Raw genomic sequence first — 213,657 nt, forward strand, 5'->3', positions numbered from 1 at the left:
GTGATAATCGAAAACTTCTCTGCACACAAATATTTTCCCTTTCTTTCCTCTTCAATCATTTTCATAGTGCCATATGCTGCTCATACACAAAACAACAACAACAATAATCACGCTACATGCCACTTGTACAGTTGCAAGATCTATAGCGTTGGCTGCACTTTACAGTATGCTGTCAAAACAACGTGATCACATACCTTGTGCTGTGCGGTGATAAGAAAAATGCGAAATTAGGTCTGATAACAACTAAAATAACAACAACAACAACACCAAAACATGTTATGGTTTTTTTTTTCAGATTAGAACACCAGAAGAACACCATTGGCGGGTTTTAGGCTGAAACAAAACATATTTGCCACAAACCATTTTGGATACGCTCATTTAGTTTTTTTTTTATTTTTAACCATTTGTAGCAATAATAAAGGCAAAAACAAAAATGTAAACAAACGTAGCCATTTTTCAGATGTAAACTTTTAGACGTTTACATGTTTGTAGATGGTGGTAGGTGTTATTAAACTATACGAATCTTGTTGCAGTTAAATTTCCGTGATCCCAAAAATGTGAAATATCGAAGTGCAGCCAATGGGTATACGCTGACATTGACGGCCGCGGTGCATGGTGGTCGTCGTAGTTCACTGCCCCCTGATGGTGCCGGCAGTCGGTTGGCGGCTCCGCGTTGAGGACTACATAGCTCCGGGTGCCGGACAGATGCAGTTCGCGGTGTCAGTGCTCCACAGGGTCGACGTACGGCGCCACACAGAGCTGTTTTTACAAGTTCTCCGCTGCTAAAAGTTGACATCTTCAAGCATGCAGTCAGAATCCGGAATAGTTCCCGACTTCGAGGATGGAGAAGACTTACAAGAGGAGCCCAAAACGTACTACGAGCTTAAGAGTCAGCCCTTGAAAAGCAGGTCAGTAGTTATTTGGCATGCTGAGGTGGTTTTGGTGTTTAGGTGATAATGAGGCCCCAGACCTCTCGTAAACTGCTGTTCGGGCGAGTTATGGGCTTCCCGCTGACCCAGAGCGCCGCTCGTTGTTGATGGTTTTTTTCTGGCTGCACGCTATTATGCAACATTTGGGTGTTGTCTTGTTAACATTTACTTCAAATATTAGCTCGGGGAGTGCAGACAGGTCAGGGTGCAAGGAGATGCTCCTCAGCCACAATGGCTTAAAACATAATACAAATTCAATATAATGTAATATAATGTAATATAAACGTGTTCGAAATGACATCAAATGAAATGAAAGCATGTGGGCTTCAATAACTACATGGTTATATTACTACCTAAACAATTAAACCAAGTACCCTTGTAACCTAAATGGTATACAGTATTGTCTTCATATAGTTTCAAATCGTTTTGTAATTACGACAAAAAACGTGTGCAGTTTTGCTTCCTATATCATTTGGAACGTGTTTTTATGATTTAATTTCTTCTAGTTGATACTTCGACATTTATTGATTGATTGATCTATTTATTGCCTTGCAATTGGCTGGCAACCTATTCGGGGTGTCCCCCGCCTACTGCCCGAAGACAGCTGGGATAGGCTCCAGCACGCCCGCGACCCTTGTGAGGATAAGCGGTAGGGATAATGAATGAATGAATGAATAAATAAAGTGTCTCTGTTTACTTCAACAAAGTTCCTTGGCAAAAACAAAATTAAAAACCAATACAAGTGTTTATTTTAGTTTTCTTTAGCACAGAGCATTTTCCCAATTTACATCTCTGATTTCACTACCTTCCGTTAAAAAAAAAAAAAAAAAACGTCTTGGTGCCCAAGAATAGAGAAATATGTATACAAGTACTTCTTTTTGTATTCATAGATAATTTCACTGTATTAGTGCAACTCTGCATAGTGTATAGTTTTGGTTCAATTTTAAAACACACTAAAGAATTACAGCTAAACATGTTGAGGCCAGAGTATCACCATCAATTTAAGTCACTCCCTTATTTATAAACATGTCAGGAATGATGTCTTAAGTTGCAAAGTTTAATACAAATTGAATGTACTATCGTCTTGTCTTCATGATTAGTTTTTACATAAAGAATTTAAGCTGTAAGCGAATGAGACTTATTATAAGAGCAGCAGCTTGCTGCTGCGATTTGCCGCGATTTATATATTATCCGATTACTTGACTAATCGCGACTACTGTCAGTGATTAGTCGACTAGCAAAATAATCGTTTGTGGCAGCCCTAACCACAGCTTGCTGCTGCGATTTGCCACGATTTATATATTATCCGATTACTTGACTAATCGCGACTACTGTTAGTGATTAGTCGACTAGGAAAATAATCGTTTGTGGCAGCCCTAATCACAACTCAGCAAAACACAAATCCGACCACAACACAGATAACCCAATTCGTTACAATATGCTGTTGCACATTCAAAGATTTTAATGCCTAAAAAGAGTAGCAAGCATAGAAATATACCGAACCGAAGTTTCCAAGAAACTGAACCGAACCAGGCTTTACTCTTCAGTACGTCCAGCAGCATCTGGTCCACTGATCTGAGGCACCGGGCAGGTGCGTAGGGATGGGAGAGCTTAGGTGGGGAAAGACCAAGATTTGCAAACAAATAAAAGAATCCTAAAAGGAACTCTAAAATGTACAGGGAGCCATTGAAGGAAGGCCAGTTACGAGGACCAGTTAGAATGCGAGCAGCAGCATTTTGGACCAACTGGAGACGCTTGAGGCAGCGCTGGCTGACTCCAAAATAAAGTGCATTAAAGTAATCCATCTGAGATGTGACAAAGCCTTGGATTGCTGCTTTTAAGTGCTGTTGAGAAAGGAGAGGCTTTACCTTAGCCAGCTGCATAGGATGAAAAAAGTTGGATATAACAACAGCACCAATTTGCCGGTCCAATTTAAAATCACTGTCCAGTTTGAAACCCAAGTTTCAGACTGTTGGCTTTAGATAAAATGCCAGGGGGCCCGGGTCAGCAGGGTGGAATGTACAAGGACCACTAGGGCCAAACACCATAACTTCTGTTTTATTTTCATTGAAATTCAAGAAATTCAGTGCCTTTATGGCCTTAAACTATAATAAAGGAAGTATACATTTAATCCAATTGATCGTAGTGTGGTGACCCACAAGAGAGACATTCACCCTGACCTGTACCTTTAAGGGAGGGGGACTTGGTTCAACAGGATGATAGACTTGAAAGGGTTGAAGGAGAGTAGCTTTCTGGTTACTCTCTAAACATTCAGATTTATATGGAGGGTAAAAGACACTAGGACTGAACGTTTGATTGCATATGCATTATAATCGCCATTTGAGGGTGCAATTTTGTAATCGCAAAGGCTGCGAAATTGTCATTGCTTTCTTGACAGTGGAGGGGACAGGGTGGCTCACAGAATGCTAAACTAATGCTGCCGCGCTAGCTTTCAGTCCCGCTGGCTTTCTGTCCCGCTAGCTTTCAGATCTCTTGATCCTTCTCACCTCGGATGGTTAAAACTTCCCACATGTGAAAAAAAAATGCTCACCATGTACGTGTGTTGTCTATTTTGTGAACTTTTGTCTGCTGTCGTATGTTATAGTGCGTGTGTGAGGAAGTGTCTGATGACTATCGGATGTGTGCTGCCGTTGTAAGGGTTGACTTTGATTTAGGGTTAGTTTGAGCACACATACAGAGATGATAGTGTGCGGCAACTTGAGCCACGACAGATAAAAACGCATCCGTGCATAGTTATCAAGCGATCAAATATTAAGAGGATGAATTCTGTTTCGAACCAAAAGACAGTCGAAAAGATGTTTAATGATGAGACGGCACCAAGTGGTAATGCCCGCTGGCGCTTGATATTATGTTAGATACACACATTTTTTTTAACCAAAAAATGTTTAAAATTTTGTACTAATGTTCAGTACATGTTCTTTGTACATACATATTATATGCAAATATTCTCCCCATATTTTTGCCGGACACTTAACGGCTTCAAACAGAGACTGAGGGCTTAGCAATATGGCCTGAAATTCATATTGTTATGACTGGTCGTTACGCGATGTATCAGTTGCTATGCAGTTGCTATGGTCCTTTTGTGCTTTGTCCTTTATGATGTCAAAGAGGCCTGAAGTCTTACAGTTTAAAAGCTTGAGTTACTCAGTGACACGTTGTCAGTACGTCAAACCTTTTTCGAGTGAGGATGAAATAAAACCCTCTTCCAGTCCTGATCTTTACTCTTCAACTTCTGTATCATGTCTGTGTGTTAGGGGTGTAATGGTACACATGGGTGTATTAATACGTTTCGGTATGGCATGTTCGGTTCGGTCCACCTTGCGTACTTTTTCTGATCAGTTTTTATTATTAGCGCAAGCTTACGCACGGGCGGTATTGACTTTTGCTTGCGGGAGAGGAGAGTGGCGGCACAAAAGTGAGAGCCAGAAAAGAGCCAGAGCTCGAAGGTCCCATCGTACACTGTGGTCTCCTGTTTGGGAACATTCTGGCTTTCCTGTTAAAATCGCCGTTGGGGAAAGGTATGTGGATAAGTCCGAAAGTTGTGTGCCGACATTGCTACATGAGATGGGCGGCAGGTAGCACGTCTAACATGCACGGCATCATCCGACTGTGAATGTTTCTTAGACAAGGAAGCAAGCAGTCGTTTTAGCCAAAAAACGTCATAAACATAAATAGCGAGATTTATCATATTGTAGCAAATTCCAGGAACACGCCGTCAGACGTAGTTTAGTTATCACCTTTTTATTAATCCAAGTACAACTGCTCACACTCTTCTTTGTTCTCCGCTGCTCCTCTCGCTTGCCGTACGATGCATTCATGAACCTCGGAAACATCACAACTCAGCAACACACAAATCCGACCACAACACAGTTAACGTTAGAATATGCTGTTGAACATTCAAAGATTTCAACGCCAAAAAAGTTTATACAATTTCATAAAGACTTTTTAAAGTTACTGTATTTTTCTTTATAAAAATAGTTTTAATATAGTTAGCAATAATTGTAACTGTTATTGTATGCATTTTTTTCCATCACAAAAAGTGTATATATGTACTGTAATGACAGTATATATGTACTGTAATGACAACCTGTCTTTAACTTGAATACTTAGATGTGTCATAGGCTGTTGCTGCTGAGTGTTGAAAGATTTCAGTGTCTTAATAATTTACAAAATTAAGGGATCTTTATTGTTAGTGTATTTTTTATTCTGATGTAATTTCTTTGAATATCAACTGAATGCTTCGCTTTTATTTTTTTTTCACATATTTTTTAAGTACCGTTTGCTTGTCATATTTTCAAAATAAACATATTTAAAAAAAAAAAAAATCTGTATTTTGTACCGAAAATATACCGAGCCGAAGTTTCCAAAAAACGGAACCGAAATGTGATTTAGCGTACCGTTACACCCCTACTGTGTATGGATCCATATCGAGATCATCATATGATACATATCATGGTATTGATTGAATATTTTGGTTCTAGCAGTAATGGTGAGTGTAAAAGTGTAAAAATCATAATGAGAATATTTCTGATTGGGTTATTTCAATGTGAAAAGGTAAATATTTCCTGTTTAAAAATACATTCTTCTCTCTGCTTCTTTTCATTCAAAATGTACATTTTCATGTAAACATGTTGCTCTATTTTACAAATAAAAGGTTCCTTTGCAAAGCTGAATTAAATGAAATAATTTTCAGACCTATCACTGTGTAGATCTCAAAATTCAGTACTCTGTGCTACAAAATAGTACAAATATAAGCAAATAGCATTGCTGATACTTAAGTATTTTTACTTTTGACATCGATCCCTTCATCATGGCTGACGTCACCCGTTATTCGAGCGTGTGCTAATGTTGCTAATGTAGCCGTCGTCTTATTTTATGTCTTGATACGTATTCATTGTAATACACATTTTCTGTTCATAGCTGCTGGGTCTACGGACAAAACGCGGTTCTAGCCAGACTTCTGTGAAAAGACTACTTTATACCTAAGCACTTATTTTGGGTCTTTCTCGACTCTGCTATTAGCATACTTAGCGACTTCAAGTGTGCCTCCTTGTTGAAAGCGCTACTTTTTAGTAGGCTGCGCAGCAAGCAAGGTAGCTTAGCGGCTAACACCGCCAAGCAGCCGCGAAAGACTTGACTTTCGGGAGTATGGGTGACCTGTAAGAGAGTCAAACACCGAACACTCTTTTAACAATTCTACCCCATGTAAACGGAGGTGTTTAATCATATTAAACGTTCAACCTGAGGGGAAAAGCCAAAAGCCGAACAACAACCTCTTTTGCAAGAGATTGTTTTACGTGTTGCACTGGGCAGCTTGGTCTGTTTTTATGAAGTGCAGCCACACTTCTAACCTGTATGGAGCATCCATAATTATCACAGCCCGCGAGCATTATCCTGTCATCTTCGTCAATGTCTGTGTGTTGTCAGCACTTGCTGCTCACCGGTGCGGTGCACACACATTTCCTGTTGGTTGTACTTCGCTTGTGTCTGTCGTTTGCTCCGCCCCGCGCGCGCACTATTGGTACTTTGTTTTGGGCGGCTTCCTCTGCGAGACGGATTAGGAATCGAAACGTGGCACCGACATTTTAATACCTGAACGATTCGGGGAGAACCAAAGTGCGAGTCCCGGTTCCACTCGATTCCTGGTTCCCGGTGCCCAACTCTAATAACAGCCCTTCGGAAAAACAGCAAGTTTCACTTCTTGAAATCACACTGTCTGATTCGGTCCCAAAACGATAAATCGTTCAGCCCTACTTCACAGTGACTAGAAATGTTTATCTGAAGTAATATAACGATCTTTATTTGGAGTGTTTCTAAATAGTGACTTGTTTTTTTTATGTCAATTATGTCAGAACAACATCAAAACTCTGTACTGTAGCTGTGATGTAAGTGGGTGCTTGCAAAACTTACTAGCATGCTCATGTAATGTTGGCGATGATGTCGTAGATGAACAGTGACGTCTTGCAGCAGAATGTTGCCTGCTTACGCTATCCATGACCCCATTGTCACGGCTAGATGTAGTGAGGACAGAACCGCACTGTGTGAACACAGAGATCTTTTTGCACATGTTTTTTTTTTAGATTCATTGCTTTTCGCCCCCAAATATCATCACATTTTGTTGCAGATTTGCTGTGTTTTTTTCTCTCTTCACTTTTGTGCTCTCGTTGTGTTTCGCAAAAAAAAATCCACCCTCAATGAAAACACTGCTCATCTGGGCTGTCGTAGCCGTTTCAGCATTTTTAGAGCAAATTTCTTCATGGGCGAAATATCATTACGTTTACTTGTTACATACACATGGAAGCCAGCAGTGTTGCACTTTGCTGTTGGTAGTCATGGCGTCATGGAATAGAAATAAAGCACAAGAAGACTGCTCAGAGTCAAGGGCATTGCAGAAAATTTCATCTAATGTCATTTTATTTGGCTCATGTGAGCCCACTTCCCCCTTGGATCACATGACACTGACCCAGCATGTGAACAGTCTGATGACTATCGGTTGGGTTGATACAATAAGTTAGAGTGCTTGCCGATCTGTCAGCTGTGTTGTGATGAGCACACATTCTGTTTTCGCATTTTCTTGAGAAAGACCTTCTCACATCATATCTTCATCTCTCACGCACTCTCTCTCTCTCTCTCTCTCTCTTTCTCTCTCTCTCGCTCTCTCTTTCTGTCCCTCTCTCTGTCTGAAATGCTCCAACTCCAGACTTGGTGCTTAATATAGATGTGAGAGCCAGTGAAAATTGTCTTCTATGCAGTGCAAAGGCCATGTGTAGCGAAAATGGGGGTTGCTTGTAAGAGTGTCAATAGTTTGTAGCGGCCGGGAGCAATGCCTGCATTACTCCTGCCCGCCTCTAGGGGCACCTCGTCAAAGTTTGATGTTTTTTTAGAGGGGAATTTGATGAAAAACCTCATTAAATCAGTCATAAAATGTGAAGGTGCTACTATAAAATACGTTGTGAGCTCTCGGAATAAAATAGAGGTTAAAACCTTGACCCAAACACACAACAATTCACGCTTGACTTCTGTATATGGACAATGTTTAACTATTCTAACATTCAAGAAAACACTACGATATAGCAAGCCTAAATAAATGAAGAATAAAATAAGAAAACAAATATCGAAATTAACTGGGGTCTGATAGGTGAGCGTAAGGACGGCTATAGTCAAGTCGGCGGACTTTATGAAATGCACAAAGTTTTGTAGCGTTAACTACCAATTTTGTATGCACCCACTGAAAAGCCGTGGTGGCTACAGAGTAGTCACTTACATTTGCTGGAGCTCACGTGATGAGCGAAGAGGGGAAGGACCTTCACTCATTTACAGATGGAGGAACAACAACAAAAAAAAGGAAAAATAGAAGAAGGCTGCTGGGAGCGGGACCAAGCTTTGTTGGGTTCTCAGATGACCCGACCAGCCGCGGGGTCGGAGGTCCGAACGGGACAGAACCGTCATGTTGCTTCAGCGGTTGCTGCCCAAGGGCCGGAGTCCGGCGCGTCTGCCATGTGTGTGGTGGCGAGGTTCGGAGTGGTCCAATTTAGCTTTTCAGGTCAACCGCGGTTGATTTTCGGGCGCGTGGACTAGCCAGCGAAAATGCAGTCAAAAGGTCCAAAAGTTGAGGAGTGTTTGAGAAGTTTCTTTTGAGAGGGGGGGGTCGTGTGTTTTTGGAGAGAGCGTGAAGATCAGAGAGAGAGAGAGAGAGAGACAAAGGCCAGGCCTTTTTATCTCCTTAAGAGAAAGGGGAGGGGGTGAGGTGTCCACCCCCCTCCAGCTCAGGTTTCAGGTGAGCCTCAATTCATGACAATAAAGTTAGATTTGAGTCTATTAAATTGTCCTGTTTAAAACCTTTGTGCATTCATTCTGAATGCGTCTTAAAGTTTAGGAGTCAAAGATATGAGTTTAACCCAACATCTACATGGTTATTTCATAAACCTGACCAGAAAAATGATTGTTACCATAGCGAAGCAGATTCCTCAATGCAAAGTTAGCAGGATACACACAGTAAGCAATACACAAACACACATTCAAAAGTGTTTCACTTCAAGGTAATTTTGATTGATCGAAAGCATAGGAAGTTTAATGCTGCAGTTCCCATGTCGACCTATTGGGGTCGGTCTTCATCCGGCACTGTCGATGTTCATCGGGGTTTGTGAGAGGAACCTTCTGGCTTCCCGCTGGGGGGAGGCTCCATGAAGTCTCGAATCCACATCCGTTGTCTAGAGAGGTTTTCAGGTGACGACGAGTGGCTACTTATCAAGATTTTGGGTCTTCCTGACTCCTAGCATGTCCTTGTAAAATCCAATTGTCGGGGTCCCCTGGTGATTCAATTGTTTTTAAGTGAGGCTGGAGCAGACTTGATGGCGTCTGGTTGAATCAGTCTCATAACCTGAAGATGTGGTCCACATGAAGGCATATTCGCTACACATGTTTAAATTTAGCATTTGAATGTGTTATTTCTAAAAAAACAACAACCTGTGAGCTTGGGGACGATTATCAGCTCAAGTGGCATTATTACATCTCGAGCTGGGCCGATAATTCAATATTGATATGTATCACGATTGACACGTGATCTATACCAATAGAAAATGCCTTCGATAAAACGTTCGAAAAAAAAAAGGAAGAAAAACAAACCCAATCGCAGCATCGTGCGTGATGTAGGCAGCGCGCTTCCGCCTCCAAACATGAAGAAGAAGTGTTTAAACCAAAGAAAAAGCAGCTTTTAAACCAACGAGGAAGAAGCATTTAATCCAACAAGAAGAAGCTGTTAACTCAACGGGGCATGCGCGTGGGCCTGGCGGCCATGCGCTATGCTAATTGGCCCGGCGGCCGTGCGCTATGCTCGCGTCCAGCGACAGTACAACTCTTACAATTAAATTATATTACGCATGATAACCTTATTGAAAACCCGTGGATGGAGCCATGCTGTACAAGTAGAGGAGTTCTTGTCTTTGACATGCTAGCAGTAGTTAGCCTTATCCGACACCGGCATCGAGTGGTAAAATCAAGGTAAAATCAAACAAGTAAAATATGAATGGACTATAGCAATAATGAGTGCGCTAAAAAGATAAAGTAGTCTTAAGACGGGTGGTCAAAGATGATGTATGCACTGCAAGAGAGTACTCGTTCACTTACATTGGACGAACATTGAATGAAGGCTAATATATGTTTGCATTAGGGTAGACCTAATGCAAATAAGCATTTACAATGCACTGATGGAGGACAAACTGCACATTACACTACATAACGATGTACAAAACACAGTTAACTGTTATTTAAAGAAAAGATTTAAAACACAATCAATAATCATCAATATTGACCGATATGAAATACTTAAGATTGTGACAGTTTTTCAAACATTTCTCAGCTCTTCTAAGCACATTATCTTTAAAATGGAGTTTATTACAATCTTTATACCGACCAGTTTATTTTACTCTTTCATAGTTACATTGACCCCTTATTAAAGGTTAAGTATTATGTTAAAATAAAATAACCTAAATGTATTTTTCTTCGGGTCATTATTTTCAATAGTTTAAAAAAAGAAAAAAAATTCAATATATATCGATATCGATCAATATGAAACACTTATATCGTGATATACTTTTCAGGCATATCGCCCGGCCCTAATTACATCCATCCATCCATTATCCATACCGCATATCCTCACAGAAAACCTTCAATTCCCTTTGCACACTTACACAGGTTTACCGTAAGGTTCTGTTTTAAAATGTAATTCATGTGATTTTCTCCATACGTGCATACTGTACAGGGTAAATATCTCTGCATAAGTATATGCATGGAAACATTGAAATGTAATAGAAAACAGTCTTGCAAAGGGAGACTACTGAACTAGGTCCCACCAAATTGTTTTTACTTTTACTGCAAAAAACAAAACCGCTAAAAAATGGTAACATCAGTTCAGAAGCGGAATGAATGGCTTATGGTCCATATGTAACAAGCTAATCCCTACCCCTAATACATGTGGCTATGATGCTCCTTTCAGTGATATATAACATTTATAATGAATTTTCTTGTACAATTTAAAATAGTTCCCTGGGTGTCTTAAAAACGTGTCTTTGGTATCTTCTTGTCAAAATGCCCCAAGGATCAAAAATATACTTGTACAACTCGTGTCTTTCCAGTCTTTTCCTTTTCTTGCTGAAATTAGCACCGTTTTCAGGGTTTTATATACCACTCTATACACTGTTGGGCCTGTGGCAAGGATGGCTTTTGTTACCATGACAACTGGGGGCGGAGCCTTGGCATTGCGACTCGAGTGCCAGTTGGCATGACTTGCCGAAGCAGAGTGCAAAATGTAGTTAAAAAAGTGAGCATAAAGGCAAAAAATGCATTTTCACTCATGGATACAGTGCTTCATACACCACACTGTTTATATATGGCGCAGTGAAAACATTGCCAAACACAAATCCGCCCCCCGACCACACAATCCCACTGCCCCTACAGTAACATGTTATATGTCCAAAGGAGACATGCCTCGGCCCTTTTGTTAATGGTGATGCTCAGAGGTAGAGAAAACCATTGCTGAATACTAATACTCCTGGATTATGACAAGTTACGGTATGACACTGCTGGGAGGGTCCAGTCATAATTATTGCATGATGGTCAAAAGTCAAGACTGTGATTAAATAGATTCGGATCATAGCTATTGAAGTTTGCCGTCGGAATCACTGACGTAAGCCTGTTTGAAATGGGTTTCTTATTAGTTACGCTCCCTCCCACATTCCAAATTCATGCATGTTAGGTTCACTGAAGACTTCAAATTATGTCTATTGACAGGATATGAATGTGAGTGTCAATGGTTGTTTGTCTAGAAGTGCCCTGTGAATGGCTGGCAAGCAGTCCAAGGTGCAGCCCACCTCTCGCCCCAAAGTTAGCCGGGTTAGGCTCCATCCCACCAGCGACCCTAGTGAGGATGAACGGTATAGAAAATGGAAGGTTGACTGAACAACTTTTCCATGGGCACAGCTGTTTAGTAAAGCAGATCATCAAGTGCTTTAATATGGATGCTTTCATTTTCACCGAACTTTTGAAGGGTTATCGTTTTGAAACGGAATGAGGAATTGCAAGCTGAAAGCTTTTTATACACTCATTTTGAGCCAGCTGAATGGGCTCATTCAAGAAATCAGAAATTAATCACGCATAACATTCAACCACTAAAACGAATGTATATTTTCCGGAATGCAATAAATTAAAAAACAAAGGGATCTGACCTTTTCATCTCAACATAATAATGTGCTTCACTATTTTTACATTTTTTCTAGAATAGATAAACAATAAATAATATATAAACTATATATTTTATAAATAATAAAAATTATTTAGCGCAGCTGGGGCACAAACCTCTCAGTGGACAATTGTCTAGTAGATTTATTGAGCACTGTATATTGTCGCTGTCCTGTAAAAAACACGTGTATGTCCAATGTTGTCATTTTTTAGAACTGTTCACATTAATGGGATGTCTGTAACATGGAAACCCCATTAACGTAAACATTAAAAGAAAAGAAAAAAATGGACATGAGTGTTTTTCACAGGACCGTGACGAAGTTGGGAATGACACTAACAGCATTATCTGAAGTGGATTGTGGGGAGGGATAAATAATCGTTTTTTGTATACTTCGCGATACAGATGTAAACAACTCTGAATTGATTAATGAATTTCAATAAACAATTACTGAATAACAACTCTGACAGAATTTAAAAAGTGCAACGCGGAAATGCAACGCCTGCCGGATATGTCAATGTGGTGCAGTGAAGTAAGTGATAGGGCTGCGTTGTGTGATCTCATGTCCCTTCCAGTGGCGCGGTGACCAGGGTGTAGTCTGGCTTTCACCCAAAGTCCTCTGGGATAGGCTCCACCTGACCACTGACCCTGAATAGAATAAGTCGTTCATAAAATGGATGGACTTCTCAGTTTTGGCAATGCTGAGAAAGATTTGTTGGCAAATGATACATTCTAATTTGTTCATCACGTCCATTTTGTTTAAATAAATGCTAACCACAGCACCTGGGGCGGAGCTACGTTTGTCACTGTCTGACCACTCCCACACGGAGGGGAAAATTTCGATATCTGTGATTTTTCTGCCGTTTTCACATGGATGTAGTATTCTTAGACTTAAGTAAAGACATTTGATACTTAAAGTGGGAGTCAACCTAAACATATTTTTTTCAAAAATATGTTCATTGCATGCCCACTAGTTGAAACAAGGCATTCTGATTAATATTGTGTTTGTGGAATATGAGTTACGCAGCAAAATCCACCCCTTTTTAGCCATCTCAGGGGTGGACATTTTTTCGCTTCTATCGACTGAAAATGACATCACGGTTGCTCAGGGCTCAAGTAACGACCAATCATGGCTCAGCTTCAGAAAACAGGTGAGCTGTGATTGGTCGTTACCTGAACCCTGAGCAACTGTGATATCATTTTCAGTTGACAGAAGTGACAAAATGGCAGCTCCCTGAGATGGCTAAAAACAGGTGGATTCTATAAACGCATATCAATCAGAATGCCTTGTTTCAACTAGTGGGCCTGTGTAAAACATATGCTTTGCAAAAAATATGTTTGGATTGACTTCCCCTTTAAGCCCGTATCTCACCGTGCGGCAAGGGTTTACAAGTGTGTGCGCACGTAGCGAAAGGCATCATCCGCACCACCTCGCACTCAATCGCGCTCGCTTGTGCGAACTACTTTGACTTCAAGTGAATCGCGCCGCCAGAAACACCCTCAACGGATTTGGTGTGAATGCAGCATTGGCTGGGAAGAGGGAAGTCCTCCTTGCTGAGGCGGCAGCCTCCGTGACCCGACCCCGGATAAGCGGCAGATGATGGATGGATGGATGGATGGATTCTCCTGCGTGCTTAACCCACAAAAAATGCGCAGCTGCACACTTTTTGGGCTGCGCCGCTTCTCCCATCGACTTATGTTAAGTGTCACTTAGGCACCTTACTGAAATGTACGCACCCTGGCTCGAGTGATGTTTAAATGAGGGCCTCCCCTGTCAAATATAGCGGTGCACGTATTCTCCCAGAGACTTAGCAACTTTCCTCTTCCAAGCTGTATTAAGTCTAGCGCCTCTTGTAGGTGAAACATCATATTGCACATTTTGATTCAATTAACTGTGCTCTGCTAATGACAGCCACGTGACCGAGCGGCGGCTGACTCGTGCTGGTGGTTTGGCGTTTGTCTGAAAGTGCAGCTCACAACAAATGCAGTCATTCTCATGATGGCAATTGTGAGTTAGGTTTTGAGTAATTTGGTTTAAAACAAGACTGTGTCATATGTCAGTTTTTGTTGATTATGACGGCGCCATGTGGACAAAAGCGTTAGTGTTTTGACAAAAATCAACCACATTTCCCATGCGTGCCAGCGCGTAGTGACGTGAAATCCTGAGCCGTCCTTCTAGCGAAAGGAGGAAGTGAGTATGCTGCAAAGCAATTCAGGACATTTGTATTTTTTGGTGTGCCAGGGTTGATCCCATCCTCTCAAACTTGCTTTGTGCCAGTAAAAATGATACAGACCCTCTCAGGGCATGAAGTCCCATTCAACTACTGTACTTGTAAGTCATTGTTTCATCAAAAGAGTTGTGAATTTTTTTTTATCAAGGTCAATTTCTTGCCCAGTGCTGCTTTAATTTGACATATCCTGGTCATGAAATCTCTAGATGCGCCGCGGGAAGCGTCGCTAGGCAACAATTAAACAACAGCTGGCTTACTCGCTTTTCAGTGGAACAGCTCCAAATAGGCATTCAGTCATGAGCACAGTCCTCTGATTAAATTACTTTTATAGTAGTTATTTAATACAGAATGCAAATACACATATGGTAAATGTTCTGAAAAGCGCTTTGTTACAGCTGCAGCCAGGGACGGCTTTAGGATTTTTTTTCTCTCCCATTGCTAAAGGGTAGATTAACCGATACATAGGGGGCCTGAGAAAATATGTTATGAATATATTTTAGAATATCAAATAAAATGCTGGAGGGGCTTCATAGGGGCTACACATATTTCTGACGGGGCTCTAGCCCTCCTTAGCTCCAGTGTAGCATACCTGGCTGCAGCAGTTGTGAATGCACTATATCAATAAAAATATATTGTGCTCCTTCAAAGCAGCCTGTTAGATGAGCCGCACAGCAAGCCGCTGGGGGTGATCAGTGTTGTAACACCCACATTTGTGTTTAACGGACAACGCAGTTGCCGATGCTTTTCAGTTGCTTTATTCCAACAAGCGCTAACAGAATGCACATTCTACAGGAGCGTCTATCAGCCGCAGCTTCTGCCTCGTCAGCCAACACACATTGATTCCTGCTTAAGCCAACCTTCAATCTTATATGGCAGTCCTACTCAGGGCCAACCCTAGCCACTGTGGCACCCTAGGCGAGATTTTACTTGACGGCGCCCTCCATTCATGATTTACATATACTTACAAGAGATGATGATTTTTTAACATTGCCTTTAATAGGATAACATCACCCCCCCCCAAAAAAAACCACTAATATTTTCTTCCTTTCATGACCATTTTGTTACTGTCTTACAAATCATGCGAGTGACTTGCTGTTGCGACATCTAATTGCACAAACCAAACGGACGAACAACTTGACCTCCCTTTCTCCCGTTTTCCCTATGTTCTTTTTTTCCCCTTCTCTGTGCATTGGATAGTTTTGGTACTTTGGACATGTTCACATAGTTCTCTGGGGTCGAAATATTTGAGTATGTTGATGTTGTCCTGCATTGTGTGGGAGTGAACTATCATCAGAAATGATAGCTTTGCTACCATTCTCCTCCCCGTTACCCCCTTGTACAGCCGTGGACAACCGACCTTCTTTATCAATCTGCCTAGTTTTTCCACTGTCGGCAGCGGAGATGCTGCTGCCCCAGTTGTCATTCAGTTGTAGTCATTAGGCGGATAGGTGGACCGGTCTGTCACATAGGCGGAATGCCCGTTTCTGTGTACAAACTTAATAAAGTTCTATTTTGATATGAAGAGGGTTGCTCGCTGTTGTTGTTGTCCCCAAAACTTTATGGCATCTTGAAGAAAAGAGTGCGCTCTATATTTTGTCAGCTTGCTTCAATATGCTCATTTACTGCCAATTAAAACACTGAGATCAGTACTGAATATTGAATGAATAGCCTTTTGCAGTAACAACTCCAATGTTTCATGTTAACATTTTGTTTCATGTAATATTTAGCTTCTACCAGAAAATTCCCTGAGATACGTCATGTATTTTTATCCCAAACAAATTAGTACCAGTTTGTACAGACTAAGCTGACAGAAAAATTGAGCTTGGTATCAATTTTAGAATTTGACAGCAAATGCATTATTCTGCTAAAAGGAGAAATGATCGTTGATCAGATAGGGCCTAACTTCTTGCAGCATGGTTAATAATGGAACAGAGCTGTTTTGTGTAAAGAAATTAAAACAGATACTATTCTGTACATACATACAAAAATGTTGGCAAACAACTGTCCAACATTAGGCGGACGTTTTGTGAAAATTTGCGACCTTGAATGAACCCTGAGGAACTCTGATGTGAATGCGCATTTTGCTACTGTCGCCAGCAGTCGCAATTGTTCGCCCCTCAGTGGGATAGGGATTTTAAGGATACACAGTTCCATGCTTCCGTCAAAAGGGGACGAGGGCGAATTCAGATAACGTGCCATTCGCTTTGTTGATGCGTTACATCCTCATTCTGAAGCATTCTGAAGTCATGAAGCTTCAAGCAGTGACTCATGTGGCGCGAAGCGTGTCTGTCCTTGGATGCTCTTCCTCGAGTAAAAAAGTAGAAAGAAATGGCAGACAGCTGTGCTGTCCCCCTCAAGCAACGGATGGACACTATGAAGTGCACTTTGGGAACAAAATTACAGGATTAGGATGTGGCAAGTTCAAGGGTGACAGTTGGAAATGGCCAAATGAACCTTGTCATCTCTTTAAAGGCCCTGATAGACCAAACCGACGTCGGAGGTCGTGACGCGTCATGCTGTCCAAATGCGCCGTCTGTTTGGTGTAGTGGCCACCTTCATAGTGTCGTAACCCGTCTATAGGCGTCTTGGGGGCGTTTACATAAGTTGAATCGGCGTCGCCAGTCGTGACATTTGGTCACTCAGATTGGCTGTTAGCTAGCAAATCAGGGCTGGGAGCACCAACGGGAAGTGACAAAGGCGGAAAAACAGTGAGCACGCCTCCGCTGCCTTAATTTTACAAGTACAAGAGCGAGGGTTGACAAGGTAAGTATTTCACAATACCCTGTCAAGAACGTGATGGTTTACTTCTCGTGGGAGTTCATCGTGAGCGAAGAATATAGCTGAATGCATTGTTTATGCTTTTATCCTTTATGGTCAATTACTACAAAGTAGGGCTGCACGATATTGGAAAAACATGCGATATGTGATATGGCTGTCGAAGACAGTGATTTAGATATTATCGCGATATTTAACATGTACCTAAAGAAATGACAATTTGATTCTCAAATGAAAGAATGACATTTTTCATACAGTAAAATAAGCAAGCTCTAAATATTCTTATCTTATTATTTTATATTATGCTAGATCAGTGATTCTCAACCAGTGTGCTGTGAGAGATCATCAGGTGTGCCGCGGCAAATGATGTCAAATGTTTGAACACAAAAAATAATTCTTAATTAAAAAAAAATTGGTTAATTTATTTATGCCAACCATGTAGTAACAGGCAAAACAATAAATGTTTTCTTCCATGAGATGACAGAATGTACATAATGACCCTGTGTAGCCACTTTTTGTGAATCGTTTTGCTAAATGGTGTCCCGTGAGCTTTTTTCCGATGTGAAATATGTGCCTTGGCTCAATAAAGGTTGAGAAACACTGCCCTCGATAATGTGCAACTACTGGGTGGCGATGCACATTTAAATTTGGGTCTGACTGGTCAAATTCAGAAAAAAGCATACAATTCCATGAGAAAATTAGTGCATATCTTTACAATATGCATACTGCATGAGCCAATATCGCGATAACGATCATTTTTCGATATGTTGCGCAGCCCTGCTACAAAGGATCAGTGAATCAATAATATTTCCATATTTGCACACACATGCATATTTGTTTACAGTACGTGACTTGGTAACAATTTATTGACTTTGACATGATAGCCTGTTCAGTCCTTTGGCAAACAAAGCTTCTCCCTACAGCTGTTTGTAAAGTCTTATCTTTTTCCAACAACTAGGTTGCATAGCTTTGAGCTAAGCAAGCAAAGCCTTGAAAATTGATTGTTCATACTGTATTAGACAATAATGCTGATCAATATCTTGTACAGTCTGTTGAGAACTGCATGGCAAAAGGCCCTACAGCAACACGTCTGGGACAACTATGTGTTGTGTGTCATGGATTATCATCATGACATGTGTCCTGGAAGAGAGGTTTCAGGGCCTCTTGTGATGGCCTGGCCATAGTAGAAAGAAGAAAGTTCTAGTATTTTACTCTAGGGTGTGTTCCTTCTCATTATTGCACCACTACTCTGTCTTTGTTAGATGATCAATGTGACACACTGAGCATTTGATGTACCGTAGCTGATAGATGAACAGTGCCCTCTGCTGGAAGAAGAATCCAAAATCCATGTACTGTAGATCCAATAGATCACGGGTCTGAAACCTTTAACATGCAAAGAGCCATTTCGACCCGGTTTCCTCGTAAAAAAAAAAAACACCAGGAGCCTGCAAACACTTTTTTTTCCTGAAATGAAGATGTTAGCCTATATCTATCTATCTATCTATCTATCTATCTATCTATCTATCTATCTATCTATCTATCTATAAAAGAGTGTGTTGCTTATGAAAGCTATGCAGTCGATCCGAAATCAGAAAATAAAATTGTATTTATTAAATGAACACATTTTGAACTCTTACAAAAAATCACAGAGTTGAAGGTCTCTTTCAAATGAATTAAAAAGCTGAACTTAAATTATTACATCAGTCAAACACATTTTTGTACGCGGTATTTGACATTACGCTGATGTAATCGTATCATCAATCTTACGCCAATAGGCTGGATGATGTTAAATTGAGTCATCTTTAAACATCAAATTGGTATCCAATTCAAAGTCCGATGTGCATTGAATTTTTTAAATAGGCATGTTATAAATAGAAATACAGTACTTCTATTATGACAGCTTGAGTTGCAGGTATTTTTACAAATACTTTAGACAGGTTTGCCCAAGGGTTTACGTACTCTAATATGCCTGATTCAAAGGAGCAGCTCATCAGCAAGCTTGGCAAGAGCCTGATAAGGATCCTGATCTCTCTCTGCACCTGATTTTGAACTTCTTTCAGACTCCGGTCAATAAAATATTTTTGTTCCGTCTCTCCGTGCAGTCTGATACCAAATGTCCCACAGACATAGAGCAGTGGTTACTTTGCTTCATCCCCAAGCAAGAACCTACTGTACCTGCGGGTCAAATGCTACACCTGTGCAGTTCAGCTTGTCCTAATTTTCAGTAGGTCTTTAGCTGGGGGATTAATCAGGGCAAAAACTTGATTTTCTTCATTTTTCAAAGTCATGTTTTCCCCAGGGTCACTGATGGTGTAGCGGTACACATTGTAATAATGAATAAACCACAACTAAGTATTTCATTAGCTGAAGGATTAGCCCTGACTAAATCCTACACGACCAATCACCAGAAGAGACCTACTGTATATCAGCAAGTGAAACATTATCTGTGTGTGTTTGGAATCTCTCCGTTGGTGGGCAGAGTGTTGGGTGCGCGCTCTTCCCCTCAGCTCGGGTGTGCACGGACGGGGGCTGGTCCTCTGCATGGCGATTGGAGAGCACGGGCAGGGCCCAGGAGCCTCCCCCCTCTGACACATTTTCAGCGCTGCACCAAGCGGCATGACTTTCACTAGACTCCAAGGGCGGGCGGTACACCTTCAGGAGTAAACAAACAAATATGGAGGCCGTTGGAGTGCAAGTGTACAGACCCTGCTCATTTGACTGTGTGTGAGTATGGCGGCACAGCGACTCGGATATTACAGGCATGTGTTAAAGCAAGGGATTTTGAAGTCATGTTGGAATATACATCAGTTAATTATGTGCTGTTTGTGTTGGGGCAGATTGAACCCTCCAACCACACCACCCAAATCAGCATTAAATGTTGAATGATAGTGTCCATAGACCCACTTTTAAGCACAAGAAGACCAATAAGATGTCTTACCAATGTTGAACGTTGGTTTTAGATCAGGCTGTTGTACCATTAGTGCCCAATAGGTAGTGCCATTCATTCTTTTTAGAGGGACTTTAAAGGGATGGCTGGGCCGGGATGGCCATGTTTTCACTAACAAGTTCATTTTATATATTTTTTTGATCAGGAAAATGAAAAGAGTTGTCATTTTGTATTTTATCAATACATTTGGGAGAAATGAGGAAATAAGTGACTCCATGAATAACGTCTCTTGTTAATGAGGAGAATGGCCGCGCCGCCTACCGTTCTATCCTCGTTTGCAGTCACTGGAGGAACCGATAACAAACCCTCCATTGGAAATCATTGTACTTTCATTGCTTATAACATCCAAAAACGGTGATCAATTGGCACCAAAATTTATGTGGACATCCTTACTAATGACCACTTCAACATATCAAAAGGATTAACCTCACCGTGGTTGATTTATATGAGGATGAGGAAATGTGGAAGTGAGCACAGCTACATAGATTTATGCTGGGACGAGTGCACACTGATTCTTTTCTGTTCGATGAGGTCTTACCTCACTGTGACGCCGCTTCACTCTCGCGGCTGCAAACGGTGTCGGACAGCGCGCGCGACTGCCTGGTAGGCAACCCTGCGACATGAAGACGCAGGCTCATGATCACCTCCACACACTGCGCGAACAGTTACGAGCTAATGTTGTTGTGCTAACGCCTGTTGTATTAACGGCCTGAAGCTAGTTGTTGCTATTAGCTGTACTGTTATCCTACTGTTAGTTGGGGAGGGGAGGGAAGTGGGGGGGATAAAGATCCATGCTTGCCTGATTGCTTGCCCACTGCCAGTCGCCGTCTGCCTCCCGAGAGTTGACACGAGTTTAGTTTCGCTAAATGTCCGAAATATAACCAGTCGGGGTTCGTGTGCGCATTCATGCTCTTGTCCGCCTGTGTAAGTGGAGAAGCGATCGCCACGGTATTTTTGATTTTGTGGAGGTGATCATGATGAGATCACGTTTTATGTCAATAAATCCAAACTATTGTACAGAACACTTTTATACTTTCACGGGTTGAAGTGGACAAGTAGTAAAGTGCATTTGCATTTTGGTGGAGATCGGTCGCTGTTTTAGACAACTGAACTGACAAAGCGAGCAATATTACCAGGCTTGCCTCCCTCCTGTGACGTAGACTGCTGAGACCGAAAAAATAAGCCCAGCCCCAAAAAGAGGCGCGGCAATTTGTTGTAAATCTAATCACAAAAAAAGCCATTAAATCACTACAGAGTCTTTTGAGGGGGGCATTTTAGTACTGATGTCATTTTTATATGTAAACCTTGTATATAAGTGCCAATGTTAAGCTCATCCAAGTGTCCCTTTAAAGTGATCATCTGGCTTGGATGGTCCATATTTCACTAACAAACTCAATTCAATTTTTGTGTGTGTTTGTTTATACCTCCATCTGCATATATATATATATATATATATATATATATATATATATATATATATATATATATATATATATATATATATATATATATATATATATATATTAGAGATGTTCCGATCAGGTTTTATGACACCGATACCGATCATGCATGAGTGAGGTCGGCCGATACCGATTCAGATCACATGGAATATCTGTATATTTTTTCATTTATTTATGGTGACTGCTATTATGCATTATTATCTGAAAAAAACCCAGCCATATTATTGCCGTAATTTTGAAACAAATCTATATATATTTTCAAAAGCATGAAGAAATACTAAACCGTTGCTGGCACAATACAACAATTACTCAGTCACAAAGATAACTGAAAAACTTAAATTTACCAGCTTTTACTAAGACAGTTTTTAACAAATCAAAAATAATCAGCAGTCTCAAAAGACTTCATTATGCAAAAAGTCAAATAAATAACATGCTACCTAAACATTGACTGGTTCAGAATGTAATCAAAGTAGAAAAAATCGTCACATGAGTGATTATGCATGTACTAAAAATGGTGGGACTAAGGAATTTTAAATAACAGACTTGAAAATGTAGATTTTATACAGTAAATGTGCCTTTTTGTGACCACTTGATGGCAGCAGAGGTGATCTATAAACTCAAAACTCAGATTGCATAGTTTAGATTTCAGACTTCAGTTTGTGAGCTGGGCTAGTAACAATTCAAGTTGGTGACATGTTCAATGGTCAGTTGCTAGCCTTGTCTTCCTCATGTTGAGCCAACAGTGAAGTGTTTTTGAGAATGGAAGTTTAGTTTATTTGAACTGCATGCAACCCAACTAGGGCTGTCAATAAGACTGTGCTAGCCAAGAAACAAAACTTGCTGGGGACCAGACCTCACAGAGACAAAACCAAGTCTTTTGAGTGTAAATACTGCAACAAGCTGAGATTGAGACAAGACCAAGACCAAAAAATCAATTTTAAAAACCATGACAAGGTTGAACAGAACATTCTTGCTTTGATTTTAATTCTCTTTAAAATACGTTTAACAGTCAGAAACACTATCTTGAACATGTCCAGTGTGAAATGCAAATATCTCAAATAATACTTTTTTTCTCAACTAAATTCTTGTGAAAAATAATTCCTTGTACAGTAGTACCTCTACTTACGAAATTAATTGGTTGTGGAAGAAATTTCTTTTTTAGTAGAAAATTTTGTAAGTAGGGACGCGTTTTCCATGTAAATGCCCTAATCCTTTCCAAGCCCCCAATATTCAGACATAAATGTTTTATAAAGCATAAAAATGCATCAAAACATGTAACAAATGCATGTTACAATTAGATTATTGCACAATAAATGAGAGTTGTGCATAATGTAAAAAACAAAGAAAAAAAAAAAAAAAAGATGGTCGTTTACCATTTAATTGCTGTCCTCATCGCTTTTTGCCCTCTGTGGTTCATGTTCTCTCTCAGAAGTGGTTTTTGCCTGGCGTTTTGTAAAGAACTGATTTAATAACGTGGCGACTGTCGATACATTACGGTCATATTCTTTGGCGAGATCAACCAAACGCATCCCTTTTTCATACTTTTCTATTATCTCTTGCTTTGTTTGTATGGACAAAAAAAAACCATTTTCTCCTTTTTTTCTTTTCCTCGTTTCTAATTCACGTAAAACTATCGGAACACCTCATGGCCCGAGGGGCGAATGACGAGGACGCTGCATAGACTTTATCTATCACATATATATCCATTTACCTGTCTCTCTACATGCATAGACACATACGGTAGAGGTCCCTCTTAGCCAATGGGATGCCAGGAAGACACTAGATAATAGCCAATGGCAGAGCAGCTATGAGTATGTTGCGTTCAGGAAACTCTGGAGCTGCGAGTAGCAGCCCATGCTTTTACCTTTTGTATCCTGAAATTTCTTTCGTAACAAGAGGCAATATTTTCCTGTTGAGACGTTTCGTAACGTAAAACTTTCGTATGAAGAGACGTTCGTAAGTAGAGGTACTACTGTATTCAAAAATGAAGAGAATTTTTTCTTTGTTAATTTGGCATAAACTACAGGGGATATAACTTGACCACAGGTAACACTGTTGCAACCAACTTTCTGAGTTTGAAACAGGTACATATGTGTAAGTATTTATCCAGTTTTTCCTTGCCCTCCTGGGGGTTGAGATCAGGGGATGTCGTGTATATGATCTGGTGCATATGTGAAGCCCTTTGAGACTTTCCTGTGATTAAGTGCTATATAAATAAATTTGACTTGACTTGACATTAATATTACTTACTGATTGATTTACCAAAATGTATACATCAAATTTTAAATAGGAAATTGCTATTAATTTGTGCGTGCTCAACCTCAGTTTGGCCAATCAGGATATTGGACGGTCTTGCATTCACAATAGTGCAGGCATAAACAATCTCACACCGTTTTGAGGAGACGTTGGTATCTCCATCTATCGTACATGATACGTAGGGGGCAGTGGGGATCTTCACCGGTCTTCAGTCCAAGTGAACTGAATGCAAATATGCTCCCCGACCACTCAGCCTTTTTTTTCTGTTTTCGTGGGGTCACCATTTGGATTGTAAATGTGCATGCGTGCAACGATACAGAACCCCCCAGGACATGACAAAATTCCCATTCAGCTACTTGTAAGTCAATGTTTTATCAAAAGAGTTGTGAACATTTTTTATTAAGGTCGAATTCTTGCCCAGTGCTGCTTTAAAGCGTGTTGATGTTGAACTGTGGTGACACGGTGGCCGACTGGTTACTACTGTGAAGTCGATTCAACAAAAAGAGAAATATTTTGTTAGTGGGAGCCAAGCAACTAAAAACAATACCTTTAAAATATTAGATCCAGTGACTTGGATTTAAAATTCTGTGATGAAAGAAACACAATCACCCTTGCAGACAATGGAATTATGCATTATGAGCTTTAAAGCAGCTTCTAGGTTTGGATGCAGAACAAAGAAAAAAAAAGAACTAACATAAAAACTAAAAGGCTCATTGAAGGTTTTCGTTTAGCTGCAGTTCCCTTAATGTTTCTAATCTACCAATCAATTAATTAATAGTGTATATTCAGTATTATAAATATCTCACCGTCTTTATCATAATACAAACCCATTTGGCTGTGGTGTATACTGAGAAATGTAGAGAGTTGTTGAAAAAAATTGAATACTGTGATGAAGAAAATAGAAAAGGGCATAGAGATTCTGTAGAGAATTATCATAGTGTTTGATATTCAAGCAGGAATTAACTGATGGTGACAAGTGGTGACATATTGCATCCAAGTCACTCATGGTGTAGTACTCTGCACCACTGTGTTCTCTCACTTGACGACCTTGCATATAGTGTGGGTACTTTATTTCCTATTCTGTGACTACGTTTACATGCAGTATTCGGGTTAAGGTCAAAATGTCAATTTCGGACTCATTCGAACTAGACCGTTTACATGGCTTGAGCGGGAGAGCGTTACGCCCCACGTTTAAATAACCAGATTGAAATGGCGACGCACGGACGGCATGACGCAATTTACGTCATCTCCGCTTGTTACTTGCTTCCGTCAATGAAACACATTATATTCATATCATTCACCGCACGATTTAAGCAGACGGTTTCCTCCTCACTTTAAAAATGTGTTGTCCTACTTACTCTAGCTTTCGCCATGTTTTGTTTATCACTAAGGATGTATTTCCGGTGGGTTGCGCACCAAACAGCGGGCATACAAGCACTTCCTGTACTACAAAGACCAAGATTCTTTGCGGTTGAACATGCGCGGTGTTACATGTGCATTCGACATATTTTGATTGCCGTATACATGCACACATATACAGGTTTGAAAGGGAGTAACGTATAGGCATGATCTTTGGAATTTTAAAAAACAGAATAAGGACATATTCTGGTTATTATGCGTTTACATGGCTTTTAAAAACCCTAACGCTGCCAATACTCGGGTTTTAGAAAGTTTATTGGCTGCATGTAAACACAGTCTGTGAGTGGCTCCTTGATTAATTTTCACAAAAATAAAAAAATAACTAATAAAAAACAAAATTACTAATAATACTAATAGTTTTTTTTTCACAAACTCCCCAAATTCTTAAACAAACGCTGATGAATATTAAATATACATTTTCTGCAAAGAACTGGGGTTAAGTGTTGAAGAAATAGCTTTTTTTTTTTTTTTTTTAAATGGGCTTGTTCAGTCAAAATGCACAATGCATAAAGTATTCCATTTGTCACACTCCAATTGAAATGGTATGTTCTGTCTCATGCAAAAGTAGAGTATTTGCCACGTGAGGATTCGAATTTGGAACCATACGCAGACATGACCCGGAAGTTGCAGAGTAAAAAGTCTTTATCAACAAAAATACAATGTAATTACAGAGAGCTGAACTGGAAGAGAATTTGCATCCTCACTCGAAGAAGGTTTGACGTACTGACAACGTGTCACTGAGCAACTCAATTTTGTCAAAGCGATCATTCGAAAATGTAAACACTGGCAAAGAATACCGTAAAAGAAATACTGTTGCATATTGCTATTTGATGTGTCTGTTTCCTAATTATTGTGAGTTATTACTAATATGTTCAGTGTCTTCAAATTATAGCATTAATTTGTAATAATAACATATACCTGTAATGTTATTTAAAGGAGAATTCAACGCAAACATTTTTTTTTTAAGAATATGTTCTATGCAAGCCCACAAGATCACGGCTCAGATTCAAAAAACAGGTCAGCCGTGATTGGTCGTTGTGAGCAGCATTTCAGTCGACAGAAGACAAAATGGCCGACCCCAGAGATGACTAAAAACGAGTGCATTTTGCTGCTTAATTTATATTCCGCGAACGCAAAATTAATCAGAATGCCGTGTTTCAACTAGTGGGCCTGCTGGGAACATATTCTTGAAAAAAATATGTCTGGGTTGACTTCCACTTTTAAGGTAATTTGAGTGGATTTGTTGTTTCAGAAGTGTGCGTGCACTTTCAAAAATGTTGGAGACCCTTGGTCTGCGGGATGAAGGATAATGGTTGAGAGGAAATTAAGTTGGTTGTTTTCTTTTACGACATTGGCAACCTGTTGATGCATAAATTAATTGATTTTCTCAACAAAGAGGTCATTGATGGATAACCGCGTGCCTTTGTTTGATCTTCGAAGCAGATGCTACAGTATTGTCTGGCTTTTCAGAGTTATAGTGGGGCGTTTGGTGATTTCTCAGGTTGCTGACGTGATGATTTAAGGCTACTGGTCAGTTAGCTGGTACCTTTTCAGATAAGAATGAATAGCACTTATGCTTTTGTTATATTTGAGAATAGACTTGCATATTTTGCAAGCTGTGCTACTGGTCTTGAAGCACCGATGCTTGTTTGCCATATGAACCCACCACCTGTTGATTTCAGTAAAGCTTCCATGTTGATTGTCAATTTATTGACCTCAAGCTATCATCGCCACTGCAGGGTGTTGCTTTGCATGAATACATTGCTGCTCTTCATCAGAAGAACAACATAAGTACAGTGAAGCATGCAGCATAATGCTTTTAGTCAGTTTTTCTTCAGATGAAATGGGGGTCTTAGTCAAGGGTAAAGAAATGATCAACAGTTCTATTCACAAATCAGCGTTAGGACAAAACCTGAGAGAAAGTTTTTTAAAATTCTTATCGTCATTTGCAAAGATGGTCATGCCTTCCCAGGCACTTTAGAAGGACGAGGTCGGACGGGTCGAAGGACCATTAGTTTTATGAATAAGGACGGAGGGACGATGACGGAAGGGTACTCAGGTCGCAGATGGAAGACGGACCGGCAAAAAGGGGTAAAGTGCTCCTCTGTGGTTATTTGAGGTTTAATCGGTACTTGAAATGGTGGTCGTTGTGTGCAGACCCCTATGTAAACATGATTTTAAATGTGATTGGTTAATTCTGAACACAGCCAACCTCAGTCATACGGTAAGAGGACGTGCACACCTGTGAATTGCGCAATCACATTACAGTATCTCAGTTGTTTACTTTTAGGTTCCCTCCTTTCTAAAATATATATTTTTTTCAATTTATTTGTTTAGGTTAAAGGTCACAATTGTGGAAAAAGTTTTGCATCTATTTGCATGTCAGAAAATGAACAAATAAATAATTGTTTCCATATAAGGTGGCATTTGAACAAAGGCACGTCGACTTTTTTATATCTATTGTATTTGATTAAATGACTCGAAGTGATAATTGACGAGACAGTGGCAGCAAGGCTGATTAAAGATAGTCCAGTCTCAAAAATAAAGCGTTTCCTGGTAAACAATTTGCTGCTTCCTCGTTACTGTTGATAATGGCACAGCACATGTGGTTTTGTTGCAGTCTATATCTTGTATTTTTGCTCTTGTCCAAACTTGAGTAGCTGTCTTTTCAGACAATAAGGTTATATACATTGGTGGGAGAGAAGGAGGGGAATGATCGTACGCTGAGGGCCCAACACCCACCGAATGCACGGCAGACTGAAGCTGTGTTTGACTCTGCCGGCTAATTAGTCCGATTATTGCACAGCTGGATTGGCCAGACGTTTTGCTGAGTTTTATCAAAAGGATCACTCACTCGATGAAGGCTTGATCCCGACAACTTCTGCTTCAGCAGAGTCCCTCTATTTTAGGAGCGCCCGACTCTGTCTGGGGAGTAGCCGTCTCGGTTTGAAAAGAGTGGGAAAACTGAAACAGCCCTTCTTGTTCCTCTTTCTGTTATGCAAAACGTTTTGAGCGTGCCGCTGAATTTAGCTCAAAACTGTTTTGGTCTATAGGTTTGTTCTGCTCTTTTTATCATGTTGGATTGTAGCTTAAAGAAGTCAGGATCAGTATTATTTAAAAGAGCTCAAACAGTAGCTTGTGATATATCCCATGTGGCTAATGTAATCATGTACTGTCATGCTGAATTGTAGCAGATGAAATTGTGTGAGGCAGATAAAACCAAAATTGCTCAGCTGATGATGATAATAATAATAATAATAATAATTAGTATAGTTTTTTTCATCTGAGTTTTCCTAATTATAAATATTGATGGAGTTTCTTTCTTGGTCCATGTCAAACCTCGCCACGGAAATTGGGTCAGTCGTTATTGTGTAATCATGCACACAAACAAATGGATCAAGCCTCGACCATCAAAGTATTACCTCTTTCTTGCATTGGATGATGTAAATAGGTGGCTGTGTTAGATGAATATTTGTATTCTCTATTAGTAAATATTTGCTAATACACATGCTGGATAGATTTTTGATGCGTGTACGACGTTCAAATAGATTTCTCCCAGGCAGTCAGGAAAGAAAATTATAATGATGAAAACATTGCCGTTAGTTAGAATGAAAGAAATGTTTGTTATATTTATGTAATCATCTTGAATATAATAAGTATCAGTAACTATTTTAATTTCTATGTACTGTGTTATGGTGTTTCATGAATTTCAGGTCAGATAATGGTCATGTTGAGTTAAACTTAAAGGGACAATGTGTAGAATGTTTTGATTTTTCAATGATCGTGATTTCAACAATATGCAAAAAAATATGCTCGATCACATCAATGTAATTATTTTTATACAATCATAGGTGAAGTAATCTCGAATTCTATTACATAGGGCACGCCTCCCCTACAGGAGGCTGCCATGTTTCGCTGCCATCTTTGTGCTACGGATACTCGAAGGAGACAAACTTAGGGTAGTTCCTTGGCATCATGACTACTGCATACTTGGTCTCTTGAAGGCACCGCTTCCATCTTAGGTCGCTGCATTCTATTAATTGACCACTAGATGGCACTGAATTTTACCCATTGTCCTTTTAAAAATGTTGGAGTAACATTTCTGACAGGCTTTCGTCAAAATACTTCGAGGATTAAGAATTAAAACACTCTTTTCATTCAGTTTCTTCAGCCTCACTGAAATTAATTAACCTGTTTTGAGATATGTGTGTGATCCTTTCTCATGGAAATGAGTCACTGTGGACCCCTCCCGCCTCCTCTGTGGGGCCAATGTCGGGTATGGCTTTCGTGAACATGATGACCGGGGGTGGAGCTTGGGTGGGTGGGTGATGACAAAATGAGTGGCTTGTACTTGCACAAATGGAAGCCCAAAATGTAAATCATTTTGACAAAAAAAATGTTCTAATAGTTTTTGGGGGAACAATGAAATGCTCTTCCACTAAATTACACAGTTACACAGTTAACCTTTTTACATATTTTTTGTGAATCAATTTGTTACGTTTTGTGCTGTAAATTGTTTTCCAGTGTGAAAGAAAAAGGTTGTGAAACGCTGTTTTAAACAGTGTATTCTTGAAAATGTCCAAGTCAGTCGGAGTTGATAATGCAAATGAGCCGAACTGTGACATTACACTGTGGTCAAATTCAGAATGTATTGTTTGTAGACAGAATTTGGTAAATAGCTAACTCATACATTTTTTTAATTGGTTGTTCACGCTTGATGGGTGGGCAGGCACTTCACAGACTCAAATATTTGTACACAAGCAATTAAAACTAAAATCTATTTCTATAATACATCCCCATAAGCATTTAACTGTTCTGTAGACACAAATCAATTGTGACATTGATTTAGTTAAACAAATAATAGAATAGAAAAGGCTTTTGTCTCCATTGTTTAATGTACGACAATAAAGCAGAAAGGACGAAGTATGTGAGCATATTGTTAGATTTTTTTTTCTGTGGCGATTTACTTCCATGATCTGGCCCACAAAAAAACAATCGTGATGAAGTTCTTCGATTTAACTTTGTCAGTGTCCCCTCCATCATTTCATCATGGCCACCACTGCTGCTAATCTGTCTTTGCCTCTGTGAACGCAAGCGCTTCACACTGTGAGGAAGGAACGTGACGATTAGCAAATAGGAAAGGCCTTGACGGAGCAAGACGGGAAAGGGCAGGAGCAGTGAGTCGGGCAATGCTACTTGCATGTGGTGGGAGTGGCTATGTGTTGTCAATCCCCTACAGAATGTAAGTGTAAATGGGAAAACAGTCCAGCAAGAAAAAGTCCTCACAAGTGCTGTGTTTAGCAATTGGAGCGTGGCCCCACACCAAGTAACTAAATCCCACAGGCGTGTGTCGAGAGAGACATGCTCGTGAATCAACAGAGCTAATCTCTCACCATCATCTCGCTTGATCTAATCTCTGCACCTGACCTTTCTCTGCCCTCTCATTTCACTTTTAAGTTGATGCTCTTCATCTCACCTTTTCAACCCTCTTTTCACCTGGCATCGTTCTCCCCTTCACCGCAGCCCGTCGGAGCAGCGCGGCGCTTCCAAACCTCCTCTCAGCTCCTCGGCCACAACCTCGCGCATCCTGCTACGGCAACAGCTGATGCGCGAGCAGCTTCAGGAGCAGGAGCGGCGGGAGCAGCGCAGGCAGCAGGAGTCCCAGTACCCACAAACCACAGCTGCGCAAAGCGCTGCCATCAATGTCACCGTCCCTGCACCGGCCGCTGCGCAGGTGCCCGTGGAAGTGCTGAAGGTAAGACTCTCTGGCTCTTGTGCTTGATGCTGGAGTGGAAACAGGAGAAGATGACACAAAGTGTGATTATTCTGCGAGAATATTTCCATCTCTGGAATCAGTGTGTGTCATTGCTGCAGTCTGAGCAGTATATTTATAGACTCTATTGACTGGGGTGTGTGTGGATAGTCAGGAAATCACGGAATTACTATATATGTGTGGGTGTGCGTGTGTGTGTAAAAAAACAAAAAAAAAAAAAACGGGTGAGTGAAGTGTGTTAGAATGTGTATATGGGGATTATCTTTCCTGAGAGAATTCCTCTTTAATGCATGCTGTGCTTCCAGCCATTTGGATTTAGCCATCTTTAATCCTATTTGCTCAGCTACATTCACATCTTTTCATAGCTTTGATTCCCTGGCAGTGCGAGGGCCTGGAGACTCTTAAGGTTTTTCTTTACGAGTCGAAGCCGTAGCATTTGAGGGTGCATTTTTACACCGTTCTTTGGTAAGTTTCCTTTAAACTCTGTTGTCCTGCAAATATCGATAGCAATGTGTTGTTGTTCTTTTCAACATTGTGTTGTTGGTGGTGGTGTTTTTTCATCATTGGGACTTAACCATTGTTTTTTTTCAATGATGCTCCTTGAATAGCTATTTCTGTTCGAAAAATTGTTGTTTTCTGCAGTTTGTGAGGATAGAAAATGCATATTACTCGAGTTTGGAAAGAAATGATAACCAATCACTGATCCGATCAGAAGATAGACCAATCTATTGAAACAACGTGTTTACTTACTGTACAGTCGACCCCTGCTATTGACGGTGGATTGGGACCGACTTCTCCGATGAATAGAAAAAAATTGCATATAATTGACGGCCATTGAAACGCCTTGGGTAAAAAAATAACATATAAACCTAAAAAATTCTCCCCAAAAGTCTGATAAATATTCATTACCCTGAAAATGGGAGGGAACTCTATCTTTACCATTGGTGAGATTATGATACTAATTTCAACTAATGTAATACCCATCCATCCATTATCCAAACCGCTATCCTCACAAGGGACGCGGGCGCGCTGGAGCCTATTCCAACTGCGTGTGGGCAGCATGCGGGGTACACCCTGAACTGGTGGCCAGCCAATTGCAGGGCACACACAGACAAACAACCATTCACACTCACAATCATACCTAGGGACAATTTAGAGTGTCCACTTAACCTACCATGCATGTTTTTGGAACGTGGGAGGAAACCAGAGTACCTGAAGAAAACCCACGCAGGCAGAGGGAGAGGGAGAACATGCAAACTCCACACAGAAAGGCCGGGGCTGGAACAAATATAATATCATTTAATCGCTACTAGCTTGATACATTGTGGCTGCATGAGGACTTGATAAGATCAAAATTGCATTCAGAAGTCATTAGACACTGCGAGGAACACGTGTATAGAATCAAATAACACAGCGCATAAAAGGTTGTACTGATTATAAAATAAAACAAAGTTGCATAGTCTCACATTGTGTTGTAAAAGGCCCATACTCTGGCAGCTATTGAGTAATCTTTGTTGAACTAAATCCATCCACAGCACATTGAGAGATTTCATGGTTGCTTGCTCAGCCACACTTTCATCACTCTTGGATGTGTGTGGCATGGGCCAGCCATGGCACTCAAATACAGTATAACACTGGTCCTCTCACGCAGCATCGACCTAATCTGCAGCGCTTTGCGAGCTTTAGGGCGCCCCCTCCTCAAACCCTCACTTTGTGTACAATACGCCGCGCTGGAGTTATTTTTCTGGTTTGGCAAGGGCTTACAGACATTCTTCGCTGACTGAAGTTGTCAAATGAAAAGGCCATTCCAGCTTGGCGCTGTTGAGCTGGGTTAACCTACTCCCCCTGTCTGTGGTTAGATTAGTAGAGTGCGCGCAAAGATCAGGGGTACCAGGCAGAGCTGCTGGACCTCAAAAAGTGCAAACATTAAGCTCAGATGAGTTTATCTAAAGACTGATTGGACCCTTAATTAACCAAGTGACCTATGACCTCCCGGGGTATAAGCAAGGGATCAGTTTAGGGATCAAGACAAAGGAGAGCACAGCCTTGCCACACACTGAACACTAATTCAGTGAAGAATGCTCGTAATTAGCCCATGGCGCTTTCATTCCACTGCATATTTAAGAAGGAAAAAAAAAACTCTTTGAATTGTTTGTAGGATAACTTCCTGAAAGGGTTAAATATGATTTCTACCATTTTTTTTTCTGGGGATTTATGGTACCTCAAAAAGAACAAAGTCCTGTACATTTTCTCTTGGATTAAACAATAAGTAACTCGTGACCAATATGCCTCACAAAGTACAGAAAAATTGCATATCAACATTGGCAAAGACCTAACGCTTGAAGGAACTGTACATTGGTGTAAAGCGACAATAATAACTTGACCTTCAGATAACAGATTCAAAATTATGTTCATTATATAACAAGGAGAATAGTGCCTAAAGTATGTCATTGACACGGTGACTCAGGCCAAGTACATTGGTCATCTTGAATATTGGTGGACTAGACAGGACCGCTCACATGCGGTGTAGCTCTAGTGTCAGTGCTAGCATTGCTGTTTAGTAAGGCGCAGCCGATTAAATGGCCGGCCGATTTAACGATTATGGCCCCTCAAACATGACCCAAAATAATCAGCCAAATGGCCGATGTTTGCCTATTGTTTTTACCTTTATGTTCTCTAAACATTTACAGCAGGGAACACTGACTGGCCTCATTAATTATTACAAACAGAATATACCATAACCTTATGTCCTTAAATGTATAAAATTAGTAAGGATGTGCAGATCATGCTTTTTTGGCACCTGAGTCCGAATCTTTGGTTTTAAGTATCTGCCGATACCGAGTCCCGATCCAATACCTCGGCAATACATTCAGGAACAAAAGAGCGTGCATCGGATTTTGCTCAAATTAATGTAATATGTTGTTATATATATTTATATTATATGGACCATTCTACCAAATCAGTGCCAACTGCTTCTTGTAATTTTCTTTTTTTTTTGCTTTTTAAAGCACTAATTTTGATGATACACATATTGAACAACTCAATGTGTATTGGTTCATCCCAGGACTTCTTTTATCATGTAAATTTGTGGTACTGAAACTCTTAGTGTTTTTTTTGCATAAAATTAGCAACTACAGGCACTAGAGCAGTGATATTTGCACTAATTGAATGTTAATTTTAAACACTATACATAGTGCAGGGCTCTTTATAAAAATGTATTTTCATATAATTGACTGGGCAAATGGCACAAATTTGGTTGATTGGCCCAAATAAGCATTACCATAGAATGAGGGATTCCTCTGTTTGATACATTTGATTTAATGGTAAACAAAACATTTACATCGTTTTTTATAGGCTTGTGCAGACTAAAATGAAGACACCGCAGCAACAAAGTTGTTTGGCACATGTGTGACTTCTGTCATCTAGAAAGGAGACTAGTGATTTATGACCTTGTTAAATGCAACCAGTGGGGAACAAACTTGCTTGCCACCAAATGATTTACACTCGTTAAACTCCTTCTATTTGAAGTTTTGTCATTTGGAAGTGTCACAATTAGGGGTGGGCGATATATATCATCACCGATATTATCGTCAACGTTGCTTTCACGATGTGCAATTTTAGATTATCGAGTATTTGAGTGAGCACTTTCTCAAAAAGACAATCGAGTCCACTCATGGCTGCAATGAAGGGGAAAGTGATGAAATCCTCATTTGGCAAATCAGCGTGCATAAACGGGAATAATAGGGAATAATAGCAGACATTCAATTCGCAGAAATATTCACAAAAATCAGTAAAAACACTATATATAGTCAAGACATGATTCAAAGTTTGTCATTGTTAAATTTAGCCGCAGAATATTGTTGTATAATGTTTTGCAGCTGTATGCCGCAGTTTAGGATATAAACAAGAGCTGTTGTTTGCAAATGCTGTATATCCGTAATTGTTCTGCGAAGCAAGTGCAGATTTTACAATATTTTTTTGGGAGAATATTGTCAAATTACCGTTATCAAGTTTTTTGAAAAATAATGGAGATTTTTTTTTTTTTAGCTCATATCGCCCACCCCTAGTCACAATTGCTAACCTGTCCATTGAGCTCTCATCTGTCTCAACTCTCTGACAATGCCATTTAGGAGTCTTTATATCAGGCAAGGCAGACAAAATAAGCATCTTTCGGCTTGCCTGTCCCTCCAAACAAGCTATGAAGACAAACCCATCACTCTGTTTCTGCCTGCAGGAGAGAAAGAGCGGAGGAGACATGTTTGTAGGTGTGTGTGTGTCACACTAACTACATTCTACAGGGAAATAAAAGCAACATTGTGTAATATAAAACTGAGCTACTACTGTTCTATTTGGCAACATATTTGCACATTTGGATTATTAAAACAAATATATTTTATTTTCAAACCAATCTTTTCACCCATTACCGGATCAGCTGAAAATCACGTCATTGGCCCCGGTTTCCGATCATGTGATCGTAGGGGTGGGCGATCTGGCAAAAATATAATATCACGATTTTTTAAAAATAAAATCACGATCACGATTTTATCATGATTCTTTTTTCAATCGTTTTTTTAATACTAATTTGGACATTTCTGACCATTTTCTTCACGTTAATCATATAAAACATACTTAAAATGTGTATAAAACTCTAAAAGAAAAAAAATGACATTTTAAGTCAGATAAGCTTTCTGAACAGGTTTTAATTTGAATACTTACAATTTTTATCAAAATGTGCAGTGAATATAAACATAAAAGATAAAATAATGTAAACACAAAAAGTAAAAAAACAGCTCGTAATGCAGGTCTCGTACTTTGAAGAGTCTTTTAAAGCCCTCGTTTTCCACTGTTTTAATGTGAATCATGTCTTTAGCAAGATAATAAGTCACTGCCTCAGTTACTTTTTTACACTGCTTGCTTGTTTTTTCACATGGAGTGCTCTTGTTAAATGACTGTGTTACGGTGGGTTGCGTTAGCTTGGAGCTAGCGGCTGCCACTGGCTCCCATGTGCCTGATCTCCGTTTGCTTTGGCTGTCGGCGCTCACGTCCGAACCGAGTCTCTGCAAACTTTGCAAATAACTGGTTTGCGCTTTCTCCTCTGAGGAAAAACCAAACCAAATCGACGCTGTGGATGTGGAGTTTCTTTTCGGGACCAACTCTGCTTCGTGGTGACTTTCCGCTATAGCTTCCCGCTATACAAACAAACAGGGAGGCGGGGAGTGTCACGTACGGTGCACTGTGCGTGTTGTGATTGGTTGGTCGGGGATACGCGTCAGCGGCTTTGCGCCGCCATAGAGCTAAACTGTATAGAATGTGCCATGTAGACGATCAAACGATCTTTCGGCTTTATGAGATCGTCAACACGTTAAACCGCTTAACGATCTAATATCGTCATATCGCCCACCCCTACGTGATCGTATCGTGACGTTTATAAACATTCGATTTCATGAGAGGGTCATTCTATGGCCATTTCAAGACAAAGTAAATCTTAATTTTGACAAGCAATGCTTGGATGAGCAATGCAAGTTGTGCAATTGACCCGGACGTCACTAATTTACACAACTTAAAGTCAGGGTCAGTTAGGTTCTAGTTAGCGGACGTTGTGACTACCAGTGATATGCTTTTTGTGGCACGTCAAGGGACCCTATCCCAGCTGTCATAGAATGGTGCTAACACAATTTACAGCAACATTTAAACAGCCTCTCCTGGAGCTAAAGCAATAGCAAAAGCCATTGTGGTTTTTGAACAGTACTCACTGCTCTGCACCAAAAACTAAACAAGAATGACATGAATATTTTCGAGATCAGTTTTTTGCACTGAAGACAGCGGTACCATTCATTTTGCCCCATATCTCCAGTTTCTCTGTTACACGCGGTGTCCTTTTTAAAAAGAAAAAACGTCACAGAGCTCAACATCTTTTATTTTATCCACTAAAACTGATCCACAAACTGCGCCACCGTCAAGACATGATAAGAGACACCTGCTTCATTTCGTCCACTATGTTTGTTTACTCAGAAGTCACGTTTAATCTCAAGGGGTTTTGTGAGGTTTGCCGTTTGATTTGAGAATGTCTGTTGAATGAATCAGTCCCTGTGTGATGTGTTGATCTTGTCATGTGACTGCACACCACACACGGTACATTCAAAACTGTTGTACCCGTGATTTTTTTCCTCATCACGTGTGGGGTCTCTCAGAGTTTGGAAGTTGGCCGACAACTTTAAAATCTTGCCGTGTGAACCAGGTTTAAGAAGAGAATTTACCTCATTTTGCTGCAAGTATTACGGGAGCATATAGAGAAAATCTAATGAGATATTTGGATTGTACATCCGTAACTGCCATAGAAAATGTGGATGGCTACTTTGTTTACGCCCAAACAATTGGGATGCAGATCACTAAAACTTTCAGACTGATCAAACTGTTGCTGTTATGCTTTTCTAACATTGCTAATTTCCTAAAAAAAAAAAAAAAAGAAAAGAAAAGAAAATTATTGGTGTTGCACTTTTGGTTTAGGTTTAGGGTTAGGGTTATAACCATTTTTTTGATTGTTTAATCAATGTGTTTGTCCACCATTCTGAAGGTCAAGATCCAAACGAAAAGACTAATAGACCGAAAATGGAGATATGTATTGTTTGTACAGTATGTAAGATGCATTTTCTAAAGTCGCTAATTGTTCAAGTTTACCTTCAACAAAGTGTTCAGAGCAAACATAGGTGTATGAACTGGGTATTTGGTATCTGAGATCAATTCTGCTGATTCGTGAACGGCAGATCGTCCATCATCCCTCAAATCTTGAGACATCTGTGTCATTGTGCTGCGTGATAAAACTGCACCATTCAGAATGGCCTTTTATTGTGGGCAGTCTAAGGCACACCTGTGCACTAATCTCAATTTATAATCAGCATCTTGATATGGCGCACCTGTGAAGTGGGATGGGTTAGCTCGGCAAAGGAGAAGTGCTCACTATCTCACATTTAGACTGGTTTGTAACATTATTTGAGAAAAATGGTGATATAGTGTATGTGGATCTCGTTAATCTCGTAAAAAAGTGGAGCAAAAACAAGTGTTGCGTTTATATTTTTGTTGAGTATAATTATAGAGGTTAGCGTTTTCATGTTCAGTACTCTGAATTGCCCTTTGGACATGCATGCATAGAGGTGTCGTGTTTAGAAATCAAATATAAGTGTTTTCAGAAACTTTTCAAACAATACATTTTCTTTTCATTTTCTTCTTGACTTTTATAAATGGGTCGTGACTTTGCAACAATAGAGAAATGTGGTTCCCAGGGTGATAACAGTTGGGAACCACTGCGTTAAAGGAATCCATTCAGGTTTTCTTTCCTGGAGAAATACCTTTTGCATGCACTGATAATGACTGAAGATTGTCAATCTCACTGATGTGTTTTTTCTCCTAAAGATCACAATTGTTCTAGTGAGTCCCACTGAGCATGTCAGCATCTTAGCTGTCACACAAAGTGGTCCATTCTTTTGCGAATGGTTCTTTCTTGTTAAGTATTCTGTAGGAACATCACAGCATGGCCGAAAGCATGCAAGTAAAAAAATAATCACACGTCCCTTCTGAAGTACAACAACATGCTTTGTGCACGGTTCCTACTCTAAATATCTTGTCGCTGACTCCTGCAAGGGCTGCTGAAGGCTCCAAAACCATCTGAAGAACAATGAGCTGTCTTGTTTGCTGTGGCTGCAGATCAGTAGTCAGTCAAGTTAGTGGCGTGTGTTCACCGAATACATTAAGTTTAAACCTGCTGCTCCTTTGATCTTAAGCATCCTTTTATATCGCTCACAGCAAGTGAGATTTGTAAATCCTTCAAAGTACCTATGTCAATTCACAATGCAAATAACCTTTTCTCCTTCCAGTGTCTTGAAAGATTTTTTTTCCCCTCAATCCACATACATTTAACAATAGCTGCAATATATGTACTGAGAAGACGGGGAGATTCCAGTCTCAAGCCTGCATCCCCCGGGGGCTCCAATAAATTCTGTCAACTGAAATTTTTCTTGCGCAAAAAGTATATAATAAATTAAGAAAACCTTGAGGATGGATATAATCTTGAAAACCCTAAATCCTGATTTTTCCACGTTATCATCAGTCGGGGATAATGTTATGCTACGTCCGCATGGTATATTAACTCATTCAATCCCAAAGACATATTTATGTCTTTTCACAGTCCAGCCATTCAATCCCCGGAATTTATTTATATTAGGGCTGTCAAAGTTAAAGCTTTAATATGGAGATTAGTTTAAATTTGATAACGCACAAAAAAAAAAAAAAAATGAACTCAGTTTTATTTTCTTCCTGTAGCAGCTGACTTCTGCTCATTGTGCAAACTTAGAGGAGAGTCACTGTCGCAAAGACAGACTTTTATGTAGTTTTACTTTAAAAAGTTGCTTGACGGCTCATTGGAGAAATCCAAAATAATTTTCACATTTTGCAAAGTCAAATTCAAATATCATATTAGTTGTACGTCATTGATATATCTTTCAACTGTTATATTTTACAGGAAAAAAAAAAAAGTAAAATAAACCCAATTAACAGCCAAACTAAAAAGGTGTATATATATATCATTCGGCCGACGCCTAGCCACAGAATGACGCGATGCGGCTCATGATCCAAAGTCAGAATCGGCTAAATATGTCTAATTGCAACATTGAACCAACAAGTTCAACACACAAATGCACATATCCAGCTAATATTTAGCTTAGATCATACGTAGCTGCAGCATATACATAAATACTGTACATACAGATACATCCTATGGTTACATACTAAGACTGCTTAGATTAAATAGACTTTCCTTGCTTGCCCTTAAAATGCAGCATTGTGTTTGTCATATATATTTTCTCTCTACAGCAAGACAAGGTTAGCCAATCAATTGGTGTTCAGTAGCATGCTTTTAGGAACAGCTGAAAGACGCACGCGTGCGTGTGAGTGTGTGAGCGTGTGTTTGAAAAGGGCTGAGGGGCTGTTCGCGTGAGTTGAATCCAATGCTTGTTTTTTCAATTGAAGAGAAAGTCAACCCACACTTTTTTTTTTTTCAAGAATATGTTCTATGCAGGCCCCCTAGTTCAAACAAGGCATTCTGATTAATATTGTGTTTGTGGAATATGAGTTAAGTTGTAAAATCCATCCCTTTTTTACCATCTCAGGGGTCGGCCATTTTATTACTTCAATTATTCCAGAATTCAGCCGCACGTGTGCTGATAAGGACCAGAGGGTAGGAGCACATTTTAAAATCGCTGCATTGCCTCCCCATGTGTTTCAGGATTGATTTTAAGGTGGTTTTGGTAGTTTTTAAATGTCTTAACGTTCTTGGGCCATCTTATTTATCTGACTTGCTTTTTTCACATGGACCCTCACGGATCCTGAAGTCCTCTGGCACTGGCCTTTTAATTATTCCTAGGGTGATAACCAAAACACACAGTGAGGCTGAATTCAGCTATTATGGTACACAGCTATGGAATAGACTGCCAGAGAACATCAGGTCTGCACAGACTGTTGCTATTTTTAAGAGGACACTCAAGACACACCTTTTTAGTTTGGCTGTTAATTGGGTTTATTTGACTCTTTTAATTTAGGTATATTTTTTAAAATCTAATTTATTGCTTTTAGTTTTGAGCTCCTTTTATTCTTCATTGTCTTTTACTTTTTAGTTCTTTTATTTTGTTGTTTTTTTTAGCTTTTAGTTCATGTGGTTCCTCATGGGGGGCCTCCACGCTGAGAAATGTGGCTGACCTTCTCGCGGGGGGCGTCCTCCTGGAGGCTCCTTATGCCCAGGGGACTGGGGAGCTCTGCATCATGTGTAGGGTCTACCCCAGTCAATCTGTGCCGGGGGTCTCAGTGACGGCAGTGCTCCCTGTAGCCCTTGGGTGCCTTTTCCTCACATGGTTTCTCTGTGCCTCGCCATGTCTTTTTAACATAGTTTATCAGGATGTGAGTGTGTGTGTGGAGGTGTGTTTGCGTGTGTGTGTGTGAGCAGGGGTGCTTGCGTGCGTGTGTGTGTGTGGGGGGGGCGTGGGTGTGTGTGTGTGTGTGGGGGTGTGTGTGTGTGTGTGTGAGCGGGGGCATGCTACTGTATATGTTTGTGTGTGCTAACAGTGGAGGTGGGTTTTCTTTGTATGTTGTATTTTAGATGTTTCAATTGCGTCCACTGATAGTGTAGTGGTACACACGCCTGAGTTGTGTGCGGGCAGCGTGGGATCGATTCCCGCTCAGTGACAGTGTCTATGTGTGCCCTGCGACTGGCTGGCGACCAGTTTGGGGTGTAGTCTGCCTTCGCCCATTGACGGCTGGGATAGGCTCCAGCAACTCCCCGCGACCCTGTATAGGATAAGCGGTTTGGAAGATGACATGACATGACATGTTTCAATTGCATAGCATTTTGAGTTGCATTTTTATGCATGAAAAGTTCTCTAAAAATAAAGTTGGATTTAATATTCTGATAATACTGTACATATTGAGCCCAGCAAAACTATGTGTACTATGTTTATTTTCTATTTAAATACGAAGGACACAGGAGAACTACAAAACAGCCTTTTAATAATAATGGCTCATAACAAAGAAATCATCACACATTGAAATTACATTATATTGAACCTCTGAAACACACATTACCTGTTAGAGTATCTTACAAAAGATGTAGTCTGCAATTTTTGTGGTTATTAGAAAATAGATTCACCAACCTATCTAAGTCCTGGGACTTGTGCTGACTAAAACGCAAAGATTGCTCAGACGGTTATTGTCCATGACAATATACAGTATATCAATATACATCCATCCATCCATCCATTATCTGTACCGCTTCTCCTCACAAGGGTCGCGGGGCGTGCTGGAGCCTATCCCAGCTGTCTTTGGGCAGTAGGCGGGGGACACCCTGAACTGGTTGCCAGCCAATCGCAGGGCACACAGAGACAAACATCCGCACTCACAATCACACCTAGGGCCAATTTAGAGTATCCAATCAACTTACCATGCATGTTTTTGGAATGTGGGAGGAAACCGGAGTGCCCGGAGAAAACCCACGCAGGCACGGGGAGAACATGCAAACTCCACACAGGGAGGCCGGAGCCGGGATCGAACCCACGACCTCTGAACTGTGAGGCGGACGTGCTAACCAGTCGACCACCGTGCCGCCCTATCAATATACAGTAGATATCAAAATTGTCGACACACCCTGTTTCAAATGCCATTTTTTTGTGATGCAAAAAACAAAAAAATCGACCAAGATAATTTCTATTTTTTTCTCTTTTATGTGAATGCTGGCCTGTAAATCTTTTCAAGGGGGGAAGTAAAAGTAAACAGCTGAACTAATGTAGTTATTTTTACTCGCCCTCTCAAAAAAATTCATTTTGTAAATTGATTTGCACAGCTAATAGGGCACATTCATGGTTGAAAAACGTCTGAAAGGATTCATCTTGGTCTCATTTTTTTATGACAAAAACCTGGCAATTGAACTACAGTATAAATGTCATAAAGTTACAGACACATAAGTTCATGCATACATAAGTTCATATGGGTATGTAAACTTAGGAGCACAACTACATATTGTAGTTCAATCAGCGTGACTTCGGCCAGTCTCCAGTTGAAAAGTCGAGGTCAAGCCATCTGCCACAGTGATTGCTCGAAGGGCCTATTTCAAAATAATAGTTAGCCTATTGCCTACAAGGCATTGATGTCCATTATATTATGAAGTTGGTCCTGAGATATATATTGTTGTTGTTGTTATTGTTGTAATTAGGGAATAAAAAGTAAAATAAAAAAATGGTGAAAAGAATTATAGTCACATTAAAATGACTATCTATTATATTAAAGCAACACTGTGTCATTTATCAGTTTTTGTTGATTATGACAGCGCATGTGGACAAAAGCGATAGTATTTTGACAAAAGTCAATCACATTTCCCATGAGCGCCAGCGCGTAGCGTCGTGAAATCCTGAGCTTTCGCTGGCCTGCAAGTTGGACTGAATTACATTTCTATTTCCAGTGACTGTGTGAAAGATGAATAGCGATAGGGTAATGAAACTAATTTTGTTCAAACAATAGTTTTTTTTTTTTGTTTGTTTTGGGGCTTCTGCATGACACCAGTAATAGCGCATAGATGTTCAAATCGAATTCCGTCCTTATAGCGAAAGGAGTAAGTGACGTATGCAGTTCAGGACATTTATATATTTTTTTTGTGTGTGACAGGGTTACTCCCTCACTCCTCAAAGTTGCCTAGTGCCAGTAAAAACAATACAAAACCCCTCAGGGCATGGTAAAAGTCACATTCAACTAGTGGTAAGCCAATTTTTCATCAAACGAGTTGTGAAAAAAATGTATTAAGGTTGAATACTTGCCCAGTGTTGCTTTAACTTTGAATCATTGTTTAATCAACATTCAAACACACGGAAATGTCTATACTGTCTACAATTTCAATATGCAGACATGAGCACAAACCATTAACTTACAGTATGTTAGCCATTTTTAGTTAGGACCCCCAAATCATTACCAAGGCAAAGTGTCCTCTTCCCTCCACTGTGCAGGAAATAAGGATGTTGTTAGCATGAGGACCACAGTTGGCATTTGGCGCGATACCTTGGGTGAGAGACTGGGTACACCCTGAACCAGTCGCTAGCCAATCGCAGGGCATAAAAAGGCAAACGTTCACACTCACATTAACACCTGCAGAGAGTTTAGAGTCTTTAATTAACCTAGCATGGATGTTTTGGGGGAATTTTGAAACCGGAGTACCCGAAGGAAACGCATGCAGGCACGGGGAGAACATGCAAACTCCACACAGGCAGGCCGGAGCCTGGATCCAAACCCAGTTGTGCAGAGGCAGTTGTGCTAAGCAGTCGTTCACAGTGCCACCCCTAATACGTCCAATAAAAGTATTTCCGTCAGAATACTGTGCTCATGACGGAATGTTGAGTGTTAATCAGCATTGCCCAGCAACCATGCTTGTGCGTCACGCCACACACGGATTTCACGACTGTAATAGAGCAAACAAAAACGAATGATTCAAAATTTAACTCACGGCGCCATTACGTAGTGTGTAGAAATGCTCCTCGCAAGGTGCTGAATGTTTTTCGGCAATTATGCTATACTATGTCGACATTTGGCTTTTGGCGTAATGTAGTAGAGACACATGACAGCCGTTCGGCCATTGTATACGGGCCAGGTGTGCCCCGCACTGCCAAAACAAGACAGCCACCGTCAACTGAGCGTCTTTTCTAACTCAAGCACATGGGAAAATATGCCCCTAAGTTAACATATTAACTACGTCACAGCTTTAGTACTTTTTTCTTGGCACTTTTCTTGTAGTTCAGGGTGTACGCCGCCTCTCGCCCAGATGGCTGGGATAGGCTACAGGACACAAGCGGCCCTTGTGAGGATACACGATGTAGAGAATGGATGGACAGACGGACGAACATATGGATTTGTCAAGTCAAATTTATTTATATAGCTGTTAATCACAGGAAAGTCTCAAAGGGCTTCACATATGCACCGTATCATATACACGACATCCCGTGATCTTAACCCCCAGGATGGCAAGGAAAAACTCAGAAAACCCCATCTGGGGAAAAGTGAGAAACCTTGTGAAGGGACCACAGATGGGGGATCCCCCTTCCAAGATGATCAGGCTGCAATGGATGTCAAGTGGGCAACAATGAACACACATTACAGTACTATACAGTGTTTGTTAAAGTGATGTGAAAGTTAATCAAATGAAGTGCTGCAGGAAGATGACATCGGTGAAGCGAGTCCCTGCCCAATGGTCAATGTAGAAATCTCCATAGCAGCGCCTCCGAGGATGTGGTCAGCCTTCCGATCTTGTAGCAGTCAGTTGCTGTGTTGGATCGAAACAGCAACCTCCAATTCGGTCGTCATCACCTAATTCCCAAGCCTGGGAAAAGGGGGCAGAAAAAGAATAGAAGCGGCAGTAAAGAGGCCAAAACAAACAGTTCTGATGATCTGTTTATGCTGAATTTGGACTCTTGGACATCTCTCCTCATGACCTGCCTGTGTGACTTATACCCACTCGCTCCACTCACAAAGTTGCTCTAAATTCCCCAAATGTTGTGCTGATTAAATTACATGAAATCCTCAAAAATGTTAATTATGTTAATAGGTCTGGTCCTACTATGACCGCTTGAACAAAAATGATAAAGAATCGAAAAGTATACAAAAAGGTTTTGCCTTCAAGAGTCTTACTTATCTTATCCTCAAGAGGTTATCTTTTCTTCTTTATGTAAAAAGTTTATTCCTCTTAAAGGTTGATGACTAAATGTATATAAATACCAAGCAACTGATGCAATATTCAGACGGATATAAGGAAGTTAGAAGAATGTTTTTTTTTTTTTACTGTAGGCTATGACTTTAAAAACTGTAAAACATGTAGTTGCAAGTTTAACCCAATTAGAATTTATGAACTCTATTGAATTAATTATGAGAATGTGTTGTTTGTTTATGCCTGTTTGCTCTCGGGCGTACACATTTAATGGGACGGTCAAGTACAATATATGTATATGGAATAGTCCCCTGAATAACAACATTCAGTCTATTTTCAGGATTAACTTTAATGCTGGAACTCTTTGCATGTCATGCAAGGCAACTCCAAGCTTCTTCCTTTTATTCATATTTAAAGAAGAATTAATTATTACTGATGTACCAGTGAAGTGAATGAAGTCGTTAGGTCGCAAGATAACAAAGTTCCATCTAGTTTAATTCACCGGCGAGTAAATCCCATTGTTTGCCACGGGGTTTTTGAAATTCCACTGTAAATATCTCGAGACCCACCCACCACCCGCCCCTTCAGCGTTGTAGTTTTTACAACCCCGTAATGGCAATTTGCTGCCCAAGGTGAGGCCTATCTGCAGGACGTGTTTTAACGCATCTCACATGGGCACCGGGACAATGATATTGTATCCCAGCATGAACAGGGGAGTGTTTGTGCTTTTATGACATTCACAGGAACACAAGACCTGATTGTATGACAGGTGAAAGGATAGACACTGATGCAACGAACAATTCATATATTTTTTCCATTGACTTTCTGGGGTAACTCTGACCTTATGAAATATTGGATTTGTTGGTCTTGGGTCTGTAGCCTGAAAAGCGGCAGATATATCCAAGTGTCCAACCCTAGGCCGGGGCCCTTTTGGCCAGCTAAATCCCTAATCACAGCAAATGAAGCCATGCCAAAAAGAAGTCATTACTATTTTTGATGTTCCAAATGTAAAGTAGGAAACAGGGTAATTGAGGATCTTGAGAACAAAGGTATAATAGGCTTCATTATGTACGCTGTGCTGAAGTGGCCTCACTTGCCAAGGATCCACAGGGTTAAACAACTGGATGGGGCCAAGTAAAAGCCCGAGGCGGGTTTCAGCCGAAGAGGTGGCCTTCGCCAAACAAAGGCACTCGCTGTTACTGCAACATCCTCACATCAAGTGATACACCATAAAGGCATAACTTCAGTTTTTACATGAAACAACCCAAATTTGAAAAGGCTCATTGTGTCCGCCAGCAATCTCTAACACGCATAACTAATGATGGGGTTTTTTTCCCCTCTGCATCTAAAGACAAGCCGCGGTGGCTTCCCTCGCAGCCGTCTCAGTCCTGAGAAAGCAAGCAGTGACGGTCCATCATAGCTTAGATCTTAGTTGAACCAAGATTGTGGTTCTTAGACTGGACGGTGTAAATCAGTGTACAGAATGCTTGAGATGCTCGGATATCACCCTTGTGAGGTATGTTTGTTTTCATTTATATTGTCAGTTTGAATGGTTAACACAGCATGTTGCACAATTTAGACATAGGGTTGTCTTTGACGAGTGATGGGTTTAACACAACAAGCTGCTCCAACTTTAACTTTATTTTGTGGTGATCCACGGACATTGGATGGAACCGTCACCGGCGAGTGAAATACATGTAGTAGTACAAGATACACCCAGCTAATTTTTTTTCCCCTTCACCACAGCTGCAATGTTTGTCTCGTCTTTTTTTTTGTTCTGTTTTTTGATGCTTAGGTTTGTTTAAAAATAACATTACGTTTACCCTACACTGCTAACACTAGTGTTTCAATGTGTGTGCTGTGCTTTTACAAAGTTTGCTGCACATTAAACTAATCAGAAACACAGTGCTGTTTTGTTCATGTCTTTTACATACCCTACATCAGGGGTGCCTATTACGTCGATCGCCAATCGCGCTCGACCGGTCGATCGCAAAGGCATCGTAGATCATCGGTAGATCACCAGCCTATCATCTGTCCTCACTACTGTATTGCTACCTACGTTCACACCAACTGCGTTGGGAGCGTTTCTGGCAGTGCGTTTCAATTGGAGTCAACGTAGTTCGCGTGGGCTGGCGCGGTTGCGTGCGGGTGGCGCGGATGATGCGTTTGAAGCGGTGGACCATTCCGCCTCACGGCAGGCAGGCAGCATCGGGCATAGTACGTCACACACAGCGTCCTGTTCACTTGGCGGCTTTTAAAAAAATTTTTTACGGTTCTTGAGCTTTACAGACAGCAATATTGATAGCATTAGCATAGTGTGTAAAAAGTTGACTTGTTTTATACGCATCGAATGGAGCGGATGGGCGGATTGTTGTTGCTGCAAATCTGCTCGAGGCAGCTACTGTCAGCAGCTACTGTCCGGACTATGTGTCCCTGGCTAATTCCATGCTGTGCAAGTCACCAGAGTAAGTTAATTACAAAACATTTTTTGTTGTATTGTGCTATATATAGGTTGATGCAGTCATGCAAGGTACACCAGCATATACCGTACATACAAAAATATATTTATATATTCAATGTATTTATAAATAATGTGTTTTGCATTTTTAGTAGGTGGTAGATCATTTTGACTCGGTCATGTCATAAGTAGCTCTCAGGCTGAAAAAGTGGGGGCACCCCTGAAGGGCACCCCTGTAGGGCCTACATTAATTGGCTTCTCTTTTTTTAAACTTCTTACCTTGGCTTCATCACATTCATTTCTCCCTGGTTGACATCACATATTGAATGCTTAGCACGGGCTAGTAAGAAAGTGGTGAATGACTAACACCCTGATTTCAGTAACAGTTGTGGGTCGTGCTTTGGGTGCCTGGGACTTCAGTGTGGCTATCCCCGACTTAATACCACCACTATCACATTGCAACTATAGAAAGCAGTAGTACCATACAAAACACTATGATACCGTGCCACGTACAGTACATCATGTAGAGGATTTCAGCATCAGTATTCATCTAATAACATACCGGTAACAAAAACATAAGACATATCAAGAAATTTGAATCATCATAGTCACAAGCGATAATGTTTATTAAATGTATTTATGTGTGAAGTTATGCTCTGACTAACCAATCAGAGGGCGGAAAAATGCCAACATCATCAAGGGCCAGCTCGCTGGATCCAGCTAACCCTGCAAGGACAAATTTGAAATCCGATTGGTTAAATAAACAGTGCCATTGATAATATAGTTTAAGTAAAGCTGGGTATTTCGTCTTTGTGACGGACCGGTCTGTCTATCCGTCACTGACGGACGCCCGTTTTGCTGATGAATGACGGGAACATTTTGCAAATAGAAGGATTACGCATAGACGGAAACCCTTTTATTTTGTCCACCATTCGTCTGCAGTCAGTCATTAGTCTGTTTTTCGCGGCGAGGCTTCGCGGCGAGCGCGGGGAGGAAAATAGTGAGTTGTTGTTGCTTGAGGGACAGATTTAAGTGAGGGACCGGGCTGACAAAGCAAGCAGGCAGGCTTCCAAAGTTGATTTTAAAGTGAAGTGAAAGTTTAGTTTAGTTCAGAAAGTGTCCTTCTCAGATGTTTAGTTGCTCGTATCATAGTTATCAACAATATTTAACTATAACTTGGCCATTATAACCAATAATTACTGGTCAACAAGGGTTAGGTTTAGAACAACCTGTGTCACAGTGTAATTTACATAAAATATGTTCACTAAGCTGCGCACATGAGCAACTGTGCACTGCTTTCAGCCTCTCAGCTCAGCGCACAGCAGTGCAGCATGTGTAGCGCATAAGAAAAAAAAATTCTAATTTGAATTTGCTTTTTGTATTCAGCTGTCCTGTGAAAAACACTTATGTCCAATTTTTTATTTTTTTTTTAAACGTTCACATTAATGCGATGTAATCTGTAATGCGGAAACACCATTCACATATATACAAGAAAATTTGAAAAAAAATGGACATAAGTGTTTTTCACAGGACAGCGATGATATTCTCTTCATATAAAGAAATTGAAAAGTTCACTTGGCATATGTGGTTGACGGAGTGGGAACGAAAAATGCGACAAAAAAAGATGAAATGCAAGGCAAAGCGCACATGATGCTGTGTAATCATTGTCACTTACTGTAATTAGCAGAGGTGGGCATTTTACTAAATTTTTCCGGTCCGTCAGGCGGTCATAACCTGTCAGGTGTCGCCTGTCAGGTAGTTCATCATTTATTATTATTATTATTATTATTATTATTATTATTATTATTATTATAGTCCATCAGAAGTTCGTTTCACATGCACTTATTTGCCAGTCTGTTGAACTGGTGGCTGCCTGCAGCTGTTTTAACTCCTAAAATACCCAAAAGTTTCAATTAGAGTTTAAAATGGCTTACCTGAACCAGAATCCAGCTCCACTAAACTAAATCCAAACCAAGTAGCGCACTCCAACTTCTGTTTATAAATGCTTTTGTTTTTCTTCTTCATTTTCTTCTTCTTCTTCTTTTCTTCTCCTTCTCCTTCTCCTTCTCCTCCTCCTCCTTCTCCTCCTTCTCCTCCTTCCTTCTCCTCCTTCTCCTTCTTCTTGGTTCATGGACAGATTACAGGCCTTAGGTGCATACCGCCACCTACTCTACAGGCAGCGCAAAGCGTTTCCATATCTAGTCAGTGCATACCTGCCAACCCCAGGGTGTACTGAATCTAACAAAAGTTGTAATTTACCTTTACATATCTGTATATAATCTTTTACATTACACATTGTTTTTGAATGGCTGCTGTCACGTGAACAAAAAATCAACAATGTACGGCGTACATGTTTGAAAAGTTGTTTCCACCTGCACAAATTACGCCGAAAGTGTACACCTTGACATGTACAGTATGCCAATGTCCCGTGATCAAACACACGAAAAAGTCTTGAATATAAATAATTTCACCAAGATTTAACAGAAAATCACAACCATAAAGGTTCATACGCAAAAATAAATATTAGACTCAAACAAACATTGTAGATTTGTGTTGTCATAGTAAAGTGAAGTGACGACTTCTGGTTCCACCTCCTTAGCCATCACAGTCCCCGCAGGGATCCTATTGAAAACAGGAGCTTTCACTCTCGCGCACATATAGTCAATAGATGAAAACCCACTTCCGTCAGTGCTTAAAGCGTCTTTTTTTTTTGTTTCCTGACTATCGTCAATCGTCAGCAAAACGAGCGTCCAACTGATGGACGATTCTGTCAGTGTGATGGAATGCCCACCTCTGGTAATCTAGGGATGTCACAATATCCAAATGTCATGATACAATAATATCACGATATGAACCTCACGATACGATTATTATCATGATATTGTGAGGAGGTTGGCAATATATAAAAAGCTCACAATATTGTACTAAAAAGCTCATCTTTAAAAAAAAAACAAAAAACATCACAATATTCTGTTTTTGTACATAATGACAGCATTCACAAAGAAATTGGCTTAGCCAGTGATGGCGATTAGCGATTAGTGTGGGTCTTAAACAGAGGTGGCATCAAATTAAACTGCACTAATAATCTAACCACCACAGGGTGCTGGAACTACACAAATGGAAAACAACTTGGTCTTTTAAACAATACAATACAGATTAGCTGCTATTAATATAGTGACGTGACGACAACGATGTATTGTGGCAAATTTAATATCGCAATATCACAATATTGCCAATATTGTGACATGCCTAGTAATTAGTAATAACATTATTCAACATTTAGTCTACCTTTTCAACCACTTTTATACTCAAATATTGGGAGGAAAAGCGTATTTCGTGTCATCCTCCATTTGATCCTAGTTTTGATATTATACAATAGCAAATATTGAAGCCAAAATGTATTAACAATTATGATTACCATCTATGTGCTTACATTGATTTGGACCAGCCAATTAGGTCCTATTCACAACATAAAATATGTCATAAATCCTTAACCAATCCTTAGAAAATAGTGCTAATTTTATCCATGCCAAAAATCTGTATTCAATAAAGTGCTTTATTTTGACATATAAGTGGTTTGACTTTTTTTGTAACATACTACATCATGTAATGTGTTATGATCTCCGGTTTTGGACTGGTGCGATACTGGATTGGTCGCCTTGTGCTTGCCTCGTGTCGCTCACTGTGGTCCAAGCATAGTAGCTCAGGGAGTTTGCGTGAATGCTGAGACGCATGGAAAATTAGAGGGAACATTGGTTTACATATTAATTTCTAACTTTAAAAAAAAAACATGATGTCCCAAAATGTTCTGTCAAATGTGAAGAAATGGACTGGACGTTAATTGTCGACAAATTGCCTTAACACAAAAATAATCACAAGCTTATTGTGGTTGTCCGACATGTTTTTTCTTTGTATTTCACTGTAACATGTTGAGTTCAGACTTTGTAAGCTCGAACTGAGATATTTGATACTTCCCCGCTGCTTTTAAAAAAAAAAAAAAGAACAAAACAGCAGACGAACCCCCACTTTTAACAGGGTGTGTGTAAACGTTTTTTCTCCACTGCACTGTATTTGAGACGAGTTTAAGTTATGTGTAGTATGTCTGTCATCCAAACTGATGTCTGAGTTGTTCTCTTGGCTGCCGACAGGTGCAGACTCATCTGGAGAACCCGACCAAGTACCACATCCAGCGCTCCCAACAGCAGCAGGTCAAGCAGTACCTGGGCAAGCTTGGCTCACAGGTACTGAGCTTACCCTGCCCCAACCAGTCCTCTGACCACGGGGGCATGCCGCCAGGGCCGGGCAACAGCGCCCCCAACAGCCCTATGGCCTTACTGACCCTGAACTCGAACTGCGAGAAAGAGGTTGCTGCGGTTGTTCTAGTCCATTCCAAACAAACGCCCATTTTTATGAGATTTGACTTGAATGACACCCTTTTGCTTTAGATGGATGATGTCATCGACGACATTATTAGCCTGGAGTCCAGTTACAGCGATGATATCCTCGGCCTGATGGACCCAGGACTTCAAATGGCCAACACGGTACGTCTTTAACGGCAGTCTCATCGCCACATTTGGGGGTTACATTTGAAACCAATAACCCATCATCTTGCCCATCATCTAACCCCTTTGCATTCCTCAGATCCCAGTGCCTGCCAACCTCATGGACATGTATGCAAATCAGGGCATGTCCCAGCAAGGATTGCCCATCAGCAACTCCTGCCCTGCCAACCTGCCCAACATCAAAAGGGAATACTCAGGTAAGTGCTTAGAGGATAAAGTTGATGAAATGAATGAAAATTCTGCAGTGCTTCATCCTGTTTACATGGAAATGGAAATCAATTCTCAGTTCGAGTCACCAGGGCTTTGAGCAGCCAATAACGTATGTCCGTTGTGTCACATGTTGCGATTGACGTACAATTTTGCCCGGTATTTACTCAGAATTGCAGCTCGTCAATGAGAAGAATCGTTTGTAATGGTCCATTGTGTTTGTGCCTCTTGTACGTCATGACGCCGAAAACAACATCTACCATGCAGCCGCACAATCTCCGGCCGTCATGCACATGTTGGATAAGTCTGGATCATGTGGAAAATTTGACAACTATCAGAGGCCCGAAGGCTTTCCAGTTGGTACGTGTGACATTTGAGTTTTAAATGTTAGCGTTATATCAGCTGGATGTGCTTTGACCTCTGTGTTTGCCAGCAGCTGAGGTAAGAGCTCTAGCGAAGGAGAGACAGAAGAAAGACAACCACAACTTGAGTGAGTGTTGCATTGATTTGGGGCACATTTCTTCAGCTATCACTCGAGTGTTATGTTTAACATCATCGACTTTTGTCCTGTAGTTGAGAGAAGACGACGGTTCAACATCAACGATCGAATTAAGGAACTGGGAACTTTAATTCCAAAGTCAAATGACCCGTAAGTTACTCCTTTATTCCACCTAGTCTTCCAGTCTCAGAGTATTCCCAAATGGAAGTGCGCTGAGCTAACAATTAAATTTTTTACAAATCTTTGGACTTTTCTCCAAATGTATGCATTTCCTGCACTGATATAAAGATTGTAACATGAAATACAGCCTTTCTTTGTGCTGACAAATTATGGCGGCTCTGAACAATCCGTATTCCATCGATTACTTGGGTAAACTCCCACTCGATCGCTGCTTGGCGATGTTTTGATAGAGCAGGCTATGCTAAGCTAAGTTAGCTGGAGAAGCTTCAACAGTGCACCGAGACAAGTTGAACGGCAATTTAGTGGAAGACGCTTTGCTCTAGAAAAATAGTGATGGCAGTCATGGGACGTACTGGGACGAGGCTTAAGCTTGTTTGGTGCTAGTTTACTTCAAAAGCAATTAATTGTTACAGATGACAATACGGCCGATCCCTTTGCTGTTTTTTGGCATGTGCATGTGAGGCTTTGTAAAACTCTTTGGGTAGATTGTTGTAGATACACAAAATAACCACACAATAGTGCGCTTGTTCGAATATGATGTCGTTTTTTTTGGGGCGGGGGATTAGACGGATAAATGGATAGACGGATCAGAATATAACGGTAGTTTGCCCGGGCGACAACTGCCGCATTGCATCATGTGACTGACGCATTGTGCTGCTGTGGCGACAGGTCTGCAACACATGCCGCGCACACGCCAGAAATTGCTGCTGCGTATGCAACGCCGCACGCATTCTCTCGCTCATGATCGGTACGTTGTGTCACGTGTTGCGATGACGTACAGTTTTCCCCGGCTTGGCCCGGCAGTATATTTGTGGCCACGGAGGAGAGGATCCACCTCACAGCTCATTGCGGCTGCGTTTGGCAGCGTTGTGGGTGTTGTCACTTATGTGTGTGTAAAGAAGCTACACCCGCATGTACCCCCTTCGCCACTACTTTCCAGATCATTTTCGCGATACAATTACCGTATTTTCCGGACTATAAGTCGCTCCGCAGTACAGGTCGCACCAGCCATAAAATGTACAATAAAGAAGAAAAAAACATATGTAAGTCGCACTGGAGTATAAGTCGCATTTTTGGAGGAAATTGAGCGCTTTAGTACACATCATTTCCGCCAAGCTACGATGCTAACATTTAGCTAACATTCACACATGTAGCATACAAGAAAGTTACTCTAAGATAACTTTAAACTCACCAAAACGGTTTTGGATCGATTGAATAAGTCTTTTATTTATCCCCGACCACGTAGAATGTTTCCAAGACTCCAAAAGTATTTATGTATTCGGTCGTAATTATGTCTTCGTCTCCTCTGCGCTTGGCTCCTTACGTGTGTGGCTGCATGATGCGTCTTCACGACTAAAACAACCCATGCGGCACGACAGGAACAAATACTTAAGCAGGATAAAAATAAATATATACTCACAACACAACATTGCACCATGTTAGAAAAATAATAAATACAAATATATAAATATAATAATATAAATACATACAATCCCAAAATGAATATACAAAAATGAAAATATCAATTGGCAACTAAATCATATGTTACACTTGTTTTGGGAGCCCCTGCGGGAACGAACGCTGTGCACTGCACACGTTCGGTCTGCACAGAGGGGAGAAGAAAAGGAAGGAGAATAAGAATGAGGCGAAGAAGACCGCGTTTGACCGCGGGAAATTTGAACGCCGCAGCCGCTTCATTCGCGCACATCGGAGAGGGAGAGCTTTGCTTGGTAAAAGACGACAACTGGCAAAACTAAAAAAAAAGATTTCGACATCGCAATCAAGTCTCCGACACTCCCCTCCGTGCAGACCGAACGTGTGCAGCAGTGCACAGCGTTCGTTCCCGCCGGGGCTCCCAAATGGAAGGAAGTACACGCGGTTGTGTAACTACTAGTGGCGCGTTTGAAGCGTGTCCACACGGGTTTGAGTAACAAATTAGCCAGCTAATGGGCTTTAAATAAACCTCTGCTGTTAGCATCTCGCCCGCGGTGCATCATGCAGGGCCGCTTTTTTTTATTTTTTTTTGGGTGTGTGGGTGCGGACGTAAGGACGTAACCGCTTTAAAAGGGGACGGGGTCAGTGGCCGCTCATTTTTATGAATAAGGACAGAGGGACGAGGCCGGAAGGGTACCCAGGTCGCGGACGGAGGACGGGGGACGGAGGACGGACCGGCAAAAAAGGGACAAGTGCCCAGCTTTGGTTTTTTGTTTATTCTTTTTTTTTCAAAGTAATGCTAAATGGGCTATTTTCCATGAGACTTCACTGTGCTTGTTTTCCTTCAGCGTATAAAGTGGGAAACAAAGAATGTTACACTGATAAGCGGCTATCTTGGGTAACAACAGTGCCAAATTGATGTCTGGCGGGTAAAAACAGGGCGCTGGAACCACAGGATGTCTCGTTTAGGACAACGACCCTTGTAATATTGTACGTCACAGCTGTTATAAAAGACCAGAACGCTATAACATCAAAGCCTGGGGGGACCTCCTGACTCTTGACTCGTCAAAGAAGTAGGAGTTATGGTGTCGCAACGTCTGGGCACGAGACGCCTCCATTTACGACAGGCCGCATGAACAATATGGTCTCAGTAGTGTTAAGTTGCGTCTGATATTCAAGGGTCTGAATGGCATGGCTAACTTAGGTCTGCTGCGTGCTTCCCAGAGACATGCGCTGGAACAAGGGCACCATCCTCAAGGCGTCTGTGGACTACATCAGGAAGCTGCAGCGTGAGCAACAAAGGGCCAAGGAGCTGGAGAACTGTCAGAGGAAGCTTGAAAATGCCAATCGGCACCTTATGCTGAGGATACAGGTAGAGCAAGACGTCACCGTCACCCTTTTAGGAACACTTTGTTTCATGCCGTAAATAAACTACCATTAGGCAGCAAACAACCATTGTGGCATGCAAAGGGCTTTCTGTCTGTACATGGAGTCAATTCTGTCCTGCAATAACAAGAACCGGGAAGACAGGAAGTTAATAACAAATATTGTCATCAATTAAGAATTCTTAACCGATGAATGAATCAATCAATTCATCAAAATCTTTATCATCCCATCACTTTGCGTTTTGAAGCATGTGACCTGTATGAGCTCTGTAAAGTGTCAAAGAAAATTCAGTGTGAAATGTACTGACAAGAGTCTGCCGGCCTGTGAACTTGCCGTCCGTCCGTCAGTCGATTTCCGCATACGATACAGACCTCGTCCGATTGGTCACATTATGTTTGCTGTCTAGCTCGAAGCAATTCACTACGAAAAACAGACTTGAGCTTTTATTTAGATCCGCATGAATTGCTGGCTTTGTGTGCCTTGAAAACTTCAACACGAAGCACTCAGAACCCTGATTAATAATTAATCGTTCTTAAGATGTTGTCTCCAGAGGGCCTCTTTATGGTGAATTTGCTGAATATTTGCAAACATCACAAACTTTTCAAATACACTTATTTGCAAACCGTCGGGTACAACAGGTCGATTAATTTATCGGCTTGTTGTATCCAAGTGCCGATTCCATGAAACACAAACTACTACTACTTTTACTACTTCCATAGAAGTATCTCCAGTGCCCCAGGCAGACACAATCGAATGGGTTTCATGTCACAAAATAAAAAAAAGACATATTCAAATGGATAAAGATTTTAGAACAGTTTCACAAATGCACGGCACCACGCATTAAGCTGACTAAATGCGTGTCAGCTCCTGACTCAGGTACATCCCAGCGCGGGCGGACTTCCACGTTGTTGTTTGTGCCGACACCAAAATCTGCTGGCGGTAAAATAAACAAGAATAATAAGTTCTCAAAAATGCACACTGCACATTCTTGTTTGACCGTGTTTGAGCATATGGTTTGCTAACAGACAAAATACCTTTTCATTCCTGACATTCTTCAACTTGGAATTAAAAGAAACAGTAAAAAGTTAAACTTGCACAGAACTTAGTTAACTTGAACACTGAACTTAGTCCGTTTTTACTGATTTCGGTCAAATTTGAGATCATTTGAGCGAGAACTGAGAAATGTAATTAGACCTGGGAAAAACCTCTGAACCTTTTATATTCAAACAAAGAGCAAGGTTTGGGAGCATGGACTGGGAGATTATTATCAAAAGGCTACGATCTTTTCACAGAAAAAAGAGAAAAAAATGCGCCTAGTCAGGCAGCACTTGAGACAGACTTTCACATTGTTTTTTTTTGTTCATGGAATCAGTCTCCCACATTATAGGAAATATCATTTTCTTCTACACGACATCATTGAGTCACCATTCACTGCCCTTTGACCTTTTGTGTGTGCGCGCGTGTGCGCAGGAGTTAGAGATGCAGGCTCGAGCTCACGGCCTGGCAATCACGTCCTCGGCGCTGTGCTCCGCTGAGCTGGTGGGCCGCAGGATCAAGCAGGAGCTCGCTCTGGAGGACTGTCACCAGGACCTTTACACGCTGCATCCCCACACGCATCACCAGCAGCACCCCGCCCGCACGCCCGAGCCCCCCGGCGCCCTGGAGCGAAACGAGGGGCACCCCAATTTCTCCGACGGGCACTACGGCATTCGCGGCAGGCCGGCCTCCAAACTCAACGACATCCTCATGGAAGACAACGTATCGCCCGTGCGAGGCGGGGACCCTTTGCTCTCGTCCGCCTCCCCGGATGCCTCAAAGGACAGCAGTCGCAAGAGCAGCGTAAGCATGGATGAGAATGAGCAGGGCTGTTAGCGCCCCCTTCTGGAAGACCCCCCGCCACGCCGTTACACTCTGGCCTGCTGCTGGTGTTTTATTTTATTTTTTCTTTTGTTTTGTTTTTGGGTCTGTCCGCGTTTACATGTTTTCAGTCTTTGGCTCTCTTTTTTACGATATTCGTCCCTCAACCTTGATTCCAAGGATTGATTTTTAAGTCTGTTTGCTTTAATCGAGTCTTTGATGACAATAGTTTCATGTTTAGCGCTTTATATGTAAAAGAAAACACATTTATCTTAAGGGTAGATGCTAAATGATGTCTATTTGTGGTGATTCCAAAGAATCTGAGGAAATGATAAATGACGGTAACATACGACGTATGTTGTGGTGAGAAAACACTGCTTTTTTTAAAAATTCACAATAGCAATAATAGAAGAAATGTATTTATTACAGTAGTGCTTTACACTCCTTGTGTCTTAGAACTTGAACACGCCGATGCCTTTTTTTGACATCAGTGTTGAATCGCTACGCACATGCTGCGGTTGTTCGTCTCCATCCAATGCAAACCTATCTCTTCACCAATTATTAAGTTGTAAAGTGAAGCCAAATGACGTATCCAAGTCATTTGTTCATACGATCCCTCCCAACAGAATTCAGCGTTAGCCTAATTGCATTTTTGCCCATGTCGTTTTTAAACAATTTCAGAAAAGCACAGCAAATTGAACGTACAAAAGGGGATGACTTCCTTGATTCAACCGTAACCATGACTTGTCACAAAGAAAAACACAATTGACCCAAAAATTATGACTAGGGCAATTATGCTAATGGCTAATGATATATAAAAATGTAAATAAGCAAATTGATGAAAACCGTTTCCGACAACGCTGCACTAGAACAGCGCACTTTTTCACAATTACGCTTATTTTAGCCACAAACACAAGAGACAAATCAAAGAAAAAACACGAGTGAGCAAATAATAACGATGTCATCATTTATCAAGTGACATGAATGGATTGTTTGAGATGCACGCCGATACAGAGCAGAGGGGTCACCTGACCAGCTTCGAGGGAATACCTTTCATTCGCCCCCTGTCTGAATATCACCGACCACGTGGCTCCGATACTTTCACTTGTCAAGCCCGTCGAGTGCAACGTCACCCGATAAACGTGCATCGAAACGGCTCTTGCCAAGAATTTGTGACCATTTAGTTTGTGAAGGACTACAAGATGCCTGTATATGGATTCCGAATGAAGCGCATGGGAAAAAATGAAACACTGGAATGACCTCTCTAAATCAAATCAAAACTTTTTTAATTTTTTTTTTTTTAATTTTCTGTATCTATGCATTGAGTCACAATTCTTCTGGGCTTTTCCTCCCACGTACGCAATATTATATTAAGACTGCTGATTGGTGACCATGTATGAAGATTGTGTATTTGTTTTTGCAGCACTTGTAGCACATTGCGTAAGCATGGTTTTGTCATCTCGCCTGTTACAACTCAAGTCTCCGGCCAGGCAACGGTTGACTTTGTGCCTGTCCACTCACGTCGTGACAACGTGATGATGTGATCTTTGGAAATGATGTAAGTGCCTTGTGGTGTTTCCTGTTTCGCTACTGATGTAAGAGGAGCTGTAGATAGTGGCACCGCCGTTGCGGATGTTTACTGGCGTTTAGGGAGAATGTCAAGCTGCTTTACAAACCTTTTACAGTAAAAAAAAATAAATTAATAAATAAAAATAAAAAAAATAAAAATTAAAAAAACTCAGAGCCTGTCGGATACAGAAGGATGGCTATATTATTTTTTAATCAGAACTAAAAAGTGTCACGTGATAAAAATAAACCATTGACGAGTTGGAATGATTGATCACGGAATTAAGTGGTGTACAAGAATGTTTTAGGAAAACAACCTTTAATCGATCTGTGATTAAACCTATTCCTGTTAAATGTATATTTTTACACCTTCTCTTTTTATATAGTGTTTTAAAAAAAGGAAACGTTATTTTGTATAACTATTTTTTTTCTAGTTTCACTGCAATTCCTCCTGACAACAAAGGTCATGTTCGTCAAAGTAACAAGCTTCTCCAGCAAACACAGCCACACGTCAATCGATTGAATAATCGATGGAATCGTTTGAATGATGGCGATTGATTATATTGACGGGTGCTGTTGGAGAAGAGGTGGCTTGTTTGGGTCTTGATTTTTATACTCTTGCTGAATAACCTAGGCTGAATGATACTTTATATTTGTGACGTGTTATTTATTTTGTGTTGAACACATTAAGGATTATAATCCCCTAATTTGAATAGCCTGTTGTAATTTCACACTGTAGTTTCTGTTTGCCTGAATGTAATTCAAATCACTGACAGCCAGAAATGTGCTGCCAGTGTGCCAAAGTTACTGGATGTACAATAGCTCTAATATCTGAAGTCAACTCTCCTACCGTACAGTAGTTACAAGTAGTCATGATAATCAAGTGTGGCTTTGAAATGAATATTTTAAGGTTTGTTGACCATTTGGACCAGAAGGAATGTAAACGGAGCGGAATTTAATTTGGACGTTGGCCAACTTTATTATCCAGTGCAAAAGTAATACTTTGGTTTGATTCGATTTCAAGCAGTTTTAGACAACCGATTACCGGTAAGCTTCTTTTGATGCAAAACTTCAGTTCTATGGAGGACAACGCTTTGGTGACAATTTAGGACCTTAAAGCGGAAGTCAACCCAAACATACTGCTCACAACGGCCAATCATGGCCAATCAGATTCAGAAAACAGGTCAGCCGTGATTGGTCGTTGTGAGCAGTTGTGATGTCATTTTCAGTTGACAGAAGACAAAATGGCCCCCCGCACAGATGGATAAAAACGAGTGCATTTTGCATCTTGATTTATATTCCACAAACTCAAAGTTCATCAGAATGCCGTGTTTCAACTAGTGGGCCTGCTGGGAACATGTTCTTGAAAAAAATATGCTTGGGTTGACTTCCACTTTAAAGAGGAAGTTAACCCCAACATATTTTTTTAAGAATATGTTCTATACAAGCCAACTAGTTTCAACAAGGCATTCTGATAAATATTGCATTTGTGGAATAAGTCTCAGCTCACAATCACAGCTCAGCTTCAGAAAACAGGCAAGCCGTGATTGGTTGTTACCCGAGCCCTGAGCAGTTGTGATGTCCTTTTCAGTCAACAGAAGTGACAAAATGGCCGGCCCCAGAGGTGGCTAAAAATGGTTGGATTCTGTTGCTTACCTCAAATGCAATATTTATCAAAATGCCTTATTTCAACTAGTGGGCCTGCATAAGTAACCAAACACAATGTTGCCTATACTACCTGTCACCAGATCACCATGTAAACCCATCTGAACCTGCAAATGTGATTCAGTTTTCAGTGATACTCCATTAAAAGCACCTGCTGTGATTTTGTGGCACACAAATGAAACATCAAGGTAGACCTACGTACTTGTTGTCATGCCTGTGATTCATCCTAATGTCTTTTGCTTCTTGCTCCGTTTTGTAGAGCTGTGGCCATAGTTACTGTTCACACTCGACTCTGTGAACTCAAATTACACGCAGAAAAACATTAAAAGGTTTATTTAAGAGTTTGGAAGTTTTCTTAGTTTTCATGTGAAAAATAAATGTTGAATGTTGATGAATGTCAAGCACACCAAAAAGATATCACACATTTTATATACTCGTAACTCTTGCAATTATTGCTTTTTGCTTTAATTTCATGCTAAATGTTCGACCAAAATCTCCAATTAAACAAGTTTTACACTTGGAAAAACATCAATTGTAACAGATTTGAATTGAGGCTGCACAGTGGGGATTGACATTTGGCATGTCTAAGCGTCTGGATTCTAATCTGGGCTCTTTCTGTGTTGGCGTGTCAATGTTTTACTGTACCTGCACTTGCGCAAATTTTCTCCAAGGAATTTGAACACATGCAGTGATCACTTTAGATTTGCCACGGTGCGAATGTGTCTGGTTGTTTGTGTATACGTGATTGACTGCTGACTGACCGACCCCGCCCAGGGTGTAGCTCACCTCTCTCATTCAGTCTTTTCCCCTCACTGCCAATCATCAGCATTTCTTTATTCCAGTGAAATGTATTCTTTCGATCTAAAAATGAGTTACAGGACATTATGAAACAATTCTCTGGATGACACAGTACAGTTGTACACAAACTACAACCTCAGTACAGTAATGAACTTCTTGTTCACTTACCTGTCAGAAATGAGCCTCGGCTTCCACATATTATCTTTGCTCCAGCTCTTGTATTGGATGTGACAATGTTGTGGCTGGTTAGTGTACATCTCCTGTACATGCAGTATTTATGTCTCTCCACGAACATCACGACTAAAACAGGCTTTGTCTACTGATTACTCAATCCACAATCGAGCAATGTTTCCCAACCTTTATCGAGCCGAGGAAGACACATGACAAAAATCTCACAGCATACCACCAGGCAAAAAAAAAAAAAAAAGGAATTTGGATCCAGTTTAATTACTTTCTTCCATCTAATAGAAGAGCATTCATTATACTATAGAGCATTAGTTATACTATCAAAATCTGCAACATCTAATGACAAGCATACAAACGATGTACAATATTTCAAGAATTTTCAGACCAATTAAGTACACTTTGATATTGTCTGCCCCCTGAGGGGACGAACCGGGTCGACTTCCGTCCCCTGGAGGGGCGGACCGGGCCGACTTCCGCCCGACTTCCGTCCCCCGAGGGGACGGACCGGAAATACCCCCCAGTCAGCTTCCGTCCCCTGGAGGGGCGGACCGGGGCCGACTTCCGTCCCCCGAGGGGACGGACAGGGCCGACTTCCGCCCCCGAGGGGACAGACCGGAAATACCCCCCGGTCCGCTTCCGTCCCCTGGAGGGGAGGGACCGGGCCGACTTCCGTCCCCCGAGGGGGCGGACCGGGTCGACTTCCGTCCCCTGGAGGGGTCGGACCGGGCAGACCTCCGGCCGACTTCCGTCCCCGGGGGGGTCGGACCTGCTCGACTTCCGTCCTTAGGGGGGGCAGACTAGGCCAACTTCCGTCCCCGGGGTGTGTACTGTATTTTGTGCAGATTTTGCCTCTAATTTTTGGAAAAAAATCTACAGTAATATGAGCCCAAATGAGTATTCCTCTTCAGGAAAGAAAATCCATTGGAATAAGTTTCTACTTATTGAGTGAATGTGTTTTATGGCAGTTCAAACGTGAGGGAAATGATGATTTCTTTACTGTATTTACTGTATTTTGTGCCGACTTTGCCTCTAATTTCTGAAAAGATTCTTCAGTAAAATCATCCCAAACTTCACATGGTGAGAGTATTCCTCTTCAGAAAAGAAAATCCACTGGAATCATTTTCTACTTATTGAGGGAATGTTTTTATGGAAGTTCAAACGTGAGGGAAATGATGATTTCTTTACTGTATTTTGTACACACATGCGGGAAAGCATTTACCATAAGGTTTAGAATACGCGCACACGCAACAATTTCGGAGCGGATAGTTTGACCACGGAAAAACCAAAGCATGATAGCTTGACCGCAGTGCTAATTTTCAGGGGCTCAAGTTCCTGCAGCACACCTAATGATCTCTCACAGTACCTTGGTTGGGAACCATATTAGAACGACAGCTTTCCAGTGCTACTTTGGTATTCAAGCTTCCAAAGTGTGTCGTTTACTGAGCTCTTCTCAGCGGTAGCATACTTCTGATATCTCCATGGCCAGCTCCAGAAGTTCTGCTGAGTCCTGGCAAGAGTTGCAGATGTCCCCGTCCAGTCCCAGGTTGCAGGTCCAGCACTCCCATTCTTGATGGCCCCCCTCACTGGACTCAGTGACATGATTGGCTGAAGGAAAGCAACGGCCGGCAGCCCTTCCCAAAGTGTCCAGCAGCAGGTGGGCGAACTCATGGAAGCGACAATGCAGACAAGCCAGCAGAAGTCCTGCACAGTCCTCTGGGGGTGGGAAAGAGACATCTTAGAGTTTTGTTTCAATCATGAAACAGTTTTGAGGGTCCGTAAAACTTGTACACTACCGCTAGTGATAGGCTGGTGTGAGTCATCAGAGGAAATCACACTACTACTGCTGCTGCTCGTCAAACTGTCCGAACATTCTTCCAAGATTCGGGATCCATCCCACCCGATGTGTGCGTCCTGCCCCAAGCGGGTGGGGGAGCTCTCCACTGCACAACGAGCATCCATGCTTCTCACAAACATTATTTTGTTGAGTTGTATATAAAATAAGTAAAGTTCTGTATTCCTTTTTAGAATTACAGTATTTCTTTTTTGTCATGATTGTCTGCTATAGTCAGTGTCAATCAAAACTCTGAATTATTGTAAATGTAAATACACACACTCAATCTGTTTGGCACAGTATATCATCCGAGTTCCATTCGTTCAAGGTTCTTCTGTCAAATCATAAACGAGATGATGTAAACCTACCATCACACTTGGTATTGGCTTTTCCCCCGAGCTCCGTAAAATGAATCTCAGGAGTCATTGAGGGAGAAGTCGTCATCTTCTGCAGAGCACAGAAAAATGTACTTGAGGAACTTCAGCAAGTAATGTCTTTGCATTTGTCTTTCCTTTTTTTTTTCTTGCATGTCAGGTTTTTGAGATATTTTCATTTTTTGGTTTAACTGTAAATTTGACTGATAAAAGCAACACAGACAGATACCAAGCCTAGTAATTTATAGCCATGATGTTTGCGGGGAAAAAAAATCTACCTGTTGCTAAACCTAACCCTTAGTTCATATATGTTACTATTATTATGTTGTTATTATTATTTATTGTTATGAAAAAACAATGTGCGAGACGGCTCCATGAGTATAGCTAATAAAATACTGGTGGGACTTAACTCGGGCTACACAAATTTCTGACGGGGCCATAGCCAACCATAGCCCCAGTGTAGCGCCGTTACTGGTGCTAGAGAAAAATGAGGGCAGTTTCGGAATCAGCGCAAAAAGATGAATGCAGAAAAAGTTCACTTACACGCGTCTCTGATTTTAAAATAAATAAATACAAATAAAAATTGGTTGACCGGTGTAATAAATAATCATGCCTATTGCTTACTCTTCAAATTAGTTTTCTATGATGTCAATTATGTCAAGAAGGAATTTCATATGATAAAAGGTCAAATGAAATATTCACATTACCTGTCTTTGGTGGCAATTACTCCATCGGAGTGTGGATCTCTGTGCGGTTGGGCTCATCTTGTTCCACCTGCACTCTCCCTCATCCATCATCACTCGCCAATCGGGAGGCACGCATAGAAGCGTGTGACGTCATGACACACACGAGTACAGCCACTTAGAGCAGAAAAGAAGTCAAAATGGTCCCACAACACGTCAACGCTCTTAATGGCTTCATGAACTACACAAATTTGGATGTTACATGGAAAAGCCGCATAGGAAATAGACATGATTGTGTCAAAGGACTTCAGCCAGTGTTGAAAAGTATACAAACTGTCCCAAACAACACGTTTTAATCTTTTAGTACATGAAAAAATATCGGCTGACATTCTCAGCGAAGGTTTTATTCATATTGTTTTTTTTTCCATGTACATCAGTGTGCAGGTATTTGCTTGATCTCATTTTCCTTTAAAAGGGAAGAATGCAGTAACGCCCCTCCACCCAAAAAATCCCCTTTGTGCTATATTTGTTAAAACTGCCAGACACTGCAGACAGTATAACATGACAGCAGTACTGTGGGAAAAAAACAACAACCTTCTCTGCCCCGATGTTGTACATCTACCGGTAATTAGATTTTCAAGACCACCGCGCCCGAGGAAAGATAAACCAATCAGAGACAGGAGACAGAAGGAATGACACACAAGGTGTCAATCATTAGCCGCACTCGCAGGCACACCCAGTATGAAGTCTTGCAGACCTGTCACCTTGAACTTTGTGGAAACTATTGCAGACTAACCACATCTGGAAAATTAAAACAAATGTGACATCATATCCCTCATTTGCAAACAATTGAGCAAAAGACTGGCAAACACAAGCACAACGAAAGGACCTTAGGCGCCTGAGAGGATTCAATCGCACCGCGGCAATGGCAACATTTCTGCTATAGTAGCAGCTGTGGCCAACGTCGCTTTGAAACGCTAACGCTAGGTCAGTGTTGCTAGCGCTGTTATTTTGATGAAGCGGAATATGTGTTCTGTTTTATCACAACTATACATTTTTGAACAGCCATGTTTGAGAATTAAGCTTGCGCAGTTAACAAGGGGCACGGCTTTGGCCGTGTGTGTGTTTGTCGGGGGTGTAGCGAAATGAGGCTACATTAAAATAACGCTAACACTTGTAACACTAAACTCCCCCCTTTAACTGGCTACTAAAGAAACAATGGGAGAAATTCCACACACACACAAAAATAAACAAAAAAAAAACCACACAGCTTTGACACAGTTAGCATGATGAATTTATTCTTCATAGAGTTGGTCTACAGTAAAAGGTAAATCTATAGCATCTACTCTTACATGCTCAATTTGAGAAAATTCAGCAATGTTTGTGGCGGGGGTGAAAAATACCAACACGTATAAAGACATTCTGTTTTTGAATCACCTGATGATATCGTTACATACAAATATATGCGATCACGGAGGCAGTGAACATATCAGTAATCATTTCTCTACAAATGCATATATAATATGACTAAAATAAAAATCAACTCGTTTTTTTTTTTTGTTTGTTTTTTTTCTTTTAATTGTGAAGTGCTCCCTATCAGTGTTCCCTTTCCTTTGGCTTCTCTGCTCCTCATGCTCGCGTTTAAAAAATATCAACCATGAAAAGACAGTTTCACATGTGTGATCTCACTTGACTGTACAGATTTAAAAACGAGATTAAAAGAACCAAAAAAACAATACTGATAAATAATAAAAGAACAACAAGAGTGTTTGGTTATGTAGATGAAACAGTTGCTTTTGGACTATTTTGGAATATGCGGTCAGAGATCTTGGACCTCGAGGTCAGAGAGAAGGCACGCGGTCCAGACGAAGCCTCTCCGGGCTGCCGTTGTTGTCGTCGCGGCTCGTCTCCGGGCTGTGGCCGTGCTCATCTGTGCTCTCGGGAGATTCGTACGGGTAATTTTCACAGATTTCCTCGTCCTCTTGCTCCTCTTTGATGCTGGTTTGAACCAAAGCAGGAAGAGACAGCATGGGCTGTTAAACGCACCGAATCAGCTCGATTTTTTTTTTAAAAATGCGGTGTGGTGCATACAAAGCTTGCGGGGGCGATTGCGTCGCGCTGCTGTCGCTTTGGTACCCGGAACCATTGGCGAGGGCGCCGTTCATCTGCTCTTGGAGGATGTGGGGCAGGGAATGCAATGGGATGCTGCCCAACGCACCCGGGTTGTAGAAGGAGTTGCAGTCTAAACTTCCTACCTGTAAAAGAAAAAAAAAAAAAAAAAAAAAAAACAATCTCACAACTATTATTGATAGTGTGAAGGGATCCACTTTTCCGGTTCCCCGTCAAATACGGTACGACCCGTTCACATGCCACGAGCCTACCTGGGGAGCCGACCCAGCTAAACTCTGTCGGTTTTTCAGGAAAGATCTGTAATTGCAAAGAAAAGAAAAAAAAAACCAAGTCAAGGCTCGTCGGGAAACGACTGCGAGACGTAGACGCCAAAGCTCCCAAAAACATTGGGGTGGAACGTCGGGTCTGAGATGGTTGTGGCGTCAACAAGGCATTAGCCAACTCACCCATTACCGGCTGCCTTCTGGGGCCTTCGTCTGTGGAACTCGATCTCGTCGACCGTCCACACAGCTCCCTTCACATTCTCCAGGCGTACAAAGCACTTATGGAGGCTCAGGTTGTGTCTGACAGCATTCTGGACATTTCCAGAAAACAAAACGTTCCAAATATGCACACGGCTGACGCAAAGTGACATCCATACCTTCCATGTGGCCGCATTGCGTCGGAAATAGGCAAAGTTTCTCGTGAACCAGTTGTAGATTTCGTTTAAAGTCAACTGATTGCGCGGTGACTCGTAAATCGCCTGAAGGAGATGAAGGAAATGTCAGAAGATGAACAGAACGCTGCAAATTCTGGCAAGCGCGCAGTTTTGCATTTTCACACTTGGCCGCCTTTACCTGTCGTATGAGGGAGGCATATGTAAATGGCGGTCTAACTTCTGTGCTGAGGTAGAACTCCTTGTTATCAACGATATCTGTGGAAAGACAACAACGCTACACTTCCGTCCCCCTTTGATCTGCTTTCAAGATTCAATGCGGGTTCAAACCGTCTGCTCACGCAACAACGTTTTGTTTACATGTGGGCAACCGAACAAACAAACGCGGCGCCCCAGAGATATTGCACTTGGCCATCCACTCACCTTGGCTGACCGAGCGGCTGTAGCGCCTGCGTACTGGCGTTCCGTTGAAGCCGCCACTGGGCGTGAGGACCGAGGGCGAGTCGGACAGCGGCGTCAAGGGCGTGGACGGCGCCGTGGCGCTCTGCGACAAGCTCATATGGGGACCTTTGGGTGGCGTTGCCTGGGAGAAGGACATGTTAGGCACAAGGTTCGCCTGCGGAGGGAAAACAAATTGTGCCACTTGACGGGGGGAAAAAAAAAAAACATTGGGGGGGGCGTGTCTCTTGAACCATGCAGCGGGCGTCAAGTTTAACGTCAAAGCGTTCACTGGCGGAAACTTACGGGCTGAGCTGCAGCTTTGGGCTCGGACGACTTGAGATGAGCCATCATTGCTTGAAGTCGCTCTTTGTCTTTCTTGAGCTATGTTCGAAGCACAGTGGGAAAAGAGAGGTGCTAAGTTTACACTTGATATGAAGGCGGTGTGGAGTCAAGAAAGAAAAAAAAAAAAGTCCAAGCAAACCTGTAGTTCCAGCTGTTGAACCACTTGCATCTGCACGCGACACTGCGCGGTGCTCTTGTCGTCAAGTGTGTGCTCGCTGTTCAAATGCCTGCAGGAAAACACATTTGAGAGCGGCAAACATTAAGGCTGGAAATGAGTGCGCTAAATGTGCCAACGAAAAATAATAATAATAATTGATGCTATTTTGCTTATTTATTTTTTTTAACACATTTGCTTTCAAAAACCTGTTTTTGCTTCTTGACTTTTCATCCGCACGCTAGTTGTATTTGTTCACCGTCTGTGAAACGTGACTTTCTGGGAAACTCTGGGCCGGGGCAACATGTTTTTCAAAACTCAGCTTTCTGCAAGTATGGTACACTGAAACAAAGGTTTTAGGGAGCTTTGCTTATTGTGAGTCTGATATTCAGGAACTCTCCAATAAACACATTGGTAGGATTTCTCTTTTTCTCAATTTGCCAATATTGTTCATGCGCCTTTTGCTGACACGACTATCTCCAGGTCTCTGATTGGCTTGCGGTGCCACTTGTTGCTATGGCATGAGTGAGACATCTTGCACATACTTGGGAGAGATTTTTTTTTTTTTGTACTCCAGAAAAATAAAAGTCCAAATAACAGCGGCAAAATTGTACAGTGTGCCAACGCTAGAACAAACAATTGAGAATAATCTTGCACCATGTTTTCTTCAAGATCCAAAATGCCCTAAATAAGCATCAGCAGCGCGTGTTTTGTTGCAGGCTCCAATCGGTGTTCGAGCAACAAGCCGCCACTCACTTAAGAAACGCCTGAAAGTCTCCAAAGACCGTCTCGCAGCCGGGCCATTTGCACATGCCGTTCCCGTAGAGAGCGTGGCTACTTGGTGCGTTTTCGTCCAGCGAGCCGCTGAAACAAGAGTCAGAACGTATAATCGGCATCAGTACGGCATCTCCGGACGTGTAAACCAGAAGAAAGTACAGGCGCGCCCACAGTAGAGCAGGATGTATTAAAAGGGTTCCGTTTGCACAGGAAAGCACCTTTCCTTCCTTTTCAGGAGCGCGGGGTTGCCGTTGGTCGCGGATTGGTGATTGGACGACTCTCTGGAGTCGCCGCCCGCGGATAACGTGCCGCCGCCATTTTCACAGCCTAAGATAAGCCAACACTGCGTTAGGGTCTGTCCGTCTCACCTTCACCAAGCGGCCAAATCAAACACAAGATCGGGGACTTACCGGCAACACTGGTGGGGAGCACGGAGAGCAGGCCTTGCCTCTGCAGGTTGAGCAGATGCTGCTGCTGCACCTGAAGAAGCTGCTGCTGGATGGCGATCTGCTGGGCTGTAAGCTAGGGCACAAACGGACGGACTTACGGAACGGCACAAACTTCAATGTGCTTGCAAACAGATGGGGAAGCTGATAATCGGGTGACAAAAAAAACGGGGAATTAATTCAAATCAATTGAAATAAGGGTCAGTTCAAAATGTTGATTTTGTATCTTTAAATAAGGTGTATTGAAAGGCAGGCGCAAACCAGCACCGCAGTGCAATTGTCAGTCACAAGAAGGAGTCATGCCATATTATATTATATACTGACAACATTTCCTTGGATCTGGGTCATTTCAGTGCACGGTGACAATTGGAACTGGCCTCTCTCTGAGCATTTTTTCACATCTGAATGCAATGTACGCATGATGCATCCAATTCCCAATTAAATACAACAAAATGTGGCTTTTGTGAGGTTACTGGCTGCCCAATTATTTACAGAGCGATAGATTTCTTTTTTCAATTGCAGGTGCTCACAAATAAAATGTCAAACACTCCATTAAATAGTGTGCTCTTCACCACCTGTTGCCAATCTTAGGCTCGTCCATTTTCCTGTCATTCAAAACTTGAATTGCTGGGTTGCACCGTTGCTGATGTACCAAGCGAGATCTAGCCGGTCATATTCGTCAGTCGTCCAGTATTTCACGACATCACATCATCAGCACATTTGGATAACGGTAGCATGAATAATCAATGTAGCAGCTGCAGTTAGAAGTACCTTTCTGTATTAGGTCAGATTTATATGGCGTACCGTATCGCCCGTACGAGAATAGTGAAAATCCGCAAATAATTGAAGCCCATTCAACTGCATTGGGGGGGAAACTTAAAATAAAAATGTCACCCAAGAAATTCTTGAATAAGCGGGGATATACCTCCAATAAGCATTGTCCAAAACTCTTAACTTTGTTGAAATGCCTTTACGCATGGTTGTTGAACATTTTTTTCAGATTTGCATGATGTTGATGTTTTTTATTATTATACATGTATGACAATATACATCTTTGTTGTAAAATTCTAGCAAAGTTCAGGGAGCTCCCAGGGTCATCAACATGTCTTCAAAAGTTACATGAAAACTTAAACAATTGCTCCCTACAGTGAATACAGTTCTCCAGAATTTAAAAATGATAGAAATATTAAAATTTCACTTCTCTTTGTTTTGATTTCAAACAAAAAACAAAGGTGCAAAGTGTTCCCAGGGTCAGGAGAATCTCTAATAAAGTTAACTGAAAATGTAAACAAATAGTTCCTTGAAGTTAACACAGTTTTAATGTGATTTATTATCGGCCATAAGATTTTAAAAAAGACCGATACCGATATTCATCAAAATGCCGAATATCAGTGCCGATAATCGGTCCGGCTGATAATCGGTCTATCCCTACACGGTACCATTTTTTTTTTTCATTTTCTAAATACGGAACCTTTTTGCGTACATGGCCAACAGCCACGGCAAGTCAACCGACATGTCAAAAAAGCCCGTTTGTAAGGCTCGTTTTAAAACGAACGTGGCTCGAGGCGGGAACACGCCCAATCTGGCCAAGCGCCTTGCTGATCGGCATCCAGAGTTAGTCCACCAGTTTTAAGAGCTACCGGTTTTGATTCATTTCTAACACTTTCCTCAAAATAAGTACCGTGTGAATTATTTTGTTCACAATTTCTATCATTTGAGGAGACATTCACGCACACCCACCCACACACTCAAAGCAACATTACATTGAGTCAATATCAATTAAATGAATATAATTGCTTGACCGTAATGGTGCAAATGTATTGTCAATATCAACAATGGATGACATGAAATGCAGTCAAATAGGTCAAGTAATGTAATGTAAAAGCTGAATAAAGTGAATAATTATATATGTACATACATTGAAATGCATAAATTATGCTTATACAAACATTTAAATGATCTCACTATTTTAAAAATATCATTCTTAAAATCAGAATTGTGTGTCCAAAAAGGACAGAGGCTATGCAGATGCATATCTGGCCATGAAAATGATCAAAACTTGCTCAATACTGCATTACAGTAGATTTCACACTAATGGCTCTATAAACCTCTGTGCACATTTTCTGCTTGTGATGTTGGAAAAGAATAAATAAACGGGGACTCGTTTTCTTAAAGTTTAATTTGCATGTAGTCTATAAATTATAAATAATCAAGTATAGAAAGAAACTGTAATATATTTATCTCACTCCCCCACAGGCCCATTAAACAGATGCATATCCTAATATATTGAATTAAAAAAAAATAATAATAAATCAATAATTAATCTTTTGTCGGTTTTAATTTTGCTGCTTTTGCAGATTTTAGATTTTAGTCAAGGCACCGTTTTGGTACCGGTATGGCGGTACTTTATGCAGGGATAGAATCGAAGTCAAAATGTTGGTATCGTGACAACACCAGTAGGTATGAACACTTGGCTGTCACAAGAAACCGATATACGGCGTACTACCAATCAGAGCAGAGCAGTGATCCAGTCACAGCAAGGCTTATTTCCGTATTGTATGTTAATGAGAAAGGTCCAGCCATCTCATCTGTTTTGGACCAACGAGAAAAGCATGAAAAAGGGCAAAAATCAATGTTGGGACCTTTAACTGATCATGAGCCACACGCCAACCAACAAATATTGGAACACAGGTGTCAAACAAAAGAAAAATAAAATCTGTACCACAATTTTCTTCACTTTTAATAATGCTGAGATTTTTTGTTGCCAAAATTCTTGCCCAAAGACGGCAAGAACGTCAGTTAGCGGTTGACAAGCGCTGACGACATTTCTGGGAAAAGATGCTGGACTCGCTCGAGCTGAGCGACAACCCCCATGCTATTCATTTCACTTTAGCTTTGCAGTGCTCCCGAAGGATCAACTAATGCGGTCAGAAATACTCCCTCAATTGTCTGCATATTTGGAAGACGAGCACATTTAGAAAGAAAAGAAACATTTCCTGCATCCACACGGCCACACCTGCTCTCAGCCAAGTGTGTCTCTCGATAATATGACATTCCGGCAATTGCATGTTGGCGTCACGAGAGGCAGATTTTTTTTTAAGACGGAGCCAAGTGTCACCCAAATCAATTTCCGCTGCAAAATACAACAGGTAGCACGCTGTGGGACTTTGTTCTCCTGTGCCATTGATTAATCTCACCTATTTATTTGTGTATTCTTCGAGAAGCAGGATATTCCATATAGACAATGTCGATATACAGACGAGCGACCGCTCAAAACATATTCGCACCGATGGACAATTTAGAGCCTTCGATCAACCTAACACCGTTCTTGCAATGTGAAAGGAAGCTGGAGCGGAGAACATCAAATTCTCTTTCGCACAGCAAGGCCGCAGGATTTATTCAAACCCGGCGACTGCGACTGCAGCAAATGTGCTAATCGCGACCCAACCGTGCTGCCTTAGTTAAAATTAGGATGTTTTTTTTTTTGTTAAATTTGTCCCAGGTTCCATGTTGAAAAATTCATGTAAAATTGTAACATTCTGAGTTCCATCACCACATAAACACACAAAAAGTACTGGAAGTCGGAACCGTTGAGTTCCCCATTCCCAGGTCGCTGTCCTGTGCAAAACGAGCATGGCCAATTTTTGTCATTTTTTAAAAAACAATTTCACGTTAATGGTCAGTAAACGTCTGTGACGTGGAAACCCCATTAACGTATTTTTTTTAATATAAATGAATATTAATCATCGTTTTTCACAATTATGCCAATTTTGTAATCGTGGAGCGTAATAATCGTAATTGTGATTGAATTTCGATGCATTGCACAGCCCTAATTTGGACAGAAAAGATGTAATAGTGACGCCACACTGACCACCATGCGCCAAACTATTCCAGTTTCAGTGCTCGAGGGACAAATGTAGTAAGTAGTATTGATCCACCACATTCTTACTTATCAAGGCCGAGGTGCGCATAATTCTGATTCCCGGTTGCTCCCATCGCGGATGTTTGTCACAACGGGCATCTGTCGGCGCATTCACAGATGTGCGTACATCAGTGCGAAGGTAACGGGTGCAAATATGCAAACTTACCTCCTGGCTAACTATCCCTGCATTCTTCTGTTGCAGCAGCTGCATATTTAGCTGCTCTTGTTGATTCTTGAAGACCTCTTGAATTTGTTGCTGCGGACGTGGATAAAAACAAGCGTCAGGTTAAGCCCGACAGAAAGGTTGGGCTCCTCCTTCTGTTTCCTCTGCTTTGCTTTGTCAATGTCGGTAAGTGTCGTGTTTGCAAATGCTTGTAGGTGTTGTGCCTTTGCTTGTGCCGAGCACATTGTGTATGAAATGCGCTCTATCAATAAAGCTTGCCTTAGCTTGCCGATTGAAGGCAGACACACACACACACGCCCTGCAGCACTATACCTGGTGCAGCATGAGGGCCTTCTGCTGCTGGAACAGGGCTTGGATCTGCTGAGGGCTGAGGACCTGTTGCGGCGGCGGCGGCGCCTGCTGCTGGAGCTGCTGCGGAGCCTCGGCTGGTGGGGTCATCATGGATGACGATGCTGGAACCTGAGACAACCGCAACATTGTGTCTGAACAAGTTGGCCTCTATACGAGTCAACTGCCCCGTACTGCATACAGTGGCCAGCTAAAACACGATTGCTGCTTATTTAACAGCTCACCGTGCTCTGTGTGTGTGGGTGTGCGTGTGTAAGGTGAAGATGCGCCATTGAAGTGGACCCCGTGAATTTGCGGTCTTCAGATGTAGTGCCATAGGCCTACCAGAGTGTCAAGTCTAACACCACAGACTCAATGTCGGCGCACCTTTGTGGAGAAAGAAATTGTCGCTGACACCACCAAACATGCCATTATCTTATTATCTTAACAATGCACTACTGAACAAATATAAAGCGCATGAAAATATTAGGGCTGGGCAATGATTAAAATTTTTAATTGCAATTAAGCGGATGAGGTTGTTGCGATTAATCACGATTAACTACTAACTTAACCTTAAACCACAAACCTTAGTAAGAAAAATAAGTATACATGATTATTATTACTACTACTACTACTGGACTAATTATTAATATTGTCAATATTATTTTATAACGAAACGAAACCTTTTTCAACCATTCTGTCATGTTGTGTGTTCAAATTGAACCGTTTAGAAAATCAAGGGAGAAAAAAAAAAAAAAGGATTGAACTTTTTCTGCTGGCCGTTTTGGTCTCTTAATATTAAAAACATTGCGTTATGCAATTTTTTTTGGATGACTAAACAGAGAAGGTCACAGTGACCTAATAACATTGTTCATAAATGATCACAACAGGAAAAGGCCCAAATATCAGTTTAATAAATAAAAATGGAAACATTTCCATACAAATAATGATGACGTTTTTGAAGCATTGTAGGTAATGATGTCATTGTTCGCTTTCGCAAAAGAGTCCGAAAGTCCAGGCGCATGTGACAAAATGTCCTTAAATCAATGTTAATTTCATGTGACAAAAAGCAAGCGCTTTGCGGTTGAAGCCCGATTTCATTTTTCACATTGGGTCAGTCGTTTCTGGAAGCTAGCTAGTGAGCACGCACAGGCTATCGTGTGCGTCTGATGGATTGCCACACGCATGTCCTGTTGTGGTACGCTAACATATTGTAGCGTCTACTACAGTTTATGGAGGCATTGGTCAGAAAAACTCACGTTTATTAAAAACCAAAATGCTGTTTTTTGTATAGCCTACCCGCGGTTGACATCAAACAGCGAGAGGGGACATGTGTTGCCTCACGGTCACTGTGACCACGTACCGGGTGACCTATTTTCCACAAACCCTTAATGGCAACACCTAACAATTAAAGACATAACCTACCTAGGTCATTAGAATATACTAATTTAGAGTGATAAAAACAATTATGTTTCTCCTAATCTTTAAAGTTTTTTTTGTTCATTCTGGGTGCATACCATATTTTGAATGTGTAGCTCAAATTACGCATATTAGAGAGGCCAAACAAAACTTTTTGGATGAAGGTTTAATAAAAACATAATTAAAAACCAATGCAAGTGTTTGGTTTGGTTTTATTTAGCACAGTGCATTTCCCAAAGTTTACTACTACGATTTCACTCTCTTCTACATTAACAGAAAGGCAGAAAGAATGTACTTTCATCTTAATTCTCTTTATTATTCTTTTGTACATACCTTTAAGAATTCTTGCTGTCAGCTAGCGATGGTCATATAAGAGCCTGGTGCGATTATGCCGTGATTTACATATGATCCGATCAGTTGACTAATGGTGACTACTGTTGGTGATTAGTCGACTAGCAAAATAATAGTTTGTGGGAGCCCTAGCTTGCACCAAACATCAGTGGGTATTGCGTTTGTGGATGGCTGCAGCACCAAACGAGCGCACAGAGACAAGCGTGGTAGCGATTTTTTAAAAATCGAATGGAAAATCGGGACCTCAAAATGAAATCGAACCAGGGCTTGGAGTGAATCGTTACATCCCTAGCGAACACACACATTAGCACCCATTACATTGTTTTTTAGTAAATTAGGGGCAGTATTTGCAGTGATCCATCCTTTCGTGCATAAAGATTAGCAACACAACGTGGGACTTTTACAGAGGAAATGGACGTCTTCACTGCTAGCCAATGGGTGTTTATGTGAACTCTTAAGACTCACACACAAAGCACAAAGGAAAACGGGTGTGGTGTCACTCGCACTGATGAAAACACTGACAGAGAGAAAAACAAGATGAAACGGTTGGGTAAACATATTACGAAGGCACTTGATAAGAATGCCCTTCTTGGTTGGGTGGTGAGGAGTCACGCGTGTCTGAATACGCTTTACAAACATGAAAAGGACAAATAAACAAATAAAATGTACACTAGGAAACATGATTAAAGTCAGACCAATGCGGTGATATGAAGTAAAGCTTGAAAAAGAAAACATAAGCTGCCGTGGCTACTAAAAATCACATATTTTAGTGGCTCAGCTTGAACTTCTTAAATATTAGCATAAATGTCAGTCCTAACTATACTATTAGTTTGCAATTGTGCTAATGTTGCTGTACAATGAAATAATCAGGAAATGTCTAGTTCAAGACATCATGACTATTTTTTTTGGGTTTAGCATGTCTGTTCATCGATTTGACTTGAACTTGGGACACTGCCTTCCTCTGACAACAAATGCACATTCACAGCAGGCATTTCTTGGCTCTGTGTTTGTGTGCACAAATGCAAATTGTTTTAGTTAAACGTCGACCATGTTTAATAGGAGCCATGCCATACCGTTCAGTGTCCTTAAAGAGCAGACATGTATTTACTTTCACATCGATCAATAGTTTATTGTGACATTTTAGGACTATTGCTATTTTCTAACATTGCCTCTTACTAGGTCATCTTAACATCTACTGATTTAGCCCATACCTGGAGGATTGTTGCAACTGTGTAAAATCACAAAACGTCGAGATGCATTTAGGAATATGTTAATGAACACTTTGGTTGGTAAAGCAGCATAGAACCCATTTTGAAAGACTCATTATTGTTTTCAAAGTTGCAAGCCACGTAAAATGATGTTGCGGCTCCGGGCTGGACTGACATGTGAACCCGAGAGTCTGACACACGTGTATGAGTGCTATGGAGTGCATGACGCGAGTGCACACAAGCAATGCCATACACCCACCGTCAAAGACAATTGCCGGCACAAAGTAGCGTTTGCGCTTGATTATTTTTCCAACTCACCCTCTAGTGCAGAAAGTTCTGTCAAGCCGATTCAGCTCAAAATTAACCAAACAACAACAGATGGCTGAAGGGAATTAGACTGCCATCAAAACAACAACAACAACAACCAGTGCCAGAGAAACAACATCCTCTACTGAGAAGGCTGCAATTTACCAACCCCCACCCCCACTCCCTGTCGATGCCTCACTGCTCTGGCAATGTTTGCAGTAAACATAAACAAAGTCATCAAAATTGCACAGAGACTAAATAATGAATAAAAAGCAGGCAGAGCCTGTTTACGAAAACAGAATGCAGGATTCATATTTTAATTAAGGTCTGAACCACAAACAAACATCTCTCTCTGAGGCACAGTCTGTTTAGAGTCGGGTAAACAAACTGACGGAGAATTTCACAGAGGCTGTGGGCTAACAATAACAGTCGACAGCCTCCTTGTTTGGCCTTTCTTATGAGATTCAATGCAGTGGAGGTGGCCACAAAAGCGATGAAAAAACAGGTCTACCCCACAGACAGACAGAGCTGGTTGGCCCCTCTGTTTTTCTGTGGACACCATCAACACAACAACAGCCTTTGGCTAATCCCTGTTACCATGGCAGCCAGCAAGTCCAAACATCTTGTGTTGTTGTTATTGTTGAGAGCCATACCAGTGAGCAGCCGAGTGTAAACACACATTCGTTCCTGCAAGACTGGTCCTGTGAACTCCGAGATGACTGACAGCAAAACAACCCCCCCCCCCAAAAAAAAGCACTAAAACCTAATACGAATACCTATCCTGCAAAGTACAAGCATCTGCAAAAACACCCACGATATCATATTACACAATCACAGACATGTGACTTTCCCTGGCAAACACACAACCGGGCACAAAAATGTAAATGTTGATTGAAAGTAGCATTACAATTAAATAGGGAAAAACTGATCTCCATTCCAAAGTCCACCTGGCAGCCAATAAATGAATAAAGAACAACACAATTTGCTCTCTGAGACTTGTTAGCATCAGTGATGTGGGGGGGGGGGAATAAGATCAACAAGAAAATCCCCCTCTCAACTCCCTCCCTTCCTAAATGCCTTACCCCCCTCTCTGTGCTAACTTTCAACAAAAATATATAACACAGTGAGGGGTTCAAGGCTATACAGTACCTTCACTTACAAAACAAAATCCTCACACAATCTTCTATTTTCTGCAGGATATTCAAAACATCCATAGTGCATTTATGTACAATATCCATCTATCCATCAAGTGGGGAGATATATCAGAACACCTAATTCACACACACTGTCACATGGTAAGCTTCAGTGTGCGCAACACGTTTGTGTAACAAAAGCGTTCCCAAAATGTTAGCAACGCTCCAATACTGAGGTAACGCTCCCAAAACGAGCATCTGAACAACCAGTGTTTGTGTAATAAAGGGACAGCAACGGGAATAAACTGACCCTGGGTGACTCTGGGGGAGGAGTATGGCCGCTCCTTAGTCGGCTGTCATTCTCAGCATTTTTCCCGTTCTGTGTCCTAACAGCTGGAATGGCGTGGCTAGTTGGTTCTGACCCAGACTCGTGCATCTGGACTCCACTGACCTGAGAAACAAACAAATTGCGTAAATGGAAACAGCTGGATGAAAAAGTGAGGCATAATGGAATATGGCAAAGACAAATGTCAATGGTGAGGTTACTTAAAAGTCAAGTCCAGGAGCAAGATAAATGAATTCCATCTACCATTTATACACACACCAGGAACCTGGTGGTGATATACTGAGCACGGGGGAGGGATTGACTTAATGGTTTTAATATTATTTATCTAACGCTTAATAAAAAATTGTCATTTTTAAAAATATAATTAAGTCCCTGGGGTTGAATGGCTGGACTGTGAAAAGATAAGTAAATTCTTCCATGGGAGTGAATGAATTAATACCATAGTCACTAGTTTTACTTTGCACCATTCAATATTTCAGGTGCGGTTCTAAATTGGTTCCCCGTGGAGCGCAGACAGAACTTAGCAGTGATAATGTTTTTTTTTTTTTTAGTACGCAAAGCCACAGAAACGCTTCATCTTCACAATCTTTTCCATGCGTAAAGAATATTGACACTTGGGCTGACCTTTCAGACTATATTAGCACCACACCCCAGCAGGGCATTGAAGAATTATGCAGCAAGAAAATGAGGCAAAAAAGGCTTGTTAAGAGGCATCAAGTGTAAAAAGGATGTTATGTTGGCTAAAGGAGTTACGCGGTACTTAGAGATGGGGTTAGCGTAACTGTAAGAGGTGACTGGGAGAAGACTGTTGTAAATAATAATAATAATAATAATAATTCATCAAATTTATACGGAGCTTATTGTGGACACTGGACACTCAAAGCGCTCACAATGGATGCATTATTCATACACTTGGACATTCACACTCTGGTGGCAGTAAACTACGTATGTAGCCAGAGCTGCCCTGGGGCAGGTTGACGGAAGCGTGGCTAACAGTGTGCGCCTACGCCCCCTCCGACTACCACCAAACATTCACATTCAAGTGTGAGTGGCACTGGGGGCAAGGTGGGTGAAGTGTCTTGCCCAAGGACACAACAGCACACCAGTCAGACAGAGCGGCATTCGAACAGCGGGTCCTTCGGTTACTGCACGACCCGCTCTACCTCTGAGCCGTGGCCGCGCATTTTACATTTCGGAAATAAAAGTTGGCTTGGAGATTTGTTCAAACACGTTTTCCCCAACTGTCATCATGCGTTTGAAACTGAAAAGGGACAATTGCGTCAAGGGCCTTTAAAATTACTGCCTGAGCTTAAGGCGCGGACACAAACACATGTTTCAAGGTAACAAGTTTGTTGCTAAGAGCTAATCTCCAAGAAGATCCCAAAAAGAACTTGAATAGCAAAACACAATACTATTATTCACTGTTACCTGAAATCACCAATGCTGTTAACTTTCAACCAGGTCACAATGTAAAAAAAACAAACAAACTCAGGTAGAAGTTGCAAACAGTCTCGTCTGAAACTGCGAGAGGAACATGCTTGGTCTATTTGTTGAATAACTGAGTGCTGCCATGGCTACTGTAAACACAGGGGCCCTGGGTCTGTGTTTATGTGCAAACATATCTTCCTTCTGGAACAATTTACCATTAACCAGGTGGTGCGATAAACGGCCGTGTCAAGTAGTACAATGCACAAGAAGGCTTTTATGTGTACAGCTTGGGAGTGTTTGAGTCGAAAGCTAAGCAGCATAAACAAAAGTAAATAAAGTAGGCAAACAGATAATGTGAGCAGATGGAAAAGCTCAGATGAAACAGGTCGCATTGCCTCAAGGAGAACGTCATTAGTTTCAAGGCTCGCAAAGTTAAAAATCAAACATGCAAAGCAACGGTTAAGTATACAACAGCCATTTAGGCTCACAAATGAATCAAAAGCAAATTACTTCGATTGTTGGGACTAATGTCCATGATACAGATTCAACTTCACTCAGTTGACAATGAGAAACGAGTACTTCCTACATTAGATGTGTCAGAGTAGTATTATGAAATGAATGAAAGGGATATTGCAAAAATGGTAAAAAAGTGAAGTGATTCCTGCAAATGAAAGCCAATCCAAACCATATCCGGCATTTGCAGGCAAAGTTTCCAATCCGTTTACTCATGCTTTTAGGATCAGGCTTACTACAAAAGACGAAAAGCTGAGTTTACTGTTGTCATGTCTGAAGACAGGAGTCAACTTTGTAGAACCAGCAATGATAATTCAAATATTGTGCATTCAAAAAAAATATTTACGTATATTACCATCAACACATTAGATAGTAAAAACATAGTACATTGGCAAAGCTGCTGCAAGGGAGGACTCACGATTAGTAATAATATGTGTGAGGTTTGGTGGTGTTGGCATATGGCTTCAACTTTCGCAAGCACATAAGGTGATTGTAATACATTGCAACGTGTCTGCATCGCTTTCATCTTGGTTGGACGGTCGATACAATCGTTCTAACCAGTCTTGTTACTTGTTTGTGCACAAATGTGCCTCAGAAGAACACTGGTAGTATCCTGTTTATAACGCTGTGATTACTTCACTTTTGAGGACGGGTCAAGTAACTCAACGCTCGACATTCAAATAATATCATACTATCAATCTGAATAAGTCTGACCATTTGTCAAATAAATGTTGCTCTCTATTAATAGTTGTGCTATGTGTTGGGCACAAAATGAATGGACATCCGCCGCGCGCAGCCATTGCCGTACGAGATTTCTAGTGAAGACCCGAACATTAAGCTAGTGGTAACAAGGGGGACGAGGAACTGCGAATTAGCATGTTTGACATGCGAATGGGCCCGTGTTATTCATAGGCTATATTTTCTCCCTTCTCCTCCGGATATAATGGACGTGTTTTCAAACGAACCGTGAGCTTCGTAGCGATGTGCAACAAAAGCTAGCCGCTAACCGAAATGAATCATCTCTTCATTTTGCCAACGGTGATAGGCAATAAATATGACGTTCGGATCAACACAAGTTCATCGGCGTGCGACTCCGTTAACTTTTACTCACCAGCTTGTGTAAGGCAGACAAAGTTGGACTCGGTGTGGTGTCGGGAGAATGAACCTCGGAGTGACTTGCTTGGCGGTGGGGCTAGCCACAAGTTGCTAACAGAGGGCGTGGCTTCGGTAAAAGTAAACAATGGTGACGTCATGTCCACACGCGGGGCCGTCAGCTCGCTTTGGGAAAAAAGATCTCACAGGTCGCTTAGACTCTGTAGATTTGCATTCATTTGTTTCGTTGTAAATGGAAATGTTGTTGGATACACAACTCGTTTACAAAAGTCAAGCAACGAATATATTCTACACTAGTTAGTCGTTTTAGTGTTAGACAAAGGTGACTGTTACTACCTTTGTACAAGCAGAATATTTGATCCAGCTATTGTATTGAATTATCATACAATGTGTTATCATAATACTGTGGTAGGTCAGCGTATCTCAGTTTATTGTAAATATGCTGTAAAATATGTTGTTTTATAAACAACATATCGTATAGAATTTACGAGCCTCTAACAGAATTGTCAAAACTCAAGAAAAAGCAAGACCTTTCAATGACCCGCAAACAGCCACAAGATGGCGACATTTCCCCACTCTCCACATTCTGCACAGTGCATTGGCAGTCATTAGTCATTAGATGCTGTTGGCAAAAACACAAATGAATCCAAGTGTATTTACCAGAGGTGGGAGTACGTCACATATATGCAAATCACAAGGTAGTCTCGAGTCGTAACCATCAACTCTCCAGCAAGTCCCAAGTCACTGTGGGAAAAAAAATCAAGCAAGTCGAGTAGCCACCAAATTTCAAGCAAGTCGTCATTAGAGGTACTTAGTTCAAGCAAATCAAGTCATCAAATCTTGCTCAGTAAAAGATGTTGGAGTGATAAAAAAACAACAAAAAAAACGGTTTTTCTACTGATTCTACTCTAAAAAGTACATTATCTTTAAAAAGGTAATGAACATTTACAGCTCTAAAATGAAATGAAAGACAATTAACTTTTTAAAAATGAATATCAACGGTTAGATTATTTGGAAGAATGTATGTTATTTTTTCATTCTGACGTTTATGAATGGCACATTGTTAATGTAATAAATACGTTGTAAAATGTGCATAATAATCATATTTGAAAATTACATACTTTGTTTCAGATGCCAATCTGTTACCCAAATCTAATTGGTGTGTGTTAATGGTTGAACGAATTGCATTAACTTTGTGGATTTGGTAGGTTGTCGCGTTTTGAAGTTGAGTGGTTGACATGCATTCGTTTAGGGGGTTGCTGCCACATCAAATATGGCGGATACGCTCGCGACCAGAGAAGTACTCTGCACTCTACAGTGCTCTATGCTAGCAACATGCCGGTGCTACCGGTGTTGTTTTGATGAACAGAATCTACTTTCGAAGTGCACAACACTTCACCTCGGTATTAAATAGAGGGCGGGGAAAACTTTTGCATATGCGAACGGAAACGCCACAGTCAAAAAGAACGGTTCGGACAGTTTTCACAAACCATCCCACCCGTAGTTACGTTACTGAACCTAAATGTTCGAAATCATTTTTTTTACTGGTCCCAAACCAGTGTTCGCTAGCTAAACAAGGGTGGCTTACCTCTCTGTGGGTTTTGTAATAATGATGAACGAGGTTAGACGTTGTCGTTGTGTCTTCATCCCGTGAGGTGCAAACCATGCGTTTTTTCATCCTATTTTTGTCAACGTCATGGGCAAAATAATCCATTAATTTAAATTAGTCATCGTCGAAGTTGCTCCAACGCTGTTGGTGTTTACCTTGCCACATCACACTAACAAGTGACGCCGACAGGGTTGCCAGGTTGGCATGAATGAACAAAAAACAAATACATTTTCTTTCGTGCTTGCTTTACTTCCTAAAAGGGCAAACTGTGTTCAAATGTAAATTTAAAAATATAAACAGAATGACTTGTCAAATCATGAGGTCTAAGTCGAGTCGAGTCACTTAGATACCAAGTCAAGTCATTCCAGTGTTTTGGCAAGCAAGTCCTAAAAATAGCAACTCGAGTCTGACTCGAGACAAGTCATATGACTGGAGTCCCCCGTCACTGGTACAGTATTTATTTAAGTTTCATCAGGTTTATTTTTTCAAAGTAAATCAAACACAAATGCAGACAGAGCCTATAAGATGCTAACATTCTTGTTTGCTGGCAAACAAGGCACCGTCCAACATCAACAGATACAAAGGTCAAAATCTTGAAGTGAAAGGTCAACTGCATAGCCTACATGCAAACAGATTTCCATTCACACATATGATGTTCTTTTGATGGAATTACTCAATAACATAAGGATAAGATAAACCTGATTAAGCCGAGTAAAGCCTGTCAATGGTTTGATCCTTAAAGACATTTTCTTGCATTGCATGGAGAACCCACGAGAAACCATCAACAATATTAATATTGGACACCTTGGATTTGGTTATGATAGTGGTAGTTTGTTTACTTCCAAGATTTATGACTCCACATTTATGCTGAAATGTGTCCAAATAGTCCTTGCAGACATGAATTCATGCTGTTCTAAATGTGAAGGTCTGTGTTCCCTCACATGAGAGAACCATGACAAATGAATGGATGGATGGATGGTACTCTGAGTCTGATGGCTAATATTCAAAAGTCTGAAATTAAACATTTAATATGTTCAGTCATCACAAAAAAGCCCACTACATTTCAGGTGACAGAACTAAAATTTGACTCGGAAGCGTGGGTTTCACCTAAATGTAGGTCCTCTTCTCGACACACTGAAAACAATGAAATGCTTCGTTTAAAGTACTAGCAGATACTATCAAACTAAATGCAAGAAACACAACAAACTGAAAACAGTAGTGCCCTTTCGGCAGCATGTTTTTTGTCTAAAATGCCTTTTTTTGGTTTTATTTTCTATTTTATTTCGACACTAGCTCAACTGAGTAGACATGTACCTATCATCTAGCAGAGCAAGGAAATGACCTTTCATTAGATGGTAGAAGCTAAAAAAAACAAAACTGCATATCCACCTGGTGCCATGCATGCAACAGTGCAGGAACCATAATCTAATAAATGTCATGTGGTATTTGGGTTGTTGAGGTAAGCGTGTGCTTGAGTCACATGACATAAGTGGTGAATGCCAGGTACTTTAAATTGGTGCGCTTACCAGTAGTAAGGTGGAGAGCCGTATTTTTTGTTGACTGTTTTGCTATGCTACGATAAGCTTCGTTGCATGTGCCATTCAGTGTACACAAATCCATTCAGTGTGTGTGTGTAACAGAGAAAGCCACTGTTTTTTATGAAATTATTCATGCAAATTCAGAACTTAGTGTGCTTCTATTTGTCAAGCCAGTATTAGGACAATCAGCGCATCAGAGAGATACAGGACCCAACCTTTATCCTCAAAAGCGATAAGGCTTTTTGGAGTTGCTATAAACAGAATAGGTCATGGCTTCCTTTGAAGTATATTAGGGTCCGTTTGACCCATATGGCATATGGCATTTAGACCCATATTTCACACACAGTAAGTTAATTTGTGTGTAAAATGTTTCAAAATTATTTCAGTATTTTTGTTTTGGTGGTGTACCAGGAGATGTTTCTTATGGAAAACAGGTGCATTGGCTCATTAAAGGTTGGGAAACCCTGGTCTAGGGAAGTTGATTTTGGCCGGTACGTACGAAAGAGTGAAAAGATATGTAATTTTAAAGGTGTACTCAGTTAAATACCTAGTTTTGTTTGTGCTCCAGAAACTGAAATGTAAATACTATAATGGATAAAAACATACGACTGTACATAACCTGCTACATTTTCGATAGATCTTTGTAAAAGTGTGCATTATAAAAACACGAGTTAGTAATAATAAACACAAGCAAAACTGTTTCAGATAAAGTATAAGTATGACTGTAGTTCTGAAAGGATGAGGGATTTCCTTGCCATAATATATCGGCCACATTTTGAGTTGATTATGATGAGGTTAAACATATGAGCTTCAACTCAACTCTTTCAAAATGTGCCTACATATTATGGTCCCAGATGTGCTTTAAAGTGCAAATGTGCTAATATTGTGATCGACCTCCTTCGAAAGCATGATGATCCTTATGAGCTGAAATCAAAGCAAATGTGAGTATTACTTACAATTATAAGCTTCACAATCCATGAAATAATTGCAGAAACACTCAATGTGAGGAAATACTCACGTTTGTAAAACACTGCTTTAAATGTCGTCTGCGGAAGAAGCTCATGGATCCTCCCTAAAATTTTAGACTCATCAGCACAGGAAGCGTTTCCATTCCACACCTGAACAACATCTTCTCTGTCTCGTACACTGACGCTGACACCAACAACTTCATCTTCTGTAGGTGAAGTGAGTCACAGGAAATTGGATAAATATTGACGATAGATTATATGCCTTGCAACCGAGTTACTGAAATGAAAGGTTACCTGCGGCACAATAATCACTGAACTGTTCCCCAATGGTGGCCAGTAGCAATTCCTTCCACACAGCAGACTGTGAAGACAAGGCCAATTTCAATAGCTCATGACACGATTTTGACAAAATTACCGGTAGATATTTCGTTCATAATCACATCACTTACTGTGCACTCTTTTGGTACTTTCAACCTCCAAACACCACCTTTAGCATTACTTTCTTCCTCCCTGTGCGTAAATGATTAGATATTTTACGTTACATCATTTATACATTATTTTGTTAGTTGTTTGTTAAGTATACTCAAGTATTCACACCACATATTCATCTTTGATAGAACTCACCAGAGTGGTTTTCTTTCCCCTCGCATCAGGTGATAGCTGCACCTCAGTGGCAAGATGGCAACACTGGGTATGTTGTTATAAACTCTCCAAAAGTTCTACAGGAAGCACATTTTTAATATTGTTTCCTGGTAGAGGAAGTATAGACAGTCTCAGCTTGTTCATATTTTCATTTTACTGTATGGAAACTCCAGCCAGCGGCTTTTATTGCCCTTCATTACTCATTCAGTACCAGACATTTTCAGACCCTCTTCAACCCTAACGTTTGAAAAAAAAAAGAAAAAAATATATATAAATAAATTCCTGGGATTGGATGGCTGGACTGTGAAAAGACACATAAATATGTCTTTGGGTCAAGTACCTCTGCTGTTGCTAGGAATTCCAAACAGGCAATTGAGATGCAACATCTTGTTTGCCAGAGCATGCATGTCTCATACTGAAATGAGTATGATAGCAATTATTTTAAGTAACCTATGAATAAACCCCAAATTCTTAAATTTGTGACAAGAGAATACTTTCATTTGAGTTTTAAATGAGTAAATTCTAATCTTGTTATGGCGCAATTCTTTTATGTTACCAACACTGTGTATGATCGTGCCGTTTTGTAGCAAGTGTATAAAAGACTGGAAATCTTGCCTGGACTGTCTCCACGGTGTAGATTTTCTTCAGGTTGGACTCACATTGAGCTGCTGTAGCTCCTGGTAGAGATCTGAGAAAAAGGATACTTATTTAAAAAATGTCTGTTCTAAAAAAATAAAATAAAATCATCCATTTAACATATTGCAAATAAAATGTTTTCCCAGCATGTGTCACGTTCCTGTGTGCTGTTAATCAAACAGACAGCATGGAGGTGGGAATCACATAACAAATCAGCAAGTAAACAACTCTGACCTCAACACAGTACCCTCTAACATGTACATGACGTGGAGGATGAGGCTTGTGTAACTCTTGTCGTGATTCAACATGAAATATAATCTGAAATTACAAGTGCCTAAGCGGAGCCTAGTGAGGATCATGAGTCACGTGTATTATTAAAGGCAAAAAGGCTTTTAGCATTAAAACTTCCTAAACTACATATAAAGTCCATCCATTATCTGAAGAGAGAAGTTTGTGTGAAATTAGTCTCAGTATGTGAGAACATTTTTTTTTATTCTAGGATCCTCACAAGGGTAGGTCAAAGAAAAAAACAGGGCAGAAAAGCGACAGTAGCAACTTTTGTTTGGCGTTATGAATATAATTTAATATTAATCATCATCATAAGCACAATAATATTATTATTTTTGAATAATAATAATAATATTATTGTGCTTATGGTGATGATGAATTATTACTTGTATGATTATTATGATTAATACTGTTATTATTATATAATTAGAATAATAAGTTATACAACCCCAGCAACGACTCACTGTTAATATCATTTCGATAAATCTTTGTTCTGTTGAAGTCAGAATAATAACTTTAATATTTCATTTCAAATATGCAGCGATTTACCTATCAAGCCAGAAGGTCCAGGCAGAATGTAAGGGCAGAATGTCGCTTTCTCTATCGTGAAAGAAGCTTCCCAAATCTGTGTCTCGTCCTCGTATGTGAATGCTGGGTTCACGGAGAGCCATCGAGCTTGATGGAGAACTCAACTGTAACGTGGCAACCACCGGGACTGCCATTGTTGTTTTTGCCGAAGAACTCTAATAGCTTTGTCAAAAAAAAAAAACAAGCAGCCGTCTTCAGACGCTGTTTGCAACGCAGCTTCTGTGTTACATATGCACGTTTGCTAGGAGAAAGTAAACCTGATGACCAGCCGATGACTCATCAGCCCTTTCAGTGTGCCCTCACAACAAGAACAACACAACAATGACGCGTTCTGTATGGATATGCAAACCATAGGTTTCGACGTCTGACGTGCACGGGCAACCATACGTTGTATTTAGTATTTACCGTTGTAGTAGTTCAGTTAGGAATCATTTACACGTACCCTCCATAACTGACACCTTGTCAAAAGAAACTTGTCTTCCGTAAATGTATGACGTCAGTACAGACATGCGCAGTCTTCACCCGGACCAGCTTTGTTATGTTGCTGCCTGTTATTGCTAACTAGCAAATACGGTATTTCCTTCGGTTACCGGAGGCAGCGATGGACACTGAGGCGTTATTGGAAGCGTTTCAAGGCAAAGTTTACACTTAGTAAAAATAATGATGTTGCATTCGTGATAGTTTTTGACATTTTTTTTGCACCGAGTGGAATCGCTAATGGTTGCTAACTACGTGATCGCAACTTAGCTTGCATCCTAGCAAGTTTGCAAGCTGTGCAATTTCCATAACTTCATCATTGATTGGGGAATCGATATCAAGTAATGATGCAAAGGCTGGACAAGAACTGAATATTGTAGTAAACGCGCTATTAGACAACTTTCGATTGAACCGCTATTTTTTGTTATTGACGTGATACGATTTCATGGTGTGGCGTTTACAGTACGTATTTGTGTGGGGTTTTTTTTCAAGTCACACCGAAATTATTTTTAGTTGGCTGAAAACAATATTAGTTAATTATTTGATCCTTGTCGCTAACCTTTTGAGTCGTCTTCGAAATGTACAGTTATTTTTTATGTGTTTTAATTCTTATCAATCATTGAAAAAGTTATCAATGTCGTCATATACAGATTTTGAGAAGAAAGTAAAAAGGGATATAAGTCCAGTATTGGAGCAATTCCTGTGTCATGTTGCCAAGACAGGAGAAGCAATGTGAGTTTCTACAAATTTGCACTCAAATACAGAACCTGCATTCCATTGTCATCCTAGTCTGGGTGGTATAACAATTGTTTATGATAATTCTTTTGCGGACTTGATGTGACCAAATGTCTGATCTCTCCTAGGATCCCGTGGTCACAATTCAAATCCTACTTCATGTTTAAGTTGGAGAATGTCATAGATGATTTTCACTCATCGACACCTGAGCAGAGAGGCACGCACAATCCCAATGTAGAACACATTCCTTTCGAGGAGATGAAGAAAAGGATATTACAAATAGTTGACAGCTATAATGGGTTAGTGAAAAAAATGCTATAATATTCTCCCTCTCACACAGTTGAGTGTTATTTATGATAATTAACCCTGCATCATAATAGTTGAAATGAAATTGTAATAGTGATGCACGTGCACATCATGTAATTACAAATACATTTCAAACAAATCCTCAATGTCAAATAATGATTGTCATAATAGACGGTATGTGCTAGCTTTCCAACTTATCAAAGTCAAAGTAGCTTTCTAGCTTATCAGAGTGCTTGTTGATTTGATCTAAGATACATGGCACACTCCCACATATAAATGTCCTAGCTGTGGCTAAGGGAGTTATTGTTACAACATAACATGTATATTTGTGATTACTGTAGAACTGGAAGCAATAAACTGACAAGGACAGAAACATCTACCACTGATCCCATAGCCTTACCAGACTTTAATCGGTTTTAATAAGATCATAAAGATTGTGTCAGGCTGAGATGAGTCCTGTTTGTTTAACCTGTTATGTCTTTGCCAGTTTTGGCAAAGTTTCAAGTTCAGTGTTGATACTGGCGGTTGCCTGTGCTTCCTTCTAAACGTATCTCTTGGTAACTTTCCCAGAATCCCATTCACCATTCAGCGTCTGTGTGAGCTGCTCACTGACCCCAAGCGAAACTATACAGGAACAGATAAGTTTCTCAGGGGTATAGAAAAGGTTGGCAGTTTACTGCTGATTCAGTATTAATAATGAGTGAGTGTTTGAGATGAACTGTATTAAATAATCATCCTCCTCCTGTATATGCCTTACAGAATGTAATGGTGGTCAGCTGTGTGTACCCGACATCCGAGTAAGTACAAAAGCTGCCATGCTTCACATATTGTGCTGAGCATGTGCTCCTTAACTCGGTTTTGTGCTTTTCTGTTTTTCACCAGGAAAAATGGGACAACTAGTTCAAACAGAATGAATGGGGTCATGTTTCCTGGCACTTCTTCTCTACACTCAGACAGGTGGGAGCCACTACTAGAAGTTGTACAGCTTGAAAATGTCGTCAAGTGGCCGAGTTGGTTACTTTTAGAATGAATCTCTTAGGGACTTTATGTGTAAGAAATGGACATGCTATTCTTTTACAGTCGAAATATAAATGGACCAGCTTTGCCAAAACAGCTGAATAGGCCAAAGTTGTCATTTTCGCCTTCGCTTTCCACTAATGGCCTCCCTGAGTGTGCAATCGGCAAGGAGCCAGAGCCCACTGCAGAGGACAAGGCGGAGCGTTGTGGCAGGTAGGGTGCAGGGTACGATACATATAAATACCGGTGTGTCTTTGGCATTGAATGAGTTAACGCACATTTGCAGTACAATATTAATGTATTTCTTTTATTTATTGTCAATTTGGCTGTTACCTGAGCCCTGAGCACCTGTGATGTCATTTTCAATCAACAGCAAGCGACAAAATGGCCGCCCCTGAGATAGACAAAAACGTTTGGCTTTTGCTGCTTAACTCATATTCCACAAACAAAATATTAATCAGAATGCCGTGTCTAGACTAGTGGAGGCGCATAGAACATATTATTGTTAAGAAAATGTGTGGCTTGACTCCCACTTTAATTTTAACATTCAATTCTCAGGCACTGTCTTTTTCACTTAAATTAAACAAATATAATGTTGCCTTGCAAATAAATACGAAATATAAATGGAAAACATTAAAATCTAAATAAATAAACATGCCTTTGTTATATGCAAATCTTAAAGCATTTATCACAAAAACTGGAGCTCCCCTATAAACAGGAATTTAACCTTTAATTATCAGGAACAAAACAATTCTCTCCCCAGTGGAACAAGTTGTAGCGCTCACATGACATTTTATTGATAGGCTTATGAAATGATAGAGAATGTTTACTTATCATCTTGGAAAATTTTTTTTTTTTTCATTGCCACTCAGCCCCTACAAAGTGCTCGCGTACCTCTACCACTGGTTTGGAAATACATGTCTGGAGCTTGAGATTTTGTCCCTGTGGACAGGTTTTTGTCTGTGGGTGATGCTGGGTTTGAAGTGCATTGCAGTGTTGTGCTTTACCAGCCACATAAGGGTCCACAACATTTCACCAAGTGTTATTAGATTAGGCACCAGATGAAATGTAAGTGATCTTTTCACAGTCATCACTATATGTTGTTGGAATATTCAGTGTTAAAAGTATACAGGGGGATGACAGCGATTCATATCATTAAAAAGGCAAAGTGGTCATGAAGTCTGACATCGGTCCGTGATGGTATCGATATTTGATCCAGTGGTATCAGTATTTTACCTTGATATAGACATCAGACACGACATCACAATCAGTATTTTTTTCCCACCTCAAGAAACAATTTGCTTTTCATACATGAAGAATTAATTTTAATTCGAGCTGTCAAAGTTAAAGCATTAACTATGGGGATTAATTTAATTTTTATATCGCACTAAAAAAAATTAATTCAGTGAACTCTGTTTTATTTACTTCCTGTAGCAGCTGACCTCTGCTCACTGAGCAGCCAAACTTAAGGAGAGTCACTGTTGCAAAGACGGACTTTTACGTAGTTTTACTTTAAAAAGTTGCTTGACGGCTCATTGGAGAAATCCAAAATAATGTGCACTCTTTGCAAATCCAAATTCAAATACCATATTAGTTGTACGTCGTTGGTGTATTGTTCAACTGTTGTGTTTTACAGGAAAAGAATCGTATTCAAGGATCAAAGAAAGATTTGAATCGAAATGTACTTTTATTTATTTTTCCCACATTCCAAGATTTTACTCAAGTAAATATCGGTTCCAAGCGTCGTAAAAAAATTGTAGTTGAAAAATACAATTAATCACGATCAATTTTGGAAAATTTTGCGATTAATTAGTTAAAACAGTTTAATTGTTTGACAGGACTAATTTTAATTAATGCATATTTCTATTTTTACAGTACTGACCCTTCACTCTTGGGAGGTGAAATCACTCTGAGCCGGACAAAGAATAAACACACTGAGGAGGAGGAAGAGGAGGATTCTGATGCTGACAAGCACAACAGCAAGAGGCTAAAGGTCAACGAAAAGCTGGGGGAGGACGACATAGCAAGTGAAAACAAGGAATCCTCATGTACAGGCACAGAAAGATCATCATCGAAGGGTGAATCTATAGAAGACTCTTGCGATCGACCATACAAAAGTGAACCATCCTGTCGAACACAATCCGTTATAGACGATCCAGGTAGGTGTACATGAACTCTACAGACATGATAGTAATTATTCGATGTTGTGTTTTAAACTTCAGGATGACTGTAGCTTCCACTGTGACTTACCTCAGCCAAAAGCAGAGGAAGGCCATTTTACAATCAAAATATTTGGCAACAGTGTTTCTCATTGTCTTCCTCCTCAGTGCCCAGAAGCACACAGACAGAGCCATGTGAAAAGGAGGGAGCTGAAGAGAAGGCCCACGGTGACATCACCGTTCATCAACCGGAGCCGCCACTGAAGGAGAATGCACTCACTGAACACAACACTGGGGACAGCAGCAGCAGTGATGGAGACTGCCTGCCTAGTCTTAAATTGGCCCTCCCCTCCTCTGGTAATTCACACAACTTGTCAACAGAGGGCGATGCAGACAATTCAAAGTGCACAAAGACTGAAATCACGCCTGGGGAAAGTGAATAAATGAGCCAGTTGACATAAGTGACTCTTGACACTGTATGATACCACACCGAGGCTAGACTCTATCACTGTGGAACTGTCGGCTGCAGGATCAGGAGTGATGTGGACCTGGAGGTTCCTCATGTAAGAAGCTTTTGTCCACTTCAGTTTGAATTGCTTGGTCAAATATCAGCTAGTCTTAAGGACTAAGAAGGAAATCATGGAGTATTTTTACCGTGGACTCTTTTTTCTACTCCCCCGCCCACTATGTTAATATATGACCCTTAACATGTACACCTCATATGAGCTTAGTTTAATAGCATCATCATTGGCATGCGTTTCCTAAAGATATTTTGGTAGCTTGAGATTTTTTAGCCTAAGCATAGTTTTGACATGGAAAACGGCTCCCTCCAGATGAACAAGAATCTGGCTCCCCTTAATAACCTTTTCTATGGAAAAAAAACAACATTTTTTTAAATTAACATTGCACTCCGAGTTCCTTGATGGATAGAGACGATTAAGTTAACTTCAGTAAAGTCATTTCAGCAACACATTGTCTTAAGAGTCCTTTTAAGTTCTTCCCTCTGATAACATAGTTGTACCCATGCCTTGTTTTTTGATAACTTGAGATTTTTATAGAACTGTACATGCCTGCAAATCAGTTTTATGCACTTGTCATCTGTGTCCATGGCACAAAGTAAAAATAGCTGGAAAGTGAATGCTTCTTTCATTATATTCATGAAAGCAATAGATCATGTCCTGCAAATAATGCAGTGAATTTGGTTTTTACACCATATGCAGAACAATTAGTTTTTGGACAAGGGAGTTATATAAGTCTAAATTGTTGTGATAATAACCGAACATTTGTGTAATGTAATTGATGTTGAACATCAGACCCACTGGCCAAGGATTTTAGTCTCGGTTCAAGTTTGATTCACAATACAATTATAGTTTAAATCAGCAGTTTTAAGGAGAGTTAAAAAATCCTGCATAAATCACTACAACAAGTAAGGTGAACAATTTCTAACTTTTTTTGTATTGCTAAGATCGATATTGCTAAGACTTTGTAAGCATGGGACATGTATGAGCATGTTTGCATATTATGTGTTGGACAATCGACAAAAAATACATAGCCACAGTCTTACCAACATTATGTTTGACTTCACAATGCAATTATTTCTCTTCATCTTTAATATAGAATACAATTACAAAATCTGCTCTTACAAGATTATCACGCAAGTGTTTAGTGTGACCTCCCCTTTTTCTCATTTCCACATACACAGTTATGTTTCATTTCATAGAATCCAGTGACAAAGTTGGTCATCTACAAAAGACAAAGGCAAAGACCAATGTACAATACTGTAAAGTTGCAATGGACGTGCCTCTCGAAAAATCTTAATGCAATTGAACACTAGTTTATGTTACTTCTAATTCCCTCTATTTAGTTTTGCGTTGTCGATTACAGCTGTGGTGAATGTTTTTTTTTTATGTACTGTAGTTTTTAACTAGACGGTAGTAGTACCTTAAAACCATTGCACAGTACAACCAGAAATGCTGTCTAATAACAGCACTGATTCACAGTATTGAGGTGTGTTTACCCCGGTAGTTGAAATATCTGCGTTGGCTGGCAACCAGTTCAGCACCATCTACTGCCCGAAGACTGCTGCGATAGGCTCCAGCACGCCCGTGACCATCATGAGGATAAACGGGTCAGGTGGCTAGATCGTTAAAATACCTGAAGGTGTGATTCACCGTCAGTGGAGTGAAATCCATGATGACCTTGACATTTCTCAGCTAAGATTAACACAATCGCTGTTGTCAGCAGGTATGGAGGGATGGGATGGTATTGGCCAGGGCAAGCTTTCAACTTGCATGTACAGTACAATATTGTGATATTTGAGTTGCTTAAGAGTACTTGCAGCGCTTTGTGAGGATATAAGATTGTTTGCAGGTGGCTACAAACGAGTACACGTGATTTTAGAAAGATTAGAAAATGTCTAGATTCTGTCAGAGACCTGCGCAGACATGTAAAAGCTCCAGTTAAATAACCAGACACATGAAGGTAACAGCTAATGGAGAAACTGAAACCTGTGTGAGTCAACCGACTCAAGAGCCCTCCATCTTGGGATCGATTATTGAACAGGTTTTCGAATGTATGTCTGCATTTTTGGGGGGAGGATAGATCAAACAGATGTAGAAAAGTATTCCATTACATTGCCCAGCTCTCTGCACTGACATCGACTTCTCTCACAGATTTGATAAGTGACCTCTGATATGAAAGTCAAATTTGGGATAAGCTTAATGAGAACACAAGGGAAAGACAATGTATATAGTCTCAACAATGTGTAGCCTACTGTGGGTACGAAGCAGTGCCAAATGACAATCCTCTCATGATGTGTCTGTGGACCGATTGATTGTGACAAGTGAACATTTGTAATCCCCTCATGAGAGCCATAACAATCTTTTCCTCATCCTGTCATTCAGATGGGATTCTACCACCAGGCGAAGTTTCAGCAATGCAGCTGGCGTGTAATTTCACATCATTTAAATTGACTAGTTTACAAACATTGATGTATTATTAATAGGCGGGTCAAGGTGGATTATGTAATGTAATTGTTGTGGTCTTCAGGGTGCTCCGATTAATGTTTCCACAATGGGTCAGCGCCTAAGCGAGGACAGTGACCCAGACAAAGAAATAGATGTGGCAGAGTTGCAGGAATGGTACAAAAAGTTTGTGGTGGAATGCCCGAGTGGAACACTGTTTATGCACGAGTTCAAGAGTTTTTTTGGGGTCACCGACAACAAGGAGGCTTCAGATTACATCGAAAGCATGTTTCGGGCCTTTGACAAGAATGGAGTAAGTACCAACCTCCTGCAGGTGCAAATTAAAGAATAAATCTATTATGTGTTTTTAACATTTTATTTCTCATGTTCACAGGACAACACCATTGACTTTCTCGAGTATGTTGCAGCTTTGAACTTGGTCCTTAGGGGTAAATTGGAGCATAAATTGAAATGGACGTTCAAAATGTATGACAAAGATGGAAGTGGGTGCATTGATAAAACAGAGCTTCTTGAGATTGTGGAGGTAATCCATAATTTCAGTTGTGTTATTGCTGATTTAAAAAAATACTTTCAATATTGTAATCGTGTATAAAAATGTATTTTAACTTGACACTTATCCAAACATCCTGCCCGACCACTCCTAAGTCTATTTATCGACTGAAGAAAGCCTGTCATGGAGAGCTGGATGAAGAGTGCAATCTTTTGACTCCAGACCAAGTAGTGGATCGAATATTTGAGCTGGTTGATGAAAATGGAGATGGTGAGTACTTGTAACAATTCTCTGACATCTTAAAGCACTGTGTGGATGATTTAAGAGCTCAGTGTTAGCTTGAATGCCTTTAAGGCGCGTTAATGGAAAGGCTCGCTACTCATCATGTCCTGCGTGTACACTGGATGCTAATGCGGTTGTTGTGCACACTTAGGCGAACTCTCCCTAGACGAGTTCATTGACGGAGCACGGAGGGACAAGTGGGTGATGAAGATGCTGCAGATGGATGTCAACCCTGGGGACTGGATCAATGAGCGAAGGCGCAGTGTGAACTTCTAAAGGCTGTGGCATGGACTGTCAGTCTGTCACTTGTACAAAGCTTTAGTGTGACATGACACCAATTCTGCTTTGTTTCACTGAGCTTGCGTGAATGTAAATATACTGTACAACACTCAGTATAGCATGTGTATGTATACATATAGTATATGGTGTTATAAAGAGTATATATTCGGATTTAATTTGTTTTGGTGCAGACTTAGGTATGCAACTGACCAGTTATACCAGGAGTCACCATCGTGGTGCCTGCAGCTAACAAGAGGACCACATGAGAAGCCTGTTCTAATTATAGCTCACCAGTAATGGGACATTCTAGGAATGTTTTAGAAGTGATTGAAAATTTAAACACTGGGAAAGTTTTATAGAAATAAAGTGTTGCATATCAATGTATCTGTTTCTTAATTATTGTGAGACATCACGATCATGGTCAGTGTCTTCACATTAATGAATATCAGCCCTTGACATTAATCAGTAGGCTACCCAAGAAGTAGCTCTGTTTCAAAAAGGTTGGTGACCCCTGGCCTAAATTATACAAGTATAACTGTAGCATGCGGCCAAATGCTTTTTCAGTTTTCTTTTATTTATATGAGTAAGATTTGATGGTATTTTTCCTCCCACGCCTGATAAAATGTACTCATCAGATTTACATTTACATAAGAGAATCAAACATAATATACTGTACTTATAAAAAAAAAAGGTTAGCAGCTAGGGCATCAAATATGGCAAACCATTTTACTCAAACCAGTTCCCACTCTTATCACCTTTTTAATCAGCTAATACATTTACAAAAAAAACATTTAAAAATAATATTTGAATCCAATTCCCTATGACTAAGTGGTCTGTAACCTTTTTTTGAACCAGGGATCACTTTCACGCATATCCACGGACAGAGTTTGAGGGTGTTTAGGAGCGGGGCGAGTGCAGCAGTACTAGAAAATGTCCATAATGCTGAAACAGCTGTGAGCCTCAAAGCCCTCAGCTTTAGTTTTGGTGTTAGGGAAACAGGAAGACAAAATTTCACACACAAAAATGTCCAGGCAACCAATAAGAATGATGCTTTTCAGCGCATGACATAATATGGGGTTCTTTGTGTGTCTCGTGTTCACGTTATTTAGCAAAAAATCTTAGGCCTGTCTTTGAATGAACTTTAAGCTTAACGATTTTGTGATGCGACGAATCCGTCACTTAAATATGACTCTCTTTTTGCCCATATCCCACTTCGATTATGAGTCTATGACCGTGCAGTTGTCTCATATTCATTACTGTACTTCGTTGGTTCGTTTCCGCTGTCCAGGGGAACGCTACAGTTAAAGTGTTGTGTTTGGGTCATTGATGCATAAACAAGGACGAGAGAGCGGAAGTGGTTGTTTTTTCCAAAATAACATACCCAGAAGATTGAGAATAAAATAGCAACTATGATTTGAAACAAAGTTATTTCCTTTCTTTGCACCGCGGAACTAAATGACCCTCAGGACGGTGCCGGTCCTTGGACCGTTTTCTTGTGAACCCCTTATCTAAGATGCTGTATCAAATCCTTTTATTTTTAAAATGACGGGTTAAACGTTACCAATCTCGCGAGATAGAGCGACATAAAACGAGACTATGGACAACGAATCAACGCGTTGAGTTGGCAAACAAACACACTGTTTGTTTGTAAGTTACACATTTCTTTTAAAGTGTCAGTCGGGACTCGGCTAAAGGACGACATTATTGTGCTTTTATGGCGAGTGACGTTGCACCACAAATCAATAATATTAGGTCACGTCACGCGCTGCCTCCGTGTCTTCAAGCGCTTCATCGTTTCACAGCCAAATGTCCTCTCAACCAAGCATGCCTGACACAGCGCAGGTAAATATTTACTCGTAAGCATTATTAATATAGCTATTATTTAGAAACAGTTGTAACTGAAATGTCACCCTCCTGTGGTTAGCTGGCGAACGACAAATGGAGGCTAAATCACGTCACGGGTGATCTGTTCTCGTGTCCCACGGACGAGGCTCTGGCCCACTGCATCAGTGAGGACTGCCGCATGGGGGCAGGCATCGCAGTCATGTTCAAGCAGAAGTTCAGAGGGGTCGAGGAGCTCAAGGGACAGAGTGAGTCAAGCCACTATTTATATAAGAAACGGTCTTACTCTTGAGGGGGATATGTCTCATGGCTTTTGTCTTTTGTATTTAGATTCATCCCACTCACCCCTAACAGTATCTTTACTTTATCCAACCAGAGAAGCTGGTGGGACAGTGTGCTGTACTGAAGAGAGGCAAACGTTTTGTGTACTATCTGGTAACCATGAAATTGTTAAAAGAATAAGTTTATGTTTGCACATTTGAGGCTCGAATAGACTGTGGCTGTTGTATTTTTCAATTTTTAGATCACGAAGAAAAAGGTGAGCCAAAAGCCGACCTATGACAACCTGAGACAGAGCTTGGAGGACATGAGAGCGCACTGTATCCAAAATGCAGTCACACGAATTTCCATGCCTCGGTTTGAATTATTTTTTTTCTCCCAAAAATTTAAGATTATATACAATCTCTCATAAGTAAGAATCATAGTATCATGGGTCCAGTGCGTACAATAAATACTGCGGCCAGATTAAATCAACTTTATTCGCCCCACAGTGGATACACAGTAAATTTTGTAGAGTATGTTTTACTCTAAAAAGACTATACAGTATTTGGTCCCAGTCCAAACAGAGTAAAAGTTACACTTGGAAAATAATCATATTCATAGTAAATTTTACACAGAAAAACATTTGGAGATAGTTCTTTACTTTGAAAAAACAAAAACGAGTTAAGTTTTTTCACCCAAAAATTCGAAGTAAATTACACAAGGAGAGTTTTTGAGTCAATTTTACTTGCATTGTATTTAGTTTATTTTTAAAAAGGCACACAAGGGTTTAGGAACGTACCAACAAGCTTCCGGTTAGGAAACGGTCACTCTACCACATGAGCCATGTCACACCTACTGTGAGCAAGTAAATTACTCGTGTTTCCAAAAGGTGAAATCCCCCCCCAAAAATATTCCGCCTGACATCAGTGATTTGCAAAAGTCACATTAGAAGCGCAATGGCTCAGGTGATAGGGTGGCTGTCTTCCAACCTGAAGTTTGTGGGTTCCTCAATTATTGAGACTTTTTTAAAAAATAAACTAATACAATACTTTTTTAAGAGTAAAATGTACTCTATGAAATTTACTGTGTACATTTGCAATGTGTCTAACAATTCTCATGAAAGATGTTAAAGTTTGTCAACAGTGTTATGTTTGTGTCTCCCCGGCAGTATTGGCTGTGGCCTGGATCGACTAAAGTGGGAAAGAGTTTCAGAGATGCTGGAAGAGATCTTTGAGCCCACAGATATCTCAGTCACAGTCTACAGCCTCCCTGTCAGAGCTGAGACCTTGCTGATGACGGAGAGGACGTAGATGATTTTTGGAAATGTTTTACAGTTAGTGTGATTGAGTTTCTTCAATAGTTGACCCTGATATTAAAGGATGCATGGCCTTTTTTTTTTCTCCATTAGCTCTACTGAGCATCTGTTGGTGAGCTATCTTACAGTGGGAGGGAAAAGTATGTGAACCCTTTGAGATTTCTTAACTTTCTTGCATAAATTGGTTATAAATTGTAATCTTATCATCTCAATCACAAGGATAAACAAAATCTGCTTTTAAACTAATACCACACAAGTAATTCTATGTTTTCATCTTTTTATAGAGCATAACACGCAAACATTGGCAGGGCAAGGATGAAAAAAATCCATGAACGATTGGATTTAATTGCTGGTCTCGCCTCCTTTGGTAACAGTAACCTCGTGTCTTGAGGTCGTACAATAAACAAAACAGCGGATGGTGTTATTTTCACTTTGTTAATCTCAGGTTTTATTGGAGCCTGTTTTCATGGTACACTGGCATGCATTTACATGCTGATAAAAGTTTATGGCACAATGAAAAATTATGATCGAGTTCGTTTTACACATCAATTTTGATAAAAATTGAACGAAACCCAAGGGACTTGCACCAAGGCCAACCAGTTGTAATTGAAACAATACTAAGGTCACGCACATCAGTAAGCTATCCACCAACTCCCTGAACCGAAATTTGACTAAATACGGTACAGCTTGAGCTTGGCCATTAGGTGACAGGTGAACAGTGTTGGGAGTAACGCGTTACTTAACGCAGTACCAGTAATAGATTACATTTAGGCAGTAACGAAGTAATGTTTTTTTTTTACGTTATTAGAGCTACTGAGCTGGTAGCGCGTTCCGAATTTCGGGACTATAATTCATATGTTGACAGCTGTATTTTGCATTGAACAAGTAGATCTGTTTATAATATCACTTGATCATGAATTATTACCTCTGGCAGTATTTAAATAAAATGTTCCTGTCGTACTTGGAGCTTCACGTACCAAGGTGAGTGCGCGAGTCAACTCTCGGCCAAACATTTTAATAGTCTCTACACCATTGACAACACCCAAGAGGGCTGAGAAGTTATTGTTTGTGACAATAATCACTGTCACGATTTCATAAAATAAAATGCAAATCAGAGACACAAAATACAAGCAGGAACAAACCTAAGTAAAATGAAGCGAATAAACTGCAAAAAAAAAAAAAGTCACTGTGCTTTTTAGATATGATTTAATGAACTTAGTGCCATCAATTGCCATATGTAAAACGTAGTATTTCTGATTGGCTGTTCACAATCAAAATGAAAATCATCTGCCGGTGACAAATGACGTCACGCTAAGGCACCATCAATCGGACAAACTACAATAGACGCCATTATTAGAGTCTGATGCGCTCGTTTCTTATTTACCTTTTTTTTTTTTAAATCACCTCGAAACTTTGTCTCCATGTAGTAAAAGAAAATTAGAACTAACAACTTTCAATTATCATAAATAGAAAAAATGATAATGAAAAAGGAAAAAACATTTAGTCAGGTCAGTTTTGACTTCAATACATATTCTTGCTTTTATTACACATGCCCTGTCTGTGTGTTTCTATCCATCTATCCATCTGTCCATCTATCTATCTTGTTAGATTGTATGTTATGCATCACTATTATGTGTGTGTAAATGGCAAATGGACTGTCACTTGTACAGAGCTTTTCTACCTTTCGTACTCAAAGCGTTTCACACTGTACCTCATCTACCTCCTGATGATGCAGCATCGGGAGCAACTGGGGGTTCAGTATCTTGCTCAAGGATACTTCAACATGGTCACAATGGCCGGGGATTGAACCCACAACCTGCCGGTTGGGAAAGGACCACTCTACCACTGAGCCATGCCGCCCCCAGTGTGTAAATTAATTTGAGAATAATGATAATTTCATTTGTGGTTCACAGTCTGATTATTTATTTACTGGACAAAATATCAGTTCCAATATTTATATATAAAGAATACATCTTATTGATACAAATATTGATAGTAGTGATGACCCACCACACCATAGAGTCGAAACGTTTAATATTATAGGTATATATTATAGTTAAATATGCTCAGAAGTTAACTTGACCAGCTAGAGTATGGCAGCAAATTTTGCATTTTCCTTTTAAGGTCTTGAAATCATGATTAAATAAATGAATCCCTGATTTTTGAAAAAGTAACTTAAAAGTAACTTAAACTTGAGTAACGCATTACTCAAATAGAGTAATATTGTAAAGAAACGTATTACTTTCACATGCAAGTAACTAGTAATATGTAATTTGTTTCATTTTGGAAGTAACTTGCCCAACACTGCAGGTGAATGCTAAGGGTGCCAATGTTTTATTGTTTGCCTCTTTTTCCATTTGCAGTTATATTTTTCATGTTTTATTTAGTGTGCTGTTGTGGTTTTTTTTGTTTTTTGTTTTTTTTCCATTCGCTGTTGTTTGTAGTTTTGTTTAGTTACTTGTTTTTGTGTTTTGCATCACATGCCACTTATCTTGCCAATCATTATCTCTGTGATTATGGCCCAAAACCGTAAGAATGAAACTGAGTGCACCCAGACTGGCTCTGTGCACACACGTGTGACATATATGAGACCTATAAACTGAATCAACACACTGTCAGTGGAAGGTCGAAAGTCAAACATGGCAACTATCCTACAATTTGGAATTTAAAAAAAAATTACAAAAACACTGTCAGTCCAGTAAAGACTCACAAGATTTCAATTGTGTGTCCTCTGTTGTTGACTTGGCAGTGTCAGACCACTACTGTGTCTATTTTAACATCGCCAGTTTTAACCATCTAGCAGTCCCGGTCAGAACAGTGAAGAAACGCTACCTATCTTCTGAGGTGGCTGCAAATTTTATCGAGATCTTAAAAAGCACTCCTGCTGACATTTTACCTGCACCCTGTGATCTTATTGTTGACAATTTTAACCTACATCTTAAATCATCATTAGATTCAGTAGCTCCACTTTTAATTAAAACAACAAAAACAAAGACTGTACCCCCGTGGAGAAACAATGCTATCAAAATATCAAAGAGAAAATGCAGGAGTGCAGAGAGGAGGTGGAGAAAAAGTAAACTTACAGTACACTATGAAATTTTATGCGAACAACTGAAATCCTACAATAAAACAGTAAAACTGGCAAGATCTTCCTATTTCTCAAACCTCATTACAGTCAATAAAAACAACCCCAGGGTTCTCTTCTCCACCTTTGAACTTTTAACTAGTTCTGATTTTAATAAGTCCCCACAGAGACCAACAGATGCTTTCTGTGAGGACTTTGCAGACCACTTCAGAAGTAAAATCGATGACATAAGATCCAGTCTTTTAGCCCGTCAAAACACAAGTTTTAATAAACCCGGACAATCATATTTACATGAGGAAACACTGGAAAGTTTTGCCCTGGTTGATGCAAGGACACTTGTTCGAGTTTTCTCCCAGGTAAACCCAACAACCTGCCTTTTGGATCCAATTCCCACATTTCTTTTTAAGACATTTTATGGATTTTTTGAAGAACAAATTTTAAATATAGTCAATTGCTCTCTTCAGACAGGCGTCTTCCCCGCTGCCTTTAAAACGGCGGTGGTGAAGCCCCTTCTGAAGAAGAGCGGTTCTGACCCGAGCGTTTTTAATAATTACAGACCCGTATCCAACTTACCGTTTTTAAGTAAGATTTTAGAAAAACTGGTTTTCATCCAGTTGAATCATTTTTTAAATACAAATAATATTTTGGAGAAATATCAATCTGGTTTTAGGATGAACCACAGTACGGAGACTGCTCTTTTAAGGATTTTAAATGATATTACGTGCACTGCAGACGTGAGAAAACTCACAGTCTTGGTGCTACTGGATCTAAGCGCTGCTTTTGATACAGTAGATCACCAAATTTTATTAAATAGACTTAAAAATCTAGTGGGCATCTCTGGTACTGTTTTTGACTGGTTTTATTCCTATCTCACAGACCGATATTTCTTTGTAAGTATGGATACTTGTTCCTCTAAAACTCATGAAATTAAATGTGGGGTTCCTCAAGGTTCGATTTTAGGCCCCCTACTTTTAAATCTATATATGCTTCCCCTCGGGGATGTCATCAGGGGACACGGCATCAGCTTTCACAGCTATGCTGATGACACGCAGCTGTATATTGCCGTGTCTCCTGATGACACAGGACCCATTGATACCCTTTTAAATTGCATTTTAGATATCAAGTCATGGATGGCAGATAATTTCCTACAGCTCAATCAGGACAAGACTGAGGTTTTAGTTATCGGTCCCGAAGGTCAGAGAGAGAAGCTTTTACCAAAACTACACATTTTTAATCCCTCACACTGTGTGAAGAACCTTGGTATCATTTTTGACTCTGAGCTCAGTTTTATTCCTCATATTAAAAATGTAACCAAGATTGGTTTTTATCACCTTAAGAATATCGCCATAGTCCGCCCGTTTCTCTCTCAGGCTAACACGGAAGTGCTGATGCATGCCTTTATTTCCTGTCGTTTAGATTACTGTAATGCCCTGCTCTCTGGCCTCCCGAAAAAGAGCATTTCACCACTGCAACTACTGCAGAATTCAGCCGCTCGGGTGCTGACGAGAACGAGAGGGCGGGAGCACATTACGCCAGTTCTGAAATTGCTGCATTGGCTCCCTGTGTGTTTCAGGATCGATTTTAAAGTATTTTTATTAGTTTATAAATGTGTTAATGGTCTTGGGCCATCTTATTTATCTGATTTGCTTTTATCATACCAGCCCTCGCGGATCCTGAGGTCCTCTGGCGCCGGCCTTTTATTTATTCCAAGGGTGAGGACCAAAATGCATGGCGAGGCTGCATTCAGCCGTTTTGGTCCTCACCTTTGGAATAGCCTGCCAGAGGATGTCAGGTCTGCAGAGACTGTTGATATTTTTAAGAGGAAGCTCAAGACACACCTTTCAACAACTTTTAAATAATTTATCTTTTCTTTTGATCGAAGCTAATTCTATGTTTTGCTTTGAATGTTTTAAAGCACTTTGAGTTGCATTTTTATGTATGAAAAGTGCTATATAAATAAAATGTGATTGATTGATTGATTGAATTGCACCCAAAACATCATTTCAAGTTAAGCGTTCTCTTTAGCAAACTAGCTCCCAAATTCTTTTTACACTTGTGTGACAGTAAAGAATGTTAAAACAAATAACAATATCGTTGACACACTCACACCCTCACCATTTCTCAGCATTTAGTGAGCATTTGAACATATTTACAGTAATAGTAAACTATCCATCCATCCATTTCGAGGCAGGTAACTGGAGTCTGTCACATTGTATGTCCATTAAGAATGGACGGGGGTGGCCCAGTGTCCGGGGGTTTCAGTCAGCTAAGAGATGGCCGTGCTGGGCAGGGGAAGAGATCGGTAATCTGGAGAAATGTTGGTGAAGCCCACTCGCATGGCTCCGTGCCAGCAGCTCTTTAGCTCGATCGAAGAGGAATCCATTTTCTGGTGTTCTTTTAAGGGGCAAAACTGTAGCTATTGGAAATCAGAATAAACTTGACATCCAACAGCGTCGCTGAACAGATTCTGTTCAACCGTGAACGTTCCGCTGAGTTATTCGCTGTTGTCACAATGAGCAATATCGGAACGGAGACCTTTTTTCTTGACAAAGATCTTTCACACAATACTTACTTATGTATTACATAAATAATATAAAAACTGAGAATAAACAGTCCAAACAAAGCTCTTCCTTCCAATTAAAAACAAAACAAGAACAACTATAAACACAAACATACATATTGCATTATGAATAAAAATGAAAGTTTACTTTGTTCATGTTCAAGAAATCAAACATCAAATTAAAATTTCTACATGATTCAGATTTACAGATCAAGGTACCATGACAGATTGTCATTGTCTGTCAGTAGCAACCTCTCAAGCCATCATCGGTGGTGACTCCATGGTCAACCTGCACAGGGGGCACGTACCAAAAACGTGAAAGACCCTGCTAGCGCACGCGCGACACATACAGCGGTGGCCACAAGACAGAGAGATGTTGGCTTCCTGGCCCATGCACACCACACACGTCGTCCCTTCTCCATCTGTCATCAAGAGACAGCGAGTATCGTGAACAGATATTCATCACAGTTAGTGCTTCAATCACGCCGCTTGCTTCAAGAAAGCCTACCCACCTGTTGTCAGCAGCGGGTTGAGACAGGAGAAGTCATCACATGTCAAGGGGTCTGTGTCAGAAACGGGCGAGAGGAGTCTCTGACGTGACCTCCTGGTGAAAAAGCTTGTGCGTTTCTCAGAGCCTGAAGCAAAAAGGCAGGCGATTCTTATGAATAAGGCAGCTACTTCAAACAGCTACACCGTTGGTGAACATACTGTGGCCTGGGAGCTATTCGTGGTCCGATAGCACATTGTGAAATGTCCCATGTCGTTTGCCTGCATTGTAGCTACTGTACTTTCTACACTGGCTGACAAGGAAGGCAAAGAACAGAACAAATCTGTTCTCATCTCTCATTTCCTTGTTTTCCACCAATCATTCAGTAAGATGCGTGTCAGGGAACTGGCTGTGACTGTTAGGCACGCTGCATTCGTGCAGTTGATTTTAAAAAGTGAACATCGAAAACTTTCTGTTGAGTTTTTTTTCCTGTTTTCCGGAGACTTTCTAGAAAAGCTAAATAATGCAAACAACTAAAATGGTAACACTTCTATTTATAAAACCCCAACGATTAAAGACAATTCAATTACAGTAGCAAATGGCTTGAAATTTAAATGTTTGTTACATTTTCTGTTCTGTGCCAAGGGTATCGTACTACAGATTGCTTTTGTTTTGGTTCTGAATGTGGACTTCTGCTGCTCAGTACAGGGACGGATCTATTGAATTGGGTTTCAGGGCTCAGGCCAACAACAAATATTCTTGACTTTTTGCTTTATCATATCATAAACCTCATGTATATAAAACAATATACTGTATAATTCTGTCTTAACCTACAGTGATGGATTGGTTTTAGGGTGTTAGATGTAAGGTGAAGAATGTCAATGTGGCCCTTATCCTTCCAATTTCCTCAACACGACCCTTGAAAGGAACAAAGTTTCAATCCCCTTGAGCTAAATTCAGGCTGTCTGGCCAACATGAAACCTACCTAAGAGAAGAACAGAGCACGTCTGCCCATAAACGTCCACCATGGCCCACAGAGGCTGCCTAAGCATCACTCCTCTTAATAGCTTGCGCTTGCAGCCGCTCTGGTTGCAAACATACAAGCTGCCTGAGCGCGACACCCAAAACTGCAGCTCTGCTCCAGCCTTGCAGAGCTCCTCTAGCACGGGGGCGGCCCAGTGCCCGGGGGTTTCAGTCAGCTCAGGGATGGCCATGCTGGGCAGGGGCAGAGATCGGGAATCTGGAGAAATGTTGGTGAAGCCCACTCGCATGGCTCCGTGCCAGCGGGCAGACTCGGCCTCCACCCGCAGCCGAACCCGTTCCCGGACCCTCACGGGACGATTGCTGAACAAAAGGCCATTTCTGAATGTGCAGTTTGACCTCGTTCCATGGCAACACCCCTCACTCAGGTGGATCATGTCTCCTACGGCCCGCTGATGGAATGTCAGAGGGCTGAGGCACTGGAAGCCACATCTTTGCGACATCTTTGACTCAACATCTGCAAGATAAATTGTATAAGATTAGATGCACGATGCAATAAATGACTTGGCTACAACTCAAACGGTTTCATTTTGGAAAAGTTCCATCATAAAAACGGGGCTGGGGAATCTGTGGAAGCCGGTTAATGAGGGGGCAGTGGTGCTTTGTGATAAATATCTGGGGGCACTGATTTTGGTGCGATACCACTGTCTGAAAGTACAGTATAATATTCATTACCTTTGTTCTGATAAACTTCCAATTGAGCTACAATAAAGTCATCAAGGGAATGCTAAGCTTTTGTAGACAATGTTCTTTCCTGTTATCTCCAATATGATATCTGCACTTCAAAGCACAGGCCATGAATCCAACTCCCAGTCATTTATTTTTTTTAATGACCTGGTTTACAGATGCAGCATTTCTTGATGACAAGAATGCACTGCTTCTGTTTTTTTTTTGTTTTTTTTTCATGACCTATATGCTAACTGGCCACACAACAGTAAGTAAACCTGCAGTCTAATTATATCCAACACAAAAGCTGCCTGCATAAATATATGCTATGCTTGTTTTTGATTGACACTCTCGGAAGATAACCAGGATATTTCCCATTGCGATTAAAAACCTCTTATTCAAGGGAGTCCTGGCCCGGAGGCAGCAACAAACATAAACATAAGATACAGTTACTTATTTAACACAGAATTTTACAAAAACATTTAACAATACATTTATTATTACAACTGTACTGCATCATACTAAAACGTGTTTCTTTTGTATTTTTTTTTTGTGTTTTTTTGTTTGCTGCATGAAAGGAGCAAAAGCCTAAAGTGGAATTCATGTAGTGGCTAAATAACTATTTTTGTAAATAAAATACCTATATCATACTACAAATCATATAAAATCAAATTTGACTATGTATTACTGATCTGTAAATAGAAATAGAAAACTCACCGGCTGCATCAAGATCCACCATCATGGTAATTGCCGTCGTCTGGATGTTTACCTTGTTTCATGAAAGTGAAGGCATGCAAGTGTATTTATAACATGAGTGCATGTGACTTCAAACACAAACATCCCCTAAAACTAGAAATAAAGTGAAAGGGAGGGGTGGAGGGAGGTGACCACCTTTCCCCTTATCACAGCATCCCAATGTGTACACGTGTATCGGTGTGTATTTCCATTTATGAGTAAGCTTACTGATCCAGGTCATATCTTAAGATATACAGCTCTACTCTATCCCAACAAAGAGTAGGACTTCGAAGAAGTGAGTAATGGGAATCGTGAAGAGTGAAACACATGAAGTCACATAGCTCAGAAACAGTTAAACAGCTCCTGCCTGTCACGTGTTGGACTGATGAGATATTTCGAAAATGAAAGCAGGAATTCATGTGACAGCAAGGGACCGTGAATGAAAAGTTGAAATGACATCATTGCAGTTGGAAAGTTACTAATTTACTATTGAGATTTACTTTGACTGTGACCAACAGTCATGTGACTGTTTCTGGTAAACACGGGGGATTCCTGCAAGACACTCTTTGAATAAATGGATTTTGTTAAATGTGCACAAACATGAAAAATAATGCATTTCAGTAATAATAATAATAATAATAATTCATTCATTCATTCATTATCCATACCGCTTATCCTCACAAGGGTCGCGGGCGTGCTGGAGCCTATCCCAGCTGTCTTTGGGCAGTAGGCGGGGGACACCCTGAATTGGTTGCCAGCCAATCGCAGGGCACACAGAGACAAACATCCGCACTCACAATCACACCTAGGGGCAATTTAGACAGTCCAATCAACCTACCATGCATGTTTTTTTGGAATGTGGGAGGAAACCGGAGTACCCGGAGGAAACCCACGCAGGCACGGGGAGAACATGCAAACTCCACACAGGGTGGCCGGAGCCGGGATCGAACCCACGACCTCTGAACTGTGAGGCGGACGTGCTAACCAGTCGACCACCGTGCCGCCAATAATAATAATAATAATAATAATTATTATTATTATTATTATTATTATTTGCCCTGCGATTGGCTGGCAACCAGTTCAGGGTGTCCCCCGCCTACTGCCCAAAGACAGCTGGGATAGGCTCCAGCACGCCCCGCGACCCTTGTGAGGAGAAGCGGTACAGATAATGGATGGATGGATTATTATTATTATTACTATTATTATTATAGTGGTCGACTGGTTAGCACGTCCACCTCACAGTGCAGAGGTCGTGGGTTCGATTCCGGCCCCGGCCTTCCTGAATACAGTTTGCATGATCTCCCCGTGCCTGTGTGGTTTTCTCCGGGTACTGCGTTTTCCTCCCACATTCCAAAAACATGCATGGTAGGTTAATTGGACACTCTAAATTGCCCGTAGGTGTCATTGTGAGTGTGGTTGTTTGTTTGTCTCTGTGTGCCCTGCGATTGGCTGGCAACCAGTTCAGGGTGTACCCCGCCTACTGCCCAAAGACAGCTGGGCGGATAGGCTCCAGCACCCTGTGAGGATGAGCAGATTGGATAATGGTTGGATGGATAGTAATAAGAATCATTTTTTTTCGGGGGGAACTTTTATTTTTCTACAGATCCCAAAAATTATTTAAGAAACGCTTGATAAACATCCAATTAGTGTTGCACGGGACATCGCTACCAGTACCGCACTGTGATTTTTTGGTGTCAAAAACGTCTCGATACCATTTCTTTTTAACCCCAGTCTTTAAAATTTAAAAAAAGAACACAGAGCTCTCCAACTCTGTCTTAAAGGCAAGTATACTGTACATATGCTAAAGGCGCCTGTCCAATGACATGAGAAACACCTAAAGAAAACGCCTCCTTCTGCGTGTGAGGAAGATGGCCTCAAGCACTGAAGCGCTGGCTGCCCCTCCGCTCCTCGTTGAAAAGCATGACGTGCAAAGTGTCTTAATTATATAATTATCATATTGAACTTTTTTGCTTACATGGCCGACAGCCATGGCAAGCCGACCCACATGACAAAGTCCGTCTGTAAGGCTTGTTTTAAAACTGCAATGGTTCGTCCAGTCTGGCCAAGCACCTCTCTGACCGGTATCCAGTTATACCACCAGTTTAAAGAGTGACAGGTTGTGATACATTTCTAACACTTCCCTCAAAAATAAGTTGAGTCTGAATTATTTTGTTAACAATTTGACAAGGCAAGATAGATTTCAAAAACGCACCTATGAATAATGAAAAAAAAACCATCTATAAACCGCACCTTTATATAAGCCGTACCGATCTTTGTTGAAAAATTAGATATTTACTGCCTTTGCAGAACAATTTTGAGCTGTAAATGTACACGTATGTACCCGAACAGATTCTTTCCTAACAGTGCCTTTTAACACGGAAGCAACTTTGATGATCAAAACGGAACAGAACTAAGAGAAATAAACAGTATTTATCTATCTTCATTTCTCCTGTGTTTGAAATCACAAGTCACTTTAATCATCTTCGCTGAAACTCATGAAGTCGTCTTCTATTTTGAAAAATGTGATATTTACTCCATTTACAGAACGATTTTGAACTGCAAATGTACATGTATGTACCTGAACGGATTCTTTCCTAACAATGCCTTTTAACACGGCAGCAACACTGCTGATTAAAATGATGCAACCTTATGGAGCGAGGTCTTCCTTGTTGCACGGCAGCCTCTCAGTCCATGACGATGCAAAACACACTTGACTGTGGACACAGACACCTGTGTTCCAGCAGCTTCTAATTTGTTAAGTTGGCTTTTCACTCTTTGGACCAATTTTCCCGCAGCAGCAGGCAATAGCTTGTATTTTCTACCTGATTGTGGCAGCGACAAAACAGTGCCATGCACTTTATACTTGGAAAAATGTGTTTGCACTGGTGCTCTTGGGACCTACAGCTGTTTTAAAATTGCTCCAAGTGACTCTACTTGTTCAAGTTAATGATTCGCCTTTCCTGCTGAGCACCTTTGACTTTCCCATTGTAGCGTTGTGGGCGTTTGTATCCAATGAGCCCTCTTTAAATGGACTGAGAGAAGTCAACAGCTATATTGACTTGTATTCACTCACAAGAAGTTAAGAGGCCACGTTATAAAGTTCATTCCATTGACACAACTTTCTCAGTCACCAAAAGTGCTAATTCATGTTGATGTATGTATATTTTTGACCCAGCAGATTTGGTCACTATTTCTGTTAATCCATCAATCCATCATAAACTCATTAAAGAACCAAACTTCATGAATGTTTTTCATGACAAAGAAAGTATCTGGTCCAATCACTCTTTCAGAGAAAAATCAGAGTTGTAGAGATAACTGGAAAGTCAGGAGAGCCATGACATTATGTTCTTTACAAGCAAATGCAAACTTTTGATCACAACTATAAATATATATATATATATATATATATATATATATATATATATATATATATATATATATATATATATATATATATACACACATATATGTATATATTTGAAATTGTCAGCACAGTTGTCATGGTAACGCTAACACAGTAACCTGTTCCTGTGTCAGAATGCCAGTACTCGCATAGAAGAGTGTCGCACCGATGTCCACATCTACTATTCTTTCGCTTGGTCTACTCAGGCAACCCTTTCTTTGATTAGCTGACAGGTTTAGCTAAAAATATTCACATAAAAGGGCACAGAAGTGGGCGCATCAAAATTACACAAAGTGACATTTTTAGCAGCATCACTTGCCCTAAAAAAAGTCAACTTAAATAGCGCAAATTGAACATGATTGAACCATTTGAGTCAGGGTTGTCAAACTCATTTTTGTCGCGGGCCACATCATAGTTGTGGTGTCCCTCGGAGGGCCGTTACGACTGTGAACCCATAGAAATGTATGATCGCCATATATTAGCACCGATACCCTACAAATTGATGTATAACTAGTTTTGAAATCAGAAGCCAATAAATAGTTTGTTCATCTCTTTTCGGTTTGTTTTAAAGGAGGGATTGGTAACAAATGCTTGCAATATCTCATATGTTGTGTTAACAGTGAAGACAATTTCAAAGAAACACATCAAGTCAATACACATGATTTGCCTTCGCGGGCCACAAAAAAGCAACCTCACGGGCTGGATCTGGCTGCCGGGCCAGACACTGTGACACCAGTGATTTAAGTGCTCATTGTGGCTGCTGCATGAAAAGAGCAGTACAAACAGTAGAATATAGCTCATGTTCTCTAGTCATCAATTGTATTTTTCTGACTGTATTTGTTATGAAGGGATTTAGAAATAAAAACAAATACACCATGATGACCACATGGCTAATGATAGCAAGCTGTCCAAGCCCTGACGTAGCTAAGCATGCCCATACAATGATGCTACCCCCACAATGCCTCACGGTTGGTTAAGGTTGTGATGTTGGTGTGCTGTGCCAATTTCATTGTGTGTTCCTCCCAAACAATTCAATTTATATTTTTTTCTGCATGTTGCCATGTGCCAGTGATTTCTGTAATATTTCAGCTGACACTCTGTTTCTTTTTTTTTTTTTTTTTTTACCTAATTGAGCAGCCTGTGCTGTTCTCTTGCAGTCATCTATACAGGACAGCCACTGCTTGGAAGAGAAGCATCTGTGCTGAACTTTCTCCATTTACAAATTGTCGAACCATGGACTAGTGACTGCCAAGACTTTCAGAGATTTTTCTAACCTTTTTCAGCTTTTTTCAACTTTATAAAGTCCTGACCTCAACCTGATTGAGATGCTGTGGTATTTTCCCGCAGCAGCAGGCAATAGCTTGTATTTTCTACCTGATTGTGGCAGCGACAAAACAGTGCCATGCACTTTATACTTGGAAAAATGTGTTTGCACTGGTGCTCTTGGGACCTGCAGCTGTTTTAAAATTGCTCCAAGTGACTCTACTTGTTCAAGTTTTCTAACCTTTTTCAGCTTTTTTCAACTTTATAAAGTCCTGACCTCAACCTGATTGAGATGCTGTGGTATGACCCCAAGAGAGCTGCCCTTCACAACAGACATCCCAGGAATCTTAGTGAACCGCAACAGTTTTGTGAAAAGGAATGTTCCAAAATTCATCCTGATTTTTGTTCACATCTGATGTGCAATTACATCAAATGTTTGGTTGCTGTTACTGCTGCCAAAGGAGGCGCAGCCTGTCAATTGGCTTCACTTACTTTTTCCTCCCTGTCCTGTGAAGGTTATTTTCAATAAAAATATGAAAACATATCATTGTTTATGTGGTGTTAATTCAACCAGACTCTTTTTGTTTATTCTTGTGATTTAGATGAAGATGAGAGCACATTTTATGACCATTTTATGCAGAAATTCAAACAAGTCCAAAGGGTTCATGTACCTTTTCCTCCCACTGTACACTTTTCCCCTTATCTACAATGATGGACTACAACATTATGTACACCACAATCTAATCAGATCAGTGCAAGAGCTGCATAGATTAATCTGCCTTTGCAAAGACATAATGATGCTAAGTTTAGGTTGACACTGTCAGAGAGTTGTTATTGTTATTGGAGTTTGCGGTGGTGTAGAACTGCACTGTTATCACTCGAGTTTATGCCAAATAAGAGTTACAATTATTAGAAACAGATCTCAGCATGATAGTGCAGTTCCGCACTAATGCAAACCCCGGCAAAAATAATAAATATGATACATGAGATGCCAATCAAAATGGAGAATTATCTTTGTAAAGGGAACACTTTTAATACAGCTCTCATACTACATCTCTGCGGTTGAGGTGTACGTAATCGATGTGGTCATTAATTTATAACTGCAGTAGGTGCTTTGGGCTTCAGCATTGCATTGTTTTTCCACAATCCCACTCTGTGCCCAAATATCAGGTTTCCCTTTATTTGTACATTGATTGACCAGGCTGTTCTCTTTGTTCATTGAACAAACATCACATCCACATGACTGTGTGGGAACCATTTAAGCGCTCATTGTCGCTGCCGCAGATGGGTGAAGTATGATCTATTATTGATCTCCCAGAGCATTGTACTTTCATGCTGCCAGGACACAATGGCGGTACCAAATGTGAGTCAAGAAAAAGGGGCGGGGACTTGGGACGAGCGCTCTGAACATTTATTTCCACCCCATTGTGCAACTGAGGGCGAACTGTGCATTCGGTGTGATTGCCAACATTTTTAGTAGGTCAAGTCATGAGGGTCCAATGAATAATTTGACACTTCTGTACATCTTAGATGATGATTTGAAACCGCAGTGTGATTGTGAGCAACAATCAGGGTACTTTGCTAGCTGCGACACGCCCACTCTGCTGTGGGGCACCTTCAATAATTCATAGGGAGAAGGCATTAACCGCTGTGCACACTGGCTCCCCTCTCAAGCCGCACTGTACACAGCCTGGCTCGCTGGATGACTATTTCGGCGTTACTGCAGCCGAGCTCCCCCACCCCTTCCCCTCCCATCCCCCCTCATTGCCTGGCAATCAGGCTGCACACTGCAGCAGAGTTTATGGCTGCAGTGAGCGCGAGGAAATCTCCCTCCACATGCTGCGGCTGGTGCCGCTCGACATCCAACTCTGCCCTCTCTTTGTCCCCCATGTTGCATTGGCTTGTCCCGCTGGAGCACACTCATTCCATCCGGTCTCCATCCCGCCACCCCACCACTCCTGAAAGTCCCACCGTTTTGCCTCTCCCAGCCATCCAGCCCCAACCCCGCTTGTCCTCCATTGCTTTTTTTTCTTTGCTCTATGCGCATAAAATTGCAAAGTTCAGCATTCTTCTCCACATGCTCTAAGGGAAAAGCGGGGAGGGGGCGGGGGGGAAAGAGAGATGAGCTGGGCGGGAGGTACCCCCTTCCAACTAATGAACAGAGCTTGTGTTATTGAAGAGCAGCTTGGCCAATCAGGACGCAGTGCAGGCAAAGACAGCAGAGGAAAAAAAGCAGCAGAGCGAGTGGGCAAGAGCAAGGAAAAAAACTGCAGTGTGTGAGTGTGTGTAGTTTGTATCCCTCCCTTGAGCAGATCTTTATCAATTTGGGGGCTCCGGTCTCGGGGTGCACTCTGTGTGTGTGTGTAATTAACAGCAGGGCAGAGCAAAGGTGTGTCTATTAGGCTGTGTTTAGACTCATTCTGTCAAAGTGGAAATAAGAGAAAGTAAGCGGACATTGATTATTTTTCTCTCTAGCTCAAAGTGTCTTGCTGTCTGTGGAGAAGAGCTCTGTGTCCGGGAGAAAGCAAGCAACATTAAAAGGTAAGCGGCTGCTTTGCTTTTTGGAAATTGGCAGTCTTACACTTTTAAAACTTCTTTATTGTTTCAGTTTGCTGCTGTATGGACTCTTGACATTTTCAGAATCAAAGCCATTGTAGAGAAGCAGAGGGAGAAGCAGGCGAGGATGTGTGTGCGTGTGTGTGTGTGGGGGTGGGGGGGGGGGGAGGGTCTGGGGGAGTTAGTGTGGGACTCCCTGATGCTTCTAGGCAAGTTTCTCTGCACACGGTTCTCTGGTGCTGCAGTATCCCCCTTTCATCCTGAGCGGAGCTGCCTCATCATTTGCAGTGCAGGCGTAGGGCTGAATTCAGCTATTGCCTTTGAAAAGTACTTTTTTTTGGAATTGCAGTAAAGTTCAACATGATACTGGAGATTGAGGACGGGTTGCTGTGACCCTGCATGTTCTACTGGTGAATAAGTGGGGTTGCTTATGTTACAGATGTTACAGGATTTGGTTTGAATATAAGTGCCACAAAAACATATGAATAGTCAACACAGGAATGCACAGTTTTCTGGGCACAGAGGATCACTTTTATACTTGTTATACTTGTTATACGTAGTTATTGCATCTCCATGGATTTTTTTGGGGGTGGGAAGTCTGACCTTCATGGCTTGTCATGAACATGTCATCTTGAAGATTTGACACTGTCCAGCAGTGGGCACTGTGTGATTCCTCAGACACAATCTTTACAGATGCCCTGCTACAAAACTGAAAGGAGAAAAAAAAATGGATAGACTTTCTGTATTTTATAGATTTAGCTTGAAGAGTATAGTGTTTACTTGATGATATTTAGGGCTAATACTTTTACGAATCAGTTCTATCATATAAGCAGGATCGGATGATGTTTTCATTATTTAAGAGTGATTTATCTGCAAGGAGGAGAGCGTTCCCAATTTCAGCACCATGGACAGATCCTACAGTAACGAGCACTTGCTACAAATTGTTACAAATATGCTATCTTGCATAGTGTTGAGCACTGAAATCAGAAGACCCAGTTTACTCTTATGCATCACCTTTGCATTTTTCTTCTGCTTTGAAACTGCCGTTTGTTTTGCACATCCATCTTTGACGCGGACAAAACATTCAATTATTCATGCACTTTTTTTTCCCTTTTAGATCACACAGCATGTACCCACATGTCTTGCATTGGTGCAGTCAGCTTGAAAACCCCTGAACTGTTTTCACCTGCATTATTTATCCTTGAATGTTCCAGAACGTTTTCACACTTATCCTTTAACCATCAAAAATGTTAAGTCCAGAAAATGTTATGTCCATGTCACGATATAGAACCTTGCAGCTAATTGCGCGTTGTGCTGTGTGTTTGAGCTCTAGCAATTGTGCGCAAACTCTTAACAAAATATGTCCCTCACATAACGACTGCAGCTGTCACAGAATTGACAACTGCAGGGACATCAATCTTTACTAAATGTCATGCTTGAGAAGAAGTGGAGACGCGTCTGCAGGATGAGGCTAGCACACATCGCAATGATCATAAAACTCTGCACACGACAAAGACAGTCCTCACTAATCCCATAAATTAGCATGTATCTTTTGCAAAGATAGTATCTGAGTGCCTCCAATGAGGAGGTTTAAACATCCGTGTCCTGGGATTTACTGCAATGAAAGTCGGCCAAAGCATTGGGTTTCACATAATTTCTTTGTCAAAAGTGAAAAGTATGTTTAGGAAGAGACTAAATGTATAATAATTGCAAACAGCATTATGTTTGTCGGAGCAACGCGAGGAGTTCTGCGCATTAGAAAAAAATGGGAGTCTTTGTTGGAAATGTTCTGTCCCAGGCAGTGAGACAGCGTTAGTGCATCCTGGAAAATGATGGGGAGCTCAGCATGAAGTCAGCGGGATGTGCTCCAGTTGGAAACATCAAACCTTTTACATCGGGGCAAAAGGGCAAATGGGGGCGGGGGGCGGGGGTTGGGGGGGATGGGGTAGCCTATGCATTTTGAATACTACAGCATTTGAATATGGATCTGAAGATTACAAGAGAAATACACACTTGAAGATATGAAGCCAAAGACCTTGAAGTGTAAGCTCGGAATACGCTACGCATGCCCCCATGAACGACGATTGTGATTTGTGCAAATGGGACAGTAGTCAGCGATGCTTAAAGGCGGACTAGAAAAGATGCGGCTTCTTCAAGTCTTCCGAAAACGTTACAAAACAGCAAATCAGCGACATGAGAGAGGTGAAAGCAGAAAGGCAAGACGTGGGAAAGCGAATGTATGCGAGAGGTAGAGCGAGAGAGATGGAGACATGTTCAAAGGCAGAGCAGAGAGTGGGTGTGCATAACGGAGCTCAGAGCACTGCAGCACATTGCGGTGCCCAGCCCCCGCTGCGTTCTGTGCTCGCCATCCGGTTCCGTGCACTGAAGAGACCCCTGCAGCAGCAGAGATGCACACTGTAGCCGGCTTCCTGCTGCACGAATCTCACGAAGAGCTTTGGTCAGGTCCTTTTGAAAGGGGCAGCACTGCTCTTTTCTCTCCCTCTCTCTCTCCCTCTCTCTCTCTCTCTCTTTCCGTCTCTCTTTTTACATTTTCTTTTAAGAAAAGCCCTTTAGCGCACTGTCATGTAGTAAGAGGGAGCAACGCACGCTCCCCCCTGCATTATGTAAGCCTGTAACACTTTCACCACATCTGAATGATCCCACCTTCGCTGGCCATGTTTTTCTCATTCCCAACATCTGCCTCGTAGTTTGCTTATGTTCCAGAGGTGACATCTTTGCAAACACACATTGGCAATTTATTGAACGTGCTCCAAAAGCCTTACAAACAACATTAACCCCCGAAAAGCTGTTGTTTGTATGCCACCGGTTTGACATTTTGAAGGCGAAACCCCCGTGTAGCAAAATACAAGTAATGATCCACTGCTGCCCTCGTCTCATGCAGGCTTGTTAAAAGGAAGAAAAATGGCAATTTATTTCATTTCAAGTCAGCTACTATCCCTGACTGGCCCACACATAAATGCCTCATAACTTAGGTCCAGTCGGATTAATTGTACAGTTTTGGACAGGGCAAGAACATTTTCTTTCTCACACATACATGCAGGCGCACTAACACATGCATGGCGATGTGAAATGAATCATAATCATGTCAAAGCTCGAGGAAACGGCGGAAAAGCTTGTTTCCGCTTCCATAATCAGCTGCCACATTTGCATCCAACTGCTTGCCCGCGGCGGGACGGCCGTGCGCTGCGTGAGAGCTTCCCTCATTATCTCCTCTCTGGTTTCCTTCTATTCGCCAATGTGACTGCATGGCTCGCATTGCGTATTGTGGACTTTCTCTGCTCAAGGTCCAGTCGCGTTTGCTGCCCTTAGAAGTTGCCACGTCCGATGCACATATCGCCACAGAGATGTCATGAAGCGATTAAATGTATGACATCACACACTTTGTTTGCCACCGATTTGCACAAAAGCAGCAGCAGCGTGCCAGGAGAAAAGGCAAAAATAGATGCGGATAGTTAATCACTCCAGAAGGAGGATATGGTTCACTTTCCAGTAGGATTATGTTAAATTTACCAGGCGGAATAAAATGAGAAGGGGCGGGGCAGGTTTTTTGTGACGAAACATGATTTATTTTATTGTGAGCAAAAGTGTGTCAGTTGCACTCGTGCAAGTTCAGATCAGCCATTGCAGCAAATTCAAATGTGTCACATGGTCAAACTGAATGTGTTCATTATATATGGAAAAAGGGAGAGAGAGAGAGGGGGGGGGGGATCAGTCAAGGATAGTAGTGTGGGAGAGCTGCAGCAGGGTTTCGGATTGCTGCATTAAGCTGCATAATTCATGTTTAGGGGCGGAGCTACAGGCAGTGATAACTTGCCATGCAGAGCAAGACGCTGCAATATCGCTCGAGCAGAACGAGTTTGTCGTTTCCTGCCGAAGCAGTGTGAGTGCACACAGAGAAATATTGATGCCAGAGCAGGGCTGCACCGGCCGTCCTTTCTATCTCGCGTCTCCGTCCCATCTGCTCCCTCGGCCCTCCGAGCCAGTCACTCCGGCGAGCCCAGTCCAGTCTCATGGGCAAACACTTCGATGCTTCCGCAGCTCTGTTAATCATCTGATTTGTCGCCAAAGACCTTGCTGTATGACACATCTGGTGCAACTCAACCAGATGAGGTGGACCATCAGCGAGGAGGAGGTGTGGTTTGCCTCTGCAGCACAGTGTTATATTTAGTCTTTTTCTTTTACAGAATCTAGGTTGTTCTGTGCTGTTTACAAGAGGGGCTGGTTTTAAGAGGATACCCATTCTCGCGAGGAAAGATGGTCTCTTCAAGCAATGCGCTCACTAATGTGCATGCATGTGACAAGGAGGCCCTGAGGGGCTGTGAAGATTATGGTACTCTTGAATCTGAAATAACCATCCAATTGTGGATGTATGAAATGTTTCCAGACATTCATATGTATGAGTGTGTTCCCTGTCAGTGCTGTCAGAGCTCAGAAATGGCTTCCCAGCAGCAATATTACTTAGCGGGCCACCTTTAAATTGTGATGCATCACTTTCCCCCTTCTTTCACCTAACCTCATCATCAGTGCAGATGAGGGCTTGACCGCTTCCTTCTCTCTAGCGGTGCAAACTTGGTCTTTGGTTCTTTAAATGCTTTAAGACATCAAGTCAGCGAAGCCTTGCATGACTTGAAAAGGAGTGTTTTCAGCGCTCTCAATGTTTGGACCCTAGAAGGTTCCATTCGCTACCCAGTTTTTCTGTGAAAGAACAGCACAACCTTTACCGCCAAGCGTGCAGATTTGTCCTTGTCCTGGGGAACCACACTCAAGTTTCCAAACCGCGCCATGTTATGTCTCAAAGATTGTTTACACACAACAGGAAAGGCTGTCTAATAACGATGCTTTCGGTCTTTCAAGAGCACACTTAGATTACAAAATGGTCACTGTCACGCATACGCAGAGATTGACACAGTTGAACGTTGAGCGTGGTCCAAAATAGGAGTGCCTGTCAAACTGTTACACAACATTATGTAACATTTGAAAACAAAAGACTTCAATATGTCAGCTTTTGGTTGTCATTTTATGTATGAGTACGCACTAAAACTTTCAATTATAGTAAAGGATATATGCTTGTAAACAGAAATGCTTAAGTAACATTGATCTGCCTATGGAAGCTATTAACTGCAAAAATGCTAATTGTAAAAGTGTTGAGCATAAGGTTGCCCTCTGTTCTTTTTATGATGGCATAGTCACTGCCTTGGTGGAAAGTGGTAAACCCCTCATTAAGAGAAAGGTAAAATGTTATATCAGACCAGGCTGGAATGAGCATGTAGCAACGTTCCATGCTGAGGCCAGGGAAGCCAATAAGCTGTGGGCTAGAGCGGGAAGGACGAGGGAGGGGCCTGAGCTTGAGCTTAAAAAAAATAACCAACTCAAGATAGAAGTATGCTGTACGTTTTATTTGGAGAAATGAACAAACCATGAGGGCAGACTCCATGGCCAGCAAGCTGTTGAACAATAACACTAATGATTTTTGGAAAGATGTGAGAGCAATTACAAATAGTCAACCCTGCTTACCTCGCTCTGTGGAAGGAATTTCAGGAGCTGATAATATTGTGGCCTTGTTGCAGCGCCTTTACTGTTCCTTATTTAATTGTATTTTTATTTAATTGTGTGGCCCTTTGGTGGAGGATGCAGACATGAGCAATGATGATATAGTAATAAAAACACATGAGGTATTTGAAGCCATGCACAAATTGTCTGACAACAAAGCATGTGGCATGGACCCGATTTCTGCAGAACACGTGAAGAATGCCTGTCTGAGGCTTGCTCCTCTGTTGTCCATCTGTTTTACAGGCTTGATGATGCATGGAGCACTGCCTGATTCAATGCTTTCAGTTCTGCTTGTCCCAGTAATAAAAGACGAAGCAGGTAAAGTTAGTAGCCTCAGTAATTATAGGCCCATAGCCATAGCCAGCATTCTCTCCAAAGTTAGGGAGGGAATCCTTCTGGATAGAGTTGTTCATTATGTCAATTCGGCAGATAACTAGTTTGGATTCAAAGCTAAGCACGGCATTGACCTATGTATCTTTGCGCTCAAAGAAATTGTGAACAAATACAGACATCATAATTCGTCAGTCCTCATGTGCTTCGTTGATGCGTCTCTGGCTTTTGATCGTGTAAATCACACCAAGTTATTCATAAAAATGAAGCATAGAGGCGTGCCAGGATATATTGTGCGGGTCCTGGCCTATTGATATTCTCACCAGATCATGCATGTGAAATGGGATGGGAGTATCTCAGCCCCTTTTGGGGTTAGTAATGGTGTCCGACAGGTGGGAATTCTGTCTCCAATTTTATTCCATTTATATATGGATGATCTGTCTGCTCAACTGAGAGTTTGCAACACTGGCTGCATGGTCGGAGATACACTGGTGAACCACCTTATGTATGCAGATGACCTGGTGGTCCTCAGCCATAGTAGTGCAGCAACTCCTTGATATGTGTTCTGTGTATGGTGTGCATCATGACATGATATTCAATGCTAGCAAAAAAAATACCTTCATTGAACAAAATGCCAAGAAGTTTGAAAGAGCAAACACAAACGCAGCAGAGTTGTCGCCTGCGAATTGCATGCTCATATTGCTCGTCACGTGGTTGATGACAATGTTGTAATAAGAGTGGGCTATGGGGTGTGAGGTCATGGCATCTGAATTCATAAACTAGACCATAGATATGATATTTTCAGCAGTTGTTACTTGTCAAGTAAAGCCACGAGAACTTCACTGGACAAGCGAGTGTGAACCGCTTATCACAATCTTAAATCGCAATGCTCCCTTGCTACCCTATTGCCTTTAACATTGCAGTATCTGGTTCAAATGGCATATCACTACTTTTGGGACAGATACACTTGTTAAGAAGATACAGTCGGGCAAAATTTTGACCTGCTTACTCACACACACATCTTTTGGAAATGGGCAGATAAGCATCATGAACGGGGACTGTTTTTCTTCAGCTGAAACTGGGGCTTTAGACAAAGTGGAAACAATTATGAGTAGTTCCAAATCCCAATCAATGAACTTATTGCGGGATGAGCAATAACAGTCCATTGAGCCACATATATTGTGACCAGTTATCCACTCAACTCGAGGAAAACTTGTCTGGCCAACTAGTTTGAGAGCGGATGAGCACTCGCCTGCGGTGTCTCTTTCCCCTGCATTAAAAATGAAATGCTCCAAAATAATCCACATTTTTAATAAATAACCTGAATATGTATTTTTTTCTGAAACTGGTACGGATTACAATAAAAAAAAAATGGTATCCTGAATACGTAATATATATATTCTGTTACCACCCAAGTCTTTTTGTCGATATATGTGCCGATCGATTGGCTACTATCCAGTCCAGGGTGTTCTCCGCCTTTCGCCCAAAGTCAGCTAGGACCATGACCCTTATGCGGATCAGCATTTAAGAAAATGCATGGATGAAGGTGAGCGGTTGTATTAATGGTAAAAAACGTCTTGAAAATAGGGCTGGACTGATAATTCAATATCAATATATATCGCAATTGACACGTGATCGCTATCAATAGAAAATGCCTTCGATAAAACGGTCGATAGAAAAAAATGATAAAACAAACCCGATCGCAACATGATGCGTGATGTAGACGGTGTGCATCCGCCTCCAAACACGAAGAGGTTAATCCAACGAAGAAGAAGCCGCTAAACCAACAAAGAAGAAGCAGCTAACCCATGTTCAAATAATTGACCAGTCGACTCAGTACAACTCTTACAATAAAATGATATTATGAGGACGTGGTGTACAAGTAAAGGAGTTCCCCGTCTTTGACATGCTAATGCCAGTTAGCCATATCCGACGCTCGACATCGCACTCAAGTTAAAATCAACCCAGTAAAATATGAATGAACTTTGGCATTAATGAGTCCACTAAAAAGATAACGTTTTCCTTAGACGGTTGGTCAACGATAATGTATGCACTGCAAGAGAGTATTAGTTCACTTCCATTGCATGAACATTAAATGAAGGCTAATGTATGGATATCAACAATACTGCTTTGGGGTATAGCACCTAATGCAAATAAACATTTACAATGCACTGGTGGAAGACAAACTTCACATTACGCCACATAAAGATGTACAGAAAAACAGTTTACAGTTTTTAAAAAAAAAATAGATTTAAAACAAAATCAATAATTATCAATACTGACTGATATGAAATACGTAATTTTTTAGACATATCGCCCACCCTACAAAGCACATTATGTTTAAAACAGAATTTATTTCATCTTTATATTCACCAATTTATTTCACTCTTTCGTAGATTTGTTGACCTCTTATTATAGGTTAAGTGTTATGTTAAAATAAAATAACCTGAATTCATTTTTCTCTGGGTCATTATTTTCAATACTTAAAAAAAATATATATATATATATATACACAGTATATTGATATCAACCAATATGAAACACTTAGAGCATGATATGCTTTTCAGTTATCACTCAGCCCTGCTTGAAAATATTTTTATTGGTCTCAATTTCTTATTTTCACAAAAACCTGGAATTTGAAAATGGTAGTTTCTACTTTCTATATCCACTGAATATACTATTCTAATTTTCCAAGACACAAATTGTAGGTTTTCATTATCTGAAAGCCATAACTACCAATTTGCAAGAAATGGCACCTATGCAATCAATTGCCATGCACTAGGGATGGTTAAAATGAAGCAAATAATGGCTTTTATGCTGCTGGCTTCTTTTATGCTGCTGGCTCATTTTCTTATATCACAAAAACCTGGAATTTAAAAATGGTTGTTTCTGCTTTCTATATCCACTGAATGTACTATTGTAATTTTCCAAGACACAAATTGTAGGTTTTCATTATTTGCAAGCCATAACTACCAATTTGCAAGAAATTGCACCTATGCAATCAATTGCCATGCACTAGGGATGGTTAAAATGAAGCAAATAATGGCTTTTATGCTGCTGGCTTCTTTTATGCTGCTGGCTCATTTTCTTATATCACAAAAACCTGGAATTTAAAAATGGTTGTTTCTGCTTTCTATATCCACTGAATGTACTATTGTAATTTTCCAAGACACAAATTGTAGGTTTTCATTATTTGCAAGCCATAACTACCAATTTGCAAGAAATTGCACCTATGCAATCAATTGCCATGCACTAGGGATGGTTAAAATGAAGCAAATAATGGCTTTTATGCTGCTGGCTTCTCCAAAATGTATTTTGTGTAGCTCAGTAATATGTTTGTTTGTTTTTTGTTTCTTTTTTTATTGAGTTGATCTTATGCCGCTTTTCCATTAGCCCCAAACAGCCCCACACAACACCACTCCGCTAAGCCCGGCACCACACCACTCAGCCTCCGTTGCTTTTCCCTTACAACAGGCGGCGCGGCGCCACTATTTTTGGGGCAATTCAAAATATGAATTGCCATTGTATGATGTGGCGACGTCACAAAGTACAGCTCATAAAAGCTTTCACAAATAGACAAAAAATCCATTTCGAGGTTTAAGACAGCGAGGCAGCCACCCGCGGCCACGGTCAAGACAATAATACAGTTTATACAGGCATTGAACTGTATTTACAATTTCATATGTACCATGGATGAAATAGTGCGATAGCGATTTCGCCGCAAGCACTCGTTCATTCTGAATGGAGAGCTCACTCCCATTCATTTCGCCGCCTCTCCGAGTCAACGGCTCATCGTCCTCCGAGGCTGGGGTCGCAATCGCTTGGGCTGGGGTAACAGCGAGCATTTTCTCTGCTTACTGGAGACCTGAATTTCAATTGAATGAGACCCGGCAAGCAAGTGCTGTGTGCGCTCGTGAAAGCTTTTTTTTTTTTTTACCATTAATGCATCCATTCGTACATATGAAATTGTAAATATGGTTCAGTGCTGTTGTCAAACAAAATTATATTTATTGCATATACTGTATTTTAAAACCAGGAAATGGCGGAGTTCCTTGCTGCATCGTTGTTGCCCAATCAGATGACAGTGACAACAAGCCCCCGCTTGGCGCCACATGGCTGGCAGAGCTGTAGAAACACCTTCAAGATGGTTCTGAAAAGCAGTTCCATTGTAACCGCTCAGCCCGGAAAAAGTCTAATGGAAAAGCGAACATCTGGGGCCAAGCGAGGCCGTCACGTTATGCAGCGGGACCAATGGAAAAGCGCCTAAAGCGGCGCTATGATTTGGCAACCTGTTACAGCAGCTCTGTTAACTTTCTCTTTTATTCGTAACTCCCCCATCTCCAACTTCACCATTCAATATTTTTATTGTGTCATTCTAAACTGGTTGCACTACTACAACCTTTTTGTCCTGATATTTATTGTCTGAGAATATTGGTATTTTGCATACTTTTTCACAGTTTGTTTCAATGCTCACCTCCAACTGGACGGACGTGCTCTGCTTAAAACACGGAGCTGGCGCTCCCGGCCGCAACGTGCTTCCTGGAGGAGATATGGAGAGCGCCTCACAAGGGAAGAGAGCCGGCGCCAAAGTGAGAGAGAGGATTGAGAAGAAAAGGAGATTAAAGCCGTTTTTTCCATCGATCATTATGAGGAACGTGAGGTTGCTCGCCAACAAAACGGACAAACCATGGGCTGTAGTATACAGACCGTGGGCTAAGAGGCAGTACAGAAACATGGCTGATTACGGACATGACATGGATTTATCCTTCTCTTTGTTGTGCCTTGGCATTGATGCCAGCCTGGAACATGCCACCAGCTCATCTGAGAGACTTTGGCCCGCTATTTTGAATTGTTTTATGTTTGATTTTATTCATGTACAGCATGCTTTTGGTTTCTAGAGTACTCCATAAATAAAGTTGAGTTGAGTTCATTTTGCACCAAATGTTCCATAGTGAAAACCATTAGCGCTACTTAAAGTGCAAAATCCACTTTAATTACGGTAGTTTCCACTACTTTTAAACCTGTTGCCAACAGCAAACAATCTGTTAGAGTGTATGAACAGGTAATTTAGCTCACCAAATACCTAATTATATTGATAATAACCTGTGGCTAGAAAGCAAAGCACGCAGTCTTCATCAACAAAATACACAGAGGTAGTCAGTGAACGAGGCAATCGATCATTGCAAAATATCCACACTCTTTTTTGTGGCCAACCGCTTCTTTCTTGACAATTGTGCCACGTTTTTCTTGCTCAATCTTTATTCATGTGAAGCCTCTGGGTACACGGTCACAGTTTTTCTGTTGCATTGTGTTGGCCGATTTGTGGCGCTTTATTCGCGTTGTGTGCAGCGACTAGTTGCAGACATTTTTTTTTTTTTTTAATGATGGTCCATTTTCGTCCGCATCGCTCGGTATGTGTCGGATCCTAGTATGTCAAACAAAACACGCCCACTAACAGTGTCCACAATGTGGCAGAGTGAAAACGCAATTTGGGATCTTAGTAAATCAAGCCCTTTGTAATACAGTAAGAGTAAACTACGGTATATAGATGCTGCGTGCTTCTTCTTTTTCGTTCTTCTGTTGTGTATTTGCAGTTACAGCCATGCTGTAGTCTACTTCTTTGAGTTTATGCCTTGATGCTGGCTGACTGGGGCTGATGGGAGTTATGCTCACATTTTATGTGACATACTGACATCTCACATGGCATGATGCACAGTGACTGTTGTGCATGTTTTTCCTCAAAATTTAGCTTGACATGCAAATTTGAAGACTTGGCGGGTTCAAATTTTTTGTGGACCACTTTTATATAAGTGTCCGCTGATAGTGTAGTGGTACACACGCCTGAGTTGTGTGCGGGCAGCGTGGGATCGATTCCCGCTCAGTGACAGTGTCTATGTGTGCCCTGCGACTGGCTGGCGACCAGTTCGGGGTGTAGTCTGCCTTCGCCCATTGACGGCTGGGATAGGCTCCAGCAACTCCCCGCGACCCTATATAGGATAAGCGGTTTGGAAGATGACATGACATGACTTTTATATAAAAGTTGAGACTGCATGACATTATCTTTAACAGCACATTTGGGAAAATAGGGAACTCTGATGGCACCGATCAAACCGGTGAGTTTTGTTACACTACTGTGAGCTAACAGTCTGTATTGAAATCTCACATATGAAGACAATTGTTAGCAACACAGGTTTGCATTGCTTTTATTGATTCCTTTCAAGGCTACAGTTTCTTTCATGACATACTTTGCATAATTATAAAATGTCTTCTTCAAATTTCCAATCAGGACCTGATTTACTGAGATCGTAAACAAAAAAAGAGAGTTTTTGTTTTAGGTAGTTCTGATGGCTTTCACAACAGAATATTTGGGAAAGCACATCAGGTGCAAAATGAAGTTGGATGAAATGCAATTGGAAGTGTTTGTGGAAGAGGCAAACCTTGTCCTGTGTGCGGTATGTGCTAAAATATTATCACAGTGCTCTGATCCCCAGATGCAAGGAAAATGCAGAGTTGAGTTTTATACCTATGGCATGACTCCTTCTTGTGACTGTCTCCAAATCAACCCTGAGATCATTCAGAAGCTTCAAAATCGACATTGCTGAATCGACAATATGTTGCAATGATTTGTGTTTCCGTTAAGTTTTGGGGTTTCAAAAGCGTTTACACAAGTGGGAAAGTTCTCCCATCTCATCTCATTTTGCCTGTCAGACGCTGACACTACTTTACATGCTGGTTTGCATCTACTTTTGTGACATGCTATTGAAAGATGGAAATCAACCCAAACAGTTTTTTTCAAGAATATGTTCTATGCAGGCTCACTAGTTGAAACACATCAATAATAAATATTGTGTTTGTGGAGTATGAGTTAAGCAGCAAAATCCACCCGTTTTTAGCCATCTCGGGGGGGCGGCCATTTTGTCACTTCTGTCGACTGAAAATGAAGGTTTAAAGTTAGGAGAGAGAGCACCAAAGCATTTATAACTTTCTTAATCTCGCCAGTCATTCTCATTAGAATCAAGGCGGTGGAAGGAGAAACTAACTCGGTGGTGTACATACGCAAAGTGCGTTTGTAGCAGTAAACTGCAACATCTCGCCTTGCAGAAGATGAAGTCGGCCACGCAATCGGACATCACCTTGCGCTCCCAATCGTGCGTGCGTCTTTGTGTGTCGGTGGGTCCGCCGGAACGCCCATCAAGGCACAGCACGTTCAACCAAATTCACAAAAACTCAGGTGTAGACTTGCCCCAGCATGAAAATGATGTTGTGCCTGTTTTTACGCCGAGTGTACGGGTACCACTCTACAAAAATAGGGCTCGTACCGTAAAGCTGCAGATCAAGTTAGCATTAATAGCATAGATTGGCAAAAGCATCAATATGTACTTTCAGCTGGGTTGCAGAAGGGTTTCCAGTCATATCATTGCAGCATCAAGCCACTGTAGAACTGAGTCCCCCATTTGCATCACTGATTTGATCATCACAGTGTGCAAGTGGTTTGTAGATCCACTTCACAGTTGTGAGGTTTGGGATTGTAATCGTGTGTGGAATTTGTGTGTTCTATAATGGTGCACAGCAATGCATGTTGTATATTTTTGTTTTTTTTTCAAGCAATTCAGGGTTTGCATCACCTTCTATGTTTAATCACACAAAGTGCTTGATAGGATGTTTCTCTTCACTTAACTCTATCAGCAGCTTAGTGCAATATTTTTAGTCCAATTGTCCTCTGAACACTCAAACAAAAACAAAACAAACTCAGCACACAATCAGCCTTCTTAATGCTCATTAACTGAAAGAAACAAGACAACTTAAATGAAAACAACAAGGTAACAACTTCTTATTTGCTGACATATCAGCACTTTCAGTAGTACTCTTGTGCAGCCGCAAACATCCCGAGAGCTAATAATGAAGGGCAAGCTATTAGGTCTTTGTCAGACACAGATCATTAGTCAGGTTAGATCAAATCTTCTTTCAGGGACCATGGAGATCTGAGCTAACTGATGTTCTGCTATACAAGTCAAGCACTGTGAAAGCTGAATCTATGTCTCTGTCAACGATTAATAGAATGTCAGCCAGACCTTAGCCAAAGAAAGAAGGTCTTGCATTATTAAATACGGGACATTTTGTCTCAAGAGAAGGTTCAGCTTTGAACGTCAATGCATACAACGGACCTAAAGATGAAGGGATAATCATTTGTACATCCTATCATGTGCAGGCAATTTATTTATTTTTTTCCTTTAAATACAAAACTGCAAGACCCAATTAAATATTTCATTTCAAAACAAAGAATCAGTCTGCTTTCATGGAGGACTACAGTAATCTGAGAATACATACCGTTGTGAGGGTGAAATTCCAAGGATTTGGACATTTGTACATTAGACAATCCCTAAACGTTTAATCGATTATCAAAAATAATCATGATAATTGATTAGTTGTCAATTGATCCATTAATCGTGCACCTGTAAATGTTTACTTAGCATTGACATTCCAGCAATGCACAATATAAAAAAAATATGTTTTTGTGAAGGCAGTGCTCACTAAACTTTTTAGCGTCATTGACGTCATTGAAACTTGCACTGGCACGGCCGTGCTAGTGTCTGTAGGTAGGCGGTGACGCGACACAGCGGCATAATGTCGAACTTTGCAAGCTGATACACGTTTTCAGCACCAGCATTTTGTCTGCACTTGAGCTCTGATTCACATCGAGACTCAAGCCAGACTTAAGGATCAATGTTCCAATGTTCTGACATGCAGCAGATGGTGCTCTATCCAGTGATTTACAGCTGCATTGCCAGGGGTGCACTTCTTTTTGGCAGCCCTTCTCTTCCTGAATAAATGAGAATCCGTGAGGTGACTGTGGAGAATTTTACATCATGTGTGAAAAGTGTCCTGTTTTGTCAAGGCTGTGTGGTTTTTAATTGTTAAGGCATTCACTTTCATCTGCCGTGGTTTACTAATTGAAAAAGGAATGATGAGTTGGTGAAAGCCAATTGGAAAATAAGCGTATGATGATGAGAAAAGATTGTATTGATCTTGTATCTTGGTTTGATGTTGTCAAATGAGAAGCTAAAGTTCTATTAGATTAACCACAGCCTTGGATGGTTCCGATATTTTTGTCACGCTTCCTACAACGTAAATTTGGCAAGAGATGGAGGTGCTGCGAGTGTAGCACACACTCCTTAACATTGCTTACTACGAAAAAAAAAAAAAAAATCATGTTGGACTGTGCGCCTCAGTTTGTGGAGCCTTTTGCAAAAAAATCTTCCATTTATTTATCGATGGCTCTTTGGGTGGTTTGTTGTGACTCACCTGTGATCTCAAGAGTAATTACTATATACACTATTAACATTTGTTAGCGGTGTTGTGTCTTTATGAAGCTTTGGGAATGTATCAAAATACTTCTCTAATTGCCTGTCAATTAAGTACCCATTAGCATATGGTAGAATATTCACTTGGGATGGAAAACACAAATTTGGAAACCACTTACACCAATGAATGATTATGATGAAAATAGTACAAATGATTATAATTAAAATGTCCCTGAAAGGACACTGCTTTGTTTTAAATGTTATTGAAAACATAATTTTGGGATCCAAGCTGCTAAAAAAAAAAACAATTAAGGAGACACTCAATCATCACAGTGAACGTTTATGACCCAGTTGAATGGGTGGCATTCATTCGAATGGTTTATGTGAAGCATTTTTATGAAAATGCAGAACTTTTATAATACACTGATTAGAGCTTATCTCCTTCTCTTACGTTTCCTTAGCAGTTTTGAAACAATTTTTGTTTTATGATGAACCTATCTACATTGGTCTCTCAGAAGGGTCACCAATAGCCGTCCTCGATGGCCCCTATCCTGTATGTTTCAGATGTCTCCCTTCTCCACCTCCACACCTGATTCAAATGATCAGGATTATTATCAGGCTTCTGCTTCAAGCTTTCCCCTAAAAATAATCGTCTGTTAATTTTCCTCTTAAATTGCTCACATTACACTGAACGTACACCTTTGTCACAAAGGGAATAGTTAATTTCATTTTGGGTAGAACTGTTGATCATGATAATCAAATCTCACTTTTTAGCCTGGGGCTAAACAAGATTTAGTGTGTGTCATTAATAATAGACAGCCGTATTTTGTTGTGTTGCGTTTTGTGCAGAAACACTGTTGTGTTTCCAAAAAGCATTGATTGCTCTTGTCTTCTCTTTGCTCTGCTTCATTGATCCATGATGCCGCGCTCAGATTCCGAGGCTACAGAAGGGCAGGTGATTACACACTCGGGTGTGGGACTGTGGGCGTAGGAGCATCCTTGAGCGCATTCTGCCTGCCATTTATCACAGAAATATTCCTTACCAACTGCATTAATTCTGCTGCAGCGGACGTGTGGCACGCTAGAAATATATGCTACACAGTGTCATATTTTAAGGGTAACTGAAACACTTTTAGCTGAGACAGTCAATTATTGGATATCAACAGCAGCATTCTTGAGTTTGAATTTAGATCAGGGAGGGAAGTGTGCATGAAAATGCATTACGCTACCTTTCTGTCCTTTTCCCTGTGCAAGTATGCTTCAGAGGCCATTGGCTAAATTAGGACTTAATAAGTGCTTAATTGAAAACGCATCTCTGTCTACTGTACAGAAGATATGACTTAAATATCGCAACGGTGTGGGTCAGATAACTCAGCTGCAGAGAAGAACTGCCTTTATTTATAAGGTACTGGCGTTTTTTTTTTTTTCAAAAGTAACCACTCCTTTATGTAGCAGAATAATTACAGTTGCCATCTTCAAAGCACGTGAGCATCATGGTGGAAATTAAACAACCTATTAAAGCCACAAGTATTTGTAATTAAATCCAGCATGTTGTGGCTCATGCAGTGTGAGAGACAGAAATCCATTAATGCACTGGGACTGCCATAATTATGCAGCAACAAGAGTCACTTTTAATGTGGCGCAAGTATAGCTCATCATGAGGGGTGAGCTGTCACCCTCAATTTGCATTGGAGCCCTGGCGTCGTGCTTTCCCAAGTTTGGGCCTTGTGATGGATTTCTCTGACAATGTGAAGGTTGAACGAGCCCCACGAGTAGACACTCTGCTCGTCACTTGCGGCTTGTCTGCCGTTTGTCCTACAATGCCGTTGACCGCATTACACAGAGCCAAAAGAATGTCCCTCTTGCTCCTCCTGAGTGTACTTCTGTGGTCTCATGCCAAGACGGAACGCTGTTGTTTTCAAGACTTGCATATCAGGGATTGTATGCAGGCAGTGGGGGTTCGGTTCCCACTCAGCGTGCACGTGAGTGTGAATGGTTGTCTGTATCTATATGTGCTCTGTGACTGACTGGTGACTGGTTCAGGGTGCATGTCGTCTGCCCGAGAAATATTGATAGACAGCTGTCACTATGAAGGGGGCGTTTTACTGGACGTCTCCTTGGTATGGTTCACAAAATCTACAGTTATCATTTCTGTATTTTCCAACTTATTGCCCTTTTGTATGGCATTCTTGTTCACGCAATAATGGCAGGTTTCTGTGGTGCATTGTTTTCCTTATTTAAGCATATCCATGAGGTTTGTATTGTATTGTATTGCATTGTATTACCTTTTTCTGGTGCATCGAAAATTTTTCTGGCGCGTTAGTTATTTTGTAGAAGCGTTAGAAGGACCACCGGCATGGTGCCATTTTTGGGTCTTAAAGAAAGGACTGACTTACTGCAAGCTGTGAAATACTCGAACAGGGCTTGAATTATCTGCTTGCAAAGGATATTGTTTTAATTTTCGCAAAGCTTCAGAAGACCACAAACAGGCATATTTGCCAATAGGCGAGGATTCTTATTTTTGCACATAAACACTTCAAGTAGCTGAAGAAAGGCAGTCACTAGATTTAGACTATATGTTAAAACGAAAGCATTTTTACTCTGTGTCCTCCATCTCCCCAAGTTCCAAAATTCCATCTGCGCCCCCTGATCACTACTGACCCGGATTGATGAACATTGCAATATATTAAAATATTCTATTGTTGTACCCTCATTTCTGCAACATTCCAACATTAAATGGATTTTTCCAAGTGTTTGAATGTGTACTTTGACAAATACTTTTTGAAATGTGAGGGGATTTTGTACCATTGTATGTTGTAATGAATAATGATTCTAAATTTAGACTCTTGGTTTTCTAACTAGTCTGTTGGGCTGTTTATATTGACCACTGTCTTCCAATGTGAAGATAAAAATTTGCGAATTTTGTTAGTCTTTGCTCTGCCATGAAACTCACTTTGACTATCACTTAGATTTTTCTCTGGTAGGACTAACTTCTAAGTTACAAAATACTTCTTGGCCTGATGTGGGATGCTCCCAAATTTCCAGAACTAAAAAAAAAGCCTCTCAAAACACATCTTATCAGATACATTTCCTTGCAGGCCATCATAACAACAGCATGTTGTTGTTGATATTATGAATAAAACAGTGGTGGCCACAGCATGTCAGTACAGGGGGAAGTGACAAAAGCGATTCATGCTTTTCACAACTGAGATAAATGTGATTCATCAATGGCAGCCATGGAGAATACACAAATGTGTTACATTAACAAATATGTCCAACAATATCATTTGAAGAAGAGTAAACCCAAATACTGATGAGTAGGGATGGGAATTGCTTAAAAAAAGATGATCAATACTGTTTATCCATCTGATGATGAATGAAAATCGAGTCGAGAAACGGCACACTGACATCCTTTTGCATTACTCAGACACTTAACAGCATTTACAGTTTTAAGATAACTTATGTATCTGTCTGTAATTGTCAATGTATTTAATTATTATAACTTTTTAAAATTATGTATCTCTTGTCTAATCAGCGATTATGATTATTTGGAAAAAGGCTCCAATTGGCCGATGGATAACTCGGTCGGGCCCTAATGTAAAGGTGACTGATGCTGTGTTAACCCACGGACTACGCACACGTGGGACGGCCGGAAATACTGACGATGCCCGCATCTGGTAGCAGAGCTAGGCACTTTAGCCTTTTTTGCCGGTCCGTCCTCTGTCCTCCATCCGCGACCTGGGTACCCTTCCATCCTCATCCCTCCATCCTTATTCATAAAAATGATCGCCCTCCGACCCCGTCCGTCCTCGTTCTTTTAAAGTGCCACTGTCCTTACATTCCATCGCTCCGCCCTCCAAGCCCCCCCAAGCCCCCCCAAAAAAGCGTCCGTGCATGACATTATTTCAAGCTCATCTGGGACTTGACCCGGTTAGGGACTATTAGAGGGACAGACGAAAACCTACCTCCGTACTTGCTTAGTCCGTCCTTTTTAAAAGAGTTCTCACCCTCCGTCCGACCGTCCACAAAATGGGCGTCCGTTCGGGACGGACAGACCGTTCAGTCCCTGGGACGGATTGCCCACCTCTGTCTGCTGATAACCTTAACCTGAATAAGTTCATGTCGTAGGGCGTGAATAAGCAAGACAAGGACAAGTGATATAGTGATCACATTGTCGTCGATATTTCTGTACTTTATAAACGTATGCTCCCTGGTGAATGACAAATGGACTTGGAAATGGTGGAACATTAGCCCTAGAGGTGCAAGTAATCAAAGTAGGAGATAATATTCACACAAAATTCTGCATCATTTGAACTGGATTGGGATGGTTCTCTAAGAAGATCACATTATACACGATCATGGAAATGTATGCAGAAAAAGTAGTAGGTGGTTACTGCTCTCCTAGTAACCATAGCCACTGTACTATGTGTGCAAAAGTCAGACAAATGATCTTTAAGACTGTTTATCTCTTGTGTCAGGACTGTGTGTGTGTCAGCGTGTAAAAGAAGTGTCATCAATTGCTGGTTTGTGCTGACTGTAAAAGACTCCCACAGTCAACAATCTGTCATGTTGGCAACCACTATTATGCTCTTTAGCTCACGCACGACACTCTGGGACACTGTACAGGCTAACAGTACAATGAGTTGTTAGCTAAATATTTCTCACTTGTGTGAATTTGTTTGCAGTTTTTACCTTAAATCTCTAAAGGCGTGGGTTGGGTCGATTAGGCTGCAAATCTCCAGCCTGCCTTTTGCACATGACATCGCACTCAGCCTGACAGTTACTTTCAAGAGCCATCGCAGAACAAATTTTATTGGTGCACATACCTGTCCATCTTTAAGTGTGTCTATAAAATGTGGGTGTTACCAGCCAGGCTACTTAGATGTGTTCGCCTGCCTCCTGGCTCTATGTTAAACCCCTGCATTGCAGCACTGCCAGTGGGATTTCAGCAGGCGCTTTCCTTTTTTTTTTTCCCCTCTAACCCATCATCGTCACAATAGAGAGATTAAATTTGGGCCACATCCCTCCCATTTGGAAAGCACCCACTCTCACACGTGCGCATTTCCTAGTGCTCATATGTTATGCTGCAGAGGATGCACAGTACCTGACTCAACAAGGCCCAATAGTCTTCTGTGGTCTCTCCTTTAACCCCCCCCCCCCCTCCCCCTCCCACCACCACCAAAAAAAATCCCTTTCCCTGCCTGAGTGGGAGAATCTGTCATGGAGAGACACGTGCCGTGGAGACAGACGCAGACAGAGCCAGGGAAAGGGGAAAAGACAACACGAGGTCCTGAGGGGCTCAAGTGATTCAAGTGCTGGCTCAGAAGCTGAACAGTAATCTTAGTGAAGAATGGAGAGGGCCTGTCATTTGGAGCACGGTGACTCCAAAGTTTCATTTAACAAGAAACACACATTAGCAACATAAATGTAAATGCAAGCAATCCAAATGTTTACTGTGCAGATGAAAGCACTCCCTGACCCAAAAAGTCCGCCTTTGTTATGGCCTTCAAAAAGTCATGAATTTCTTGCCTCAGTTGAATGATGAATGTGGAAGGCATTTTGCAGCGCCTAAAACTGAAATAGTCGTCTGCAAAGGATTCTATAGTTAACCAGTTCTTGCCCAAATGTTTGATTGGATATGTTTTCAGCTGCTGCCAGGACAGTAATTGGCCTGTAGTGACTGGAGGAAAAGCGGATTCTCAGGTCATGACGTAAACAGCTTTAGGACTAATGATATATGGGGCTCCGTGTGCTACACTGAACCAGCATTTATATAAGCCTTTCAATGAACCAAAAAGTAAACTAATGTAATTTAAGGAGGAATTTTTGTGCCTATGACAAATATCATTGACACATCTGCAGCGATAAACCCGTCTTTTAATTAGGACTGTTGATATTGTCTCTAAAATGTAATTTCTTTTATTACCTGGAAGTAGTAAGGTTTTCCTCATTATTTGGCCTTTTCCTCTTTCCTAAGAAGCTCCCCAAAGATGTTTTTTACTCATTTTTATTAGCTTACTTTGGACCACTAAAGGACCGTAATTCATTGAGGTATGTGGGCCAAGCGCAGCTGGGTTTTGCTATTTATTTTGCTATCCGGGCTTCTTCCGTGGACGTCAGTCGACCTGCGACGTAACCAAACCTGGCACGTAATGGTGTGTGCGCGTGTGTGTATGTGTGATGATGTAATACAATTCTTAAGTCTTCATCCATTATCCATCCATTGTCTACCGCTTATCCGAGGTCGGGTCGCGGAGGCAGCAGCTTCAGCAGGAAGCCCAGACTTCCCTCTCCCCAGCCACGACTTCCAACTCTTCCGGCGGGATCCCAAGGCGCTCCCAGGCCAGCCTGGGTCATCCTCTGGGCCTCCCACCGGTGGGACATGCCTGGAACATCTCATCAGGGAGGCTTCCAGGAGGCATCCTCATCAGATGCCCGAGCCACCTCATCTGGCACCTCTCAACGGGAGAGGGGCAGCGGCTCGACTCTGAGTCCCTGACCGAGCTTCTCACCCTATCTCTCAGGGAGAGCCCGGACACCCTGTGGAGGAAACCCATTTATTTATCCGAGATCTCGTTTTTTTCGGTCACGACCCGCATTTCGAAGCTCGTCCGGTAAATTCTTCACCACGACAGACCAATACAGAGTTTGCAATTCTTACGTCTGTGATGTAAAATAAGACTTTGTGTAGAAAGAAAAAAAATCTGAAACTGCATTTAAGGGTGGGAGAAAACTGGCTATACATATGTGGCCCAGAGTTCTAAATTGATTTCTGGGCCAAATACTTCACTCAACGACTGGCCCACATCTTGTTTGCCAGAGTCAAAACAGTGCCTCGTTTGCCAGTCCTGGGCCATGTCCGGTTCACATGCCATATGTCAGTGCCGACTGAATGCCACCTGTGCCAGCTTCATGCCAGATCTGGCCCTTTGCTATGTGGGATGTGACTGAGACGAGCAGTTTGATATCCGTACAAAGGACCAGGCAGATGCACCTGATTTTACACAAATAAAACTGCTTTCAGACTCTGATGATCAATCAAACATGTTTGTTGAGTCTCTGTGCGGCCCGGTACCTAATGGCTAATGGACCGGTACCAGTCCACTGCCCGCTGGGTGTGGGCAGTTGATCTGGGGTTGCTACGGCAATGACCGAGCTACTATCTCTGAAATATAAAATGATTATACGTGTGCACGTTTGCTAAAAAATGCACACAAGTGATAGAGTTTCATTTATCAAATGAACAAATAATCACATAGGATTTGGGATCTGAAGTTGTGGTTGTGTGTGGATCTTCTATCTATCTATCTTCTCGACCAGACACACTTTGATTATTAATCAACAAGGATTTTACACCTGGATGAATTGTTTTACACCTACTTGTCCTGACCTTGCGCTTGAGCTCAGCAGTGTTCATTTTGAGTGATTCACACGGGGACTGGTAATGGGTATCAAGAGCCTTCATTAAATTTCATTTGGTTTCTGCAGTAAATTGCTCAGTCCTTTGGCATCGCAAATAGGTAGGGGAATGATCCAATTATGTTAACCAAGCAATTCCATTTTACCTGATTGTATCTGAGAATCAGCAAAACAGACCCTGTCGCCCCTGCCATCATGCCGTGAAGCCAATTTACTATCTTCCAAGGCATGTTTTTGACCTTACATTTTTCCTCCTCTGGTCATATGAGATTTGTGGGATTTTTGTTTCTTTTGCATTTGGTAAAGTATGGTTCATTAGCATTCTACACATGACAAATATTATAACATCCGTCATGATAATTATTTTTGCTGATAGTGGGCGCTTAGTATATAACAATTTTTTAAATTTTTTTTTACAAATCCTTGTTTTTTGTTTGACATTTTGAAGCGTTAAAACTGCTGTCACAGCTGACGCTCAGAAGGATGCAAATGACTCCTGCTGATATTTTCCATTATTTCTGTGGAGGACTGCGTGTATTTCACATGTAGGAGCCACACATGTCTAAAATCTGCATGGTGCTGTTATTTACCAAAAAACAATCTATTGGAACTGCGTTTAGTATTTTTAACAATGTTGCTTTCAGCATCAGCAGGCTCCCATAGGGATCATTACGTTTTGTTTCAACTGTCATTTTATCTCCTCGCAGACTATTACCAGTGTCCACTATAAGAAAAAGATGCCGCAATATCAAACGACAATGCCCCTGACTGCTTCTCTCTATCTCACTAATGCTCTATAAATAGATTGTTGTGTAGTTTTCCTTCCACAACCTCCGGTGATCACAGTGAAGTTATCATGCAGCTGCAATTCTTCCAGAAGCTCATTTGCCTCCATCTTATGTTGTTATGTTTCTCTTACACAATCATTCCATTTTGGACTGTCCATTTCCCAAAACCCTTTACAGTAGTTGTTTGGTTTGGTATGTCTTTGTGATGTTATAATTCACTTTACCTGGTTTTGTCGGTCCCACCTTCTTTTTGTCTGTTATAGCTACAGTATATGCTGTAGGCCAAGCATAGTTTAATGCTTTCCTGGTGTTGGCCATTTGCTTCATTATTTTTTGGACCACTGCATTTGCAGTTGGCTGTGATGCACTTTGATATCAGACAAAGAAGGACAACTGTTGTAACAGATAAACATTCTTCAGGCAGTTGATAATTTTCAATAGTGCGAACTGATTCCTTGTCTTGGCATGCACAAATTGACTTACTTATCTACCCCCTTGGATGTATTTCAAGTGACAATTACAATAAAGCAATTAAGCCCAGTGAGTCATGAAATTGATGGTTTACCAACGTAAAAAATAGGGCCAAGATTCTGCAAAGGAACAGTTGAATTGGGCTTATCATAAAATATTATTTCCCCTCCTGGCAGCAAACAAGTACCAAGCAATCAAATTTAAGAACACTGTAGATCGCTTCTGACCATTTTGACATTATGTTGTTGGCATCTTAAAAGATATGACATATAATATAGTGGTCTGCTGAGCTATAGTTGAAGGAATATGAACAAAACTCATGCTCATACAGCTAAAAACATGTATTAAACATACAGTAAATGCTCCTCTGGTGTTGAAATATTATTTATGTTAATACTTTCTATCCAACATTTTGGGAATAATATTTCTGGTAATCCCAAAGGAGGAGAGGATATCACTGTAGAAAAGCAAAAAACAAACAAACAACAAAATCTAAACATAATAATAAAAATAATACTAATAATAAAAAATAAAAATAAAAAAAATAATAAAAAAAATAATAATGGTAATAACAATAACAATAATAAAAATAGTGATTATTATTATTTTTTTTTTATTATTATGAACAGCTCAATATCCATAATTAAAAATTTTGAGCATAAAAACTTTTCCTTGATATACTGTATGCAAGCAAAAACAATAAAGTTGAAATTGAATTGAAATAGTGGTGCTATTTGCGCATGATGGGGCCAAGCCCATCTGCAAATCGCGGTTACCGTGAATAATAATAATAATTTTCTGTATTTCAAAGGCTTAAAAGCTGTGAATAAGGTGAATTTGCAAATGCCAAGTCGTGGAGACGCAAGGGCCACTGTCGTCGGTAAGATTGCATTAACATGAAATCAGTTGACTAACTGGTGAGCAGCACTTTAATTGATAGCAGTCAGGACTAAATCACTCGCCCTTGTAGTTTTGTGATTCATGGCTTTATTGTTTAAAGTGACAGTTATCAATAATTGTCTCCTGGTGCTAATTACTTTTTCTAAGTGAAGGTTCTGCTGTGCAAATGGGAAGTTTTTTTTTAATCCTTGTTTGATTTTAATTCAGGAAAGATTGAATGAAAATTAATGTCAAAAGTTGTTTAATTCAGTAGGTTTCCGTTGCTGGAAATTGGGTTTTGTGTCAGTATGATTATGTAAGAATGAGCAGGTAGACTAAAACTGATGGAGCTTGGGACAAGACAGATCATTTTAAGTTCATCAAGAAGGAAGTAGCAAATCAAGGGGGGGGATCTTTTATCAATGGAATTTCAGGACATTCTATGCATGCATATATGTGCTTTTTAATATAAAACTGCTCCTTTTAGTCAAACATGAATGTGCTTGTTTGAGCTCACACCGTCTTTCCTTTGCAGGATATCAGACTGGCAGCTTTTTCATTGTGAATACCTCCAGCCACTCCTTCAAGACTCAACATTTGGCTGTAAGTGTCCCACTAGCACAGATCCTGCGTGCATGAATGCACGGGACCTCTATGTGGCACACTCTTTGACAACACTGTGTGGCATGCGGACTTAACGCTTGCGAGAGAAGTAGAGTGGCGGGAGGAAGGGGGTATTCTCCACTTCATCGCAGCGGTCCAGTGTCATTGCTGTGACCGTCCTCTTTATGAGGGCACACATCACTGTACAGTGTTACTAGCCTCCATCCTCTGCGCAAAGAATATCATCCATCATGGTCATCGCAAAGACCTGTCCCGCCTTTCTGGCCTTACTGAGTGTCTACTAAAAGCATGGCCCGGGTGGCTAACTCACCATGGTTGTGTGTGTGTGTGTGTGTGTGTTTTCTTTTTGACAATCATGTATCATTGTAATGTACTTAAGATGCCTCAATACAAAGAGAGTCTGTTGACTTTCTTCATCTCTAGACATTCGTTTCTTGTGAAGTATCTATTTATACACCCAACAGATTCATTTGTGATGCCCTTGAGTGTGCAGAGCTGACTCACAGACGGAAGTGAGCAGTGGTCTCCCATGACAGCATTTGACCCTCTTCTCCTTCTCCACCTATGCACGGATGCAATCTAATTTCTTAATTTGCTGTGGTCATTCATGCCACAGGGAAACTGTGCCCCAAACAGAATTCCAAGACATTTTGTTATTTTACCACTTTCATTTACAAACTTTTCTGCTTATGACAATCCATGATTAGCCAAATCAATTCTGAAATGTATTGCCTTGCACTTTTTGTGTGTACACGTTTACTAAAGCCTATGTAATTATTTGACAACAATGTCAGAATAATAACGAATAATCTTTTTGGAGGGGAAAAGGTTCCATGAGGCATAAAGAAGACAGCGGAAGTCAGGGCTGGTCTGGCCATCAGGCACAGCAGGCAAATGCCCGCTTGACCGGCATCTTTTTTGAGCCAATTAGGTCCAATTTATTTATTTTTGTTCTCCTCTTTCCCCCCCAAGAGACCAGTCCACAATTTAGAGAGACTGCCCGATTAATACATTTACAATATAGACAGTAAACTGAACCAATCGGCATAATTGTATTAGCCGATGAAACCCGTTCAACCTTTACCCTGACAGGGGTCGGCCCATTGGTCCAGTTTCAACATAGACAGTACAAAGAACCAGTCAGGATACCGCATGGCCCGTGTCACTCCCGATGTTAGTTTCACAGTCATAAAAAGAGCATGTATTGAACACATGTTGCAAAATGTGAACCAAAAATGAGAAAGAGTGCAAAGAAATGAAAGAATCTTATTGGAGATGCTGCAAAACGTGCAAAAATCACAGATGCATTTGCTGGAGGGGCTGCTGAAGCCTCCACTATTGTGACAGCAATGCTCTACCTGCAGTAAAACTGCAGCTTGGATAAATGGACGGTTGAAGGAGCAGCGAGCAACCTCAGACAATGCAGGCTTTTGAAAGCGCAGGACAGAGTGAAACGGGAAAGTGGAACTGCCGGAAAGCAGGTTGTAACATTTGATTAATACGGGGGACTTCCAGGTGATGGAGGTAACGTTAGCTGGCTTCCATTTCATGCCTTTAGCAATGGCAATCAATTAATATTACTGAATAATAGTAATACTAATCAATCACCATTCCTCAAGAGCAGTTCAGCATTTATACTTGCATGTTTTTTTTTCTCCCCCAAATCTTGCAATCACAGCACCTTTTTTCTAATAATATAGCAGATTTTCAAGGCTGTGAAGTTGTGGATAAGCAGCAACTGTCCAGATTTGGCAAAATCATAACATTTATTTGATATTTTCGGATATTTTTGTTCAAAGCGTGTTGAAAGGCTGCACATCAGTTTGAATTAGTGGCAATCCTCGATGCTATAGTTAAACGTGTTTCAAAAAGCACTCAGAAATGATCATTAAAAGCTTTGCAATTTAAACATGTCTAATGTAAGCATAAAAACAAGTATAAAAGAATACAATTGCAAATCGTATACCCTCACTGAGACTGAGAGTAAGACGGTGTCAAATGCTTTTAAACTACAATCTTAGTTGTTTTGGTTGAGGGCTGCTTTATCCCTGTTTTTTTTTGTTGTTACAAATTGCTTACTATAGCTTTTTATAGGAGGCAGCAATTTTTAACTGACATATCAGAGCTATCCAGAAGATACATCTTAGAGTTGGTTTCAGTAAAGGAATCCATTGAATTAAATAGAGGAAACAAAAGGGTTTGAGTGAACAAATGATGCTACATTTCTGGAATTTAGGGCGATGATGATACATTGGGCCCTATTTTCATGCCCAGCACAAGTCTAGTGCAAAGCACAGTCTATCTAACTGTGCGCATGGGTGGAGTTTTCTTTCTTTTGGCATTTTCCTCGACTCGCACACGGGTGGGAGAGGGAGTTTGTGCTGTTGTGCGCCGCTGTGGGATGGAACGGAGCCGAATCCCGGGAACCGAAGCGGCTCCCCTTATTCCCTTTAAAATCAGGTTGGTTGAGGCGCACACAGTGCTTGAGCTTGCAGCAGCAGAAATTAAAACCCGTGCATGACACTGACAAGCGACTGACAAGTGCAGCAAAAAGGTAAACTGCAAGACTCCTGCAGATGCTGTAGTCGGCCACACTTGTGACGTGGGCAACTGGAGACCGCCTTGCACCCCCTATTTGTGTGTCGCTAGGTGAAAGAAACACTGAAAGAGACAAGACAACCTAACTGAAAACCAACCACTGCCCAACCATAGATGTGCCACGCGGACATGGGGGTGGTATTAACATATTTTTAAGATGATAATGATAATAATTCCTTCAATGACTTGATTTCTACAATGATTTAGCGGGATCGTCCCATGCTGTTGTCATATTTATAAATGAAATATGATGACATCCACCCCACATGTTTGCCTGCTTCTCGTTTAAATCCACCACAATCGCTTGACATCACCTGTGCCACACCTTAGATCAGCTTTTATGTAGTCAAAAATCTAGTCTACCTTTGGTCACCAAATTATCAGATGCTCCTGGGGCGTGCCATCAAATATGCCAGATCGCCTATCGAGGGCAATCTCAGATAAATATGCCCGAGACGATTTTCTGTCTCAGTCCAGCCCTGACGGCAGTTGGTAGTGACCGTGGGAGGCACAGGCAGGGATGATGGAGGTGTGACTGCACTGTGAACAAGTGTAGTTTACTGTAAGATTGGCTTTGTGTGTGTGTGTGTGTGTGTGTGTGTGCGTGTGCGTGTGCGTGTGGGCGTGTGTGTGCGTGTGTGTGTGTGTGTTGCCTGCATCAGCTGCACAGTCTAGCACTCAGACAATTCATCAAAGTCATTTCCATGAATGATGGAATTGGGCAAATACAAACCAATAAACCCCCGCAGACAGCCGCCGTGCCAGGAAGGATGGACTCTGCTCTTATATTGGCCCGATTGCTGTAGTCGGTCACCATGTTTCAGCCCATTGTGCCTTTTTCTTATTGTTAACATTGATCATGGCTCCTTCCACTGAATGAGTTTGCATGCCTTAGGATAATGTGGTTCAGAGTATTTTGCATCGTTTGAGATTCGGGAACTTTTTATGGATATATTGTAAGGGTGTGTAATTCAACCTCATCTGCAGGTTGGGATGAGAAGAAGTGAAATGAAACTTGAAATGAAAAACAACATCAGTCTTGCAATTGCCTTACAAGTGCTGTTTTTCTTTTATTTTTATTTTTTTGTTGTTTAACAAGACAAATTTCAGGTACGAGCCAGATTTAGATTTTTTAGCTCAACCTAAAATCAACTTTGGAAATTGAGTTTAGGTTGATTAGTCTGGTAGTTTTTGGATTGGCCACAATTGTATCTGTTCTTCAACATGCCTTTATTATCTGTATGAGTAGTATAATAACATGTATGACTAAAGACAAGTGCAATACTGAACATCAATCAAAAATCTTTGGGTGCATTTCTGTTTCCATATTAAGAATAGCTGCAGTGAGAAAGTACATTCTGGTAACAGAATTCCATAGCAGAGAGCTTTTCTACTCACTATGCCAGATAAAAAAAAGGGCCATCACAACTAAACAAAGTACAGCATTGTTGCACCTTCTCACATGTTGAGCACCAGCGCATGCAGAGAGCCACATCTAATCCACTATTGATATCTGGCTCACATACCCAAGTGTCGCAGTCACAGATTTCCAGCTGCAGCAATGCTCCACTGCTTCATATTTGGAGAATCAATCTTGAGAGTTGAGTCGATAACAAGTAGATTTGCTCGTCTGTCTGGGCATGTCTACGCTGAGTATTTTATCGCAGCACAAATAATCTATTTTTTTCTGCCATTCCTCCGACTCTATTCTATTTTCAATTTCTGTTTTGTGGGTTCATGCGACATAAGCATCCTCTCAGGCTGTTAAAACACATCACAGAAGAAGCTTATGATCTTGCATGTAATGTTTTGGTACACCGGCAAATGTTACAGTGGCTTCCATTTGTTGTAAGCTCCACGTCTTCGCAATATATATATGCCTTATAAAAGATGGATTCTAACTTGCTCTGAACCTCTGGAGCAGGGGTAGCCAACCACTCAAAGCCAAAGAGCTGCAATTTTGACTGTGCAAAGAACCACAGCATACACGTAAACATACATAAACTGCTTCGTCGCGTCCCCTCACTCCCCTACTTTCCTTTGCATGTTTTGACAAACCCCAATTTATTGTAACGTTCTAAGCAAATTGATTCAAGTGCTTGATACATTTTGGGAACAGCTACTGTATGTCTACTTTTTCGCCTGACCTTTAAGTGAACAACCTGTGTTTGAGAAGTTCATTCCCCTTTTGAAATTCCTGCTTGATGTTTGAATGGATTGAACTCAAGGCCCACTGAAGATTTGAATCCTGGAAAGGTTCTAATGAAGCCCAGGCAGAATGGATTGCCATTATGTATTTGGTAGGCCTACACTACTCAACTTTTTTTTCAATTGTGTCAAAGCGTGGTTATGCACGCACTTGGTAACTTGACTGACAAATGTAATTCCATCACCCCGTTTAAACAAGCCCTCGCATCCACTGCACTTGTTCACTTTGTGTAAAACAGGGTCAGCAACTTAGTTTGGTGGCAGGCCAAATTTTTTCCAAACAATCCTATCATGGCCAAAATTACATTTTGATCAGACAAACCTGCTGCAACAACATCAAGAGCTCACGATTTGTTTTTTTCACAGTATGATATTTATTGCAATACTGTGTGAAAGCTCACAGCACTGCAATAAACCTCACTGTACTGCTGGAAAGTTCACGGTACACAGTCTGCTCACTAATTTGACAGTATCATATTTCTTATTTACCGCATATGAAATGTGAAACTGCCCACTAACTGATTCTTTTGCTTTGCAATTCAGAAACACAGGAACACTCTGAATAAAGGCAACACAGATATTAAAAGCTAAGTAACAATAAATAAAATAATCACCTTGTTGGTTTCTTTTTCTCTGCTTACTGAGATGCTTAAATTTGGAGGGCAACTTATCTCTGATGTTTTGTTTTCATTTTAAGAAGACCAGCTCATTATTTTGCTGCAAAAAGACCAGGACGATAGCAAGGACCTTTTACCACACCATTCCGTGCTCGCCACCCGTCACCACATACACAATAAATTGTGAATGAAATGGGTTGACGGCGCGTTGCGCCTAGCTAAGCTCATTTTTCAAAATGACTTCAGCCTTATTCAAAAAGAAAAGGGCCGGAAACCGGCTGCTCTTTGGCCAGTGCTTTGGCGGCTCGCGAGCCACGGGTTGGCCAGACCTCCTCTGGAGCCTTGCCCAGCAACGTTAGTTTCTCTTACTGCTCACAAAATAAAATTACACACATGATTATAGGATTATTTACTTTCCGTAGCAGACGAAATGAGTGTTACATATCTATCGCGGAAACCTACTGGTCATGACATACAGTATCACTATCAATCTGTGAGTTAGGGTTGTGTCTCCTGGGAAATGTGCCACTACAGATCCACTAGGGCTTACCCAGCATGCCCTGGATGTTGCTTGGATCAATATCACCTTTCCTGGACAGACCTACCTGCTTGTGTTCAGGCTACAAGAGAATAAAATCATTTTCTATGTGCAGGCAAGTGCACAAACTCATATAACCAATTTACTAGCTTTCCTACATTAAAAACAAAAATATATACACAGCACTTTTTTTTTGCTTCCATTTTTCATGATATTAATTATTTAAAAAAAATACTTTTTCTATGGACACAAAAAGTGTCTTTCTCTCAAATATTGTTCACAAGGCTGGCTAAATCTGTTAGTAAACCCATGTCCTTTGCCAAGATAATGCATCCACCTTACAGGTGCTGATTAGACAGCATGATTTTTGCACAGTTGTGTCTTGGCTACCCACAATGAAAGGCCATTCTAACATGTGCAGTTTTACTGTATTGCAAAGGTCTGGGAGGGTCAGAAAAACACCCAGTACAATGGTGTGACCGCCACTGGTCTCATTCATTGCAACTCATCTTTGCATGCAGTTGATCAGGTTGTCATTATGACCACTGCGATGTTGGTACTGGCTGCGTAAAGTTATATATTCGCAGGAAATGGTGCCTTTTCTCGTATGCACTGTTCCAGAGCATCCCAAACATTGTCAGTGGCTAGCATGTCCAATGAGTATGCTTGCCATGCAAGAACTGGGATGTTGTAAGCTTCCAGGAATCGTGTACAGATCCTTGCAACGTGGAGACGTGCATTATCGTGCTGCAACAAGAGGTGGCGGTCATGAATGAACGGCTATGTTTGTTGTCCATAACACTACCCCTGCCCCACCCAAGACCCCTTTGAGGGCAAGATTGCCTGAGACGGTTACAGACAATTTGTACAGAAATGTTTGCGGCTGCAAATCCTGGTTGGCTCGTCTCAAAGGATCGTAGGGGTGAAGATGCTGAATGTGGATTTGCTGGGCTGTTGTGGTTACACGTGTACTGTGGCTGTGTGGTCAGTTAAATATACTTCCAAATTCCCTGGAACACCTTTGGAAAAGGTTGACGATAAATGAGAGAGAAATGACAGGTAACAGCTCTGGTGGATATTACTGCAGTCTCACCTGTTTTCTGAAGCTGAGTCGTGATTGGTTGTTTCCTGAGCCCTGCGCAACTGTGAGGTCATTTTCAGTCAACAGCAATTAAGTGACAAAATGGCCACCTCCAAACAGGTGGATTTTGCTGCTTAATTCATATTCCACAAACACAATATTTATCAGAATCTCAAATTTAGACTAGCGGGGCTGCATAGAACATATTATTGTAAGGCAAATGTTGGGGTTGACTTTAAATTTGAGGCAGATATGATGCTTATCTGTTTGAATCCTCATTCAATTTTTAGTTTGCATCGCCATTCAACATTAATCTGTTAGTTATGTAGGAATACCAATTTTACACGCTGATGAAATTTCATAGAACATTTTTGCACACATTTTCACTCAATAACGCCAACACTTTAAACCCAGACTTGATTTCTGCTGAGCGATGTATGGCAAACAACATTTTGCTTTACTTTGTTAACAGCTAGCAAGCTAAGCGATAGCTTGAAAGGCTTTGACGCCGTATAACATGCTGAGATGTTTATCCGGATACAAACAATTTAATGGATGACGTTTTACACCATTGAAGTCGTGATCTAAGGCCTTAGTCAACCAAAAGCAACATAAATATAAATATTGCTTTGTGTCACGAGACAAAGATCTAGCCAACATCGTTCACCCATCCAGAGTAGACACAAAGTCATTATAAGAATCCAGGCACTTGACAGAATCAACGTCCTCCCACGTTTAGGCACTCTTCTTTACAATCACTTAATTAACGATGTTGTGATAGCTCACCTTGGAGAACGCACTGGCTTGATTTGACCAGTCTAATTTTGAAAGCTATAATGTAATAATAATAATAATAATAATAATAATAATAATAATATAATGTAATGGACAGATGTCCTAATAAGGACCTTTTTCACAAAACTAGACATAAATAGACCAATGTACGATAATGCTAACAATAGATAAGCTTTTGAAGCTCTTATCTCTCTTTTTTTGCGTGCTTGTCCTCATTTATGGCGCGCAAAATTAAGCATTGTGGGTAAAATGACATGAGTGGTAAGGGTCTATACGCTGGCAAGTGGAATAGATGAAAGCCACTAATATGAAGAAAAGAACGTTCCTTATAATGTAAGGAGAGTTCCAGCCCAAGTCCAGCATCCTGAGGCTGTACACGAAACAGATAGGTATGGGGGTTGGTTAGTTGAGCATCATGGGCACTATCCAGGAAGAAACAACAGGCCTCCAAGAATACATCAAGATGATGACCTACTGGCATGACCTGCTAAGTGAATGCCTCAGACAACAGAAGCCCTGTAAGGAGAAGGAGCCAGATGGGCTGTCATGAAAAGACAAGCCACTGCATGGCATGTACCAACAACACATTGACATAATGCATGACTTTGCTGGAAAAGGCTGTACTGAAAGACGGTACGGAGGCGCTAATCATGGCAGCACAGGAACATGCCCTAAACACAAGATCAATAGAGGCTGGGGTCTACCACATCAGGACCCCAGGTTCAAGCTGTGCAAAGAAGCACCAGGGACTTTGCAGCGTATCACAGAATGGCGTAAGATGCTGGCAGGCAAGACGTACATGGAGTGGCATAACCAGGTAGCAGGAATAGTGTACAGGAACATCTGTACTAAATATGGACTAGAGGTCCCAGAATCAAAATGGCAGACATATGCAAAGTGGTTGAGAACAACCAGGCCAAGATCCTGCGGGTCTTTGAGATCCAGATTGACAAACTGGTGATAGCCAACCAGCCTGACATAGTGGTGGTGGATAAACATCAGAAGACAGCAGTCGTGATAGATGTAGCAATCCCAAATAATAGCAACATCTGGAAAAATTAACACGAAAAGGATAACAGAAACATCGCACCAGTAGTCAATTAGGCATTGGGCAGTAACCCCCAAGTTGGGTGGATTGCTGTGACAGAATCCAGGAAGAACATCTGACATCTCCGTGGAGAAGGGTGCAATATTGTGATAAGCTAATACCCTGCGCAGAACCCTCAAGCTCCCAGGCCTCTGGCAGAGGACCCAAAATTGAAGGACATACCGCCCAGGGGCAAAAATGTTGTTTATTTTAGTTCAGCCAACCTTTTTTTGTTTGTTTTTTAATCAAGCCTAAATAGCTCACTAATACCTGTCTCCTGCTCTGAGAAATGAAATATGGCCTTTGGGCAAGGTACAAATTAGGTTCCTCTGTTTGCAGCTATATGTTTGGAAATTACAAAAAGCTGCCTCACTGTGTCTCACTGCTTTTTCATTCTAAGTGATTGTGATTTTATTGATTTCTGGTCCAAGTGCCCATTTCCAATAAGCAAGGTGATTCAGTTAAGAGACAATGATAATTCTTGGTGACACACTATTCCACCCAAAGGGCTCCAAAGTGTCTGGCTCAGCGTCGGTGTTAAGCTAATGCGTGTGTCACATCCTGTCATTAAGCCAGCAGATTTATACAGTCACATGTCCTGTCCACGGTAATAGGAAAAAAAGACAGTTTGAGCAAGTGGGTTTGAATGGCCTTTTGGTAACTGGGCAGGTTGAGTCTTAAGAGTTTAGGATTTTCAATCTTATAAGCCAGACTCTGGAGCCTTTTCTTTTTTATGAACAAAAGATAAAATGACTGTAATGTGAGCTTGTCATTTGAATACCTCCATATAAAAATGTCTTTTATATGCACCATTTACCCTGTTTATATTTGTACTGTGCTTGTGAGTTCAAACTCTGAAACTCTGATGACAGTGGGAGTGGTGCGTGTCCAAACACACAATACAAATAAATGCATAAAGACAGCGTGCAGCCGATGGATGCTGTGGTAAGCAGTCAGCAAATGATTGTCTTCTTCCTATTATCTCCAGGTCTCATCGTCAGTATGTCGTTTGTTTGAACTTCTTTGCAGCCGCTCGTTTGTTTATGCTGGTGCAACGCCATCAGCTCTCCGAGCAGTGATGACGTTAGAGCAAGTAACACTCTGTCAGTGGAGCATGTGAATGCATTTGGGTTGCTCGCATGCATCGGAGTGGGATGCAGAGTGCTGCATACAGCACCTTGTGAGCAGCATCGCAAATCAGCTGAGTACCGAGCACTACAGTGGAGGGAGGGATGGAAAGAGAGTGCGGGGAAGGGAGAGGGGGAAGCGGAGAGGAAGGGTGGGGGTGGGGGATCCATGCAAGAGATAGAAAGAGGAGGAGGGGACTGAAAGAAACAGAGGTGGGGGTAGTCGGAAGACTGTGTGGGTGGGGGGACATGTAGTGGTGCAGTGGAAACAGTGCGAAGAGGACTGCAGTTGCTTGTACTGATGGGAGAGCGGTCTGGGGACATTTTTAAGGCATTTTATCACTAACCCCAAGTGCCTCTTTGGTGAATGGGATAGGCTGTTGTGGGGAGCAGGAATACGGAATCACAGCATTGCTGGTAAGGGTGTGTTTTAACTCGCTTCTCAGCATATGCTTGAACACTTTCCTGGGGGAAGATAGGCTTTATCCTTGCATTTCCTACTTTCCTCCTTTCTTGCCCATGCATGTGATGCAAACTTTACTCAAGAAAAGTGATAAGGGATGGGGTCTCGATTTGGTTGAGCACACTTGACGGGTGACACGCCTCTTTCCCGAAGAGTGTCCACGAGTGTGTCCTGCTTAGAGATGCTTCGCTTGACACAAAGAGAATTACGGCATCCCACAAAATCTCCTTGATCAGTGAGAAACAACACAAGTGGAGCTAAAAGAGCTGACATTAGAATAATTCATCCCCACTGTATTTTGACATTATGTTGTAAAACACGCAGCAGGGAATGCGCTATTACTCTCGTAAGTAGTCTTGGGGCTGACAGTTGTGCTAAAGAGGGGAGAACGAGAGGTAGGATTTCGTAAAGTGCTGCAGGATGCTCTTTTTTCCCCACTGTCTCTCGTGGGACGTATAACACTGGCAGCACTGAGGTGACAGTACCAAGGACAAAGCCTATCTTGGGCTGCTTGTAATTCCACATTAGGCCTGTCATTAGAAGAGATTTTGGTGAATTAAATTCAAATTCATTGCTACGTTAATCTCACTTGCTATAAATAACTATGTAGTGTTATTGAGAGCCTGCAGGGTTGGAATGTTGTGCGGTTGTGAAGCAAATATGGCTTCATTTTCACAATCTCTCTTCAAAGACAATACTGTAACTTAGTTACTGTATGTCATGAGGTAGCATCTTGAAATACAGCATAACTTACGTTTGGTCTGTCCCCTGTCTTGTGTGCAAATGATTGGAGGCAGTCAATAGTCGGTACCAGGAGTGGTCACATGATCACTCAACTTTCTGAAACATAGTAAAGAATCACGCAGAGGATCATATTTTTAGTGGATACAGCATATGTTTACCTCTGCAGTAGCAAGGAGCAGAGCATCGTTTGATGCTGAGCTCTCTGGCTGTAAAACATTCAGGCGGGCTCATTAAGTGTGAACCGCAGGCTGCCGCATCCTGTGGCTCTCACACAGACAAACACTCTCCGAGTCTCTCATGCAAACCCAGAAAAATGAGGATGCTTTGAAGTTCACCAATCTTATTTCTGTTTTCAATTGAATCCCGTTGAGAGGACAGCTGGAGCCCAAATGCTTGGTCTGCTCCATGAATAAGAAAGATAAGAAGCTCATGCTTAATGATTCTATACTCCCTGTATTGTTTGGGTGTTTGAGCCCTCACGCAACCACTTGTCCAGATGTCGCTTGCTGTTTTGCCCCGACCTGCGTGATTGTTTATTCGTCACAATGCCAAGGCACTTCTGTGTTAAACTGTCAGATGTGTCACCAGGCACAAACCTCCTGACTGTGCTCATGGTGCAATTTCAGCAGTTTCAGCCTCAGAACAAAAAAATACAAATCAAAAATCAAAGTTTGTCTTCTATTTGACAATTGGTAAGCTATTTTTCCAGATTCACAATCAGGAAGCAGCTCAAGCATAGATATGAAAACTAGGGATGCGTACAGACATATGCTCAGAGCGCGCACTGCTACGCTCGGACCATTCGGAAAGCCAGAGCATTGCTCAAATGTGCCACTCGGTTAGTCAGAGTGCACCAAAAAAGGAGTGCCAGAGAGCGCTCTCTGTGTTCCAACTGGGGACCTAGAGATGGAAACAGTTAAAGCACGAGCTGCTGATTGCTTTGTAACATAGTCTGCATTCGGAAATTAATGGGAGGGGAGCGCGCTCTGCCTCTCCGAACACACACACAGAGCGGTGTTTAGGGCATCAGAGTGAATTTCCGAGCGCACCCTAGATACGCCAGCGGACTGAGGCAGTCAGCTCAGCGACGTGCCTACGCCGCGTTCTCTTTGGGGAGGTTGACTTGTTCATTTCTCAATTGATTTTCATGAGGATTATTTTGTGTCAATGTGCTATTAATACATAATATTTGAAAAAAAAAGTTGTTTTTCTTGCCGTCCACACACATCAAATGCGCTGACAACTTTAACCTTCCTAGTTTAGCGCCACAAGTTGTATCTCAAAAACGGTGTGTCGTATCTACTTATTCATATCTGTGGGCTCGAGTATTGACAGCAGGAACTGTTAACAAATTGGAAACTTCTCTTTACACAAAAAATAGTTGTCTGAACATAACAAACCCAATCTATCAAATACTATGCAGATGCTATTTTAGGGGCGGCATGGTGATCGACTGGTTAGCACGTCCGCCTCACAGTTCACAGGGTTCGATCCCGGCTCCGGCCTCCCTGTGTGGAGTTTGCATGTTCTGCCCGTGCCTGCGTGGGTTTTCTCCGGGTACTCCGGTTTCCTCCCACATTCCAAAAACATGCATGGTAGGTTGATTGGACTCTCTAAATTGCCGCAAGGTGTGATTGTGAGTGCGGATGTTTGTCTCTGTGTGCCCTGCGATTGGCTGGCAACCATTTCAGGGTGTCCCCCGCCTACTGCCCAAAGACAGCTGGGATAGGCTCCAGCACGCCCTGCGACCCTTGTGAGGAGAAGCGGTATCGATAATGGATGGATGCTACTTTAGTTTTTGAGTATGGATACTAGCACATCACGGGAGCACATAATACACGAGTACAAATAAAAATTTGCTTTTGAAGGGCAGTTTTGAGGGGGCGTATAATATTTGAGTGCGTTTTATTCTCAAGAAATTATGGTAATAATATGAGAAGGAAAAAGACATAATTTGTGAGAACGTAGCCATTATTTTAACAAGTACGTATCAATTTCCCACATCATCCTAAATACAACAGTCTGAGACAAGCACCTACAATATATTAATCGGACGGTATGATTAAATATTCTGGCAAGATGTCAGAACGTGACTGTTTTGCAGTGTGCGGGCTCTGCAACTACGTAGTTTTCACGAGTGGCATAGTTTTGCTACAGTTTGAAATTTGAATCGCAGGTGAACGAAAACGTTGCAGATGTCGCAATTCAAAATTGTCACGCCACAGCTAATGAACTTTTACAACAAAAGTTATGTTTTGAGGTAGAGATTTTCACTGCACACAAAATGTGTAAGTAGTTGTGTAATACTTTGACATTTTCACTAGCCCATTAAGACCTAAAGCGCCTGGCTCAACATCTCCCCAAAACCTAAGGGCGAGTATATAATCATCCACTTAAACCTGAGGTTCTCACAGAAATTCAACACCTCTGAAATAATATCTCCTCCCCTGTAGCAGATAGAAACATAATTCCCAAATAATTTGAGAGTTTATACATGCGGCCCTCATACAGGCCTGAGTTTATTCATTTTTACTGTCTCAATCCAAGATGTAAAAATAAAGTGTCAGAGCAAGAGAAGCACCATTTTTAATAAAAAAAAGATCGAATGGTAATTACCAGCTTCTATTCTGTTACAAACACGTCAATATTGTCTATTGTCTAGAAACATATATCTTAACCATATATCACGTTCGACTGGTTCCACTGGTTCAAAATCCACAAGTGCGTCATCGATATCACTGCCGTTACTTATTTCATAGCCCTCGCGGTCATCTACACGTCCGCCATTATGCTCGAAAAAATTCCGCGACATCCTTCGAAGGGTCACGACATTGTAACGTGTATATTCTGATGCATTTCATTGGCTAGGAGACCAAGAATTGGATTAAAAATAGTAACAATTGCATAACAATTGCAACAAATCTGACCTACATGAAGTAATGCCTCTGTATTCCATGTTCGCTCTCTTTGGTTTGTGAGTACAAAAAGTTTAAAAAACACTTTTTTTGTATCTTCCTGTCATCTGGACTGGTTGCCTGGCAACTGCTCAAGGCCAAAAATAGTACCTCCCATAAACTTTATACAGTATAATGAAAAAGGGACCCATTTTGTAAAACTGTGAGCTTGAGAAGTTTTATAACATCTTCACGAATTTTAAGTCTGACGATGTTGTTGCTGTTTTCTTTTGAATTAATGGATTATTCACCAAAGTGTCACAGTTGCTCAGTGACTTTCATTGATCACTCTTTCCATATTGAGGTTCTTCATGTGGCCCATCTGTAGTGCTGCAGTGTCCCTGTCCTTGCTCACATTTTCACCGCACAGTTTTACATGCAGATTGGTTCACTATATCAGTGACAGAATGATTAATCGACCTATCAGGGGACAGAGAGAAGGGTTGCGCTGAGGGCCAGGGGGAGGATGTATGGCAACTGGTTGTAAATGATCCCCAACATCTCCTCATTCAGCATTCAAGCCCGGGCACCTCCCATACCCATTTTCAAGAATCCCTCTTGACAATAGCTGAGTCACATTGAGCTGCAGGTGCGAGTAAGCGTTGTTTTATCTGCACTAGCACGTTTGTAAATAAGCCTCTCCGGACCACCCTTCGGGTCAGCACACAGCAAGATATACGAGGCGAGGCGTTCCTCTAACGCTCTCCAGTGAGGTGATATGCAAGACACCTTTGTGACATCCTTATCTCGGCTGCTGCCCTCAGATCAGTGCTGGCACTGGCAGGGTTTCCTGAACTAATTGCATTATGTTGACACAGCTGCCACACTGAATCATGCTCACAATCTTTTCTTGTGGACTGTTGTTGTTTTTTTTTTTTGCTCTCTGAGCCTGCATCTTGAACGTACAGTCTATCTGCCACCCTGAGGGAAGCATGGGGGCGTGATGCCCAAGTAGATTCCTCACCCCGAATGGTTGCATAAGCAACTCTGCTGACTGTGTTGCAGTGGACAAGCAATATATCATATTATGTTGGAGTACATTGTAGAAAAATCATTCTGGCTTCTATTGGTTTCCATAAGCAGAAAGAAGTAATGCGGAAAGTTTGTTTCAAATATGATGTACTGTACTTCCCTACAAAGCAATCCATATTGACAAAGTGTACCAACGTTGCGAAAATTCAAGAATAAATATTCAATAATTTAATCTTGTCACGTTACATTTTTGTCCAATGCAGACACACATACAATATTTATTCCAAAGAGCACAGTCAAAAACATAATCAGCATGCTCATTTTGGATAATTTCTAACCAGAAAATGGGAGAAATTATATTGCTACATAACTAGAAGTCAGGTTCTTGAAGGTTTTCAAATAGCAACACAAATCCAAAATCACTTGGACTTGAATACTACCAGTTTTATTTTTACAGAATACTATTTTTACAGGATAACATATTGCAAAGAGAATAAAGTGAGAGGTCGACACAAATTTTCACATAGAATAGAATAACAATAGAATAGTGTTGCAGATGCAGGTAAACTATACAGTGCGCCTCAGTTGCAAATAATCAGAGATCCGTTTCACAAAGCAGGTTTAGTGAAAAACTGGGCCTCCTGTCTTTTCATAGTTGTGGTGCACACGCTTAACTCCAGGTGAAGATACTTTGAGTTGAGTAGTAAACTGATTCAAATCAACTGTTCTGGATCTCAGAGTAGATCTACTCAGACTTCAGGACTAGAATCAGAGTGTGTTGAGCCTACTTTGTGAATGACGCTGGTGGACTTTCCAGTTGTTTTAGTTTCAAAACTATTTTCCCCACTCTCTGTATTAAGAAGTTAATGAATTGGGCTCACAAATTATTTTAATTATAAAATATTTAGCAACTGGAACAGGAATGTGTTTGCAGAGAGATACTGTGTAATTCTCATTGGTTAAATAAATATTAATATTTAATTGGAATTCATTTCATTTCATTGCTCATATTTTCCTGAGCCTCCAGATGTTGTCCTGTCAGCTTATTTGTTTTGATTTCCGATTCTTTTACCTCTGCGACTTCAAGTGTACCCTTTTTTGGTCTGTTCGCAAAAGAAATGAATAAATAAATAAATAAATAAATAAATACATAAACATATAAACAAATAAGTCTAAACACAGGTGTGGAGTTAATCCTTTAGATGCAGTTCTGGAGGTCATGAACTTTGGTGACATCACACATAATGATGCTTCAGCCTCTCGTTTTCTTACAACTAAAAGTGTTTACCGATTTCAAGGTTTAATTTGTCACATTACAGTTTATTTATTTGTGTTGTTCAGCTCCAGAACCAAGACGGGCCCATGATTTGCACCTTGTGAATTTGGCAGAGCTTTTTTCGGTTCTTGGTTATCTCTCGACAAGAGGGAGAAGTTTGCAACTACAGTAGAATACCTTGCATAAATCTATCTCTGTTGCAGCATTTATTCAATGTCATCTTAATCTGTACGACTGAACCTTTGACATATTGGGATTATTGTGCAGAAATGTAGTTCAAAACAGACATTTCAAGGCATAAACATAGAAAAGTAGCGTTTAAGGCAGCTTTGTGGCCAGAGTGTAAATTGTGAAATGCTCAAAAGACACTACTCAGTTCAATGTCAAAGTAGTCTAAATATTTGCTTATTTCTCAAAATGTAATAAATGCTGATGATAGAAGCAGTGGAGCATTTCCTTTTGAGAGATTGGAATTTCCATATTCCATTTGAATGCACTCTGCTCAGACCATGATCTTCACATTATCTCAGCCTTCAGTGGTAAATAACAAGCAATGCAGCCATCAGTATCTCCCTGTAATCCTATTAGAACTTGACAAAATGAAACCATTGCGACTTTGGGAGTTCCCAGCCTATTTCAGCAGGAGTGCATTACTATAGAGTAGTAGCAAGAGTTCAGGAACAAAGCTGCAAATGATCTGTAATTGAAACAAAGTAACCGTCTCAACTCTGCTTTCTTGATTGATCAATGCTCTCAGTGAAAGATGCAAGGTGGGGTTTACACACCGATAATCAGGCAGGATTTGAGCATTAACTCACCTTCCGATCAACGTCAGCAAAGGCCCAATTGTCCAACAGCTCTTAACGATTTTCTTATGGTGTGGGCTATGGGTATGGGGTCAGTTGAGAGTTAGACCGAGCAACGGACTCCTAGGGCCCAATTTTGTAGACAGACGTTCAGCGTAAAAAACTCTTTATTTTTGTCCCGGGGCAAGTCTAGTTTACCGTGTTTGGGACCGCATTGCACCTCACTTCGCGTGCCGCACGGCACAACTGTGAATGTGTGGGGGCTAACACACGGATGCACTATCACGGGGGCAAGGCTGTCTCCAATTGCCTACGACACATGCGCGCCCAACTACGTCATCCGCAAGGGGAGATCTTGCAGTTTACCTGTATAAAAGCACTCTGAGCAACTCTCATGCACGGACCTCAGCGAGTCAATTTCTGCTTCTGCAATGTCAAGGAATGTGTGCGCTTCCACCACCCTGATTTTAATGGGAATGAGGGGAGCCACTTCGATTGGCCAAGAATCCACTGTGTTCCATCCCACAACGGTTCAAAATGCCCTCCATATAAAGAACTTGCATATTAGTGTGCATGTCAGGATAGACATGGATGGAATTCAAAAGAGAAAAACACAAAAGAAAAACACTCAGCCATGCAGAAATTGAACTAACAAATAAACATACATTTTGGTAGCAACACATTAATAATGCACTCAAAGCATTAATATACCTGTAAACCTAACCTAACCTTATTGCACACTCACATCCACATATTACTACCTACAAAATACATACAATCGGTAATTTGATGCTTGAATTGATTCAAAGAATTTAAAAACCAAGCCGGCAACATCCGAGTACTTTAAAGTCTCTATTGTGGTGATGTTCGTGTTTCGCCAAGTTGTGTTGTTTCCGAGGTTCCTGAATGCATCACGCACCTTTCTGGATGGGAGGGGTGTGCGAGTGAGGAATGAGCAAACAGCGAGGATGAAGAGATCTGGGTGTATTTACGACAGAGCTGTTGTTTCACCGTAGTTGGAATAATAAAAAGGCAGCTGTGTTGGAATAATAAAAAGGGAGATAACTAAGCTATATCTGACGTCGTGCCTTTGGAATTATAATTTATTTTCCCAAGCCACACAGAGTCGCAATATAAGTTAGAAAGAGCCGCATGCGGTTCCAGAGCCCCGGGTTGCCGACTACTGCTCTAGATCCACTGGCAGATGGCAGAAGAGATGCTGAGCTGGACGGGTGTGAAGAAGAGGAGTTCAGGGATGATCTTGTTGAAGCCCACAAACTGGATCCTCGTGTAGGTCCCTGCGCCATTGAGGTGCTTCAGGATGAGGTGCAGCGCCATGTTGACTGCATCCACTGACCTGTTTGCTCAGTAGGCAAAGAGCAGAGGGTCCAGCATGAGGCGTTCAAAGAATTTCATGACCATAGATCGTTTAGTCCCAAATTGCAGGTTTTTTTTTTTTTTGGGTGACAGGGGTGAAGTTGGAGTGTTTGAAGCAGGATAGGACTTCACACAACTCCAAGGATCTGTTGAAGAGCTCAGTTCAGAGGTCAGAGGCCATATGGTGTATGTGCATAGTCAAGCCTATATTCATTATATGTTTGAAATTTGACAATTTAAAGGATGGTTGCAGCTTTATCCGGCTTCATTCCATAAAAAGCTCAATAAGATTTGGATGAAAGAGTTTCCAAGCATGAAAAGTGCCAGCACGAAATTAGAGCATACACATGGAGCTTCGACGATAATTTGCCAACCACTTTGATTTTGTGAATTAAGTGATGAACTGTAGTCTCTAAGCACCAACGTACAGTAGCAGTCAAATTAGTGAGAGTTGAACGAAAAAACAGACGGTTGAAGTGAAGGCCATGCACTACACCCACAAATAAACAAGTAATGTCACAGATAGCAGTAGCGTCTGTGTGGACTGAGTGATTTGAGCAGGTCACATTACACAGATTGCTCTTTATCTTTGAGGACCTGCTCGTTTGGTGACCTGTGACAGCCGAGCAGCCATTGCCGTTGTCTCCCTTTGAATACGGAAACCTTTTCACAGTGCCTAATATTCAATAGTTAATTTGCCGCCCCACTGCTCCTGAATGTTGCCCTCAGCTGCAGCCAGATGAGTCCTATGACCAGTTTTCTCCTTGTTGACAGAAGCCATTTTGAAAGTAAGGATTAAAGTGGTTCAAGGTTTTGTATGGATGGCAAATTCAAGATTGCATTTAACACACTGACATACTCATTAATCTGCACACACACACACTGGCCACTTGCAGACAGCTGTGTACAGCAGTGTCGCTGTCAGGGTCGGGGAAACAAAGGACAAATAGTTAATTAATTGTTGTGCAGGGTACTTGTTGTTGTGTAATAGAACAGCTGCATGACTTGAGCTCACCCTCCTTGGGTTGTTTTCTCTTTGCGGATCCAACCTGGACGCTAATAGGCTAACTATAAACTCCCTCCCCTACAATTAGAGCCATGTCATCTGCTCGGAAGGCTTTTCTATTGCTGCAAGATATGAAGAACGTACTTTATGCAGATGCTGAATTTTATGTGCATGTTCAATTGGCCACTCAGCATCAGGCTGCACCTACAACTATGACATTTCTGTCTGTTCAAAAGCGCAACTTGTGGTTATCCATACACAAATGTTGCAATAGCCATTGAGGCTACAAATATAAAGTGGACTCTCAAAGGGCGTCCACATAGGATGTATGGCAAATGCCAATAATCTGCCATCATAAAACCTGTATTAATTAACTTGAAGGGGAAGTCACCCCTTGCATATGTTCTATGCAAGCCCACTAGTTGAAACAAGGCATTCAGATAGATATTGCGTTTGTGGAGTAAGAGTTAATCCAGAGGTTTTTAGCTATCTCTGGGGGCCAATTCAGACCTGACCTGTTTTCTGTAGCTGAGCCATGATTGGTCGTTACCTGAGCCCTGAGCAGTTGTGATGTTATTTTCAGTCGGCAGAAGTGACAAAATGGCCGCCCCCTGAGAAGGCATGGATTTTGCTGCTTAACTCATATTCCTCAAATGCAATATTAATCAGAATGCTGTCTTTCAACTAGTGGGCCAGCTGGGAACATATTCTTGAAAAAAATGTGTTTGGGTTGATTTCCGCTTTAAAGCTTGCTGAGACTCAAGTGATTTCAGACATGACTGCTGTCTCCTGAGTTAGACTGCGCAATCAAATTGGCCTCCTGACATAGATGCATTGTGCAAATGCAGTTCTTCTTTTCATTCAATGAGCAAATGCTTGCCGTCCGTGCTTGTTGCTTCAGGCTTGGTGCACTGTAAGAGGAGCCAGGTATGATGTCATATTGTTATGGTAGCTTTAAAAAGTATGTACCACATAAATGTGCTTTGTGATGACAAAGAATGAACCAAAACGATTGGTCTATTACACTGCTTCTATTTATCTTTAAATATATTACATATGAAAAGAATAATACAATATACACGGTTAAGGTTGTTAGTTATGGGTAAGAATGTGTCACCATGTACTAGGTACTAGTAGCTGTAAGGGTTAAGACGTGTTACTAAACCTTCTGTATTAAAACGGTTGTAATGCCAAATTTTACACCAGAGGTAGAAGTGCTTTACTTTCTAGTGCCATGGTATAATTCTAATTTACTATCGCCATGGTAACAGCCATTTGAATCACAGAAACACTATTGACACAGCGAGATGAAGTTCAAAATGCTGAAAGATGAATGTTTTCACGTTTTATATAATATGCATACTTCATTGTATGTCACTGAATGAGCTTTCAAAGTGATACAGTCTGATCTGTTCAGAGATTTGCTTAAGCACATACCAGCGACCGAATAGGAGGCCTAGATAAGGATTGAATTCGCTGCTCCGTGGTCAAAATGCCAATTTCACATCTGTCCAACAGCTTTAACGCACACGTTTATAAATCTTTTTCGGTCCTTCCTTTTCTTTCACCTATTCGGATATGATTTTGCTCAAAGCACTGTCTCTCATTGTTCGTCTGCTTCTTCAGCAGACTGCAGTGTCTCAACAACACTTTGATGGATTGCTATGAGATTTTATACAAATGTTCAAGGAGCCCAAAGGATCCATCATAATCACTCTGGAGATTCTCTGACATTTCCTCCAGCACCATCATTAGGTTACCATTTTCGGTTTTCATTGAATGTCACACTTAATGGATGGATTGTTAAAAACCTTGTTTTCTCTTCGACCAAATCGTCATTAACATCGACTGATGTTCTGCTTCTTTTGGTTATTCTTTGGTTCATGATTGAATCGGTGGAGCGTTGGTGGAGCAAACTATTTGAAGAACTTTGGCTGTACTTTATGTTCAGGCTTAATTGGCCAATGTTAACATGCACATATTAAGATTTGACCCAAAGAACCGCTAGTGAGTGCATCTCATAGCTCGGGAATTGGCTCATGAAGTGTGACTGCTTCCGCCGAAGAAAAAGCTAATGAAATTGTTGATTTTGCTGCAATGGTTGCTAAAAGCTCTCTCTCATAGCAGTCATAAAAACTAAGTCTGTGTCCTCTCTGTCCGTCCTTGCTGTTACCCTCAGAGCAGTAGAGATTAATGGTTGAGCACATATCCATTTATGTAAATACAATTGGTCAACAGGCTAGATTCGGACAACCAGAAATACATTGTCATGAAGGCAAAACAAACACAACTTAATAAATGTATTTATTTCATTCCTCCTTCAGGTAGTATGTCAGCAGAAGCAGCACAAGTAGTTTTAAAGACATATACAGTTATTGAGGTTACCATGAGCTCATCCTTCTCAATGTCTGACTCAATCTGAATAATTCATATGCGGCAATAAATGGCGGCTGAAATTCCTCCTCTAACTTGAGGATTGGCACCTAAGAAATGGAAAAATTCCGCTTTTTCTACCATATCACCATGACATTAATAAAATCGACAAGAGTCTACTCTTGTTATTCTTTTAATCCTTCCCTGCTCTTGCCCAATCAGTCATCAGTCTGTCGGCAGGCTGCTTCCAGCTGCACTTGTCAGACGGTGATTTCTGGAACCGATAAGAGCTCTGATTGAACATTTGTTTGGCGCGTGGAAACACCATGGCAGAATGGTGTGTGGATGTTTCTTTTGTTTCTCCTAACACCTTTCATGGTCAGGCACAATTGGCTCGAACGTTAGGTGACAAGCAAACAAAGCAAAAGTGATGTAGAACTAAGGATTGATGGTTATTTCTCATAAATATTGTTGCCAAGTGAACTCAAATCATTGCCCACTGACCTCACTGCCTTGTGAAATATGTTGGAACCAGTGCAGTATCAAACCATAGCGCTGGCTGCCATAGTCAATCACTGTACAGAATATGACGAGTCTGTTGGTAAAAATGGATGCAATGGCATAGGGCCAAAGTCAGTGTTCAAGGGAATAGAAATTACTTCATCATGCATTTGTAAAGTTTCTCAATTTATCATTAGATTCATTAATATTCCAGCAGGCGACAGGGTGGACGACTGGTTAACACGTCCGGCTCACAGTGCAGAGGTGGTGGGTTTGAACCCGAGCTTCGACCTTCCCGTGTGGAGTTTGCATGTTCTCCCCGTGCCTGCGTGGGTTTTCTCCGGGTACTCCGGTTTCCTCCGACATTCCAAAAACATGAAATGTTAGGTTTAATTGAACGCTCAAGATTGTCCCTAGGTGTGATTGGTTGTGTGAATGTTTGTTTGTTTATGTGTGCCCTGTGATTGGCTGGCAACCAGTTGAGGGTGTAGCCCGCCTACTGCCCGCGGACAGCTGGGATAGGCTCCAGCACACCCGCGACCCTCAAGAGGATAAGCAGTTTGGATAATGGATGGATGGAATATTCCAGCAATGACCTCAACCCTTTGTACGCATTAATTAAGGCAACCTCCATCAGGAAGGCTTTTTATTACTCTTCCAGCTGAAACCAATGTTTGAATACTATCTGAAACATTTTTTTTAAGACAGTGAATAAAACTGTGAACTATGAAATACTTCATGTTTTTAATGTTGTTTAATTAACGTGTTCTCATGTTTTAAAACATTCCAATGCTATTAAATTAACTTGAACTGAAATCTCACTACAATAGACATCTATCCAGAAGATCTTTTCTCCTGTGACTAAAGATGCTACAATAGTGTATCTTAAAAAATTGTTTTAAGTAGAATGCACAAAAGGAATATCCAGTTGTTATATTCTAATTGTTACATTTTAATGAAATTAGTTCACACCCTAAAAAGTATGATAATTGTAGATTAAAGTTGATTAATTGTCTGTAATTAAAGCATGTTCACAAAAATATTGATAAAATGATAGTTAAAAAAGAAATAAAAGTACAATTTCTCTCTCTCTCTCTTCCATTTTGTTTTCATTCTTATAGTTTCCACTGAAATACTGATGCTAAGTGGTATGTTTCAGGGTGTATCTAATCGTACTATTCAATATAGTCCATATATTTTTAATATTACTTTTATTATTTTCTAGAATTGTACTATAACATTAGTGTTTACATATCCGCAGAACACTTAATTTCTTGTTTTTATATTTCTTATACTTATATTCCACTTCTGCATTCTGTGTTTAACACATTCTTGATATAAAGTGTTATTCTTTAGATTTACAAGCATATTTTAAACATTTTGAGATTATATATATCATATTTATTGTCTGTGTGAACTTCAGGAACCGAACAATTTTTGTCATATAGCAATATGAATATTTTCACAAATTCATCCATAATAATGCCCCATTAACACATTTTTCTTTGTAAATTGAATCACAGTCATACATAGTCAGGTTATTTTCTATAATGTATTTATAGCCTCCCCTTTCATAATTCATTATATATATATATATATATATATATATATATATATATATATATATATATAAAATTGTATAATATATATATATATTTTTTAAGTCTAAATAATTTGAACTGTAGTTAAAATCTAGCAAGCAAGTACATAAAAAAATAATAAAGTACTTTTCAGCAATTACGCACTGTAGTTGTTGATTGAAGAAACCAGTTTTTGAATAAGCTGTCCACTCAAGCGACCCCAATGCATGAATGGCTCGAATCACACTCTCACTTTCTCTTCTGTCTTGGTATGTGACATGGAGACCGGTACTCACTTTTGAAACATAAGGTGCAAACAGGTGCCGTTAGTATCGAGAACCCTTGCAATTTGTAGGCTTCTGTATTGTACTGTGTTAGGTTTTTGTGGAGGAGGACCCAAACGCAGGAGGCAAAACTGTGTGCAAGATTGAGTATTTAATTTAAAACAAAAGGCAAACAAGATGCTGGGATAATAAACTAACAAAATATTGTAGTCTCCAAAAAACAACAAGGAACAAAACAAACACTAGGACTAGGACTGTAATGTACTTTGACAAGACTTACAAAGACAGGATAGAACAGACAAATCAACAAGGGCTGAATGAAAGCTAGCAAATAAATACAGCCAAGTTAATGATACAACGAGGAACACCTGGACAAGACACAGAGGGTAGGAGGAAGCTGGTTGGTTAACACAGGGGACTGGGATGACAAGCACAGGTGGACTCAATAACTTAATGAGAGACAAAAGGACACAAGGAAAAGCATGAAACTAAACTCAAAAACAAAACTCAAAACACAGACCATAACATACTGATTTGCAGAGGTGGCCATTTTGCTGGTCCATCATTCACCATCACTCAGCGGCATGGGTACCTGTCCGTCATTCGTCAGTCCGTCATTTTTCAAGCCAAACCGCATTGTAATTGTCAATTGGTCAGTCCATCAGAAGTACATCGGTCCGTCAGTCTGTCCTCCCACCCAAAAAAAAACATCAAGACGGGTGTCCGTCACTGACAGATGCGGTTAGTGAAGATTACACTGACAGACGAAAACCCACTTCCGTTGGTGCTTTAGTCCATCATTTTTAAAAAGTGTTCCGTCATTCTTCAACCGTCAGACTGACGGACCAGTCCATCAGTCTGACAGAATGCTCGCCCCTGCTGATTTGTGTAAACTCATCTTAGTGCGAAACTGAAAATGTGATCAAATGTTCTCTGATGGAGTCTCACAGCGGGTCCCACAAATTGTTTTGTTTCTGTGTTCGCTCTCTCTCTCTCTCTCTTTTCTGTTGTTAAGTGTAATTTACTATCAAGCGGTGTTGGTAAAACTACATGAACAGAAGTACAGCCATGCATTTATTTTCCCAGAAAATGAATGAATGTACAGTACCTCTGCATGCTTAATACTAACAAAACATTAGAGAGAGCAGGGGTAATGACTGTTTTCCCGATGCTCTTTCAGGGACTGTGTGCAGCCTAAATGACTAAGTGGAACTTGTTCAAGGACCAGACAACGCCCATGGTCGCTGCCAAGCCAACAGGGGCCAGTGCCTTGACTGTGACTCCTGCCCCTGTCGCACTCGTCTCTGCAGACAACTCCACCGAGCCAGTCAGCAAGAACGATGCCTTTGACGAGATCAAAAACAAGTTTCTGAATGAAATCGATAAGATCCCACGTGAGTACTGAAGAAACTTCCAATCAACTTGTGATGACGAAGCAGCAGTTTTGGAATTGGATTTTCTGCTTTTGCTGCAGGCATTGGCAGCCTCATAACGACTTTATTCAGTATTGATCAGAGGCTGCCCCCTCTAATGGCACAGAAATCTAATTTTCCCTCAGTCTAATCGCAAACGTGGCACCTCTTACTAAATATATTTGGCCCAGAGCATGACACGGACCAGGCTAAACAAGTGGTCGGTCAAATGTCAAAATATTTGTTTCTTTGCTCTCGGGCAAGGAATGTTTCACCTATACGTGGATTTGTTTACTATCCTCAGTGCCGTCCTGGGCCATCATTGCCATTGCTGTGGTCGCTGCTTTACTTATTCTAACGTGCTGCTTCTGCATCGTCAAAAAATGTTGTTGCAAGAAGAAGAAGAACAAGAAGGGCAAGAAGGGAAAGGGTGACATGGGGATGAAGAACCTCAAGGGAGGAGAGGTATGTGACACTATGGGAGAGTTTGGGGAATTTTCCCATTTCTAAGCCTTTGATTATGACTACTACAAGGTTTATAATATGGCTTTGTAATTGGGAAATGGACTCATGCATTTACACAAATCAGATTTTAGGCCAAACGTTTTTTTTTTTTTCCTGTCATCAGCTGAGTTGACGGTTCTCCAAGAAGATGTAATTTTGTCAGCCATTTCTAACTGGGTTGATTGAGACTAACTTTTAGGAGTTTATCCTGGCCCAAGTTTTTGTCATCTTTTACGGGCTTTTCAAAATATTTTCTTTAAATTTGATTGATAAATGCACTTTCTTTTCATTGACTTTATTCTACTAGTGAAGATGTTATTCTCTTGAGCAAGGTTTACCTAGATTCAAAACCTGTCTTTTAAGTTTCAAATTGCAGAAAATCGACTTAACACTTCAAAAGTCATCTTTTACATGTGAAATGAAACCTAGGTTTGTATCATAGACTTGTAAAAACGGGTAAAAGTTACTGATACAACTGTTACTGACGACAATGTTTTCAAAATGTTTCTATGAAACACAACTGTAAGCGTTGTGATAAGCATACCAGGCAGTTGAGAGCAATGTCAATTTTTAAAGCTCTGCACCCAGAAAGACAGACAGACAGATAGATAGATCACTAGATAGATAGATTTGAAAATCCTAAAATGACACAATTGTGTCCATTTTCATTTGAAAACGGTTTTGTGAAAATGGCCCTCTTGTTGTTTTTCCGCAAGTGTAGACAAATGGGTCCAACACAGGGATCACCAACACCGTGCCCGCAGGCATCAGGTAGCCCCTCAATTACCTCATTTGTAGCTCGCAGGCCTGTTCTAAAAATATCTCACTAGCGATGGAACATTTTGATTTGCCAGGAATGTTGTAGTAGTGATCGATTGAAAATGTAAACACTTGTAGAAATGTACAAGAAATAATGTACTGCATGTTGATATTTATCTGTTTCCCACCTTAGTAAATCAGTGTTGAGAAATATTGTGAGAAATCATTAACACGATTGGTGTATTTCACATACTTTATAGATGAATGAAATACCATTAATTATAAATAACATAATTAAAGGTAATTTGAGCAAATGTGCTATTTCAGAAGTGTCTCAAACTGGTAGCCCATCCCATTAACCCATGCCTAAAGCATCTGGCTCAACAGCTCCCCAAAACCTAAGATCGTCTTTGGAATTACCATTGAAAACTTGACGTTTTCCCAGAAATTCAATACCTACAAAATAATTAATATCTCAGCTCCTGCAGCAGATAGACATAATTTCAAAAGCATTTGAAAACCTAGACATGTGGCTTTTACACAATTTATTAATCTTTACTGTTTCAATCGAAGATGTAAACATAAAGTGTCAGTGCAAGAGAAGCACTATATTCAATTTTTAAAAATCGAGTGGTAATTAGCATCCTGTATTCTGTTACAAATCCATCGATATTGTCATTGTCTACAAACATATATCTTAACTATATATCACGTTCAACTGGTTCTACTGGTTCGACGGCGTCCTCTATTATGACTCGAGAGAATTCCGGAAAATCATCCACGGACTCACGAAGGGTAGAAAGTAGCAACAGCGCTCCCATCTCTAGTGGTAGAGACGCGGTTATGCGCTCCCGGCCTTAATGGGTTAATCAGTACCCATGAAGTAGCTCTCAGTTTCGAAAAGATTTGTGATTGGTTGGTGATCAGGAAAATTGAGGTCATAAGCAGGATGGCAATGTTGAATGTATTTCTTGATTCCCATCTCTGGGTGCAGGCAGCCAAAGCTTTGACGAAGTAAAAATGCCCATGTCAATTGGTCATGTTTCTTACCACTTTGAAAATCCTGCAGTAACTACCGAGAATGGCTTTTTGACCACTGGCCAGATGTTTCTTACCACTTTTTGAACTATAGTATCCAGTAAATGATGAGTAAAGACTTTATTCAGTGGCTTTGTAACCAGGTCAGTGTATTCTCCCCAGATGAAAATAACACTCTTACCAACCATAATTATCTGTTTTATTTTTTTCTCTCTTCCTTTGTTATGTGATGTGTGATTTGTCAAACTGTAAATGTTTTGCTCTGTCTCTCTCTCTCTCGCTCTCACTCTCATTTGTGCTTTGGGATTTGAGTGGAAAATGACATGTCCTATCTATTCAGCTCAGCCCCAACACTGTTTTCACAACCTTTCAAGAGTGATTATAAAAATAGCAGTTTGAACAATTGCTCTTGTGCAGGTCTTACAATTATTATTTTTCTACATGCTTCAGTGATGATTTGACGACTCATTCAGTTGGGTAACAATACATCTAAAAGTCAAGTTATTTTAAGGCACAATGGATCTGCTGCACAAGATATGATTGTGCTAATGAGGAGGTTGGCCTATCTGTCATTTTCCTCACTCCCGACAGTTTAGCTGACTGCATTTGCTGTGATTACCCTTCTTTGGTGTCTGCTGTGAGTTCAATCTCTTCCTTTGTCTCTGCTCTCCTCCTTCCTGCTTTGTGTCTTATATGTGCTCCGTGTATCTTGACTGTGGTGGACTTCTCTGCCTACGGTAGGTCTGATAGCACGAGGCGCCCCTCTCTGGCCGCTCTGAGTAAGCGCAGACCAGTGCAGAGGGGGGAGCTGGGGGGGCGGGCTGGGCTTGAAGGGATGGATTGCAGTGATGATGTCTATGAGTGCTATGGCTTTCTTAGTTCTTTGCAAGCTTAGGTGCTGCTGGTGCTTGAGGAATCTTTGGGAGCAATTAAGCTGCTTCGCAAAATCCACTGAATTGACATGCCGCACCAATTGCTATGTCTTGATACAGAGATGGTTCTCTTCAGATATGTGAAACCCAGCAAAGACCTGTTTTAATGCAAATGGTTTGAAATGAATATGAAACCCTTCCTTTGATTGAGCCTTTTGAATGACTAGTGCACTCGGCAATCCACTAGTGATCACTAACATGCATGTGCAAGGGCTAAGCTGGATAATGTCATACAAAGGCAACCCACCAGTGAACTTTGGGCTTGTTTCCACCATCATGGGCCGTTATAGTGCAACGCAAATCAAAGAATGACTCACAACTAATTGCTTTTGAGCTCTGACATTTACTCACTGGCGCCCACCTTGTGCAAACATGCTCAGAGTTCGCCGACAGACAAGACTTGTTTGTTTTGTAGCTCTTGACAAAGACCAGCGTATGCCCTTTCAGTAGGTAACATTGAATGGCCACAACTTGACTTGAGAGTAACTTTCCTGGATGACCCATGCTGCTGACATACAAGGTGACAGATGAGAAAGAGATGGTGTGCCCGAATGTTTGCCCAGAATTTGTCCTAATCACAATCCTGATTTCAGTCCATCCAAAGATTAGGCGAGTCACTGCATTATTGTCCAGGTGAAACCTCTTCTTGATATCCATCCCATGTTGGGCAAAGGACATGCATCCAGACACACCACCTCCTTATCCCAGAGCCCTCCCCGGTAGTTTGGGGAAAACTAAAAATTCTCAAGGCAGTATGATGAGTTCAGACATTTTGCCCGAATGTTTGCCCAGAATTTGTCCTAATCACAATCCTGATTTCAGTCCATCCAAAGATTAGGCGAGTCACTGCATTATTGTCCAGGTGAAACCTCTTCTTGATATCCATCCCATGTTGGGCAAAGGACATGCATCCAGACACACCACCTCCTTATCCCAGAGCCCTCCCCGGTAGTTTGGGGAAAACTAAAAATTCTCAAGGCAGTATGATGAGTTCAGACATTTTTGGTCCTGACAAAAATGTGCCCTTTTCAAACTGTCCATGCTCAAGCTACAAGGTAATTCATTTACATCGGCCATCAGATAGAAACATACCCTGCATTTTGTGGCCTGGCATGTTTGAATGAAACGCACTGACCACAACAAAAATAGAGAATGCCACAAACAAGTACAATCGTTGAGTTTACAAGAGGGCGTGAGTTATCAAGCATGCACGATAGACCGCATGCAAGCAAGACAAGTGTTTGCGTATGTTGGGAGAAAGATGAGTGTAGTGAGAATGTGTGTTTTATCTGTGTATGCGCCCTGTTCCAGCTCACCTCTTTCAGCTGACCAGAGAGTAGCTGGAGCGTCCGGTTTTTACGAAGACATCTGTGTTTTCTCAAGATGACAGCCATAGGAAAGCCAGCAATACTCTACTTGAATCCAAACTGAAAGGACGAATTAAGAGCAAAGCGCTCAAGCTCCAAGAATAAGAAACATGACTGTAGGTCTTTTGTATTGGACTTAAGTTGGACGTTAACAAACCTAAAGTCACATGATAAACTAGCGTGTAATTTCTCAGCCGCATGAAACTACCTGCTGCCAAACAGGAGGTGGAAGTAGTTTTTATTTCCCAAACCCACAGACCAATCATGTAGCTTATGCTATACGTCATGTTCAACATAAATACCCAATACCCGGAGCAGTTGAGAGTTACAAACAGTAGCAGTGTAAACAAGGGAATATGTGAGGGTGTCAGAAGCTAAACAGACACCAGGAATGATGTCTTGCTTTAAGGTCACCCTCTTTTGTCAAACAGCCTTCAGTATCAGGAGTCAAGTAAGATATCACCGTGTCAAATGCTTGGCTTTGCCTCATTGCTCTGTCCTTCAGTGCCTCTCAGCTTGGTCCAAATAATACATTTTATTTTAAATGGCATGAAACGGGAACATCGTGTTGTTTTCCAGGTCGCATTTGACAAATTTTGTAATTTTTATGATTGCTTGGTTAGACCCTTTACATATGAAAGTTCTAACAATCATTTTTAGTAAGGCAGTTGCTTTTTCAACACAGCAACAATTGTGAACTGTTAATTTTATTGCATGTTTTTTTTTTTTTTAATTAGAGTGGATGTGCACCTCAGTGCGTGTATAAATACCACCATGGATCCCTCCCACTCCCCCTGTATTAACTCAGTGTTTTCTAGGTCAGGACAACTTCACCGACTCATTTTTAAATACTATACATTAATTAATTAATAGAAAAAAGACAAACACACTAACTGACTAATAGCAAATGGTGTCACCCAAGAAATAGTGAAATCAAGTCAGGTTGCAACCGTGGTCATCGATGAACAGATTGACTAGTAACACCTGTGTGTGCACGGGTAAGTGACAGGTAGGTGCTGTGACTAACCCGACTGTTGATGGCCGAGGGTTGTTGATCAGCACAACCTCAGATTTAAAAGCATCTGCTCACTATTTTCTCTACTGCCTTCCACCCCTTTGTCTTGCAGAAACAACAGGACGATGACGACGAGGAAGACGATGTAGAACCTGGACTGACTGGAGATGAGAAAGAAGAGGAGGTGAAGGAGAAAGAGAAGCTAGGAAAGCTGCAGTACTCCATTGATTATGACTTCCAGGAGAACAAGGCAAGAACATCAGTCCCTTAACACTCATAAAGAAAATGGAAGAGAATAACAATCTTGAGGATTTAAATTGGAAGTCATATCTTTTCAGTCCTCCACAAAGTTTCAATGTCAAAGTAAAAAGAATTATATTGTAATGCTATGTTTAAAATGGCAGAATTCAAAGTTCAGACTCATAGATTCATGCTGACCTGCTTCACAACCTCAGTTTTCAAAATGTGCTTTCTGTGTACAGCATTGCAATGTTTTCATAACAAAATAATGCTGTTTCAGTATCACATTCTTTTCATAGTATTCATGCAGCACTTGACCTGATCAAATATCAGGCCAAAGGAAGGATCCTTTAGTCTGATACACTAACAGAATCATCTATACTGACTCTTTCTCATATGGTTTTCATTCTCTAGTTGACTGTGGGAATCCTGCAAGCTGCTGATCTCCTCTCTATGGACAGTGGTGGTACCTCTGACCCATATGTCAAGGTCTTTGTCTTACCTGACAAGAAGAAGAAGTTTGACACAAAGGTTCACAAGAAAACCCTCAACCCAGTCTTCAATGAGACGTTTATCTTTAAGGTAGCCCTTGCAGTTCTCTTTGTACTCATTACTATTTTCAAATAATTTGTCGGTGTCTGGTTGACCGGTCATGATCTGGCTTTGGATTGCTTCCCTTTCCTCTGAGAGTTCAGTGCCTGCTGCCCTGCTTAGCCCTAATACTTTCATCCACTGGCAATAAAAGGTTGCAGACATTTTGAAGGTGGCCGACAAGGAGAATGTGGGCGAGAATTAAATTAAAGCAGAGGGCCACCTTTGGTGCCTGCTGACACAGCTCGATGAATTCAACACAAACACTTCAAACAGCTTGTCAAAGTCAGGCCAACTCTACTGAAGCTGTGTGTTAAGACAACCATTTGTAAGGTCCAGACCCAAGTCACATCTAATGTTGTTCTGCTCTGAAAATGCAGTAAATCTGGATTTTGCTTTAAATGACTAAATTAGGATTTATTTGTGTTTTCCAGATTCCATTCCAAGAGATGGGAGGGAAGACTCTGGTCATGTCTGTCTATGACTTTGATCGCTTCTCAAAACATGATGTCATCGGCGAGATTAAAATACCCATGAACACCCTAGACCTGGCAAAGCCAATTGAAGAGTGGCGAGATTTAGACAGCGCGGACCAAGAAGAGGTAATAGAATCGAGAAAGAAAGTGCTATCCTGCAGCTTTATTCCCCTAAAAGCCACTGCCTGTTTCTAAAGCTTCTTGTGTTCCCTACAGTTTGCTCTACATTCAGGCACAGAAATTAATAAGAATAGTTTTCTAATGACACTATGTAGAGAAAAATCTTTGGATGCACCTTATTCATTTTCAATTAGTTAATCATGTTAGGGATTGGGCTCGAACCCTATGCTCCCCACAAATCTCGATTCTTTGGAATTTGCGTAAACAAACTGCACAAAGCAAGGATCAAAGGTATGGATTACTTTGATGTGGAATAATTTGAGTGCCCTGGCATTAACCTTGATCAAACACATTTTAGATGAACTACAATGGCAATGTGAGCCCGCCCTTCCTTTGATTGATCTCGCAAATGTTCACATAGGGTTGATTTATATCAAGAGAGTCCCTCAAGAGATAAACAGAGTAGTATGGAGGTTTTTGTTGACACTTTCAGTTTTTAGTATTTGAGACACTACATCATTCTGTCCTGCTGTTTCTCAAGATCATGGCAGCTGGATTTAACTTTCTCTCACCTTTCATCCATAAAACAGCCGGAGAAGCTGGGTGACATTTGCATCTCTCTTCGTTATGTACCCACCGCCGGTAAACTCACAATCTGCATTCTGGAGGCCAAGAACCTGAAGAAAATGGACGTGGGGGGTCTTTCAGGTTTGTAAAGCATGAGTCGCCCCTCCCCAACTATATAAGAATTTAGGCACCAATATTGACATCAGTGGATATCTGATGCAATTGTGACTTGCAGTTAGCTAGCTAACTATCCCTTCATCCTGGAAAATACAGTGGAACCTCGGGTTATGAATGATCCTCTTTATGAACAATTTGCTCTACGCACAACATTTGTGTTGAAAAATGACCCCTCTTCATGTACTATTTTCAGTATACGAATGGATGAGTGGCTGATCTATGTTCCGCTTCTTCTCGCGCTACATAAGCCTTCATTGCTGTAACTGAAAACTAGGTATCTGAAAACTTGTATCCTTCCATGGCGTAAGACACAAAGAATCAGTCAGAAAATTTCCTAAGAAAATGGAAACTGCTAAAGATAGTGTTAGGAAGCACTGGAAAGATGCTGTGCTTCGCCCAGTGTGTGGACTGGGTCTTTGAGCTGGCCTGGCAGCTTTGGCGCTCGTCGCAGATACAGTGTATTCCAGCCACCGGTGGTAATAACCAAACAGATATATTTCCATGGCCTGTGAGTAGACAATACTAGGCATAAGAAAGTTGCTAGAAGAAGTAGCATTCATTTTTCCAGGACGTAGTAGTTATATTTGATTGACGGTTGATGTAGTTTAAGCGCATTGAGTGCAGCTAACGAAGACTGATAATACTGTGTAAAAGTTTAAAATCTTGTGTGTTATTTCAGTCTAGTCTAAGTGTTATTTCAGTCTGTATTTAATAGAGTACACAAACAGAGGAAATATGTTTGTAGCACCAGTGACCAAAAAAAAGAAAGCAATAGTGAGGGGAGGGCACAGACTTATATATGACTGGACTAACAATGCCGCTTACTCGCTGTTGGGAGAAGTGAAGCCATCGACGGCCATCTTACATTGCCATATATACTGTAAATTCGTGAGTAGCCGCTGCAAGCAAGGTCACAGGGAATTCATGGACTGGATTTCCAGTAAATAAGGACGTTCTCTATTCAATCACAAAGTAAGTGGAACGGATCGGATAACGGCAAGGGCTCTTTACATGGCTTAGATCATAAAGTGAAAGAAGACCATAGATTTCTGATCATATTTAAGTAAATAATGATTGTCCATCCTTCACATGCTTTACCTTTGAGTCATCTTCAGGGGCGTGGTAGCCTTTCGGGAGATTCCCGGACAGAATTTTTAGGGCCGGTGTTCACCCCTAACCACCACCCACCCCCGCTCGAAGAATATTCTCAGGACAAATTTTGTTACCAGTATGTCCGTGGCCAACTCTTGTGTGCTATCCAGGGTCTGGTTGCAGAGAAAACTTGGACTGGATGTTTAGTAATAAGAACGCTGACAATATGATTTGGTGGAACGGATTGGATAATGACTTACCGCCAAAGGGCGTCCTGAAGAAAACTGGAAACGCACAGATTTATGACCATATTTAAGAGAATATTGATGGATTATGTGTTTGTTTATTTGAAATAATTTTCTGGCCACTGTATATTGAATATTTGGTATTTTTTCTAAAAAATAAAAAAACAAAACAAAACAAACAAAAAAACAGTAGAAAAAATAAAAATAATAATAATAATAATAAATTACATTGGTACCTTTTGTTAAAAATAAATAAAAATAAAATAAAAATGCAACCAAATCATTTAAGGGGGGCTTCAGAATATTTAAGGGGAGCTTCAGCCCAATAAAATAGACCTAACGTCATCACTGCTGTTAATTATTGCTTTCAGGAACTTTATACAAGACTGTGTCATGCGCAGACTCTGCAATACCTACCAAGCAGTACCTCGCACTCCCCCCAAATTCAACTGTGGCGCCATCTGTTGATACACCACAACATTGCAGCCCAAGTAGGCATACTGTATGTACGGCTCATTGTGTTATTCGTCTTTCAGATCCCTATGTGAAGATTAACTTGCTGCAGAATGGAAAGAGGCTGAAGAAGAAGAAGACAACAGTTAAGAAGAATACGTTGAATCCTTACTACAATGAGTCGTTCAGCTTTGAGATTCCTCTTGAGCAAATGCAGGTGAGAACAGGAGCCTACTGTTTAATAGCCTCTAAACTACAGACAATGTAAACAATACATTGGCATGTACTTTAATTTCAATTCTAAAATAATCCCATTCGCATTTATATGGAGAATTAGGTAAGTAGGCAGGTACAGTGCTTATAAAAAAAAATCTATATACCCTGTTTCAAATGCCAGGTTTTTGTGAGATTACCAATATAAATAATTGGAAAAACTTTTTCTACCATTAACGTGACCATATAACCTGTACTAGTGAAATGCAAAAAAAAAAAAAAGATAAATGGGCTGTCACTTGTATAGCGCTTTTCTACCTTTGGTACTTAAAGCGCTTCACACTGTACCTCATCTACCTAGTGATGCATCAGGAGCAACTGGGGGCTCAGTATCTTGCTCAAGGATACTTGGACATGGTCACAATGGCCGGGGATCGGTCCCACAACCTCCGGGTTGGGAAACGACCACTCTACCATTGAGCCATGCTGCACCCTCTTCTTTAGATCTTTAAGAAAACGGAAATAAATAATAAACAATTGAGATACCGTGGTTGCACCAAGTGTGCCTACCCCCTTTAAACTAGGGAGGTGGATGTGTTCAGAATTCACCAGTCACATTCAAACTCATGTTGAATAGGAGTCAGCACATAGCTGCCACCACTTAAAAGGGATACTTGGATGAACTTAACATTGGCACTTATATAAAAGGTTTGCATGTGAAAATGACATCAGTACTAAAATGCTCCCCCCAAAAGACTCTGTAGTAATGTAAGGGCATTTTTTGTGATTAGATTTACGACAAATTGCCCCGCCTCTTTTTTCTGTCTCAGCGGTGTACGTCACGGGAGGAGGCAAGCGTGGTAATATTGCTCGCTTTGTCAGTTCAGTTGACCGATCGCCACCAAAATGCAAATGCACATTACTACTCTTGTCCACTTCAACCTGTGAAAATATAAAAGTGTTCTGCACAATAGTTTGGATTTATTGACATAAAACGTGATGTTGTCATGATCACCTCCCCAAAATCAAAAATACCGTGGCGATCGCTTCTCCACTTACACAGGCTGAAGCGGACAAGATCATGAATGCGCACACGAACCCCGGCTGCTTATATTTCGGACATTTAGCGACGCTAAACTCGTGTCAACTCTCAGGAGGCAGACGGGCTAGCAATCAGGAAAGCATGGATCTTTATTTCCACACCCCCCTTCCCTCCCTGGCTAACAATAGAATAACGGTACAGCTAATAGCAATAACTAGCTTCAGGCCGTTAAAACAAAAGGCGTTAGCACAACAACATTAGCTCCTTACTGTCGTGTGGAGGTGCAGCCGCGCGAGTGAAGGTGGCGGCCAGCGTCAGAGTGAGGTAAGACCTCATCGAACACCGGGGGTGTCTTGAACGTGCGTGGTTGTTGCTAGTGAAAGTTTAGTCGGTCTCGCCGACAGAAGACGGCTATTTAAAATCAGAAGCGGACCAGCCTATAGACGGGTACTATTTTTTTCTCCTCCGGAAAAAAAGGCGAATGACCGACGACGGAAGGGTACCCACGCTGCAGACGGATGACGAATAACGGATGCTCAATTTTTAGTATAAAGCCCAGCTCTGGTGGTAGGTAGGTTTGTAGGCAGACAGGTAGTGGGTACATTTTCAGTTGGTTATGTATATACTTTAGGTAGGTTAATAGGGAGATAGTTTGTTGGGTGGGTCAGTACATGGGGAAAAAAGATAGGTGAGTAGTGGGTTGTTTGTTCGTTGGCTCAGTGGGTAGGTAAGGTAGGTATCTTTGTAGGTAGGAGCTAATATGAACCTAGATAGGTAAGTAGTGGTTAGGATGATAGTTGATTAGTTAGGTGGGTAATGGCATACATTGAGAGGTACTGTTGGGAGGTAGGCAGAATATAGGAGGTAGGTGTGTAAATTGTTTGTTCAATGAGTGGTCAGATAGATAGAAAGACAGGTACTTAGTATGGTGTTAGTTGGTTTGATGAGTATGTTGGTACATAGGCGCTATCCCTGTAGGTAGGATCTAATAGGAGGTAGGTAAGTTGGTTGACAAGTGCAGTAGGGGCTACAAGGTTTGTTTGTTGATTAGGTAGGTGGGAAGTTGGTGGTAGATAGGCATGTATCAAGATGAGTAGCTATGTATGTAAGAAGACAGGCAAGAGGAAGTAGGTGAGAAAGTAGAAAGGAAGGCAGTGGGTAGGTTATTAATTGGTTAAGTGGTTAGGTAGATGGGTGGAGAGATATCTGTGAAGCATGTTGTTTGTTGGTTGATTCAGTGAGTAGGTATGTAGGCATCCCTGTAAATAGGAATTAGGAGGATGTAGGTAAGTTGGTGGGTGCTTGTATGTTAGTGGATTAGGTAGTTAGTCAATTTGGTCGGCATCTATCATGATGAGTAGTTAAATAGACGGCCAGTGGGAAGTACATAAATAGGTGGAATAGATGGAAGTTAATGGGTAGTTTATTGATCAATAGGGTAGGTAGATTACAAATAGTGGTTATGGGTATGTTAGTATTTAGGGTTTGGTAGGTTGGTAGCCAGGTATGTAATAAGAGGTAGGTAAATAGATACTATAGGAAGGCTGTAAGATATTTCTTGTTTAGTTTTTTTTCTAATTTGGTTGTGACATACTCTCTTGTATTTGTTTTTTTAATTACCAGAAAATCCAAGCTGTGATCACAGTGCTGGATTACGACAAGATTGGTAAGAACGACGCCATCGGAAAGATCTGGGTGGGTAGCAAGTCGACCGGGGCCGGGCTGAAACACTGGTCCGACATGTTGGCCAACCCCCGACGTCCCATTGCCCAGTGGCATCCACTGCAGCCAGAGGAGGAGGTGGATGGCGCCCTCGCAGCCCTGGCTGCCAAGAAGTAAACCCCTAACCCATTCCCACGGTGCCCTCGAACGACCCACATGTTTCCGATCAGGTCCACAGCGCCCACATGTCAATGTATATTCCGGTCCCAAATGTACATCCCCCCAATTCCCTGCCTCTCCTCTCTACCATCTTTCAAAAGATCCATAGATACAGTACATGATGCCAAATAGAGCTTAAAAAAAAAAAAAAAAAAAAAAAAAAAAAAAAAAAAAAGCATCATGTAATATGAAATCATGTCATTGAAAAAAGACGACAAGTTAGAGGATGGACAGATGCTCTGTTGATTTTCCTTTAGATCTATTTTTGTATTGGGATTGTGGTTCTGTTACTGAAAGTACAGCGTCAACTATGAAGAACAGTTAGAGCGCTAAATGGGAATCTGGCAAGAGGGGGGATAAAACACCCATTCATCATCTATATTGTACCTTTCCCTTTAGTGACACAGTCTGCTTAGGATAGTGCTTAATAATAAAAATGCTTTATACTGCCATATGATAGAGGAATAACACAAGCAGGTCCATTCCTTGGGTGTATTGTGCACCACGCGCCACACCTGCCACTTATATTACTCGACCATTCTGTTAGGTTAACATACATTCCTAGAGTTGGGTAGCAAGTAGTGGTAGGCACATATCCAGTTACCCACAGACACACTGCCTTTTCGATTAGTTCACTTTTCACCCATCGTCTCAGGAATACTGAGAGGAGACTCCACGCCTTTTTTTCTACACGGGTTGTTATGATCAAAACACGGTGAGAGAGAAACCATTTGATCGCTTTTCAGGAAGGCTGTTCTCCATGCAGATCGGTAGATGGATCTTGAGTTTCAAAGATGAGGGGAAATGTGTGTTTTTATTTGTCCTTAACTGTGCAAAATATCAATTGAAGGGACTATCAGAGTGGCGACAATGACCAAGACTTGACTGCTACCACCAATGACATGACATTTACAAGGTGTCGGTTGTCACTGCCTGCCGTCTACCAACTCCCGTCCCAACGGCGCCGTATCTCATTCATTCAGTGCTACTGCCATTAGTCATGGACTCCACACAAGGGTTTCACCGCTGTACCGTCCTACAGTCATAAAGGAGACAAGCCTTCCAAGTATCAAAATAAGCAATTTTCAACTACCAGGGACGCCTTCCGCTAGTGTTGTTGTTCTCTTTGTTTCTCGCTCGCTTTCTTTTTGATTCATGCCATTATTTTATTTAAAACACCTTAATTCCTCAAGCACTTTAACTAAAAATGTTTCATCTTAACATTGTTCCAAACCAGAGCTTTAATTATTACTTTTATGAAGAATTATTCACGGGATAATTAGTGGAGTTGATTGTGTGTATTTTATGCCTCAGTTTTGTGTGTCTTTCAATTGTTTGGGTGTAACTTGTCTTGGATTGCAAAGATAATGTATGGAACACAGCACTGATTCACGCGTGTTTCATACACAGTGTACCAAACAACTCAATTTAATTGCACTAACTGGGAATCTTTCTGTCTGGAAGTTGTTCTTTGGTCAGATTTTTTTTTTCTTTTTTTTCCCTCGGGGATGAAATGCTTTGGGCACATTCGTTTCTGGTTCTGTGTTTGGTTCGCTGTATTTTAAATAATTCAAGTTTTTGAATTGCAGAGACTTCAGCTCATGAGTACAATTGGTCTATATCTGCACCAGTGCTAACAACAAAAACTACCAGTTGACTGTGCTTTGTCAATGTGAATCGAATGCATTTTGGAATCGATCATCGTTTTTCTTTATAACCACCAATTATTAAGAATTGTTCATCTTTTTTGTGTTGACAACACTAAAGAAAAGGCGACATGGAAGCAATCAAGCAACCCGTTGGTGTAATTTTGCCTATATACATAGTTCATCCACGTTGATACTGCATGTTTATACAAAATACTGTACATAAGAGCATGTTTTAGAGACGGAGCAAAAATATCTCGTGTACTTAAATGGGTGTCATTTGTCATTTTATTAACACTGAAAGTGGTTAAAAAAAGATGCACTGTATATTTTCTAAATGAAACAAATGAATATTTATTTTCCATGAGGGTCATTGGAGAGAATGTCATCCAGATGTTAGAGTAATACTACTACTAATTACAAGGAACCTTTCCACGCCTGAAATTCTTAAGCAAGTGTGTCGTCCAGTACTGTGCGTGACTTCATGTAGGATGAAAATATAGCCGCATGCTTGCTATCTAACTCTTTGTGGTCCGAGTATTATGATTTGCTTTCATTTTGAAAAAACATACTTACCATACATATTGGTTCAAGGTTTATATGAAAGCTACTTTGTCTTCATTTTGAGTATTGTTTGGTTTTAGTTTTTTTATGTATGGAACAAGGGTATCCAAGTCTTCAAGCCTATAATTTTCCGAAATGTCCTTTCTGACTATTACAATTTAGACCTGTATTATAGTGTTTGTGCCAATGGCGATCCAGAATAAATTCATGTCTGGGTTATTTCTTCCAATGGGGCCAAAATAATGAACAATTCTATTCCACTGAACACAAATGACTTGGAGTCCCCCATCCCCCTTTTCCTTACATTTGATTTATTCTTTGCATTTAAATGACCTTCACGGCTATGTGTCTTCAACTGTGTTTATTATACAATATATGTAGGGAAGTTAAATGATAAAACTAAAGCCATAAAACTCAAGCACTAACTCTTTAGAGCTCAGCTAGTAGAGTTTAATTGTCCCGACATTCTGTTGAGTGGTCTTTGTTAATTAAGAGGGCAAGATTATTACACATATGTGAGCATTCACAACACTTTCCTATGGCAGATGTACGTGTTTTGATTTATTAATTTACAGTATTTTTTAACTAGGTAGGCTGACTGCATTATAAGTGTCATGTCACACACAAGTTCTTCATAACCCTTCCAAAATGATGTACAGAGGGCATTAAGTGTAATGTATCGACTAAACTGGGTTTGTCTGCTTTTTAGTTTAGCATAGTTTTGATGAACACTACTAACAAAGTGGTTTCAAACCCATTTTAACAAAACCAAGAACAAACTTGTCACAGCAGACATTATAATGCTCGCTTGCGTATAAAAATGTAAACTAAACAACGCTGTTTCTAGTTGGATGCAGTAAGCTTATTTTCTACAAAAAGTGTTGTCATCTTCACTAGAAGAGGTTCGCTAGATCTTCTTCGCTAGAGGTTCAAGCTTGGCTTTAGGTTAAAGCTTAGCATTTATAGCTTTAAAGAGTATGGCTCATGCTGAAAAATACTAGCACCAGAGCCAGAGCTTTGGCCCCGTTATCTGAAGCAAAGTTTAGCGAATAATACACTTGTAGGAAAGGGTTACCTTCTCCCAGTTTTAGCTAATGCTGCTATCGTAGACATAAATACAACCATGAGCAGGACGTTAGCTTAATGTATAAACCGTTAATGTTTCCAAACGTACAAAAACTAGCAAAGGCATTTAGCTTTCACTGCTGCTCTGATGATCTGAGTGCAAACATTTCAGTGTGTGTGGAAAGACTGCCAGTCCCTTGCAATGACCGCCTGCATTCGTTGCCCGATTTCGCAGAGCCAGACTCGTTTACAAAGCAAAACGTGAGATGACAAAGCAAAAGTGACTGGAGAAACAAGCACAGTGACGAGATTTTTACTCTGCTTTTGTCACGATTGATGAGGCTCTTTTGGGGGTACAGAAAGGATTGTGTGTTTGTTTGGAACTGAAGTAACAACCTTCCTCAGTGGCCATGGTGCAACAATCGCGCCAAACTTCAACATTCATTCCTAAATGTGCATCTTTATTCCAATGTTTCTCACTACCTTTGGTTGTAACACACTATGTGCACAACTGTTTTACATATTTCAATTCTGGGATTTAAAAAGGGAAAACATCCATCAATTTAAAACACACATTCAACTCTCATTACTCACTTTTTTTTAGTCGTGCTGTTCATTAGCAAAATGTGCAATCACTTATTTTCCTTCTGTGATGTAGTCTTCAGATGTAGACTGTCTGTGTGCATTTGTCAACCTGAATGTTGCCTTTATATTTGTGTCTTTGTCCTGTTCCTGTGTAAATCATCAATCATTCTTCTGAAGAAATGGGCGCATGGAGTTCTTCCCCAAATTCAGCTTTTACTGTGCGTAAAGAATGCTGGCCTCCATGTTTAGAACGTGGATATAGTGTATACTGCCAAATTCCCGTACCTGACCCCTTTTTGAACACTTGCACCTCTCATTCAAGATGTTTTATTTTTTCTTTCTCTTCCTCATCCTCTTTGAAAGCAATGGATTGGAGGACGGTCAGGTTGTGTCCTCTAGCTGTGTTCCTTCGTGTCTTGTGTCGTGGTGCGCGTGTTCATGTCAGTACTTGTGCCTACTGTGGATCGCATGCTTTAGCCCTTGACTGGACACAAACGTTACTCACAAACTCCTCTTGACCCTTATGTGGACAAATGTCGGGGATCCTTACATTATCAAGGGAGCCAAATAACTTATTACAAATTTATCATATGTGTTACCAGTTCTGTAAAAAAAACAAAAAAAAACAAATAGGAAATAAAGAACTTTTAAGTACAATGATGCTTTGTGTCTGATATGTGGTGCAATTGTGTTAAACGAGAAAAACAAATGCCGCTCTTTGATATTTGTACCTTTTTTTTTAACAAACCGCAAACAAGCAAAGGTGAAAATCATTACATGTGCTAATAACTTTACTGACTGGTACTCAAGATGATCCGCACAGAACGCTACACATAACGATGCTTCTACTGACAATCGCGAGTCCAAACAGATGTCTGTCACAGTACCAAGACTGACTTTTGAGAAGCAAGCGCGATGGCTGACAGGGCATCTAGACTGCTGGAAGAAGAAAAAGTAGAGGAAGAAAAGAAAAGCTTGCCTGTTACATTATCCGGTAACAACATTGCAGTTGCAAACTTTTTTCCAGAGGTGGGCATTCCGTCCCAGGGACGGAACGGTCCGTCCGTCCGGGACAGCCAATTTTATGGACGGTCGGATGGAGGATGAGAACTCTTTTAAAAAGGACGGACTAAGCAAGGATGGAGGTAGGTGTTCGTCCATCACTCTAATCGTCCCTAACCGGGTCAGGTCAAGTCCAGGCTGATGTGTTGTGTTGGGCAAGGACGTCCTTGCTAAGCTTGCACAACACAGGAGTGCTCTTTTTCATGTGTGTTCTCTACCTGCAGTATTGTTCTCAAAGGCATAGTCTGCCCTCTAGCGGATGCCCATTTCACTGACGAGGGGAAAGAAAAACACTGAAAGTGGAAGATGTTCGTTCTCCTCCTAAAATAACATTGCGTGAAAACGTGCAACAAAACAAAATAGCATTGTGTTATTACACAATCTTAAATATTCTCGTGATGTCCGCGTCATCATCATCTTCATCATCACATCACGATAGTGGTTGCTGGCAGCTAAAAAAGCTGTCTTAGTTAAACAGTTGTAAACAATTCAACCCACTCACGATACTCCCAGCCGGTAAAGTGGATGTGCATCGGAAATTAGCCAGAAAATGAGCTTGAAATAATGTCATGCATGGACGCTTTTTTTTTTTCTTTTTTGGGGGGGACGGCAGCGGGGGGCGAACCGACAGAATGTAAGGATGGGAGCGCTTTAAAAGGACGAGGACGGGAGGAGTCGGGGGAAGATAATTTTTATGAATAAGGACGGAGGGACGAGGACGAAACTGTACCCAGGATGGGGATGAAGGACGGACCGGATGGAGGACGGACCGGCAAAAAAGGGTGAAGTGCCCAGCTCTGCTCTTTTCCTTTGAATGACTTGGAAGGCAAGTTTTACACTCAACACAACCAGTTGCTCCTCCATTGGTGAAATCCAGCAACAACGCCAGCTTCCGGTTGCTTTCTAATTGGCTATTGTTCAGTTCCATGTCACAATGATAGTCTGTTGCATGACCGAACTCAGTGTTGACCGCACACACAACTATTTGTGATTGGAAATATTGAACAGGTTTAATATTACGATTTTCGGCCCTGACCACCGATGGAGCAACTCACACCACACCAGGAGAATTGGTCATAAAAACTATAAAAATAATGACATAAAAATAATGACTGTACCCCCGTGGAGAGATGATGCAGTCAAGACATCAAAAAGAAAATGCAGGAGCGCAGAGAGGAGGTGGTGAAAAACTGGACTTACAGTGCACTATGAAATACAACTCAAATCAAATCAGTCAAACAGGCAAGAACTTCTTATTTCTCAAACCTCATCACAGTTAATAAAAGCAACCCCAGATTTCTCTTCTCCACCTCCGATCTTTTAACCAACTCCAATTTTAATAATAAGAGGCCAACAGACGCTGTCTCTGTGAGGACTATGCAGACCACTTCAGAAGTAAAATCATAAGGTCCAGTCTTTTAGCCTGTCAAGACATAAATTTTAATACACCTGGACAGTCATTTTTACCTGAGGAAACACTGGAAAGTTTTGCCCTGGTTGATGCAAGGACACTTGGTCGAGTTTTCTCACAAGTAAATCCAACAACCTGCCTTGTAGATCTAATTCCCAAATCTCTTTCAAAGACATTTTATGGATTTTTTTGAGGAACAGATTTTAAATATAGCCAATTGCTCTCTTCAGACGGGTGCCTTCCCCGCCGCCTTTAAAATGGCGGTGGTGAAGCCCCTTCTGAAGAAGAGCAATCTGGACCCCAGCGTTTTTAACAATTATCCGAGTATCCAAGTATCCAACTTACAATTTTTAAGTAAGATTTTAGAAAAACTGGTCTTTGTCCTGGTGGGCATCTCCGGTACGGCTTTTAACTGGTTTTACTCCTATCTCACAGCAGGAAGTTTCTTCGTAGGCATGGATACTTGTTCCTCCTAAACCCATGAAATTAAATGTGGGGCTCCCCAAGGTTCAATTTTAGGTCCAATACTTTTTAATCTTTATATGCTTCCCCTTGGGGATGTCATCAGAAGGCACGGCATCAGCTTTCCTTGGGTACTCTTTCCTCATATGGTTTCTCTGTGCCTTGCCATGCCAAGGTTATATGTGTCGGGGTGTGTGTTTGTGTGTGTGGGGGGGGGGGGTATGTGTATGCGTGTGTGAGTGAGTGCAAGTGTGTTTGTGGATGCCTGTCTTTGTGTATACTGCGAGGGAGGCAAGGCGGGAGCGGGTTCTCTTTTTATGCTATAATTTGACGTTTTTAATGTACAGCACTTTGAGTTACGTCCTATGTGTGAAAAGTGCCATATAAATAAAATTTGATTTGATTTGATTTTCAATGAGTTAAAATGCTTTTGTTGACTCCAACGCAAAAGCATCAAAAAAACTCTTAATGTCCCTATCAAAAAATGTTGGAGTTGTTGGCTTTATAGCAAGATTTTGACTAATGCTTTTAACACAATTGCAAATGATCTGATGACAGATCAAATTTCTAAAAGTTGACAATGTACCTGTTTTACTTTCAGAACACCGCAGTTGTGGTAATTGCGCAATGCAAAACCAACAGACTTTAATCTTAGCCCAGTATAAGATAATGCTGCTAATGATAGAAGAAATGTTTAGGGCAACTGATCTTGTTCACGGTGAAACACACAAACAAACTACGGTAGGTAGCAACACCTATGGCATACATAATAACAAATGCAGGTGGTCCTCTAGAGTGACCATTAGGATTGTGCTACACATTTAATATAATGTCCGCTGTGAAAGATATAAATATGCTGGTTGTTTTGGTGATTTATGTTTTCCTCTGACAGAATAACGGGTGTATGATTTTCAAATGAAAACCAAGCAACCAAAGGAAACATATATACATATATAAATATATATATAGATATAGATATATAAAGCCTCTTTGACCCTTCTGTGTAGCAATTTGGCTCTGCTGAGGGAGGAGGAAACTGCCAAACCTGAAACATATTGACAGTGCTGAAACTAGAACCCACCACTCTTTATCTGCGCAATGGCATGACTTTTGTAAATGCATCAGTCTGGACAGGAAACATAGTGTAAACTCTGCAAAACGTTTTATAAAGCTTCTTCCATCTGCTGTATTGACATAAACACTTTAAATAATCATAAAAATCCCAAGTGAACCTTCAGTAGAATTTCTTAAGTCACCTAGGTTAGGATCATTTCAGTCATTTACTATTGCTCTGTATTTATGTTTGAAGTGCTTGATTCTGTGTGCCAATTCAATGAGAGGAGCCATCACTGAATCTTAAAAGTATATCTTCACAAATCCCCTAGATATTGCATTCCTTCTGCTAATTTTATAAATAAGACAACATATACTGTACAACATTTTCTGTATGCACAATGGTGTAACAATTCTGATGTTATGTGTTGAGGTATCCATGCAGTCATTATTTTCAAATATCAATCAAGCTGCATGCAACATCACTGAAAATGATCAGGGTTGGTCATTGTTCTACAGTAAATCCATTCATCTTAACACTTCTTTTTGGCTCTGCCCAACAGGAGGTACTTGATCACGGGAATCAAGAATTCTCATAAATGGGTTGAACATCTGCAAACAAGGAGCTTTAAGTTGTGACATCCTTTTATTTAGACAGTTTGCTGATGACCCGAATGAGAGCGCCGTTCTCATCCTTTAGCCTCTGGTTGTCCATCTTGAGCTCTGTCAAGACCTGGGAAAGTGGATGCAAGCAATGAAATCATCACAAGATCACAGTTGCATGGAGAGTGAAAATCAGACTGATTGTGGAATGCAAAGCGGCTGACAGTACAGTCACACAGCTCAGCGGCACCAAAACAACCTCATTTCCACTGAGGTTTAAAGCAGAGCGACATGGACATGCTTCATGGTACGCTATCATGCAGTGAGGAGGAACTTGTAAGAAGAAGGTCAAAGAGAGAAACAAGAAGACATCTTAAAAATCTAGGTCGCGTCCCTCACAAGGGGCAATGACTAAAAATAAACAGCCTCTTTGTCAAAGTGTTTCCTCTCTGCTGGAGATACACAATAACCTTCTGCTCTACGGGACACGTCACTGAAACGGGTTAAATGAGCAAATAGACATATGAATAACCTTTCAAGTTTTCAACGTCCAGCAAAATATCGCGTAACTGTTATTCAATTGAGTAAAAACACGCTGTTTGCACTTGTTGAGGTCAAAACTTGAAATATTTTGCATGACTTTGCAGTAACAATGAATGAATATAATGAATCTTGGGATATGGGAGGCAGTACTGGGTAGAGGCACTGCATCTTGCAAAAAATGTGAAGGAGATTTCAAATAAGGAGCACGTAGGCGTGCCGTTATGCTGTAATTGCCCTTCAAACGCAGCCTCTTAATTGGGATACAGTTCATGTCAGGACAAATTTTTGGGTGATGACTGTCATCCAACATAATGACAGAATTTGTATTGTTCACTACTAAATATGTTCACTCGGTGTTTGAGTCATGCTGCTTGAGCCACCAGTGTTCAATCTCTAGTCACTTTTCTTTGTCACGTTCTCATCAAAATAGTCACAGTGAGAAAATATCAAGTTTGATGTTTGATTTCCTCACTGGACACGCTATAACACCAAAAGTCACTTTGTTGAATCATTGCTCAAGCAAAAATGCAAACAAAGATTCTACACTCAACACAAATAGAAATGCAACACTATTGTTTTTGCTCCCACTTTTTATGAGATGAACTCAAAGGTGTAAAACTTTTTCCACATACACAGCATCACCATTTCTCTCAAATACTGTTCATAAACCAGTCAAAATCTGTGATAGTGAGCACTTCTCCTTTGCCGAGATAATCCATCCCACCTCACAGGTGTGCCATATCAAGATGCTGATTAGACACCATGATTAGTGCACAGGTGTGCCTTAGACTGCCCACAATAAAAAGCAGCTATTAAATAAAATGGGAGCAAAAACAAAAGTGTTGCGCTTATATTTTTGTTGAGTGTAGTTGTCGTCCCTGCTGAGTAACATCATTACATCGGACCCTAGAGGTGACTTTAGATTGTGTGATAACTCAAAAATGTGAAAAAATCTTAGTTGTTTTCAGTGAAATCATCAAGGTCTCTGCAAGTTTTATTGGCAGTACTCTACCGGCATCTTCTCTCACTCAGCCCGGCAATGGTTACTTAGAGGGGATGATGACACACTGAAACTGATCAAATTTTAAGGGCAGTTGCATGTTGGAACTCTCACTTCTGAGATTCGAATCTCGGCTCCGGCATTTCTGTGTGTACTTTGTATGTTCCTCCCATGTTTGCATGGGTTTTCTCCCACTAAAAAAAAAATAATAACAATGACACAAAAAAACATGTAACTTAGATTAAGTGAAGACCCTAAATTGTCCATTGGTGTGAATGTGAGTCTGAGTGGTTGTTTCTATGTGCCTTGTGATTGGCTGGCAACTAGTCCAGGGTGTAGCCTGCTTCTTATTCAGTCAGCTGGGATACATTCCAGTTCACCAGCAATCCTAGTGAGATAAGTATATAAGATATGGAACATGGATGGATGGATGAGCTTTGTCCCCATTTTGGTACATTATTGACATTTGTTTTCACTTATGTAATACAAGCCAAACCATTATAGAGGAAGTCAGGTCAAAATGTTTCTTTACAATAATATGTTGTGTGCACCCCCACTAGTGTAAAACAGTATTCTGATTAATATTGAGTTTGTGGAATATGAATTAAGCAGAACAATTCACCTTCAGTCGACAGCAAGTGACAGTACGAGGCAAAATGGCTGCCCCCTGAGATGGATAAAAACAAGTGGATTTTTCTGTTCAAACAATAATAATCAGAATACAGTGCTGTGTTTAGATTTATTATTGTAAAGACGATTTTTGACTTGATTTCCTCTTTAAGTGCCAGAAGCTCACTTTGACACAAGTTGTTTCTTATGAAGACTGATGATGATAACATGGCGGACTGACACAAAATCTCCCCGGAATGTCATGCAGACAAACAAACAACATCTCATTGAGTCACGGTCACACGACGCTGAACTCGCTTTATGATTGAGCAGATCAGTTACTGTGGACATGATGTGACGCCTCATGTGTGAATGTAAGAAAAGACGATAAATATTTTAAATGAGGATGTTTGGAATATTAGTGTGGTAAAGACAGGGGGTTACAAAAGTAAGAGTGCGCTGAAAGATGCAGGGCAAAGAGGGAGAGTGCAGGGGTTAAGCGGTAGTGAGCGGTGCACAACCTGCCTGAGAGGAACACGGCAGAGGATGAGCGGCCTGTGGAGGCACCAAAAGGAGAGTTATGTTGCTGAGGAAGGGGATGGGAGGAAGACAAGTGAGGTCAGAGGTCCTCTGTCTCCGGTATGGAGGCCGTTTCAGAGAGGCGGGCGAGGGTGCGCAGCAAGGCTCTGTTCTCGGCCAGGAGGCGCTCGTTGACGCTCCGCAAGGCCTGGGCCTGAGCAAGAGCAGGGAAAGCCTGCACAGAGGAGGAGAAAGATACGGAGAAGCAAGGACAGAGAAAGCGTGCAAGGAATAGGATGGGTGACAACAAAGGGCAGCCCTGAGGGACGCAAAACCAAACCTTCAGAAAAAAAAAAATGGAAGAAAAACTAACTAAAGCAAAGCGACTCATGAAGGGGGCTCCAGAAAGTGCATGCAGAAGGTGATATTAAATGTTAATTTAAAACAATATAAGCAATCATATCCTAATCCTATTAATTTCAACATTCAAATCGGCCCTGATTATAATTAAAGCCTGATGGTTTGGAATCATTCAAATAGATTTGTACAACCCTGTCTGGATTTGATTAGTTGAGGCAAACCGCAAAGTTGTTCCAGAGATTTGAGGCAATTCCTGACGGTACTTCACTCAGCGCACACACATAAGGTAATGCATTACACAGTCGCATATAACAAACACACACAAAATACGCTTACAGACACAAATGCGGCCGAGGATGAGGAATAAGGAGGACATCCGGCTGCTTCTTACAACCCTGAATTACAATTATATAAGTGATTTAAGGCAATGTCCTTGTTTCGTATTAAACAGTTCATGCATATAATGTTGATTTTCTAAACAAATGCTCTTGGCTAGGGTGGGGGGGAAGGTTGTGTGATGAGAATTCTTGATGCTCTGTGTCATTATAATCTTAATATTGCTACATATACGTATATAGTCGTGATCTTGTGCATTCGGTTGCATCTCAACTGCCTAATACAGTAAGGTGCAGAAGTATTTGAACAGAGGTTTTCATGATTTTTGCCTTTATAAATACACCACCACAATGGATTTAAATCAAACAACCAATCAAAAATTAAAATTCATTCAAAGTCTTTGCACTCAAGATGTAATTCAAGATGTTTCGTAGTTTGACATGATTATAATAACCACGTGTTACTTGGATAGAAATCCTTCATTGCCGTCACCTTCACTTGCTCCTTGTTTGCTTCTCTTGATGCCTTCACTTTTACCTTCACTAAGTGAAAAGCATGCTCGAAGGGCATGAAATCAGGCCACTCACTTGTTTAGCCACTGAAGAATATTCATTTTTTTGCCTTTGAAAAGTCTTGACTTGCTTTTCAATTAATTGCAGTAACAACTAAAGTAGAAAAAAATGAGAGGAGCCTGCAATACTCGGGTCACGGGTGAAGTTTCAAAATCAAAATCTACAATCATGATGTGCCTTCATAAATGTAACTACTCTACAAAGTTTTACAACTAGGTGCGAACTCATCAAATGTTCTCAAATGAGTTTTTGGGACAGATTAAATCAAGGTCAAGTTGCATCAGAATCAGAGAAATGTATGGAAAAGGAAATGAACAGATCCATGTAAACATCATGGGCCCTATTTTCTTTCCAGGCACAAGTCTAGCACAAAGTGCAGTCTAATTGTTCGCATGGGTGGAGTTTTCCTTCTTTTGGTATTTTGTTTTGCCTTTGTTACGGTAGAATTGGGTGTAACGGGGCGTTTGCTCCTTTGTATGCCATTGTGGAATGGAACATAGTGGTTTCCCCGCCAATCCTTGCTGCTTCCGTAATTGCATCAAAATCAGGCGCACACGCCTGGCTTTGCCCTGCTTGACATGCAGGAACAGAAATTACACTCTCTGGAGTTAGTACATAACATTGGCACATATACTGGAATATCTCCCCTTTTGGATGATGTAGTCGGCCGTGTGGGAAGTTGGGGACTGCCTCACGATCGTGCATTCGGGTGTGACCCCGCCCCCCACCGCCCCCAATAGTGACGGGGTTGCGTTTAAAATATTTTTATGAGGATAATGATTACAATTCATTCAATGAATTGATTTTTACAGTGATTCAGAGGGATTGCCCTACGCTGGTGTAATATTATGAATAAAATACCATGAAGTCCACCACGCACGTCTGCAGAGCGCCGAATCTCTCTGCCTACGCCTCGATTAATACACCAAAATTGCGTTAGACCACCTGTGCTACAAAATAGACCACCTTTTTGCCAGTCTAAAATGTAGTCTACTTTTTAAGCACCAAATTACGAGATCTGCTGGGGGCGCAAAAGTAATACCCAATGAGGCGTAGCACGTTTATCAAATTCACAAACACGCGAAACTAGACAATATTACCCCAGCACAAAAATGAAGATGGCCTGTTTTTACACTAAGCATAGACAACTTTCTGTCACCAAATTAGCAGGTGCGAGGCTGCTCTATCCGCAGGCACGCCCAGACAGGCTCAACACAGCCCCTAACACACTAGACTAGACTTGCGCTGGCACGAAAATGAAGTTACGCCTGTTTTTATGCACAGGCGCCACTCTACCAACATAGGACCATGTGTCAAGTCTGTGTTGGAGCACGAGCATGCATGGCATCTATGCAACTGGCTCCCTGTTGTTCAATGACGATGTTGCGGCTGACAGAAGTAACATGCCTGTGAATATTCTCATTCATCCAGGTCATTGAATCGATCACAACTGACGTTTCGCCTCTCATTCCAAGCAGGCTTCATCAGTCCATGTGCATCGGCTAGATAGGACAGCCTGAGAGACAGAAGTAAGGGATGAATTGTGTATATGGCTTTACTCTGCTTACATTCAGCCGAATGCTACAAAAGTCATAGGGTGACATGTCACAGTGCAAATGAATAATGATAGTAAACTCAGCTCAACATTAAATGCAACTCAAGACTTTTTAGGCAAATACATTGAATATTCTTCAGTGGCGTGATGCAAGGCCAACAGAGCATGCTTTTCACTTACTGAAGACTAAAATGCAAGCTCCACAAATGAGCAACTGGAAGTGGCTTTCATGAAAACCTGGGCTAGCATATTAAAGCAGAAGTCAACCCAAACATATTTTTTCCAAGAATATGATCCCAGCAGGCCCACTAGTTGAAACACGGCATTCTGATTAATTTAGCATTTGTGGAATATAAGTTAAGCAGCAAAATGCACTCGTTTTTAGCCATCTCTGGGGGAGGCCATTTTGTCTTATGTCGACTGAAAATGACATCACAACTGCTCACAAAGTCCAAACATGGCTGACCTGTTTTGTGAATCTGAGCCATGATTGGTCATTGTAAGTTAATCCACTCATTTTTAGCCATCTCTGGGGACGGCCATTTTGTCTTCTGTCGACTGAAAATGACATCACAACTGCTCACAACGACCAATCACGTCTCAGTCATTTCATCAGAATGCCCTGTTTCAACTAGTGGGCTTGCATAGAACATATTCTTGAAAAAAAAATGTATGCGTTGACTTCCTCTTTAAGGGAGGAAAGTAATGAAGGACCTGACAAAATTTGTGTCCATTGGCTCAAGTTCAGGCAACGTCATCAAACTATTAAAAATGACGTTTCAAATAGAACTGAAAGTCTACACTGAATTATTCTATTGTAAATCTGTTGTGGTAGTGCATAAAAGAAAGATCCTCAAAGCACATCCATTTTCCAAATACTTCCCTAACTGTATTTTTCAATGTGAGATGTAAGCTTTTTGATGCTCGTAGTGTAAAAGGCTCACTGGGAGGCCTGAGGCTGTGAAAGAGTGGTGAGGTTTGTGGACATATTTTTGAGATGATTGTGTAACGTGTCAACGCGTGAAAACATGCCCCAGTCTTTGACAGAAGACAATCACATTAGGTGACAGGCAGGTGTCAATCTTCAACTCTGGTGTCATGACGACCACTCACCATCCCCACCCCCTCCCCTCAGGGCTGGTACCCACAGCGGAACCGTGCTGGGGGGTCCTGCTGAGGGAACCATGACAACATGGATGTCAAACATCTGACGCTAGCCTGCTCATCATCTTAATCGTTCAGTATTAGATTTCTTTTCACCATTTTGTTTTGAAAATCACCATCAGGATTATTCAACACAGTAAAAAAGAGATTTGGATGTCCTCGCGCTGATTTAGTGTAGGACAATTTTGAATCAATGTTGTAGAAAACTGTGCAAAAAAATGTCAGGAAAAAAATCAATTTGAAAGCCCTTCCAATTGTGTTTGAGTTATGTCATGTTTGACCTTAGCATAGTATAAGAAAGCATCAGTGTTATCTTGCAACATTTAAACCACCCTGCAGAAACTGCACAGGCGTACAATCTGCTGCACTGTGTCTCTTTGTGAAGTGGAACACTCTGTGCAGAGCAGGAATGTCTCACAAAAGCAGGTCTTTGGCTATTGGACCGGGTTTGGTATTCAACTGGAACTAGGTCACAACATTCAACCCCATCAGTGGGATAAGCAGAGCTAGGGAGCCGTGGCGCAGACTCCTTAGCCTGACAGGAAGTGACCCAGCAGAGCAGTGTGGCTAATGAGCCTGAAGCTTTAACCTTCCCTCTCCTTGACTCCATCCCACCTGGCCAATCTGTATGCATCTCATTCGTGTGTATAATTCTATGTTTTGCTTTGAATGTTTTAAAGCACTTTGAGTTGCATTTTTATGTATGAAAAGTGCTATATAAATAAAATGTGATTGATTGATTGATTGATATAACACTTCGAGCGTCTGACTTAGCTGGCACAAGATAGACTTGCCGGGCAGCACGTCTGCCTCACGGTTCTAAGGTTCGGACTTTGAATCTTGTGTGGAGTGCTTTGTGGGCTTTCTCCCACATTTCAAATTCATGCATGTTAGGTTAGTTCAAGACTCAAAATTTGCCATAGGTGTGAATATGAGAATGAAGGATTGTTTGTCTATATGTGCCCTGCAATTGACTGGCGACGAGTCCAAGATATACACCACTTCTCACTCAAGTCATCTGAATATAGGCTCCAACTCAATGAGGACAAGCGCTATAAGAAGTGAAAGGATGGAAAGTGTTAACCATTAAAAGATGAAGTCAAACCAGAAATTTTCTTTACAATAATATATTCTATGCAGCCCCACTAGTATAAACACAGCATTATGATTAATACTGAGTTTGTGGAATATTTGTCAAGATATAAAATCCACCCATTTTTGTCCATCTCAGGGGGCAGCCATTTTGCCACTTTCTGTCGACTGAAAATGACATCACAGGTGCTCAGGGCTCATGTAACGACAAATCATGACTCAGCTACAGAAAACAGGTAAGATAGGTGATTGGTCGTCACCTGAGCCCTAAGCAATCGTGATGTCATTTTCAGTGTGACAAAAGGTCCGAGATGGCTAAAAATGGGTGGATTTTACTGCTTAACTCATATTCCACAAATGCAGTATTAATCAGAATGCCGTGTTTAATCTAGCGAAGGCGCACAGAATATATTATTGCAAAGAACATTTTTGGGTTGACTTCGGCTTTAAGGTCTCACTTTATCAGTTGAAAAGATACCATAACTTGTGATGCAAAATACACAACAGATTTACGTAGAGTAGACTGACCTTCATTTCATCTTCCATGCCCGAGACTCTTTTCTCAAGGGCCTGTTTTTCCTGGAAATAAAAAGGTGATAAAATAGGTTGCATCAGAAGAGCATAAAGTAATAACCAACCTTCCTAATAGCAGCAAAGAAGCATGGTGAAATAAAATACATGAATTTGGACCGCAAAGATGTACTGTACCTTTTTCTCAGATTCAAGCAGAGTAGATTTCTCTGCTATCCTGTCTTGCCTCTACAAATAAGAGTGTTACTTCATTATGACATAATGGACGCAAATGTTGATGAAGAAATGTGTGTACAGTACATGAAATACCATGTGTGCCCCAATGGTTAAGACAGTGGTGCCAAAACTATGTCCTGAGGGCCATTTGCGGTGCGCCCTCCAAGTTTATTGGCCGGCGCCATACACTAAGATTAATAATTGACACAGCCCGTGTTGTTTGCCTGCATTGTCCTACTTATTTTCCACACTGCATGGCAAAGCGGGAGAAGAGAAGATGTTTATTCTCCCTCACTTCTGGTTTCCAGCAATGAATGAGATCTTTTCGCTAGTGTGTCATTTTTAAAAAGTATGTGCGTGCGTACGTGTGTGTACAGTGTGTGTACTGAAGCCTTTCATTGTGGTGTGCGGCGCTCATGACTTCTACTACTACTACTACTACTACTACTACTACTACTACTAACTACTCCTACAACAACTGATAATAGTAATAATAAGAATAATTAGGGATGTTCGATACTTCTTTTTTCAGATCGATACCAGTATGAATACCCAACTCTTGAGTAGTCACCAATACCGATACCAAGTACCGATACCACTAGAACTTTTAATATATAAACTTTTCCCAAAAACACAATCAAAGATAAATGTAAAGAAAGACCTATAAATCTAAATATAGCATTGTCCCTTGCATGAAATTAACCCTTTCATGCACAGTGGTCACTACAGTGGACAGCTATTTAAAAGTCGCTTTCGCCTATCTTAATTCATCTAAAATTTTAAAAATATTTTAACCCTTTCATGTATTGATTATGATTTGATGTAATTACTTAAAATACAAATACATTTTTTAGATTGCGAAAAGCAACTTTTAAATAGCTGTCCACTGTAGTGACCACTGTGCATGAAAGTGTGAATGGTAATTATCACCTTTTTCCTTTTTTCCATTTGTTGATAAAATACATAGTTTGTACAGAGCACACAATAAAATAAATTTAAAATAAATAAATAGATACAACAAAACCAATATCCTGAGGCAGGAAAAAGTCCCTATCAAAATATGTGGTTTGTACAACCTTTGTACAAGATTTCTGTGAAGTGCAAAGAATTAAATTGAACACACCTGTGCTTCATGTAACATTTAGGAATATACACCATTTAGCCAGAGTTTTGGCAATCCAAGTTTGTCACTGTTGAATTCAACTGTGGCATCTTAGTCTGAACACTGGGTGGCACCCACGTAATGACGTATGTGACAAGAAGAAATTTGACGTTATGTCATAGCACTCTCTTGAACAGGAAATAACTTCAATTGAAAAACAGAAATGCAAGACTGATTGTTGAGAATTACAACACGGACCAAACCCGAATGTCCAGTACAGGCCCAGACAGTGACCTCTGCACAATTTAAAACAATTTGCAGCGATCGAAGGCTTCCACATGCACTGATCGTAAGCTAGATGCTAATGCTAATGTGAGACTGTCAATTACGTCTTTTAAAGCTTTTAAACTGTTACAAAAGCACACGCCCTTCAACTGCCGTTATATGACGCACAGTAGCAGCCCACCTCTGCAATGCTGGTGACAGGCAACGTTCCTTCAAAGGCAATGCATGTGCGCTGAAAATAAATCATAACTTGTTCACATCTCGGCAGCACGGGATTCATATCTACTGTATCTAATGTTCATGTCTATGACAATGACAGTAAAGCCACTTGGTTCCCAGAATGCATTGCATGGTGCAATACATTTGATGAATGAAGTTATAAGGACGTTTAACCTTCTCACATATGTGTGTTTGTGTCATCTTTAACTCATATTTGTTTGATTATATATGTTTCACAGTTTTGCTTTGTTTTTTAAAACAAGGCAAGCTGTCAAGGTAAGCTTAATAGAGACCCCTCTTTCTTTTTTTTTTTTTTGCTTCTGAATGTGTACATAGGATTCTCCATCTGATCACTACAGGGGCAGAGGATCGATTCTAGTGGGTTACAGGGCTGCTGAGCACCTCAAAACCCTGAAAAATCCTTGACTATTTACTTCACCACCTACCTCTTTTAAGTAAAGGTGAAGAACATCAAAGTACAAGAACAAGATTGGACACCCGTGGTTTAAGATGACAAGACTATGACGAAGGCACTTACTTGAGCCACTTTCTCCAGCTGGGAACGAATGTTGACGAGTTCCTTTTTGCTGTCCTGCAACCTGGACTTGAGACGCTCATTCTCCTGTAGCGCCTCTCCATACATCTTATAAAGAGAAAACATCATAAAACATGATGTGAAATGTATGTCAAAATGTTTTTGGAAATCAAATGTGTCTTTTTTCACATTGTGGTAAAATCTCTGAAGCATCAAGTATCTCAACTTTTAGAGCATAGAACATGACTAAGTTTCACCTTCTTATAGTCTTTGCTTGTGGTGTCTTGCTCCAGCTTGTTCAGAGAAGCTAGCCTGGTCTCCCTACGAGTGTAGGAGCTGGTCCTGCCCAGTCTGTCAGGGACATTCTCGCCACTAGAGTCGAATCTGAACGCAGGGTGCCGTACGCAGTATGCAGCAGATCACATTCACACAATGCTACTTCAAGGTAGTGCTTAGTCCTTTATAGTGCAAGCACCTTTCTTCGCTAATTAAAAAAGGAAGCCTCATTCCAGAATATAAAAGAGTACCCTCTAAAAACAGTTGGGTTAAAAACAACACAATTTGGGGTCAAAAAGGGACCGATCCACTACTTGTGTACAAGTTTGTGGGTTGTTTTTGCACAAAACAACTCCCCAAAAAATTTTATTTTGTAAAAAACAACACAAGGTGTGTCAAATTGACACAATTGGTGGATTGGTCCATTTTTTGATCCCAAATTGTGATATTTTTAACCCAACTGTTTTTAGAGTGTACCAAATGATTTCAATCATTCATTCAGCAGCATTACAGTTATAATTATAGATTGTCATGGAAAGAGCTTTAATTAAATGTGTATTATACTAGTACTGATTATATTTATTACAAAAAATGAAAACATGAATAAAGTACTTCGGTGCGTGCCCTTTTAAGGGTTAAACTTCATCGTTGTGTAACTGTAGGCAAAAGGGAAAAACATTTACCTTGACAGTCTGTCATGCTGAAAAACAAAGAAGAAACCATTTAATTGGGGATCATTAAGAACACTGGAAACAATTAAGTGTGTTTAGAGCCAGCTGTTCTATATCTGTTAGTCTATGCTAGATAAAGGGGAAATATTTTCCATTCTGAGAACAACCTTCAGGTAAATAATAACAGAGTGCACAGCATCCTTGAGGGAAATCAACACGATTACAGTTTGCAAAGGTCAAACTTTGCTGATGTAGCCAGTTCATCTCTCACTACTCCCAATTGTATCAAGATAACATCATCACATCAAAAGTAATCAGAATGTCAAACAAGAGATTGTAGAAATCTCCAGGAAGAGCTTTTGCCAGTACTACAAACATGCAGCGTTGTGTGATCCCATGTTGAACTCATTTCCTTTCATTTCCAAAAGAATTTAAGGTCTGTCATGCCTGTAGTGACGACTGTTTTATGAAAGTTCGTGTTTTCAAAAATGTGTCAAGAGTATTGATGTTATGACTGTCCATTGCCCAACAAAAAAGCTTGTAAACCTGACACGTGTGGATGTTTACGACCATTTAATGGTTGGAGCAAAGCCCAGCTGATCCCGGATCTGTGTGCAATATCTGCTATGAATTTTACACTGCTGATTCTAACACCTCTGTTCACAATAAAAACTAACAAGCACATGTGCATGGCGTTGAAAGCGTACTCTTTGCAGGGGTGAAATCAATGTTTACTGCAAAAGAGCCAACATTTATTCACGTGTTTGAGGATACAGGGTGTTATGTCGCGTCAAAGGAGCTATTCGTTAGCATGTGTTTACACGACCGAGCCAGCGCTGTGTGTCCTTATGTGGTCATGTATTTGAAGAGAGCTGACCAAACACAGGCCTCCACCCCTCCAGAGAGAGCCCACACACGCTAAATCTTTTAATGTCTGACAAAAGAAAGCCATTGAGGTGATTTAGAGCATGTTCATTACCTGCATCAAAAATGTTTTTTTTTTAAATGTATCTGCCTTTTTTTTTCATTCAGAAGCACGTGTGTGACACCACATATTCTGCATGATTGTCAATTTGCCCTTAAAGCCACAAAGCTCCCTTGACACTCATCAATTTCTGACAGAAAGTGTCTTCTTTCTGCACAATAGAACTATGAAGGCAAGAGCAAGGCACATCCAACTTCAAAACATCCAAATGACCTTCTTAGTGCTCATTTGGCACTTGTGTTGACCATTAGCAGAGGTAGGAACTGACAAAAAAGAAAATATGTGGTGTCTTGCAATACCACAATGATGATAATAAAACAGAGCCATTGTAATGTTATTATTTATATATCCAAGTATTTAGGAAAAAAGCAGTCCATTAGCACTTATGTCTTGCTAAAGCAACAATTAAGTTAACATATGGATGTGTTATAACTACAACGGTTTCCCTCCACACTCCAAAAACGTCCTTCTTTAGTTGATTGATGAATATAAATTGTAATTTTGTAAATGTGAGCATCAATGAATGAATGAATGTTTGTTTATCTGTGCTCTGCATTTGGCTGCTACCCCGCCTTTTGCCGCACACACAGTCCGCTTGGAGAGGCTCCAGCTCTCCTGAGTCCACGACCCTTGTGAGGATAAGCAGGAGAGAAAATGGATGGATGGATGGAATTTGAGTATGGATTTCCATTACAACACGAGGAGGTGGTAGCGTAGCTTTTAAACAACACGTACATTTGCGCAATCTGCTGGAAGAGCAAAAATTGCACATTTAAGACAATAATGGTTAGCTTTGACTGACAAAGTCACGTATGTTTGACGTGCAATTATTTCTGTGCATCTGTGTTCTCAGCTGATTCTGTCTGACTCAACACAAAATTTCACCATCGCTGTGGTAACGACACACACACACACAACTCCCAAGAGTATGAAAGCAGTGTCAACAACAAATGACATCATCATTAGGGGACTCCTCACCGCCCCCCCTCCTTTTTGTCGCAACGTTCAACCTTCTGAACTTGTTGAGGAGTTTACAGTCTGAAAATGTTTGCGTGTGTTGCACAAAAACACTCTTACCTCCCCAACCCCTCCCTTTAAATATAAACCAATTTTTTCTGGTGCAAATGGACAAAATTATAATAATTCTAATGACTTTTTAGACTTGATTCATATTACAGAAATTGTGCACCACTCAACCAATCAATGCATCACATTCTCTCTCATATGCATCATTGCAAATGAATGGCCAAGTTTCGCAAGGCTTTTGGGGCTTGGGACACTATCTACACTAACACAGTCTATAGTAGCACTTTGACTTTGTAGGAGCAAACAAACTCGCTGGTGTTTGATGTCTCTGTCTCTTTAACAGTCCCACAGATGCACTGACATAAACAGTAGCCCACTGAGAATAGTCCACTTAGAGTGGGGAACATAACAGGAAATTGCAGAAGGAAAGATCTCTTTTCCACAAACTGAATTCAGCAGAGATGACGCTTTAACACACTAAATTGTTGTTTTATGAGGGGGGCTTTTTACATATTACAATGGAGCAGTGATAGAAAATCCGAAAATAAATAAATAAATAAAAAAATAAATAAAATAAAAAAACGCTTGTAGCACTCCAACCACTATTTCACTTAAGTCACAAATTCTTTGCAGAGAAATTTGGCTTTCAGGTTTTATGTAGATTTAGCCTGAATCATTCCTTGAAATCCCCAACAAGTGCATTAATCTATCGTTAATGCCTTGAGGATAAAGAACGCTTTGTTTGGCTTCATCAAGCAGATGGGCAGTGCGGTTTGATTGGATTTGAAGAAACAAAGTTAATTTGCGAACCCTTCATGCAGGTCAATAGAGGAGGTGGTGAGAGCATGGTTGAGGACAGAAAAGCTCAATGTATTTTCTCAGGAAGGAAAGTTCTTACTCGGAAGCTTTTGTCTGTAGGGGATGGAGACGATGGCGGTGAGTCGGTGACTGACCTCCTGGTACGAGTCAGGTCTTTGGTGCGGGGGAAGTAGGATGACATCTCCCTCCTACAGCTTCCCTCGCCTCCAGATAACAGATGCAAAGATTCCCTCAAGCACCAGAGCCCATGCTGGCGCTCCAGGGAAGCCTTTGGGAAAACAGGTGGGAGAGCTGTGGCCCAGTTTGCAGAGACTTTCTGCTCCTTGTCTTCTTCCAAGCTTCAATAGTCAGTTAAATAGCTAGATAAAAATGCAAACTTTCAGCAAAGTCTTGACGCAATCTCTCATTTTCTTCAGCCTGTAAACTGATGCCTGTGACATGTAAAAAGGCCCAAAAGAAAGCAGCAAAACGTTCCTGTGCTGCCCCTTCCTGTGATCCCTCAAAGTTATACTCTCTCTTCATCAGCTGCTCACTCTCTCTCCCTCCTCCTTCTTCTTTCACGGCTCACTCGCCCTCCCAACCCTTCTCTCCGCTTTGCTTCTCCCCCAAGCTTTCTGTGGCATCTTGCCAGAGGCTCTGAACAGGGACGCGCCACTGAGGCCTAAAATTGTCCATTTAAGCGCGGGACGACACGGAGGAGGCGGAGCACTGACTAAGAGTCTGGAGTTTTCATTTTGGAACACCAAGAAGGTCACCTAAGGTGACGTCAGCAGCCGTCTGGTGACAAGCTTCTCCAGTCGACCTGGCAGGTGACGCAAAGGAAGTACAGACGAGTCAAGCTTTACTTTTCATTTGTTGCTTCTTGCGCAAGAAGATTTTTTGCCAAACATGGGAATCCATTATGAAGTTGATTTTGCAAAATGTGGGACTTTTTCCAAAATGTGTTTTATTTACTACAACTGTTATAGGCCAGATGGTTTTATGAGCTCTGTCCTCTCACATTGCAACAATGTTTTTCTTGCTGCGTGAGTTATACAAAGTGATGTAACAATTTGCTTAAAAGTATTTGCTTCCTTTTGGTAGACAAATAAAGACAGACATCACGCAATAGCTACATTTGCTAATAAGGTCCAATGAAGGGGGGATGAACAAATGATCTTCACAATGCTATTGCTCCGTTTTGATTGACACTGACAGATGTATCAATCAGTTAAAATGGAAAATGGGTTTATTATTGTGGTTGTTTATTGTTGTTGTTGTCTTTACTGAATCACACTGAGAGGTGTTAGGTTATCTTACTTATCTTCATGAGGCAAAGTACAACCGCTATATTGCAATAAACATTGTTCAAGAATTTGACATTGACGTTGAACCAATATTGGCTTTGCAAAAGCAGAATGTTTTATAAAACTTTTGGGAATCATTATGATACATGCAGGTGTACAGTATATGTTGTAGCTGGCAAAAGTGGGCATTTTACTACATTTTGATGGTCATTTGTCAGTCCGTAATCGTCGGTTTGTCAGTCTGTCAGTCAGTCCATCAGTTAGAGTCCGTCAGAGTCTGTCGGTCCATTAGTCCGTCAGTTATTTGGATGTTGTTGTGGGGTCTTTTGTGATCTCTTGGATGAGTCGTCGCTGCACTCTTGGGGTAATTTTGGTCAGTTGGCCACTCCTGGGAACGTTCACCGCTGTTCCATGTTTGTGGATAATGGCTCTCACTGTGATTCGCTGGAGTCCCAAATCTTTACAAATGGCTATTTAACCTTTACCAGACTGATTGATCTCAGTTACTTTCTTTCTCATTTGTTCCTGGATTTCTTTTGATCGGCGTGATGTCTAGCTTTTGAGGATCTTTTGGTCTACTTCACTTTGTCAGGCAGGTCCTATTTACAGGTAAGTGATTTCTTGATTGAGAACAGGTGTGGCAGTAATCAAGCCCGGGTGTGGCTAGAGAAATTGAACTCAGGTATGATAAAGCACAGTTCAGTTATGTTTTAACAGGTGGGGCAAACACCTTTTCACACAGGGCCATCTAGGTTATTTTTTTTTTCTCCTTTAATAATACAGGGAGAAAAACTGCATTTATATATACGTGCAAACACATATATCTTCAAATTTGCGCTTTAGAAAATAAATGTTTTGTTCTACCAAAATGCCAACAGTGGCAAAGCCTTAAATGTCAAAGTACTCCATTTAACACACACTGACACAGACATGCTCACCCACAGTTTGCAATAGCTTGGACCGTTGCTGCCTTCCATATATAGTGAGGTTTGCATGGTGACGTCTTTTTTCACTGTTCAGTGCAAACAGATTACCGGTAGGTGGAAAGATAAGGAGGCTTGGGGAGTAACGGAATACATGTACCGGCATTATGTATTGAAGACACAGACAAAAAAATGTAGCTGCAATCCATTACAGTTACAGAAGAAAAACATTACAATTATTATTATTATTAAAAATGTGGATTATTTTGCCAGATTAAATTTTTAATACGGGGGAGAGAGAAGCCGTAGTCGTCTTCTCACCTGCTCTCAAACTATAGTTGGCCAAACAAGTTTTCCCTGCGTTAAGTAGATAGCTGGTCACAAAATAAGGGAATGGATTTTGACTGTTTTGTATCGTATTCCCTGGAGGATAAAAACTCAAAAAACTTAATTACTTACAGGACAGATGTCAAACTCAAGGCCCGGGAGCCACCTCTGGCCTGCCACAACATTTTATGTGTAACACGAAAGCAAATCATGTATATCAGCTTCCATGATTATTGCTAAAATTTGTACATAACATTGTGTTATTGCAAGCATTTTTTTTTTTTTACAACATCCCCCAGTGCGTTATCGGGCTGGTGCTTTTCTTGCCCACCAGCAAGGCTATGCCAGGACTCTATGGTGTGCCCAATTTCGGCATTGGATTACAGTACAAATAGACGAGTCGTACCCACTTTTCACCGCACATTCAACATCCCAAACGAGAGCGCGACCAATGGGACTAGCGTGGATTGTTGTCGGGTCTGGCAGATGCCGTAGTCGGCAGAGGGAACGTAAACAAAAGTGGGGCTGCTGAGACGGGCTATGACTAGGCTAAAATAAATGCTGACCATTCAAACTCCGCTGCCAAGCCTCTCTACCTCCGACGCCAGATCCATAACACACAAAACAGATAATCTGGAACAACGAGTTCGGGACTGTTGCATTTTATTAATCGCGGCAACCTGATTCCCCACGCTTCAGTGCAACTGTACCGGAGTGTAACCACGGCACAAAGTGAATTTTCATTGCCAGATTATGATGTCCAATGCACCGACTACAACTAACGACAACTTTATTGCACGCTTGCCACCCCAATGAGGATAAATGGTTCAGAAAATGGATGGATGGATGGATAGCAAACGCTATGACACTGCACTGTGTTGTTACGGTCATAACAGTAATTAATACTTATAATGAAATTGTCACGGCTCACTGAATTGTTGTTATGGTGAATGATACTTTTAATCATTTGGTTTTATTTTGGTCCTTGAAAATATCTTGACATGAAATTGACCATCAGCACAAAAAAGTTTAGGCTGCTGCATTTTTTAAAAACATATACGTATACACATGTATGTATGCAATGGGCATTGTTGAAAAATCACTGCTAAGTAAATAGTGCTTTATTCTTTCAAGCATTAATATTAAGTATATATATACAGTAAAACACTCCGGCATGCAGTCATGCTGTAATGTAATGTGACAGAATTTTAAAAATAGGAAAATTAAGATAAATTGTTCGGGAAGGAAGAAGGAAAGGAAGGAAATAAAAGGCATACTTTTACTCTGCCACTACAGATAGTACTGTATGTAGTATATGTGTTATGTTAATAATTGTTGAATGTTGTTGTTAAAAAAACAGAGCCTTATTCTTTGTTTCTTAATTAATTTTGTACTTATTGATACAAGATATTTTATTGTTCTTCATTTGAATGCAAATATTCCATATCCTTGAGAATTGAGAGATAATTGTATTTAAAAAGCATGTACTTGCTCTAACTTCATCAGTATATCAGTGGCCTTTAAAAAAACACACCAACACACAAACAATACTATAGTTTATCGTGATAGTTTCTGGGTAAATATATCGCCCTGAAAAATGTGTTATTGTGACCGGCCTACCAACAAATAATGTCAATGCTGTACAGTACACTGACTACAATAAAATATCTATTATGAAGCCGGTCGGCTTCTCTACCACCAGGCTTAGCAGGTTTTATGGAGGAAACTCTGGTTCTAAACCTGTTTTTTACAGTAACTTGATTAATAGTTGAGCAAACTACTTTGTCTTATTCTTGACTTTGAATTTCAAAACTAGTTTTTCAATTTGTCATGTATATAATACGATGAAGCGTTGAAACATTTTTATGGTATCACAGTCCTAACAGCACTTTGAGGAAAACTGTAACTATGATGTGGCCCAGACAAAAATTAGTTTGACATCCCTGACTTACAGGTTGGTACAGGCCGGCCCTTGTCTTCAAATTTCTCTTTCACAAAGTCCTTAAACACATTCAATGAGGCATTGCTTCTCATTACCTTCCTCTTTGTAGCGTGTTTCCCCTAGCATGATGATCACTGTGGAGAATGAGTGCGGATATCGCACTGAGTGGCGAATGCTATGTACGAATGCATCGTTGACATATACTGGAACCATGGTCGCGTAGTCTCTAGCATTAGTGAATAAAAATCACTTTGGCGACACGTTTTACAACTGTTTACAAATGCTTATGACTGTTTTTGCAAACACTTGCCATGTTAGCAAAACAGTGTATTTCTTGCGACAAGAAGTTCTTTCACAATTTCTTTGTGACAAGTATAACTGTTTGCGAGCATGTTTGCAACCATTTACAAACCCTGACGAAACCAAAATTTCACTATGTTCACAAGCATACGCCGTTCAGTGAGCTACTGAGCGGCGAATTATTGTGAATGCTCAGAGTTTCTTGGCAACAAGAAAAACTGTCTTGAACATCTTTGAAACCTTTTGCCACTTTATATGAACCCTGACAGAAAAAAAAACATTTGCAAATTCCGTAAGCATTTGCACAGCGTTATTACTTAAACCGCATAATGCCAATATGTCATTGTATAAACTGTGGACCTATATAACTGTGTCTGAATTTCCAAATCAGAATAATAGCAATGGTATTCGTTGTGTATACAGAGAGTGAAGTAGACTGGCCGTGGTGCAGACTATTAAAGGTTACAACTGGAGTGTCCAACGCTGCCCCCACCCCCAACATGTACAGAAACATACACCCCTTTCTACATACAAATTGAACTTGCATACTCATGTAGTCCAAGATGTGGAGCCGCAGACATTTCAGTCGCAATGCAATGGAGTCATATACACGTTGTACAAGATCTCATAAGATTAGCTCCAGCCTAACACATGAACTGTCCAAACATTCTTACAGCTCCAAGGTGGCGAGATCACAGAGCTGAATCCATCTGCACCTGTCCTCCTCTTTGTTACTGAAAAGCTATGTGGAAAATCTGTTGGGATCATAATGGAGTCAAACAGCGGTGGGCACTAGTTACAGGCAGCCGGCCACTCAACTGATGAAGCCTGGCTGTGATTATCACAGCCAGATATAGTCCTCTTTGTAATGCTGAGAGACTCTCATGTTACCACCGCCTGATTTCTGTTTCTGATGTCACCGTGGAGAGCAGCTGATCCTCTGACCTGAGGTCAGCTTCTGAGGAAAAAAAATCGCTTTCCTTCCATACTGCGATGGGCATTCATATTATGCTCTTTGACACTGTGCTGCTCGATCCATCCCTCGCCGCAGTAAATGGGAGGAATCAATAACGTTCAGGGTCAAAGTTCAGCCATATAGCACAGTATCAGCTAAGAAGGTAAAAGCAGAGAGGCAATCCCTCTGATTCGAAGGCTCGGACTACACAGGGAGCGCCTGCGTTTTGCCCAATATGGTATGGAATGCTGAGACACTTCAGCCATGTGATGTGAAGAAGCAAAGCCACTTAGAGGGAGGGGAGCTGGGTCCTCTGTGAGGTGTTAAGCGGCACAACAAGTTGAAAGCACGTGTGCTTCGCAACTACGGTTGCAGCGCGTCTTCAAATGTTGCGTCAGAGATAAGAGCTTAGTCGCTTTGAAGCGCAGATGCCTTTCGGCTGACGGAGGAATGGATGAGAATTTGGAATGACGGCCGTAATGAAAACTCAGTCATCCTGAGGTGGAATCATATTGTTTGTGACCGACAAGTAGATATCGGTTTTACATCATCCATTAAAACCTAAGTATGCCATAAAACAATTTTCTTCCCAGGGGTCTTCATACTATCTATTTGTATAAGATGAATCGTGTATATTCTTTTCAATTGGGCTTGGTGAGGAAAGGTCCTGTAACACTCTCTAGTGGTATTAGTGAGAACAACATAAAAAAGGGAAACTAAACCCTTTCAAGACTGTTTGTGAATTCAAATCTTAGTCATATTTTCTTCCATCATTTATGTACCGTATGTCATCTTCTTTGCAGATGAATGAGGTTTTTTTTTTCCAGTTGTCGTCATTGTTGCTTTTTTAACCTTTGTTTTTGTAAAATCAATGAATAGTGTGATGCTGCTTGCATGTTATTACTGACATGCTGTAACTAATGGTCAGAGCTGAGCATTCGTCTCTGCTTTAGTCCGTCTATGAGTTCCCGTCTATATTTCACAGCCGCCCGGTCAGTCCGAGTCAGCCAAACGGCGTCAAGATCGGACTTTACCGGTACCACGTCACACACAGGTTCCCCACTCCTGAGACGCAGCCAAATAAAGAAAAAAAGAAAACACTGCTGTATACCTTTCGGTCCTACCGATGCAATGACATGTGCCCCCGAGAGGTGAAATTTATGTTCGTGACGCCGATTGGCTGTCGCCGACAAGGGACGGACTGGGACCACGGGCCGGCCCGGAAATACTGCCCAGAAGTTATAGACCAGAGGTGGCCAAGTCCGGTCCTTGAGAGCCACAATCCAGCCTGTTTTAGGTTTATCCCGACGGCAACACACCTGTTTCAAATGATCAGCTCGCCAGCAAGATTTGCAAAAACCTGACAATGAGCCTGTTTATTTGAATGATAAAACTAAAACAGGCTGGATTATTGTGGCTCTTGAGGACCGGACTTGGCCACCCGTTATAGATGGCTCTGCTAATGGTGTTCTGCACTCTATCGATACCAAGATGGTTGTCATTGGAATTGGAATTTGTGGATGTAGAAGGCCAATCTTCTGCAAGTGTTAGAAACAGGATAGTTATAAACTAAATATGTTTTTGTCAATGCAGAATGTCTTCAAATGTTTTTATTTGACAGCTCAAAGAGTGAGTTGTATTGTACCAAATGTCAGACATTCAGGACCCTTGCCAAAGCTCTTCTCTGGATTATTGCTGTTTCTCAAAGCAGGCGCCTATTTATTTTTGGGTTGAATTGAAATGATTGGTACTATAGGGTCAGTGCACAGTAGCTATCAGTGCGTGGCTTTGTCATGTGATCTGCATACCTCTGCGATGGTGCCATCTAATTCATCGCATCCATCCAATCCATGTCGTCTGCTCCTGTGTTTTGCAAATGTAAGATGTTCTTCTTCAAGAGGGTTCTGATTTTCATCTCTCCACTTTCTTCCACCCACTGCACATACGAAGTTTCATCGACTGTAAATAAACTCACACCTTTTTGAGGATCAAACCAAATAAGAAATATGACCTCTGATGGAGTTCATACCTGCTGTAATGGTGGATGTCGGCCAGCAGCAGGTTTCCGTAAACTCAGCAACACTTTGTAACTTGGATCTTATGTTCCCCTGCTATACATTCCCAAAACATTCCATTTAAATGGAAACATGCTGATCACTGAAAACAAATCTTGAATTTAGAAATTAATTTCATGAAGCTGACAGCATGAAATCTTTTATATTCTCACCAACCTCATCTGTGCTGCTCCATCTTGGGCTGATTTTGGTTTCTTTTGCTCTGTCCTCAACTTTCCCATCAAGTAGAAACTCCTCTGAGCTACTGTTGATCTTCTGAGCCGCTTTCAAGTCGGTCAGAGTTACACCCTGCGTAGCATTCACTTAGCTTCATGAATCAATCAATCGCACACACCAGCGGTATTTTGGCTTCTGTACTTCAGAGAACTTCAATGAGAAATTACCTGTGTTGACCTGCGGGTCTGTCTGGCATGACGAGATTTCGCCCTCCTCTGAGATTCAGCTTCTTCATCCCTGATGGGTGTCAGATAAAGTCTGGAACTAGAACAGCCACACAGATTTTTTTTAAACAACATGCAAGTTCCCGAAGGACAGCCAAAATACTACCATGCGCTTTTGGTTTGTTTTGTTTGGATGCAGACTGATAGGTAAAACTTTAAAAAAATGCCTTAAGAAAATACTTAAGACGGATATGGAGTAAGATAGATGTCAAAAAGGCATATGCGTCATTAACGATATGATGGAAAACACACGCCAAAAGTATTTTTGAGGCAATGAAAAAGTCAAATAAGACTCAATAAAAACGAAAGTACTGTAGTAGTAAGTACTCCCCCTTTTAACTGAACGTACCACAGGGCCAAAAGTTACAAAATTCCCACAAAAAACACTTCGGTGTTGTGTGCATGCCCGGGCAAGTGCATTAGGCATTGGTAGGACATCTCGACGGGTAGGAAGGAATTTCAGAACGCCTGCAAAATAGGGTAAAGTGCCCATCTCTGCTATTTGGATTTATCAAGTGAAGCTGGATAATTCCCCGTAGTACCCTTGATGATTGATTTCTAATGGCACACTGGTAGGGAATCACTGCAAAGTGGTTGGGAAATGGGAATCCATGCTATTAGGGCATGCATGTTGCCAGCTAAAATGTAGACTGAAAGGAATCACCCTCCAAACCTATAGTAGCTAAAAGAGGCTGCTGTAAAGTAGCACAAAACAAGCCTGCAAATGTTTGGTGATGTCCTTGGGTCACACAGGCTTGGTGCCGTTACTGCAAGCAAGTCTATCTGTCTGTTTATCTGTTTCAGTACTTTTGCCCTCCTAAAAAAAGTGGTGTTTTATCACAAATAACGCAATTTTCCATCACGACCAGATTTAAATGCCAAGAACGATGAAATGCTAAATGCATCTTATATTCATCTGTTGGTGTCTAACACCGATGTTTTAAGTCTACAGGATAAATAAAGTAATTTACTGTACCTCACTGTTGGAACACAATGTGTATGAGCAAATATAAAGGATATTAATGAGGCCTTCAAAATCATTATTTGGGGCGCCACGGAGAAAACGATCTGAGAAATCTGCATGATGGGAGAGTCTTAGATTTTCCCAACCTCTCCTATGCTAGGCTTTAAGTGCCTGTCATGGAGTGACTTCGAATCCTTAGAATCGATAAACTGGTCAGCAGCGCACTCTGCTGAATCAACTGTGCCAAGCTCGAGTAGACTGACATGACTGTGCACATTCATCAAAGGAACGATAGCATTAAATGTTGGAAAGCACACGGCTTCAGATTCATCAGCTGTTCAGATGCAGTAAAGAGTCACATTAATCCGTACCCGTATGAAATATAAACAAAAGATGCCACATTCCACCAAAAGCCTCACTTGTGCTATAACTCTAAATGTAGTCCACACCTGTAGCTGCTGGACTTAAAGGGCTAGTGATATGTATATTCTTTTTTTTAAACAAGCTAATCATCAGCTCCGACAGGTAATGTCATCTCACTTCCTGTAGTAATGCCTCACATGGCATTTGTTTAAAAAGCCTTCAGCACCTGCACAGGCATACAAGAGTAACTAGAGTGTTGTAAAACGACGACAATAACAAAAAGAAACTATAACACGGTATATTTGTAAATAATAATTAAGGGAAGAGCTAATCTCCGTCATGAAACGTACCTGGGCTCCAAAGCATGCATGCTCTGAGCAGAAGGTCAGAAAGTGAAGCACTGCAGTAGCGATGAAAGGGAGAGGCTGTGCCTGCGTGGGGGGGGGGGGGGGGGGGGGGGGGACGGGACGTGTTCGTGTGTGTGTGAGAGAGAGAGAGGGGGGTGGGGGGTGGGGGGGGATGAGATCGATCAATGTGCTTGGAAGGGAAAAAGGGCATGGGGAGTGGTATCTTACAGAATCAATCAATTCTGACTTCCTGTTTACCAAAGTCTGAGTCACATTCACACTTTACTGGGACAAATGCCATATTTCAACAAATAATCCAGACTTATATGACCAAATAAATGTAATTATTTCTACAATAGGCTCACTGCTCACATCTGCAGTAATGCTTTGACATAAATGGATCAGTGTTAATTTGCCAGGGCTCCACCATGGAGGTGTTCATCTTTTACAACATCAGCTGCTGAATTAGATTAACGGGAATGTAGGTACATTGGAGATGGTATTTTCTTTACCAAAAGCCAGTGACTGTTCAACATGACAGTGAAATCTGTGTGTCTTTGCAGTGCTTCTAAGTCATTCTCTATGTTGATTCTTCAGTCTTTCAAATTGTGTTATT

The 213,657-nt window shown here is 40.9% G+C and overlaps 10 protein-coding genes across 27 annotated transcripts; 5 read left to right on the forward strand and 5 right to left on the reverse strand.

Annotated features, from left to right (window-relative positions):
• Nucleotides 1-702: 702 nt before the first annotated feature.
• On the forward strand, nt 703-61,280 carry LOC147153450 (microphthalmia-associated transcription factor-like). Of its 2 annotated transcripts, none has more exons than XM_086029971.1 (10): nt 703-908; nt 30,795-31,026; nt 51,872-52,087; nt 52,169-52,264; nt 52,365-52,482; nt 52,760-52,852; nt 52,929-52,982; nt 53,066-53,141; nt 55,830-55,977; nt 57,462-61,280. In XM_086029971.1, the coding sequence occupies exons 1-10, from the start codon at nt 805-807 to the stop codon at nt 57,861-57,863; spliced, it is 1,539 nt and encodes a 512-aa protein (XP_085886097.1). In that variant the 5' UTR covers nt 703-804; the 3' UTR covers nt 57,864-61,280. The 2 variants fall into 2 exon arrangements, with proteins under 2 accessions (XP_085886097.1, XP_085886108.1); XM_086029982.1 differs by lacking the exon at nt 703-908 and adding an exon at nt 19,845-19,913.
• A 2,233-nt stretch (nt 61,281-63,513) lies between these two features.
• Nucleotides 63,514-64,338, reverse strand: mdfic2 (MyoD family inhibitor domain containing 2). Its single transcript, XM_086025880.1, has 3 exons — nt 64,263-64,338; nt 63,857-64,003; nt 63,514-63,776 (listed from the first exon to the last, which is right to left on the reverse strand). Exons 1-3 carry the CDS (start codon nt 64,336-64,338, stop codon nt 63,514-63,516), a joined length of 486 nt encoding a protein of 161 aa, XP_085882006.1.
• A 1,894-nt stretch (nt 64,339-66,232) lies between these two features.
• Nucleotides 66,233-83,949, reverse strand: LOC147153452 (forkhead box protein P1-B-like). Of its 4 annotated transcripts, XM_086030007.1 has the most exons (17): nt 83,735-83,949; nt 82,807-82,890; nt 79,057-79,197; nt 74,315-74,461; nt 73,985-74,074; nt 69,861-69,972; nt 69,669-69,777; nt 69,430-69,537; nt 68,659-68,746; nt 68,481-68,558; nt 68,160-68,352; nt 67,918-67,994; nt 67,722-67,823; nt 67,528-67,655; nt 67,333-67,378; nt 67,043-67,206; nt 66,233-66,949 (listed from the first exon to the last, which is right to left on the reverse strand). In XM_086030007.1, exons 3-17 carry the CDS (start codon nt 79,180-79,182, stop codon nt 66,793-66,795), a joined length of 1,725 nt encoding a protein of 574 aa, XP_085886133.1. In that variant the 5' UTR covers nt 79,183-79,197; nt 82,807-82,890; nt 83,735-83,949; the 3' UTR covers nt 66,233-66,792. The 4 variants fall into 4 exon arrangements, with proteins under 4 accessions (XP_085886133.1, XP_085886143.1, XP_085886124.1 ...); XM_086030017.1 differs by lacking the exons at nt 82,807-82,890; nt 83,735-83,949 and adding an exon at nt 82,145-82,276 and having other exon boundaries at nt 68,160-68,319; XM_086029998.1 differs by lacking the exons at nt 82,807-82,890; nt 83,735-83,949 and adding an exon at nt 82,145-82,276.
• Nucleotides 83,950-84,197: 248 nt separating this feature from the next.
• LOC147153453 (eukaryotic translation initiation factor 4E type 3-like) lies at nt 84,198-88,954 on the reverse strand. Of its 2 annotated transcripts, XM_086030061.1 has the most exons (8): nt 88,858-88,954; nt 88,377-88,577; nt 87,519-87,591; nt 86,886-86,980; nt 86,711-86,771; nt 86,556-86,622; nt 86,312-86,467; nt 84,198-86,217 (listed from the first exon to the last, which is right to left on the reverse strand). In XM_086030061.1, the coding sequence occupies exons 2-8, from the start codon at nt 88,547-88,549 to the stop codon at nt 86,171-86,173; spliced, it is 672 nt and encodes a 223-aa protein (XP_085886187.1). In that variant the 5' UTR covers nt 88,550-88,577; nt 88,858-88,954; the 3' UTR covers nt 84,198-86,170. The 2 variants fall into 2 exon arrangements, with proteins under 2 accessions (XP_085886187.1, XP_085886177.1); XM_086030051.1 differs by having other exon boundaries at nt 88,377-88,916.
• On the forward strand, nt 88,885-94,247 carry LOC147153454 (serine/threonine-protein phosphatase 4 regulatory subunit 2-B-like). Its single transcript, XM_086030038.1, has 9 exons — nt 88,885-89,050; nt 89,543-89,624; nt 89,756-89,926; nt 90,504-90,597; nt 90,693-90,730; nt 90,816-90,890; nt 91,014-91,163; nt 92,826-93,109; nt 93,278-94,247. Exons 1-9 carry the CDS (start codon nt 89,017-89,019, stop codon nt 93,550-93,552), a joined length of 1,203 nt encoding a protein of 400 aa, XP_085886164.1. The 5' UTR covers nt 88,885-89,016; the 3' UTR covers nt 93,553-94,247.
• Nucleotides 94,248-95,990: 1,743 nt separating this feature from the next.
• On the forward strand, nt 95,991-97,528 carry guca1b (guanylate cyclase activator 1B). Its single transcript, XM_086030074.1, has 4 exons — nt 95,991-96,385; nt 96,467-96,616; nt 96,739-96,853; nt 97,017-97,528. The coding sequence occupies exons 1-4, from the start codon at nt 96,182-96,184 to the stop codon at nt 97,139-97,141; spliced, it is 594 nt and encodes a 197-aa protein (XP_085886200.1). The 5' UTR covers nt 95,991-96,181; the 3' UTR covers nt 97,142-97,528.
• A 1,183-nt stretch (nt 97,529-98,711) lies between these two features.
• On the forward strand, nt 98,712-100,651 carry oard1 (O-acyl-ADP-ribose deacylase 1). 2 transcript variants are annotated; one of them, XM_086044346.1, is made up of 5 exons: nt 98,712-98,986; nt 99,069-99,234; nt 99,363-99,421; nt 99,510-99,524; nt 100,416-100,627. In XM_086044346.1, the coding sequence occupies exons 1-5, from the start codon at nt 98,951-98,953 to the stop codon at nt 100,479-100,481; spliced, it is 342 nt and encodes a 113-aa protein (XP_085900472.1). In that variant the 5' UTR covers nt 98,712-98,950; the 3' UTR covers nt 100,482-100,627. The 2 variants fall into 2 exon arrangements, with proteins under 2 accessions (XP_085900472.1, XP_085900465.1); XM_086044339.1 differs by having other exon boundaries at nt 98,715-98,986; nt 99,510-99,622; nt 100,416-100,651.
• Nucleotides 100,652-105,790: 5,139 nt separating this feature from the next.
• LOC147153457 (E3 ubiquitin-protein ligase NEURL3-like) lies at nt 105,791-109,262 on the reverse strand. Its single transcript, XM_086044358.1, has 4 exons — nt 109,119-109,262; nt 107,680-108,192; nt 106,720-106,842; nt 105,791-106,629 (listed from the first exon to the last, which is right to left on the reverse strand). Exons 1-4 carry the CDS (start codon nt 109,141-109,143, stop codon nt 106,463-106,465), a joined length of 828 nt encoding a protein of 275 aa, XP_085900484.1. The 5' UTR covers nt 109,144-109,262; the 3' UTR covers nt 105,791-106,462.
• Nucleotides 109,263-116,043: 6,781 nt separating this feature from the next.
• Nucleotides 116,044-184,770, forward strand: LOC147153458 (synaptotagmin-2-like). 7 transcript variants are annotated; one of them, XM_086030106.1, is made up of 11 exons: nt 116,044-116,191; nt 116,278-116,343; nt 141,654-141,721; nt 167,310-167,523; nt 167,846-168,006; nt 173,269-173,406; nt 173,811-173,978; nt 174,422-174,589; nt 175,174-175,291; nt 177,201-177,334; nt 179,996-184,770. In XM_086030106.1, exons 4-11 carry the CDS (start codon nt 167,328-167,330, stop codon nt 180,209-180,211), a joined length of 1,299 nt encoding a protein of 432 aa, XP_085886232.1. In that variant the 5' UTR covers nt 116,044-116,191; nt 116,278-116,343; nt 141,654-141,721; nt 167,310-167,327; the 3' UTR covers nt 180,212-184,770. The 7 variants fall into 7 exon arrangements, with proteins under 7 accessions (XP_085886232.1, XP_085886222.1, XP_085886250.1 ...); XM_086030096.1 differs by lacking the exon at nt 141,654-141,721; XM_086030124.1 differs by lacking the exon at nt 141,654-141,721 and having other exon boundaries at nt 116,062-116,078.
• A 3,423-nt stretch (nt 184,771-188,193) lies between these two features.
• Nucleotides 188,194-213,131, reverse strand: LOC147153459 (protein phosphatase 1 regulatory subunit 12B-like). Of its 6 annotated transcripts, none has more exons than XM_086030158.1 (12): nt 213,045-213,131; nt 211,311-211,407; nt 211,084-211,215; nt 210,882-210,963; nt 210,661-210,788; nt 200,302-200,318; nt 199,600-199,726; nt 199,346-199,450; nt 197,163-197,213; nt 196,983-197,033; nt 191,382-191,610; nt 188,194-188,834 (listed from the first exon to the last, which is right to left on the reverse strand). In XM_086030158.1, exons 1-11 carry the CDS (start codon nt 213,062-213,064, stop codon nt 191,476-191,478), a joined length of 945 nt encoding a protein of 314 aa, XP_085886284.1. In that variant the 5' UTR covers nt 213,065-213,131; the 3' UTR covers nt 188,194-188,834; nt 191,382-191,475. The 6 variants fall into 6 exon arrangements, with proteins under 6 accessions (XP_085886284.1, XP_085886273.1, XP_085886305.1 ...); XM_086030147.1 differs by having other exon boundaries at nt 191,378-191,610; XM_086030179.1 differs by lacking the exon at nt 191,382-191,610 and adding an exon at nt 195,312-195,368.
• Between the last annotated feature and the right edge of the window lie 526 nt (nt 213,132-213,657).

Source organism: Filicampus tigris, chromosome 1 (genome assembly GCF_054856515.1).
Source record: "Filicampus tigris isolate MCC_2025a chromosome 1, RoL_Ftig_1.0, whole genome shotgun sequence".
In the NCBI taxonomy this organism is placed as follows: domain Eukaryota; kingdom Metazoa; phylum Chordata; class Actinopteri; order Syngnathiformes; family Syngnathidae; genus Filicampus; species Filicampus tigris.

What these genes read in the sequence shown, in the direction of transcription:
- LOC147153450 (XM_086029971.1), top strand. Translation starts at nt 805, where the DNA reads ATGCAGTCAGAATCCGGAATAGTTCCCGACTTCGAGGATGGAGAAGAC. An exon ending in TGCCCGTGGAAGTGCTGAAG is followed by an intron (nt 31,027 to 51,871) that starts GTAAGACTCTCT and finishes GGCTGCCGACAG; the next exon opens with GTGCAGACTCATCTGGAGAA. An exon ending in ACTCGAACTGCGAGAAAGAG is followed by an intron (nt 52,088 to 52,168) that starts GTTGCTGCGGTT and finishes CTTTTGCTTTAG; the next exon opens with ATGGATGATGTCATCGACGA.
- mdfic2 (XM_086025880.1), bottom strand. Translation starts at nt 64,338, where the DNA reads ATGACGACTTCTCCCTCAATGACTCCTGAGATTCATTTTACGGAGCTC. An exon ending in AGCCAATACCAAGTGTGATG is followed by an intron (nt 64,004 to 64,262) that starts GTAGGTTTACAT and finishes CTCGTTGTGCAG; the next exon opens with TGGAGAGCTCCCCCACCCGC. An exon ending in ACACCAGCCTATCACTAGCG is followed by an intron (nt 63,777 to 63,856) that starts GTAGTGTACAAG and finishes TCCCACCCCCAG; the next exon opens with AGGACTGTGCAGGACTTCTG.
- LOC147153452 (XM_086030007.1), bottom strand. Translation starts at nt 79,182, where the DNA reads ATGCACGAGTCTGGGTCAGAACCAACTAGCCACGCCATTCCAGCTGTT. An exon ending in GCAATGCGGCCACATGGAAG is followed by an intron (nt 67,656 to 67,721) that starts GTATGGATGTCA and finishes GGAAATGTCCAG; the next exon opens with AATGCTGTCAGACACAACCT. An exon ending in CAGAAGGCAGCCGGTAATGG is followed by an intron (nt 67,379 to 67,527) that starts GTGAGTTGGCTA and finishes TTGCAATTACAG; the next exon opens with ATCTTTCCTGAAAAACCGAC.
- LOC147153453 (XM_086030061.1), bottom strand. Translation starts at nt 88,549, where the DNA reads ATGGCAGTCCCGGTGGTTGCCACGTTACAGTTGAGTTCTCCATCAAGC. An exon ending in AAGTACCAAAAGAGTGCACA is followed by an intron (nt 86,623 to 86,710) that starts GTAAGTGATGTG and finishes TTGTCTTCACAG; the next exon opens with TCTGCTGTGTGGAAGGAATT. An exon ending in TAAAGCAGTGTTTTACAAAC is followed by an intron (nt 86,218 to 86,311) that starts GTGAGTATTTCC and finishes CTTTGATTTCAG; the next exon opens with CTCATAAGGATCATCATGCT.
- LOC147153454 (XM_086030038.1), top strand. Translation starts at nt 89,017, where the DNA reads ATGGACACTGAGGCGTTATTGGAAGCGTTTCAAG. An exon ending in TTCTCAGGGGTATAGAAAAG is followed by an intron (nt 90,598 to 90,692) that starts GTTGGCAGTTTA and finishes TATGCCTTACAG; the next exon opens with AATGTAATGGTGGTCAGCTG. An exon ending in ATCCGTTATAGACGATCCAG is followed by an intron (nt 93,110 to 93,277) that starts GTAGGTGTACAT and finishes CTTCCTCCTCAG; the next exon opens with TGCCCAGAAGCACACAGACA.
- guca1b (XM_086030074.1), top strand. Translation starts at nt 96,182, where the DNA reads ATGGGTCAGCGCCTAAGCGAGGACAGTGACCCAGACAAAGAAATAGAT. An exon ending in GGGCCTTTGACAAGAATGGA is followed by an intron (nt 96,386 to 96,466) that starts GTAAGTACCAAC and finishes TCATGTTCACAG; the next exon opens with GACAACACCATTGACTTTCT. An exon ending in AGCTTCTTGAGATTGTGGAG is followed by an intron (nt 96,617 to 96,738) that starts GTAATCCATAAT and finishes ACCACTCCTAAG; the next exon opens with TCTATTTATCGACTGAAGAA.
- oard1 (XM_086044339.1), top strand. Translation starts at nt 98,951, where the DNA reads ATGTCCTCTCAACCAAGCATGCCTGACACAGCGCAG. An exon ending in CGAGGAGCTCAAGGGACAGA is followed by an intron (nt 99,235 to 99,362) that starts GTGAGTCAAGCC and finishes TTATCCAACCAG; the next exon opens with AGAAGCTGGTGGGACAGTGT. An exon ending in AACGTTTTGTGTACTATCTG is followed by an intron (nt 99,422 to 99,509) that starts GTAACCATGAAA and finishes TTCAATTTTTAG; the next exon opens with ATCACGAAGAAAAAGGTGAG.
- LOC147153457 (XM_086044358.1), bottom strand. Translation starts at nt 109,143, where the DNA reads ATGATGGTGGATCTTGATGCAGCCG. An exon ending in GTGCTCTGTTCTTCTCTTAG is followed by an intron (nt 106,843 to 107,679) that starts GTAGGTTTCATG and finishes TTTTTGCTTCAG; the next exon opens with GCTCTGAGAAACGCACAAGC. An exon ending in CAACCCGCTGCTGACAACAG is followed by an intron (nt 106,630 to 106,719) that starts GTGGGTAGGCTT and finishes TCTTGATGACAG; the next exon opens with ATGGAGAAGGGACGACGTGT.
- LOC147153458 (XM_086030106.1), top strand. Translation starts at nt 167,328, where the DNA reads ATGACTAAGTGGAACTTGTTCAAGGACCAGACAACGCCCATGGTCGCT. An exon ending in ATGAGACGTTTATCTTTAAG is followed by an intron (nt 173,979 to 174,421) that starts GTAGCCCTTGCA and finishes TGTGTTTTCCAG; the next exon opens with ATTCCATTCCAAGAGATGGG. An exon ending in GGACGTGGGGGGTCTTTCAG is followed by an intron (nt 175,292 to 177,200) that starts GTTTGTAAAGCA and finishes TTCGTCTTTCAG; the next exon opens with ATCCCTATGTGAAGATTAAC.
- LOC147153459 (XM_086030158.1), bottom strand. Translation starts at nt 213,064, where the DNA reads ATGCATGCTTTGGAGCCCAG. An exon ending in GATGGAGCAGCACAGATGAG is followed by an intron (nt 210,964 to 211,083) that starts GTTGGTGAGAAT and finishes GGGAATGTATAG; the next exon opens with CAGGGGAACATAAGATCCAA. An exon ending in GACATCCACCATTACAGCAG is followed by an intron (nt 210,789 to 210,881) that starts GTATGAACTCCA and finishes TCGTATGTGCAG; the next exon opens with TGGGTGGAAGAAAGTGGAGA.